Here is a 225,482-nt window from a genome sequence, read left to right as displayed (position 1 = left end):
AAGTCCGATTCAAGGATCATTGTGGGTTTAAGAGCCTGGATTCCTTGGTACCCTTGTCTTCCCACCCACCAGGAGTGGTGGAAAAAGAATGTGCTATGGAGGGGTTGTGTTAGGTTTGATCCCCTATTCTGCCACTAACCAGCCGTACGTGTCCTCGAACAAACTCCATTAACCTCTCTGAGCCTCAGTTTCCGAATCCAGAAAATGAGCATAATGACACCTTCCTCAGGGGGTTGTGAGGATTACACTGCATACGAAGTGATGCTTGCTTGTCACCCCACTGGCGTCCCATGAAGTTAGTTCTCTCTGCATTATCCCTGCCCCACTCCCCAGAGATTTAGCAAGGGGCACAGCAAGGAGAGGAAGGAAAGCACCTTCCAACTCTCCTGGCCAGCCTGCTGGGCTCTCCTCTCCTCCTCCTCCTGGGTTTGAATCCCAGCTCAGTTGTCCTCTTCCCAGCTTTGTGACCTTGGGTAAGTCCCTGTCACCCCGTCACCCCCCTCAGCTGAAGAACACGCCTCCCTCGTGAAAACCCCCTCTGTAAATTTGCCTGGCACATGGCTTGTTTATTCTCTGAGTCTGAAACGGTGAAAGGGACAGAGCCGGGTGGTTTAGGCTGCTTTGTGCAGGGCCTGAGATGTCTGGTCAGCAGAGGGGCCCTCTCTACTCCACTTCCCATCTCCTGAATAATTCATGACAAACAAAATGGCTGGCCCAGACTTGGGCCCTCCCTCCTCCCCGGGCTGGGGAAGGGAGAAAAGTTTCTAATTACAGGTCAGCCGCCTGGCTCCCCCGGGCCCCTGGGCGCTGCACACAGGGGGTATTTATGGGAAGAGAGGGAGGGGAGGGGCTCTGTCCCAGCCCCTTTCCAGAAGGAACTCAACTTCTTTTGAAATTGCAGCCTGGGCCTGCTAAGGCCCAGGGATGGACTAAGGGGGAGGGGGAGGAGGGGGGAACTTAGAATCAGCAGAAAGAGAAAACCCTGCTGAGGGGTCAGAGTGATGTATCCAGAAAAATGGCAGGTCAAGGAGGGGCTCTGGGGAAGACCTGGCAAGGGAAACACACTTGCCCAAGTCCCATGGAGAATATGGCCAAGCTGAACTTCAAAAGGAGGACATCCTGACTCCAAAACCACAGCCTCTCAGCCGCCTTCCAGTGTCCTCACCTGTAAAATGAGGAGAAACACAGAACCTGCCTGACAGAGTGGTGGGGGAACTGCATGAGTAGATACATGTGAAGTGCTTCCCATACTGCCTGGCACATCAACTCAAAAAAAAATATGCTACCTCCAATGGGAGGTCAGTAAAGGACAAGGGTGATAGAAAGAGAAGGTTCAGGGAGATCGTGAGAGGAAAGAAAAATCACTTGTCAGGGAGTTTGGATAGTGATTTAGAGCAAGGATCCCATATATTTTCAATTAAAAAACCCCAAAAAACAAAACACTAAGGACCCCAGGACTAGGCTGCCTGTGTTCGGTCCTGACTCTGCCTCTTCATAGCTGTGTGATCTTGGGCAAGTTGCTGTACCTCTCTGAGCCCCTGGATTCACCATCTGTAATAAATGGTGATCACTGCCATTGGTGGAGAGTGGGTGGACAAAGTCCCATCCTCGTGGAGCTTACAGCTAATCAAGAGCCTTTCCCGAACGCCTGCTGTGTGCAGATCTGGAGCCTACGTCACAGACCTCGCAGTCTACTAGAAAAGCCACACTAATCTAGAACATAGTACTGTGTGTCCACTGTGTACAGGTCCCGTGCACCCTGCAGACCTTCCCTCCCCTCAACTTCACAGCATTCACCCCCAATTTATATATGAAGAGGCTGAAGCTCAGAGGTCAAGAACAGAGAAGGGATGTGAAGCTAAGGTGGGGATCATTCGACAGCATGGATGAATCTCCAAACTGCATGTTAAGGGAAAAAAGCCAGACACGGAAGAGTATACATTGTATGATTTCATTTACATGAAATTCTAGAAAAATGCAAACTAACCTATGGTGACATAAAGCAGATCAGTGGTTGCCTGGGAACAGGGGGTGGGGGCTAGGGGGGAGGGCAGGCATTGACTGCAAAGGGGCACAGGGGAACTTTTTGGGGAGATGGAAATGTTTTACATTTGACAGTAATACTAGTTACATGGGTGTAATCATTTGTCAGTGCTCATTGAACTGGACACTGAAAATGGGTGCATTTCACTGCACGTAAATTCTATCTCAATGAATCTGATTTTTAAAAAAAGAAGAGGGGAAAACTGCACCAGACCTCAGAGCCCTGCAACCTTTCTTGTATTATTTGAGTGTCTGATTTCCAGTACATTTGGGGGCAGAAACTGTATCAGCTTCAGAGCCTAGCAAAATGTTCTCAAGCCCACTAGTTCAGATCAACAAATAGATCTTGGGCACCTTCCTTGTGCTGGGTGCTGAGGGCACAGAGCAATCAGCCTAGTGGGGAAAAAGAGAAGAAAATGGGCAAATAGGCACAATGCCCTGCAGTCTATGTTCTGATGGGGTAAGTGAGACATCAAGCGTGCGCCCGCTGGGCCGTAGTGATGGATACTGCACCAAGCCTGGTAGTGAGGATCCCAGGCTCTGGAATCTAATGCCTGTGTTCAAATCCCCACTCTGCTTCTTGACCCCCTTATTAACATAGCACACTTCAGGGGCGCCTGGGTGGCTCAGTCGTTAGGCGTCTGCCTCTGGCTCCTGTCAGGATCCCAGGGTCCTGGGATCGAGCCCCGCATCGGGCTCCCTGCTCCATGGGAAGCTTGCTTCTCCCTCTCCCACTCCCCCTGCTTGTGTTCCCTCTCTCGCTGTCTCTCTCTCTCTCTCTGTCAAATAAATAAAATCTTTAAAAAAACAAAAAACAGCACGCTTCAGTTTCCACCTCTGGAAAATGGGGAGCAAAGTAGCTTCAACCCAAAGGGCTGTATGAGAATGAAGGAAGACAGAGGACATCTCATGCTTGATACAGTGTGCGCCTGAAATGTCCAATAATTGTTAGCGGTTCCTATCATGAATGAAGAGTAGGGAGCTGGAGGGCATACAGAGAGGGGGACTCCCTACCCAACCTGCGGGTGGGAGAGGGGTCAGGGGTGTTTTCCCAGAGAGGTGATGCTTGAGGAGGAGTTGGCCAGCTTAAGTGGCCACAGGGGCAGGAGAGAGTGGGAACAGCTTGGAGCAAATGCTCAATAAATATTTGCTCAATAAACAAAAAATAAAATAAAATAAAGACTGTGCAAGTCCTGCCTGTAACCAGGGGGATAGGAAAGCCTGCCAGGGCAGACTGGGGGGTCTTCAGGAGGCTGGATCCGGGTGGCTGGCCCCACTGGCAGGCTCCAGACTTTTCTGGAATACAGGACCCTCCTTGGCGGGGCCCAACACCGCACCGTGCCCCGCCCAGTGCTCCAGAGGGGATGTGGACACCCCCAGACCTGAGACCTGGAGCCTGCGGGAGGGGGACCGGTGGGGTGGGTTGGCGAGGCGGGGGTCCTCCGGGCCCTTCTCCCCCTAGCGAGAATGGCCAAGTCCCTGCGAGGCGCCTCCTGCGCTCCCGTTGTCCGAGCCACAAAGGGCCCGGATCAATGGGAGGCGGGAGCGGCCGAGGGGCCTCCTCTTTGTGCGGCTGTCTCAGGCCTGTTTGCACCGCCGTCTCCGCGCCCCCATTGATCAGGCATGTGGAAAGATTCCGCCTCCCGGGCTCCCTTTGTGGCCGCGTTGCCAGGCTGCGCCCGGCGTGACTGCACCGCGCTGGGCGCTCCCGCCTGCGGTGGGCACCGGGCTTGCGAGACGGGGCGGGGTCCCGGGAGGGCCGGCTTGCCAGATTTAGCAAATACAAACACAGGACGCCCGATTAAATCCGAATTTCTGATAAACAACGAGTAAGAGCAAAAAAACAAAACAAAACAAAACAACAACAACAAAAAACCCAAACCCAAACACATTTATTTTAGTGTAAGTATGTCCCAAATATTGCATGGGACATACTTATACTAAAAAAGTATTTATTTGGGCAACCGTCTGGGGTCCCCTCCCTCTTTGGGAGCTTTGTACTCTATCATTCAATAAACTTTACTTATCGCTCAAAAAAAAGAAAAAAGAAAAAAGAAAAAAATAAGTATTTATTCGTCTGAAAATCAAATTTACCTAGGCGTCCTGTATGTTATCTGCATCTGTAGGAGGGGAAGCCGAATACGACGGCGCTGCCCAGCACTTAACGCTGGTACTTCTCCTCCCTTCAGTCGCTGGAATTTGTTTGCTGTTGCTTTTTGACCATATCGTCGTAACCTCTGAACTACGAGTTAGAGATGCTCTTCCTTTAAATGAAATTTTTTTTAATTTAAAAATTATTAACAGTGATTTCCTGATGCATAGGTTACATACATTAATTTGAACAAACATTAAGTGTATCTCCGGGTGTATTTTTTACCGCCGCAGACACCTCATGTGACTGCACCCAGATCAGGCTATAACGAATCCCATCACCCCAGAAGGTTCCCTTGAACTCATCCAGACCGTCCCCTGTTGGCAGCCACTATTCTGAGTTCCCTCACCATAGATTAATTTTAGTTGTTCTGGAACTTTATATAAGTGGAGTCATATAGTATGTGCTCTCTTGAGTCTGGCTTCTTTCACTCAACATTATGTTTGTGAGATTGGTCCTTGTCGTGGCTTGGATCTGTCGTGGCTTGGATCAGTGGCTTGTTCCCTTTTACTGCCGGCTGAGGAGTGTTCCATTGTATGGCTGTACCACGGTTGGTTCCGCCGTTCTCTCGTTGATGGATGTCTCAGCTGTTTCCAGTCTTTGGCTACTATGAATAAAGCTGCTATGATCAGACTTGTACTAGTCATTGTATGGACTTAAATATATTGAACCTAAGCAATACTATTTGTGAATTCATAGGCTTGGATGGTAGTTTCATTTTTTACCCCTGCACATTCAATATATGACTATTCCACATGTTTATGTGAGCATTTTCATTTATTTGTTTTTAAAGATTTTATTTATTTATTTATTTGAGAGAGAGCAAGAGAAAGCATAAGGGGGGGTTGGTGCAGAGGGAGAGGGAGAAGCAGACTCCCCACTGAGTAGGGAGCCTCACTCAGGGCTCCATCCCAGGACCCTGGGACCATGACCTGAGCCGAAGGCAGCTGCCAAAGCAACTGAGCCACCCAGGAGCCCTTATGTGAGCATTTTTATACCAACCAAGCTCACCTTCTGCATGGTCATTGGCCAATGCCGAACTGCAGAATAAAGGTTAAGAGAACAGACCGGCTCAGGGAGGATCCTATAGGTAAGTGAGTTAGCTCCTTTGAGCCTTGGTTTCTTCATCTGTGAAATGGGGCATCTGTGAAAATGCTAATTGCTTCACAGGACAGTTGAAAGGTAAAATGGGATAATGCCCTATAAAAGGGCTGAGCACAGGGCTGGCACGTAGTGGGTGGTCTACGTTAGAGCCCCTATCAAGCTCTGGATTGATGCCTGCCCTCATTCCATCCTCCTTTCCAATCCTTTGAGGCAGGTACTATGATTATCAACCCATTTTACAGATGAGGAAACCGAGGCTCTGGGAGGCAAAGTCACCTGCTCATGATGGCACTGTTAGCAAGAGACAAAGCCACCACCCAGTGTGTTTTCCAGAGCTGGGGAAACAAGGAGGACCCAGGAAGGATGAGGCTCAGTGCCTGGAAATGAGAGCTCGGTACCTTCTTCTTCCTGCCTCTGTATCCTCTAATAGCACCCAAGCTGAAGCCAAGCAGGTGGCTGTGGGGCCTGGTTTCTCTTTGGAGAATGGAGAGAGCTGGGTTGGACACTTCTAGGAGAGGCCAAGCCTCCCAGCCACCGGACAGGTGGGAGGACGAGCAGGGCGAGTCTGACGGGGTAGTGGGGGCGGGCAGAGGAAGCAGGAAGCAGGAGGAAAAGCCCAACCCTCTGGCAGAACGGCAGCCGCAGCCGCTGGGCAGAGCCCGGCATCAGCTACCTGCCATCTGAAGGGCACGGGAACTGCTGATCTCAGGCGATTAGCATAACAATCCCCGATCTAGCGTCCTCGGGGCCCAAAGCTGGGTCTGCACAATCCCATTTCAAGCCAGCTCTTTCTTTAGCTGGCTAATTATGGGGGTGGGGGGTAAGTGGGAGGTGGGGGGGGACACGATCTTCTTAAAGGGGCCCCTACACCCAAGGCCCAGGCTGGGGCTGGGAGCAGGGAAAGGTTCCCAACAATACCTTCAGCTCCGGCAAAGCGTGGGTGCCAGCACCCTGGGCCATAGGGAAAATGACTATCCTCACTAGGGATTTCAAAGGGCTTCCTGTTTCGACCCTTCGTGGCCCCATTAGTGCACAACTCTAGGCTATATCCTGTTCGAAGCGGTATCCTGGTGCTTGACACAGAGTAGGTTTTCAAATAAGTCACCAGCACAGAGCCTGCGGGTCCAGAACTCAAGACTCTACCTACTGATTTAATGAGGTCCCATGCTGGGTGCTAATGGAGAGCACTGAGAAAGCCTCACCTTTGCAGGTCTGTGAGGGTCTTCCTTCTGCCCATTCCTACCCCCAGGGTCCTGAACCCCCCTTGCCCCTCCAGCCTCCTGGCAACAGAAGTCAGAGAGTCACCTGGGGGGCGCCTGGGTGGCTCAGTTGTTAAGCATCTGCCTTCGGCTCATGATCCCGGGGTCCTGGGATCGAGCCCCGCATCAGGCTCCCTGTTCAGTGGGAAGCCTGCTTCTTTCTCCCTCTCCCACTCCCCCTGCTTGTGTTTCCTCTCCCGCTGTCTCTCTCTGTCAAATAAATAAATAAAATCTTTAAAAAAAAAAAAAAAAAGAGAGTCACCTGGGTTAGAATGGGCAGAGCACAGAGATAGAGCTGGGTTTGAATCCTAACTCTGCCGCTTATCACCTGTGTCCTCTTAGGCAAGTCTTAACCTCTGAGGCTCAGTTTTCTCATCCATAAAATGGGGACAACCAAAACTTGCTTCAAACTTTGTCCATAAGCGTGCACTAAAATACCACATGGGAGTGTCTGTCACATGGTTGGGGCTCAGAAAATGGGACTCTTTTCTCCGCCTTCCGTAGAAACATCCACTGAGTTACTGACTACCGATGTGGCTATTGTTTATCAGGTGCCTGTGATATGCCAGTCTGTGTTTAGTGCTTAAATTCTCTCCTCGACCCTTGAAACACCTCTGTGAGGTGAGTTCTACACTGTTTGAGGAAGAGGACATGAAGTCAGAGAGGCAAAGTAACTTGCCCAAGGCCACTCAGCTAGAAAGTTTCAAAAGGAGGCATGAGCCCAGCTGACGCTAAAAATAATGAATCCAGGGCTGGGAAGTGATGGCAGTTATTATGGTCACTACCCCTTTCCCACTCAGCCAGCCAGCCGGTCTCGGTTCTTTCGATCATGTACTGTGTGTTGAGCTTTGTGCCGAGATCTGAGGATAGAGCTGAGTGCAAGATAGACGTATTCGGTCATTCTGCTCTCCTGGAGTTGACCTGTGACAGCAATCAAGTAATTTCTGTGAGTGATAAGGGCCTTGAAGAGAGTAAAATGAGATGATGTGCTAGAGTCACGGGGGTCCAAGAAGGCTTCTCTTGAGGAAGTGCTACTTGAACTTTAGGGTAGCCATTGAAAGATGGGAGGGGGGCAGGAGAGCATACCTGAGCAGCAAGTGCAAAGACCCTGGGGCAGGGTGGGGCTTGAAGTGTCTAAGGCACTGAAAGGCAGCTCTGTGGTTGGAGCACCAGAAGAGAGGGTAAGTAAGAGTGGGGTGGAAGGAAACTGGGGAAGGAGGAAGGGCCCTAACCAGGCTGGGCTTATGGGACTCGGGAAGAAATGTGGATTCTCTTCCTTCCTCCCTCCCTCCGACACTTCCTTCCTTCCCTTCCTTCCCTTCCCTCTCAGCCTACTATTTTCCAGGCACTGGGCCAGGGGCTGAGGGCCTGTGAGTTTCTCCACCACTTCTCCCTCTCTCCCCATCTCCCCTTCTCTTCCTTCCCCCTCCTCTTCTGAACAGCTGCCCCACCCCCACTGGTCCAGCTCTTCCCCCTGCACCCCATCCCATCCCCTCCCCCTGACAATGAGAACGAACCCTGAGCCCAGCTCTCCATAGTATCGTCCCTTTAAGGAATCCCTAAATCCGGACACCCCTCTCCTCCCCCACCTGAGAACCAATTAGGGTTCCCGAATTCAAGTAGAGGCTTTTGTGTGTCACGTGTTTAGGGAACAAAGCCCTCTCCGGCAGGAATAAAAGCTTCTATTCAGGAGCCAGTTTGTTCTCATTCTAATCGTTTCCACTTCAGCCTAACCTCCTTCGCGGGTTCCCAGGGTCGTCCAGCTCGGCCTCACCTTCCCGCCTCAGCACCCCGCATTAGAGCCCTACCCAAAGGCAGGTGGCCACAGACCCAGGGCTCAGCCCACCTTTTCTTCCTGAAAGATCATATGATGCCAGCCAGCTCTGAGCTGGGCCCTGTGCTTCCTCCTGTAGGTTCAATGCAGCAGAGGGGGTAGGGAACTTGCCTCAGGTCACACAGCTAGTAAGAGGGGAAGTCTAGACTCTCCAGCATTATGCTTCAGTACCCTCAGCTGGTCCTAGAGTAGCAGAGTGAGGGAGAAGAGAGCTGTCATTTTCACAAAGCCCCTGGGGCCGGGCACCTGCTGAATATTAGCGACTCCTCACAATGCCGTGGGAAGAAGCAACAATGGAGGTCAAAGTCACAGAGGAGTGTGTGGCCCAAGGGGAGTTGGAATTCAGGACTCTGAGGACGGAGACATGGGAGAGTATGGGACTTTCAGACAGTGAAGCCATTAAGAAAAATGTATTGATATGGAATGGTCATTGATATATTGCCAGGAGAAAACAGGCAATATGCTGAGCGTAACATAATCCCATTTGTGTAAAAGAGAAAGGGAATATCTGCACATAAATACCCATATACACGTACTGCACATCTCTATATGTATATAGAAAACATTTGAAGAAGAATACATACTAAATTGTAGTATCTGTGTTCATTTCCTTTGGGGAGTACAAATGGGAAGTGGGACGGAGGTCATTTAGTACCATTCTGTGCTGTTTAAAAAAATATATTTTATGTATTCATTTGACAGAGAGACACAGCGAGAGAGGGAACACAAGCAGGGGGAGTGGGAGAGGGAGAAGCAGGTTTCCCCGCAGAGCAGGGACCCCGACACGGGGCTCGATCCCAGGACCCCGGGATCATGAGGAAGGCAGGCACTTAATGACTGAGCCACCCAGGCGCCCCTAAAAAAATATATTTTCTTATCATGATCATGTGTTTCTTTCATTATTTTTGTTTCACTGAGGTTAACTTAAGCATTTTAAAGTATACAATTCAGGGGCGCCTGGATAGCTCAGTGGGTTAAGCATCTGCCTTCCGCTCAGGTCATGATCCCAGCACCCCCGGGTCCTGGGATTGAGCCCTGCATCAGGCTCCCTGCTCAGTGGGGAGCCTGCTTCTCCCTCTCCCTCTGCCACTCCCCCTGCTTGCGCTCTCTTTCTGTGTCAAATAAATAAATAAATAAAGTGTACAATTCAGTTGCATTTAGTACATTTACAATGTTATGCAACCATCACTTCTATCGAGTTCCAGAACATTTTCATCACCCCAAAGTCAAAGCCCATACCAATGAAGTAATCACCCCCTATTCCACTCTCCCCCAGCCCCTGACAACCACTGACCTGTTTTCTGTCTCTATGGATTTATCTGTTCTGGATATTTCATATAAATGGAATCATAAAATATGTGACCTTTTGTGTCCGGCTTTTTTCACTTAGAATAATGTTTTTGAGGTTCATCCGTGTTGTAGCCAGTGTCAGTACTTCATTCCTTTTTTTTTTTTAAGATTTTATTTATTTACTTGACACAGAGAGAGAGATAGCGAGAGCAGGAACACAAGCAGGGGGAGTGGGAGAGGGAGAAGCAGGCTTCCCGCGGAGCAGGGAGCCCGATGCGGGGGCTCAATCCCAAGACCCTGGGATCATGACCTGAGCTGAAGGCAGACGCTTAACGACTGAGCCACCCAGGTGCCCCCACTTCATTCCTTTTTATGGCTAAATTATATTCCATTGTATGGATATGTCACATTTCATTTATCCATTCATCACTTGATGGGCATTTGGGTAGTTTTTACCTTTTGGCTATTGTGAAGAGTGCTGCTAGGATCATTCATGTACAAGTTTTTGTTTGAATACCTGTTTTCAGTTCTTTCAGATATACGGTTAGTAGATGGGTCATGGATAATTCCATGTTTAATTTTTTGAGGATCCGTCTAAGTGTTTTCCAGAGCACCACACCATTTTACATACCCACCAGTAACGTACAGAAGGTTTCAACTTCACATTCTTGCCAATTCTTGTAATTTTTCTTGTTTATTTTTTTATTTTTTCAAGATTTTATTTATTTATTTAACAGAGAGAGCAAGAGATCACAAGGAGGGGGAACGGCAGAGGGAGAGGGAGAAGCAGACTCCCCACTGAGCGGGGAGCCTGATGTGGGCCTGGATCCCAGGACCCCTGGGATCATGACCTGAGCTAAAGGCAGATGCTTAACTGACTGAGCCACCCAGGAGCCCTTTAAGTTTTTTTTTTTTTTTTTTTTTAATTATAGCCATCCTAGTGGGTATGAAGTGGTATCTCACTGTGGCTTTGATTTGTGTTTCCCTTATGGTTAATGATGTTGAGCATCTTTTTTTTCATTCTTTCTATTTTTTAAAGATTTTATTTATTTATTTATTTTAAATATTTTATTTTTGGGGCGCCTGGGTGGCTCAGTCCTTAGGTGTCTGCCTTTGGCTCAGGTCGTGATCCCGGAGTCCTGGGATCGAGCCCTGCATCAGGCTCCCTACTCCGTGGGAAGACTGCTTCTCCCTCTCCCACTCCCCCTGCTTGTGTTCCCTCTCTCGCTGTATCTCTCTGTCAGATAAATAAATAAAATCTTTAAAAAAATTTATTTTATTTTTTTTAATGTAATATCTACCCCCCTGTGTGGGGCTTGAACTCACAACCCCTGAGGTCAAGAGTCCATGCTCTACTGACTGAGCCAGCCAGGTTCCCCATTATTTCTTTTTTTTTTTTAATTGAAGAATAATTGACATACAATATTGTATTCATTTTAGGTGTACAACGCAGTGACTCAATATTTATATACATTACAAGATGGTCACCACAGTAAATCTTATTATCATCTGTCACCATACAGATTTGTTACAGGGGCGCCTGACTGGCCCAGTGAGTGGAGCACACGACTCTTAATCTCGGGGTTGTGAGCTCGAGCCCCACACTGGGTGTAGAGATTACTTAAAAATAAAATCTTATTTATTTATTTTAATGAGAAAGGGAGAGCATGAGCAGGAGGGCAGAGGGAGAAGAGGAGAGAATCTGAGGCAGACTCCCCACTGGGCGCAGAGCCTAACACAGGGCTTCATTCCAGGACACCAAGATCATGACCCTAGTGGAAACCAAGAGTTGGACGCCCAATCATCTGCGCCACCCAGATGCTCCTAAAAATAAAATCTTAAAAAAGAAAAAAACATGGGGCACCTCAGTGGCTCGGTCGGTTAAGCACGTCTGAATCTTGATTTGGGCTCAAGTCATGATCTCAGGGTCATGGAGCTCTGCATGGGGCTCCACGCTGGGCAGGGACTCTTGCTTGAGTTTCTCTTTCTCTCCCTCTGACCCTCCCCCCATGCACTGCTCTCTCTCTCTCTCTCTCTCTCATAAATAAATCTTTAAAAAAAACAGAATTGTGGGTGTCTGGGTGGCTCAGTTGGATGAGCGACTGCCTTCGGCTCAGGTCATGATCCTGGAATCCAGGGATCGAGTCCCGCATCGGGCTCCCTGCTCAACGAGGAGCCTGCTTCTCCCTCTAACCCTCCCCCCTCTCATGTATTCTCTCTCTGTCTCTCTCATTCTCGCTCTCTCAAATAAATAAATAAATCTTTTTAAAAAAATAAAAAAACAGAATTGTTACAATATTATCAACTATATTTCCTATGCTGTGCATTACATCCCATGTCTTATTTATTCTATAACTAGAAGATTGTACCTTTTAATCCCCTTCACCCATTTTGTCCATTCCCCCACCCTCCCTCCCCTCAGGCAACCATCAGTTTATTTGGGGCATCTTTTTATTTGGTCAGTAGTGTATCTTTTTTGGAGAAATATGCACCAACTCTTTTGCTCATTTTATTTATTTATCTTTTTAAGTTTATTTTATTTATCTATTTAAGTAATCCCTACACCCAATGTGGGGCTCAAACTCATGACCCCGAGATCAAGAGTTGCCCCTTTTTTGCTCATTTTATTTATTCTCATTTTTATTTTTTATTTTTAAAAGATTTTATTTATTTATTTGACAGAGAGAAACACAGCTAGAGAGGGAACACAAGCAGGGGGAGTGGGAGAGGGAGAAGCAGGCTTCCCGCTGAGCAGGGAGCCTGATGCAGGGCTCGATCCCAGGACCCTGGGGTCATGGCCCGAGCCGAAGGCAGACGCCTAACGACTGAGCCACCCAGGCGCCCCTTTTTTGCTCATTTTAAAATGGGTTGTTTGCCAGGGTGCCTGGGACACTCAGTCAGTAGAGTACACGACTGTTGTATTAAGTTCATGCCCCATGTTGGGCGTGGAGCCTACTTAAAAATTAATTAATTAAAATGGGTTGTTTGTCTTTTTATTATTGAGTTATTTTTTTAAAAGCTCTTATTTATTTATTTGACAGAGAGAGACACAGTTAGAGAAGGAACACAAGCAAGGGGAGTGGGAAAGGGAGAAGCAGGCTCCCCTGCGGAGCAGGGAACCTGATGAGGGGCTCCATCCCAGGACCCCGGGGTCATGACCCGAGCTGAAGGCAGACGCTTAACGACTGAGCCACCCAGGCGCCCCGCATATAAGGAACTCTTATAACTCAATAACAAGGGGAGCCTGGGTGGCTCAGTTGTTAAGCATCTGCCTTCGGCTCAGGTCATGATCCCGGGGTCCTGGGATCGAGCCCCGCGTCGAGCCCCGCGTCGAGCCCCGCGTCGAGCCCCGCGTCCAGCCCCGCGTCGAGCCCCGCGTCGAGCCCCGCGTCCAGCCCCGCGTCCAGCCCCGCGTCCAGCCCCGCGTCCAGCCCCGCATCCGGCTCCCTGCTCGGCGGGGAGCCTGCTTCTCCCTCTCCCACTCCCCCTGCTTGTGTTCCCTCTCTCACTGTGTCTCTCTCTGTCAAATAAATAAAATCTTAAAAAAAAAAAAAAAAAGAGTTCCTTATATAAATTCTGGGTACTAGACCCTTATCAGATATAAAACTTGCAAGTATTTCTTCCCATTCTGTAGTTGTCTTTTCACTTTCTTGATTATGTCCTTTGATGCACAAAGGATGTTTAATTTTGATGAGGTCCAATTTTTCTTTTGTTGCTTCTGCTTTGGGCACATAACTAAGAAGCCATTGATAAACTCAAGGTCATGAAGATTTACCCCTATGTTTTCTGTTAAAAGTTTTATAGTTTTAGACCTTTGATCCATTTTGCATTCATTTTTTTTTTTAAAAGATTTTATTTATTTATTTGACAGAGAGAGAGATAGCGAGAGCAGTAACACAAGCAGGGGGAATGGGAGAGGGAGAAGCAGGCTTCTCGCCGAGCAGGGAGCCCGATGTGGGACTCGATCCCAGGACCCTGGGATCATGACCTGAGCTGAAGGCAGACGCTTAACGACTGAGCCACCCAGGCGCCCTGCATTCATTTTTTAATATGGTGTGAGGTAGGGACCTAACATCATTCTTTTATATGTAGATATTCTATATAATTATTTTAATCCTTGTCTTTACTGTCTTAACCAATGACCTCTAAATTTTTGTGATTATACATCCCTAAGAGGAAACAATCTTTGAGCCCATATTGCTAATATATATAGATTTACCTATTTATATAAAGGTGTCCAATTATGCTTTTATCATAACTATGTTATAAAACATACACAAAAGAAATTTTTAAAAGATGAGATAGAGAAAATACATCTAGAAGGTCTGGTCTTTTCTTGGTGGACCATCTTGAGTGCTCCCAAGGCTCTCAACCCTTTCTGGCACCTGCTGGTCCTGATGACAAAGTGAGGTCAGTAGTCCTTCTAAAGGGACAGCTGGAACTACGTGGCGTGGGGTGGAAAAGAACACTCCAGAGTGGATCTGTATTCCCTCTTCTGGGTCACAAAGTCTGATAACAGAAGGACAAGTGCTGGAACCCTGGCTCTATTTCCTAGTTGTCTAACCTCAGGCGAGCAGCTTTGCCTTCCTGAGCCTCAGATAATAGTCCTTACTTCATAGCGTGGCTATGAGGGCTCTGTGAGGGTATACGAAGGAATGTGGGCTCTGGCACCTGGTCACCGCTCAGTTAACAATAACATTGATCATTATTGACTATATCAAGGAGCCAGATCCTGACAGACCTTCTGATCCTCTTTTGCCAGCTAAAGAATTCAAGGCAGGAACCACTCCCTGGAGGAACTGAAGGAAGAGACAGGAGAGGGAAGCAGGGATATAAGGGCCTGGACCCACTCTCAGGGAGGCAGTGTGGTATGGGGGGTGAGTCACACCTGCAGAGGAGAGGCCTGGGTGGAAGCCATGTGACCTTGGCCAGGTGGTGACACTTCTCTGAACCTTAGTGTCCTCATCTGTAACATAGAGATAATAATAATTATATATGCATCATATTTATCTGAGTTAATGCAGTAGCATGTGAAAGTGCTTGCCCTGAAATAAGAGCTCGATAAACAACAGTGATTATTATTATCACAGTCATCCCCCTGCTTATCTGCAGGGAATGCATTCCAAGAACCCCCAGGAGATGCCTGAAACCATAGATAGAACCCAACACTAGGTGTCCTGTGTCTTTTCCTATACATACATACCTATGATAAAGCTGAATTTATAAATTAGGCACAGGGAGAGATTAACAACAAGAATTAATAATAAAATAGAACAATTGTAACAATATACTGAAATAAAAGTTACGGCAATGTGGTCTCTCTGACTCTTAAAATGTCTTACTGTATTAAACTCACCTGTGGCGCCTGGGTGGCTCAGTCGTTAAGTTTCTGCCTTCGGCTCCAGTTGTGGTCCCAGGGTCCTGGGATCGAGCCCCGCGTCGGGCTCTCTGCTCAGTGGGAAGCCTGCTTCTCCCTCTCCCACTCCCCCTGCTTGTGTTCCTTCTCTCGCTGTCTCTATGTCAAATAAATAAATAAATCTTTAAAAAAAAAAAAAAATAAAGAATACTTTAAAAACAAAAACAAAGCAAAACTCACCCTTCTTCTTGTGATGATGGGAGATGATCAAATGCCTAGGTGATCAGATGAAGTGAGGTGCATGATGTAGGCATTGTGACCTAGTGTTAGGCTACTACTGACCTTCTGAGGATGGTCAGAAGGAGGATTGTCTGCTTCCAGACCCATGTTTGACCGGGGGTAACTGAAACCCTGCAAAGAGAAACCACGGATAAGGGGAGGGGGAGACTACTGTACTTGAGGCTTAAGGAGGGTAATGTGTCTATCACAGTATTTACCTACTTGTTCATTCCACCAAGATTTATAGAGTGCCAACTATGTGCTAGCCAAACAATGGGGAATAAGAAAACAGTCTTTAATTTCAAGGAGTTTATGACCTAAGGATTCACAGACATTAACCAAGCAGTCCACACACACAAACACATGCCATGACAGGTACTACAAGGGGAAAAATGGGGGGAAGGCAAAGGAATAAGGGATTAGAGAAGTGATCAGGGAAGTGTCTTTTTTCTTTTCTTTTCTTTTCTTTTTTTTTTAAGATTTTATTTATTTATTTGAGAGAGAGAGAATGAGAGACAGAGAGCATGAGAGGAAGGAGGGTCAGAGGGAGAAGCAGACTCCCTGCTGAGCAGGGAGCCCAATGCGGGATTCCCGGGACTCCAGGATCATGACCTGAGCCGAAGGCAGTCGCTTAACCAACTGAGCCACCCAGGCGCCCTTTTTTTTTTTTTTTTGAGAAAGTGACATTTATGCCCCAATCTGAAAGATGGAAAGGAAGTAACCAAGCATGGAAGAGAGAGGGGGGTGTTCCGGTCTGGGGGACGCATGATCAGGCTGGCGCAAAGGGTCCAGGCTAAGATGAACGTGCTCCCTGCTCCGTGGGAAGCCTGCTTCTCCCTCCCCCACTCCCCCTGCTTGTGTTCCCTCTCTCGCTGTATCTCTCTGCAGGCTGGTCAAGGGCAGGGTGCTCCAGGCAGAGGGCAGGGTGCTCTAGCAGAAGAAAGAGTGCTCCAAGCTGAAGGATGGATGCTCCAGGCTGGAGGAAGGCTGTTCACAGGCCCCCAGTTGAGAAAGAGCTTGGTGATTCCAGGCTCTGAAAGGCCAGCTGATCAGAGGGTGGAAGGGAGGTAGGGTGTGGGGGACGTGAAATTGTAGAGAGAGGCAGAGGCCAGACTGTGCAGGGCTTTGAGAGAGCCATTGGAGCTGGGACTGAGGGCAACAGCAGGTTCTGGATGATCAGATGTGCTATTGCAGGCACATCTTGCTGATGACGTAGTGCCTAGACTTGCATGGTGAATGAGAAGATGGGTACAAGTGATTGAATCCAAGAGTGGTTTAGGGGTGTCTGGCTGACTCAGTTGGTAGAGCATGAGACTTGTGATCTTGGGATCATGAGATCAAATGCCACGTTGGCGGCAGAGTTTACTTTAAAAAAAGTGGGGTGCCTGGGTGGCTCAGTCAGTTAAGCAGCTGACTCTTGACGTCAGCTCAGGTCATGATCTCAGAGTTTGTGAGAGTGAGCCCCATGTCTGGCTTCTCGCTCAGCCCAGAGTCTGATTGTTCCTCTCCCTCTGCTCCTCCCCCCACTCTCACATCAGACTCCCTCTCTCTCTCAAATAAATAAATAAATAAAACCTTAAAAAAAAAGAAACGAGGGGCTCCTGGGTGGCTCCATCGGTTGAGCATCCAACTCTTGATTTTGGGTCAGGTCAGGATCTCCCGGTTGTGGGATCAAAACCCGCTCCAGCTCTGCACTCAGCACAGAGTCTGTTTGTCCCTTGCCCTCTGTTCCCACCTCCCCCCCGCCCCACCATGCTCTCTATCTCTAGCTCCAAAATAAATACATTTTTTTTAAAGGGTAGTTTAGAACCTGCCTGTATTCAAATTCCACCATCTTATATCTTTGCTGTGTGTACCTCAGTTTGGGCCGGGGTGGGGGTGGGGATGCTAAATGAGTCAATTAATGTAAATTGTTTAGCAAAGCACATGGCACATTGTAAGCATGTGATAAATGGTAATCATAATTCCTACTCTTACTGTTGTTGTTCTACTATTTTTTTTTAAGATTTTATTTATTTGATAGAGACACAGAGAGAGAGGGAACACAAGCAGGGGCAGGGAGCCCGATGCGGGGCTCGATTCTAGGACCCTGGGATCATGACCTGAGCCGAAGGCAGACGCCTAATGACTGAGCCACCCAGGCGCCCCTGTTGTTCTATTATGTCAGTTAGAGAGACCTGGACCTGGGGACAGTTAGTATATTTGACTGAAGTCCCAGGTAAAGCACTTAGCTTTATGGGTGGAACATAATAGACATTTAGTAAACGTCGAATGAATGAATGAATGAATGCACCCTTCTCTCTACATTTCTTTCTTTTTTAAAAAAAAAGATTTTATTTATTTATTTGACAGAGAGAGAGAGAGAGCACAAGCAAAGGGAGCAGCAGGCAAAGGGAGAGGGAGAAGCAGACTCTCCACTGAGCAGGGAGGCTGACACAGGGTTCAATCCCAGGACCCCAGGACACTTAACCGACTGAGCCACCCAGGTGCCCCCTGATTGAGCCTTCATGTAGACCCAGCACCATGCCGGACAGTAGAGGCAGGGCAATAGCTGGGCAGATGGGAAATATACAATTCACCCAACACAGGTGCCCAGTGGCTCTCCTTTGGGGATTACCCACTCCTCTATTTCTGCCTTCCTGATCCAGCTCACACACAAATCTTCCCTTTCCTCTCCAACTCACTATACATTCTCCCTCCCCTGCGCCTCCAAAGCTCTCTTAAGTTCCTCATATTTTGCTTGGTATAATTTGTCCCTTTAGACTGGCAGCAAGTCTTATTCAGGATTGTTTATTTTTATCTATCTATCTATCTATCTATCATCTATCTATCTATCTATCTATCTATCATTTTTCTAAACTCTACACTCAACATGGGACTCAAACTCATGACCCCAAGATCAAGAGTCGCATGCTCTACCAACTGAGCCAGCCAGGCACCCCAGGAATGCTTAGATACTTCTAAAATAATGGGGTGCCTGGCTGGTTCAGTCAGAGGAGCATGTGACTCTTAATCTTAGGGTCATGAGTTTGAGCCCCAGGTGGGGTATAGAGATTACTTAAACAAATAAAACTTAAAAAAAAAAAAAGATACCTCTAAAGGAAGTGACACGGTGGAAAAGGCATATTTAATTCATTCAATGGAAATGAAGTTGGAAAGATGGAGCCACCAAGTACGACCCGTGTAACCTTGGGCAAGACACCTCTATCTGATCTCTAAGTTTCTCTCTCTGTAGAGCAAGAAAGGGACATCAGAGGCTCTCCATGGTAGCTGTTCTTAACCTTTTGAAATTGGGGCACGCTGATGAATGGCATTCCCATGTGACGCACGCTTCCATGGGCATTCAGGTAAAGCTCTACATAACCCACCTCTTCCTCTCTCCCTCAAGAGAACATGTCTTAAGGCCAGGGAGCAAGAGTGATATTATTTACAGACATCACCTTGAGTCCACTCTTCCTCATCTGCTTATTTCTTTCCCTTCTTCATCTACTTATTTATCTGTTATAAACCAAATAAAGCATTTTCAGCCTTCAGTAGAGGAAGTGGTTAAAAATACCAGACCAGGGGCGCCTGGGTGGCTCAGTTGGTTAAGCGACTGCCTTCAGCTCAGGTCATGATCCTGGAGTCCCGGGATCGAGTCCCGCATCGGGCTCCCTGCTCGGCGGGGAGCCTGCTTCTGCCTCTGACCCTCCCCCCTCTCATGTGCTCTCTCTCTCTCATTCTCTCTGTCTCAAATAAATAAATAAAATCTTTAAAAAAAAAAAAATACCAGACCAGAAGCTAGGGAACCTGGGTCGAAACCCCTTCTTTGCCACTCCTGAGTGGAGTGATCTTGGGCAAGTTAACTGAACCTTGGTTTCGTGGTCTGTAAAATGGGAGGGTCATAAGGGAAATCAACCTCGATAGGGCTGTGGAGAGGTTTCAATGAGATCATGCCGGAAAGTTCTTAGCACCATCCTAAGCATTTGGCAAGGGCTCAGTAAAGTTGTCAGTACCCGACTTCTGTTATTAGTTACATGTTATATGTAACACACTAGAAAATTAAGATACAATACCGAAGACTGAAGACCAAACTCCTTTTTTTTTTTTTAGAGAGGTGGGGAGGGGCAGAGGGAGAGGGAGAGAAAGAATCTCAAGCAGGCTCCACACGCAGCGCAGAGCCCAATGCAGAGCTCGATCTCACAACCCTGAGATCATGACCTGAGCCGAAACCAAGAGCCCAACGCTTAATTGACTAAGCCACCCAGGCACCCCTGAGGACCAAGCTCTTGATTAGATTCCACCAACTGACCTTTTGTGGTTTTCTAATCCAGTCTTGGGGATCCTGCGTGCTGGTGGATTTTCCTGCTATGATGAGAAACAGATTTATGGATGTAATCCATTCTTTCTTTGCCTGGTTACTCTATCCCCACTCTCTCATTTTAGCACTGATTATTATTATTATTATTTTTTTTTTTAAGTAAGCTCTACACCCAACGTGGGGCTTGAACTCACAACCCTGAGATCAAGAGCTGCATACTCTACCAACAAGGTGAGCCAACAAGGTGTCCTGATTTTAGCCCTCTTTCAAATTTTAAAATTTGCCTTTTTTAGTAAAGTTTCATTCTCTCTTTTATTGCACTATAATTTACACAAAGTAAAATGCACAAATTTTAAGTTTATGATTTGATAATTTTTTATATATAACCACAACTCAGATTAAGATACAGAGCTGTGAGGGCGCCTGGGTGGCTCAGTTGGTTAAGCGACTGCCTTCGGCTCAGGTCATGATCCTGGAGTCCCGGGATCGAGTCCCGCATCGGGCTCCCTGCTCGGCAGGGAGCTTGCTTCTCCCTGCTCGGCAGGGAGCCTGCTTCTCCCTCTGACCCTCCCCCCTCTCATGTGCTCTCTCTCTCTCATTCTCTCTGTCTCAAATAAATAAATAAAATCTTAAAAAAAAAAAAAGATACAGAGCTGTGTTGTCTACTACAGTGACCATTTAGCACATGGGGCTACTCAACACTTGAAATGTAGCTGGTCTGACCTAAGAAGTACCATAAGCACAAAATATACATTGGATATAGAAGATCATTAAAAAATGAATGTAAAATATATCATTAATAATTTTATATTAATTACATGCTGAAATGTAATGCTTTAAATATATTATAAAATTAATTTTACCTGTTTCCTTTTACTTTTTAAATGTGGCTACTAGAAAATTTAGAATTGCATATGTGGTTCACAGCTGTGGATTGCATCTTATTTTATTTATTTATTTATTTATTTATCTAGAGAGAGAGAGAACGCAAGTGGGGGGTGGGGCAGAGGAAGAGGGAGATTGAGAATCTCAAGCAGACTGCACTGAGCACAGAGCCTGATGAGCTCAATCTCACGACCCTGAGATCATGACCTGAGCTGAAATCAAGAGCCAGATGCTCAACTGACTGAGTCACCTGGGTGCCCCACATCTTATTTCTATTGGGCAACACTGGTAGAGAACGTTTTCATCCTCCCGAAAATTCTCTTACTTACCAGTCGGTATCTGCTCCTTTTCCTCCAAAGATAAACACTATTCTGACTTCTCTCTTCATAGATTAGTTTTGCCTGTTCTAGAACTTTATGTGGATGGAATCATACCGTACGTATTTTGTGTGTGTCTGGCGTTTTTTGGTTAACACATGTTTTTGAAATTCATCCATATACCATTCATTTGTTCCTTTTAATTTTTGCGTAGTATTCCATTGTATGCGTATATCATGGTTTATTCATTCTCCTATTGATGGACATTTGGATTATTTCCAAATTCTGACTCTTATGAATAATGCTGCTATTACTGTTCTTGAAAAAATCTTTAAATAGTCCCTTTCAAATTATTTTTACTATGTTTTTTTATTGTTAAATAAATCCATATTCAAAGAAAAAAATCCATACACATAGCAACATACAATATACACCACCCCCTTGTTAATGATTTGATGTTAATGGTTTATGGTCTGATGTAGATCCTTTCAGACCTTTTTCCTCCACATTTAGAATCATGTACTATTGCCATTAATAAAATTATCATTTTGGTGGTTCCTGTCTTGGCTGCGTCACCCCCTGGAGATGGCTGCATAGCTCTTGATCTCTGCCCCTCTTGTTCTAAAGTTTATAGAAGACCAAAACTGGAAAAGATGTAGGAAGAGCCTAGGGAAGGCAAATATATGGCACTCCTTCCACTATTCCCTGATTACCTGTATCCATGGCAGACATCGCTAATCAATCATAGCTTTCTGTCTTTGCCCAGCCCCAGCCACTACTAATCAATAGAAAAACTGAAACCAATTTCCCATCTCCGAAATAATCTGGCCACCTTCCATTTTGCTGATAAATAAACTAGGTAGGACTTAGAGAGGGGAAGAGCCTGCTTCAAGGTCAGAAAGGAGCCCCAGCCTTCTAACTCCCTGTCTAATGTTTTTTTTTTTCTGCTCATGGATTCCAAAAGCTAAATCCCTGGGATCCTGAAAACCCAGTCTCTAGGGAGAGGACATTTTGTTCCCCAGACAGGGCTCCTAAATGGACCCTTCCTCTAGCCAGCTCCTCACCTTTATGCCCTGAGTGTAATCGGAAGCCCCTGCCAACAGACTGGCATCTCCTCCCCCACAGTCACCACTGACAGACCTGCGGTTTCTGTTCTCCAGGTCTGCAGTTTAGTTTCCTAAAATAAACATTTAAAAAATAAATAAATAATAAAGGAGGCATGCTCTTAGCATCTTTGCCTTCAACCCGAGTTGTGCAATTATTAACTGATCAGACTAAATCAAATAGTTAATTACAGCAGAGAGGCAACTTCAGATGCTGAAACCATAAAACTCCGAAAGCATCCCCCCTTCACCGACGCATCAAACCGACTCTGGCTGGCATTGGAAGCGACGGTGAGAAAGTGGGAGAGTCAGCCGGTCTGGACAGACTGTGGGTGTTCTCAGCTGGACGAGCAGAATAGTTTATTTAATTCGCTCCCTGCCTGGGCAAGGGGGGAAAATGGGGACAGAATATAGCATAATGTTTGAGTCAGGTAGAGCTGGGTTCTTTTTTTTTTTTTAATTTTATTTATTTATTTGAGAGAGAGAATGAGAGACAGAGAGCACGAGAGGGAAGAGGGTCAGAGGGAGAAGCAGACCCCCCACTGAGCAGGGAGCCCGATGCGGGACTCGATCCCGGGACTCCAGGATCATGACCTGAGCCGAAGGCAGTCGCTTAACCAACTGAGCCACCCAGGCGCCCCTAGAGCTGGGTTCTTAAGACAGCCCCCCCACCACTTGCTAGCTGTGTGACCTTGGGCATGTCACTTCAGGTGTCTGAGTCTCAGTTTCTCCATCTGTAAAGCAAGCATATTAATAGAACCTAGTTTATTGGATTATTGCACTGATGAAAATGCCTTGGTTAAAAAGATGTATGGACAACTCTTTTGAGTATACGTCTCTGGATTGTAAGCTCTGTGAGAGTGGGGATCGCTGTCTCCTCACCATTGCGTCCTCTAACCTTAGCATGGTGACTAGTTCTAGGCAAGAACTTAGTAAGCAACTATTAAGCCCCCAGTATAAAGGGGCGCCTGGGTGGCTCAGTCATTGAGCATCTGCCTTCGGCTCAGGTCAGGATCCCAGAGTCCTGGAATGGAGCCCCGCATCGGGCTCCCTGCTCCGCGGGAAGCCTGCTTCTCCCTCTCCCACTCTCCCTGTTTGTGTTCCCTCTCTCGCTGTGTCTCTCTCTGTCAAATAAATAAATAAAACTAAAAAAAAAAAAAAGCCCCCAGTATAAGGTATGGTCTTGAGGATGGGGATGGTCATGGAAGAGATTGCAAAAAGGCTTAGCACAGGGGCCCTGCCATTAAGAAGCTCTCATTACAGCATAACAGACAGTCCAGAACCATCTATACTAGTAGGTGGATTGTTATGCATTGAATATATAGTTAATACGTTATAGTGGTGCATGGTAGAGAGTCTGACATCAGACTTGAGTTCAAATCTTAGCTCTCGCACTTGCCACCATTCTGATCTTTATTGGCAAGTTTGCCTGTCAATGCTTCTGTTTCTGGATTCGTAAATAGGGGCTTACTTTATAGGGTTATTGTAAGGATTGAAGGAGTTTCCTGAAGTGCTTAGTACCATGCCTAGAACATAGTAATTGCTCAACAAATCTTAACTATTGCTTTTCCCATCTACTATGTGACTTTGGACAAATTACTTAACTTCTCTAAGACTTGTTTTCCTGGTCAGTAAAATAAAAATACAACAGTTCCTACTTTGAAAAATTGATGGGAGAATGAAATGAGAAAATCCCTGAAATGTGCTTAGCATGGTGTCTGGTATAGAGAAAGTACTTAATAATTTCTAAATGATGATGATGATGATAAAAACAAAGTGCTATGGGAGAAAAGAGTAAATTCATTTGGATGGATAGGCACTGGGATAAGAGAAAGGTTTATAATAGGTAAATGATGGGGGGAAACAATTTTATTGAGATATAATTCACATAAAATACAATTTACCCATTTAAAGTGTATATTTCAAGTTTTTAGCATATTTACCAAATTGTGCAACTATCACCATAATCAATTTTAGCATGTTTTCATCACTCCAAATAGGAAACTATACCCATTCATCGTAACTCACTCACTCTCCATCTCCCCCCAGAGTTCCCCCTGACCCTCCCAAGCTCTAGGCAACCAGCAGCTTACTTCCCATTTCTGTGAATTTGCCTATTGCAGACAGCTTGTGTAAATGGAATCATACAATTTGTGAACTTTTGTTTCTGGCTTCTTTCACTTGGCATAATGTGTTCAAGATTCATCCGTGTCATAGCATGGATCAGTACTACATTCTCTTTTATGGCTGAGTAATATTCCATTGCATAGAGTTGATAGACATTTGGGGTATTTCCACTTTTTTGGGCTATCATAAAACAATGCTGCTGTGAACTTCCATGTACAAGATTTGTGTGGATAATGTTTCCATTCCTCTGAGGGCATATATCTAGGAGTGGAATTGCTGGATTATAGGGCAAGTCTATGTTTAACTGTTTGAGGATCTGCTTTTCCAGACTTCATATTCTGTATCATTTTACATTCCCACCAGCAATGTATAAAGTTTCCAATTTCTCCACATCCTCGCCAAGGCTTGTTGTCATCTATCGTTTTGATTATAGCCATCCTGGCGGTTGTGTTGCTGTATATCTCATCATAGCTTTGCTTTGTATTCTGGATGGCTAATGATTCTGAGCATCTTTTCTTTTTTTTTTAAAGATTTTATTTATTTATTTGAGAGAGAGAGAATGAGAGACAGAGAGCATGAGAAGGAAGAGGGCAGAGGGAGAAGCAGACTCCCCGCCGAGCAGGGAGCCCAATGTGGGACTCGATCCCGGGACTCCAGGATCATGACCTGAGCCGAAGGCAGTCGCTTAACCAACTGAGCCACCCAGGCGCCCGATTCTGAGCATCTTTTCAAGTGCTCATCAGCAACTTATAGATCTTCTTCCTTTGCCCATTTTTTTAAAGTTTATTTATTTATTTATTTAAGTCCTCTTTACACCTGACATGGGGTTCATGATACTGAGATGAAGAGTCACACGCTCTTCCGACTGAGGCAGCCAGGTGCCCCTCCTCTGCCCATTTTTACTTGAGTTATTTTTTTTTTTTTCATTTTTGGGTTGTATGGCTTCTTTGTATATTCTAGATATAAGTCCCTTATCAAATATACGACTTGCAAAAAATTTATTTGTGTGTTGTTTTTCCACTTTCTTTTTTTTTTTTTTTAAGATTTTATTTATTTATTTATTAGAGAGCGAGCGAGAGAGAAACAGCAGGAGAGGGGAGAGGGTCAGAGGGAGAAGCAGGCTCCCCGCCGAGCTGGGAGCCCGATGTGGGACTCGATCCCAGGACCCCGGGATCATGACCTGAGCCGAAGGCAGTCGCTTAACCAACTGAGCCACCCAGGCGCCCCGTTTTTCCACTTTCTTGATGGTGTTCTTTGAAGCACAGAAATTTTTAATTTAATGATGTCTGACTGATCTTTTTATTTTTATTTATTTTTATTATTTATTTATTTGACAGAGAGAGATACAGTGAGAGAGGGAACACAAGCAGGGGGAGTGGGAGAGGGAGAAGCAGGCTTCCCGCGGAGCAGGGAGCCTGATGCAGGGCTCCATCCCAGGACCCTGGGATCCTGACCTGAGCCGACGCCTAATGACTGAGCCACCCAGGCACCCCTGACTGATCTTTTTAAATAATTTTAGATCTTATGGGTACCTGGGTGGCTTAGTCGGTTAAGCATCTGCCTTCGGCTCAGGTCAGGATCCCAGGGTCCTGGGATTGAGCCGCTCGTCGGGCTCCCTACTCAGCAGTGAGCCTGTTTCTCCCCCCTCCCTCTGCCCCTCCACCTGCTTGTGCTCTCGCTCTTTCTCTCTCTCAAATAAATAAATAAAATCTTAAAACATAAATTTGGATCTTACATTTAGGTCTTTAATTTATTTTGAGTTGATTTTTGTATATGGTATGAGGTAGCAGTGCAATTTAATTCTTTTGCATGTGGACATCAAATTGTCCCAGCATCATTTCTTGAAGAGGCTGTTTTTCCCTATTGAATTGTGTTGGTACCCTAATAAAAAAATCAGTTGAAGGGCGCCTGGGTGGCTCAGTCGTTAAGCGTCTGCCTTCCGCTCAGGTCATGATCCCAGGGTCCTGGGATCGAGCCCCACATCTGGCTCCCTGCTCTGCGGGGAGTCTGCTTCTCCCTCTCCCACCTCCCCTGCTTATGTTCCCTCTCTCGCTGTGTCTCTCTCTGTCAAATAAATAAATAAAATCTTAAAAAAAAAATCAGTTGATTGTGAACGTGAGGGTTTAATTCTGGATTCTCAATTCTATTCTGTTGATCTGTAGGTATATCCTTATGCTGGTCCCACACTATCTTGAAGGTAACTGAATTTGAGCTGGGCCAAATTAACTGGACCTGGGAATGCAGAGTCCCAGAGCTTCCTTATCTTTCCATAGTGCTCTAGAACTTTAAGGTGCTTTCATACATATGAGTTCGCCCAAATCTTGCAGCAACTGAGATAATACATGGACACTCAGAAGGCTGAGTGGTATACCCCTAGAATGACTCAACCAGAAACAGTGGCGGTTCCAGGACCAACTTGTCACGTGCTCTCATTACCCTAGCCCATCGCCTCCTGGTTGAGTCCGGAAATTTGGGAGAAGGGAAAAAAAAAAAAAAAAAAAACAGAGACAAATTAGGGCCAAAATGATGGGAAGGGTGCAAAACACACTGATTATAAATATTTGACTCCTAATCAGCTTACGATAAAATTTCCTTTCTCCTGTATGGACAAGAAATGGAATGTTTTGGGTAATCCAGGGTTTTGCTTGGGTCTTTGCTTTTTCAGAGAATGAAAACACAGTGAAATACTCTCAACACGAAAACCACATGGACTGTAATTTAATCTTTAATTTTGTTTTTGTTGTCATTCTAGAAAACTCTTCAGTATATTTTAAAGCAATGTTTCTTCAAGAGTGGTCTGAAGAAAACCTCAGCTATCAGCGTCATCTGATAGAGGCGCTTGTTAAAAAATGCATTCTTCAAAACTCCCATCCACCGTGTGTCTACTGAAAATCACTGAGTGATTTTTTATGCACATTAGGGTTTGGGAACCACTGTTTTAGAGCAGTGAAAGTCAAATTATGAATATCAAATTATTATTGCACTCAAGAGATGCAGACATTCTGCTTAAAGGAGAGCTTCGGATCAGAACAGTAGATTAATGTACCCATTCCTACAAGTCTTTGCTAAAACATCACCCCTCCCTATAAATTTACTGATTTAAAATTGCTTATCACCCTCTTTTCCATGCCTCCCACCCTCCCTATCCCCCTTCCTTTCTCCACAGCACTTACCAACATCTGACATATTATTTATTTACCTACCTATCTATTTATTTATTTGTTATCTGACTCCTGTTTCTAGAAAACAAGTTTCACAAAGGTAGTACTAGGAATATAATATTCAAGGTAGTATCTGGCAGGTAGCGGGTGTTCAATAAATATTTGTTGAATGAATGAATGTGCCAAGTTGCATCTTAGTGCTTGGGCATAATGTCATTTGTCCCTTGGCTTTCTGGAAAGGATTTTTTTTTTTTTAAGTATAAAGCAAATTATTCTTTCATTCTCTGAGTGATGCTCAGTGTGCATAGTAGTAGAGAGAAAGAGCTGCAACAGCGTCCTCTAATCTCCTAATTCTGGAGTCTGGGCCAGTTGCTCTAAAGACCATTTTTCCTTAATACCACTGAGATCCTCAATTTACTACAAGGATCATGGATTTACAGCTGCATTGTCCTGTGAGGGCTACCCCTACCGAGAACGAAGTGGACTGAGGCAGCTAGGCTGAGATGAACCTATGGTAGGAGGAGGCTTCTCTAAGTCCACTGCGCCTCAAACCAGGTAGTGACAACAACTAGATGAGATGCTGCCTCCTCCAAGGACCTGAATGAGAACGCTAATAAATGGATCCTATCTCAATGAACTATATAGGCAGGCTTGGCTGGCTCTAAGTAAATGACCCTTACCCATTTCCTACCTCCAAGCCACCTGTCCAACAACATCAGCACACAGATCAATGCTCACTTGCCCCCCACCCCCTCCCTGTACCTCCCCACTGGCCCCATTTTACACACAAGGAACCTGAAGTTTAGATCTACCAATACCCGTTCCCTAACACGGGATTCCCTACCTGCTGACCTTCATCTGTGTCACTCCCAGGACACACCTGATGTTCCAGTTTTACTGTGGTGAAAAATACCCTGGGTGAGGTGCCCCCCTCCCCCCCAGTCCAGGGGATGCTGAGAAACTGTGGGGTAAGTAGGACAATAAAAACAGGAAAAAGCAAGTTTGTTTCTAGTGTTATGCACACAGGGTGGCAGGATATACCTGCTGAGTGTTCCCAGAAGGTCCCCAAGGAAACCATTAACTCGAGTCTCTCACGTTCTTACATGTGTGGTGGTTGGGGTAGGGGGAGGGAAGGTATACTGAGATGAGGGGGATGGGCACCCTTCCAGAGGTCAGGAATACACCCCCCAGAGCTGCTGTACACATTAATAAAAGGTGGATGACTGAAGGATGGATGTCAAGGTGAGTAGCAGGGGGTTTGTCATCAAGGGTTGTCACTGGGTTCTACAGGGTGGATTTAAGGTTGAGAAGGGGGAAGGAGTGGGAGGCAAGTTGGGAGGGAGGGGCTTGTGTGGCACTGAGATACCCAGCAGGGATGAGGGTGTGGGGGGAGTGGCTGTCTTGGCCTCCAGCTTTGACCCTTTCTTGGCTGGTCTCAGTCAGGGAATTGAGGAGAGGAGATGGATATAGGGAGCTGGGGATAGGGAGGGTGGCCTCCAGCTCCGGAGGTGATCCGAATGGATGTTAGGGTTCCCGGGCTGGAGGGAGGAAGATTTGGGGGAGGGCGAGGTGACTCCTAGGAGCCTAGGGTGAAAGTCCGGGAGGGGCTCTCGGAGACCCAGGAGATGGAGGCGAAGGGAGGAGGAAGGGAAGGCGTTTGCCTTCATGGGGAGTAAATCTCAAACTGAGGCGGATTGAGAGAAGTAACTCCAAATGCAGTGGGTAGGCAGCTGAGGGTCTTCCAATCCGATGGGGTTGGGCTTAGAACTCTGCAAAAGAAGGGGGTCAATCGGAGGGGAAGGTGCACAGCTGAGCCGGCGGCCTCCTAACCTGGAAACGGGAGGTTCTAAGCGGCACTGACCTCTCCCCCAGCCTCGGTGGGGAGGGCCGGTGAGCGTCCGGAACCGGCTTTCCCGAATCCAACCAGAAGTCTGAGTAGGGCTGACAAGTGAGGCAGGAGTGAGAGAAACAGTGAAGACTCCTCACACTGGGGGCTGCGGGTGGCAGCAAACTGGGAACCCGGGCTTGGAATAGGGGGATTCCTCAATAGACCATACAGAAGGGATTTGGGGGAGTTGAAGGGGACAGCAGGGGCTGGGAAGGGATTCAGGAAACTGGCACGGTTTCTACTGGGGTGCTGCTGGAGTCTCCCCATTCGAGACGCGAGGCATTGAAAGGGTTCCCCAAATTGGACATAGAGGATATGGGACACTGGGAGTGGACTCAGGGCTGCTGAGGGGGAGCCCTGAATCAGGCTCTGAGGAAATTGGGGGCAGCTTCTCATTCCCACTGGGGGGAATGGAGGGCTCTTCCACCAGTTGGAAAGCAGGGGGCATGGAAGAGGGGGGCACTGGGGCTATCTCCCTCCCGACCCAGGGAGATTGGGGAGCTCTTAAATTCTGGATAGCGGGGACCTGAGAGGGAGGACTAGGGGGTCCCCGATCCGGAACCGAGCTACCTTGAAGGCACCGGGAAGCGCTTCAATCCGGGAGGGCGTTCCCACGGCCCGGCCCCGCGCTGGGGTGGGTGGGGGGTGCGGCCGCGCCCTGGTCCCGGCCCGCCTCCGGATTCGGGGTCTCTCTCGCCCTCGGGGACCCGGGAGCCCGGTGGGAGCGGGGTCCGGACGCCGCCGCCTCCGCGGGCGCCCGGGCGCGCGGGCGAGCGCGGGGCTTTATGCGCGCAGGGCGGCGGGGGGAGGAGCCGGCAGGTCGGCCCCCGGCGGGCCCTCCCCTCGGCCGTCCCCGCCCGCCCGCCCGAGCGGGGTCGGGGGAGGGGGCAGCATGGCCTGTCCGTCCGGCCCCCTTCGCCGCGCTCCTCATCTGCCCCGCGCCGAGCGCTGCCGCCGCCGCCGCCGCCGCCGCTCCGCTGCCCGCGCCGCCCGCGGCTCCCGATGGAGACTGACGCGCCCCAGCCCGGCCTCGCCTCCCCGGACTCGCCGCACGACCCCTGGTACGGCCCGGCCCGGCCCGGCCCGGCCTGCCCGGCCCGCGCCCGCCCCGGCCCCGCCAACATGGCCGATCCGGGTCGGGCCGGGCCTCCCCGGGGCCCGGGCCCTCGCCCCCTGCGCCCTGGCGCCCGGCGCTCACGCGGGCCCTTTGTGTCTCTCCTCCTCCCGCAGCAAGATGTTCATCGGGGGACTCAGTTGGCAGACTACGCAGGGTGAGCGAGCCCGGGAGCGCCCGCCGGCCAAGGCAGGGCACCCTGGACACCCTCCCCCGGCTCCCCGGAACCGGACACCCCAGCCCGGCCCTGCGCCCTGCTGACCCCGGGCGCCCCCGCGCCCTCTTTCGCGCCCCGCCCGGGGACCCCGAGAGCGCAGGGCGATCGGCGAGCGCGCATGGCCCAGCGGGTGGAGGGGAGGAGATGAGGGGTTCAGGGGGCATCGGGGGGTGGGCTGGGCCCCCGGGACCCGCCGGCGGCAGCGCCAACTCCGCTCGCACCTGCGGCTCAAACTTTTGTGAGGCGGCTCCGGGAGCGGCGGGAACCCGGCCGGAGCCGTCCCCCCTCCAGCCCAGCTCGGCCCTCGGCTTCCTGGAGCCCCCGTGGGCGCCAGAAGGCTCCACGGGAGCTGGGTGAGGGCTATGGAGGGGGGGCAGTGGAGAGCGCGCAGGCTGCTTGGCGCGGGGGCGGCCGGGCCGCGGCCGGGTCACCGGGGGCAAAGGACGGGGGAGGGGGGGGAAGGGCGCGGGGCCCGAGCTGGTCCGAAGGCGGGTGTGTGGTTACAGAAGGGCTGCGCGAATACTTCGGCCAGTTCGGGGAGGTGAAGGAGTGTCTGGTGATGCGGGACCCTCTGACCAAGAGATCCAGGTGAGCCCCTCACCCCCGCCTCCTGCTCCCGGCTCGCCCCCCTCCACCGCCGCTCACTGCCTTGTAACCATCTGCCTCTCCCTCACTACCGCGCGCAGGGGTTTCGGCTTCGTCACTTTCATGGACCAGGCGGGGGTGGATAAAGTGCTGGCGCAGTCGCGGCACGAGCTCGACTCCAAAACAGTGAGTGGCCCTCCGGGCGTCGGGGGTCCTTTGGGAGAGGGAGGCCGCCAGAGGAGAGGGTCAGGACTCTCCCCCCAGAGGACAGTTGGACCGGGTCCTTAAGGAAAGAAGGAGTTTTCTGAGTAGAAGGGCTGCCAAGCTCCGAAACTTTGTCACCAGAGTCGGGGGGCGGGGGGCAAAGGGAGGATAAAAATCCCAGGCCTGCGGTGAGATGCTACACCCCCCCCCCAGCCCCTCCCTATACCTACTAATCTTGATGCCTCCCCGGAGCAGCTTGGGGTGGGGCCAGGGCCCTCCCCTAGCCCGAACTGGGTGAGTCAGGGCTGCAGCGACCCATCCCGTGGCTTCTCTGGACTCTAGAATTTGGCTCCCCACCACCACCATTCCAAACCAATGGCAAAGCATCACTGAATTCCCCTCCCTCTCCCCCCCCTTTTGGTCTATGAGCTCCCTGCTTTGTGTGGAAGACATGAACCTGCTTTGCCCGTGAAGGGATTTATGAGAAGGGAACTAGCGTGCCTGGAAACAACCCTTCTGAGGGCTGGATCCAAGGGGAGGCTGCTTTTCTGGCATTCAAACTCCTAAAACATTTTACTGCTGTCCCACTGCTCCCCAGTGGCTTGGGCCCTCCAGGGGGCGCTGGCCCAGGCCCCTGCTCTAAGGGAGAGGGAAAAGGAGAAAGTCAGAGGAGGGGTTACTCTGTGATGGGGTGACGGGAGGCCAGGGGGCCGGGACAGTGTGATCTCTCTCTCCACACTCCCCCACTCTCCTCCAGCCCCGGGCCTCCCTGCTTGGGTCAGTCACCAGCTCCTGTTTACCTGCAACAATAACTGGTTGTGCCCAAGAATTTGCTAAATTACCGCCTGTCCCCAGCTCCTGTTATCTCTGCCCAGTGGCTCCCACTCCTGCTCGCAGTAATGAGCAAATGAGGCCAGGCCTCAACTTTGCCGGCTCTGAAAGGATCTTCTTGGCGCAGACTGAGTGACCCAAGCCGGGAATGGAAAGACAGTGCCCTATTGTTTTTGGTGATTATCTGCCATCAAGCTGCCAGTTCTCCTACCATCCCCTGTCCTCAGAATGCACTGATGGCTTCAGCAGAGCTCAGGAAGCTGAGATTTAGGGACTGGGGCTGGGTGGGGTGGGGGGGTCATGGAAGATTGATAAGGAGAAGAGAGAAGAGGGGAAGGAGGGTGTGATGGGCATCCTTCTGAGGTTTGGGACTCAAAAAGGCAAGGGCTTTGTGTTTGGCATTCGCTGGCCTGGGAGAGGGGGGTGGGAGGGAGGTTTATTGTGGGGAGTCTATTCTGGGTTTTGACTTTCACCTTTTATTTACTTGTTGGGTTTTATTTATGTTACCGGCTGTGAGTCAGAGTGGAGGTGGGGTGTGTCAGGGATCGGGTGTGCGTGGGTCTGTGGGACGTGGCTTGGGTACCATCTCCCCATCAGGGTCTGCGCAGGGGGACTGTCTGAGGTGCTCTGGTGGCTGGGGAGGCTGCTTCCAGGAGAAAGAGAAGGATGAAAATGTCCATAGAGGTACGAAATCACACCTTCAGACAGGGGAAATGGGCAGTGGTGATTTCCCCTGAAGCCCAGTGGGACTTTGGGAGAGAGGAGACATTGCCCCAGCATGGATTTTAGAGGTTCCTTCTCTGTGGGCAGATCCAGTGGGGGAGCCCAGAGGAGGCTGGTCCCTGGTTCATGCCATTTAGGCAGAGAGGAGCCAGCGCCGGTTGCCTAGAACGAGGCTGAGTTTTGAACGGAAGGAACTTTGGGAAAAGATAGATCTTCCCTGCGATTGGCTGGTGAACTTCTGAGTGGTATCCACCCATGTGGATGGCAAGAAACTCTGGAATGACCAGGCCTCATAGGTCCTGCATTGATCACAATGTCTTGCGCCCTGGCTTTTTCTGTTTATCAGTACCCAGGAGCACCCAGGTGCATCTTGCTTTTCTCCTTTGGTTGTTCACAGCCAAGGGCAAAGGTGGCCCGCTGGTAATAGCACCTTTGTTTGCGCAATGAAGGGCAGTTCACAAAGGGCTGCTTTCACCCATGTTATCTCATTTGATTCCCCATGGCTGCCCCTGGGAAAGTGCGTGTGATTATCCCCACTTTGCAGATGAAGGAACTGAGGCTCAGAGGGGTGGGGAAGTTACCAAAATCAGAGGCTTGGCCTGGAGCCCAGAGTTTCTGATGGAGTCCAAGTCCCATGCCCTTGCACATTACCAAAGGCTGCACTCTGATTCACTCCAAATCTGGCTGCATTATCAGGGAGCTGTTTGCTTGCAGCCTCAAAGAGGGCTGTTAGATGTCGATAGCATTGGGGGAACAGAACTGAGTCCATTCCTGGTGATTTATGAACTCTTACCTTGAAGCAGAGTATTTCCATCCACAAGGCTTCCAAAGTCTGGATTCCATGCCTCCCGTAGACAGGCATCTGTGTGAAATCAGTTAGGTGAGGAGGACCCTCGAGTACCCTGTGCTTGAAGAATTAAGACTTTGCTTACTTTGTTGGGGTTCCTGCTGTGAGCCAGACCCCTTGCCAAGTGCTTTGTAAGCATTATCTCAAATAGTCTGTGGAGGACCCCTTTGAGATGGGTGTTACTTTTTGCCCATTTTGCAGGAGAGCTTGGCCCTGAGGCTCAGAGAGGTTAAGTAACTTGCCCAGGGTCTCACAGCTGGGAAACAGTGTAAGTGGGATTTGAACCCAGCAGCCTGGCACTAGGGCCTAAATGCTTAACCACTATACTTTTCTGCCAGAGGCTGTGGTGATTTCTGTCCCCTCTGTGTCACCTCTGTGTCCTGGGATGAGAGAAGTCCTCAGGGCTGAAGGCTGTGTGGTCACCCATCTGAAGTGCGATAACCAAGGCCCCTTTACCTCTCCGTTCTCTTTCAGATTGATCCCAAGGTGGCCTTTCCTCGGCGAGCACAGCCTAAGGTGGGTATGTCTGGGTCTGGGAGGAGCTGTGCTACTTCAGGCAGTGATTCCCTTCTATGGGAGATGCTTCTGGAACCTCTGTTTGGAGTGTTTCTGGAATAGACTGGGATGGGAAGAGGGAGGATTCTTAATGTCCTTGCTCTGTGGGTTGAAGACATCCTGCATCTTTCCATCTGTGCTCTGGGGTGGACTGGGAGGGGGCTGCATGTATTGGGAGAAGGAGGAACCCCTCAGGGGATTCATTGTCCTGTATTGAAGCCAGTACACTTTGGACCCTAAGTCGAATTCTGACCTCATAGATCACAGTGGCTAAACCCAATGCCCCTGTGGAGGTCAAACCCAGGACAGACAGCCCCTGAGGCTGAGCTAGTGTCAGGCCAGGGAGCTATCTCTGACCCCCCAGTCACCTTCCTACCCCTGGGGTTCACTGTGTTCAGCTTGCAGAGGGGCAAGGGAGCATGGAGTAGGTCACCTCTTGTCTTTCAGCTTGGGTGAGTGGCTACCCTCTCAGTCCTCTTTCCCCAGTGTTGTGGCAAGTTTTTCTGGGTGTGTGTGCATTCTGAGCAGTTGAGCTACATAGCATTCAAGACTATTGGTGCAGTGTAGGGGCCTGAGATTTTATTCCAGGCCCCAAGGCAAATAGCCAGATCTTAATTTTTAAATGGTGAAATATAGGGGACAGGAAGGAAGGCTGATTACAGTACAGGGAGCTGAGGACCCCTGAGTCTGCTGACTTAACTTGTGTCTTAGGACTAGGTCCCCCTTCGGGAGATCTGTTTCCCCCTTTGCAAGGGGTTTGGTAGGAACCAGGATGCTTTAAGGTTTTGAGCCAGTGGCTTCCACCATGGTGCCCAGCTCCTGCCACAGCGAAGGGAGAGGGACACGTTTTAGGAGACAGGAAGGGGACATCTCTAGAAGGATCCAGCAGAGGGCCTGAAAGCAATTATGGAGCAGGTATTCGAAGGAAGCCGCACCAGGGAGCACATGGTCGGAATTGGGTTAATTCCATTAAGCAGTTTGGTGACAGAAGGTGCTTTAGTGTTAGGATGGGGCTGGGAATTGCTGTGGATTAGCCATGCGCTCCTGGGGTAATTAGGACCATGTGTTCTTCCTAAAACAGGGCTGGGGCCACAGGGCTGCCAGAGGTTGGGTTGGGAGGAGGTTGATGAGGAAAATGTCGGCGTTGAGTTCAGGGGAACCCTGTGATGGGCCTTGGTCTCTCCCACGGGTGCTGGTGGGGTCTCTGAGTTACACTGTAGGTCTGGGGTACTAACCCGCCCCCTTCCCTGTGTTGGTCCTTCTGGAAGGCATTTTCCCCTACACAGACCCCAGGGATGCAGGCGGGAGGGAGGCACACTCAGGCCAGCCAGTGTGTGGGGTGCACAGCTGCCCATGACAGGCCTAGAGGTGGGGGTCCAAGGGGGAACTGGGGGGGCTTCCGAGTAGCTAGGGCCACAGAGAGCTTGTCAGCTGGTGCCCTGGCAGGAGGGCTCGAGCCCCTGCTGGTGGCAGGAGGCCACAGGACTCAGATGCCCACTTTCTCATTCCCTCCCCTTAACAGATGGTGACTCGAACGAAGAAGATCTTTGTGGGGGGGCTATCAGTGAACACCACGGTGGAGGACGTGAAGCAGTATTTTGAGCAGTTTGGGAAGGTGGGTCAAAACTGGGGGTGCTTGCTGGGGGTGCTTTCAGGGGCTGTGGAAGCCCTGTAGCATTGGTCAGTACAAGCAGAGGCCAGCCAGGTCATTCCAATTCCTGCAAAAAAGGTGAAAAGGGGACTGGGTCCTTTCGTGGGTGAGGCCAGGCTCCTCACGGTTCAGGCTCCTTTCCTATATTAGGGCCTCAGCCTCTGGACACATCCCCAGGGAGAGAAGCCACACAGTAGCTGTCCCTGTTGTTGCCCTCCCCCTGTGTTTTTCTCTTGCTTATCTTCATTCTCCCGAGGGAGGCTGCTCTCCCCTAGCCAGTTCAATCCAGTCACCCCTTGGCCTCCTGGGAGTTTGCACCTGTCCAGGCCACGGGCGGTTGCACCTTCCCCCACTCCTTCCTGGTGAGGATGATAAGGAGGCAATAAATATGATTCCCAGTTGCACTCAGCGCCCAGCTTGCACAGGTGGGAGCTGGGGGGGAGGTGGTGATCCCCTAGCTATTTGAGGGGGAGCACTGAGGAGAGCACCCTAAATTCCTGATCAGGCCCAGCAGATTGGCTCTCCGCTCTGAGGTGCATTGAGCTTAAATTTCTGGACCATTTAGTTTATGAAGGAGATGTGGCATCATCAGACAATAGGTTGTCCCCAGAAAGGTGAGTGATGGGAGCATCCAGGCCCCATGGGGCTATGGCAAAGAGGGGGCCAAGTTTTAAGACTGGGGGTGAAGGAGGGCTGCTGTGCTTAGGGCTGGGGTCCCTGGTCTTCGATGACGTGAGACAGACTACAGGCTGGGTCTCTACCTGCCCAGCAAGGCATTTTCAGTTGCCTGCTAGGCAAAGGGCAGCGGCCTTGGGAATGGGATGTGAGCTGGGGACCGGCCGGGCTTCCAGGGCCCTGTCTCTAGGGGAGAAGAGGAGAGGGTGGGAGGTCCCCTGGCCAGCGGCTGCTGGCGGCGTGGGGGCCAAAGGCCCGGGCTCAGGCGCCTCCGTGGGGACCCGGGTGCAGGACGGAGGGCAGGTCGGCGGCCTGGGCCCCAGAGGGAAGGGCGCTCCTGGGAAGCAGCAGGCCCGCTCGGCTCCGGCGGGGTGTCTTTGTGTCTGAGCGCCGAGCATTAGAGCTCGCACTAATCTGATCCAGCAGCTGTGATTGGAGGCCGCCTGCCCCCGGGGCCGGCGTTGCCATGGCAACCGGGCCCCAGGAGAAGCCGTCAGCGGCCGCGTCTTTTGTTCGGGCCTAAATCGGCGTTGGCATGTGAAACCGGCCCGGGGAGGCCAGGGGGAGCCGGAGAATAGGCTGCCAGGGAGCGAGGGGGACAGCCGGGAATGCCAAGGGCCCCGCGGCGGGGGGCCCCCCGCCCGGATCGAGGGGCCGCCGCCGAGGGGGGAACAATGGTCAGCCGCCATGGCTGCCACTCAGGCTTAGCGGCCGCCGAACTTGGCGGCTCCCACTGGTCAGCAGGCCTCGGCCACCTCCCCTCCCCCTGCCGGAGCCCCCCTGCCCCCGGGTTCCCATGGAGACCAAAGCCTATTAAGGACACTGGGCTGGGAGCCTCCCTCCCCTCAGCTGGCCCCAGGAGGGGACACCAGTGGGGGTCCCCTGGACCCCCAGCCACTTCCCTTGCTCCTTGCCCTGGCCTCAACCCCACTGCCTCGCTAGGGGTCTGTCCAGCCGAGGCCCGGTTGAAGGGTCTGGGGGGCCAGGAATGGTGGGAGCTGGAGGGTTGGGTGAAGGAAGGCCGGACGGCTGTGGATTGGGGCTGAATCACTTTGTGGGTCAGGCAGGAACTCAGAGCTGTAGGATTAAGGACGAGGGTGTGGCTTTTATTCATTCATTCATTCAAAAAATAATTACTGAGTACAAGTCAGGGTGCTCGATAGGATGGCCATCACCATAGCTGGCCTGGGTGCTGTCCTAATGGAACCGTCAAAGGCAAGGGGTGTTGGGTTGCTCGCTCTCTTGCTTTGCTTCTCCCTCACGTGACTGTGGGTGAGCCCCTCCATAATAAAGGTCAAAATAGCTGTTATTTATTAAGCACTTGCTGTGTCCCAGGTAACGTGATTTCGTGTTACAGGTGCCATGTCATTTAACTCATCTGTACAATTGATAAACACTGTTATGCCCATTTTACAGATGAGGAAACCTAGTCCAAGATTACCCAACCAGCAAAGGCAGGGATCTTGGATTCCATTTCCAGTCTGTCCTACTTAAAGCCTGTATTTTTATCACAACTCTCCTTTCTAGATTTCTCTTTTCCATTGTTTAGGCAAGGGGGTGGGGAAGATGTGTGGAGCCTAAAGCGTCTGCCCAGTTTGGACGGTCTAGCTGATTTGGGATTGGGACGCAGAGTGGGTCCATAAGGATGGGAGTGTCAGAGGCACTCTCCTGCCGGCCCCTGGAGCAGGAAGCTCCTTAGGGAGGGAGGTGTCATTTCCCTCTAAGATCCTTCAGCGACCCAGCTGCCTCCTGACTTAGTGGGGTCCTGGTTCTCCCAGGGGGGCGTCAGAGGCCTGGTGCTGCTTGGCACCTAAGGAGAGCTGGGGGGCCACACTGTTCAGGGGCTGCCTTGCCACTTTAATGAGGCAGATGACAGGCTGGAAAGAGAGCCAAGGAGAGTGGAGGAGAGGCTGTACCCCATGGCCTCAGGAAGTTTTCCTTCATCCCTTGGGTGTCTGACCATTTGGGGGAGGGTCAGCGGCTGAAGTGGGATGTGTGTGTTGTGGGGGGAAGGTATCAGAAGCAGCCCTTGATTTCCACCCAGGACAAATCAGACCTTAGCTTAACCCCATGAGGTGGCTGACATTGGCTGAAGAATTAAGAGGACAAGGAGGAAGCATGTGCTGTAGGTAAAGGGAGGGAAATGGGACTGCAGGAGGGAAGCTAAGGCCTTTGGCTGCCCATGTATCCAAGGGGATGCCTTGAGGGAGTAGCAAGAAGAGGAGACCGGGATGCAAGGGAGGGGGGTGGATCATGTAGCCCACCCCCCTTCCTCAGCCCCCTGCCCCTCCCCCAGTCAGTGGGAGGCAAGCAGCCCAGGCACTGAACTCTACTTGCTTTAATTACAGCCTCTAGCAAAAGGAAACCTCAATTAGAGGAAAAGATCTGTACCAGGAGAGGGGAGTCAAGTCTGGCTGGAATGGCTGCCGTCCTCCTGGCCTTTTGCAGAAAGGGAAGAGGCTTTCATTTCCCCGTTTCTATCTTGCTCCCACGTTGCCTTCTTTAGCACCCACTCCGCGCCTCCTCCTCCTCCTCCCAGGCTTGGTCTAGGATTTGCTGTGTGACCTTGGCCTGGTGACTTCACCTCTCTGAGCCCATTTCCTTATCTACAAAACGAGGCGCTTACATTGCAGGGACTGTAGAGAGGATGATGGGGCAAAGTGCCAGGCACATATTTGGTGCTTCATATTTGCAATCTGGTCCATTGAGAATCTGGTGGTTGGATGGGAGGTGCCTTGGCATCCAGGTGGGGTTGCAGATGCAGATGCACAGGGAGCAGATTTAAGAGAAAGCCTAGCCTGCACGAGAGGGGCGTGGGCGTGGGAGCGAGCCCCTGCTGCTGTGTTGTGGCGGGTCCCCTGGTTTCTGGTGGGTCCACCATGGCAGGCTCTGTTTCAGGTGGACGATGCCATGTTGATGTTTGACAAAACCACCAACCGGCACCGAGGTGAGTGTGGCCCCCTCCCCCTTTCCAGGCCAGGCTGGGGGCCTGTGGTCAGCCAGGGGGCTGCAGGTCACAGCTGCCCTTTCATCTTGCCTCCTGACATCCTATCCCCAAGGATCTGCATCCTCTCCGGGGCCTGGCCTTACAGAAGGCTTTTGTCCCGCCGTTTCCTGTGCTAGAAACTTGCCCAATTGCAGACACCCGAGAGGAGCAGAGGAGCAACCTCCCCCCTTCCAAACTGAGCCTTCAATGCCCCCCCCACGCCACGCCCCCCACGCCCCCGCCCGAGCTGGTGTCTGCTGGGGCTTACCTTGTCCCTGGTAACCAGAGCTTAGGCCAGGCCGCCCCAGGGTCAGGCTGACTCCACAGTCCGCTCCCGCTCCCACCCCCACCCACGGGCTGAGCCCAGCCCCCAACCCCCTTGCCCCTGAACCTGTGAGCATCTGGGCCACAGTGTGCATTGCCCGGTTGTTTTTCTCCCAAGGGCCTTGCCTTCTGAGAAATCCCATTCCAACCCCTGGGGCACACCCGGGAGGAGGTGGGGTTGTTTCTCCAATTGCTTCAGGGTGTATTAGCCTGTTTGGGGATTGGGATGTGTGCTGGGGTGTGCACGTATGTATGTATGTGTGTGTATTTGTATCTGTGCACGCGAGGGTGTCTGTGTCTGAATATTTGCATGTGTCTTGTGTGTCATGGTAACTCTTCATGTGTAGGGGGGCCTTTGTGAGCGCTGCCAAGTTTCTGTATGATGTATGGGTCCCTAGGTATATGTGTGTGTGCGTACATCTGTGTATATGTGTGACTGTGTACAAACATAGGTTTGGGTGTGTACACTTTTGTGTAAATGTATGTAAGTGTTTGTGTGTGTTCTTCCTTCCTTTGGAAAGCATCTGAGAAAGCGAAAAGGCATGTTGAGTGTATCTTCATGACGGCCCTAACGCTTTCTAATTTGCTGTGTGACCTTGGACAAGTCACTTCACTTCTCTGAGCCTTGGCTTTCGCATCTGTAATGTGGGGACTAGAAACCCTGTCTCAGCAGGAGGGGAGTTGAGAGGTTCCTAGGCTGTGGGCGGAGGCTTCCGTTAACTCTCGGGCACTGGCCCGTGAAAGAGGAGTACTGATGTGGTATCACTCGGGGCTGGGTTTTGACCATAAACCCTGGTTTTTGTCCCTGCCTTTGCCTTCTAGGGTTCGGGTTTGTCACGTTCGAGAGTGAGGACATCGTGGAGAAAGTGTGTGAAATACACTTCCATGAAATCAACAACAAAATGGTGAGTGGGGGAGACCGGACGGGTGGAGGTGCACAGAGAGAGACACGGGCGCTCGGAGGTTCTGGAGGCAGGCAGAAGGGAATCACAGTCCACGGGGCAGAGCCAGTTCTCCCACCCCCTGAAGATCTGGACAGGAAGCCAGTGTCTCCTGGTGGTTAAAAAGCATGGCTCGTGGAGTCAGAGAGTCCTGGATTAACATCCTCACTCTACCACTTGCTAGTCTGTTTATTAGGGAGATGACTTCCCCGCGTCTGAGGCAGCACTATGCCCCCTCCTGGGCTTGGTGTAAGCCCTAACTGCCTGCAGAACTGTTTACATGATCTCTAGCGCCCAGCGAGCACGCCATAAATGGTATCTATGAACCTAACAGGAAGGAGGCCGGCTAGGGAACCAGAGGGTCTACGACCCTACGTCCGGAGGAGGGACTGACCATCAGGTCTCATTGCAGGTGGAATGTAAGAAAGCTCAGCCAAAAGAGGTGATGTCGCCGACGGGCTCAGCCCGGGGGAGGTCTCGAGTCATGCCCTATGGGATGGACGCCTTCATGCTGGGCATTGGCATGCTGGGTATGTGCTAGGCCTGCATGTGTGGCTACTTCCCACCCGCAACTGCTCCCAGGGCTCCCAGGGGCTGCGTACGTGTTGCCTCTCCTCTGTGGCCTGCCCTCCTGCGTGAGTCACCGGGCAGGAGTGGGGACCAAGGATCTCAAGCCTCCAAGCCAACCCAGGGTGGGGCCATTGGGTTGTGGGGTACTGCCCTCTGGCGGTAGCCGGAAAATGGCCCAGCTGCTCCTTCATTGATCCTTCTGTCCATCTGTCCCATTTGTTCATCCATCCATCCATCCATCTCGTAGTTACTGAGCAACTATAAATGCTAGGAACTATGCCAGCAAATATAACAGTGACTTTCCTTGGAGCTTTGTGGTCTGGCAAGGAAAACAAGTAAGAATATAAGTAAGTAGGGTTAGGATGGAGCAGTATAGGGGGCCAAGAGAGAGCATGGGCATAGAGAACTGGGACCGAGGTTTGGAGAAGCCAGAAAGGAAGTTACATTTAAGCTGAGGGCTGTGGGGTGAGTAGGTGCTAGTTACAGGAGGTCAGGGGAGAAGGGAAGCGTAAAGTGTTGTAGGCAGAGGGAACAGCATTTACAATGACCCAAAGACTTTGGGGAGAGTGAAAAGAAAGCAGCTGCTGCTTGTTCACCCAAATAATATCTATTGAGCAGTTTCTGAGGGGCAGGACCTGCCCTCCTGGGCTTACCCATCAAGCGGGAGGCAGGAGTCAAAAGGCGATGATAGCATATAGTGATGGGAGGCTGTGGGAGGCCCAAGGAGGCACCCAAAACCCACCTGGTGGTCCAGGAGGCTCCCTGGAGTAAGTGCAGGTCGCCATGTGCCTTGGAAGGGGAGTAGGAGTCAGCAGTGTTTGGGGCCCACAATCTGAGCTGGGCCGCCCAGGAAGCTCGCAGTCTCCCTGGAGAGACAAAATGCGTACACACAGAAAGAGAACAGTACAGAGGAATCTTTTTGCCAGGTACGGAGGGAGGGGTGCTCTGGGAATTCAGAGGCAGGAGGTGGTGGGTGGCATGGCCTGGGCTAGAAGGTCGGGATTGAGATCACAGATAGAGTGGGTGAGGAGAGCAGACTCCACACAGGGCACTGTCTTCTCTTGAAGTTGTCTTTTAACTTTCTATTTGGAAGTAATTTCAAAATTTCAGAAGAGTTGCAAAAATAACATAGTACAAAGAATATCCATATACCTTTTACCAGACTCACTCGTTAATACTATACCCCATTTGCTATCACTTGCTCTCTCTCTATATGCGTGTATATGTGTGCATATATTGTATGTGTATTCACACGCACACACACATACTCACACACACAATACTTTGGTGATTTTCCACTGAATCCTTTGAACTTAAGTTAAATGCATTATGGCCCTTAACCCTTAAATACTTCAGCGTGTATTTCCTAAGATTAGGGGTATTTTGCTCATGAAGCCACGTGATAATAATCCACTTCATATATTTATGTCGCTCCAATATTTTAATCTATTTTCCAATTTGATCAGTTGACCCAATAATGTTCTTTATAGCACGTTTTTGCCCTCTCAAATAAGATCTGGGCTAGAATCAGGTATTGCGTTTAGTTGTCTCGTCTCTCTAGCCTCCTTCAGTCTGGAACACTGAGACCCGTTTTCTTTTCTTTCTTTTTTTTAAAGATTTTATTTATTTATTTGAGAGAGAGAGAATGAGAGACAGAGAGCATGAGAGGGAGGAGGGTCAGAGGGAGAAGCAGACCCCCCGCTGAGCAGGGAGCCCAATGCGGGACTCGATCCCGGGACTCCAGGATCATGACCTGAGCCGAAGGCAGTCGCTTAACCAACTGAGCCACCCAGGCACCCCGACCCGTTTTCTTTTCAAGGTGATTCATTAGCTGGTTTCACCCCATTTTAAAAACTGACAAAGAAGGAAATTACACCAATACAGGATTTGGTGGTTAAGAGACTTGGAACCAGTTAGCTCTGAATGCGAATTCCAGTCTCGTTATTACTATATGATTTTTCCGGCAAAGCTGCACATTTTATTAGATGCATACAAGTAGCAGGCACCGGAAGCTTGTCCCAGAGATACAGAAATAAAAGATGGGGAAGACAGATAATCAGCTCTTTTAAAAAAAACCGGGAGGGGCACCTGGCTGCTCAGTCAGAGGAGCGTGTAACTCTTGATCTCAGAGTCATGAGTTTGAGCCCTACATTGGATGTGGAGATTACTTAAATAAATAAATAAATAAATAAATAAATAAATAAATAAATAAATAAATAAATAAATAAAACCTAGGATAAGTTCAGATAATGATCATTGGTGCTGTGGGGTAATTGATAAATATTGTAACTGATGGGAGGGAGGACTCTTATAGAATGACCTCTCCAAGGAGGTGACATTTGAGCTGAGACTTGTATAACGACAAGAACACAGTCATGGGAAAACCTGGCAGGGGGAGAGTGTTCCAGGCAGAGGAAACAGCCTGTGCAAAGGCCCTGAGGTAGGAAGGAGCTTGGTGGCTTTGAGAAACAGCAGGGAGGCCAATGTGACTGCAGGAGAGTGTAGATGAGGACAGGAATGAGGCAGGAGCCAGAGCACGAAGGGTCTTGGTAAGGGTTTGGACTATTCTCAGCCAATATGTCACCTCTCCGAGCCTCAGTTTTCCCCATCTGTGAAATGGGGCTCCTAATAGTACCTGCTTCTTAGGATTCTTGTGAGGCTGAAGGAGAGAATGAAGTATGCAGTGGGCTTAGCCCAGGGCTTGGCATGCAGAAGGTGTTTGGTAAATGTGGCTGTTATCTGTGCTATGAGGTGGGGAGGGAGACAAGTGGCTCAGATCCTTCCCCACTGAGCAGGGTCTGAGCACTAGGTGAGGCATCTAACACTAGCCCCCTTGCCCTATCAGGTTACCCCGGTTTCCAGGCCACAACCTATGCCAGCCGGAGTTATACAGGCCTTGCCCCTGGCTACACCTACCAATTCCCTGGTAAGTCCTGCTTGGTGTCCCTCTGTTGCCAGCATGTCCCCAGTTCCTGGGCAGTCTGAGTCCTCAGGGCGGTGTCTGGGGGTGCATGGCTGGGGGGGTGGTCTGCCTGCTGGAGGCTTGGAAGGAAGGGCATGTCTGAGGAAGGAGCACCTCTCCCCACCATCCCCTCCTCCTCTCCTCCCCAGAAGCTGGGGATAACCCCCTCCCACCCCTGCGTGGTCCTGCATGGCACGGTTCTCTCCCAGGCCGATCTCTGCCTGCCTCCTGCCTTTCTCCCCTCCTCACGCCATTCCGAGTTGCCACTTCCACCCAAGAAGACATCAGACTTGTGGCGGAAGCGTCCCTGAGGGCCGTTGCCAGCTGTGTCTTTATGGCCACACTTATAATGACCACGTGCTCCGCTGAGCCCTTTTAAGGCCTACAAGACCTTTTGCGGCCCTGAATGCTGAAAAGCAATCCAAAACCCCGATGATCACCACCCTCATTTGTAATGCAAAATAAAAATAACGCTAGACCTTAGAATAAGTGGCAGGAAGCCCAACAAAGTTCTGAATTTTGCCATGATGGCTCTTCAGTGTAGTTTCCTTTGAAATATCAGACATCAAATTTTTGCATGCTTTTTTTTTCCCTTTTCTTTTTTGGCCTTTTTTTTTTTTTTTTTTTTTGAGGGTCCCTAAGCACTTGCATCCTTGCCTCTTGGGCTGTCCAGCTTGGAGTCCTTTCTTGACGTTATGTTGTCTAATCCTGACAACACTCACGGGGGAAGGATGACCATCCTCATTTTATAGGTGAGGAAATGGTCTCCGAGAGCAAAGCGACTTGCTAAGACGACCCATCATCTAGAAAGTGGTGGAGCTAGGAACCCAGCCTGAGTCTGGTGACCTGCTCTGGGGTCACTGTTTTTCATCAGTGTTGCCTCACCAGCTCCTCCCCACAAACAAACAAACAAGCAGGAAAAGAGGAGGATTCTGGGAGGTGTTTTGGTGCAATCTCAAATCTTTTAAGAAACCCCAGAACGGTCACTCCGGCATCGCCCCGAGCCCAGGGTGTAGGTGGCAACTCTCCCTGCTCTTCTTCTCCCTGTCTCTCCTCTGCCTGTGTCTTCTCCACCTTTGCCTGCTGGGCACCGTGCTCTCCCCATCCCAGCTCTTGGGTCCTGTGCATGGCCTGTGCCCCTACCCAGCGTCCCTGTGGGTGCATCTGTCCTCCCTGGGCCGTGCCCCAGGGACCTCCCCTGTACCTTCCTAAGCTGTTTTACGTTTCATTTTAGAATTCCGTGTAGAGCGGACCCCTCTCCCGAGCGCCCCAGTCCTCCCCGAGCTTACAGGTCAGTCGCTCGGATTTCCTACACCTCACAGGCCGCACGGGGAGAAAGAGAAGAACCCAGGGGTCTTCTCCGGGGAAAGCTAGTGGGACCCTTTTCTCCTGTCCAACAGCCCTCTGGCTGTGGGGACACAACAGACTCTGCCCAGGCCCTGGCCAGTCTGTGTAGCTACATGGCCCTGAAGGGTGGGGCATGGGGCCAAGCCCAGCAGATGGAGGAGAAATCACTCATTCATCTAGTTGGCAAATATTTATTTAGCGCCTCCCATGTGCCAGGCACCGAGTAGACTCTGGGATCCAGCAGTCAAGACGCCAGGGTCTCAAGCTCAGTAGAGTGGGCCGGGCGGGGTCTTCGACAGACTGGAGTGCGCACGCGTCCACTCTGTGCCAGCCCACCCTGGCCGGGAGGGGATGCACACCTAGTACTTTGAGATGTCTCTTTCCGAGAGAAGCCAGAAACCCGGCTTTTGCTTCTGAATGGATTTTTCAATCGTTCTCAAATGTTGGCAACAAATTCCAAATTGTTAAACCACTGCAGGCCAAATGAAACCTATTTGAGGGCCAAATCCAGCCCTCAGGCTGCCCACTTGCAGCTTCCGAGCAAGCCGAGCAAGCCGGATGAAGTCGCTTGGCCCTGTCGGGAGCCATCTCTCTAGCTGCAGCCCTTGCTTGGGCCTGTCAGCTCTGCTCCGGACCTGGGGCCCCGCCAAGTCCGAGGGGAGGGGAGGGGCATGTGCAGATGAGATGGGCTGCAAGGGGTTTCTCTGTTCAACCTGCTTCTCCCCCCACCCCACCCCAGACTCTCCCCCCCAACCTGGCCGTGTGTGGAGGACGTGAGCATGGTTGCTGCTTTCGATGAGACCTTCCTTCCAAGGGGTGCTCAGGGGTCCCCCAAAATGGGGAGAGGGGAAGAAAACCAGGGGGTGAGGAAAGGGGAGGGAGTAAAGAGTCCTGTAGGTGGGGGGTGGTAGAGGCCCCTCCCTGAGCAGAGTTGGGTTTGACCCGCCATGGGGGTATTGGAAGGGGGGTTCTTTTCTCCTCATTTAAGAACTTTGTGTTGAGGACCTACTATGTGGGGCACTCTGCCAGGCCCCTGGGGGCAGCGCAGGGACAAGACAGGGCCAGGCCCTGCTCTCACAGGACCTGCAGTCTAGAGAGGAAAACAAATACTTATTATATAAATGAGTAATCCTTTGCAGTTGTGATAAGCACTTACTCAGGTTGGCTTAGCTGGCTCTGCTTTGTGGAAAGGCCGAACCAGACCAAGAACCAGACCTCAGAGCCCACCCCCTGCCCTCAAAAGAACTGAGAGAAGACATGTCCCCTCAGCAGCTAGCTTGGTACAGGGGAGGAGATTTTCCCTGGAGGTCTGGGGTCTGAACTTTTCTCTTGCCTTCAGGAGATGTGGGTGTTTCCTTCAGGCATTCAGTAGACATTTACCATGCCAGATGTTGGTCCAGGTGGGGATACAGCAGTGAATGAGATGGACAATGTCCCTGTCTCCTGGAGCTGATATTTCAGTGGAGAGAGACAGCAGTAAATAAGTAGACACGCAAATGAATAATTGCAGGGGGTGAGAAGTTCCACAAGGAAAATAAAACAGGGAGATGTTCTAAGGCCTTAGGGCCAGGGGCAGGGGGCCGCCTTAGCAGGGGTGGCCAAGGGAGGGGACGTCGGGGTGAGGAGTCAACTATATGGCTCTTAGGCAAGGCTCCTTCATAGTGTGGGAATCATGCTGTCTCCAGACTTTAATCCCCCAGACCAAAGGCCTTGCCAAGAATTTTCTGGGGCCATTTACGGAGTCCCTAGCCCCAAGTCCAGTACCAGTTCAGGGTCAAGGTCACCAAAACAGCCCCCAGAGAGTGCATCTCCTGATGGGAGACTGTATCCCTGAGGGCAAATGCCAACTCGGTTGACCCTGGCTCTGCAGTGGCAGAGCCGAGCAGTAGGGGGCGCTCACCCCACTACACCAGCCCAAGGGAGCTCCAGGTTCAAGCCAACCACTTACTTAAGAAGCGGTTCCTTTTAGGGGCACCTGGCTGGCTCAGTCTGTAAAGCATGCAACTCTTGACCTCAGGGTTGTGAGTTCAAGCCCCCCATTGGTTGTAGAGATATCTTTGGGGGGGAAAAAAAAAAAGAAGAGGTTCCTTTTACTCCTTCAGCAGCCATTTATTAAACACCTACTGTGATTAAGGCAGGGTGCTGGGCACTGTGGAGGTAGACTGCAAACAAGGGAATACCAATATCTCTGTCTGAAGAGGGGACCAAAGAGAAGGGGCTAGGGGAGTTTGGGGAGAGAATGGTCATTTCCGGTTGGGTGGCAGTCAGGGGAACCCTGAGGCGGGGAATTGGGTGCACCCAATTTACTGAGGGTGTGGCCTCAGGAGAAGGACAGTGAGAGAAAACAGGACAGGCAGAAGGATTGAAGCTGGATTATGGCCTGGATTGGAGTCTGGCTTCCTCCTGATCCCACAGGGAGCTCTGGGACATGCCCTGGTACCTCAGGGTTGGTCCCACCTTGAGGCAACAGGCCCGGCTTCTTGTACCCCACGTCAGTCAGGCACTGGCTGCCGTCGCCTGGGGTTGGGATGTGGGCCATAACCTCCTGGGTTCCTCTGGGCTAGGTGGTCCCATCCAGCCAAGGGCACTCTCTGAAGTAGGGAGCATCGCTCAGAGCAGCTCAGGGTGGGGTGCCCCGCTGTACCCTGGGTCAGGGTACAGCTGGTGGCCCAAGGGAGTGCTTTCTGCCTCCATGCTGGCGCTGCCCCGACCCTCTGGGGGGGGGGGGGGTAAGGCTGGAGAGACTCTGCCCAGAGGGGGCCGCTGTTGTCCACCTCCATCCCCTCGGCCACCACACTGAAAGGCCCATACCTTTCCTTCCAGCCATTCCCCTCACTGCCTACGGACCAATGGCGGCGGCGGCTGCGGCGGCGGCTGTGGTTCGAGGGACAGGTGAGGCCTTCCGGGGTGCAGGAAGCAGAGAAGGGGTGTTAGGGGGCAGGGAAGTCTAGAGGGGAGAGTAGGTAGCCACTGCCACCCTTTCCCAGAGGGACTTACTTGTTCATCTGCTCCACAGGTATTAACAGAGCACCTGGGAGGCCAGCCAGGGAGGAGACCCCGTGTCCTCCTGGGCTTGCAGGCTGGGGGGGCGTCGGGTGTGACAAAGGACGGACCTGCTCTGCTGGGGGCCGGGGGGGAGTCAGGTACCAGAGGCGCTCACAGATGGAGCCTCTCAGGAAGGCTTCCCAGAGGCCCCGCTCTTTAACTTCCAATTTGAAGGCAAAAAAGAAAAGTGTCCCCAGCAGAGACCAGTTAGTATGGGGGGTGGGGGGGAGTACAGGATTGGGGGGTGGGGAGGACGAGGCAGGAGGAACCAGGTCCTGGGGAGACACGGAACATTGAAGCAGTGGAGCGATGTCGATTTTGGAACATGCACTCGGCTGCCGGATGGGGAGAGAATTTGCAGGGGCTCAGGAGGGGAGGCCTGGAGGTCAGTGAGGAGGCGGCAAAGTGGACAGATGAGCTGGTGGTGGTGAATGGACTTGGGGAGACCTCCAGCCGGTGGACCCACAGGCCCCGCTGGGATGTAGGGGTGAGGGAAAGGGAAGGCTCAAGGTCACGGTGGGTGGAACAGGTTTAAGGGGGGTGTCGTGGGGCAGCAGTGGGCGCCGGGGCTATCACCGTCTTCTTTCTGGGTTGCCAGGCTCTCACCCCTGGACGATGGCTCCCCCTCCAGGTTCAACTCCCAGCCGCACAGGGGGCTTCCTGGGGACCACAAGCCCCGGCCCCATGGCCGAGCTCTATGGGGCAGCCAACCAGGACTCGGGGGTCAGCAGTTACATCAGCGCTGCCAGCCCCGCCCCCAGCACCGGCTTCGGCCACAGTCTTGGGGTGAGTGGCCAGTCCTGGAAGACTCAGAAGTTGGAGGAGGGAGAGGTTTTGTCTGTTAGCAGGGGCAGAAGGGGGCCGAGGGAGGGTGGATGGAAAAAGATGGTCACCAAGGGGGAACAGTGGGGCTCATCATTCATTCCGTGTGCCAGGCATTAGGTGGGCTCTGGGGATACCACGCAGACTCACCGTCTCTGGCCACATGGAGGCTAGATTCTAGCTCAGGAGTGTCCTCATTTTAACCAGGGTACTGGCAATATGCAGATTTCAAGCCCTACCCCAGAGAATCTTCTAGCGCATCTGCAGTGGGGGCGACATGGGCAAGGCTAGAGAAGGGTCTGTGCCTCACCTCGGTGTTCCTCCGAAGAAAGGAGCCCCTGGGCGTTTTCTGCGTCCCTAGGAATCTAGGAGTCAAATTCTTTTCTCCCCAGGGCCCTTTGATTGCCACAGCTTTCACCAATGGGTACCACTGAAGCAGGAATCAGGTGGCAGGAGGTGAGGAGGTGGGCCGGGGCCTTGGGGGTGGGGGTGGCTCTGGGAGGGCTGGCACCGGGAAGCCCCGTCTGGGCCACAGACCTTGTCCCTGCCTTCATGGAGCCCACAGTCCAGGGGGGAGACAGAACTTTCATAACCGCAGTGGTCAGTGAACCTGAAACCTGCTCAGCCTGCTACATCAAAACTAAATGGAAAGCACAACAAGGGGGCGCCTGGGTGGCTCAGTCGTTAAGCGTCTGCCTTCGGCTCAGGTCATGATCCTGGGGTCCTGGGATCGAGCCCCGCATCCGGCTCCCTGCTCTGCGGGAAGCCTGCTTCTCCCTCTCCCACTCCCCCTGCTTGTGTTCCCTCTCTCACTGTGTCTCTCTCTGTCAAATGGGTAAAATCTTTAAAAAAAAGAAAAGCACAACAAGGCAGTCCACGCGACCTGTCAGACAAAGATTTTTTTTTTTTTTTAAGATTGCTAATGCCCCACATTGATGAAGGTGTAGGGGAAGCAACATGTAAATTGTCTTTGTCTTGGGGTTTCCAAAGGGCAGACTGGCACTGTGTGCCCAGGTTTTAAACAGTCATGCCCTTGACCCAACGAGGCCACTTCTAGGCATTTATTTAAAAAACTGCCAAAAACCAGGGCGCCCAGCTGGCTCAGTCGGAAGAGGGTGTGACTCTTGATCTCAGGGTCTTGAGTTTGAGCCCCATGTTGGGTGTGGAGATTACTTAAATAAAATTTTTTTAAAAAATTAAAAACTGCGAAACACTGAAATGCCCATCAAAAGGAAAGTGGTTAAGTAAATCAGAGCGTATGCATACAGCGGCATGTTACACAGCCATTAAACGGGATACTCATGTCCGGAGAGTGAGAGAGAGAGGGAACTCTGTACACATGGTCACGCGGGGTACTGTGTGAACCCGGGACATTTCGTTTGTTCCTTCCTTCCTTCCTTCCTGCATTTATTCCAACGACTATTAGTCAGTTGAGCACCGTTTCAGGAAGGAGGGATGTAGGAGACAGACAAGGTCCCTCTCTCATTCTACAGACAAAAGTCAAGTGGACAAATGAGGAACTTCCAAATTATGTGTGAAGGGGCTACTTCAGATTAGAGGTTCAGAGAAGGTGCCTCTGAGAAGTGCCACATTTTAAATAAATCCAGCCATGCAAAAATCTAGGGAAAGAGGGCACCTGGGTGGCTCAGTTGGTTAAGCGACTGCCTTCGGCTCAGGTCATGATCCTGGAGTCCCGGGATCAAGTCCCACATCGGGCTCCCTGCTGGCAGGGAGTCTGCTTCTCCCTCTGACCCTCCCCCCTCTCATGCTCTCTCTATGTCATTGTCTCTCTCAAATAAATAAATAAAATCTTTAAAAAAAAAAAAATCTAGGGAAAGAGCATTCCAAACAGGGAACAGAGCCTGCGAAGTGTGTGAACAGAGCTCTGCTAGGAGAGGCTACCTGGGTTCCGGGAGCCTCTGGGAGCCCCAAAGAGAGGCGGGGGCGGCGGCAGGTGGCCGCAGGGCCTCCCTGTAACCTCCTGCTGTGTTCCAGCGCCCCAGCCTGCAGCTGACTGAGGACCACAGTGAGCCAGCGAGGGGGCGGGGACACCTCAGCCGCAGCCGCCGCCCCTTCCCCCGCAGCGACTCGGACCGCTACTGCCTGCCCCCAACTCCCCGGGCCCGGCCCCTGCCCTGCTGCCCCCGGACAGCGTCTGGCTCCCCTACTAACCTCCCTCTCTTCCGCCCTTGGCTCCCCTCCCCCACCTGCCCCTCCCCTCCCGCTTTTATTTATTTTGGATTAGCCGGTTGGCCCCCACCCCCCTGGTTCTCCCCTCTCAGGTCTGCACCCCTCCCTCCCTGCCGCACCCCCATAGGACCCTCCCCCCCCCAGAAGGCTTTTGTATTTGTGCATAGCTAGAGTGAGGGCGGAGGGGGTCTGCTACAGGCCGCAAGCCCTATGCTTGTTTTTTATTCTGATTTCCCCTCCTTTTCTCTTTCTTTTTTTCTTTTTTTTTTTTTTTTAAGAAACCGTTTTTTAAACTATTTCTAGGTTTGTGAATGTGAAGCCCCAGGCCGCAGGGGGCAAGGGGCCAGGTGCCCCCCCACCAGCTGAGAACAAAATGTCTATGTGGGTGTGGGCCCCTGGCCACCTCCCTCCAGCCCTGGAAAGGACAGGGTTGCAGCCAGGCCAAGCCCCTGGAACCATCCCGTCCTGTATCATATGTAAATACTGTGAGGTGAAGCCCCTACCCCTCTGTAAGACCCCTTAGGGGTGAGGGCATCGCCTCACCCCACCTGGCAAAGGTGTCCCCCTGTGTTTCTGTCTCCTCCTCAGACACCGTTACTGTAAGCTTGCAGGCCTCAACTGTGGCCAAGGCAAGCCCGCTCGCTCAGGCCCTAGGGGTCAAGGCCTTGGGCCTGCTCACCCCAAAAACCCAGCATGGGGCCAAAGGGTGAGGAAAGAGAAGGGCTCGCCCGGAGCCACTGCTGGAAAGGAATTAACTCTCCAAAGGTCTCCCCCTGCCCCCTACCTAGGTCAGGCCTTCATGGTTTCTGCTCTGAGCCCCCCATGAGCGGGCATCAAGGGGGTACTTTGGGAAGGGGTGGACCCCAGGGGAAAGCAAAGGGCTTCTCAGGGAACCCCCACATTCTCTCACTGAAGTTTCCCACCAGGATGGTCCCATGGCAGAGCCCCTTGGCAGCCCCGAGCCCCCAAGCCCCCTTCAAAGGAAAAAGAGGCTCAGGGTCTGACTCTTCATGAACAGTGAGTGACCTGGCTGGCATGGCAGGGCTGAGGCCCACCCACCTGCTGTTGTCCCCCTCTCTGTGTCCCTCTCCCCCAGGTCTGAGGCTGGGGACCTAAGCTCTCTCCCCCATCATAGTTCCCATCCCTGAAAACCCCCTTTGGAGAGTTAATTGTCTGTGTGAGGTGCTTAACCTATTAGCCCTGAGAACACAAAGCAATAATCTTTGTTACTGAGATGCGCGGCTGTTCGTGGTTTTGTTTTGTTTTCTTGTTTTTTTTTTTTTTTAATGTTTCCTAATAAAAGAGAAGCTGCATTTTATTGGTTTTTATTTTTAATTTTCTACACGTTTGAGCTGAGTCATGAGAGACTCAGCTTCCTTCTCCTCCCCTTCTCGTGACCCCCGTCCCACCCCCACTGGGCCCACCCATGGGCTCAGGGCCCTGGAATTCCGTTTTCTGATTTGTTTGGGGAATTTTTTAAAAAGATGTTACACGGTGTTTTGAAGCCAGCAAGTTACCACCCTCCGGTGTCTCTTCTCTCCACATCTGTAACTTCTTTTTCCAGGTTTTATTTTCAGTTTTAAATTCCTAATAAATTATTTGAAAACGGTGCTGGCTTTGTGAGTTTTTTCCATCTCTGTGTACATTCAGGTCTAGGTACCCCAATGACACCCTGTTTTCTCCTACCTTCTGTTCGTCTCCTGAAAGTCTGCACTTTCCATTTGACCAAGTTTCATTTACAACCTCTTGACCAGCCTCAAAGCTTAGCGTTGATGATGAGATACCACTTCACACCCATGAGGATGGCCAATATTTTTAAAAAGGGGGCGGGGGGGCAGGGGCGCCTGGGTGGCTCAGTCGGTTAAGCGACTGCCTTCGGCTCAGGTCATGATCCTGGAGTCCCTGGATCGAGTCCCACATCGGGCTCCCTGCTCGGCAGGGAGTCTGCTTTGCCCTCTGACCCTATCCCCTCTCATGTGTTCTCTCTCATTCTCTCTCTCTCAAATAAGTAAATAAAATCTTTAAAAAAAAAAAGAAAAGAAAAAAAGGGGGGCAGGGAGATAACAAGTGTTGGTGAGGATGTGGAGATATTGGAAACCCCATGCATTGCTGGTGGGAAGGTAAAATGGTGCATCTACAATGAGAAACAGTCCGGTGGTTCCTCAAAAAGCTCAACATTGAATTACCATATGATCCAACAATTCCACTTTTAGGTATATACTCCAAGGAATCGAAAACAGGGACTCAGACACTTACACACCAATGTTCATAACAGCATTACCCATCATAGCCAAAAGGTGGACAAAATCCAAGTATCCATCAACAGTTGAATGGATAAACAAAAATGTGCTTTAGCCATACAGCGGAATATTATTCAGTCATAAAAAGGAGTGAAGTGCTCATACGTGCTGCAACATGGATGAGCCTTAAAGACATTATACTAAATGAGGGGCACCTGGCTGGCTAAGTAGGAGGAGCATGGGACTCTTAATCTCAGGGTCGTAGGTTCGAGCCCCACATTGGGTGTACAGGTTACTTAAAAATAAAATATACTTTAAAAAAGACATTATATTAAATGAAAGAAGCCAGACACAAAAGGACAAATACTGTGTGATTCCACTTACATGAGGTACCTAGAATGGGCAATTCACTGGGACAGAATGTAGAACAGAGGGTACCAGGAGTTGGGGAGGATGGAATCGGTAATTATTTCTGAGCAGTGACAGAGTTTTTCTTTGGAGTAATAAGAAAAATTTGGAAATAAATAGGGTAATGGTTGCACAACATTGTGAATATAATTAACGCCACTGAACTGTACACTCAAAATGGTAAAAATAGTAAATTTCGTTATGTATATTCTACCACAATTAAAAAAAAAACTGGGGTGCCTGGCTGGCTCAATCGGAAGAGCCTGTGACTCTTGATCTCAGGGTTGTGGGTTCGAGCCCCACGTTGGGTGTAAAGATTGTTTAAAAAAAACGGGCGCCTGGGTGGCTCAGTCAGTTAAGCGTACTCCTGATTTTGGCTCAGGTCATGATCTCAGGGTCATAAAATTGAGCTCTGCGACAGGCTCTGTGCTGAGCGTGGAGCCTGCTTAAGATTCTCTCTCTCCCAGGACACCTGTGTGGCTCAGTCCATTAAGTGTCTACCTTCGGCTCAGGTCGTGATCCCAGGGTCCTGGGATCGAGTCCACATCAGGCTCCTTGCTCAGCGGGAAGCCTGTTTTTCCCTCTGCCTGCCGCTCCCCCTGCTTGCGCTTTCTCTCTCTCTCTCTCTGACAAATAAATAAAATCTTTAAAAATAATAAAAAATATAGGGGCGGCTGGGTGGCTCAGTCATTAGGCGTCTGCCTTCGGCTCAGGTCATGATCCCAGGGTCCTGGGATCGAGCCCTTCATCGGGCTCCCTGCTCAGCGGGAAGCCTGCTTCTCCCTCTCCCACTCCCCCTGCTTGTGTTCCCTCTCTTGCTGTCTTCTCTCTGTCAAATAAATAAAATCTTAAAAAATATATATATAATATAAATATAAATAAATATTAGTTATTATTGCTATGGTCCAAAATTTAAAACAAACAAACAAAAACCTAACATTGGACCCTTTGCTCCGGTTTGCCTTGAACTCAGAGAATCTTAACAGAGTAAGGTGGGGGAAACTGGCCAAAGTCGGGGTATGGGTGTAGCCAAATGGTCAGATGTGGGGGTTCCAACACCCAGCTCTTCCCCTTCCTAGCTGAAGGACATTGAACCAGCTCCCCAACCTCCCTGAGCCTCAATTTCCTCATGTGTCAAAGGAGAAGGATAAAGAAGCCAGACTTATGTAAAAGGCCACATATTGTAAGTTTCCATTTATGTGAAATATCCAGAAGAGGTGAATCTACAGAGACAGACAACGGATTGGGAGGGGCAGGAAGGGAGGGGGAGATGGGGAGTAACTGCTTAATGATTAAAGGCTGGCCTCTGAGGTCATAAATCTGTTTTGGAACCAGAGGCAATGGCGGCACGACACTGGGAACGTACTAAATGCCACTGAATGGTTCGCTTTAAAATGGTTAATTTTAGGGGCGCCTGGGTGGCTCAGTCATTAAGCGTCTGCCTTCGGCTCAGGTCATGATCCCGGGGTCCTGGGATCGAGCCCCACATCGGGCTCCCTGCTCCGCAGGGAGCCTGCTTCTCTCTCTCCCACTCCCCCTGCTTGTGTTCCCTCTCTCGCTGTGTCTCTCTCTGTCAAATAAATAAAATCTTTAAAAATAAATAAATAAATAAATAAAATGGTTAATTTTATGTTACGGGAATTTCACCTCAATAAAATGAGAGTGCTACCCATAACTTGGGTGATTGAGAATTAAATGTGAGGGCAAACAGAGAGGACTCAACACCAGGCAAGGCACAGAGTAAGTGCTTGGTGAATAGTAATTACTATTAATATCGGACTGCCCCAGATGCCTGGAAATGTGTGATCAGAGCTCAGCAGCGGCTGCCCCCTCCTGAGTGGGACCAACAGCTGCAGTTCATGCATTCACTCAACAAAGATTCCCTTAGCATCCACTGTGTGCAAGACCATGTGTTAGGCACTAATAGGGTGACCAACTCATCCTGCTTTGCAAACAGGAAGTTCCGAGTCCCAAGAACCCTTCATTCCCTGGAAAACCAGGACAACTGGTCACCTTAAAGCATTGATTTAGTATGGGTGTGTGTGGGGGGAGGGGGGTCAAGGTCAACTGGGATCCAAAAGAAGAGTAAGGGGCATCTGGATGGCTCATTTGGTAGAGCATACAACTCTTTATCTTGGACTCTTGATCTTCAGGTTGTGAGTTCAAGCCCCATGTTGGACATAGAGATTACTGAGAAGAAAAGGGAAGGGGGAAGGGAAAGGAAGGGGGAAGGGAAGGAAGAAGGAAGAGTAATTAGGAAGTGCAGTGGGAGGAGTATACCAGGAGGAGAGACCAGCAGGTGTAAAAGCTTGAAATGGGGAGAAACATGAAGCCTTTAATCACGAGCCCAAAGAAGGCCATTGGGGCTGGAGTAGAAGGTATCCCACCCCACTCCATACTGAGAGGTTAGTAGGGGCAGATGAGTCTCTAGGCTGGTTTTGGTTTTGTTTTAAGAATTTATTTATGTATTTGTGTGAGAGAGAGAGAGCAAGAGCAGAGGGAAGAGGCAGAGGGAGAAGCAGGCTCCCTGCTGAGGAGGGAGCCCAATGTGGGACTCGATCCTGGGGCCCTGGGATTATGACTTGAGCTGAAGGCAGATGCTTAACCATCTGAGCCACCTAGGCATCCCTGGTTTTGTTTCTTATATAGAGCCACTGGGAAGGTATGAAGGGTGTTCGGCAATGGGGTGGAAGAGTGATGAATGAGGTTTGCTTTGGAAATACAATGGGGAACAGATCTGAGAGAGGACCTTGTGGAGGGGAGCAGGGAGATATTGAGGAGGCTGCTGTGAGCATGGAGGCAAGAGATGCTGGATGAGGACCAGGATGTTTTAGGTTGAAAGAAGGGTATGGCTCGTGATGGGGCTGGATGGAGAAAGGGGTGAGGGGAGGGGGTATTTGGAGGAGCTCCTGGATTCCTGAAGATGTGGGCTTTGAGGAAGACCAGCTTCCTTGGTGGTTGTGCTCAGTTTGAGAAATACTCTCAGCTGAGCTCAGATGCAACTGGAGACACAGTTTGGTAAGAGGAGGGATGGGAATCAGCACCTTAGGGAGACCTCTGCTAAGTTAAACCCAGCCCAGTGTTACCTAAGGCCTTCTGGAAACCTCCCAACAGGCCACACAAGGGGCTCAGTGCTCTCTGTGCTGATCACACTAATCCCCCTCTTACATCTGACACAGGGGGAAACAGTAGCTCAGAGATGTGAAGTATCTTACCTAGTCACATAGCTGCTGAGTGGCAAGGTGGGCCTTCCAAACTGGGTGCTTCTGATCTCATAGTTGTTTTGTTTTTCTTTTTCTTTTTTTTTCTTTTAAAGATTTTATTTATTTATTTGAGAGAGAGAATGAGAGACAGAGAGCATGAGAGGGGGAGGATCAGAGGGAGAAGCAGACTCCCCGCCGAGCAGGGAGCCCGATGCGGGACTCGATCCCGGGACTCCAGGATCATGACCTGAGCTGAAGGCAGTCGCTTAACCAACTGAGCCACCCAGGCGCCCCTGTTTTGTTTTTCTTTATTTTTCTTCTTTCATACAATATTTGATTCATGTATTAAAATAGGTGTAACTTATTTGGATATAATTTGGAAAAACTAAGTGCAAAAAAAAAACCATTTTGAGACACTCAAAGGTCTCCAAAAATGGTCTGAGTATTAGATAACACTAAAAAATTGTTATTTTTATTAAGTATGATCATGGCATTATAGTTATGTTTTAAAAAATTTATACTGAGGGATGCCTGGCTGGCTCAGTGTATGGAGCAGGCGACTCTTGATCTCAGAGTTGTGAGTTCAAGTCCCATACTGGATGTAGAGAGTGCTTAAAAATAAAATCTTAAGGGGCGCCTGGGTGACTCAGTTGTTGGGTGTCTGCCTTTGGCTTGGGTCGTGATCCCAGAGTCCTGGGATCGAGCCATGCATCAGGCTCCCTGATTGGCTGGGGGCCTGCTTCTCCCTCTCCCACTCCCCCTGTTTGTGTTCCCTCTCTCACTGTGTCTCTCTCTGTCAAATAAATAAATAAAATCTTAAAGGTAAAATAAAATAAAATCTTAAGGGGCGCCTGGGTGGCTCAGTCGGTTAGGCATCTGACTCTTGATCTCCGCTTGGGTCTTGATCTGGGGGTCGTGAGTTCAAGCCCAGCATGGAGCCCACTTCAGAAAAAATAATAAAATCTCAAAAAGAATTCATACTCAAAGCTTTTCCTCTTAAATTAGGAGCAAGGCAAGGATGTCCACTCTGGCTGCTTCTATTCAACATAGTATTGGAAGTCCTAGCCAGAATAATGAAGCAAGAAAAAGAAATAAAAGCCATCCAAATTGGAAAGGAAGAAGCAAACTTATCTCTGTTCACAGACGACATGATCGTATATGTAGAAAACCCTAAAGAGGGGTGCCTGGGTGGTTCAGTCGGTTAAGCATCTGACTCTTGATTTCGGGTCAGGTTGTGGGACTGAGCCCCATGTCAGGCACGGCCCTCAGCAGGGAGTCTGCTTGGGATTCTCTCCTTCTCCCTCTGTCCCTCTGCCTGCTTTCTCTCTCTGTCTCTAAAATAAAATAGGGGCGTCTGGGTGGCTCAGTCGGTTAAGCGTCTGCCTTTGGCTCAGTTCATGATCCCAGGGTCCTGGGATGGAGTCCCTTATCGGGCTCCCAGCTCAGTGGGGAGTCTCTGCCTCTGCCCCTCCCCCTGCTTGTACACTCTCCTCTCTCGCGCGCGCGCGCAAAAACAAATAAATAAAATCTAAAAATAAATAAATAAATAAATAAATCTTTTAAAAAAGGAAAGAGTCCACAAAAAAACTGATAGAATTAATAAACGAATTTAGTAAAGTTGCAATCTATAAAATCAACACTCAAAAATCAAGTATGTTTCTACACACTAACAATGAATAATTGGAAAAGGAAATTAAGAAAACATTTCCAATTACAGTAGCATCAAAAATAATAAAACACTGGGGCGCCTGGGTGGGTCAATTGGTTAAGCGTCTGCCTTTGGCTCAGGTCATGATCCGGGGGTCCTGGGATCGAGCCCTTGCATTGAGCTCCCTGCTCAGCGGGGAGCCTGCTTCTCCCTCTCCCTCTGCCTCTCCCCCAGCTTGCCCTCCCTCTCTCAAATAAATAAATAAAATCTTTAAAAAAAAAAAAAAAGTAAAACACTGGGCCACCTGGCAGGCTTAGTAGGTGAAGCATGTGACTTGATCTCAGGGTTTTAAGTTCAAGCCCCACATTGTATGTAGAGATTACTTAAAAATAAAATCTTTACAGGGACAACTGGGTGGCTCAGTTGGTTAAGTGGCTGCCTTCGGCTCAGGTCATGATCCCGGGGTCCTGGGATCGAGCCCCGCATTGGGCTCCCTGCTCAGTGGGGAGCCTGCTTCTCCCTCTCCCACTCCCCCTGCTTGTGCTCTCTACCTGACAAATAAATAAATAAAATCTTCAAAAAAAAAAAAAAAGACAGAAAAAGTTGGAGGATTCATACTTCTTGATTTCAAAACATATTACAAAGTAAAACAAACAAAAACATACTACAAACTACAGTAATCAAAACAGGCATACAGACAGACACAGACCAGTGGAACAGAGTAGAGAGCCCAGAAATAAACCCTCACTTACATGGGCAAATGATCTCCGACAAGGGTGCCAAGGTCATTCAATGTGGAAAGGACAATGTCTTCAACAAATTGTGTTGGAAAAATTAGATATCCACATGCAGAAGAATGAAGTTGGACCCTTATCCTATGCCATCTACAAAAATGAGCTCAGGGGCACCTGACTGGCTCAGTTGGCAGAGCATGTGACTCTTTTTTTTTTAATTTAAGTAATCTCCCATAATCTCTACAGCCAGCATGTGGTCTGAACTCAGGACCTCCTCCCACCCCCCACCCCGCTGAGATCAAGAGTCGCGTGCTCTACTGAGTGAGCCAGGCACATGCCCCTAGAGCATGTGACTCTTGATCTTGAGGTCATGAGTTCAAGCCCCACATTGGGGTTAGAGTTTACTTAAAAAAAAAAAAAAGTTCAAAATGGATTAAAAACCTAAATGTGAGGGCGCCTGGGTGACTCAGTCGGTTGAGTGACTGCCTTCGGCTCAGGTCATGATCCCAGGGTTCTGGGATTGAGTCCCACATCGGGCTCCCTGCTCTGCGGGGAGCCTGCTTCTCCCTCTCCCACTCCCCCTGCTTGTGTTCCCTCTCTCGCTGTGTCTCTCTCTGTCAAATAAATAAATAAAATCTTTTAAAAAAAAAAAACAAACCTAAATGTGAGACCTAAAACTACAAAACTCCTAGAAGAAAGCATAGAGGAAAAGCTTCATGCTATTGGAGTTGGTAATGATTTCTTAGATATGACACCAAAAGCAAAAGGCAACAAAAGCAAATAGGACTACATCAAACTGAAAAATGTTCGTGCTTAAAAGGACACAACAGGGGCTCATTCGGTTAAAGCATCTGCCTCCAGCTCAGGTCATGATCCTGGGGTCCTGGGATCGAGCCCCACATTGGGCTCCCTGCTCTTTGGGGAGTCTGCTTCTCCCTCTGACTGTCCACCCCCGCCCCCAGCTTGTGCTCTCTCTCTCTCTCAAAGGAATAAATTAAAATTAGAAAAAAAAAGGGGGGGGACACAACAAAGTGAAAAGTGACCTACGAAATGGGAGAAGATATTTGCAAATGATCTATCTGATAAGAAGTTACTATCTGGACTACGTAAAGAACTCCTTCGCTGGATGGTTTGGCTATGGGAAAAAAGGTTTGGATACTTTGGGATACGGCCTCAATGTGCTCATCTGTAATAGTCCTTAATCATAGGGTCTCCTGCGTAAAGCTCTTAGGATCTTTCCCGGCCCAGCGCTCAAGGAGTGTTTGCTGTTGTTGCTGTTTTGTTGTTGTTGTTGTTGAAGAGGGCTCGGGACTACGAGGCAGGTGCACACAGGTTCCAATCCCAGCCCTACCACTTTCTAGCTGTGTGACTTTGGGCCTGTGACTTAAGCTCTCTGAACCTGTGTCACCATCTGTAAAAGAGGGGAAGATGGTGACAACAAGCATAACTATGTCAGAGGATTGTTGCTAGGCTGGAAAGCCACGCACGTGAAGCTCTCAACACAGTACCAAGCAAACAGAAGTGCTCAGCACGTGGTAGCCATTAACTGCTTTTAAGCATTTCCTGACAGCAAGAGCCTTGTCTTTCAGGGGTGGGGCAGGTGTGACCTTGCTGGAGTGTGGGTACGCCGTCACCTGAAGGAGCCAAGAAGCTGTTCTTAGCTGTTCTTTCCACTGGAGGGTGTGTTCTTCCCAGGCTGGGAGAAGCTGTGTGGTATACACCTGTGCATGATTCTGGGGGCAGCCTAAGGTCATGGTACAAAGAGTGTAGGGGCCTGGCGGGGTGCATTCCTCATTTCACACATCTCTGTCCAGGGGAAGAGGGGTCTGGTAGTAGCCTGACCCTCCCCAACCAGGGGCTTTGCCTAAGCCCCAGCACAAAATGCACATGGGAATGTGTTCAGCCTGCCTTTGTGGCAAGCCTCCAGCTGGTGGAGGGAGGAGGAGAAAAGGAGGGAAGTAGACAGGACTAACCCTCTTTCTGGCCTCAAGGGGCCTCAAGCACTCTCACCCAGCACTACAATTCCCTGTCATGAGGTGATACTGTGGTATCATAAGCACCAGATCCAACTCACATCTTGGTCCTGCTATGGGACACCGGGGCAGTCCCTTAACCTCTCTGATCGTCTTCTCTGCAAAATGGAGTTTTGTAACTGGACCCACCTCGGACGTTTATGCCAGGTTCTTAGCATGGGACCTGGAATAGAGTTAGTGCTCAGGAAATGGGACTTAATACTATTAGCCTTAGAGGATTTCGTAGCACCAGCTTCTCCTCTTTCCTCAGACCCAACAGGAGCAGTGCCTGTTCCTCTGTTTCATTCTGACCCCAGAGAACCCACACAAGAGGGATTTAGCATTTTGTTGGCCAAGTCTTCCCTTTCCTTGGGTAGCCGTCACCCATTGTGGAGGCTAAAGGGGAAGACCCTTTCATCAGGTTGATGTGGGGTCCTGAGCTAACCTTACTTTCTCTCCCAAGGCTCTCCCAGCCTCCACCCACCTCTCGGTGGGCACTGAGTCTCTGTCATCCCAAGCAGCACTGTCCAATAGAACCCTCTGGGACGATGGAAACGTTCTATTTCTGTGAGGCACAGTGGCCACCAGCCACATGTAGCTACTGAACACTTGAAAAGTGGCTAGTGGGGCTGAGAAACTAATTTTTAATATTATTTAATTGTGGGGCGCCTGGGTGGCTCAGTCGTTAAGTGTCTGCCTTCAGCTCAGGTAATGGTCCCAGGGTCCTGGGATCAAGCCCCGCGTCAGGCTCCCTGCTCTGTAGGAGGCCTGCTTCTCCCTCCCTTACCCTCCCCTGCTTGTGTTCCCTCTCTTTCTGTGTCTCTCTCTGTCAAATAAATAAATAAAATCTTTTAAAACTATATTATTTAATTGTAATGGATTTAGATAGCCACAGGGGGCTGATGGCTACCATATTGGACCAATGTAGAAACCTCAGACATATGAAGAGTCGGATGACTTGAAATGATCCCAGGCCAAATGCAGGCAGAATCAGGCCCAAGCAAATAAATCACTTGCTCTTTCTGGGCCTCAGTTTCCCCATCTGCTTACTAAATGCTGTTTCAGTGTTAACTCATTAGCTGAAGGAATTTTCCTGGGGCTCCTGGTTTGGGACAAAACATGGGAGCTCTTCCAGATGGATTTCTTCTTTTTTGGCCCTGGTGCACTCCCAAGGGAAAAGTAGAGAGAGCTGGAATCCTGGAATGCTTGAGCAGAAGCCACCGGGTTAGGATTAGGCCACTGGATTCTGTACTGACTCGGACATGGCATAATCATGCCAGGGTGGAGGGAAAGGGCTCAGTGGGAAGAGGCAGGTATGGGTTCACGTCAGGGTGTGGCCACTTTCAGCTTTTCCTCAGGCTGAGCCTGGGATCATGACCTGAGCGGAAGGCACACACTTAACGACTGAGCCACCCAAGCACCCCCTTATTTATTTATTTATTTATTTATTTATTTATTTATTTATTTATTTATTTATTTATTTATTTATTTTATTCTACAAGTCAGATCCAAGCCTTTGGAACTCCAAAGCCCCTTACAAACCCACACTGGGGAAAGGGGGAGGGGGCAGTATTAATGTGGTGGGGAAAAATAAAACATGTGCCTTAGAATTAGACATGCTTAATAAAAAAAAAATTAAAAAAAAAAAAAAAGAATTAGACATGCCTAAGTTTGGGCCCCTGCTCTGCCATTTGCTGGCTGCGTGACCTCAGGCAAGTCAACCTCACCTCTCTGAACCTGTTTACACATCTGCCAAATGATGATTGGTAGGGACTACTCACTGAGACCCACAGCTGAGACCCAGGCCCATGAGAAGGCGTGGAGGCAATGACAGAATTAGGCTGAGTGCAAAGAGGGTGGGGTGAGGGTCAAGGTTCCAAGCCATGCAACCTCCAGAAATAATCTCTTCCATTAAAAGGTGCTAATGAAAATACATACACCACTTCCAAGATCCCTTGCTCCCAGGGCTTGCTTGTTGGTAAGGGTTATTCTGGCCACATAGTCAAGGCCAACTCAGAGCAGGTTTGGAGCAAAGCAAATACTACAGCCTTATCTTGGGGACACAGTGTGGGTATAAAGCAGGAGGCCGTAAGTGACTTTAGTCCTTCCTCTTGCTCACCAACTTGACAACGAAATGAAATTCCTTATATTGGCTGCTCTACTCATAGGTAAGCAAGTCTCCCCGGTCCCGTCCCTTCGGTGCTAAGATCTCACTCCTCGGGATTGGGGGCTACAGCTAACAGGGCAGGCTGGACCTGGAGCTCTCTATCGGGCTTCACAGAACCCATGCTGGGGTTCCCTCAAGTCCCCCCCACAGCTGGCACCTTTTCAGCCTTAGGTCCGAACTCAGACAATCCCTCTCAGAAGGGCCTACCAGCCCACCTGAGCGAAGAGAGACCTTTCTCCTTTCTGTCCACCGCATGGCCTTGGTATGGGGTCTTCCCAGCACCTACCTTTGCCTGCAATTTGTATCTTGTTTCTTGTTGATTCAGTTCCTCTTTTTAAAGCTTTACTTAAATTAAACTAATTATTTATTTATTTTTAAGTAAACTCTACCCCAACCTGGGGCTTGAACTCAAGACCCTGAGATCAAGAACTTCATGCTCTACCAACTGAGCTAGCCAGGTGTCCCAATTTATTTCCTTTTTATTCTCCACCCCCACAGAAGCATGGGCTCCATGAGAGCAAGGATAGAGCTGTTGGTGCCATTTATTGAATGAATGAATGGAATCAGATACATTGGGATTCAGATCCCATCTCATTCATTCATCATTCTTTCATTCATTCCACATTGATGTATTAGAGGCTCCGATGTATCAGGCTCTGGGTTGAGACTAAGGACTCATAGATGAAAAAGCCATGCTCCTTGCCTAGGGAACAGACACGCACACACACACACACACACAAACACATACAAACACGCACACATACACAGGCACACACATGAGAAGAGCTGTGTGCAGGTCTGGCCTGTGCAAAGAGCAGAGCTGGCTGGATCAGAGACAGAGAAAACAGGGAGGCAGGAGGGAGGTCTGGAGATGGGCAAGGTGGCCAGGCCACTCCTGTCTGCTGCCAGTATGGAGGCTGCTCATAGGGGAGAGTGACCAGCCGCCACCCTTACTTTGCCCTGGGGTTTAATTGTTTTTTAAGATTTATTTATTTATTTGAGGAGGGAGGGGCAGAGGGAGAAAGAAACCTAAGCAGACTCCACCCTGAGCACGGGGCTCCATCTCACAACTCTGAGATCATGATGTGAGCCAAAACCAAGAGTCGGACGCTTAACCGGCTGAGCCACCCAGGTGCTCCTGCCCTGGGGTTTAAACATATGGAGCAGCTCCAGTGCGCACAACAGATCAGAGGAAGAAAGGGCAAGGTGTGGGGCAAAGAGATGATCCTGGCAGCCGATTGAAGGGGACCCCAAAATCATATAGTGCCCTCTTCTCTTTAGGGCACCAAATTTCACAGGCTATGGCTCTGAAAATGAGGTAAAGGGGTCCTGCTTCCTGAGTCTGCTGTGCCAAACCTTGTGCTACAAGCAAACTTCTTAAAAACATATTCATTAGATATTTATTGAGCACCTACTATGTGTCGGGTACTTTCCTTAATTGGTGTGTTGATTATTTCATTCATATAACTCATCATATACTTACAGAGCGCCTACTATGCATCAGGCTCTGGGGAATAAAAGCCCTGAGGCCTTGAGTTTATGGTCCAGCGAGCAGGAAGCATTAAATAAATAGATGGAGACAGACTGCTAGAGATACGAGGAAGCAAAGGACATAAAGAAAAGTGATAGCAGAAGAGCCACTTGGCTTGGGTGGTCAAGAAAGAGGAGGTGGCATTTTTTTTTTTTAAGATTTATTTATTTGAGAGAGAGAGTGAGAAAGCAGGGGGAGAGGCAGAGGGAGAGGGAGAGAAAATCCCAAACAGACTCCATACCGAGTGTGGAGCCCGATGCAGGGCTCAATCCCATGACCCTGGTGCCCTGAGGAGGTGGCATTTAAACCAAGATCCTCCAGCTTTTTGAAAAGTGAGATGACAAGCATGCTGGGTAGAGGAAACAACAGGTGCATGGGCCCTGAGGCAGAAAATAGCTTGTCCTGTTGAGGATGGTAGGCCACCCAGGTCTCCTGACTACTCCTTATACTCCTGCCCCATCTCAACCCCACCATTCCCCACCTAACCCATTTTATTTTATTTTAAGATTTTATTTATTTATTAGAGAGAGAGACAGTGAGAGAGGGAATACAAGCAGGGGCAGAGGGAGAGGGAGAAGCAGGCTCCCCACTGAGCAGGGAGACCAATGCGGGGCTCGATCCCGATCCCAGGACTCTGGGATCATGACCTGAGCCCAAGGCAGATGCTTAATGACTGAGCTACCCAGGCGCCCCTCACCTAACCCATTTTAGATCCCACTTACCATGTTCCAATTTTTCCACCCTCTAACACAATATCCAATTCCCTTATTTATTTCATTTATTGCTTATTTGTTTCTCCCCCAACTAGGACATAAGTTCAATGATGTTATAGATTTTCTATTTGCTCGCTGATGTATCTCCAGTTCCTAGGGCAGTGACTGGGCCATTGTAGGTGCTCAATAAATATTTGTTGGATAAATAATGGGGACCTCACTGAAAACATATGTTCACACAAAAACTAGGACGCAACTGTTAATAGCAGCACTATTCATAAGAGCCAAAAATTATAAACCCAGATGTCCATCATGTGATGAATGGATAAACAAAATGTGGGTCTGTCCATACAGTGGAATACTATTCAGTTATAAAAAGGAATGAAGTGGGACGCCTGGGTGGCTCAGTCGGTTAAGCGTCTGCCTTCGGCTCAGGTCATGATCCCAGGGTCCTGGGATCGAGTCCCGCATCGGGCTCCCTGCTCCCCGGGGAGCCTGCTTCTCCCTCTGCCTCTGTCTCTCTGTCTCTCATGAATAAATAAATAAAATCTTAAAAAAAAAATTAAAAAAAAAGGAATGAAGTACTGTTATATGGTACAATGTGGATGAACCTCAAAGACATTATGCTAAGTGAAAGAAGCCAATCACAAGAGCCCACATGTTGTATGATTCCATTTACATGAAGTGTTCAGAAGAGGCAAATCCATACAGACAGAAAGCATTTTGGTGATTGCCAGAGGGGCATGGGGAACAATCGCTAATGGGTACAGGGTATTCTTTTGGGGATGATGAAAATGTTCTGGAATGAGTGGTGATGGTTCCACAACTCTGTGAGTATACTAAAAACCACTGAAATGTACATTTTAAGTGGTTAAATGGTGAATTTTATGTTATGTGAACTTTATCTCAATAACAAATTATTTTTTAAAACGTTTTACAAAAAGAAAAAAATCCCTACTCACATTACCAGGTTCCTGCATCCAGCTCTCTTCCGAGGAGGCAGCTGGTGGGGTGCGGGGGGCAGCGTGGGGCCAGAGAGCAGGCAAGCAGTGAGCGGGGCTCCTGGGCGCTGGCGGAGCTGATAATCAGGACGTATTTAAACTCTGGCTGTGTCTTCTTGCAGTGGCCGCTGCCGATGAGGGCATCAGCCCGCGGGCAGTGTGGCAGTTCCGCAACATGATCAAGTGCACGATCCCCAGCAGTAACCCCTTGCAGGAGTACAACAACTACGGCTGCTACTGTGGCCTGGGTGGATCCGGCACCCCTGTGGATGAACTGGACAAGTGAGTGATCGATCGGCAGAGAGGGCGGAGTGACCGTGGAGTGGGGGGAGGGCACAATCCAAGGATCTCACGAGGAGGCACAGAAAGGGGATTTGCATATTTGCTAAAGATAACGTATTTTCACCTCTTGTCATAAACAAACATGCTCCAAGAGGACCCTGAATCCAATGCTCTATCAGGAGGAAAAAGCGAAAGGTTGGAGATTTAAGTAGTAGCGGGTGCTGCTGCCCCCTAGTGGCAGAACATCGCAACACAAGACACTGCAGAGAAGATTCAATTGTCCTCTTAACCCCCCAGCAGGGGTTAAGACTCCCACTGCATCTTCAGAATATATGATTGTACTATATGCCTGCGACCATTTTTAAATCGCCATAAATAAACATGAAGGACTAAAGTTTTTTTCAAGCCACAGGACCAATATCTTCCGGAGCATGTCAGCTAAATCATCCCTACCTGTTCCCGAGGCTGACCTGCTTCCCTGCCCCTCTCCAGGTGTTGCCAGACGCACGACCACTGCTACTCAGAAGCCAAGAAACTGGACAGCTGTAAATTCCTCCTGGACAACGCCTACACCAAAACCTACTCATACTCATGCTCTGGCTCTGAGATCACCTGCAGTGGTATGTTTAGTCTCTTGTTGGCTTGTCAGCCCTCAATAGACAGGGGAGGAAATAGTAATGATACCCACCATTTATCAATCAGTTCGTTGGCGCAAGGCTGTGTCTCCTTGAATCCTGGCAAAAACCCTAGGCGATCGGTATTATTATTATACCCATTTAACTGATGACAAAACGAAGGCTCAGAAGGCTGAGCCAATTGCCGTGGGGCACACAGCTCATACATGGTGGTGTTTGGTTTTGAACACAGGTCTATATGACTCCAAAGTCTCTGCTCTTAACTGCCATGCTATACAGCTTCGTTATTTCATAAAAAAGAGTTTAGAACTACCATTTATGAGTTTCTTATTACCTCCCAGGTACTAGGCTAAGGTTTTAATAACCCCATTTTCCAGGTGAGGAAGCTGAGACTCAAAATAGCTACTTGCCCCAAATGACACAGCTTCTAAGTGGAAGGGCCAGCATTTGAACTCAGTTGTTTCTGATATCAAAGGTTCTGGTCTTAACCACTAAGTTATGCAGAGCTCCTGGTGAAGTATGTCCGTCCAGGAAGGTAGTTCTGAAGAGCAGACGATTCAGAGAGGTGAAGGGTATTGTCATGCTAGGCCAGCATCTGGATTTGCACTACTCTCTACTACGCACCCACAGACGGGTCCCATTTTTCAAAACTGTACATACAATCTTGGAATAACCACAACTCAAATCCAGGAGGCCAAGAAAGAAAAATTTTTTTAAATAAAGATTTTATTTATTTGACAGAGAGAGACAGCAAGAGAGGGAACACAAGCAGGGGGAGTGGGAGAGGGAGAAGCAGGCTTCCCGTGGAGCAGGGAGCCCCATGCGGGGCTCGATCCCAGGACCCTGGGATCATGACCCGAGCCGAAGGCAGAGGCGAAACGACTGAGCCACCCAGGCGCCCCGGCCAAGAGAAAAATTACCAGGGGGCGCCTGGGTGGCTCAGTCGTTTCACGTCTGCCTTCAGCTAGGGTCATGATCCCGGGGTCCTGGGATCGAGCCCCACATCAGGCTCTTTGCTCAGCAGGGAGCCTGCTTCTCCCTCTCCCTCTGCCTGCTGCTCCCCCTGCTTGTGCTCTTTGACTCACTCCCTCTCTCTCTCTCAATCTGACAAATAAATAAAATCTTTTAATAAAATAAAAGATTACTGAATGTAAGTAGAGGTACGTAATTAAATTATGGGTAACAAAATTGAAACTCATTTTAAAAGTTATTGTTGTTGTTTCTTTTGGTTAAAAAGGCAAACAAGGCCAAAGTAATGTAATTTCAAACTCTTCAGAAGTGTATCATAGAAAGAAGATGCCTATAATCCTACCTCCCAAAATAACCAGTTGGATATATTGCCCTTCATTTTCCTTTAGTAAAATATCTTGGAAACATTTCCACATATGGGTATACTTAATTATTTTAAATATCTATATAATATTCTACTGTAAAAACATTTTGTAATTTTTTAAATATGTGCTATAAAGTAGAGAAATTGCCTTGCTAAACTTCACTAAGGTGAGATGTACAATATTTTGCTGCCTTGAGTATATGTTTTAGTGTTTTCCATATTGCCTTTTTTTTAAGATTTTTTAAATTTTTATTATTTTATTATTTTTAATTTTTTTAATTTTTTTTTTTTAGATTTTATTTATTTGAGAGAGACAGAGACAGTGAGATAGAGAGCACAAGGGGGAGGAGAGGGAGAAGCAGGCTCCCAAGGAGCAGGGAGCCCGATGCGAGACTCGATCCCAGGATCCCAGGATCATGACCTGAGCCGAAGGCAGACGCTTAACCGACTGAGCCACCCAGGCGCCCTTCCATATTGCTTTAAAGTTGCTTGCCTACGTTATCAGAGATCTATAGCTATATGAGTTTTAAGAGCTCTTTTTTTTAAAGATTTTATTTATTTGAAAGAGAGAGCACAAGCAGGGGGAGGGGCAGAGGGAGAAGCAAGCTCCCCGCTGAGCAGGGAGCCCGATGTGGGGCTCCATCCCAGGACCCTGGGATCACGACCTGAGTCAAAGGCAGATGCTTAATTGACTGAGTCACGCAGGTGCCCCAAAAGCTCATTTTAAGTCAAATAGGACTTCCCAAAAGGCACCCATCACGCGTAGGATTGCCAGATTATACACACGTTGCCCAATTAAATTTGACTTTCAGATAGACAATGAACATTTTTTTTTATTCTACATTCCAGACATTGCATTTATTGTTTATCTGATAGTCTGGTATTTTTATTTGTTAAATCTGTCAACCCTAAATTTGTATCAATAGAATGGCTACAAGATTATTCCAGCTAATTCTTCCTGCCCCCAGATTGGACAAAGCAGGATCTACCTTGGCTCAGTCCTCTCCTCTTGCTCTTTTACAGACAAAAACAAAGAGTGCCAGGCCTTCATCTGCAACTGCGACCGCAGTGCTGCCATCTGCTTTTCAAAGGCCCCATATAACAAAAAGCACAAGAACCTGGACACCAAGAAGTACTGTTAGTGATTGAGCATCCCCCCGGGAAAGCATCATCCCTATGTACCGCATAGCCTTCACCTTACCCTGTCTCCTCCAATAAAGCTCTTTGTTGAAAGGCCTCAGGTTTGGAGACTGTTTCATTCTCTGTGTCTCTAAGTCTCTTCTTAGTTCTTTGTGAGCATCATTCCTTCTAGCCTTGGAAGTTGAATTAGAGGGCTATTTCTAGGGAGTGAACACCATAAGACCTGAATGATTAACAACTGATTATTTACTCTGTGCCAGATTGAAATGCATAATATATCTTCTGAGGTAAAAACCTACCTCTTTTTCATTATCCCCAGGGCTGGGGGAGAGAGAAAACTAATCCCTTTAACAATTTTTTTTTTTTAAGATTTTATTTATTTATTTGACAGAGAGAGACACAGCGAGAGAGGGTATACAAGCAGGGGGAATGGGAGAGGGAGAAGCAGGCCTCCCGCGGAGCAGGGAGCCCAATGCGGGGCTCCATCCCAGGACCCTGGGATCATGACCTGAGCCGAAGGCAGACGCTTAACGACTGAGCCACCCAGGCGCCCCCTTTAACAATATTTTTTAAAAGATTTTATTCATTCAGGGGCGCTTAGGTGGTTCAGTGGGTTAAGCGCCTGCCTTCAGCTCAGGTCATGATCCGAGGATCCTGGGCGAGCCCCAGTCGGGCTCCCTGCTCTGAAGGAAGCCTGCTTCTCCCTCTCCCAGTCCCCCTGCTTGTGTTTTGACAGAGGGAGAGACAGCGAGAGAGGAAACACAAGTAGGGGGAGTGGGAGAGGGAGAAACAGGCTTCCCGCTGAGCATGGAGCCAGATGCAGGGCTTGATCCCAAAACCCTGGGATCATGACCTGAGCCCAAGGCAGCCGCTTAACTGACTGAGCCACCAGGCGCCCCCCAAATTAAAAAAAAATCTTTAAAAAAATATTTTATTCATTCATCCTACAGCAAGAGAAAGCACAAGCAGGGGGAGCAGCAGAGGGAGCGGGAGAAGCAGGCTCCCCACCAAGCAGGGAGTCCCAGTCCAGTCCAGGGGCTGGATCCCAGGACTCCGGGATCGTGACCCTAGCGGAAGGCAGACGCTTAACACACTGAGCCACCCAGGCGCCTCCCTTTAACAATCTTTCAATGAGCATCTGATGGGTGCTCATCAAAAGAAATGGAATATGGGAAACACCAGTACAGTGGCTGAGACTTAAATGAATAAATAAACTGAATTGTGAGTATTCTGAAGTAGCGATTACATCCCAGCAGCCACAGTATCTTCACAGTGCTTTGCACATCGCACACGCTCATTAAGTAATTGCTCAACGAAGGTACATCTTGGCGCCAAGGTTTGCTGCAGTTGAGGAAAAACCACGTGGCTATATTTACCTTTTCAGATCACGTGATCCTGAGCCCAACCCAGCCAGGGATTTCAGAGTAGGAAATGTGATTGGGTAACTTTTGGACACGTGCTCTCCGGGTCCTTTTTTTTTTTTTTTTTAAACTGTGGAAAAGCGGCCCAGCCCCCGGGCGACCTCGGCGCCTCCCGGGCTCTGGCCCCGCCCCCTCGCGCGTCGTTCCCAGCTGGCGCAGGCGCAGTGGTTGGTAACGGCTGCTCCAGCCGGCGTCAGGGTGAGGTGGCGGCGACGGGTCCGTGCGCGGCTTCCTGGGTCCTCGGTGCGCAGTTCTCCAGGGTCAGACTCTTGCGGGAAGGAAAGAGTGGGCGAGCCGAGTGTGAAAAAAGAGCGAGCTCACGTGGGTCTGACGTTGGGGCCCACCTTCCTGCGGTGCGCGTGCCCGTCTGGATGTCTCGGCCCCACACACGCCCCGCCGCCCCCAGCCCCCTGCCAGTTTCCGGTCGGTAGCTCCTCCGGGGCTCCCATCCCGGAAAGGGACGAGGGGGCCGGGAAGCTGGGGTGCCAAACTGGCGCGCGAGGAGAGAGGCGAGTGGATGTGGGGCGAGCCAAGGGCTTCTGCGCCCCAAGTCCCCACTGTCAAAGAGGGGAAACAAAAGGTGGAGGGCTTTGCAGCTCTGACCTCCGGTTGGAATGCTCTCCCTTTCCCCGCCTGGTGCTTGCCTGTTCATCCCTCAGGACTTAGTTGGGGTCACCTCAGGAAGTTTCTTGAGTCTTGCCATTCTTCCCTCCCAAAGTGCAATTTTGCGCAGTTACCCCACCGGGCTTCTATAGATACTAAAGAAAGGGAGTTCAGAACTGGATGGACTGGCTTTGATTACTGGCCTGGTCACCCCAGGTGACCTTAGGCTAGTTACATAAAATCTCCAAGCTTCAGGATCCTCATCTTTCAAAAGAAATAATATAGTATGCAGATCATAGGGTTGTGGGAATTAGGTGAGCCAGCGCCTTGTAAAATGCTTCCTACAGTGCTTGTTGTATAGTAAATGCTCCATAAATACTGTTTTCCCAAGGGGAAGGAGAGGGAAGGATACTCTGTTTTCTTTAGAAAGGCTTTATTATATCAAGCAAGATTTGGCTTTTGTAATCTTTTTTTAAAAAGGTACGCAAAAAGGAAATGTAGCTCTGGAGAAGATACATGCGAGTCTAGTTAAAGGAGTACTCAGTAGAGGACAAAGGTTTAGGCTAGTGATAATGGCTGACATTTGCTTACTATGTGCCAGGCACTGTGCTAGGAGCTTGGGATGCATCACTACCTTTTTTTTTTGAAGATTTTATTTATTTGACAGAGAGAGAACACAAGTAGGCAGAGAGGCAGGCAGAGGGAGAGGGAGAAGCAGACTCTCCACTGAGCAGGGAGCCCGACGTGGGGATCTATCCCAGGACCGTGGGATCATGACCCAAGTCGAAGGCAGCCGCTTAACCGACTGAGCCACCCAGGCGCCCTGAATCACTACCTTTCTTAATCTTCCCTAACAACCCAATGAGGTAGCTACTAGCATCCTCATCTATAAAGAGATTGAAGATTAACCACTTGTCCAAATTCACATAACTAGTAACTAGCAAGACAGGATGGAGGGGCGCCTGGATGGCACAGTCGTTAAGCGTCTGCCTTCTGCCTTCGGCTCAGGTCATGACCCCAGGGTCCTGGGATCGAGCCCCGCATCGGGCTCCCTGCTCATCGGGAAGCCTGCTTCTCCCTCTCCCTCTCGCACTCCCCCTGCTTGTGTTCCTGCTCTCGCTGTCAAATAAATATATAAAATCTTAAAAAAAAAAAAAAAAGACAGAGATGGAAATCCAGGTCTGTCTATATCCTAAGAGTTTCGATTCCATGCTATAGTCCTTTCTAATAAATTGAGGGAAAAAAAAACACTCTCCTTTCTTGGATGAGATTAACTTTTTTTTTTCCCTTCACAAAGTGGAATTTATCTGTTTTGTGACCTAAAGATTAAATAAAAAATCTGGATCTGAGCACCATCTTGAATCTCAAGAAGGACAATGTATCTGGAATTAACTAATTCAGATTAACTATTCCAATTAACTATTATACCCCATTCCTAGGAGCAGGGTAACCAATTCTTCCTGGTTTTAGCACTGAAAGTCCTGCAATCCAGGAAACTCCCTCAGTACTGGGCAATGTGGGACAGTTGGTCACCCCACCTAGGAGTGTTGGATTTCCTATTGGTCCTTAAATGCATCCTCTCAGGAAAAGTTTGGCATTCACTGAAGACTGACCCTTATGCGTGGCCAAGCATTTCTTTTTTTGTTGTTGTTAAAGATTTTATTTATTTATTTGAGAGAGAGAATGAGAGAGAGAGAGCACATGAGAGGGGGGAGGGTCAGAGGGAGAAGCAGACCCCCCGCTGAGCAGGGAGCCCAATGCGGGACTCGATCCTGGGACTCCAGGATCATGACCTGAGCCGAAGGCAGTCGCTTAACCAACTGAGCCACCCAGGCGCCCGTGGCCAAGCATTTCTTACGGGGTTAATTTATTAAGTGAGCTAATGTGTTGTAAAATACTTTGCATAGTGTTTGTGATATAGTGTGCTCAATAAATGCTGTTATTTAAGGGAGAGGTGAGAGACATACTCAATTTATGACACTGTAAAAAGGAATATGAGTTAGTGGGAAACTGGTTTTGAGTGTTACATACTTGTTTGCCTTTGTGACTTCTACTTACCACAACTGTGATAGCAGAGCAGAGCCATGGAAGCAGTTGAAGCCTGTAACCGGGGCAATGACAAACCAATAGCACCCACTAGTCAGTTTGTTATTCCAGCAGAGGGCACTTACAGTGGGTTGGGAACTGCCATGCTGGTAAAAAGCAAAAGATGTAAAGTGAGGAGACAGCAGAGTTCCTCTTGGGACAAATTTTTGGGGAGGAATTCCATCTCAGGAGAAACTATGAACAAAACGAACATTCCTAAGGTCCTGAAGACTTGGTTTCATGAATCGTGCCAGCATTAGGTGATAGAAAGAGCCTGCCTCCTTCCTTGGCAACCTAACCTGCTCTCCACTGTCCACTGCATCTTAACCATTCCTGGTCTCCTTGGCCAGTTGTACTGCTGGTTTCTACTTCGGGCTTCTTTCTAAGCATAAGCCTCAGACAAATAGGAAGCAGTTGTTTAAAAAGAACAGAACTGGGAGGAAAGTCTTGGATTCTAGTCCTGGCTCTTATACTATGTTGTATGGCCTTTGGTAAGTCTGGATCTTAGTTTCCTCCAAAATAAAATGAGGGGGGGGGATGCATTTAATTTGCTCTCATTCTGTCATTCCATGCATGAATCTGTGACATTTTGTGGTAGAGAATAAGGATGAGGAAATAGCACATTCTCTGTGAGCCACTTGAAGCCAAGAGGTTGTTTGTTTTTTAAGATTTTATTTATTCATTTGAGACATAGAGATACAGACAGAAAGAGAGAGCATGAGCAGGGGCAGAGGCAGACGGAGAGGGAGAAGCAGGCTCCCTGCCGAGCCAGGAGCCCTATGTGGGGCTCCAGCCCAGGACCCTGGGATCATGACCTGAGCTGAAGGCAGATGTTTAACCATCTGAGCCACCCAGGTGCCCCTGAAGCCAAGAGGTTGTATCTTTGTAGCTTTAGTACCTTAATACAGTATCTGTCAGTAACCATTGAAATTTGTGGATGAGAATAGCTTGAGATCCAGAAGACCCAGATTTGAATACAATTACTGGTACTGACTTTTGGTAACTGAGCAAATCTGATTCAAAGCACCTTAGGATCCTCCTCTGCAAAAAAGCTGGAATGAGATTTACAACAACCTTACACCTCTTCAGAATTAATGACTATGGGAAAATGTACAGTTGTGCAGATGAAAAGAACTCTGTTGGTTTCAAGATCCTGGATTATCCCAGTTAACTAAAATTTACTTCCTAGGCAGGTGCAGGATGAACATGTATTGCTTTGCCCTAATTTTAGACAAAGGACTATCGAGAATAGGCTGTGATTCTTTCATCCGCTTTACTTTTTGATGAGATTGTGCTGAAAGCTTTAGCCTGGTACAGTGATTCTCTCTGGCTAACAGTAATGCTGCCTTACCTGGCAGAAACAAATCAGTTTAAGAGCCCACTTGTTTCCTCTCTACAGACCAGGTTCAAGGCAACTGTCTCATTATGGCAGCTGAAATCCGGCAGAAATACTTAAGAGAACCGTGTCATAAAGCCCATTCTTTTTTAGCTGATTAAAAAAAGAATATAGGGATGCCTGGGTGGCTCAGTCGGTTAAGCGTCTGCCTTCGGCTCAGGTCATGATCCCAGGGTCCTGGGATCAAGTCCCGCATCGGGCTCCTTGCTCAGCGAGGAGTCTGCTTCTCCCTCTGCCTGCCACTCCTTCTGCTTGTGCTTTCTCTCTCTCTCTAATAAACAAATAAAATCTTAAAAAAAAAAAAAAAAGAATATAAACGTACAGCCCACATACTTGGTGTGCTATTAAAAATATGGTTCCTTTATTCCTTAGTTAATAAAAAATTCATTCATACCATTACTCATCTTTAAAAAGAAATATCAAAATGTTTCAGTTAGAGACATTTAACCATTTGTAATTCTAAATGAAGTCATTTTCTTCTCCCCTCACCCCCCCACATTAGTGAGATTCCTGGGTTAGCACTCCAGAGACCGTTCTGGCCTACATATTTCCCAAGCTGTTTCTTCTGCCTGGTGAGATAAAAAGCAAGTGAGGGCAGTTTTCCCTATCAAGAGCAGCCGCTGCTTTGAAAAAGTCTTTCTTCAGGGTAAATCTCAGCCACACTCAAACCTGCCCAGTTCAGAGAGGGAGGGGCTGGGATAAAGATGTTGGTTTGCTGCCCTCTACAGGCTACACTCAGTGAGCTTGATTAGTTAGAGGAGGAAGTGAGGAATCCTTACGAATCTGAAAAGAAATGAAACAAGTTAATGCTGAATAAGCCGAAAGTGGGTGGGGGTAATGATTGTGAACATCACCCTACCATTCAAAAAACAACAGCATTTAGGGCATGTAAAGATGGCCACCATATCTTGTTAAGTGAAAAAAGGATGTGATAAAACATGCACAGCCTTGGGGCACCAGGGTGGCTCAGTCGGTTAAGCGTCTGCCTTCAGCTCAGGTCATGATCCCAGCGTCCTGGGATCGAGCCCTGCATCGGGCTCCCTGCTCAGCAGGAAGCCTGCTTCTCCCTCTCCCACTCCCCCTGCTTGTGTTCCGTTTCTTGCTGTGTCTCTCTCTGTCAGATAAATAAAATCTTAAAAAAAAAAATGCATTTAAAACATGCACAGCCTTGATTTGATTTTTGTAAAAACAGATTTAGTTATACCAGAATGTTAAACTTTGGTTATCTTGGTGGTAGGATAATGGGTAATTTGTATTATATTCTTTTTACTTATATGTATCATCTTTTCTTTTTTTTAAGATTTTATTTATTTATTGGTCAGAAAGAGCACAAGCAGGGGGAGCGGCAGGCAGAGGGAGAAGCAGGCGTCCTGCTGAGCAAGGAGCCCGATGCGGGACTCGATCCCACGACCCTGGGACCATGACCCGAGCTAAAGGCAGCCGCTTACCCAACTGAGTAACCCAGGCATCCCTATCTGTATCATCTTAACGTTCTACAACAAATATATATTATTCTAGTAATAAGAACCTAGTTAAAAAAAAAAAAAAAAAGAACCTAGTTTTAAAAGTATATTAAAAAGTGTGTGTGGGGTACCTGGGTAGCTCAGATGGTTAAATATCTGCCTTCAGCTCAGGTCACCATCTCCAGGTCCTGGGATCGAGCCCCCATCGGGCTCCCAGGTCAGCAGGGAGTCTGCTTCTCCCTCTCCCTCTGCTTCTTCCCCTGCTTGTGCTCTCTGCCTCTCAAATGAATAAATAAAATCTTTTTTTTTTTTTTAAGAGAGAGACACAGCGAGAGAGGGAACACAAGCAGGGGGAGTGGGAGAGGAGAAGCAGACTCCCTGCCAAGCAGGGAGCCCGATGCAGGGCTTGATCCCAGGACCCCGGGATCATGACCTGAGCTGAAGGCAGACACTTAACGACTGAGCCACCCAGGCGCCCCTGAATAAATCTTTAAAAAAAATGTGTGTGTTGGGGCGCCTGGGTGGCTCAGTCAGTTGATCCTCCCAACTGTTGATCTCGGCTCAGGTCTTGATCTCAGAGTTGTGGGTTCAAGCCCCATATTGGGCTCCATGCTGGGCATGGAACTTACTACTTTAAAAAGTGTGTGTGCCAACGGGGCTTCTTTGTTTGCTAGTCATGTTCTCTTTCTTGATCTAGATGCTATATGTCTTCATCAAGCTGTCTATTTATAATACATGCTCTTCTCTGTATGTATAGTATACTTCAATTAGAAGTTTTTAAAATAGTATGTATAGTATACTTCAATTTATTTATTTTTTTAATTAATTAATTTATTTATTTATTTGACAGAGACACAGCGAGAGAGGGAACACAAGCAGGGGGAGTGGGAGAGGGAGAAGCAGCTTCCCGCAGAGCAGGGAGCCCAATGCGGGGCTCGATCCCAGGATCTGAGCTGAAGGCAGACGCTTAACGACTGAGCCACCCAGGCGCCCCTAGTATACTTTAATTTAAAATAGTTTTAAAATATGGGGCACCTGGGTGGTTCAGTCGGTTGGGAGTCTACCTTCAGCTCAGGTCATGATCCCGGGGTCCTGGGATCGAGCCCTGCATCGGGCTCCCTGCTCCGCGGGAAGCCTGCTTCTCCCTCTCCCGCTCCCCCTGCTTGTGTTCCTTCTCTTGCTGTCTCTCTCTCTGTCAAATAAATAAATAAAATCTTTAAAAAAAAATAGTTAAAAAAAAATTTTTTTTAAAGATTTTATTTATTTATTTGAGAGAGAGAGAATGAGAGAGAGCACATGAGAGGGGGGAGGGTCAGAGGGAGAAGCAGACTCCCCACCGAGCAGGGAGCCCGATGTGGGACTCGATCCAGGGACTCCAGGATCATGACCTGAGCCGAAGGCAGTTGCTTAACCAACTGAGCCACCCAGGCGCCCAATAGTTTTAAAATATCAAAAATAGTTCCTGCTTTTAAAGGAACTCTCATTCATTGGTGGGAATGCAAAATGGTGCAGCCATTTTGGAAGGCAGTTTGTCAGTTGCATACAAAACTAAACATATTTTTATCATACAATTCAGCAATCTTGCTCCTTGGTATTTACCCAGATGAGTTGAAAACTTATGCCCACACAAAAACCTACACACATTTACAGCAACTTAATTCATAATTGCCAAACACTTGGAAACAACCAAGATGTCAGTAGGTGAATGATAAATACTGTGTTGAGTGTACAGGGCAAAGGGGTGTATGGGACACTGTACTTTCTGCTCAATTTGGCTGTGAACCTAAAACTACTCCAAGAATTTAAGTCTTTTTTTTTTTTTTTAATTTTATTTATTTATTTGTGAGAGAGAGAGAGAGCACGCACAAGCAGGGGGAACAGCAGGGCAGAGGGAGAAGCAGGCTCCCTGCTGAGCAAGGAGCCTGACGAGGGACTCAATCCCAGGACCCCGGGATCATGACATGAGCTGAAGGCAGCCGCTTAACCAAGTGAGCTACCCAGGCGTCCCAAAGTCTTTTTTTTTAAGTGGTTGTACTTCTCTAGAAATATACTAAAAACTATTGAATTGTATAAATGAGTAAACTGTATGGTTTGTGAACTATATCTCAATAAAGCTTAAATGGTTGTATTCATAGATTAAAATGCATGTGAAGTACCAACACATGCTACAGTATGGATGAACCTTGAAACTATTATGCCAAGTGGAGAAGCCAGATACAAAAGGCCACAGATTATATGAAATGTCTAGAATAGGCAGAAATAGATTAGTTGTTGCCAGGGACTGGGGAGTGGTAGTGGGGTTGGGAGTGGGGAGTGACTGTTAATGGTTATAAGGTTTCTTCTTGGGATGATGAAAATATTCTGGAATTAGACAGTGGTGAGTAATGTTCAACTTTGTGAGTGTACTATAAGACAACTTAATTGTATACTTCGAAAGGGTGAACTTTATGGTATGTTTATTATGTCTCAATAAAGCTGTTATCTTTTTAAAACGGGAAAAAAGCAATGGCAGATTTTGAAAGATTATCTTAAATAGCAATGTGCCAGGGTGCCTGGGTGTCTCGGTCAGTTAAGTGTCCAACTCTTGATTTCAGCTCAGGTCATGATGTCAGAGGTGTGAGATTGTGCCCTGCCTCAGCTGGGGCTGGGCGTGGAGGCTGCTTAAGATTCTCCCCCTCCCTCTCAAATAAATTAATTAAATAAATAGCACGTACTTACAACTGGAACATCATAGTCTTTCAAGCATTATAGTTTAATGCACATTAAAAAATTAGTTTTAATTAAGGGGCATACAGTGGGGCTCAGTTGGTTCAGCGCCTGACTCTTGATTTTGGCTCAGGTCATGATCTCAGAGACATGGGATCAAGCCGGGAGTGGGGCTCCACACTCAGTAGAGAGTCTGCTTCTCTCTCTCTCTCCCTCTCTCTTTGCCCCTCCCCCACTCACACTCTTTCTCTAAAATAAGTAAATAAATGAAAAAGTTTTTAATTAATAGGGGCTCCTGGGATGGCTCAGTCGTTGGGCACTGACTTTTGCTTTCGGCTCACATCATGATCTCAGGGTTTTGAGATCGAGCCCCAAGTCCAGCTGTGCGCTCAGCGGGGAATCTGCTTAAGAGTCTTCCCCTCTACCTCTCCTTCAGCCCCTCCCCACCCCCTGCTCACATGCTGGCGTGCTCTCTCTCAAATAAATAAAAATCTTTTAGAAATAATAAAAATTATAAAATAAAAAATAAATTTTTTTTAAAAGATTTTATTTATTTGACAGAGAGAGAGATAGCGAGAGCAGGAACACAAGCAGGGGGAGTGGGAGAGGGAGAAGCAGGCTTCCCGCAGAGCAGGGAGCCCGATGTGGGACTCGATCCCAGGACCCTGGGATCATGACCTGAGCTGAAGGCAGACGCTTAACGACTGAGCCACCCAGGCGCCCCAAAAATAAATTTGTTTTAATTAAGAATGGCCATACATTAAGAAGCCTATATTTTGTCAGTGCTCTCAGTTGAATGGGAACTGGAAACTTATCTAAGAAAGCATTTACCATTTCATTTACAGTGAAAGTCCCAGCTTCAGGCTCAGGATCACCAGGCTGTGGTCAGCGTGGGTCTATCAAAGGCAGCAACTCTCCGCAAGGAGAATCCAGTTTCAGACATGCCAAGTCGTCCGACCGTGTGGGCCCAATGTTAAGTATTGCAATTGGGAGCTGCTTCTCTCGGGCAGTGAGGATAAACCTGTAGCCAGAGTACACCTTACAAGAAGAAGACACCCGTGAGAACTCTCGATGCAGGAAGACAGAAACCAGACAGGGAGCCTCTCCGGGGTTCTCCATCCCACAAAAGGGGCAGTCACCACCCTGACCAAGTCAGATACCTGCAAGGACGAGCCCACTACCAAGAGGGAGTCCGCTTCTTTTACACGCCTGCGCACAAAGTCAACCTTGTCAGGGTTCACTGTGTCCCCGAAGAAAACGACATCTGGTTTCAGGGGGCCTCCACATCGGGCGCAGGACGGGACCTGAAAGCTCTGCACCTGCCCCTCTGTGAGAAAGACGTCGCCATCCGGAGCCAGGCCGTGGGCCTCGGCACTCCAGGTGCGGTTCAGGGCTTCAAAACGCTCCTGCAGCACCGCCCGGGGAATCTGTTCACCACAGTCCAAGCAAAGGACCCTGAAACCGAAGAAGAGTCTACTGAATGGTTGGTCCCAAGGAGGCACGAAGCTGCCAAAGACGTCTCATCCCCGACCATTTTTAACTGCTCTGACAGTGCTTGTCATTCCTAACATGCAGTCTTTCCCCCATGTTAGAATACCTTCTCATGACCTCTTTACCACCATTTCTCACTTTCCTTCTGCTGCCAACCTGTAGAACAAGGAGTGTACATCTGTTTTCCTAACTCATGCTCCCTGCTTACCCTGTCAGCTCATTTTTATCCGTAGCACAACTGCAAATGACTTCCTTAGTGCCCAAACCCATGCTTTTCCCTTCCTCCCCTCCTCCTCTGGGGGGATGGTCGCTGTCCATCACCATCGTCTCTTTAAAAACGCTCTTCCCCCTGGTGTCCTTACCCAGTGTCTTCTGTTTCTCTTCTTACCTCTCTAATCATGAGCTCCATGAGACCAAGAACTTTGAGTCCTTTGACCACTGTGCTATACCCACCACCTAGAACAGTGCCTACAGACAGTGGGCATTCACTAAATAGCTGCTAAAAGAAAGAACAGAAAGTGGTTTAGTTGGTTTCTTCTCTAATCCTCAATCTTCCAGACAGTTTTCTTTCTACCTTCTCCACCCTGGGGACTCCGTTTTCACTGCCACAATGCCTCTGTGCTAATAGTCCCCTCTCCCGTACAGGACTCCACTCCTGCTCGGTCTCCCAAACTCCAAGTCATCTTGACTGTCCTGTCCAGCTTATCTCTGTCTTCACCCGCCCCTCCCCAATTTCTCTATCACCATCCTTTCTCCAGTTACTTGGGCAGGAACCCTTGGAAAAACTACTCATTTTGCTCCTTTTTATCTAGTCAGCCATCAGATTATGTTGATTATTTTACTTAAAAGGCCCCCATTAGGGGCACCTGGCAGGCTTAGTTGGTGGAGCATGTGACTCTTGGTCTCACGGTTCTGAGTTAGAGCCCCACGTTGGGAATAGAGATTACTTAAAAAAATAAAATCTTAAAAAAAAAAGGATGGGGCGCCTGGGTGGCACAGTCGTTAAGCGTCTGCCTTCGGCTCAGGTCATGATTTCAGGGTCCTGGGATCAAGCCCTACATCGGGCTCCCTGCTCTGTGGGAAGCCTGCTTCTCCGTCTCCCACTCCCCCTGCTTGTATTCCCCCTCTCGCTGTGTCTCTCTCTATCAAATTAATAATAATAATAATAAAAATCTTTAAAAAAAATTGTAAGAGGGGCGCCTGGGTGGCTCAGTTGGTTGGGCGACTGCCTTCGGCTCAGGTCATGATCCTGGAGTCCCTGGATCGAGTCCCGCATCAGGCTACCTGCTCAGCAGGGAGTCTGCTTCTCCCTCTCCCACTCCCCACTCTTGTGCTCTTTCTCTCTCTCACTCTCTCTCTCAAATAAATAAATAAAATCTTTAAAAAAAAAAAAAATTGTAAGAGGGCGCCTGGGTGGCTCAGTTGGTTGGGCGACTGCCTTCGGCTCAGGTCATGATCCCGGAGTCCTGGGATCGAGTCCCACATCGGGCTCCCGGCTCAGCGGGGAGCTTGCTTCTCCCTCTGACCCTGTCCCCTCTCATGCTGTTTCTCTCTCTCTCTCAAATAAATTAATTAATTAATTAAAAAAAAAAGATTAAAAAAAAAATTGTAAGAGACAGGGAGAGAAGGGGTAAAGTAGACATGATAAAATCTTTGTATCCGAGCGATGGTACATGGGAGTTCATTATACTACTTTCCTTTTAGGGACATTTGAAATTTTCATCATGAAAAGGAGGTTTTAATGGACTCGTGGCCATCATTAGCTCTCGAATTCTCCTGATACCACCTGGGTCTAGATCCTTCAGGCTGACCTCCCTGAGCCACTCTTTCTAATCCTGTGTGGCTTTCCTCAAATGCTATTTTTATCATACTACTTTCTTGCTCAGAAACCACTAATATTCCCCTTTGGTCTCTCACGACAGACCCAAATTGCACTGCGCTATTTTCAGACGCACCCATGATTTGGGTCTAGCCTTCCCAGACAATCTGATTTCATAGTAAGTCTCCACAGAGGCCAGGCCAGACTCCTCTGGGCTCTACAAGTCCTCTTCATTTAGAAAGCCCTCTCCCTTCTTTTGCCTAGTCAGACCAGAGCTAGGCTTAAGCCCCACCTTTCCCATAAAAGCTTGACCAATTACTCCAAGCTTTACTAAATCGGTTTCTCTGAACTCGCAAAACATGTCTATCAAGGACCACATAATTTAACAATTGTGTGGAGTTGTTTGTTAAACATGTTATTTTTTGGATCCCTCCCCCACCCCAAAGAGATCACAAAGTTCTCACATTTAAAGTAGACCATGTTTTATACTTTGGTTTTGACCCCTCCGCACCACCAAGTAGCACACTACGTGTTGTAGGCACCCAGTAAATATTTTATAATTGGCAGGAGGATCTCTGGGGCTTCAAAGTAAGAAAATGGTTTCCAATTAGCTTCAAGTTATTGCCAGGACTCCATGTCTTCATTCCATCAATGTTTATTGGGTTCTGACTATGCTGGGCTGTACTGTGTTCTTTGTCTAGGCACCAGAGATCCACCAGCTTCTAGCCTATGTTGTTGGCACTTTGCTCATAGTCCCCTCAAGACACTACAGGCCACTTGCATACAGTTCTCTTACAAGCAACTTCTTGCCTCTCTCTTAGGGTGTTCACTGGCCAAGGAAGCCTTCTCCAGAGTTGCAGAGGTTAGTGTTAGGGAGTTATTTCACCTAGACTGACCCTCAACCAATGAGGGATGGGATATGATGGACAAAAATGCCCCAGCTTCCAAGACCTGCAGTGAGACAATTCTGAAGCATGCTCTAGACAGAGGGCTCCTCAAAGGATTGAGCGTCAGCTCCCCAAAGCAGCTCCCCAAAGCATTCATTAATTTACCCTTTTCTTGGCTTTTCTTCCCTACCCTGTTTCATTTCCCCACTGAGTTTGTTCCTCAGTGAGTTTGCTGGGATTGACTCCAAAGTAAACAACTTGCTCCAAATCCTTTTCCCAAGGTCTAATGAAAACGACAGTGATCAAGATAGCCAAGGTCTCTGCTCTTAGGAGCACACACTTCTGCATTCAAACTATTTAGACCTTCCTGCACCTGTGCATGCATCCATGGAGTTCTGTCAGGCGCTGACTCCCTGCTTTCGTGTGCAAGGCATCCACATTTTGGGTCACCAACCAGTACAGCTTTCCGAGTCTCTCCCAGTTGCTCAGAGCCCAATGTGCAGGGTTAGGCTGGAGGGAAGAGAATCGAGGCCAGCCTACAAAGTTTCTCGCCCAGTACCGCTGGCGGATTGGAGCACTCCGTAGAAAATCCCCATGCTGAATGGGTTTCTGGTCAGTGCGGGCGTAGAGTCCCACCTTTTCTGACCTGTAGTCTGGGATCCCCGACTCAGTGGAGATTCCTGCCCCAGTCATCACTAGGAGTCTCTTGGAAAGAGTGATGAAGCGCTGTAACTCTTTGACCTTCTCAGGGTCCAGAGGAGGACTTGGTGGCACAAATAACCGAATGGATCCACGTGAGCACTGCCGGCTGATGTTCACCATCCAGTGACCTTTTGCTGCCCTGAAAGTCAACCCAAAACTCATCCTCATTCTAGAGAGAAAGAAACCTGATGTGAGAAACCGGATTTTAAAAACTAAAGCAACCAGGGGCACCTGGGTGGCTCAGTCATTAAGCATCTGCCTTCGGCTCAGGTCACAGTCCCAGGGTCCTGGGATCAAGCCCCACATCGGGCTCCCTGCTCAGCGGGAAGCCTGCTTCTCCCTCTCCCACTCCCCCCTGCTTGTGTGTTCCCTCTCTCGCTGTGTCTCTCTCTGTCAAATAAATAAAATCATAAAAAAAAAACCTAAAGCAACCAGGGGCACCTGCGTGGCTCAGTCGCTTAAGCGTCTTGCCTTTGGCTCAGGTCATGATCTCAGGGTCCTGGGATCGAATCCCGTGTCAGGCTCCCTGCTCATAGGGGAGCTTGCTTCTCTCTCTGCCCCTCCCTCCTGCTCTGCTCTCTCTCAAATAAGTAAATAAAATCTTAAAAAAAAAAAAAAAAACTAAAGCAACCAAAAAAAACCCCCCAAAACAACAAAAAAAACCGAGGCAACCATCAACTGATGAATGAATGAACAAAATGGGGCCTATCCATACAATGAAATGTTATTTACCTATAAGCATGAAGTTCTGATATAGGCTACAAAATAGATAAATATTGAAAACATTATGCTAAGTGTAAGAATTCAGTCACAAAAGGACAAATACTGTATGACTCCACTTATATAAATTGTCCAAAATACACAAATATATAGAGACAGAAAGTAAATTAGTAGTTGCCAGAGACTGGAAAGAAGAATGTATCAAAACGTTATTCTTTTTTTTTTTTAGTCTTTCCCTTTAGACTTTTTTTTTTTTTTCAAGATTTTTATTTATTTATTTGACAGAGAGCGAGACACAGCGAGAGAGGGAACACAGGCAGGGGGAGTGGGAGAGGGAGAAGCAGGCTCCCCAATGAGCAGGGAGCCCAATGTGGGACTCGATCCCAGGACCCCAGGATCATGATCTGAGCCGAAGGCAGATGCTTAACAACTGAGCCACCCAGGCGCCCCTGGACTTGTTAATTTCTGAAGCTGGGTGATGGATCCGTGGATTAGGTTCTTATATCATTCTATTTCCACAATAAAAAAAATTGTTTTTAAGATTTTATTTGAGAGAGAGCGAGCAGAGCAAGAGAGAGAACACAAGCAGGGAGAGGTGCAGAGGGAGAAGCAGACTCCCTGCTGAGTAGGGAGCCCTATTTGGGGCTTGATGCGGGGCTTGATCCCGGGAAGCTGGGATCATGACCTGAGCCAAAGGCAGATGCTTAACTGCCTGAGCCACCCAGGCACCCCCCAATAAAAAATTTTATATATTTATTTATTAAAGTAGGCTCCACACCTAATGTGGGGCTTGAACTCACGATTCTGAGATCAGGAGTCACGTGCTCTACGGAATGAGGCAGCCAGCTGCCTCCACAATAAAAATTAAGAAAAAAAATTAAGAGGGGCGCCTGGGTGGCTCAGTTGGTTAAGCGACTGCCTTCAGCTCAGGTCATGATCCTGGAGTCCCGGGATCGAGTCCCGCATCGGGCTCCCTGCTCGGCGGGGAGCCTGCTTCTCCCTCTGACCCTCCCCCCTCTCATGTACTCTTCTCTCATTCTCTCTCTCTCAAATAAATAAATAAAATCTTTAAAAAAAAAGAAAAAGAAAAAAAATTAAGAAAAAATTAAGAAAAAAATTCCAGGGCGCCTGGGTGGCTCAGACGGTTAAGCATCTGCCTTTGGCTCAGGTCATGATCCCAGGGTCCTGGGATCAAGTCCCACATTGGGCTCCTGGCTCAGTGAGGAGCCTGCTTCTCCCTCTCCCTCTGCCTCTCTCCCTGCTCATGCTTTCTCTCTCTCTCTCTCTGTATCTGTTTCTCGAATAAATAAAATCTTTAAAAAAAAGAAAAAATAATTCTTTAGAGGGATGTCTGTTTTGTAGATGTCCTAGTATGCCCAGAACATCGGAAGTGCCGAAATGCCGAAAGCCATGAGATAAAGGAAAATGCTTGTATCTTTTGAATATTTTTTTTAAAGATTTTATTTATTTATTTGAGAGAGAGAATGAGATAGAGCATGAGAGGGAGGAGGGTCAGAGGGAGAAGCAGACTCCCCGCTGAGCAGGGAGCCCGATGTGGGACTCGATCCTGGGACTCCAGGATCATGACCTGAGCCGAAGGCAGTCGCTCAACCAACTGAGCCACCCAGGCGCCCCTAAATATTTTAAAGGCTTAAGAGATATGATCAGCAAAGTGAGGAGAATAAAAAAGAATGGAGCTGAGAGCCGGACATGAGGCTCGATCCCAGGACCGAGATCATGACCCAAACCGAACGCAGATGCTTAACCATCTGAGCCACCCAAGCACCCCAAAATATCTATTTTAAAAAAGGAATGGGGGCACCTGAGTGGCGCCATCAGTTAAGCGACCCACTCTTAGTTTCAACTCAGGTCTGATCTCTGGGTGGTGAGATTGAGCCCCAAGTCAGGTTCTGCACAGGGTGTGGAGCCTGCTTAAGATTCTCTCTCTCCCTCTTCCTCTACTCCTCCCTGCACCCTCCCTGCACATGGACTCTCTTTCTCCCTCTCAAAAAAAAAAAAAAATAATAATAATAATAGTAATAATAAAAAGGAAATGTAAAATACAAATTGGTAAAGCAGGATTCTAGCATAACATGAGGCCTATTCTGCTTGTCCCAGTAAAACCTGGCTGGTCAGAAATAAGGGGCATCTGGGTGGTTCAGTCAGTTAAGCATCTGCCTTTGGCTCAGGTCACGATCCCAGCGTCCTGGGATCGAGCCCACTTTGGACTCACTGCTTATCAGAGGAGTTTGCTTCTCCCTCTCCTCTGCCCCTGCTCTGTACTCTCTCTCTCTCAAATAAATAAATAAAATCTTTTCAAAAAATGTCTTGTGCGCCTGGGTGGCTCAGTCGTTAAGCATATGCCTCCGGCTCAGGTCATAGTCCCAGGGTCCTGGGATTGAGCTCTACATCAGGCTCCCTGCTCCGCGGGAAGCCTGCTTCTCCCTCTCCCACTCCCCCTGCTTGTGTTCCCTCTCTCACTGTGTCTCTCTCTGTCAAATAAATAAATAAAATATTTTTAAAAAATAAATCAAAAAATCAAAAATTTCTTATAAAATTCAAAATATTAATGGTCTACTCCCAGTATCTTTTAAATCCCTTAATAGCTCATTGTTATTCTATGACTACATCTATTGACGTCTCCATTGGAGGACTGCCTTTATAATTTTAGTTACTACCATCCCTTGGGAGACCGTGTGTTCCATAAACCTACTTCCCATTTTATAAATCAGAAGTATTTCTTCATAAACTGAAGAGCACATTTGAATTCTGGTATGCCAGGTGTTGATGAAGTCGTTGCTCAGACATTTCAGACTTATGATTTTTATGGCTTTTTATTTATTAATGTAACTAAGCACATGCACATCTTTTATTCTATCTTTCCCATATTCTTTTAGTTTACCCTCAATCGCAAACACTGCTACTTGGACACAGCAGAAGAGGCCTGATACAACATTCTACCCCAGCTTTCTAGCTGTAAAAACAAGGCTTTGCCATATTACTTAACATAATGCAGAAATTCTCTAGTGATACGCACCCCTTATGTAAACATTATCTTACGCTTGGCTTTCCAGATCTAGGTTAGGACCCCGATGTCTCTAGACCTTTCACAGCAACACCTGAACCGCTAAAAATAGACTGGACTCCTGAGACAAAAGGGCTAGGGACACCCCGCTGAAAACACGCTCTATTGGAACAGCAGCTCTCTGCCAGGTACCACCAAACGGTAAAGAGTTAATACGCTATCTCTTACAGCAAATCCACAACTTCTAGAAACCCCGCAGCCCACACAGAGCAACTCACCTGTCACAGCTTAAACGACACTTTACGACTGACGGTGCAACCGACTGGCTGCTTTTGCATTTTGGGAAATGTAGTTCACGAGGCTGAAATGATGCATGAAAAACTACAAGTCCCACAATCCTCTGGGCTTCACAGTTGAGGGGCCCAGATTGTCTGGTAGCGCCACCTGTTTGCCTTTCATGGTCAGAAGTTTTGAACCTTGGTTGGAGATGGGTCGCTGTCTTCTAAACTCACATGCCCTGTCCATTTGAGAGAAGTGGTTGGAGTTTCCACACCAGTGTGCTCAGTGCAAATAGTACATCCAAACAGCACTAAGTTAGGAATTCATTGTTAAGAGAGAAGCTTTAATAATGGATCTAGAATAGGCTCATACTCAACTTCACTGATTATGATCCTTTGCACTCACCATGAGGAAATCAAGTTCCCACCTTGCAGTGGGTTGTGAACAAACATCTGAAATATTGATGTTTTTGGAGTTTATGTGAACAACTAACGCCACATATAATATACAGGGAATAATGTGTTTACCCACTTGGCTTCTCCAATTTTATTTCTCATTTTGTGTTTTTATTAAATTAACCAACACAATGCCTTCCCAGACATTCTGACTTAATTGGCCTGGGAAGATGCCTGGGCATCAAGTCGGTTTACAAACTTCCCAGTTGTTTCTAATATGTAGTCAAAGAGAAACTTTGCTCTCCAGCCTCATCTAAATAAGATATCAATTTGTGTTTAGAACATAACCAAAGGCCAGCTAACCCAGACCTTGAAGAACACCTAAGGAACCACTTCCCCCATTTTAAGATAAACTGAAGACCAGAAGTACTGTAGTATAGAAGCTGGAGTCAAAGTTGGACTCCTGGTCCTCTCATTGAATGTGTGGAGGTAAATATTGGTAAAGTCACCCAGTTTAGTAGTTGTGGGTAGGACACCCAGCAACAGCTCAGATAGGGCACCCTGCTGGGATAATCACCTAACATGATAGCTTTTTGTGCCTTAGTTAACCTGACCACACTGGCCGAAAGAAAGGACCAAAATGTAGACTGGAAATTTTTACTAAGTCAAAAGAATTGTAATCAGGAACATTTTCTGCACTTATGGGTATTTGACCAAAACCTATTAAAACGACAAAACATTGACATTCCCCCAGCCAAATTTTATTATGAAAAATATCCAGCCTGTATTGTTTTTTCAGTTTGCCAAGTGGAATGAGCATCATTAATTGAGAGACTGCCTAATACAGGGCTATTGTGCTTTTAGGCCCCAAAGAATCTCATGTTCCGGGGAGAAGTTAGCTGACTTTTCAATTTTTCTTAGTGCTGGAAAGTCATCCGTGGAGGATGAAGTCATCCAAGGCAGTTAGTGAAACACACAATTTCACCACACCAGGAATCAATGACTAAGTCTTTGATTGGACCAAAGTAAAATAATCTAAAATAAATCAAGTTGCTAATCTTTTTTTCCGCTAATTTTTCTTACCCTGTGGGAAAAAAAATAGCTACACATCAGCATCAAACAGGACTTTTAAAGATGTCATTTTTGCATCTAGATGATGACTATGTTCACTGAATAACACTTTGAACATTTTTGAATTTTTTGAAATTTTGAAAAAATTTTTTTAAAGATTTTATTTTTAGGGGTGCCTGGGTGGCTCGGTCGGTTAAGTGGCCAACTCTTGATCTCAGCTCAGGTCTTGATCTCAGGGTTGTGGGTTTAAGCCCTGTGTTGGGCTCCATGCTGGGCGTGGAGCCTACTTTAAAAAAAGGGTGGGGGATGCCTGGGTGGCTCAGTACTTAAGTGTCTGCCTTCAGCTCAGGTCATGATCCCAGAGTCCTGGGATCGAGTCCTAGGATTGAGTTCTGCATTGGGCACTCTGCTCAGCGGGAAGCCTGCTTCTCCTTCTCCCACTCCCCCTGCTTGTGTTCCCTCTCTCGCTGTCTCTCTCTGTATCAAATAAATAAATAAATAAAATCTTTAATAAAAGGGGCACCTGGGTGGCTCAGTCGTTAAGCATCTGCCTTAGGCTCAGGTCATGATCCTAGGGTCCTGGGATAGAGCCCCGCATCAGGCTCCCTGCTGGGGGTGGGGGCTGCTTCTCCCTCTCCCACTCCCCCTGCTTGTGTTCCCTCTCTCGCTGTGTCTCTCTGTCAAATAAATAAATAAAATCTTTAAAAAAAACAAAACTTGCTTTAAAAAAAATCTTAAAAAAAAAGTCTCCCCCCAACTGAGCCAACCAGGCACCTCTCATATTTGAAATTTTTTATAATAAAACGTTCGGGAGCGCCTGGGTGGCTCAGTCAGTGAAACATCTGCCTTCGGCTTGGGTCATGATCTCAGGGTCCTGGGCATGGGAAGAACATGCAACTCTTGATCTTGAGGTCAGGAATTCGAGCCCCACATTGGGTGTAGAGATTACTTAAATAAATAAACTTAAAAAAAAAAAAAAAAGCCAGGGTCACCTGAGTCACTCAGTTGATTAAGTCTCTGCCTTTGGCTCAGGTCATGATTCTGGGGTCCTGGGATCGAGCCCCATGTCGGGCTCCCTGCTCAGCTGGGAGCCTGCTTCTCCCTCTCTCTTGCCCCCCCAACCCCCCTCTTGTGCTCTCTCGCGGGTGCTCTTTCTCTCAAATAAATAAATAAAATCTTCAAAAAAAAAAAAAAAGAAGCCAGACACAAAATATTATATGATTCTGCTTATATGAGGTACTGAGAGGAGTCAAATTCGTAGAAACAGAAAGTAGAATAGAAGTTGCCAGGGGCTGGGAGAGGGAGGAATGGGGAAGGGGAGTTAGTGTTTAATGGGTACAGAGTTTCAGTTTGGGATGATGAAAAAGTTTTGGAGAGGTAGAAGTGATGATGGTTCCAAAGAATAAATGTACTTAATGCTACTGAACTGTATAGTTAAAAATGGTTAAAAGGAGGGGCACCTGGGTGGCTCAGTTGGTTAAGCGACTGCCTTCGGCTCAGGTCATGATCCTCGAGTCCCAGGATCGAGTCCCGCATCGGGCTCCCTGCTCAGCAGGGAGTCTGCTTCTCCCTCTGACCCTCTACCCTCTCATGTGCTCTCTCTTTCTCTCATTCTCGCTCTCTCAAATGAATAAATAAATAAAATCTTAAAAAAATGGTTAAAAGGTAAATTTTATGTTATATATAGTTTATTCCAATTAAAAAAAAAACTATTTTGGAGATGATAGTTACGCTGTGAATCAGCAGCCAAGTGAACAGCATGCTGACACAGCCCACTTTTCATCGGCCCCAATCACTCTATGAATGAAGTATTAGCATGTTCCCTCCCATAATGCTTTGCTTCATTCTCCATCCAAATTTGGTTAAGGAAATCAAGAAACAAACCTTCAGAAATAGCTTATGCATCTTCGAGAGATCTTCATACGTTAGTATAATTTTCAACCAAAGAATAATTGATGGTTTTTCCATGAGACTCAAACTCGCCTTTCTGTAATAGGAACCTTGCCTATTGGGGATGATGAGTAGGGGGCGTTGGTGGTTAGCTTTGCGCAGTGGCAGTATCGTAGCCAATGAGGTTTATCCGAGGCGCGATTATTGCTAATTGAAAACTTTTCCCAATACCCCGCCGTGACGACTTGAAATATAGTCGGCATTGGCAATTTTTGACAGTCTCTACGGAGACTGATGTATCTTGGTTCTGAAGGAAAGATTCTTATTCTAGCTTTGTTTACATAGTTTAAGAATAAATATTAAAGTCTGAAATCACTGCTGACCGCATTCTTTGAAAAAATCGTGTTTTTCTTTATTTGTTAGGAGTCGGGCTTAGGTAACAGAATTTTTTCTACAATACGTTTTTCTTTATTGCTTTTTATCCCGGTGACGTTGACCGGTGTACAAATATACCTGCTGTCGGTGGCCTTTGTCCAGTTGGTCATTTGCACCTTCGTCCGCAGCTACTCGTCTCCCTTCGGATGGTTCACTCTCGCTTTCCCTGCTTTCCCGCCGCTCAGGTTTTTTAGTCAAAATTCAAGTGTACGCCGGTCATCTCTGTGATGTCATCAATATTTGCATAAGATTACCCAGCATGCCCAGCGAATGTACTCTCGTTTCCAAAATCTGAATGTTCGACTCGAGATGATCCAACAGCAAGAAGCCTCCCGTGCAGGCGGATCTTAAGTATAACGGCTGGAAGCAGAACGCGTCATATCCACGAACTCGGTGGCAGTCGCTCACCCTCACTGAAAAGGTAGTTGTCATACGTGGGGGAGCAGGGTGCGTGCTCACGTTCTTCAGCTTTGCGCAGTGGCAGTATCGTAGCCAATGAGGTTTATCCGAGGCGCGATTATTGCTAATTGAAAACTTTTCCCAATACCCCGCCATGACGACTTGAAATATAGTCGGCATTGGCAATTTTTGACAGTCTCTACGGAGACTGAGTTTTGTTGTGTTAAAAAGAAAGTGTGTTATTTGTGGAGTAGCGTTTGTTAGTGGTTATTTTGCGTGCTTTTTATGGAGTTTTGTCTTTTTTTGGTTATAGGTTGGGCTTAATTTAGGTGCGAAGCTCTTGGGCGGGGTTCTCTTAAAACTTGGAAAGGATCTAATCTTCCGTTACAAAAATGGGAGAAAATATGAAGGTTTTTCTATCCAGATGGTTTTTAAAACAACCGGGAGACAAACGGACACATAGTACACTTAGTTATTCAGGTTCCATTGTGGAGTACCAGGCAGAGCTGTGCTTGAAACCAAGTCCCTTTATCTCTAGCACCGGCTGCCTCTAGTCTCGTTCTATGTTAAGCAGGCCATGAGTGTCCCCGGACAGAAGCCTTCGGAAGTCCTACCCTTGAGCATGGCAGATCCAGCTGGACATGCATGGGCCACCACCCATCAAACACTTCTCTGGTCTGTAAACAAAAGGATGTGGTTATTCAGGGCGAAGGTGGTGAACAGTCATCTATTGCTTCAAGGCGGCCCTGGGGAAAACCGCCCTGGAGGTAAATTTAGACCCGGTCCCTGCTTCAGGGAGCTCACAGTATTGAGACAGACCACAAACAAGTAAACGAACAGATAAGCTCGAAAATTACAGATTATTTCAGTGCAATGAAGGAAATAAGCAGGGAGATGTGATGGAGCCATCCAGAAGATCAGCCAAGTTCCAACAGCAGCTATTGAGCACTTAACTGTGTACCAGACTACACAAAAAGTGCGTAATATGCTTCGTTTCATTTAGTTCTCACAGAAACATTCTCCCATTCCTTTTTTTTTTTTTTACAAACAGCTCTATTTAGTTATAATTGACATTCAGTAAACCACACATATTCAAAGCACACAATTTTATGTTTTGAGACATGTACACCCATAACACCATTACTGCAATCCAGATAGTGAACACATTCATCACTCCCCCCAAATTTCTGGTGTTCCTTTGTAATCCATCCCCACCTCCTATCTTTTCCCACTCCTTTGTGTCAGTATAATTTGCATTTTCCAGAGCTCTACATAAATGGAATCATAGGGTATGTGATTTTTTGAGATTGACTTTTTCACCAAATATAATGTCCTTGAGGTCCACCCAGGTTGTTGCATGTATCAATAGTTCATTCCTTTCTCTCGCTGAGTAGTATTCTTTTATGGAAGTACCAGAGTTTGTTCAACCATTCACCCATTGAAGGACATGTGGGGTGCTGTCACCAGTAAAGCTCCTAAGAAAATTCCTGTTATCCTTAGTTTTGGTGAGCAAGGGCCCCTGGCCTATCCAAGTTTTGGTGAGCAAGGGCCCCTGGCTGGCTCAGTAGAGCATGTGACTCTGGATCTCGGGGTTGTGAGTTCAAGCCCCAAGTTGGGCATAGAACTTCCTAAAGAAGAAGAAAAAGAAGAAGAAGGAAAAAACAACTCCAAGGTCTGTGTGAGCATAAATTTTTAATTCTCTGGGCCATCTGGGAAATTGCATGTTTAGTTTTGTAACAAATTGCCAGATTTTTTTCCAGGGTGGCTGCATCACTTTACTTTCCATGTGCAGTCTTTTAAAATCTAGACAAGCCTCCCAGCCTTTTCTCTTTCCTTCATGACACTGATTTGTTTTTTGAAGAGCCCAAGACAGGCATCTTGTAGAAGTCCCACATTCTGACTTCATCTGATTGTGTCCCAAGGAGGTGTTTTGTTTTGTTTAAAGATTTTATTTATTTATTTGGCAGAGAGAGACACAGCAAGAGAGGGAACATAAGCAGGGGGAGAGGAAGAGGGGGAAGCAAGCTTCCCGCGGAGCAGGGAGCCTGATGTGGGGCTCGATCCCAGGGCCCCGGGATCATGACCTGAGCCGAAGGCAGACGCCCAACGACTAAGCCACCCAGGCACCCCCCAAGGAGGTGTTGACAAACATATTCCTTTGTCACCCTATATTTCCTGTAACCAGGACTTCCCAGCTTGATTAGATTCAAGAGAAGTTCAAGGGCGGCTCTGTGAACTTTGTACTGCATCTTCCACTGTCAGTGATGCTGAATTTAAGCACCTGGTTAAGGCAGTAACTGCTCTGTCTCTAGTGTAAAAATAATAAGTAATCTGTGGAATGAACACTTGCTATAGGAACCATTTGAGACTAAAAGCCCTTTGCTTTCCATGACCACCCTCTTAAACTACCTCCTGATCAGTCATCCAATCTGGCTAAGATAAATTAATGTCACTCCTTCTTTGGAACCCCAAATCGGTTTCCTGGGACTGGGGGATGCCCTGCAATCAGGACCTGTGGTCCCAGGAAGTCAAGATTCCCCTAAGAAGCCAATGTATCAGCACTGAGCAAACATGATGGAAAGAAGAGGTCAGTGAACATTGCTCAAAGGGGCATTCTGGGGACAAAAAGGGGGGGTGGGGTGCCTGGATGGCTCAGTCGGATAAGTGTCTGCCCTCGGCTCAGGTCATGATCCCAGTGGCATCGGGCTCCCTGCTCAGCGGGAAGCCTGTTTCTCTTTCTTCCTCTGCCTGCAGCTCCCCCTACTTGGGCTCGCTCACTCTCTCCCTCTCTGTCAGATAAATAAGATCTTAAAAAAAAAAGTACATACCTTATTTAAAAAAATACTTTGGAAAAAAAGAAAAAGGGGGGTATCCTGGAGACCCCACATTGATTAAGAACTTCAAGAGGAGCTAGGCATGCTACCCAGAGGCTGAAATGTCAATATAAATATACTTGATGGTGTGGTCTGGAAATGCACCCCCAACCATTTCTTTCCTTCTTAGCTGGTTGCCAAGATGGCTAATCAGGGTATTGAACCAGGTCTGGAGGAAATAGAAGATGGTGCTCCCATGGCAAATTTTGTATTGATCAGAATGTCAGCTGACGCTCTGGTAAACACTGACCTATGTGATGTTGGGTGTGTGTGTGTGTGTGTGTATGTGGGTATGTGATTTTCTTAGAATTTCTAATAGCAAGTAAGTGAAATAATGACTAATTTGTGGGTAAACAAGACAAAAGCATGGGAAAACCACTGAAAAGATGAACAAATAACTTAAGGAAAACAAAATAATGTTTTTATTTTATTTTATTTTATTTATTTTTTAAGATTTTATTTATTTATTTGACAGAGAGACAGATAGTGAGAGCAGGAACAGAAGCAGGGGCAGTGGGAGAGGGAGAAGCAGGCTTCCTGCCAAGCAGGGAGCCCGATGCGGGTTTGATCCCAGGACCCTGGGACCATGACACGAGCCGAAGGCAGACGCCTAATGACTGAGCCACCCAGGCGCCCCTGTCAACATTATTACTAACATACATTGGATTATACTATACTTACAGTTCTATTTCCTTTTTCTTTCTGCTAAATACTATAATGGTGGCATATTACCCATGTCAGTACATAGCTCCCTTCTTCCTGCATGGATATATCTCACTTCAGGTAACCAATCCCCTGTGGATGGACATTTCAGATATTTTCAGTTTTTCCTGATTATAAGCAACGCTCCGATGAACATTCTTGGTTGTGAATCTTTGCCTATTCGTGGGGTATTTCTAGGGAAAATTTCTGTAGATCTGATTGCCTGCACAAAGGCCATGCTTATTTTGCATTTGAGAGGTGCCCCCAAGTCAGGTCCCCCAAGGCTCTTCCAGTGTATTTGCCCACAAAGCTATGTAGGGAGAGCACCTGGAGAATGTTTGATGTCTATGTTTGGACATGCCCTGCAGCTTTCTCAGGACTCTACCCGGTTAGGGAAGGGAAGAAGGAGGGGTGTGAATTCACACCCAGTTCCCACACTCGTTTGTTCTCCAGCTCCTTTCCAGACAGAGAGCAAGAAGAGGCTGGGTTGGGTGAAGTAATCCTGACCCTCTCCCCCTCCACCATGTAGGGAAATATCTTTGGAAACATCGACTCCCCATGGAGCCAACAGTCACTCCACCCTCCCATCCTGTTGCCCCAGCCAACCTGGACTCTTAGCTCCAGGTGACAGAGAGCCTGAGGACTATCTCAGCAAGGAAATGACCCACCAACCCCCAAATTATCTTCTTAGTGTTCAAGTCACTTCAGGATGTCTGCAAGAATCCGCTGGGAGCTTTTAAAATTTCTGGTGCCCAGGCTGCATTCTAAGCCAATTAAATCAGAATTTCTGAGGGTTAGTTCTGGGTATATATATATATATAAGTTTCCCAAATGATTCTGATGTGCCACCAAGGATGAGACTCACTGCCATAGAGTTCTTGTGAGTCTTAAATGATATAGGAAAAGTGCTTCTGATGGTGCCTGACACAGAGTTAAATGCTTTGGTGGGGGTTATGGGACCAATTATCCAAGCCTGGGCAGTGGTCAGGGAAGGCTTCCTGGAGGAGGGGGTAGCTGAGCTGTGAAGTAAAAGAGAGCGGTTAACCAGGACAGAGAGGAGAGGATGAATTTTTGCAGTAGTAACAGCACCTACAGGGGTCTGGAGCCAGAGGAATTGAAAGTCATCCCCTGTGACTGGAGCTGAGAAGGGAGAAAGTAGCCACACTGGGTCTTCTAATGGGGTTAGAGGTTGTGGAAAACCACTGGGTTTTGTTCTGGTGTTCTGAAGGATTTCAGCAGGACAGTGGGAGACCCAGACCATGCCTTCCTTCCCAACTCAGAGGCAGCAAGGCCTTCCTAAGGCCCTGTGTCCAAGCCAGCTGGGGAGCTCCAACTTGCCAAGAAGTGGCAACACGACCCCCATGCTCCCATTCATGAGCCAGGCCGTGGACTCTCAAGTCAGACAGTCCTGGCTTTGAATCCTGACTTCACACTTTGTACCCGTGTGGCCTCCGGCTGGTACCTTTATTCATGAGCCTCAGTTTCCTGGCCTATAAAATAGGCATGAACCTCCCCCTTGGATCGCAAGGATTAAATGAGATAATGCAAAAGACTTAACATGGTGCATCCCACACTTCAAACAATAAATGTTCCGAATAATAATTATTATTCTAATAATGATTATATAATGATGATAACTATTCATATACTAGTTATAATAGATAATAATATATATAGATAATAGTCACGATCTTTTTTTTTTTTTTAAAAGATTTTGTTTATTTATTTGACAGAGAACACAAGCAGGGGGAGTGGGAGAGGGAGAAGCAGGCTTCCCGCAGAGCAGGGAGCCTGATGCGGGGCTCGATCCCAGGACCCCAGGATCATGACCTGAGCCGAAGGCAGACGCTTAACGACTGAGCCACCCAGGCGCCACCAATAGTCACGATCTTGATTCTGCAACCCTTTGGTAACTGGATAGATCCCTAAATCTTTTTCTCTCCCAGCCCTAAAGTCCCACTCCGGTCCTCCCATGATAATTAAAGCTTCAAATTCTCAGCCCCTTTCCTGCATTTTTCTTGATGTTAAATCCACATAACAACCTTAGGAGGCATATGTTTTAGTATCCAGATTTTACTTATGGTAACAGAGGCTCAGAGGATCCACAGAGGTGACTCGTGAAGTGAGATCTCAATGATAAGCAGGAACAGCAGTGCCAAGATCTGGGAAGAACCCACCCAGGCGCCCCTGCAGTGTCATTTTTACAATGTAATTGTATTTTATTTTAAAAATATCAATTCATTGGGGCGCCTGGGTGGCTCAGTTGGTTAAGCAACTGCCTTTGGCTCAGGTCATGATCCTGGAGTCCCGGAATCGAGTCCCGCATCGGGCTCCCTGCTCGGCGGGGAGTCTGCTTCTCCCTCTGACCCTCCCCCTCTCATGCTCTCTGTCTCCCATTCTCTCTCTCAGATAAATAAATAAAAAATCTTAAAAAAAAAAATCAATTCATTATGGGAATAGGTAAAATGGCATATGTGGTTTAAAATTCAAAAGATTCGGGGCACCTGGGTGGCTCAGTCATTAAGCGTCTGCCTTCGGCTCAGGTCATGATCCCAGGGTCCTGGGATAGAGCCCCACATTGGGCTCCCTGCTCGGCAGGAAGCCTGCTTCTCCCTCTCCCGTCCCCCTGCTTGTGTTCCCTCTCTCACTGTCTCTCTCTGTCAAATAAATAAATAAAATCTTTAAAAAATAAATAAATAAAGTTCAAAAGATTCAAAGGGGTATTTAGTAAAATCGCCTTCCCACTCCTGACCCCCAGCCACTTTGCTGAGGGGTATTTAGTAAAATCGCCTTCCCACTCCTGACCCCCACCCCCTGGAGTTAACAGGAGTGTTTATGTATTCTTCCAGATCTCTCCAGCATATAGGAGCATCTCATAAACAAATATATTGTTTTCCACTTTTCCCCACAAATGATACACATGTTACACATACTGTTCAGTTTTGGTTTTTTTTAGATCTTGGAGACTGTTTCATATTAGTACATAATGATCTTCCTGGATCTCTTCTGTGGCTACACAGTTTTCCATTGTAGGATATTTTGTAGTTTATTTAACCATTACTCTGTCCATGGACATTTGGGTTGTTTCCAGTCTTTTGCTCTTAAAAACAGCACTGCAGGGGCGTCTGCCTGTCTCAGTCCATAGAGCGTGTGACTCTTGACCTTGGGGTCATGTGTTTGAGCCCCAAGTGGGGTGTAGAGATTATTTAACAATAAAATCTTAAAACAAAACAAAACAGCAGTGCAGCTAAGGCCCGGGTACTTGAGACTTTGTTGTCAGTCCTGGGAAAGCCTGTGAATGGTCTGTGATGAAGGAGAGAGGCTGGGCCCGGGGTTCTCAGCCTGATCATGCAACTAACCCCACAGCCCAGGCAACATATCTCTTTATGCCTCAGTGTCCCAGCCTTTCCTTCTTTCAAATAATATTTACCAAACACTGTCATTCTAGACACTGGTGGAGAAGAGAAGCCCAGCCCCTCTTCTCATAGTGCTGACATTTTAGTGCGGGAGGGAGGGAAAGACAAATAATCAACAGGTAAACAAATAAATACAGAACATAATGTTAAAAGGTGCAAGTAAATAAAATACACCGGCATAAAGGGTTATAGGGTCTGATGAGGGGGTTGGGGGGGTTGTGGATAATATGCCCAGGATCCGCAGAGGTGACTCGTGAAATGAGATCTCAATGATAAGCAGGAACAGCAGTGCCAAGATCTGGGAAGAACATTCCAGGAAGAGGCTCGCAACTTCGAGAGCTCCAAAGTCAGAACGAGTTTGCTGCGTTCGAGGGACATAAATGGAGGCCAGTGTGGCCAGAGTGAAAAGAACAGGGGAGACTGGAAGACAACGAGATCCGGGCTGTGGCCTTGGAGATCCTCTTGAGGATTCTGGATTTATTCTCAGTGCAACAGGAAACCACTGAACTGGTGAAGTTGGTGAAGGATAATGGGACAACGTACATTTTTTGAACATTACTTTGTGACCCGGCCATTCCACTCCTAGGTATTTACCTAAGAGAGATGAAAACATATGTCTGCACAAAGACTTCTCTCTGAATATTCATAGCAGCTTTATTCACAGTCTCCCAAACCGGGGGAACAACCCAAATATCCATCAACAGAACAGTAGAGAACCAAAGTGTGCTACATCCATACACAAGAGTTCTACTCAGCAATAAAAAGGATCAAACTCTTGATGCACATGACGTGGATGAATCTCATGAACATGCTGGGGCCAAGAAGCCAGATGTCCCCACATCCTGCAAAAAAAGAGAGAGAATACGTATTGTATGGTTCCATTTATATAAATGCATTATAAAGAAAATGCAGGGGCACCTGGGTGGCTCAGTTGGTTAAGTGTCTGCCTTGGGCTCAGGTCATGACCCCGGGGGCTCCCTGCTCAGCCGGGAATCTGCTTCTCCCTCTTCCTCTGCCCCTTCCTACCCCCCGACTTGTTATCTCTCTCGCTCACTCTCTCAAATAAATAAAATCTTAAAAAAAAAAGAAAGAAAGAAAGAAAGAAAATGCAAAGTAATCTATAGTCACAGAAAGCAAATCAGTGGTTACCTGGGGCCAGCAGTCAGGGGACAGGGGATCAAAAACAAGAACAGTGGAGTGTTCTGTATCTTGATTGAGGTGGGGGTTACATGGGTATATCCATCTGTCAAAGCCCATTGAACTTTTTTTTTTTAAATATTTTATTTAGGGGCGCCTGGGTGGCTCAGTTGGTTAAGCAACTGCCTTCGGCTCAGGTCATGATCCTGGAGTCCCGGGATCGAGTCCCGCATCGGGCTCCCAGCTCAGCAGGGAGTCTGCTTCTCCCTCTGACCCTCCTCCCTCTCATGCTCTCTGTCTCTCATTCTCTCTCTCTCAAATAAATAAATAAAATCTTTAAAAAATATATTTTATTTATTTATTTGAGAGAGAGAGAGAGCCCACATGAGCAGGGGAGGGACAGAGGGAGAGAGAGAGAATCTCAAGCAGACTTCCTGCTGAGCAGGGAGCCTGACACGGGACTCGATTCTAGGACCTGACAACATGAACTGAGCCGAAGGCAGAAGTTTAACCAACTGAGCCACCCAGGTGCCCCTAGCACACTTGAAATAGGTATGTCTTATTAGGTATAAAGGAGGACAGAGAGGACTGGGAATGACTTCCCATTGTGCCCCTGTCAACATGTGGGCCCTAGCTGACATCAGGACACTGAGGGTGGAGCAGCTTTGGAGGAAAATCCTTCACCCACAGAAGGACCGGACAGTCTCTTGAGATCCTTTCTGCCCCTACAATTCTTGGTATAAAATGGTAAAATCCCTCCCTTCCCAGGCAGGTGTGGAGTGTCAGTCACCGAGAAGAATCCTCACCATTGCCACCTTATGGAGGAGACTGGTAACAGTAAGTTCGGGATTCCAGCTGAGGTCTCACATTCTGCTCTATTGTCCGGTTTTTCCTGAGTGCTTCTCTGCCCCAGCTCAACTCCTTCAACCACACAGTGCCCTTGAGCAGCGGCTGTGCATCAGGAAGTGTCACAGTTTTGTTTTTTTCTTTTCTTTTTTTTTTTTTTAAAGAGAGAATCTTTTTTTTTTTTTTTTTAAAGATTTTTATTTATTTATTCATGAGAGACAGAGAGCGAGGCAGAGGGAGAAGCAGGCTCCCAAGGAGCAGAGAGCCCGATGCGGGACTCGATCCCAGGACCCTGGGATCATGACCTGAGCCGAAGGCAGATGCTCAACCATCTGAGCCACCCAGGCGCCCTTGTTTTTTTCTTTTAAAGATTTTATTTATTTGTTTGACAGAGAGAAACACAGCGAGAGAGGGAACACAAGCAGTGGGAGTGGCAGAGGGAGAAGCAGGCTTCCCGCTGGGCAGGGAGCCCGATGCGGGGCTCGATCCCGGGACCCTGGGATCATGACCTGAGCTGAAGGCAGACACGTAACGACTGAGCCACCCAGGCTCCCCTCCATCGCGAGTTTTGCTGTCACTGAGAACCCACTGGGCTGTAACTTACTACATATTTCTCTGTAAATGACCCGCTTTTTAATTTAATATAGCCTCATCCTAATTTATAATATTGTATTTATTCAAAAACATCCACATGTCAGTGCACCTGCCCACTGCAAACCTGTGTTGTTCAAGAGTCAACTGTATTGTTTTTATGGGCTGATTAGGTATTTTTCTAACACACGTGAGTACATAACTATTAAAATAAGGAATCTCTGGGGCGCCTGGGTGGCTCAGTTGGTTAAGCGACTGCCTTCGGCTCAGGTCGTGATCCTGGAGTCCCAGGATCGAGTCCCATATCGGGCTCCCTGCTTGGCAGGGAGTCTGCTTCTCCCTCTGACCCTCCTCCCTCTCATGCTCTCTGTCTCTCATTCTCTCTGTCTCAAATAAATAAATAAAATCTTTAAAAAAATAAATAAATAAAAAATAAGGAATCTCTGCATATGTACCATTTACACATTTTCTCATTCCACTTGTGGTACTTGTACCACATCTGGGGTAGATTTCTTCATGGGGTCACCGTAAAGTATTGTGTGCAAGTTGGTGCTCATGAAATACCAGTTATCCATTTATCTGGACACAGCTGGGTGCGAGCTGTGGGGCAGCTTGTCAACACCCAGCAAAAGAACTGACAACAACAGTGAACTTAACCTCTGATACAAGGCTTCCACTCCAGGAACTGATCTTTGGGAAATAACTAAGAATGCACTCCAGGGGTCCCTGGGTGGCTCAGTCGTTTAAGTGTCTGCCTTCAGCTCAGGTCATGATCTTAGGGTCCTGGGATCAAGCCCCCCATCGGGCTCCCTGCTCAGTGGGGAGACTGATTCTCCCTCTGCCTCTCCCCCTGCTCATGCTCTCTCTTGCTCTCACTCTCTCTCGAATAGATAAGTAAAATTAAAAAAAAAAAAAAAAGATGCACGCTAAGTTTTTTTTTTTTTTTTTTTTGGATTATGGACACTCGATTTTAATCTTTTAGTTGATCTGTTTTTTTCTAAATTTCTTCCTACTGTGAACAACTACTGTAAAGAAAACTTCCAGGGGCGCCTGGGTGGCTCAGATGGTTAAGTGTTTGCCTTCAGCTCAGCTCATGGTCTCGGGGTCCTGAGATTGAGCCCCACATCGGGCTCCTGGCTCAGCGGGGAGCCTGCTTCTCCCTCTCTCTCTGCCTCTCCCCCTGCTCATGCTCTCTATCTCTCTGTATCTCTGTGTCTCAAATGAATAAATAAAATCTTAAAAAAAAAAAGAAAACATCCACATCTATATTGTAAGCTCTGGAATTTACTCTTTTAAATCTTTTTTCCCCCTTCATCCCTTCTTTCTTGCCAAAGTCAATCAGTGCACTGTTAAGACATGGTCTGCCTTCCTGAAGTCTAGAGTCTAGTAGGAGACAGAGAGCTGCAAACGAGTGCACAGGAACTGTTTAATTATAATTGTCAGGAGTGTATTCCAGGGTGCTAAAAAAAGATCTTAATAACAGGGGTCCTGCAGGTCAGGGCATGGTTTTCTAAGGAAATGGCTTTTAGGTTGAAATCCCCAAAAATAATGATGCCAACTCCCATTTAAAGCTGCACTGTCCCTTAGGTAGCCACTGACCACATGTGGCTGCTGAGCACTTGAAATGTGGCTGGTCAAACGGAGACGTGTTCTACGTGTAAAATACACACTGGATTTCGCAGACTTCATATAGAAAAAAAGTAAGAAATTTCTGATACTTTTCATACTGATTAAAAGTTGAGGGCGCCTGGGTGGCTCAGTTGGTTAAGCGACTGCCTTCGGCTCAGGTCATGATCCTGGAGTTCCGGGATCGAGTCCCGCATCGGGCTCCCTGCTCGGTGGGGAGTCTGCTTCTCCCTCTCCCACTCTCCGTTTGTGTTCCCTCTCTCGCTGTGTCTTTCTCTGTCAAATAAATAAATAAAATCTTTAAAAAAAAAAAGTTGAAATGAGAGGGGCACCTGGGTGGCTCAGTTGGTTAAGCGACTGCCTTCGGCTCAGGTCGTGATCCTGGAGTCCCGGGATTGAGTCCCACGTGGGGCTCCCTGCTCGGCAGGGAGTCTGCTTCTCCCTCTGACCCTCCCCCTTCTCATGCTCTCTCTCTCAAATGAATAAATAAAATCTTTAATAATAAAAAAAAAAAGTTGAAATGAGAGGGGTGCCTGGGTGGCTCAGTCGGTTCGGCTTCTGACCCTTGGTTTTGGCTCAGGTCATGATCTCAGGGTCCAGATCTCAGGGCTGTGAGATCCAGCCCCATGTGGGCTGCACACTGTGCTGGGTCTGCTTAATACTCTCTCTCCCTCTGCCCCTCCCCTTGTGCAGTCTCCCTCTCTCTCTCTCTCTCAGATTAGTAAGTAAGTAAATAAATAAATAAAATAAAGTTTGAAATGAGAACATTTAGGATATATTGGATTAGATTAAGTATATTAAGATTCATTTTACCTGTTGTTTTCTACCTGTTCATTTATTTATTTATTTTTAAAGATTTTATTTATTCATTTGAGACACAGAGATACAGAGAGAGAGCACACATAGGGGGAGAGGCAGGGGGAGAGGCAGAGGGAAAGGGAGAAGCAGGCTTCCCACAGAGCAGGGAGCCCAACGCGGGGCTCCATCCCAGGACCCTGGGATCATGACCCGAGCCGAAGGCAGACACTTAACGACTGAGCCACCCAGGCGCCCCTGTTCATTTATTTAAAAAAAAAAGGATTTCATTTGTTTATTTGAGAGAGAGAGAGCACAAGCTGAGGGAAGAGCAGAGGGAGAGGGACAAGCAGGTTCTGCGCTGAGCGTGGAGCCTGATGGGGGGCTTGATACCAGGACCCTGAGATTGTGACCTGAGCGGAAATCAAGAGTCTGAGGCTTAACTGATTGAGCCACCCAGGCATCCCTCTACCTTTTTAAATGTGGCTATTAAAAAGTCTTAAATTACGTATGTGGCTTGTATTTTGTTTCTAGTGGGTAGGGCTGAGCCAGAGCGCTTATTGATAGTAAGGATCATTCCAAGTGCCAAATGTGTAGTATCTCATTTAATCCTACAATGACTCTGAGATGTGGCTAGTATTCATCTTTTTGCAGAGGTGGAAATCTGAGGTGCAGAGAGTAAATGGCCAGAGATTCACCACCAGCAAGGAGCATAGTGGGGGTTTGAACCTGGGTGGAGTCCCTCTGCCTAACCAATGAGCACTTAATCTCTACCCCACACTACTGAGCGCAGACACCGCTGTGCTGGGGCATCCATAGCCATCAGGGCAGAAGGAGCAACACAGAGATATTCCAGGGACTAGATGGGCTTATGTGCATTTGGCCATGGGGTGACCCCACCAGAGGATCTGCTTTCTCGGTGGCTGTTTCCTTACCCTGGGGACTCTGAATTCAGTTTTAGCAGGGCTGTCTGTCTGCCTTGTCAATGCAAGTTAATCTTTAGGAAGCATACTTAATAACGGTCCACTAAGCACTCTCTGACCCAGCCCTGGATTCCACTAGAAACAAAATGCAAGCCATGTATGTAATTTACAATTTTCTAGTAACCACATTTAAGAAAAGGTAAAAAGAGGGGCACCTGGGTGGCTCAGTTGGTTGGGCGTCTGCCTTCAGCTTAAGTCATGATCCCAGGGTCCTGGGATTGAACCCTGCTTCTCTCTCTCCCTCTGTTGCTCCCCCTGCTTGTGCTCTCTCACTCTCCCTGTCAAATAAATAAATAAAATCTTTTTTAAAAATAAAAAAAATTAAATTAAATTAAAAAGGTAAAAAGAAACAAGTAAAATTAATGTTTTATCTACTCCAGTATATCTTAAATGTTACTGTATCAACCTGTAATCAATATAAGAAAATATGGCCTTGCTGACCCTTTTGCCTCCCCATTTTCATTCCCCACCTCATATTTCATGCTGCAAATTCCTTCCAGTCCTTCCAGTGCACCATGGCTTCTGTCTTGCCCATAGGCCTTTGCATATGCTGTTCTAGGCAGCTGGGAATGGTGTGAGGCTATTCATTCTTCATACAGGCCTATTTGCTCTTCTGCCTGCTCTTTTGGACTGTAACCCCGAAGAAGGCAGGCACCATATCAGTTTTATTCATCATTGTACGTCCAGTCTGAGCACGGCTCTTGGTACAGCACAGGCACTGTTAAATATCTCACCGAGTGAATTAATGAGTGACTTCACTACTTCTCTTCTGTGTCTTCAATTAAACCATGAACTTTCTGAGGAAAGGGACTATGGTTTGCTTCATTCCAAGTGTTGGGCATAATGCCCACCAGTCATTCAGCAAATATATATTGAGCAACACCTTCTATATGCTGCGCACATAGCAATGGACATGGTTCCTGCCCTCATGTGCTTTTCCTCTAATAGGATGAGGGACATTTATCAAATAATCCTACCACTACATGTAAATTGCAGGAGTAAGAAGTGCCTACAAAACAGAGGTACATTAAAGGTGTTGGAAGGGCATGAGATAGCGTGACTGCCTGGCTGGGGAGCAGTCTTGACTCCTTGAGTTTTAATATAGGCAGCCAAAGGTGAGGCACGTGGTTCTGCCTTCAAAAAAGAGATTGTCACCAAGATCAAGAAATGGCGGCTTCCAGATGCAGGGTTTTCAGGGCAAGACTGAGCTCTTCTTCCAGGGCATCCCATAGCCAGTGGCTAAACATGGTGGGGGGGACTGGGGCCAGAACACTTCTGCCCAGTGGGGCTCCTCCAATGAGTTTTTGTTCTGGCGCTTCCTGTTAGGTTATTTATCTTTGTCAGATCTGAGTCCTTGCCGGATCCTGCTTCTTCCCCTTTCTTTCATGGGCGTTACACCCCCACCCCCACCCCCAACCCCCAACTCCATCTCAGCATCTGCTTCCTGGAGGACCTGACTTGACCCAGAGGGTCTTGGGGGCTGGATTCTGATGGGCAAGGGAACTCAAAGTTATGCTTACAGGGCATTTTTATATAGAATCGACAAACTACCCTTGCCCTTTGCAAAGAGTAGGGAAGGGCTGATAGTCATAGGAGCCTCTATGAGAATTAACTTCAGTAGTAGCTACATAGTATCCGGCACTCAATGAATGGCAGCTGTTACTATTACCTGGTTTCTTTTTTTTCTTTTTTAATTTAATTTTATTATGTTATGTTAATCACCATACATTACATCATTAGTTTTTGATGTAGTGTTCCATGATTCATTGTTTGCGTATAACACCCAGTGCTCCATGCAATACGTGCCCTCCTTAATACCCATCACTGGGCTAGCCCATCCCCCCACCCCCCTCCCCTCTAAAACCCTCAGTTTGTTTCTCAGAGTACATAGTCTCTCATGGTTTGTCTCCCCCTCCGATTCCCCCCCTTTCATTTTTCCCTTCCTACTATCTTTTTTTTTTTTAACATAAAATGTATTATTTGTTTCAGAGGTACAGGTCTGTGATTCATCAGTCTTACACAATTCACAGCACTCAGCATAGCACATACCCTCCCCAATGTCCAACACCCAGCCACCCCATCCCTCCCACCCCCCTCCCCTCCAGCAACCCTCAGTTTCTTTCCTGAGATTAAGAATTCCTCATATCAGTGAGATCATATGATACATGTCTTTCTCTGATGGACTTATTTTGCTTAGCATAATACCCTCTAGTTCCATCCATGTCATTGCAAATGGCAAGATTTTGGGGTTTTTTTGATGGCTGCATAATAATTCCATTGTATATATATACCACATCTTCTTTATCCATTCATCTGTACCTGGTTTCTACTCATTTCCTCTGGGCTCTGGGGTGGCAGTGGGTGTTTCAGGAAACTATGCCTGGCACTGGGTGTAATCTTGAAGTTTTTCCTTTAATGTCTAAGTTGGGGTCCCCTCTGCTCCATGCAGAGTTTTGGAAAAGTCTCCCTTTAGGGAGGGTAGACATGTGGAAGATTAAGGGATATATAACCACGGAAGTACTGAATCTGGCCCCAAAGTCCGGATTGCAAGCTGCACTGCCATCGGTCCAGAGGACGACCCTAAGAAAGGCCCTCCAAATGTTCCCTGCTTTGCCTGGTACTGATTTAGGGTCCTCCTGGGAGATGACCTACTGGGAGACAGACAGACGGGTGGACAAATCTGACTCTCCAGTGGATGGACATCTGATGAGTGAGTGACTGATGGATTGTCAGACGCAGGTCAGACTGTGAGATGTCAACACAGGAGATGGATCTGTCAGCCAGACGGTCAGGCATGTGACTTTGAGACCGACTGACCGCAGGGCCTGAAGGCCTGGGAGCCTGACACTTGCCGACTCGGCCGCGAGGGGGCGCCGCCACCCTGTCCGGCGTGGCCCACCGCTGCCTGGGCGCGCGCTCGCGGCCCGGCGGCGGGGCGGGGCTAGCGTGCGCACGGGGCGGGGCCAGCTTGCTCCCGGGGGCGACCGCGGGCGGGGGCGGGGCGCGCGCGGCGGCGGCGCGTTCTGTTCCCGGCGGAGGCTCGCGGCGGAAAAGTTGTGGGGCTGAGAGGAGCGGCCCCGGGACGGGCGGAGAGCGGGACGCCGAGCCGGCTCCCGGCGCCCGCGGTCCCGCCATGGACGACCTCGGTGAGTGAGCGGGAGGCCGAGGGAGGAGGCTGCGAGGGGCGCGCGGCCCCGGGCCGGGCGGGCGCGAGCGAGCGGCGGGGGCCGCGGGATCCCGCCCCCGGCGACCCGGGTCCCGGCTTTGCTCGTTGAATACTGGGGTTCCGCGGGGCCGGGATCCCCGGCTGGGCCTGAGTCCCGGGCCAGGCCGGCCTCGCCGCCGTCCTCACAGCCGCCAGCCCCCGCCTCGGGGACGGCCCCACCTCCGGACCCCGGACCTCGGGGACCCACCCCCATCTCCCAGACCAGCCGTAGGGGCCAGCTTGCACCTCAGGGACCCGCCCGTCCGCCCCAGGGACGGACCCCCCACTGCCTGCACCACATCGCCTCCCCCACTGTGGGACCCTCCCCTCACAGACGGCTCCCCCAACCCCCCCACCTCACTGATCGGCCGCCCAACTCGGGGAACAACAGCTGCCGAAACTCGGTTGGTCCCTCTTTTCCAGGACCTGCTCCCACCCCTTTAAGGACCTCCGCTTCAGGGATAGCCCCTCCAAGGCCACCCCTTTCATTTCACAAGTTAAAGATGAGCCTCCAATGACCACACCCCCACAAAGACAAGTTTCTCTCTGTCCTTCCCCCCCCCCCCCCCCCCCCGCCCCAACCCAGGTCTGGGCACCCTGTTCCATGGGCTGGTCACTCCACTTCCCGACTGCCCTGTCCACTCTGTGGACCAGCCCCTCCCCTTTCCTATCACAGATGAGCCTAATCCTCGAAGAGTAATTTGGGGAGACATGATTCTTCCCCCGCTCCCAGAGTCTGGTGCAGTGCCAGGGGAATGAGGTGGGAAGTGGGCCCCAAGGTATGGCCATCTCTGGACTTGTCCGGGCTGGCAGAGTTCCTCCCACCCCCCAGCATCCAGCCTTGCTGGAGGCCACACAGGTAAGGAGGACAGGATGCCCATAACAGAGTTTTACTGTTTTCATGTTATCAGAGCTCCCAAACTACTCTTTTCAGTCCAGTCTTGACCTGGTGTTAGGACAGGGAAAAGTATCTCCTGAAACCCGACACTAAACCCAAGGGGGTTCATGCCAGGGTTCTAGGAATGCCTTCAGTGACCTGAACCCTGGAGTGAGAGGATTCACTCTTCACTCCTCTCTCCCTCCCCTTCATGCCTGTAGCCAGAGGGCCTCTGAGCTGGGGAGGTATTGGGGGGGGGGTTAGTTTCTTCTCTGTAGGAGCCTTGTCTTCCCTCTCTGGACTGTGGGTGGCTTGTGTGACCACTGATGCTTTCTCTGTCCCAGGCTCTGAGGAGCAGATTCATCAGACAGCTCTGACTGGCCGCCCCCAAGCGCACAGGGCGCTAAGTTAAGACTGGCTATTTGTAGGTGCTGGACTTCCAAGGGGTCAGGGAGGAGGACCGCCAGCTTCCTTTTGCAAAAGATCAGGGCGCTGCCGAGAGATCCTGGTGCTGGGGATGGTGTGCAGTCCTGCCTGTTTTGCAGTGTGGTGGCTGCCAAGCATAGTTCTGCCTTTGGGTCAGCCTTGGCACCCATTTTTCTAACACACTTACGATTGGCATGGCTTGCAGGCAGGTATTTTTTTCACATAAAAAATAAGCTGAGAGGAGACTGGGGGATGTTTTTTGAACCAGGATCTGAAAGTCTTGATGCTTTCCCAGCAGGAACTGAGGAGCAGAGTTACGGTTTCTAAAATGCTGATGTGTTTCTGTTGCTTTTCTACAGTCCCTTCCACACAGTAGTGTTTGAAGGTCTGAGAGAGTTTTGTAGAGTTTGCTGTTGGAGTCCAGAATTCCTCTTCTCTGACAGTCTTCCATTTAGGGCCAGGAAACTGAGTGAGTCTCGGGAAAAGAGTATACTGGCAGAGGGGACTGCAGGAATTGAAATTTGCTGTTTATGGAGTGCTTCCCCATACCTCAACTTGTCCCATCCTCCCTCACAGTAACCCTTTGTAAGAGCCCCTTACTTAGGGCCACTGCTCTCATTACTACCTGCCTTTTACAAATGGAGAAAACAGACTCAGAGAGGTTGATTCACTTGCCCAAGGCTGCACTGCCACGGAATGACCAAACCATGACTAGAAGCCCAGTCCTTGGCTCCTAGATCTGCAGCTCTCATGTACCAAGAGGTCTTTCTTCCCGAGGAGGGGGTGAGCAGCACGTGAAGGAGGGGTCGCAGGGGGTTGGTGGCTGCCGCCTGTAACTTCTGCCACCTTCCAGCACAGACTCTCCAGTTGTTCTGGGCTGCCTGACTTCCTTGGACCAAGCTCCCAGGAGGCCAGCCACGCCTGGCTGCCCCGGAGCCCCTGGGTGGGAGCAGTGGGGTGAGCAGGAAGGGGAGAGGAATTTGCCTCTGTGCTCAGGCCCCATCAGCTGCCTGGTTGGCTGCACCTCAGCTGTTTTCCTTAGTTAGGGTGGACACAAAGGCCAGGCCTCTTGTTTTTATTTTTCTCCTGAGAGTGCTCTCAGCTGTGAGCCTCCTGGTCCCTGAAACAGGGGAGAGTTTATGGTCTGTCCTGTGGCAAGGCTAGAGGCGGCAGAGTCTCTGCTGTGGCTTGGTTTTGTTTTTTTTTTTTGGTCTTAAAAATTGGGGAACTCTTCCCTCCCCAAAGCGGCTAGTGACAGCCTCACTATGTGCTGTTTAATGAGTTACAAATTTATAGCTCTTTGGGCAGAAAAACAGAAACACTGCCCTTCTCTGTGTGTTCTCTCCTCTTTGTGCTGCAGGGGTGGTTGCTGGTGGCTTTTCCCATTACTGTTTAGATGCTGGTTTGGCCCAGAGTTCGCTCTGTTGAGTTCTGGCCGGAGTTTCCTGGACAGAGTTCCCACAACACTGAGATGCACTCTGATTACGGTTTCGGACCCAACTCCTCGCTCTCCCCTCGTTCATGTTCCTAGTGCTCTTGGAGGGGGTGGGGGCTGTGACCACAGCTGCGGTCCAATAAAGGTCACGTGTGCTTGATGGGAGACAGACATCGGACTCAGCACTTTAGGGGTATGATCACTGCCATTCCGAGAGGGAGGTGTTTTATCTCCGCTTTACACATGGGGAAATGAGCTCTGGGAGGTTCACTGGGGGAAGCTGGGGTTGGAACACAGACTGATCCAATTCCAGATCTAGTGAACTAAATCATAATAAGGTTAAGTGCTGGGTGAGGTGACTAACTGGGGGGTGAGCCATGGGCCTGCTGACTAATTGCTAGTTACCTTCAAAATTTGTGCCCTGGAGGGGGCCATCCCGAATAAACGGCCTCTATAGAGGTAAGGCGTGGGTCCAGTTCAGACCTTGATAGCTTTGCCTTCCCATCTCTTACAGGGGGAACAGCCAGCTGTTGGCAATGCCCAGTTGCTGCTAGAATCTGGACATGTCTTCTTTCGGCTTCTCAGCAGTCTTGACCCTCTGAAAAACAGTGCCTCATTGTCCTTAGGGGGAGTGCTAGGGGGGCAGGGGAGTTGCCTGGGGCATTCCGGGCTACGGAGCCTCCCTGTTTCCATGGAAAGTCCGGACTTTGGGCTTGCCTGTCTGTGGTGCCTCTGTGTGTTAGGCCAGGGTCAGGGCACCCAGCTGCTGGGCCCACGGCAGAGGCAGCCTGGGGAACGATGGTGCGTTCCGCGTCCGCGCCGGAGCTTCCCCTGGGCTATACACTAGCGAGGTGCAGAGCTGGGCTCCGAACCCGGGGTGTTTGGTTCTCAGGCAGGTGCGCTCTCCATTGTGCTAAGCTGCCTGCTGCTCCGTGTGGAGAGGTTCGGGTTGCTGGGGCCATAGCCCTGCCGCTGTGGGTTGGAGGTCTTCCAAGGGAGCCTCGCAGTATTCCCTCCAGTTTCCCCAGTGATGGCCATGCATTGAGAGGCTGGGTGGGTCTTTGGCTGGAGCGCCGCTCAGAAGGCCGGAGTTACTGCAGGGGTACTAAGCAGCGCCTGTCCCGCATATAACTCACCATGCGTGGAGTGTGCTGACCCTCCAAAGCTTCCTCGGGCCTTTACCTTGTTCCAAGGCCAGAGAGTTGAAAAACTCCTCCCGCCTCCACCTCATTGCAGCCCTTCCCTGGGTTGTCTTGGTCTCAGTGCTTCATTAATAATAACAAAGAGCTGTAGAACTCTTTCCCATAGTTTTTATTGAGCACTTAAACTGCGTACAGGCACTGTGCTGGGCACCTTACACGCATTGTTTCCCTGACTCATGTCGGCGATAGGAGGCACAGGTTCTATTATTATTACTACTGTCCATTTTACAGACGACGAAACTGAGGCACAGAGAGGGTTAGCCCCCTTACCCAAATTCTGTTAACTAGTGAGTGGCAGGGCTGGGGAGTGCAGAGTCGGGCTTGTAACCATTTTTACAGCTCTGTTCATGATGCTGGATTGGATCTCGCTTGCCTGTTGGTTTGGTTGTTTTTCCATTTCTAGGATGCTAAAAATCTTTTCTGCCCCCTCCCCACAGCCTCCATTCTTCCCCTCCCCACGGTCTCCCCCATCCATCCTCTTCCTGTTCTCTGGGCTTCTTCCCTCTCCTTCGATCTTGCTCGGGATGGGCTGCTGGACACTGGTGGCAGAGGGCCTCCTGCTCAATGCCCTCCCATTCCCCATCCTCCCCCCCTTCAGTCACCTGTTCCCCTTGGGGCAGAGGGTAGTCCTCTGAGGTCCCTCTTCTACGCCTGGTTGGAATCGGAATCAAGCCCTCTATGCCCTTGGCCCATACAGATGTGCTCCTGTCTTCATTCAGGTGTTTGTATGTTGCCACCCCTGGAGCAGACCCATTTCCAGAGGAGGAAGTCTTTTAAGGTGGAGAATTGAGAGTGTCCTTTGGGAGGGAGAGAGGGCGAGAGAGAATTAGGGGGGCTGAGTTTTCCCAGAAACCTTGACAAAGCTCCTGATTAAAAGGGGTGTTCAGGAATTGTCTCCTCCCCAGGATAAGCCCAGAGCCTTCCCAGCCCCCAGGTCTACTTTGCCTCTTCAGTTGGGGGCCTGTTGGGAGTCACACATCTGGCCTGAAGCCTGCATTCACGTCCCGATAAAGCCTTCCAGCTAATGGATTGATTGCCTAACCAGTGGGACTCAGGGCTGGCCTCTCCAGGGAGGCCTTGGACGCTGGGCCGATGGCAGGCAGAACGTGTGGTTGGCCAGGCCCGGCAGAGCCCCCGGTGGCCAAGTTTTCCCTTAAAGGTGGCCTTTTAATGCTTATTTCTTGTGTAATTGTGGTATTGTGGTTTTATGGGTGAATATTATCATTGTTAGGTGCAAGTTAAAAGTATTTGGGAGTAAAATGTCATGATGTCTGAAGCTCAGTTTAAAATGATACAGTAAAAAAAAGGGGTGTATATATATATATATGGAGAGAGAGAGAGAAAGCCTGCAAACATGTGTGCCTGTTTATACAAAATGGCAAAATGTTAATGACTGAATCTAGGTAGAGGGTATGTGGGTGTTCATTGAAATGCTCTTTCAACTTCTCTGTATGTTTAGACACTTTCATGATCAAAAGTTGGAAAAAAGTAAAACGTGGCTTATTCTAGAGCGGGCTCAGGGTTATTCAGCCAGGAGTGTACATAAGTGTCCACCTGTGACCCTCGGCCTCCTGGGACGCTGCGCCCCCGGTGGAAAGACTGGGTGGGCCGGCAGGAGCCAAGCAGGCCAGGGATGGTCAGGATCTATAACTCTCAGCTCGGGTTGGGGCACACAGCCACAATGACCCATGCAGTAAAAAGGACAGGGCCAGCCAGAGACAGCGAGCTTCCACAGTGCGGAGGCAGCCTCCGGGGTTATTTTGGGTGTGGTGACATTAATCAGACCAGGGTCAAGGCAAGGGAGATGCTGGGCTCTGGGCAGAGTTTGGAGAGGGTTGCCTGGGTGGGATGCGGAGCAAGGCTTTACAGAAGAATAGCCTCTGGGCAGCTGGAGCCTGGGGGAGGGGACGAAATGCCATTTGCCTCACATCATGAACCTCTTATCTGTGGCCAAAAGAACACCACTAGCCTGTGGGCAGCGTGGGCCAGAGTGGCCCCCAGGCTCTTGCTTGCAGCTCAGGTCTGGCCATCCAGCCTTCAGGCTCCCTCTCCTGGAATCCCCACTCCCAGGTCCCTCTTGTCTTGTTTTGTGCTGACTCAAAGCTGGGCCACTTGGGTCTCCCATCTGTTTGGGAGAAATAGCTGGATTCTGGCACCAGTGGCCCCCTTGGCTTTGAGGGCCTGGTGCCTACTAGGAACATTTTGGGCAGCCAGCAGGCTCTTTCTTGTAAGGGGAGCACTTCACGCGAGGGTCTGCTTTGAGACCCACGTCTGTCCGTCGGCCTGCAAGGACACAGAGGCTGGCCGCTTGGTGGGGATCAAGGGATCTTCCTAGTGAGGGCTCAGAGTGGTGTGCCATGGCCTTTCTCTGCCTGTTTGAAACGCAGCATGATGTGTGTTTTATGGGGGGGGAGGGGCGGTGCTGTGAGGAAGCTGTATGTAATTCTTGGCTGGGACTCAGGTAATTGTTTTAATGAAATGGAATGCAGCTTATTCAGAACTCACTTGGCAGAGACAGCCATGTTCTGTTCTGTTTTCTTGTTGGGGAGAGCAGGGCGCACATTTGCAGCTGTTTGAATAGTAGAGCCCTGGGTGAGCGTGAAGGTGGGCGGAAGGTTCTGGGGAGCTCTTTTCGGTTTAGCTCATGGATCCTCAGGCTGCTTGAGACGCCTCTGGATAGCAGTCTGTGTATCCTTTTGAATAAGCCCTGGAGGGCCTTGCTCTCGACAAAAAATCCTGTTGAAACCAGGCTGTAAGATGGGCCTGCAACCTGCCCCCTGCATCGTTGGGAGTCCGCGGGCAACGAGGGGTGTGGGAGCTCCTGGCACACAGTGGATAGACCCTCCAAGGCTGTTCACCCACCCCACACGTCCCTCCACCTCAGCACCTTTTATGAGTGCCCTCCCACCCCACCCCCCGTATATCCCATCAGCATAGACCTGACGTGGCCATCAGTGGGTCCCTTTTTCTTCTGGTTCCCTCTCTTTACCCATCTGCCCCTTCTAACTTCTTTGTCACGTCTTTACTTTGCTCCTTTTCTGTTTTTAACACAGCCTGGGCCATTCTTCCACGTTTTTTCTTTTGCTAAAAATGCATCCCACTCTTTAGTGGCCTATTTCCCCCTCCCTCCCTTGAGATCTGCTTCTCCACAGACACCCCCCCCCCCCCCGCCCCAGCTTCCTTCCCCACTTCCTTCTTGAATCCCTCTGTGGGGGCCCACCTCTGTGTTATTCCAAAGGCTTCTGCTGGCTCCCTGTTTTGCTCCTAGGTACCTAGGTCAATTTATCTACTTGCGTGATCTCTTTTTTCACTTGTGTGCCTGCGACTCCTAAATTTATATTTCCACCCCTGACGTGGATTCTATTGTCCAGATTCTTCCGGCCTGCACGCCAGCAAAGACCCAGCTCATTTCCTCCTCACTCTCTCTTCGTGGCCTCAGGCATTGTCTGCTCTCTCTGATTGTCCCCTCTCTTCTCTTGGCCTATGTGACATCATGGGCCTTTGCTCAACACTTTGAGATTTAGACAACATTTTCTTGTGCTTCATCATTGTTGATATGATTCTGACCACAATTCTTTGGGTTGGGTGCTAGTTTACCCCATTTTGCAGATGAGGAAGCTAAACTGCAGCTCCAGGGACTTAGGGACACACCCAGTGTCACCCAGATCCTGATGCAAGAGCTTGACCTGAGTGTCACCTTAGACCCTCTGGCACCAAACCCATTCTCTTTTTGGTTCTTCATACTGGAACCACAGGTTGGATTTGGCCTGAAGACCCATGTTGCTTGGCCTTCATGGTATTTAAAAATATTCCAAATTACTGTTGGATCCTTAAACAACATGGGTTTCAACTGTGTGGGTCCACTTATATGTGGTTTTTTAAAAAAATAAATACAGTATAGGGCGCCTGGGTGGCTCAGTCGTTAAGCATCTGCCTTCGGCTCGGGTCATGATCCCAGGGTCCTGGGATCGAGCCCTGCATCGGGCTCCCTGCTCAGCGGGAAGCCTGCTTCTCCCTCTCCCACTCCCCCAGCTTGTGCTCCCTCTCTCGCTGTCTCTCTCTCTGTCAAATAAATAAATAAAAATCTTAAAAAATAAATAAATAAATACACTATAGTTTTGTCAATGCATTTTCTGTTCCTTATGATTTCCTTAACGTTTTCTTTTCTCTAGCTTACTCTGTTCTAAGAATATAATATGTAATATACAAAATATGTGCATAAAATATAATATACATACAAAATACGTTTTCATCGACTGTTTATATTATCAGTAAGTCTTCTGGTCAACAGCAAGCTATTAGCCGCTACATTTTGGGGGACTCAAAAGTTATATGTGGATTTTCATAACTTGACTGACAGAAGCCACTTATTAAAATGTTGATATTATTAAAAAAAAGAAGTTGGGAGCGACTGGGTGGCTCAGTCGTTGGGCGTCTGCCTTCAGCTCAGGTCATGATCAAGCCCCGCCTTGGGCTCCCTGCTCGGCAGGAAGCCTGCTTCTCCCTCTCCCACTCCCCCTGCTTGCGTTCCCTCTCTGTCAAAATAAATAAAAAAATAGAATAAAATAAAATAAGTTATATGTAGATCTTCAACTTCTCAGGGAGTCAGTGCCCTTAACCCCTGTGTTGTTCAACGGTCAACCGTGGTTGCCGACATTTAAAACATTAGGAGTTACACATATAAATCCGTACGGTGTCTCTTTTGAAGAAATCAGTTGGCTGCCTTGGCTGCTCGTCCTCCAAGGCACCACTGGGTTGGCCTCAACAGCTCTAGCCCTCTCGTTGGTCATCTCCGTTGGCCTGCAGTGGGCCTGCTTGGGGAGGTTCTTAGAATGCTCTCTCTCTGCCCCATGTTTATGGCAAATACATACTTGCTAAATCTAGGGGATTTCTTTTCAAGATTTTCAGGATTTTATTTATTTATTTATTTATTTATTAAAAAAGTAATCTTTACACCCAGTGTGGGGCTCGAACTCACAACCCCGAGACCCAAGTGTTGCATACTCCACTGGCTGAGCCAGCCAGGCGTCCCATCTAGGGGCTTTCCTAAGCTTCATTCTCTGTGTTAGATATGACTTCTGACCACTCCAAGCACTTAGCTTTGCCTAGAGTCTGGATCTTTTTTTTTTTTTTTTTAAAGATTTATTTATTTATTTGACAGAGAGAGAGAGAGAGCGAGAGAGAGGCAGACACAGAGAAAGCACAAGCAGGGGAAGCAGCAGAGGGAGAAGCAGGCTCTCCGCTGAGCAGGGAGCCTGATACTGGGCTCGATCCCAGGACCCTGAGATCATGACCTGAGCCGAAGGCAGACGCTTATCGACTGAGCCACCCAGGTGCCCCTAGAGTCTGGATCTTGGTCAAAGTTGCCGAAAATTGCCTCCTTCCGTGTCTGTCTCCCCTCCCCCTCCTCCTTTAAGATCTCTGCAGCGGCTGCCTTGAGGCGGCTTTTTTCTGGTTCAAACCAGCCAACCTCTTGACCCTCCCACTTCAGTATAATGTAAATTGGGCTTCTTTCCTTTTGTCTCCCCCTCTGCCCTGTAGGCCCCTTGAAGACAGGGGTCTTATCTGCCTTTCAAGCTTCCCTAAGTGCCAAGTTCAGCTCAGTTCTCTGCAGTTGCTTAATACATATTTGATGGTGGTTGATGATTAAGTGGGTTTGAACTGCGGACACCCACCATGATGCCAGACCTCCAGCAAACCTCTTCCTCTGCTGGAGAATCCAAGCAGGCGACCGTTTGGGTTATAGGTTGGTGGGGAGGCCGCATAGTGCTGCGGACAGAACACAGGCTCTGACATCAGCCCTCCTGGGTCTGTATCATTGCTGCCACTTGCTGACTGCATGACCCTGGCAGGTCACCTTACACCCTTAGCCTCAGTGAAACAGGCACACTTCTAGAAGTGCTTTAAAGTACTCAATAAGGGGGTGGGCCCCTGGGTGGCTCAGTTGGTTAAGTGTCTGACTTTTGCTTTTGGCTCCGGTCATGATCTCAGGGTTGTGAGATTGAGCCCCGTGTCAGGCTCTGTGCTCAGCGGGGAATCTGCTTGAGATTCCCACCCCCCTCAAATAAATCAATCTTAAAAATAAAGTACCCAATAAATGTTGATGGTTGTTATTATCATTCCTGCTTGGAATAATCGAAACACTGCTTGGGGGCCTTGGCTTTCTCTACATTTGATCTTAGCCAAAAGGCCAAGAAGCGATGGCCTTGGCCTTCTCTGTCACCTCTCCACTTGACCAGTCTGCTGCCTGTGTTTGCTGTGGCCTTGGTGGCAAACGTGTTTATTTTTAATTTTTAATTTTTTTTTACTTTTCCCCAGTGTTGAATAGTAGTGGGTAAAGAGGACAGGTGGCAAACATTTAGTGCACATGAGCCTGGTTGACCAATTAGCTGAGCCTGAGGGAGGAATCAGACTTGGGTTATCTCCTGGGAGGATGTGATTTGGGACTCTCATGGCCCTGTGGGGTAGAGAGTTTGGGGGTGCAACTCTGCAGATGAAATGGTTGTCCCCTAGTGCTGGTGTTATTAAGTTGAGTTTTGGTTGTAAGATGTTGCATTTCCCCAGAGCCTCTTTGGTGGCTTTGAGGAGGAAGTGACTGGGGAAAGAGGTCTCTCAGTGGCTTGGTTTATACCAACTGCTCATCTAACACTAACGTATGAGAGTTGCCACAGAGAGCGGCCCTGGGATCCACTTCCGGTTCAGTACTGGGCTTCTCCCAGAACCCACAGGCCTTCCTCTGGTCAAGGAAGGCTGTGAACGATGCTCCATGACATCTCTAAAGCCTCACAGGATGGGTCTAGGCCACTGAGGCTCCTAGTAGCAGGAAGGAAAGGGAGAGTTTGGTTTTCTGGACCATAAACTGAGGTTTTTGTCAGTTGAGTGAACCCAGCTAATAGCAAGAAGCTGGCCCAGTGGCTGGGCTGCCCTGCCTGCCTCTGGGACTTTTTAGGGGCAGTGAATCTGTTAGGTCAGCCCTCAACTTCGTGGGGAGGTAGAAGTGGTTCAGAGAGTCCTGGCCAGGCTTTTCCTCGCTCTCTGTTTCCAGGAACATTCCTCTTCCTTAGGTGGAAATGGGAGTGTCCCATGGCCTGCACTTGGTTTCCTCTGGATTTGCCATCCTCCACCCCTGGACTCCTGGCCTGGCTGACCCACTAGGGTGGTTTCTCATCACTGCTGAAGTCCAGGACAGCCAAGTCGGCCTGGCTCTTCTGGGGTGGGCTTGAAGGAGAGGCCGTGCCTCAGAGACCCGACGTGGCTACCCTGCTGGGCTTGCTTGGTCACATGTTGCCTGTCTTGGCGCCGTGAGTGATGTGTGGCTTCCTCACCCTTCCTTAGTAGAGTCAGCCTAGCTGCACCCTTGGGGTGAGCTGCTGGGTAGCGTGGTGGCCTCATTTCCTCCCTGCCTCACCAGCTCAGATGGCCTCTTCTGTGTCCTGAACTTTCCAAGAATTTCTGCCCCTTTTTTCACTCGGAAGTCAGTACTTGAAGTCTTTTTGCCTGCCTGAGGCATCCACGCCGGAAACAAGCTGGGGAAAGAAGAGAAGTGTCACCTGGAGGCGGTTGTCACAGCTTCCTGTGGTCACTTGTGGTCATCTGCTTCCAAACATCCTGTTTGCGCCCCGAGAGCAGCAGGAATGCTGACCTGGAGATAGCTGTTCTCTGCCTGACCTCGTTCAGAGGCATGGGGGCCAGGGGTGTCACAGTCCATCTGTCCCCCTGGGACCCTTGGTTTGCTGGTCACTGGCTGTTGATGGTGTTGCTGGTTGCAGCTCCTTTTGGCATCTCTGGCTTGGACATCATCTCTACTCTGCCCTTCCTCTCCTCCCTTGCTGCTTCTGCCTGTGAGATTTGTCCTCTGAATGTTCTGTTGGGTGTGATGAGTCAGCGCTCCCCTTTCTGTGGTTCTGGACCCATCTAGTCTTCCTTAGACGCCTCCCTACACTGACAGAGCTGGAAGAAGTCTTAGGATATCCCCTACGGGTGTGTGTGTGTGGGGGGTCTCCAGCCCATTACCTTCCTCAGTCAGAGTGACGCACTTCTTATCAGTTTCTATATTGGATTTTTATCAAAGACTGCAATTGCACAAGGAGCTTTGAGGCTTTTTAAAACATTGAAAATAACAGTGTAAAAACATTTGAAAATCACAAGGTTCAATCCACGCCTGTTATAGGTGGGCAAGCCCGAAGCCCTCTGAGGAGAAAGCACTTGCCCAGAACACTCCGTAGTAGAGCAGAACTGTGTTTTTTCCTCTTTCTTACCCTTTTTGAGGAATATGTAGGGTCCTGGTTTTCTTCATTTCTAGAACTACACACCTGCCACAGTGTAGCCTGAAGCTTGTTTTTCTCTAGGGACCTTTCTCCTGTCATTTTGTATCTGATACTGTTACTTTTGTAAAAAGTTTTTATGTCAAAAAGATACATGCTTATTACAAAAATTTTAAACTTTTTTTTTTTTTTAAAGATTTTATTTAACAGAGGCAGAGATAGCGAGAGCAGGAACACAAGCAGGGGTAGTGGGCGAGGGAGAAGCAGGCTTCCCTTGGAGCAGGGAGCCCGATGCGGGGCTCGATCCCAGGACCCTGGGATCATGACCCGAGCCGAAGGCAGACGCTTAACGACTGAGCCACCCAGGCGCCCTACAAAAATTTTCAAAAGGCATAAGAGAGAAAATGTTTGCCCTTTCCCCAGCAGGGGTAACTAGTAATATTGTTAACAGTTTGGTGTGTATCTTTCCCAACCATTTTCTGTACATTTATAAATGCGTAAGCACCCAGATGATATACATACCCTTCACTGTGTTGTTGTTTTTTTTTTTAAATAAAGTGAAACTCATGGAATGCCTGGGTGGCTCAGTCGGTTAAGTGGCTGCCTTCGGCTCAGGTCATGATCCCAGCGTCCCGGGATCGAGTCCCACATCGGGTTCCTTGCTCAGCAGGGAGCCTGCTTCTCCCTCTGCCTGCCTCTCTCCCTGCTCGTGTTCTCTCTCTCTCTGACAAATAAATAAATAAAATCTTTAAAAAAAAAAAAAAGTGAAATTCACATAACATACAAGTGACCATTTTATTTTATTATTTTTTAAATTAAAGGTTTTATTTATATTTTGGAGAGAGAGACAGAGCACAGGTGGGGAAGGCATGGCAGAGGGAGAGGGAGAAGCAGACTCCTCACTGAGCGTGGAGCCCGATGGGGGGGCTTGACGACCCTGAGATCATGATCAAGAGTTAACCCACTGAGCCACCCAGCTGCCCCTAGAATATTTTCATCACCCCCAGAGGAGTCCCCGTACCCATTCAGCAGTCTTTCCCCCTTGCCACCTCCCCCAACTCCTGGTGATCACTAATCTGCTTTCTGTCTCTATGGATTTGCCTATTCTGGATGTTTCATATAAGTGGAATTTTATGGTATGTGGCCTTTTGTGATTGGCTTCTTTCATTCAGCATACTGTTTTTGAGGTTTATCCATGTTCTAGCATAAATCAGTACTTCATTCCTTTTTATGGCTGCATAATATTACATTGTATGTCTGTATACTGCAGTTTGTTTATTCATTTGTCAATGGATGGATGTTTGGGTGGTTTCCACATTTTGGCTGTTGTGAATAGTATTGCTGTGACCATTTGTGTTCAAGTTTTTATTTGCATACCTGTTTTCAGTTTTTTGTTGTTGTTCTTTATGTCTCTTCACTGCTTGTAAAGTTTATTTTTCTATATTGTTGTAAATGCCTAATAAAAGACTAATCATATTCATGTTTTTTTTTTTTTTGAGGGGAGAGAGAGGGAGAGAATCTTTTTTTTTTTTTTCCTGAGAGAGAGTGTGTGAGGGGGGCGGGAGGGGCAGAGGGAGAGAGAATTTTAACAGGCTTCACACCCAGGGCAGAACCCCACACAGGCTCAATCTTATGACCCTGAGATCATGACCTGAGCGGAAATCAAGAGTCAGCCGCTTAACCGACTGAGCCACCCAGGCGCCCCATTTTACTTTTAATATTTAACTGTCTTTTTCCTGATTATCAATGTTATTATACATGTTCATTGTAGAAAACTTGAAAACTGCAAGGGTGCCTGGCTGGCTCAGTCAGTAGAGCATGTGACCCTTGATCTCAGGGTTGTGAATTTGAGCCCCACGTTGGGTGTGGAGCCTACTTTAAAAAAAAAAAGGCTACAGAGATGCAAAGAAGGAAATGATGAAAACTCACAGAGATAATCCGAGAGAACCACAATTAATATTTTAGTGCATTTCTGTAAAATCTTCTCAGCGCATATATATTTACATAATTGAATAATTGCCACCATTACTATAATGTTTACCCTGTGCTAGACATTGTTCTAAGTGCCTTACTTGCATTATTTCCCCTTCATAATGACCTTACAAAGTAGGTATTCTTGTGGATGCCAGTGACGCACAGTGAAGGTAAGGGATTTGCCTGAGGGGAACTCAGCGTCCCGGGATCGGTATGTGGTGGAGCCAGGGTTGGAATCTGGAGGCTGCTTTAGCCCACTGTGTCCCATCCAGGCCCTTTGGTTAGACTTTCTTTCTTTCTTTCTTTTCTTTTTTTTTTTAAGATTTATTTATTTGAGAGAGCATGAGCAGGAGGAGCAGAGGGAGAGGGAGAGAGAATCTCAAGCAGACTCCACGCTGAGCTGGGCTCACAACCATGAGATCAGGCCCTGAGCCTAAACCAAGAGTCAGAGGCTGAGCCACCCTGCACCCTTAGACTCCATTCTGATTCCTACTCAGTGATGCCACTGAGGGCCACTAGAGAGGTAGGAGGAAAGGAGTCAGGCTGGTGTGCACGTACGTGTGCTTTCCTGCACGTGTGCGTGTGTATCCTGTATATGTGGATCACAGTGTGCTTTGGAGTGTGGTAACTGAGAAAATGATCAACCAGTTGCATGGGGGGTGGTGGTGTTGAACCCTGACCCCCATCAGATTTGTCAGGGATTGAAAGCCACTGGGGAGTGTGATGTGAACTGAAGTGCCTCCCTCCCTCTGGGGGAGGTTTGTGGACCCAGCAAAAGGAGGGGAGCCTTTCCTGCTCTATGGCCACCCCTCCACCCTTTTGCTGTGGTGAGCAAAGGCCTGGGATCTCTTGTGCTTCTCAGACCAGCACTTTGTTGGCTCTATGTCTTGGTACTTTTCAGCTCTTGGATCATTTTCTTAGGTCTTCCTCTGGCTTCCTTTTGAAGGGCTTTTTCTCAATTATTGGTCTTTCTCAGTTAAAGAATTGAAATCTCCATGCACAATTGTGGATTTGTTTCTTTTTCCTTTCAGTTCTTTTTTTTTAAATTAAGATTTTATTTATTTATTTATTTATTTATTTATTTATCAGGGACAGAGAGAGAGCTCACAAACACAAGCAGGGGGAGCGGCAGGCAGAGGGAGAAACAGGCTCTCCACTGATCAAGGACCCTGATTCGGGAGTCAATCCCAGGACCCTGGGATCATGACCTGAGCTGAAGGCAGATGTTTAACCGACTGAGCCACTGAGACGTCCCCTTTTTCCTTTCCATTCTGTCCATTTTCCCTTCATCTAGTTTGAAGGTCTGTATGCATTTAGGACTGTTACATGTTCATGATGAATTAACCTTTTATCATTATGAAATGTCCTTTTTTATCTCTGGTAGTATTCTTGCTTAGAAGTCTACCTCATCTGATAGTAACAGAACCAATCCAACTTTCTTGGTATTAGTGTGGTATATTTTCTCCATTGTTTTGTGCATAGCAAACTGGTAAGAACTGTTTATCTGTGTCTTTGTAATTAAAGTGTTTCATATAGATAGCATATATGGAATCTTGCATTTTTATCCAGTCGTACAATCTCTACTTTTTAATTGAGGTAGAGATTTAATTGATCTAATTATATGGAATTTTCTGACATTTATAGTAATTATCAACATGATTGGGTTTATTGTTTCTTTTGGGTTTTTTTGTTTTTGTTTTTGTTTGTTTTTTTTCTTGGTGGGCAGCAAAGCAAGGTTTACGAGTAATAGCAAAGTGATAGAACAAAGCTCCCAAGGAGGGAGGGGACCTGAGAGGGTTGCCCAATATGCTTGGGTTTAAATCTATCATTTTGCCATGTTTTCTATTTATACCATCTGTTTGTTTGTTTATTTATTTATTTCAAGTAAGCTCTGTGCCAGCGTGGGGCTTGAACTCACAACCCCAAGATCAAGAATCAGATGCTCTACCTGCTGAGCCATCCAGTTGCCCCTCTACCATCTGTTCTTTATTCTTCTTTTCCTGTCTTCTTTTGGATTCACTGAGTATTTGTTAGGATTCCGTTGACTCTCCACTGTTGGCTTATTTCGCCATACTTCACTGGTTTGACCTTTTTAGTGGTTGCTGTTTGGTTTACAGGTACGGCTGGTCACCGTCTACCGTCAGGTCGTGTAATACCATTTCACATACAACATAAGACCTGACAGCGGTTTAATTAATTAATTAATTAATTAATTAATTAATTTATTTATTTTTAAAGATTTTATTTATTTTTTTGACAGAGAGAGACACAGTCAGAGAGGGAACACAAGCAGGGGGAGTGGGAGAGGGAGAAGCAGGCTTCCCGCGGAGCAAGGAGCCCGATGCGGGACTCGATCCCAGGACCCCGGGATCATGACCTGAGCCGAAGGCAGACGCTTAACCGATTGAGCCACTCAGGCGCCCCCTGACAGCGGTTTATTTCCACTTCCCTTTCTTGTCCTTTGTGTTACTGTTGTCCTAAGTTTTATTTCTATATGTATTATAGAGCTCACACTATATTGTTAGGCAAATTTATTTTCTGGTTCTCTCTGTTCCTTTATAAACAGGGCCTTTTAAAACTGAAGGAAATTAATAAAAAATGTTTGCAAAACATTTCTTTTTTTCCCTCCCTCTCCCTTTTCAAAAACTTGTCTTTCTCTGGCTAGTTTTCCCTGCCCGTGGAGCTTCCCTCAGCATCGCTGTCTTCTGGGTATGCTTTGTGGTTCAGCTCCTCTGTGGCTCGGTCATGATAATCAATGATGCTATCAGCCACTCCAGGCTCCAGAGCCCGTGGCTGGTGTTGCTAACACGTTCCAGTGGCACCGTTTCAGAAAACCTCACATTCCAGCTTATGTCTCCTGCCTCCCCTGCCCCATGGGGAGAGGTGTGACAAGATGAGATCTGCGGGGCGCTAGGGCTGCCATTCTCCCTTTTCTTTCTTGCCCTGTCGCTTGCTAATGAATGCCCCTCCTCCTCTTCCTCCAGCACCAAGTGAAAGTGCCACCTAGTCCCAGGGCCTGGCTCTGCCTGGGTTATGCAGACTCCCTCTGGGTGCCTTCTTCCTGGGAGCAGCTCACATCACCGACTCGACCCCCCCCCCCCCCCACCATGGAAGAAGCTAGACAGGCATACAGTGAGTTTAAATCTTGGGTTATGCAGACTCCCTCTGGGTGCCTCCCTCCTGGGAGCAGATCACATCACCGACTCGAACCCCCCCCCCCCCCCCCCCCCCCGCCACGGAAGAAGCTAGACAGGCATACAGTGAGTTTAAATCTTAAGTACCCACAAAGGGCTGCTCTGCTCCGGCCACAAAATCTTGTGGCGTGTTCCTTTTTCTTTTTTTTTTAAGGGTGAGCGTGGTGCTGTTTGGGGAGGTGGTGGTAACTAGATCACTGTAGAGGGAAATTTCCTGGGTGAGAAGAATAGAGCGGCTTGGGCCCTGTGCGCATGTGTCGCTTACCCTTCCCATGCTTTGTGTGTAGTGAGTGCTCACTGGGGCCTGGAAGGAGCACAGACTGAAGTGGTGGGGCAGGTCTCTGCCGGGCATGGGCTTGGCAGGGTCATTCATTCGTTTAGCACTTGTCCGCAGAGCACCCGTTATGTCCTAGGCTCTGCTCAATGCGAGGAGGTGAAGATGGGTAAAGACACAGTTCTTGTCCTCATTGAGCTCTCACAGGCTGGTGGGACATGGACACTCAGGCAGATGGTTCTTACCAGTTGGAGGATACATGCTCTCATAGGGGAAGTGCATGGTGCTTTGGGAAATCAAAGGAGAGGGGCCTTGAACCCTGTGCAGGGAATGTGGTTGGGGAGGGCTTTTGGAGGAAATGGTACCCTAAGCTCACTCTTTGTTGTGTGTTTATTTTAATTGGAATGCTGACATTTATAAAAGGCCCAAACCTTCATCTTTTAAATAGATACCATTCCATAATAAGATTTGGGAATTTCTTACAGAAGAGGGCCCCATCATAAAAACCACACATCCCTTTTTTTTAGGTAGGCAAAGCAGATCTTTTTTATCCTCATGTTGTAGGAGAGGAAACTGAAGTGTGATGAGTCTCAAGGGATATGAAAGGATTGAGCATGGTAAAGAAGATAGGAGGGTGGTCTAGGTTCAGGGAACAGCGCGTGCAGAGGGCTGGAGGGAGGAGGCTTTTGTGTGTGTGTGCTAAGTTTGTTGGCTATGATTTGGCACCCTGTGCCCTCCCTCCCAGTTGATCTTACAAACTAATCAGTCTGAGCTGCAAGGCCCAGGACAGTCACTAGCCTTTGCTTCCTCAGTGGGATGATCTTTTGGGGTGGCTTTGGTATGACGGCTGAGGTGGGGCCATCTCTGGGGCTTCTTTTATCCTCAGGGCAGATGTTGAGCTCTTTCTGTGCTGGGGCCCTGGGCCAGTTTGGACGGGCATTTCCCCTAGAGTTTGGGGCCTGAGATTTCATCCTGGGCTCACTGGCCCCAGTGGTGAGCCCACGTGCTCACATGGCAGGAAGGACCTGGTTCCAATGATAACGCTCTTAGCCTGGTCCCTCTTCCGGAGGGAGGCTGTTGGGGGATGGAGCTACCTTTGTATTTGGATTTCAGGGCAGACTTCACCAAAAGAGTGGGCCAAGGAAGGGAGCCCATAGTATTCCTGGGCACTCTGAGGACCCCCAGAGCAGACTGCCTGTAGTTTACAGCTCCCGCGAGGCCCGGCGGGGAGAACTCCTTGATTTCAAAGGAAGAGCAAACTGGAGAGGCCATACTGTATCATTTCCTAAATAGCTACCTTCTGGGCCCCTATGAGACTCATAGGTGACGTGGCCAAGGGAAAAGTAAGTCCCTCGGGCCTGGCTCTGTGGCCCTGTGTCCTGCCTGTCTTCGATTGCTGACCCTTCCCTGCTCCTTCCTGACCTCGCCCTGCTCCTTCTCCTGACCTGCAGTCTCATCTGTTGGATGTTCCAGCCTCCCACAGGAAACAAATGTGGGATGCCTCTGTTCCTCCCTCTTTCTCAGCCACTCCATTGCCAGGTCTCGTTGATTTTACCTAGTTTTATCTAGAGCATTGCTCCAGTTGAGCCCCCCTCCCTCCCTTCTCTGCTACACATGCTGTCTGAGTGATCCAGAATGCAAGCCTGGTCCTGCCTTCCCTGTTCCCTGCCCATAGTCTTGCGTGGCTTGCCCTTCTAAGTCCAGATTCCACAACAGGCCCTGGGTCCTTGACTCCTCTTCCACCAAGCTGAGACTTGTACTCTGAGCTCCAGCCCCCTCTGTCTGCCAGGCTGTTTCTCACCTCTGCCTCTGCTCCTCCATCTGCCGGAAAGCCCCTCCTTCCTTCTCCCCCTGCTTGGATTATGATGGTCTCCCACCAGTTAGTGCTTCCCAGGGATAGACACCGTATCTTTGTCTCTCTAGTGCTCAGCATGGCACCTGTGCATAGTACTTGTTCGTGGACATTATTGGGGCCACCACTGGTAAAGATGAGGGATGGAGGAACTGGAGGAGGCAGGTGGGACTGGTATGCAGAGCTCACCCATTTTCAAGGTTAACCTTGGATACCCAAGTGGGGCTTCCCCTGCCTGTTTCGTGCCTTCTGACTGGTGGCATCTTTGCTGGAGAGGAGTGCGTGTGCTGCCTGGGTCAGGGCCCAGCAAGGCTCCTTCCGGAATCTGTACCTGGGATTGAGGTGGAGCTGAGGCTGCTTCAGCCCTGGCAGTCAGACTTGCCTTCCAAGGACCTGACAGTGAGTTGAAGGCATAGAGCGGCCACTCACTGGTATCACCTCAGTGGTATCACCTTTGTGGATTCCCGACCCCTTTGGACCATGACTATTATGAGCTGTCTCCCAAGAGTAATGCTGTGGGGACGCGCACAAGACGTTTTGTGTGTTATTTCAGGTGGTCTGCACATCCCTTGGAGGGTTATCCGTGGGCGTCAGGTTCAGAGGGAGCAAGGTTAAGCTCCTTTGCTGTGGGGGCTCTCTGCCTCTGTCACCCTGGAAGGGGGAACGAGGAGTCCCTTTGCCCCATAAGTGGGGTGCTGAAATGAGTCAGCAGGAGGAGGGGGGATGCGGGGCCAGGTGCAGGCCACACCGAGCAGGCAAGCACTTGTCATGCCTGACACTCAGGGTGCCTGGAGCAAGTCCAGGGCGGGCTTGTGTCGGTGCTTTTCCAAAGGCTGAGCTCTCTGGCTGAGTTAGAAGTTAGAGCCCTTAGATGGGCATGTGTAGCAGGGACTACCCCGGCCCGTCTCGGGCCTCCTTCCTCGGAGCTTGGATTGTGGGAGCAGATGGCACCGTGGGGCCGGAAGTTCGGACTTTGGACTGGACTCCCGGGAGGACCAGCAGTGAGTACCCTTCCTGCTGTTGGCTTTGTGCACTGAGCTCCCCATGCCCTGAGCACAGGGCACTCCAGGTGCTCCCACTTGGCAAGTCCTTGAACTCGGGGATGGCTCTGTAGCCAGGGAGAGAGATCACTGTTTTGGTTGGGTCCTGCACAAGCCTGTCAGCTTTTTAGCCAAGATCTCCTTGTTGGTAGAGACCAGTGATCGGTCCTGGTGTATTAACAACTGGATCTGGGGGCACTGTGTGGTGGAGTTGGGCTGCCCGCCTGACACCTTTCAGAGCACCTTCTCTGCGATTGCTCATGGCTTGTAGCGCTGGGTGCTATCTCTCACCTGCTCAGGTGGGGCAGTCAGGGATGTCAGCTTTATGGGTGGGACAGCCACTCGGCCCCCATCTGTCATCTGCTGTGACCTGGTGAGGTAGGCACAAAGGATATGTACTGACTGTGTGCTTGTGATATGCCAGATAGGCTTTCTATTCATTATCTAAGTTCTTCCTCCAAATGACTTGAGTGAGGCTTGGGGATTCCACATCCGCATGATGTAAGGGGCTGTGGTTACGCCGGTCCTATAGATAAGGGAACTGGGCTCAAAGAGGTGCCGGGCTAGCAAGGGGCAGAGCTGGGACTTGAACTGAAGTTGTTCAGCTGCAAAACCCACACTACGTTGTGTTGCAAACTCACATACCTGCTGAGGCCAGGTAGGTGCTGTGTGTGGATGAAGTGGGCCAAAGGAGAAAGCTAGATTTCATGCTGCAGCCAATGGTGACCCTGCAGGAGAGTAGACCGGTATTGCTAGCTCTTCTGACTCGCTCCCAGAAAGCCAGAAATCCTGGCTTTCAAGTGAAATCTCTGGATTTCTTAAGACAAACTTGGATTTCTTAAAAAGCATAACCACATTCATCGGCGAGTGGGGTGCAGCCTGCAGGCCCCGGGCTGGTGGCCTTCGCTGTATTCTCTGTTGTCTCCCTGAGCCCCCCTTCCCCCTCATCCTGGAAGGAGAAGAATCAGAGTTCATTGCTGAAAGAGATCTTGGAAGATTGATCTGGGCCAACCCTTAGCCCTTTATGATGCCTATTTCACCAGGAAGATAGGGAGGTCTGGAGAGGTAAGGAACTGTGAAATCTGGCTCCCGGCTCAGCAGGGAGTCTGCTTCTCCCTCAGACCCTCTCCCCTCTCATGCTCTCTCTCTCATGCTCTCTCTCAAAAAAAAAAATAAAATCTTTAAAAAAAGGAACTGAGGGGCGCCTGGGTGGCTCAGTCGTTAAGCGTCTGCCTTCAGCTCAGGTCATGGTCCCAGGGTCCTGGGATCGAGCCCCGTGTCGGGCTCCCTGCTCCGCAGGAAGCCTGCTTCTCCCTCTCCCACTCTCCCTGCTTGTGTTCCCTCTCTCGCTGTGTCTCTCTCTGTCAAATAAATAAAATCTTTAAAAAAAAAAAAAAAAAAAAAAGATTTGTCCCTGTCACGTGGAAGCTGGAGTTACTGTTCATAGTCCGTGAGATTTGACATCTCTCATCTCTCTTCGTACCTCAACTTGGTTTGGAGTAAGAACGTGGAATGGGGCCAGGCACCCCCTTTGTTTGCAGGCAACCCCAACCCCAACCAAGGGACAGCGCCCATGGAGGAAGACACTGCAGTCTGGGGCACAACAGGGCGGGGTGGGTGGGGACCGAGGCTTCCACTTTTGGAAAGGAGAAACAGTGGTGTGAGAGAGGGCAGTGCGAGGGTGGTGTTTGATCACTCGCTGACTTGCTCGGTGACCAGTTCCTTTCTGGTTACCGAGGTAGACAGGAGGAAGGGCAGCAGCCTTCACTGGCAGGCTTGTTCAGGTCAGAGGGTGTCAGGTCAACCATGAGGCTCCCTGGTTCCCCAGACATTTGTTCGGGAACAGAAGCGCAGGATTTCTTGCCAGGTCCATCCTCGGGAAGTTTAGACCAAGGGCGTCTGGGGCAGCTGTACCCCCTGGTGCACGGCACACTGCCAGGCGCAGGGCAGGTACTGCGAGTAAAGAACGGCGGGGCTCGATGCTCCTGGGTCATGCTGGCCTGCCCCCTGCCCCAGGTGGGCCTTCCCTGTGGCCCCTCAGAGTGAGCAAGCATTCCCTGCCAACACTGTAGAGCCTGGCGTCCAGGGGAGCGAATGATAAAAATGGTCTACCTGAACAGTCCCCCAAATCTTCCCTTCAGACCGTTGTTTCTATTAGAAGACATTCCCTATGGTTCACATCCAGCTTCCAAGCAAACTTTTGGAATATAATGTGTATGTACACTGGAGACTTCCTGTGTGATGTTTTGGGCATTATGGCCGCCGGGCACTGCAGTTCCCATCTGCCCTGGCTCTGCTGGGTTGGATTCCCAGGGCTTCAGAGTGTCTCCTGCAATAAAATCCAAATCAGCACTGGGGTGGATACTTTCCCCTCGTCCGCATCAGTGTCCTGGTGTAACCAGCTGGGCCTGGTGGAGGGAGGCCAGCCATGCCAAGTCAAGCTGGAGCCGTGGGACCCTTTGCTGCATGAGCCCCGGGGCACAGAGTCTTGGTGTTCACTTGGTCGTTGTCTCAGCTCTGGGGTTGGTGGGCTTCTTGCAGGCAGACTACAGGGTCTTACTTTGGTTCTGTTCCCACCCTGTCCTACTCTGCACCCTCATGTCCTTACATGTGAGCTCTGCCAGCGAGGCTGACAGCCCAGACGTCTCCCTGAATGCTTTTTGCTTCTGGCAAGTCCATCTTTCCTGCCTTCTTTTCTATTGTGGTTTCCCAGTGTGACTCTGGTTAGCCAAAGCCAGGAGGACTGTGGCCTGCATCTGCTCCCTCCCTGTCCAGGACGAGGCTGATTTCCTAATGTGGAGAGTTGGCAGGGATCTGGGCTTCCAGAGAAGTTCGTCTTGCCCTCCTCAGGATAATGGCTGGAGGCATCCTTCCTTTGAAGATCATTGACACCATCCCACCAAGCCACCTGCAAGTGTGGGGAGCTCTGGAGGGGCTAAGATAGGACTTAGGGCTTCTGTGGGTGTGATGGGCTCTCCCTCTTACTTAGGACGTGCCAACCATCAGTTGTGACACCAGCTGCCAAATGGCCTCTGGAGAGCTTTGTCTTGCCCAGAATGAAGCAGACGGCTTCCAGAATTTGTGAGACCAAGAGGCTGATCCCTCTAGGGAAGTGAAAGTGTCATTGGGGGTCAACTGGGGAACATGGGGGCGGCTGGCCCAGTCTCTCTCTCTCCCATCTGCCCCTTCTCAGAGCTCTTGACCATCTCAGAGAGTGGTTCCAACTTTTATTTCCACCAGGACATACCCTACAGGTGACACTTAGGACAGATGAGGATCACATGCTGCCCATCCTTCTTTCTGAGGGTGTGCCTGGGACTCTCTGCACTTCCCAGCAGAGCGAGGGGCGCCTGGGTGGCTCAGTCGGTTAAGCAGCTGCTTTTGGCTCAGATCATGATCTTGGGGTCCTGGGATCGAGCACTGCATCTGGCTCCCTGCTTAGCGGGGAGCCTGCTTCTCCCTCTCCCTCTGCGTTTCCCCTGCTTGTGCTCTCTTGCTCTCTCTGTCAAATAAATAAGTAAAATCTTAAAAAAAAAAAAAAAGAAAGCAGATTGAACACATGTGGGTGGGACTGACAGTCATGGAGTAGTCTTGAACCCACTTGAGTTTATTTTCTAAAATTAAAAGCAAATCAGTTGCAAATGTCAGTAGTTTATGAGGGTTAGCCGAGGAGGGCTGGTGGCACCCCTCACAGCTAAGAGCCAGCGTGAGAACCGGTGTGAGGCCAGCTCCTGACTTGGGCTTGTGTTTCCCCCGGGGTGCTAGTGCACTCCACACCCTCTTGCCCCCAGTGGGAGGTGGGAAGAACATTTACAGAGGATGGACGGATGGATGGGATGGATGGATGGAAGCCAGGGCCAGCCACTTTTTTGCTGGGAAGAGTTAAATGCCTGGGTGAGACGTGGGGCTATCTATTAAAGGAAGACCTAGGGGTGCCTGGGTGGCTCAGTCGATTAGGCGCCTGACTCTAGGTTTCGGCTCAGGTCGAGATCTCTGGGTCATGGGATTGGGCCCCGTATGGGGCTCTGCGCTCAGTGCGGAGTCTGCTTGAGATTCTCTCTCTCTCCCTTTGCCCCTCCCCCCACTTGCACGCACACTCTTTCCCTTTATTTCAAATAAATCTTTTTTAAAAAGTTTTTTAAATGTATTTATTAGAGAGAAAAAATGAGTTGGGGGGGCAGAGGGAGAAGCAGGCTCTCCGCTGAGCAGGGAGACCAACATGGGGCTCGATCCCAGGACCCCGGGATCATGACCCGAACCAAAGGCAGACGCTTCACTGACAGAGCCACCCAGGCGCACCTCAAAAAAATAAAATCTTAAAGGAAGACCTAGGTTGACTCTGGGTTGCAGAGTGTAGGCCAGTTGTCTGTCTGTGCCTCAGTTGGCTGTTCAGCGAGTTCAGTGGAGCCCTGATGATTCTCGTGCTGCCTTTGCCTGTTTCTGGTGGGGGCTGAGGAGCCACTGATCTGTCTGTGCCCTCCAGACAGATGGCCCAGGGCCCTCCCTCTCATCCAGGTAAGAAGGCAGCCTGGCAGAGAGGTCAGAGATCAGTGCTCGGGCCAGCCCCGTCTTGTGTCATGCCACTCAGATCTGGCAGTGCTCGGTGCGGCCCGGGAGGGAAACACTCAGGCGGGTCAGCCCAGCAGCGCGTTAGCCTGGACTGCGGCCCTCCCGCCTTCTCTGAGTTCTTGAGCTCTGAGGGCCACCACCAGGGGCTCAGCAGTGGCTCAGGACCCTGCCTGAGACGGGGTGGGGGTGGGGGGACCAAGAGCAAGGGGCTCATGAGGAGGCAGCGGTGGGGCAGCACCCCGTGGCCAGCCTTTTTGGATTGCAAGAGGGGCTCCGGAGACTGCTTTGGACACAGGACGGTGGCAACAGGCAGAACAAGGGATGGCTACGGGAAGCAATCGCTCCTCTCCTGGTGGGGTGTCATGGAAAGAACGAGGATGAGCTTCTGGAGTCAGGCCGAGCTGCCCTCACGGGGACTCCGCTTGCCTGTAGAGTACGCTCACTGGACATCTCTGAGCCTCTTTGTCCTTATCTGTAAGATGGGGCGGTGAGGCCCGTAAGGATTACTCCTCTCCCCCTCCCCCTGTCTGAGCTTCTTCCTGTCCCTGTGGCCCTGTCTTTGGGTCCCTTTGTGGCACTCTGCTGGGTTTGGAGCCTCGGTGGCCTGAGCAGAGGCTGCTCTGTCCTGGGCTCGCTCCTCTGGGAGTTCAGAGGCTGAGAGCTTCTGTGGAGCTTGGGCAGCTCCTTCTGTTGTCGCTATTCCAGGTTCAAAGCCACAGGGCTGTCAGACAGCTGTGACTTCCCGGCAGGCAGTAGAACTGGCCTGCCTGCCGTTGCGGGGTTGGGGGGGAGGTGCTGGAGCCCTGCAGCTTCTCTCTTGCCTCTGTCCTTGCTAGGGAGTGAGTTGGAGGCTTCTGGGCTCAGCTGATGTACTCTGAGGAGGACTTGGACTGAACCCCAGGCACTGAGGGGTGAGGTCAGTGGTTTGCTCAGCAAGGAGGCCTGAGTTAGGGACGGGCCTGTCATAGCTCCCAAGATTCTGGCCGCTGTCCCTGGCTCCACCTCCGCCCCTCCCATCCTTAAGGGAGATGAAAACCAGTGATGTGGGTTTATCTACCGAGTGTCTCCTCTGTGTCACAGTGGGAGGGCCCAGGAGGTCCTCCCCAGCCACCATGGTGGCTTTTGCATGCTTTTGTCACTGATTCCTCACCGTGTGTTCTCTGAGTTACGGAGTAGCTGAAGCCCAGAATGATCTAGCTAAATTGCCCACCCAGGCTGGTGAGTGGTGGAGCTCCAACCTATCTGCCTCACTAGTCTACTGGGGGGTTGGGGGGGCTTCTCTCCCCTCTGCCACACTGCCCGGTGGGTGGGATGCCAGGGGTGTACAGAGAGCTATGTGACTGTCCCCACTCCCAGTGCCACTAGAGCAGCCAAATTTGTGGTATGGACAGGGGTGGCTTTGTGGTCCTGCTTAAAATTGTTCACCAAAGTCCCCAAGTGCATGTGCAAAGAGTCTCTTTGAAGCCTTACTTTTTATCTTACAATTCATTTGCCTTTCACCTTTGGCTTCATAAGGTAGCTTTGCTTGTTTTAGGGCAGTGGTTTAAATTTCTTTCTCCTGAGTAAATTTGATCCTCAGAATATATTTATCCTGAGGTGGTTCCTGTGCCCCTTGGCCTCCATGTGTCCCCTGGGGGTACGGATAGCCCGATAGAAGATGCGGGGGAGGCATGTTTAGTATCGTGAATATTGGCACACAGCTGGGGAAAGGGAAGAGGGGGCCCAGTTTGTCTAGAGAGGCAGGTTCCAGTGAGTATGCTCCAGGAGGAGGTGAAAGCTCGTTTGGGGCCAACCCCGGGGCTTCTGATTTTATCCTCCAGGCAGAGAGGGCCATCCGTGTCTGAGCATTATGACTCCCCCCTTGCCTGGCACACATCCACTCACTGTAGGAGAGGCTCATGAGGGTATTTGTGCTGTGGATCTAGCGAAAGGGAAGGGAGTTTCTGCCCCAGGAACATAGGGTGTGTGGTCTAGTGGGCAAGGTGACACACACGAAAAAGGGAGTTCCCAGAATTTCATACCGCTGGTGTCTGCTGAAAAGGTCAGAGTTGGGGAACCTGGGCAGGGGCTGCAGGTAAGGCTGAGAAGGGGCTGAGCCTGGATTTGGATACTGGTCTCAGCTGTCGATGAAAAGAAAGGAAGCCAGTAATGAGAGAAGCACCCGGAAGGGAAGAATTAATGCGCCAGTGAAGTGTGGGAGCCAGGGAGGGCCGCAGCTCTTAGGGTTGCTGTCAGAAAACCCGAAAGGCAGGAGGGAGAGAGCTGAATTCGGGACATGGCCCAATTGCCCGAGATCAGGAAGCACTGGCCCGTTCTGTGGCCACCTCGGGCTGTGTTCATTGATCAGAACTTGACTGGCAACGAGTGGGTAACTATGGCTGTCAAATGCACAAACATTGCAAAAACCGTGGCTCATCCCTGCAACAGGCAAACTTTTGAACTTTCTGTTCGGGTCTCTGTAGGGCAGATGACTCATTCTGAGCCCCTCCTAACCTCTGGTGGTGATTAGCGGGGCTGAGAGGCCCAAGGAGCCGCCCTGCCCTGCAACGGAAACCGACTGACTGGCCTCTGAGAGCCTGATTGCAGGAGTGGATTGGAGTGGGTGTGGAAGAGCTAAGAAAATTTCCAGCACCTGAGCCTCTTGGGTTTGAGGCTCTTTTTGTATGTAAATCGGCGTTAAAGGAACTGTAGTATGGGCCTGGAGTTGGGCCCTAGCTTGACCTTAAAAAGCGCAGTCTTCTGGATGACCCGAAGAGGTGAATGAAATCTGACCAATGGAATGCTTCCACGGTGATTCTGGGACCGCTGGGGGAGGGCGGGGCCTCCTGATTCCGGACGGAGGGATGAGTTACGACAGAAAAGAGACTGCAGTCTGGCCAGCTCGTACCTGCTGCTGGGCTTGCTGGGAGGTGTGCCGGGTAAATCTGGGCGCCTCCTCCCATTTGCTACTGCCTGGGGAAGGCTCAGTAGCAGCCAGGGGCCTGATCAGTGCGGGGGGGCCCCTGTGTGGGGGCCTGGTGCAGATGGGGCCTGGTGCCCTTGGGCTTCTGCCGGGAGCTCAGGGTGACTTCTGGAATTGCCTTTCGGCCTTTATTCTCTCGAGTCTCCGGTTACCTGTGCTCTGTGACCTTGGGCACAAGCCAGGCACCCAATAAAGGTGACCCAGCCGGCACACTCATGTTCTATCAGTCCCGCAAGGAAGGGCTCCTCGGCAGACAGGAAACCACCCTCCTCTGGCATGTGGGAAGCCCAGGGTAGAAGTGCCTTACCCTAAGGGCCACCTCCCAGCTTTCCCGGCAGCAGATTGGAAGACTCTGGCCTGTCCCCCTGGTTTCCCGTGTGTCACCCCCGGCCCACACTTCCTCTAGAGCTGAGACAGTAAAATGGCAGTTCCTGTTGAGTGAGGCATGAGTCAGCGAAGGAGAATGGTGGCTAAGTCTTCATAACCTCCAGGCACGGCTATGAAATATTTAAATGACACTAAGTATTGATTGTTTCTCATCCATCCCCTTAGGGAGAGCAGTTCCTGTCTGGGATTCAGATAATGGCAATTCCTTGGATTTAGACAAACTCCAAAGAGCTCGGAGATGCTATATAAGTCTTACCTGAAGTTGTGTTTTCTCCTCCCTAGAGCTTGCTCCCAAGGAATTGGGTTCTGCCCATTTTACAGACAGAGAAGAGAGGATGACCCATGTGGGTGGTTCGACGTGCTGCCAGGCACTGGGCCTGAAACCCTTGCATCCTGGCTCCTACTCTGCATTGGCTTTTCTCTGCTCACTGCTCTCTCCCCATCTTCCTCTTCCTCCTCACAGCCTGCATCATTCCCGCTTCTGGGGAGAGGCATCAAGCAATATAGACAAGGCCCTTGCTCTCCAGGACTTAATTCTTGGAGAGGAGACAGTGGACAAGCACCCAAATTGGAAGGGAAGGCCCCTCCAGGAGATTGACCTCCTAGTCAGTGTCCAGACCCTGGGTCCCTGGGCCCAGTGGGGGCAGAGCGGGTTGGGCCTAATTGTGGCTTGCCCCTTACTGGTCACAGATCTGCTTTTCCTCCGAGGACAGTTATCAGGATAAATATACCCAGCTCCCCATTCCTGGGGAGTTACTCACCAAGTAAAAGTACCCCGCTGTGGATTAGATTACCTCTGCTCTGACTGCTCATGTGCTCAGGGCTGGGGGGAAGGGGGACCCACCTTCTTATCCTGCTTCCTTACTAATCTGGAAGAGTCTCAGCAAAGGGGCTGAGATGAGACCATCTCTGAGCTGCTGGTTTACATAGCTCCTTCCTTAGGAAGGGCCAAGCCTGCTCACTGCAGGCAGCTTCTTCTCTGACACTTGAGGCCCAGAGCAGGTGGTCAGCAGGGGGAGGGGGGAGACTGAAATTTCCCTTGCCCCGAGTTCTGAACCCAGCAGGGTAGACAGGCCTGAGACGGGGCCTCTCTAGGACTTGTGGGAAAGGGACTTGCTGAGCCGCTGCTGTCTCTCAGAGTCCAATCTCATACTAAATGGCAGGGGTGGACAGCTGGCTGTGGACTGTGGGGAAGGACCTTGTGCTGTGGCAGCCCCTTGCCTCCTGTGCTGGAGCTTTCGGGGTGGTGCTCGCTGCTCCTTCCTTCCGCTTGTCAGCTCCTAAGGAAACTGTGTCAGGCCCTGCCCTGGGGTGATGAAAGCTGAGTTAAGGCCCGCGGAAAGAAGGTTGGGGGAGTGGAGTCTTGAAAAGATTGAGTTCTAAGGGCGGGCTCTCCTGGGTCAAGCCTCAAGAATACAAGGCATTTTGAGGTGGGCTCTTACTGAAGGCTAAAGGACCCTTCCTCTTCTAGTTCAGCGCTGCGCTGCTGGTGGAGGAGTGGGAGTGTACCTGCCCCGTCCGTGGAGACCTGGTGCGGAACCTTCTCCAGGGTGGCTTCCTTTTCCCCAGGGTGGCTTCCTTTTCCCCAGCGTGGTGCCCCTAACTGCTCATCCTTTGCCTCAGGACTGGGATAGGTAGGGGAGGCGCCTTCTCTTCCCTTCCAGCGCTCACCATCTCTCTGGGAGCCAGCTCCTCTCAGGTTAGCAAGTTACTGAGAGTGTGCTCTCTTCCAGGGACAGTGCTAAGCAAGCACTGTGTATCCATTTTTTCATGATATTCCTTGCTCCTGTGAGTAAAATGGTGGAATTCCCATCAGACAGACAAGGAACTGGGGCACAAGAACCGTTAAGCAGCCCAGCTGAGCAGCTTGGCCGCCGAGCAGCTTGTTCACTGAGCAGAATCTGTGTGACTCAGAATCCCCCTGTGCGCGTTCTAACATCTAGTGTTTTTAGAGCCTGGGAGGAGAGAATGGAGTAGTCCTGGGTCCTCCCTCCCCCACTAGAGGGGTCCTGGTGGATGATAGACCTTTATCTCTTGGCATCTGCCCAACTCTGGTCTTGGCAGTCTTTTTTTTTTTTTTAAAAGATTTTATTTATTTGACAGAGAGAGACAGTGAGAGCAGGAACACAAGCAGGGGGAGTGGGAGAGGGAGAAGCAGGCCTCCCGCTGAGCAGGGAGCCCGATGTGGGACTCGATCCCGGGACCCTGGGATCATGACCTGAGCTGAAGGCAGATGCTTAACGACTGAGCCACCCAGGCGCCCTGGTCTTGGCAGTCTTTATCACACACTCAAGAATGGCCAGGGCTTGGGTAGGAGGAAGCCAGGCTTGTGAGAGTCTAACTTGTTTTTATACTTCATTGGAGGTGGACGTGGAAGGGGTTCATTGCGTCTCTTTAGCTTATTATAGGGTGTCATGTGTCAGTGGGTCAGCCTAGGTCCCCCAGAGCCACAGTCTGGGGGACATGAGGAGGGCCGCGGCTGCCCCTGTCCTGCATCCCCGGGCTGGTTTGGGAATGTGAGGGGTGCAGCTGCGGCTTGCGTCCTGGAATGCAGGCAGACCGGCCCCTCTGTCCCCTCCCTCCCTGGGCAGCCAGCCGGGGACGTCTGCGTCTTAACTCCCTCAACCCCCTCGGGGCTGCAGACCCCGAGGCTCCCGCTCCCCTTCCCGCCTGCCCACCTGCCCGCCCGCCCGCCAGGCCCGCAGGATTACGTTCGGCGGGTCGCTGGGGCCCGGGAAAGGGCCTCTTCGTCTCGGCCTGGCCGGGTGCGCCCTGCCCGCCCCGTCCGCCTGCCCCCGAGCGGCCTGCCGGTCCGAAGGCGCCCCTGATCTGAGCGGCTGCTTGGGCCCAGGCCCGGCCGCGGGGTGGCGACGGGGGCACCCGCCGGCGCTGCGTCTGTGGAGGGGCACGCGTCCCTGTGGGTCTCCGGACCCCATGGGGCTGCGTCACTCTTCGGTCATGCCTTCAAATGTTCGTGTGCCCCAGACATGGGTGGGAGGTTTGGCATCTCCTTGTGCTCCTCCCGTAGCTGCTCCGTCCCTCCAGCTCACTGAGCTTTCTCGGGATTGAAATTTCCCCAGGGAGCCCATGGCCGGGGGCTACCCGGTCTTCCCCGGCTCGAAAATTCCGTGGTTGCGCGAGTTTACCTTCGGTTACGGTGCCTGCCGCTGGGAGCCGACGGGCCAATGGCGCCCTCTGGCGGGAAGCAGCGGATGGGCCGCACGCCTTCCTCGCCGGGGCCGAGCTGGGTGTCCTTTGCCCCCAGCCTGCCATCCCCTCCCCCATCTACCTGGAGAGGAGAACCCCTCCCCCTGGCACACACACATCGGACGGTCTCACCCAAGGACTTCCACTTTCCCTCTTGTGTGGGTAGAAGTGTCAGGACATGCATCAGCTGGCCCAGAGAGGCAAAAAGCCTGCAGCATCTAGGGTGGTTTCTTCCAGAAAAGGGATGGGAAGCCCCAGGGAGAGCTTCCTTCCACAGGGTGGCTTGGGTGGTCCTGGTGGCTCTGACTTGTCCGCAAGGTTTCAGGCTTGGACCCAGAAACTTAATGGAGAAATGCTCAGGATGTTTGGAGCCTTCTTAGCCTGGAAGAAGGAGCCCCCCCACCCCGCTTCTGGTACTGCCTCTGTGTATCTGGAGCGGATCCTACAAACATTGGTAGGGGGATGGTGTTCCACCTTCTTTGGGGTCTGGGTAGAAGGACTCTGACCCCGGCCGTCGGGTATTTAGAGCTAGGTACCAGGCAGTAGGTGTAGCTGAAAACTGGAGGACCCACCCCACCCATCGAGTACTGCTTGCAAGTGGACCCCCCTGAGCACTCTTCCCTCTGCTGCCTTTGTTAACTAAAGCAGGGGAGGAGTTTGCTGAGCTTGCAAGGAGACTTTGGCCCGTAACCATTTTGCAGGCTTTGGGAACATAGTGGCCTTCTGAACCCATAGGAATCCAAAGTAGAGGCCAGAGGCCTCCTTGGCTGCCTCCTATATTCCTGGCTCCCTTACCCTGAGGCATTTGTGGGGAGCTCTGGGGAGACAGTGACACCACGTCCTGTGTAGTCACTGAGCAACGGCTAAGGGTGCAGAGAGAGAAGGAGTGCCTCATGCATGTGCTCTCTCCCACTCAGGCAGATACACGTTTGATGTGCTTTTCCCCTGGCATCCACACACGCTTCACTCTGAATGTTACTTTATTACTTCGCTTTTCTCATGAGGGTTGCCCTTGTCATGTCTTGTCCAGATTCTACCCATAGAAGATGTAGGAGTGGTGAGTACTTTGCATCCTACCCTGACCTCCTTGGAGGAAGATGTTTTTCAGAATTTCACAAAACAAGTAAGATCTGATGTTTGCAGCTTCTCATGAACTGTAGCATCTGCTATCCCATGTAGACCTCACACCAATACTGTGAGGTAGGAATTATGAACCCCAGCTTGCCAGGGCAGCTGAGGCTCAGGGAAGCGAAGGGATTGGCTGTGTGGCCGCGGAGATTAGATAGAGGAGCTAGGACTTGAACTCCTGGGACATTTTGTTTCTGTCCCCCTAGGACTGTTCCTTCTGACCAACAGATGCATCAGTGTGTAAAAGACCCCAGTGAAATTGTAAACCAGACTTCGAGTCAGGGGGAGGGGGAGGGGATTCGAGGCAGAGGGTGTCGTAGGCCCTCCCTTGAGGGTCTGATGGGATAGGTTAACCATTTGTCTTCTGTTGAGTGGAGCCTGAGAGCCCCGAGTTTAGATCCTGGCCGGGTCCCGTCAGCCCGCATTGGCAGCCTGGGCACGTGACTCTGCCTCTCTGTGCCTCACTTTTACCCTCCGCACTGGTGTTGCTGTGAGGAGGAAGGGAAGGAACACGGGGTAAAGCTCCTGGGGGGCAGTCAGGCCCGGCAGCCCCTTCTGTTACTCCCATTGGGGCTGCACGTGGTGCCTGCTCCGGGGAGCCCTGTGGGGTTTTCCAGCTGGCTCTGCCTTTGATGGAAAAGGGGAGACCCTGCCCCTGCTGAATCAGGCCCAGGGGAAGTGGGGATGCCGTGTGAAGCCAAGGCAGCAGGTGCGGCCATTCAGAGGCCACTGAGATTGGCCCTGGACACCGGTTCCTTTTCTGTCATTACCTAGGCACACTGACAGCCTCTAGTTCTGCTTTGCTAGAGACAGGAAGCCAGACTCTTCTAGAGGATCTGGAGGGGGAGGGGGCCGCAGGAACTGACTTTCCTCGGAAGTCAGGAGACCTTTTTGCCAGGCTGCTGGCCCCAGGGTCCTGGGCCTTGTGACAAGCTCCCCTTCTGTCCCTCTGGGTAAGAGCTGGGAGTAGATGGGGCCAGCCTTGGGGGTGGGAAGGCAGGGCAGGCAGCTGGGAGGTGTGGGCCTCCCTTGCTTCCCTCTACCGAGCAGGGGTAGGGCTGAGGACAGGGCGTAAGGAAGGATCAGCCTGGGCCCCGACAGTCAGGAAGTTGTACCGTTTAAATACGGCATCATGTTGTGATCACAGCAGACTCTTGCGGGCCAGATTTTTGGGGCTTGGGGCTGCTGAAGAGCCAGACAGTCCTGTCTCTCACTGGCTTTGTTATCTGGGCAGGTTCCACCACTTCTTGAAGCCTCTTTCCCCATCTGTAAAGGGAGGATCAGAGTTCTAGCCTTATCCAGTATTTTAGGATTAACGGAGAGACCCCATACACACAGTGCCTAGCGTGGTGCCTGTTCTTAGGGATTGGCAGTAGATACAGCCGTTGCTTTCTGATAAATAATATCCTCAGGGCCAGGGACTGAGCATTTCTGACCCCCAGCAGGTCGGCATGGAAAGTGAGAGTGAGCAAGTCCTTGAATATGGTAGGAATGAGGGTGTGGTGTTGGGGCCAGGCTCTCTGGGCTGTGGGGCTGTTGAGGGTCTCAGGAGGGGAGGATTGAAGTTGAGGGGTTGTCGGCCGTTTCTACTCTTGCCCCTCCAGCTGTTCTCTTGTCTGGAGACTGGGGAGATCCAGGGCCCCCCTGCTGGCCGTCCAGTGCCAGGGTAATGGAAGCTTGCACTCGATTCGGCTCCCTTCTGCTGTTAAAAGCAGAGTAGCGGGGCCCTGGAGCCTCTGGGGCCAGGCTGCTTGCCAGGCTTCCGCAGAAACAGCCTACAGAGCAGTCCTGCCCCCTGCTCAGCTGAGGGGGTGGGGAACTGCACCAGCCTCGACCCAGCCCCCACCTCCCCACGTACCTTACCCTGTAGCCCAGGGTCTTGGGAGGAGCACGGAGCCTGGGGTTTTGCTTCTACCTGGTCAGAAAGGCAGGTACCATACCCCAGGGACCACTCCAGTTGGTGGGGGGGTTTGCTGAGAAAGCCCAAACTCCTGGAATTTAAGTGGGACCTGGCACTGCCTGGGCCCCTCCCCGTGACGCGGGGCCCCTCCCGCCCATTCTCCCCGCCTTACCCTGTGGAGTCAGAGTGCGGAGTTCCAGGCAGGCATTTCTGACTTCAGCCAGCCAGCTGTACAGCCCTGTCGGGGGGAACGCAGGTGCCCGAGTGCCAGAGGTAGGAGAGCCTCAAGGGCAGCCCAGGAGCCTCCACAGCCCCTTCAGCCTTGGGCTGGGGAGAAGAGGGTCAGTTTTAGAAGCTGGTTCTTAGCTAGGCTGGTCTGGGCTGATAGCTTCCTGCCCCGAGGCTTCCTTCTCCCAGGGGTGGGGCAGGTGCTCAGAAGTCATTAACTCTTGGGTGCAGCAGGCCAGGAGGGCACTGCCACTGGCTGGTGTGTTCCCAGGATCCCTGGTTCCTACCAGCTCTCGGCATGTTCTCTCTGCAGACGCCCTGCTGGCAGACTTGGAGTCCACCACCTCCCACATCTCCAAACGGCCTGTGTTCTTGTCCGAGGAGACCCCCTACTCATACCCAACTGGAAACCACACATACCAGGAGATTGCCGTGCCACCCCCTGTCCCGCCACCCCCGTCCAGTGAAGCCCTCAATGGCACGGTTCTTGACCCCCTAGACCAGTGGCAGCCCAGTGCCTCCCGATTCATCCACCAGCAGGTAAGGTGGGGACAGGGGCCGGGTAGACAGGGAACCGAGGCTTTGGGGCAGTAGGAGCTTGTCTGGCAGCAGCTTGGGGAGCTAGGGGACGAATGGGATCAGGGCGATGGGGAGAGGGGCCAGGAAACGGCCGGGTCTCCCAGAGGCCACGTGAGGGGGCAAGTGACCAAGTATTAATCACCTTTCTCCCGGCCGGAGTGTGGGAATTCCCTGGTGAGATGGTCTGTGAGCAGGAGCCTTCTGGGGGTGACTCGGGCTGTTCCTTTTCCTCTTCTCGGGGGAGGCTCTGAGCATTCTGTTCCCTGCAGCCTCAGTCCCCGTCACCCGTGTACGGCTCCAGTGCCAACACTTGCAGCACCTCCGTCCCCCAGGACGGCGCCGGCCCCCCGTGTTCCCGAGCCGCCGAGGAAGAGCACGTCTACAGGTACTGACGCAGCCCTCTGTGCGCTCCTTCCCCTCCAGGGCCAGGGATCCGGCCTGGCAGCAGCCTGCACAAGGCCCCGGGGCTGCTGGCCAGCTCATTCTGCCTTGGGCTGTCCTGGTGGCCTTAGCGCTGCCATCCCCATACAGTAGCAGGGCTGGGCTGTCACGTCACCGTGTGTCGTTGAGGAACTGAGGCAGGACTTCCTTCCTCCCCTCTTCTCAGCACATCCCTTCCCCACTGTCCTATCTCTTGCTGGGGGAGACTTCACTCTTGCTCCACCTTAATCTGCTGGAGTCTTGGGGGGCTGCCAAAGCTGGGGGGCACCTCTCACGGTGGCCTCCCCTCTGCCTCTCTCAGTTTCCCCAACAAGCAGAAGTCGGCCGAGCCTTCACCCACGGTGATGAGCTCCTCCCTGGGCAGCAACCTTTCTGAACTCGACCGCCTGCTGCTGGAACTGAACGCGGTGCAGCATAACCCCCCGGGCTTCCCTGCAGGTAGGACTGGCCCCCTGGGCCCACCTGCTGGCCTCTGGATCCCCGGAGGGGTCAGGGCTGAGCAGCCTTTCTCTCTCGCTCTTCCAAGATGAGGCCAACTCAAGTCCCCCGCTGCCCGGGGCTCTGAGCCCCCACTATGGCATCCCAGAGAATAACAGCCCACTGGGAGGCAAAGCCGGGCCCCTGACAAAAGAGAAGCCCAAGCGGAATGGGGGCCGCGGCCTGGAGGATGTGCGGCCCAGTGTGGAGAGTCTCTTGGATGAACTGGAGAGCTCCGTGCCCAGCCCCGTGTGAGTATCACTGGGCTCTCCCAGGCAGGGGAGGTGTCGCCCAGCCAGCGCTGGGCTCCGGTGTCTGTCCGCTTGGCCCAGTTGTCACGCATTCCCTCTGCGAGGGCCTGTTGTTTGCCAGGCCCTGGCCAGGCACTGGGGGGTTCGTGGAGTCCCGTGGACACCCTCCCTGCCTTCAGTGAGCCCCCACCCGTCAGAAAAGATGACATCGTGCATGCCGAGGGTGCCAGTAGCTTAGTGGCTATCTGTGCAGGCTCTGGAGCCATGCTGTATGGGTTCGGATCTTGGCTCTGTCCTTACTGAGTGTTGTCTCTCAAGCCTTAGTTTTCCTGTCTATAAAATGGGATAAAAAGATATAGGATAATGGCGGTAAGGCCACCTGCCTTGATGGGATGAGACCCAATAATACACGTAAAGTTTCTGGAATGGTTTCTGGCTCAGAGCACATAACGCACATGGTTGGTGGTTACTAAATGTTACTCCTTCTTGGGGTTACTATGTTGTTGGAACAATCTCACAGGTACATGCGGTGTTGTGGGGGGATACACACGGTGCTTGGGCTTGTTTAACAGGCGGGCTTGTTTAACAGGCGAGCTTGAACTCGGGCTGGGAGGGCCAGAGCTGTCCTCCTGAGAAAGGGGCCCGTCGAGCTGTCCTCTTCTCCCACCTCCCACCTCTCACTTCAGCTCTGTTCCCACGGCTGAGATCGGGCGCTGGTGGGCTTCTCTGGAGTTGGGCGGGGGGGCCCATGTGAGAGCTGAGATGTTGAGACCCTGGAGAAGAGAGGGCCACTCTGGGGGAACACGGAGCTGGCCTCTGGGGTCCCCGCTGACGCCGTGCCCACCCTGCAGCCCTGCCATCACTGTGAACCAGGGTGAGATGAGCAGTCCTCAGCGAGTGACCTCCAGCCAGCAGCAGACACGCATCTCAGCCTCCTCAGCCACCAGGGAGCTGGACGAGCTGATGGCCTCCCTTTCGGATTTCAAGGTGCCCCGAGACCCCTCCTCTTCCCTGCCCCCACATTCTTCTTCCCCTCTACCTCAGCGTGAGCAGCTGGAACTCGGGCCCTCAGTGTTTGGGTGCCTCACCCTGAGCCAGGGATCCTGCGGGGCTCTGGCCTCACCAGGATGCTGGGGAGGGAGGGTCAGACCGGGCTTCATGGGGACTGGGCTGCCTCACGGCCTCTGAGGGCAGAGAAGCACTTAGCAGGGAAATTCCTTCCTCCCGGGTTGCTCCCAGCTCCCAGCCACCCAGGCGAGGGGATCAAGAGGCTGGGACAAAGGGTTCTGTGTTGATGGTTGTTCTTTGGGGGGGAGGGCATTCTCTGCTGGGCCGTGTGGGACTGGGATCCTGTGCCTGAGAGGTCATTTGCCCTGGAGCCCCATCTCCCACGCTGGCTGTCTCTCCTCAGTACATCCCTTTTCTGTCTGCCTCTGGCTCCCAAATGCACAGGCCTCCTTTACCAGCCTCCCTCCATCCTTCCCCACACCTTCCACAGGCCCAAGTCCCCACAGGTTCTGTCTGTGGGAAACCGAAACCCCTCAGGCTCCTGGGCCAGTCCCACATGAGGCATCCTTCCCCTCCCGTCCTGGGACTCCCAGGCCTGCCAGACCCAGGGTGTTTTATTTAGAAGATGCAGTGCCTGACTGATCTCCAGCAGTTGCTGACTTCACCCTTCCACGTGGGTCTGCCTGAGACCTTTGGGGCACGAAGTAGGGAATCTGAGAAGGGGAGCAAGCCATCTGAGTGCTCTTGGCCCTGAGGGTACTTCCAAGAGTCCCTCCAGCTGGGGTTTCACAGTGGGGGATGGGAACTGCCTGGGCTTGTGACCCTCACGTGCAAGTGGTTGTGGGTGGTGAGTGGCCACCATCAGAAACAAATCCCTTGGGCTTTGGTGTTGGCCTTGGGGAGCCCTGCACTACCACCCTTTAGGCTGTTTTTACCTTTTTTTTTTTTTTAGATTATTTGAGAGAGAGAGAATATGAGCAGGGGGAGGGGCAGAGGGAGAAAGAGAGAGAGAGACTTTCTGCTGAGCGGGAGCCTGATGTGGGGCTTGATCCCAGGACCCTGAGATCACAACCCGATCAGAAATCAAGAGTCGGACGCTTAACCGACTAAGCCACCAGGCGCCCCTGTTTTTACTTTCTGAGACAGACAGTGTTGCAGTGCCCACAAGAAGCTGCGCTGGTTCTAGCTGTGCCCCAAGATGAAGGTCTTGGGGGATGCAGGAAGGCTGGGATTGTCTGGGGGAGACAGCCAGGTTGAGCCAAGTTTGGAGGAAGCAGAGCAGCTGCCTGCGGCCGACTCTCCCTCGATTAGTGCTTGGGCTGCCGTTCCTGGTCACTGTCCCCCATGGTCCACCCTCTGTAGCCTTTTCTCCCTTGTCCCTACTCTGACTGGGGTGGCCCCGCAGGCGTGTCTCAGTGGAGGCTTTACTGCCTGGGTTTGATGGGGGCCAGGGATGTGGAGCCCAGGAAAACCTTTGTGGGGTCTGGGTCTTTTTCGCAGGCCAGTCCCCATGCTTCAGGTTCTCAGCTACCTCGGTCTGGTCTTGGTCAATGTAGATGGTGGCTCTCAGAGCCCTCAGGCCAAGCCCACCCTTTGCAGATAGAACCTCTCCTCACCTCTTCCATCTCTCTCTCCTCTCCTTTCTGCCTTTTGTCTTTCTCCTCTTCCAGACCAGCTCCTCTGCTGTGGCCTTGAGCTCCCCGGGGCTGCCTCCCAAACCGGCTCCGTCCCCACACCACATACCTTCTCCTTCTCCTCCTCCTCCTGGGCCCTCTGTATTCTTGCCATCCACTACTGAGCTCCCTTCTGGAGGCTGTGCTCCCACCCAGGAGGTCCTCTGCTTGGAGGACCGGGATAATGGGTGGGGCCTTCTACCTCCTGTGGCCCCCAGCTGGCTTGATTTGGCTGGCCTCCAGGCGACACCTGACACTCCCGGCTCAAGGTCTCCCTCTGTGGAGGGTTCTCTGGGGCCGTTTGGTGCAGAGAGCCAGACTCAGGTTTGGAGAAACCTACCAAACCTCACAAATGAGCTTTCCAGGGCGCCCCCCTGCCACACACCACCCCGCCAAGCTGGGCGCACAGGTCCCCAGGAGCTGTTGGCCAACCCCTCGTACCCAGAGGAAGCCATGGCTGCCGCTTGGGAGCAGCTGTGGGCTTTGGAGGCGCCCAGGCCTGAGATCCCCAGCGGAGCCACGCCCAGCTTCCAGGAAGTACCTGAGCCAGCTGTCGTGGCCAGGGATCGGCGGGCTATCTTCCCAGACACCTGGAGTCTCACAAAGGAATGTGGACAGCGGGAGCAGAGGGCAGAGCCAGAGCCAGGGGAGCCGGAAAGCAGCCGCCCCGCCCCAGTTGACGAGGAGCAGTTAGGTGGACAGACACCCATGAGGGGAAGGCTGGTCAGGCCCACCCAGGGACCCGAGACCCCCACGCGGCCAGAGGGTATCACCGAAGCTCCTGCCGAGGCCAAGAGGGGACAGCCGGAGCTTCCACCTGCCATGGTCATGGACACGCCCAGCACGACTGAGAGGATTTGCACCTCTGGCCAGGCAGGCGCGAGCTCGCACGGCTGCGGGGCATGGCTGTCCGGCGGGCCTGAGTGTGGGCCATGCCTGGCTAACCGCATGTAGCCTCCCGCTCTGTGCATGTCTGCTTGGGTGGCAAACCCAAGATAGCGTGGCCTGTGACCCTGATGACCAGTGTTCAGCAGTGGGCTCTGTGGGGCCAGTGGAGCCTCTGGGCCCTGGAAATTCTCTTAGTGACAGTCCGCCTCCTGCTTGTTTGAAGGCTCTTTCCTCTAGATGGACTACCCCTGAGCTCCTGACGTGGTGTGTGTGAAATGGTTAAAAGCATGGGCTTTGGAACCAGATAGTACTGAATACAAACCACGCTTCCAGTACCTGCTGCCCTGTGTGACCTTGGGCAAACCCCCACCAGCCTCAGCTTTCTCATCTTTAAAATGGGGGTAATAGTAAGGAGGCCTGGCTGGCTCAGTCAGTAGAGCGTACGACTCTTGATCTCTGGGCCGCGAGTTCGGGCCCCATGTTGGGTGTGGAGCCTGCTTAAAAAATAGAAAATGGGGTTATAATAGACCATTTCCCCCCATCGTTGTCCAAGGATTAAATGAGGTAATGCCTGTAAAGTGCTGAGAACACAGCACGTGGTCCTCAATAAGGCATGGCTGATGTTATTGTTCTTATTTGCTTCTTGCTTGATTAAAATTTTATGTCCTTTCCAAAAAGCAGACTAGAGCAACAACAAAAAATCCAAAACCACTACAAATGAGCAGGTTATAAAATACACTAGGAAAAAAAACTAATTAAAAGATTTACTGGCAGGAAAGATCACATTTTTCTACGACAGATCAAACAAAGAGCCTTATGCCTTTTCAAGAATATCCACTTACATCCTTTCAAAGAATCTTGGAATAACCCCGTAAGGCAGCCAAGAAAATACTTCAACCCCATTTCAAGGATAGAGAAGCTGAGGCCCCTGGAGGTGAAGTCCTGCCCAAGGTCATTGGTGACTTGGAGGTGAGCGCTGGGTGGAGGGTCTGCTCTGCCCCCTGCCTCCACCTCACCTCTGCTTGGCTCTTCTCTGGCAGTCTTGTTCTGCCCTCTCCTCCTGCCCGGGGCACCTGAGTGTGGACTGAGCAGCCTGGGCTGAGCCCAGAGTGGGACAGTGACAGCTTCCCCTCCCTCCCCCAGATCCGCTCTGTGATCAGGAGGAGCCGGGAGACGGGCCACGCACACCCCATGTCCCGGGAGCCCTCCCCTCGCCGCCGGCTGGACCCCGCCACCCTGAGCAGAACCCCCTCCCAGGAGCGGCTCATCGCAGAGCTGCAGGGTCGGCTGGGCATCCAGCCGGAGGCAACCGGGGCAGTGGGGGCAGCGGGGGCCCCCGCCGAGGACTGGCTGACCGAGGGTGTCATCATCACTGTGAAGCCTCGTGGGAGGCAGGCTGGGGGGCAGCTTGTAGAGAAGGTAGCGAGGAGGTGCCCAGGGCTGGGCCAGGGCCAGGGCCAGACCAGGAGGCTCTTGCCCAGGATGGCTGGAGGGGAGATGTGGTGTGTGACGGAGGGCGGGGGAAGGGGTCCTGCAGCCTGTGGCCTGGTGAGGCTGGCCTCACTCTGGGTGCCAGGGTGGGAAGGCCCAGGGGGAGCCTGGGGGATGGCGCCATTCCCCGCTCCTCCACTCTGTTTCATCTCTCTCCCTCCTTTCTTCTTCCCAGGTCGTCTTCCCTCCCGGCTCCCCCGTTCCCCTAAGAAGAACCTTCTCTGTTCTGGCTTCTTCTCCTCCTCCTGTCCCTTTGCTCCGGCAGCACAAAGACGCCTCAGCCAGCAGCCCTTCTCCCTCGCCCAGCCTGCCCGCCCCCTCCTCCCTGGGGCCCTCCGCTCTTGCCCGAGGTTCCCCTGGGGTCCCGAATGCTGCAGCAGGGCTTCGGGAGGAGGGTGTGCGGGGCCCCACCCCTCCCCCTCCTGCACCCCACACTTGGAGGTCCGTGGGCTGCCAGACCGACGAGGACCCGCTCTTCCCCCTGATGCAGGCAGGCCTCCCTGTCCCTGTCCCACTGCCTGGGCCATGTCCCTACTCTGCACACTTGCGGGCACATAGACACACACACACACACCCTCTGGCCCTCCGTCCACAAGTCAGGACAGTACCACAGTCCTTCCTTAGACCTTGCCTTGACGCTGGACCCTCTCAACCTGCTGTCTGTGCTCCCAGCCCCTTGATACCAGCTGTCTTCCTGCTTCCCAGTGGGGCTTCTCTCTGCCTGCCCCTTCCCCATGGCCCTTGGTCCTGCTGCAGGTTCCTCTGAGGAAGCCGTTCCCAGAAGGGAAACCAAACCTACTCCCCCCTCCAGCCCCCAGGCCAGTACCCGGAAGGCCTCTGTGCTCTTAGCCCCACTTAACCTTCCTTTCCTGTGTCCATGCCTTTAGTTGGCTCCCCTTCTTCCCCTTCTTCATCTCTCCCTGGGCCACTCTCTCTGGGTCATTTTTCTCTAGACTTTTCCTCCTAATTCTGGTACTGCCGGTGGTGGGGGTGTGTGGGGGATCCTCTTATCTCATCCTAGATTCCCTTTTGTGAAATGGTCCGATACCAAGGTCTCTTTCTCTTTCTTCCTTAATTAAAAACAGTTTTCTTGTCCTCGTTTCCTCCCCTATCCAAGATCCAGGGCCTGGAGCAAATGGTGGATGGAGAAGCGTGGGCGGCCGGCTGGCCTCTGAGCGACAGGCAGAGCAGCCCCGAAGGGCAGGACCAGGGAGGGGTCAGTGCCGAGGCTGGGGGCCTAGGGTCCTGCTTGCCTGTGTTCTGGGCCTTGGTCAGGCCAGTGGGGTGCCTCAAGCCCCTCTGACCGCCAGGATGTCTTGTGGATGCCACTCCCACCCTCCGGGTTCCGGGCTCTGGGTTCTGGGCTCCGGGCTCCTGGCTGCGGGCTCCAACGGCCCTGGAGGAGGTTGTACTGCTTGCCTCCCTCAGCCCCTCTGGCCAGGAGGGACAAAAGCCCCTGGTGCCGCGGTGCTGCGAGACCTCATCCCCAAGTCTGGAAGTCCTGACCACCTCTCTCCCTGTCTCCGCAGTTCATGGCCCAGGGGAAGACGGGGAGCAGCTCTCCCCCTGGGGGGCCCCCGAAGCCTGGGAGCCAGCTGGATAGTATGCTGGGGAGCCTGCAGTCTGACCTGAACAAACTGGGGGTCGCCACGGTTGCCAAAGGGGTCTGCGGGGCCTGCAAGAAGCCCATTGCCGGGCAGGTGATGAAGGTGGAGGTGGAGCAGGGGAGGGAGCTGCAGGTGGCCGGAACTTGGCTCCGCTGGGAGGGCGCTCCGTGGCAGGCCAGGGCCCTGCGCCTCAAGCCTCGTGCTGCCTCCTCCCCAGGTTGTGACCGCCATGGGAAAGACGTGGCACCCGGAGCACTTCGTCTGCACCCATTGCCAAGAGGAGATCGGGTCCCGGAACTTCTTTGAGCGGGATGGACAGCCCTACTGTGAAAAGGACTATCACAACCTCTTCTCTCCACGCTGCTACTACTGCAACGGCCCCATCCTGGATGTGAGTCCCTGCGGCCTGGCGGGCGGCCAGGGGTACTGCCGGTTCCTCACCGTGGCTCTGGCCGTCTCATGCTAGGGGGGCCACTCAAGCTCGAGCTCACACAGCCAGGAAATGGTGGGGCTGGGATCCAAACCCAGGCTGGGTGCAGGACCCCCTGCCTCTGCCTCCCTTCCACCTCCCATCCCAGATTCCTTGCTGCGGACACTCCAGGGCTTAGGAGCCCTGCGCTGGTGAGTGGAGTGGAGTGCTGGTTCCCTCCCTCTCCTGCCGTGTGATGTTGAGAGAAACGCTTAGCCTCTCGGAGCCTGTTTCTCCACTCATATAAGATGGGAGTCACAATAGAACCTATGACCTGAACCGCATGGGAAGATTCAGGAGAGAGCGTGTGTCTGGCATGTCACATCCTGCTATAAACTGGAATTCCCGGTGGTAGTCAGAGCACAGTGAGCAGAGAATTGATCTCTGGTGGCGGGGGGGTGGGGGGGGTGGGGGGGGTGGGAAGGACCGTCCTGCCGATGAGTCTCTGCTGTGGGATCTGGCCAGTAGGCCGGCACCTGGCCTCTGATCCCACACTTTGCTCTCACAGAAAGTGGTGACAGCCCTTGACCGGACGTGGCACCCCGAGCACTTCTTCTGCGCCCAGTGTGGAGCCTTCTTTGGTCCCGAAGGTATGACTGGCAGGCGGACCACCTTGCTGCTCCCCCACCCCCAGCAATTGGGAGGCAGGGGCAGGAGACTTCGCTGCTGTTAGAGTCAGGATGGTTCCATCTGTAGAGGCCCTCACTCGGCCCCCCAAACCCCTGCTTCTCAGGGTTCCATGAGAAGGACGGCAAGGCCTACTGCCGGAAGGATTACTTTGACATGTTCGCGCCCAAGTGTGGCGGCTGTGCCCGGGCCATCCTGGAGAACTACATCTCGGCCCTCAGCACTCTCTGGCATCCGGAATGCTTTGTGTGCCGGGTAAGGAGCTCCCTCATCTGGAGGGAGCTGGCAGTGGGCAGCTGGGAGAGAAGGTTCCCCCCACCCCCTTGTGCTCTCTGGATCTAACTTAGGGGTTATTGAAGGGGTGAGCGGGTAGGGGGTACAGTTCTTCAAGTCTAGTGGGTTCTGGGCCAGGGCTCACAGTGAGGCTAGGAGAAACCAAGGGGAAGGTAGGCACGTTCCCCAGCCTTGTCCTGTGTGGCAGCCCTGGGACCCGTCATGTTTAGCAGAAGGGCATGTGAGAATGAAATGAGATAATGCAGTACCAGCTTCAGTGGAAACAGGCAGTGGTCTCCAGACTGTATTCTGGGGGTAATGGGAGTCCACAGACGTTAGGGATCCAACAAGGGCTCTCGGACCAGATAACTTTGGGAAACACTGCTCACCTCAGGACTCCTCAGTGCCTTTTATACCCAAGTATGCAGGTTGGTTTCTGGGCACAGTGTTCAGCCACCTGCCCAGGAGTCAGACCTCTCTTTGAATCCAGGCTGTGCAGCTTATTAGTAGCTGTGTGACCTCAGGTAAGTCACTGGACTTCCAGGCCTCAGTTGCCTCCTCTGTTGGGAGAATGCAGTAAGTGTTTAGTGCAGCACTTGGCACATAGGAAGTACTTAGCCAGTGGGAGTCGTGAGCCTGATGGCGGCGGCTGTCTCAGCCTGGAGCCCCGGCCTGAACCCCCCGCCCTCCGCCCCGCCCCCTCTTCTGCCTGGCAGGAGTGCTTCACGCCCTTTGTCAACGGCAGCTTCTTTGAGCACGACGGGCAGCCCTACTGTGAGGTGCACTACCACGAACGTCGAGGCTCACTGTGCTCGGGCTGCCAGAAGCCCATCACGGGCCGCTGCATCACCGCCATGGCCAAGAAGTTCCACCCGGAGCACTTCGTCTGTGCCTTCTGCCTCAAGCAGCTCAACAAGGGCACCTTCAAGGAGCAGAACGACAAGCCTTACTGTCAGAACTGCTTCCTCAAGCTCTTCTGCTAGGCGCCCTTCATGGCCCCCCTGCCCTGGCCCAGCCTCCCCAACTGCTACTGTGACCCAGAGGCCTTGCCCGGGGGTGAAGGGGCAAACCCGACCGAAACTGGAACCCGTACCCTCGGCTGGTGCAGGATGGCGAGAGGCCCTGCTCTTCTTTCCCCTGCCAGAGCCTCTGGGCCTTCCTCCTCCTGCAGCCCTCCTCAGGCCGGCAGCTCTTCGTCCTCCCCGGAGTGGAGGCTGGAGGGCCCCGCCCTGCACCATGTGTGTCCCTGCCAACCCGCCTGGCCAGGCCAGCACCCCACACTGGAGCCATCTCTTACTCATACTTTGGCAGTGGAGCCAGGGGCAAGGGCAGGCAGGGTCAGATGGGGTCTTTTTTTATCCTTCTTCCCCGATCCTGACCTAATTGTCCTTGTCCTGAGAGTATTGGGGGATACCGGCTCCCTTCAGACAATGCCAGCATAAATTCATCTATCCAAGGGTGGAAGTGTTTGAGGGGCCGCGGAAGGTTTCTTGTGCTCCTGCCCTTCCGGTCTCCCCAGGCCTGGGCCACTGCCCCCCTGAACCCCCATAACTGCTCTGGTTCTACTGAGAAAGGCCTCTCCAGCAATAATGTTTTATAGTCACTTCCTCCGTCTCTGGGATGGCGTGAGGTGGGGAGTTTTCCCCCCGTGCCTGGACACTGTACCGACTTTGATAGATTTCTACACTGAGGTTTGAATTCATATCGTCTGAGTTGCTTTTACTTCTCTATACAAAATGATTTTGAAGAGATTTTAAAGATATCCCCTTTTGTACTCTCCTCATCCATGGCCACTGGTCCTGTTGTGACAATGGCTGTGGTGTGGGGTTTGCCTTGTACTGAGGGCTTGGGGGTGGGGAAGCAATTTGTTATTTTATTTTTTCTTAGCATAAGCAGGTGAACGGGGAGCAGCTCTCTGACTCCCCTTCCTTAACTTCACAGCTCACCAGGACCGTTTTATAAACTGCTGTATTTTAAAACCCCTTCCTGGATACTACCTGGGCCAGCAAGCTCTTAACTGAAACTGGTCTCAGGGTGTCTTGCCCTTTGGGGCCTAGAATTCTGAACCTCATCTGTCCTATTCCTGAGGGAGGAGAAGGGGAAAGTACACTTTGGGGGTGCTGATTCCTGTCTGAGTAAGCCATCAGGAGCATTTGCTCCCCTGTGAACTTTTTGGCAGCAAAGAGAACCCACCGAATATTCTCAGCCTCCTCATCGCTTTTCTGTGGCTCTTCTGTCTTCTGAGGAAAGCTGGTATCTGGTGTTGACCGTGGGTCTTGTTGATTCCACTGGGCCCGTCATTTCCCCAATCTTCCTGCCCTTCCTGGAGACGGGAGGTCTGGGGAAAAGGGCCCAGGGGTTTGCAAGGGGGCCCGATAGGACTCTGGGCAGAGGGACAGGATCCTGCTAAAAGTAGTGGGACGCCTCCAGAGCTCTGGATCCCATGGATGAAACAGGAGCAGGCAAGCCTGGGGTTCTGGGTCAGCAGAAAGGGGCCCCAATGGGGTCTAAAGTGAGGAAGATCCAGACCACTCCACTAGCCTCATAGCAGAGGCTGAGCATGCGGGGGTCTCAGGAGAGGGTTCCCTCCTTTGAGGTGGAACGGGGAGCAGCCCCGGTCTGAGGAGGTCAACCAGGCCCCTCCAAAGGTCTGAAGTCTCCACTTCTACCCATAGGCCTTATTGCTCTGTTTACAGTGACCTGCCCCAGGCCCCTCCCCTAGGGGGACTGGGGTTTCTGGGGTCCACCCTCTGGGTCAATGGTTATTTGATGATTTTATTTTTTTCCTCTGTAAACTTCTAACCTGGCTTTTCCCCATGTCAGTTCCTGTGATTTATGCCAATAAAGTTTGCCATTATTTTCACCCATGCCTAGTTCCTTTTCTTGGTACCAGAAGAGAGAGACCAGACCCTCCCCAGACTCATGGGGACCATATTAAAGGTAACGCAGTGATGTTCCCTTACTTGAGGTTAGAAAGCGCCCCCGCCCCCCCCCCCCATGATGGTATCCCTTCGTGAGCTTTGCTCTTCCCTCAGCAATTGGTGAGGAAAAGCAGGGGGCAGTGTTGGGCCCTGTGTGGGTCAGGCCCTGCCCTTGTGCTCCGCTGTAGATTCGCTGAGGGAATCAAGTGCGCCTGTGGGTGGCCTCACACAGAACCGGAAAAAGGTTCAGAGAAGAGAACTGACATGCACATCACAGTCCTCTTAGTGAGCACAGAGGCAGGCTGTGAACGCAGGGCTTGCCTCTGCCTGTGTTCCTGCTTTGACCAGACACCCCCACCCCCACGTGTTGGCACCACACCTTGGGTGTGGAACCTTCCCAGCGGAAGTTGGCGAACTTACAGTGGAGGATGGGTCTCTACTGCCCCCCAGGGGTCGTGTCCATATTTGCATGCTTCTTGTCTGAGCCAGAACTCCAGTCCTGGGCCCCAGGACCTTCCTGAATAGCATTGTTCCCCTTTGAGATGTTTCACAATTTCCCTGTTCTCTGGAATGGTTTTCCAAAAGCAGCATGTTGAATTCTAGTTGGAATTTTGGCCGTTTCACGGTGAGCTCAAGTGGAAATTACCTTCAACCCTCACCCAAAGGTGATGACGGTTTATTCTTCCAGACCATGTCGAATTTATTTCATTTATAGAAATGTGGATATGGCACATTTCACTGTAATTTGCTTTTTCACTCAACTGTACTTTGTATTTTCCCATGTCAATAAATATAGATCTGCATCATTTTTTAATGGCTTCATGATATTCCATTGAATTGATGTACTACAATTAGAGATGGTATTTATATCATCAGAGCCAGGATATCCTTGGAAGGGTACCATGTGAGTGTGTACATACTTGGAAAAGTGCATTTGGGGAGAGACAGCCTCAGGGTTTGGAAGGGACTGTATAGCATCGTGAGACCCATGGGCTTTGAACTTGCTCCTAGATTTCAGTTCCGAAGCCATTGTTTATTGGGGCTTGAGCAAGCTGTTTAACCTCTCTGTGAATTTTCTCATTGATAAACGGAAATGCTAATACTGTACCTCCTCAGGAAATTGTTGCAAAATTCACAGCAGTAATGTGTACAAAGTACTTAACACAATGCTGAGCATGCAGTAATACATTGTCATTAAAAAGGGATCTTAGCAGTAATTGACTCCACCAGTTTTCTTTTCTTTTTTTTTTTTTTAAAGGTTTCATTTATTTATCTGAGAGAGAGAATGGGAGACAGAGAGCATGAGAGGGGGAGGGTCAGAGGGAGAAGCAGACTCCCTGCCGAGCAGGGAGCCCGATGTGGGAATCGATCCAGGGACTCCAGGATCATGACCTGAGCTGAAGGCAGTCGCTTAACCAACTGAGCCACCCAGGTGCCCCTCTCCACCAGTTTTCTAAACAGCCGTTCACCAGAGGCACTAGGAGTCTTTGAAACAGAAATACAAAAATTTCTAACTTGAAAGGGTGAAGATAGAAACACCCCTTCCACCCTAGGATCTACCTTAGTCATTACCAGAAAAAAAAAATTATTGATCTAGGACAAACGTTCAAATAAGTGTTGAATGAATGCATAATAAAAGAAACTAGAATTAGCAACTTCCTCCTACATTCCAGGGACTGTGTTAAGTCTTTTATTTTTTATTTTTATTTTTTTTAAAGATTTTATTTATTTATTTGACAGAGAGGGAGATAGCGAGAGAGGAAACACAAGCAGGGGGAGTCGGAGAGGGAGAAGCAGGCTTCCCGCTGAGCAGGGAGCCCGATGCGGGGCTCGATTCCAGGACCCTGGGATCATGACCTGAGCTGAAGGCAGACGCTTAACGACTGAGCCACCCAGGCCCCCCCCCCTTTTTTAAAGATTTTATTTATTTATTTGACAGAGACACAGCGAGAGAGGGAATACAAGCAGGCAGTGGGAGAGGGAGAAGCAGGCCTCCTGCCAAGCAGGGAGCCCGATATGGGGCTAGATCCCAGGACTCTGGGATCATGACCTGAGCCGAAGGCAGACGCTTAACAACTGAGCCACCCAGGCGCCTTGACTGTGTTGTCTTAACACATATCTCATTTAATCCTCATAGCAACTCTAGAATGTAGATACTTCATTATCCCCATTTTACAGTTAAGGAAAGGGAAACAGAGGCTCAACAAGGTGAAATCACTTCCTAAGATGACACAGCAAATGGTAGAAGGATATGGACCCAGGTCTTCTGACTGCAAACCTTGCATTCATTCGTTCAACAGATATTTATTATATGCCTGCTATGTGCCAGGCACAAGACTAAAGTCTCTGCTTTGTGGAGCTTGCATTCTTGCAGGGAGTGACAGACAACCACAACATAGTAAGTTATATAGTGTGTTAGAAAGTGTAAGTACTAAAAAAGAAACAAAAGAAAAGAAAAAGGTGTAAGTGCTACTGAAAAAATAGAACAGAGTCAGGGGGGAGTGGTAGTGGATTTTTTGGGTAATTTTAAATAGGGTGATCAGGGTAGGCCTCCTTGAGCACATGATATTTGAGCCAAGACTTGTGGTTAATTCTGTGGATATCAGCAAGGAGCCTTCCGGAAAGAGGGACTAGCTAGTGCACGACCCCTCAGGTGGGAGCATGCTCTGGAAAAACAGCACAGAGCATCGTCTGGCCGGGAGAGTCAGTAGGAAAAGAGATGAGATTATAGGAGTGGAGGTCCAGAGCAGATCCTGTAGGGCCTTGTAGGCAGTTTAAGTTTTAGGCTTTTACTCTGAGGAAATGGGAAACTGTTGAGGACTTTTGATCAGATGAGGTAATGATCTGATTTAGGTTTTAAAGGGTTCCTCTGTTTTCGTAGGGGAAGAACAAACTGTAGAGTAGACAAGACACCATGCTGTTTCTAAAGCATGTGCAATTATTCCTCAGTTCTGCATCATACTCTTTTTAGTTTTGCGATTTGGCCAGTGGAGGAGAAAACTTGAACGCTCAGCATCCAAGCTCTAGTCCTGAACGCGAGCAGCTCCAGGCCAGCAGAGGGAAGCAGCTTTGAGACAGCTGCTCCAACATGAAGCGGCGCCTTCCTTAACAGTTTTATTTAAAGGTGGCTTCCCGTTGGCTGGAGTGGCAGCAATATCATCCAATGGCTGTCTAGATCAGTTTAGCGTCATCAGACAGGCGTTGGCGCCAGCCAATAGGTGGGGGACACTGTCCGCGCCTTCTGATTGGCCGCTTCGTTCACATATAAAAGATGGGCGCCGGCGCACGGCCCTCTTTTCTCCAGGCGTCCTCGTGAGAGGTTCGTGTTATTGTTGCAGTCGCACCGGGTACCGGCGGTGGGAAAGATGGGGGGGGGGGGGGTGTCTTTGTGGGATTTTTGGAGGGGGCGGGCCCGGGCCTGTTCGGCCTGGGGCCTCGGCGGTGGCTTGCGCTTCCCGAGTGGCGGCGACGGCGGCAGCCCCAAGCCGGGCTGGCGGGCGCTCACGCGTGGTCTGTCCTGCATAGGCCTCGGGCTTGGAGCCCTGTGGGGCTCTGGTGTCGGGGGGTGTCTGAGCTCCCTCTTTCTCCGCAGTGACATCGTCTTTAAACCCTGCGTGGCAATCCCTGACGCACCGCCGTGATGCCCAGGGAAGACAGGGCGACCTGGAAGTCCAACTACTTCCTTAAGATCATCGTGAGTGCGGGGATGGCTCGCGGTCGCCATGCAGCTTGGGCCCTGGGCACTACTAGGGACCATGAATTGTCATGTGTTGAGCGCCTCCTGGGTGTCAGCTACTGAACGACCATTTTTAGGCACATCTCATTTAATTTTCACAATATGCTTAGATCTGCCCCCCCACCCCCCACCCCGTTTGCAGATAAATGGGCTCAGGCAGTTTGAGTGGCTCCTAAGATGACAGCATTCATTATCTGGTCTGTCTGATTTCCAAATAGCACTCATACTTTTGCTCTTCAGTCTCCCATTTTGCGAACGCCTGCACCAATGAGTGACTCATTATAAAGTGGCAACTTGTTGCATATTTAGGTCTTGTAAAGATACCAAATATCCTGTGAATGCGTTCTCTTGGATGGTTGGGGGGGGGGGGTCCTTCCCCACCCAGAAATGCAGACCATGCTCTTTTTCAGTTATTAGGCTGCCTTGTGGAGCTTAGTCTATTCTCCCCTATTTATCATGAAAGTTTTCAGACACAGAATTTAAAAGGATTGTCCAGTAATCACATATCCACAATCTAGATTCTGCATGTAGCGTTTTGTTGTATTTGTTTTACTTAGTGCTTAAAATGCTGTACATCTATTTGGAAGAGTTGTTTTTTCTGCTGATGCAGCCATTTAATGAATCCGAAACATGCCTCATAATTGGGAGAAATTAAAAATAAATGTTACGATAAAAAAATTGGAGGATTGAATGTAGAAACCTAATTTTCACCATTCATACTCAGGGTACAAATCTTTGATAAATCTGTCCATTTTACAACTCAGGTGGCTCCCCATGGGAGGAATTGTCCCAATTTCTGAATCACTTCAAAAGCCTAGAAGAAAGGGAGTGAGATGGAAACCAGTGATTGTGGGATTTGGTTTCTTGTTCTCTCTTTCCTCCTGCTAAACATTGTTTCTGGCTTGTTTTTGTAGCAACTTTTGGATGATTATCCGAAATGCTTCATTGTGGGAGCAGACAATGTGGGTTCAAAGCAGATGCAGCAGATCCGCATGTCTCTCCGCGGGAAGGCTGTCGTGCTGATGGGCAAGAACACCATGATGCGCAAGGCCATCCGAGGGCATCTGGAGAACAACCCAGCTCTGGAGAAGTCTGTGAATTCTCTCGGGCATCTTTGTCCTCCCTTCTCAGTGCCCTTCTCCCCTTTCCTGGAGAAGAATGGTGCTGAAAGGCGACTGTCTCCTGTAAACTTTTCTTTGCAGACTGTTGCCTCATATCCGGGGGAATGTGGGCTTTGTGTTCACCAAGGAGGACCTCACTGAGATCAGGGACATGCTGCTGGCCAATAAGGTAAGGAGAGAATCAGGTTGTCTAACGAGATCTTACTAATTTTGGCTCCTTAAAAGCAAAACTGACCCATAAAAACTTGTATTTGTGGAGAGAAGACTTTTCACTGTTGGTTTCGTTCAGGTGCCAGCTGCCGCCCGTGCTGGTGCCATAGCCCCCTGTGAAGTCACCGTGCCAGCCCAGAACACTGGTCTGGGGCCCGAGAAGACCTCCTTCTTCCAGGCTTTAGGCATCACCACTAAAATCTCCAGAGGCACCATTGAAATCCTGGTGAGTGGACTTGGCTTGCCAGTGCTAGCCAGGCAGGTGGTGGGGGCTTGGTTGCTGTGGACCTGCTGGCTGTCCAGGTGTTGACTGCCAACCGTTACCTTGTTCTTCAGAGTGATGTGCAGCTGATTAAGACCGGAGACAAAGTGGGAGCCAGCGAAGCCACACTGCTGAACATGCTGAACATCTCCCCCTTCTCCTTTGGGCTGATCATCCAGCAGGTGTTTGACAATGGCAGCATCTACAACCCTGAAGTGCTTGACATCACAGAGGAGACTCTGCATTCTCGCTTCCTGGAGGTACAGGCTGTCTATTTCAGGCCCTTGGTTAATGGTTGAGAGCATGGCTAGCTTCACACTGAGTCCTGGCTACGCAGCTGAAATAAGCCACATAACCAAAGACAATTATGTACTCTGTTTACTTCCGTTTCCTCATCTGTAAAACAGCAGTAATAATATAAGGTTGTTGAAGGATTTAATGAATTGATGAGTATAAAGCCTTTTAACAGTACTGGGTACATAGTGAGGGCCATTATTACTCTAGGGCCTGCAATAAAACATGAGATTTTGAATGGTTTCCTGAGTCAAAGGAGAAATGAGAAAAATGAGGACCATGTAATAACGTAAATGTTGCCAGGTACCCTGTTGGGGGAGGATTGACTTTTCCTGAGACTAGCTTGCTTAGTTTTTGCCATTAAAATACCTTTTAATTGATGAATAAGGTGATAGAAGATGTAGTTATTTTTTTCTTTTCGTGGACAAATGAAAAGTTGCAGTTATATATACTGTTAACTTTTTGAAATCTCAGTAGTGGTTGAAATTCACATCTGGAATTAGCTTAACATTTTTTTTTCCTCCCAGAAGTGAATGGTTAGCTTAGTTTACATTTTCACAAAATAGTGACTTTTGAAGTAAATGCCATCATTATGATACAGGAAATATTCATGTTGGCAATAAGGGCAAAAAGTGTTTATAAATTACTGGGTCTGAATTGCCCTGCCAGAAGCATTTGGTGTGAGGTAAGTGTCCTGTGTGAGACACAGCAAGTCAGTCTTGAAGTCTTGTGTGCTATTGAGCTTTGCTTGGACTTCACGGCCTTGTCTGTAAGATAACCCACCTCAGCTGACCTGGAATTTTTCCCTCCCTCTATAGGGTGTCCGCAATGTTGCCAGTGTATGTCTGCAGATAGGTTACCCGACTGTTGCATCAGTGCCCCATTCTATCATCAATGGATACAAGCGGGTCCTGGCTTTGTCTGTGGAGACTGATTACACCTTCGCACTTGCTGAAAAGGTAAAAAAAAAACCCTGGGGCCACAGTGGCCCTGATGGGATAAATAGACGGCAGTGTGCTCAGTTGATGCTGTAATTTAACAAAACAGATAACATTTTTAAGAGTTTCCTTAAGAAGTTGGGGGGCATGGGGAGGTGTGTCCTTGACTTTAGAAATGACAAGAGACCCGAATAGGGGTTAGTTGATGAGTAAGAGCGGGGCCTAAGCTTACCAGGCCATACCCAAGCTGTCTTGCCTGATCATCTCCAGGGAAGGCTTCAGGGGCTGAGACCTAGAGCTGAGGGGTTGTGGGTAGCAGAGGTTGTGGATGGCCGTTTTGATCACGAACTTCTCCCCCTTGCTTCAGGTCAAGGCCTTCTTGGCTGATCCATCTGCGTTTGTGGCCGCTGCCCCTGTGGCCGCTGCCCCCACTTCTGCACCTGCTGCCACTGCGGCCCCAGCCAAGGTTGAAGCAAAGGAGGAGTCGGAGGAGTCGGACGAGGATATGGGATTTGGTCTCTTCGACTAATCACCAAAAAGCAACCAATTCAGCCAAGTTTATTTGTGAAACAAGGAAATAAAGGCTTCTCTTAAAAGTCTCTGGACTCTTCATTTTGTGCATTTTGAGGTTTACGGTGCTGTGTACTAGAAACTAGAGCCAGGGAACAGTAGAGCTTTATTTGAAGTTGACATTTCAGTGTCCCTTTTTTTCTTTTCTTTCCATTGTTCTCTTTGTAATTGAGGTGCTGCTTTCCCAGCATCCAATACCACCCGGCCTTTTTTTTTTTTTTCTTTTTTTTAAGATTTTATTTGTCAGAGAGGGGGGCGCCTGGATGGTTCAGTCAGTAAGCATCTGCCTTTGGCTCACTAGGATCAAGCCCTGCATCGGGCTCCCTGCTCGGCTGGAAGCCTGCTTCTCCCTCTCCCCCTGCTTGTGTTCCCTCTCACTGTGTATCTCTGTCAAATAAAATCTTAAAAAAAATCCATTTGTCAGAGCAAGTGCAAGCAGGGGGAGTGGCAGGTCGGGAAAAGCAGACTCCCTGCTGAGCAGGGAGCCTGCCATGGGGCTGGATTCCAGGACCCTGGGATCCTGACCTGAGCTGAAGGCAGATGCTTAACTGAGTCACCCAGGTGCCCCTAATACCACCCAGCGTTAGCTGTTTTTCTTTTTTAAAGATTTTTAAAAGTAATCTCTACCCAATTCTGGGCTTGAACTCAAACCCCAGAAATTAAGACTTGCATGTTCCACCAACTGCCGGCCAGCACCCCTAACTTTTTATTATACCGGAATTTTTACTTCCGTGGCCATTTGGCCACTAGCCTGGGTCCCTCAGAGATACTTGCGGGTAGGTGGCGACCAAGATAAAACGTGATTGCTGCAAGGGTAAGTGTTTCCTTGTGGTTACAAATCTGTACTGGGTCCTGATGGAAAGGTATTTGTTGTAACTAGGTTTCTAACACTTTGAGGGCCACTGCTAAGAGGGCCAACAGCTAAGCTGCACAGGCCCCCTTCTCTACACTGTAGAGTTGGTCCGTCTCTGCACACTGAAAATTTAGACCATGCCTCATGGATCATGAGGCCCTTTACTGCCCTTAGGCGCCCACCCTGTGGCCTTGCCTATCCCCAGTCTGGGACATTTATGCCTGAGCATCCCCCCCTCAGCTCCTGAATCCTTCCCCGGCAGCCAGACCTCCCCCTTGTTTTCTAACTGGTTGTCCGCCGCTGGTTACTAGCTCAGAAGATGCATCTCCCTTTTACCTAAGTCAGTTCTGCCATTTAAGAAACTCCTTTCTCTAAAGAATGTGGTCTTCGCTCAGCACAGGCCACGTGGGGGAGTCCGGGCCGGACCTGCGAACTCGAAGCGAGTCGAAGGCTACGGGGCGGTCTCACCGAATTACAAATCCTCAAAGACCTTCGTCTCCCACGGGGCCAAGCTGAGAAGGGCCCCGGGGGGCTGGGGAGGAGGCCTCGACTGCTCCCGGCGCCGGCCCAGGAACTCCATCCCGCTGCCCGCCGCCCCGCCCAGGCTGCAGCGGCCGCGGTCCCGCCCGGGGGCGCCAGGTCCGGCCCCGGCGGGCTCCTGGCCTCGCCCTGCCGCGTGGGCCCGCGCTGTGACCCGGAAGCGCTCCGGAAGCGGTTCCGGAGTCAGCGCCGGCAGGATGGCGGCGGACACGCAGGTGAGGCGGGCGGCTGTGGGGCCAACGCGGCCAGCGACTGGGCGTGGACGGCGGCCGTCGAGCCAGACCGTTCTTGCCGCTGGCCTAGGGGTACGGTGGGCAGTGGCTGCGGAGGGCGCGGCCCCGGGGCCGTCTCGGGCCGGCCCCTCGCGGCTCCTGGTCCGGCCCGGCCCTCGCGGCGCAGGCCAACCCCGGGCTGGAGGAGTCAGGGGCTCCGGCCTGGGCTTCGGTAGCTGGAGCCCGGCGGGGCCCTCCCTGACCCTGGAGTTGCAGAAGTCCACCTTTACGAGGCTCTGCTGCATTTCTCCGAGCCCTCCGGCAGTGAGCCCCGGCCAGCGCAGACTCGTCCTTAAACTTTACGTTCAGCAAACGTTTCTCGAGCACCTGCTATGTGCAGGGACTTAGCGCATAGCCTTTGGATTTATACAGATCCGAGTTTGAGTCCCAGCTCGTTGATTTCCATGAGACGCTGGGCAAGTTACTTAGCTCCGCCAAGTCTCAGTCTTTTCGTCTATAAAATGGGGCTACGGTAGTACCTACGGTAGAGGCTTGTGAGGATTCAGTGAGATAAAGTAGGGCACTTCATACGTTGGTGGTTGTTATTAGGGCCAGGGTTGGAAGTAAAAGAACCGCTACTACCTTGGAAGAGCCTTATCACCCTTGAGTGTTATCACCTGTGAGTACCTTGTAGGGTGGGAAGGACTTGGGAAAAACTTTTTCCTCCACCTTAGCCTCGTTTGTAGTTATGAGTGTTTTAGAACGAAAAGACAATAATATGGGAAAAAGAAACCCGTGGCCAAGGGACAGCTTGGCTTACTTGGATCTCCTGGGAGAGGAGACTAATTGATTATGATAGGGAGGCCCTGAGGCCGGAGAGTGAGCACTTAGGGAACATTTGGAGGTTGCTATTGAGAATTTCCTGTGTAGGGGGCTGGTAATTTGTTTCAAGTTGTGTTATACTGAATCCTGAAAAGAAAAGCTTAGTCTGTTGGGTATTTTGGAAGGGGTTAGGGGACACATACCGAATGTTTAACATTCATACTCAAGTGCAGAAACATCTCTCTAGAGCTGTGTTGTTCGGTATGGTAGCCACTAGCCATGTAGGTATTTAATGGCTAGTTAAGTTAGTTAAAAGTAAATGAAAAATTTAGTTCTTCAGTTGCACTAGCCACATTTCAGTGTGTGGATAGCCACATGTGGCTGCCAGCCACTGTACTGGACAGTGCAGAGGAAGAATTTCCATCATCACAAGGTTCTTTTGGACAGTGCCACTCTAGAGAGAAACCTCTGAACTCTAAAGCTGTTTGCATCTGGTCACACCAACAAAAGACTTATCTGAAAGATCTTGGTGTGCATTTCTTCAATTTTCTGACAGGGTCTCAATTCATTTTCTGATTAAGAGAAAGTAGGGCCTTGAACCTAAAAAGGTTCTTTCAACTTTGTGAGAGAGAAACTATAGCCAAGAATTTAATATTATCCTGGAAAGACAGCTATGTGGGAATTCTAGGTAGAGAGTGGGTTGTCTTCATGCATCTATTTTTGGTGTCTCCTCAACCCTCACTAAAACTAGTAAAAGGTTTTAAAAAAAAGTAACCCCACAAAGGTTGGGAGAATGGGGGACAGACAACAGCAGCAAACTTTTGGAAACTAGAAGGTGATGAATGGCAAGGATTTAGCAGACCCAAGGAAAAGAAATCCTAAGCCAACAGTTGGGAAAGCTGAGAAGCAACCTGATTCACATGGCAGCATCTCTGACAGATGGGAGCTGGGGGTATCGGCTAACCTCTGGAAGTGAGGGTGAGTGGGAGGGGCTAAATTAGGAGGATTGGTTGAAAGCTCTTTTCACATGCAGTCAGATCCCCAGCTGTCTTTCTCCACCTTGTCCACCTTGGCAAAAGCCTGGACTTTTTTCTCTGGGGAGTGTAAAACAGGATCACTGTGAGGACTGGTGTAGGAGGCCCAATATCCAAGGAAATCATCTGCAGAGTAATTCAAGAAACTTGCCCTGAACGGAGGGTGTGTTTACAGATCAAAAATGCTGGGCACAGTAGATGAAAACAGACTCACAAAAAGCACATTAGCGTGAAATTTTAGAGCCTTGGACACAAAGAGAAGATCCTAGAAGTTTGCAGGGGGAAAAGTCAGGTCATACAAAGGATCAAAAATCAGAATGGCACTGGATTTTGTAACAACACTGAAAGCTGGAGTTCATTGAGAAATGTCTTCGGTAGTCTGAGGGAAAATGATTTCAATCTACTATTCTGTATCTGAACAAACTTAAGTCAAAGTGTGAAGCTACAACATTTTCAGATTTGCAAAGACTCCACAAAATGGAGGATGTGCTCCATCTAAACACAAGAAAGAGTACATTTTCAGGGTGATACACTGTGTCCCATCTATAGAGGATCACTTGCCAAATTGGGGCAGGTCATCAAGTTCTGGGAGAGATTTCTTCAGGAAGCTGGAATTTGGTAGAATACCTGATCTGCCCAAATGTACTGAGATTTAGAGAAGTGGCAAATAGTTTGGGATCGAACTGCAAATTAGCACAGATAAAACAAGGCAAACTGAGGTGAGGTGGGAAAGGGCATTTATTAACTCCAGGGTTAATAAAGCTGTGTAGGATAGTAAACATAGTGTATTAAATGGAGGTTGAGGGACGCCCGGGTGGCTCAGTCACTTAACCGTCTCTGCCTTTGGCTCAGGTCATGATCCCAGGGTCCTGGAATTGAGTCCTGCATCAGGCTCCTTGCTCAGCAGGGAGCCTGCATCTCCCTCTGCCTGCCTGCCTCTCTCTCTCTCTCTCTCTGACAAATAAATAAAATCTTTAAATGGAGGTTGAATGGGGCTCCTGGGTGGTTTGGTTGGGTGTCCAACTCTTGGATTAGGCTCCAGTCATGATCTTGGGGTTGTGGGGTCGGGCTCCACACTCAGCCGGGAGCCTGCTTGAGATTCTCTCTCTGCTCCTCCTTCCGCTTGCTTGGGTACATGTACACATGCACGTGTGCTCTTGTGCTCTCTCTCTAGAAATAAGTAAATAAAATCTTAAAAAAATAATCGGAGGTTGAATGCCTACCATTTACATACAGTGTAAACACTGAATACTGAGCTAGCTCATATTACGAAACTGAGGAATTACCTTGGGGAAGAGAGGAGGGTATGAAGTGAGGTTGGAGAAAGAGAGCTGTTATAAAAAGCAATAAAACTGAAAAATAGTAGTGTCACAGACAAGTTATTTAGAGATTATGGAGGTAACTCCAAAATCTTGAGCCAGAATTGGTGAAAGAGGGTGCCCTTGGGGAGTGAAGGCAAGAGACTGGTTTTTTTTAGCAGACTTCCCAGATCTCTTCAGCTTTGACTTTTTTTTTTTTTTTTGGAAGTATAGTTGACATGATGTTGACTCTTTAATTATCTGCATATATGACTATAAAAACAAAAGACAGTATTAAAACAATCACTTATGTGGAAGACAGAGTTTTGGCATGAGTTTACTTATTGCCAGTAGAATTATATCAGGGATGTAAATATAAGAAAAACTTAGCATAATTTTGTTTCTCTATACACCCTTGAATCTTATTTTACTACCAAGGCCTGTCTCTGAAATAGCCTTAGAAGAAAAAGATGAAGGCACCAGTGTGTTAGTTACTTGGGTCTTATCATGGCCTCTTCTAGTGCTCATGTATCCATGACTTGTCTGTTCTCTAGCTTGGAGAATATGTCTCAGGAGCAGATTTTCAGTAATATTTGCAAACTACTCTCCCCGCGCCCGCCCCCCCGCTCAAGTGCAGGGGATGCAGCTGTGCTAATGTGGATGGTGGTTGAAAGCTAAGAGCTGGTTGGCAGTGGTTTATAGACCTATCACTTTCAGGCTTAGTTTCAAAAATGCAGGTGCTATGGCTCTCAAGCCCAGTCTGAGCAATGGCTTCTCCTCTGGGAGTCTGCTCTTTCATCACATGTAAAGGGGGGATACTGATGCCTACCTGAAAGGCTTATTGGCAGTAATAGCTGACCTTGTGCTGAGAGAAGAGTAAATGCTCTACACAGGCTCTCTCCCTTAGCTTCTAACCGTCCTGGGAGGTGGGTGCTATTACCTGGCATGGTGTAGATAGGGAACTGATGGTCAAGGAGATGACGTAATTTTTTTTTTTTTTAAAGATTTACTTATTTATTAGAGGGAGTGTGCAGGGGAGAGGGGCAGAGGGAGAAAGACAATCTTAAGCAGACTCCCCACTGAGCACGGAGCCCAATACAGGGCTCAATCCCAGGACCCTGAGATCATAACCTGAGCTGAAATCAAGAGTCGGACGCTTAACTGACAAGCCACCCTTGGATGACTGAGCCATCCAAGGAGATGACAGAATTTGACTGAGTTTCCACAGCTGGTAAGAGGCAGAGCTGGGATTCAGTCTCTTTACTTTTCCACCCTTCAGCCAATGTGCTTCTCCTCGAATGACCTGCCAGGATGTGGACATGGCCTATGTGGGAGGCTGACATGAGCTGAGTAGAGGGAACACACGGGCATGTAGTGGGCCCTCACTGGATTCTACATAATTCTGAAAGGCTGTTTTTCTGTCCTGAGGTTTTGGCCTTTTGCCTTGCCTCTTTTTGTCTAAACTTAAGTAAGGTGTATTGAGTAGTTGACTGGGTTAAAGTAGTACGTGTCACCTGGGGGTGATTTTGCCCACCAGGAGACATTTCACAATGTCTGGAGACAGTTTGGATTGTCAGCTGAGGCAGGAGGAGTGGAGTGTTGTTATTGGCATTTAGGGTGTAGAGGCCAGGAACACCACTTGGAATCCTACAACGTAGGAAGACGGCCTCACAGCAAGAATTACCCAGCTCCAAATGTCTGCAGTGTGGAGGTTGAGAAACCTTGGGTCAGAGAGAACCGCTCTGAACTCTGCACCCCTTTCCCCAGTGTGCACGCGCGCGTGCGCGCGCACGCACACACACACACACACACACTCATTGTTTTGTAGTTTGCTGAAATTTCTGCTGTGGGTTTGGTCTTCACAGGTTTCCGAGACACTAAAGCGTTTTGCGGGCAAGGTGACAACAGCCAGTGTGAAGGAACGGAGAGAAATCCTCAGTGAACTGGGGAAATGTGTTGCCGGAAAAGGTATTTATTTTCCATCCGTGTGGCTGAGAGCCAATTCCATTTCAGAGCAAAGTTTGCTTTCTGTTTAGAACCATCGCTGCCTCTTCTCCTCGAGGCACCTCTGCCTTCCCTTGCCGTATTTGCTTGTTCTACTGTGCATTGAAACCATTGAAACAGTTGGGTTAGCAGAGAGTTGATCCATTTAGGTACCAAAGGTTTTTTCCAGTTTTAACCATTTTGATTGGAAATATTTCTTAAAGATACCAATAAGCTTAAGTAATTTAACTAGATGCAAAAACATTTTCTGTATGACTCGGGGCACCATTTTTCTCGGTCTGTTCCATGGAAGTGAGCAAGATGGTAATAGGTGATTTGACCAGTAAAGATTCCAAGGTCAATTAAGTCTAGGACATGTCACATTTTCTACTTCCCTCTGGGAGATTCACAGCATATTCCAGGAAGGTGTTCTAACTTTATGAAGCTTTCTTTAGTTCTAACTTTCTAAAGTTCTAACTTTATTAAGCTTTAAATCCAGTATTTTCCTTGAACCTCTTTTTTTTTTTCTTCCTGAAAACCTGTTTGGGGTCTGGGGAACACATTTTCGGAAATATTGAGCATGCGTAGTTATCCTGATTCTGTACTGTAACTGAGGGCTATCCCTACAACCCATTGGGGTATGTAGAACTAGTTTGCCTTCATATAACTGTATGTTAACTATACTGGAACTTAAAAAAAAAAAAAAAAAGACTAGTTTGCTTTTCTTTTTCTTTCTTTTTTTTTTTTTAAGATTTTATTTATTTGAGAGAGAGAGAGTGATTGAGAGAGAGAGAGCACACGAGCAGGGGCAGAGGGAGAGGGAAAAGCAGACTCCCCTGCTGAGCAGGAGCCCGACGCAGGGCTCGATCCCAGGACCTTGGGATCATGACCTGAGCCGAAGGCAGACACTTAACCAATTGAGCCACCCAGACACCCCTTGGACTAGTTTGCTTTCATCCAATAAAAATGAATTAACTTTTGAGTTACCTTTTGGTGTGTTTTTACTGTATAGCATTGGCTCTCAAAGTGTGGTCCCTGGACCAGCAGCATCAGCATCATGTCAGAACTTGTTTGAGATACAGATTCTCAGCTCCATCCCAGAAACTCAGATTCAGAAACCACAGGGGCTGAGCCCAGCATCTACGTTTCAACAAGCCCTCTAGGTGACTCCTGCATTTGCTGAAGTCTGAGGATCGTGGCTGTGTAGAGTTGGGTCTCCTTTTCCCTCAGCTTTCACTTCTTGTGAGTAAAGAGCCTGCTTCACCCAAGTGCTCATTTGCTGCTTCTGATCCACTGCCGCCTGGTTATATACCCAAGCCTTTTAAAGTTGTGTGTAAATTCAGTATATTCCTGTTTGTCAGCTTCTAAGAGATTTTCCTCTGCGTTAACACTTTAATGTACGAGTTTTATGGCACCTTCAGAAGTCTCTCTGGTCACTTTTCATCACAGGGTTGTAGTTAGAAAAGGCTGCCATGTGACAAGGTACTAGCCGTACACACCTTCTGAGCTACAGTGTAACTGCTGAATACTGCACTTTTCCCATTTTATGGAGGAAGGCATTTGACATGTATAAGTGAGGTTTACGAATTACTCAAGACCTTTTCAGAGTGATTTTACTCCGCAGCCACCCTGAAGTTCTGCCACTCAGGGTGAATAATATTTGTGAGATGTTTAGTCATCTTTCATGTGCAAGTTGATGGTGGGAAGTTAACTACCCTGTATGAAATCTTTAGTTCTTGGGGCACCTGGGCTTCATTGGTTAAGTGTCTGCCTTTGGCTCAGGTCATGATCCCAGGGTCCTGGGATCCAGCCCCGCATTAGGCTCCCTGCTCAGCGGGAGTCTGCTTCTCCCCCTCCCTCTGCTCTCTCTCTCTCTCTCTCAAGTAAATAAATAAAATCTTTAAAAAAAACAAAAACAAAAAAACTTTAACTCTTGATTTTCTAATTTTCCTAGTCTAAGGAGGAGCCATTGGGTAGCAACAATCATTCTGGCGTCTCCTTTGTTAGGGTGGTAGATAACGAAGTGAGGTAAGCAAAGGTGGGGAGAGGTATTTTCTGCCGGGCTGGGAGTCGAAGACTTTCTCAAAGCTGCCTAAGCCCTGGATACAGACGGTCAGCATGGGTCATCCCATGGGGCCCTGAGGTGCCTCTGATGCTTTCCTCAGTCCTGCCTGCATGTACTTGAACCCTGAAGCTCACTGATGTGCCTGCTCTTTCCAGTCACCAGCCTCTAGCGTAGCAGTCACTGATGAAGGGCTCGGCTTGGGTCAGACAGGCTCTGTGTTCTAGCCATGGCCCTGTCACTTTCAGGCTGTATGACCTGGTTTAAGTTACTTAACTCATCTGAGCCTGTCTCCTTGCTTTGAGCATGGAGATAGCAATAGTGTCTCCCTCAGAGGGTTAGTGTGAGGAGAAATGAGAACATGTATGGATGGTGCTTAACACTGTGCCTGACTCTGGTGAGCACCCAGTGTGTGTTAGCTCTCAGCCACGACCTGTTTCTGGCCCCAGTCACTCTTTTCCTTGGTCACTGAAATAGCTCCAAGTCCAGGGGACCAATACAAGTGTTCAGGGCCCTGGGAGGGACGAGGTCCCTGCCTCTCCTTCATTTGTCCCCATCATTGGAGTACCTGAGGTGTGAGGCGCTGTGCGAACCCTTGGCTCTCAGTGCCTCCTGTGGGGTGCACTTTGCCCTACACTGTGGCTTACATTCCCCCACTCACACGGAGCAGGGAGCCTTTCGTCTGCATGCTTCAGTCTGGCAGGCAGAACTGGCCACAGGGTGGTTTCCCATTATTGACCCCTGTTGTTACAACCAGAGTTTCTCTTTCACGTGGCTGGCCTGCTAGGTTTCTTGGGCTTCTGTTTCTTCATCTTAAAGTGGCCTCAGTTACCCACTTTACAGGGATTAAATGAGGAATTGTGTGTCAGTGCTTAGAGCAGGGCCTGGCCCCTTGTGAGTGCTAATTAAGTTCTCCTCTTCTTCCTCCTCATGTGTCCTGTTGGGCATTATGCATTCTCGCCCATGCACATGGGCTCCTGCGGTTAACGCTATTCAGCGTGTACTTGTCTCTCTCTCCACTTTTCCATAGCCTTCAAATGTATTAGGCCAAGCTTATGTGTCCTTAGAACCTTCGGAAGCCCCTCCAGTTAGAGGTGCTCTTGCCCTTCTCTGATCCCTCAGAGTACATTAATTTTGTCCTGTTTTTATTATTTATTTATTTTTTAAAAAGATGTTATTTAGGGGCGCCTGGGTGGCTCAGTCGTTAAGTGTCTGCCTTCGGCTTGAGTCATGATCTCAGGGTCCTGGGATCGAGCCCCGCATCGGGCTCCCTGCTCAGCGGAAAGCCTGCTTCTCCCTCTCCCACTCCCCTTGCTTGTGTTCCCTCTCTCGCTGTGTCTCTCTCTGTCAAATAAATAAAATCTTTAAAAAAAAAAAAGGTGTTATTTATTTATTTGTCAGAGAGAGAGAGCACAAACAGGGGGAGTGGCAGGCAGAGGGAGAAGCAGGCTCCCTGCTGAGCAAGGAGCCCGATGCGGGACTCGATCCCAGGATCCTGGGATCGTGACCTAAGCCAAAGGCAGCCACTTAACCAACCGAGCCATCCAGGCATCCCAGTTTTGTCCTTTTTTTTTTTTGTTAAGATTTTATTTATTTATTTGAGAGAGAAAGAGAGAGAGAGAAACAGCATGAGAGGGGAGAGGGTCAGAGGGAGAAGCAGGCTCCCTGCTGAGCCGGGAGCCCGATGTGGGACTCGATTGCAGGACTCCGGGACCATGACCTGAGCCGAAGGCAGTTGCTTAACCAACTGAGCCACCCAGGCGCCCAGTTTTGTCCTATTTTTAAAAACCACTTATTAGAAGAGACATAAAGACTTCACGTACCATAAGCGAGCAGCCCACTGAATCTTCACAGACTAGACATACCTGTGTAACCAGCACCCAGGTCTCAGGAGCAGAATCGTCCCGGCGGCCCAGAAGCGCCACTTGCCAGCATGTTAGATTTTTGAGGCCACCGCATCTCCTTCGTTGTGCTCGTTTAACACAGGTTTACCTGAGAGCCTTTCTGGACCAGCTGTTTTCCTGGAGTCCGATTTTGCTGCGGATTTTTCCTCTAGGGAATTCCATTTCTAACCTACAGGAAGTGTCCGATGGGTAGAGATCATGTCTGGCAGAATGCCTGGCTCAAGCAGGTGCTCACGAAGTAGTTTTTATTGACTAATCTTTGTGTGATCTTTGGTTTCAGATCTGCCAGAGGGAGCAGTGAAAGGGCTCTGCAAATTATTCTGCCTGACTCTGCACCGGTATAGGTGAGTCCCATCGGAAGGCCCTGTGCCTCCAGCCCTTTGCTCAGATTGCTCAGAGAGGCGGTGCGGGAGCGTGGTTAGAGCCCAGGCTTCGGAGCTGTGTCCCATCCTAGCTGTTGGATCCTGGCCAAGTTACTTAACCTCCCTGTGTCTCTTTTCCCTACCTGCTGAATGCGGATGGTGCTGTTATCTACCTCATAGATGGTAGGTAGTAAGTGTAGATAGAGCTCCTGAAACAGTGCCTGCCACGTCATGAGTGGCACTTGGCCTAGTTTGAGGCCCGTAGTAAGTGTTCCATAGAGGTCAGTGTCGCCCTCACAGCCTTGATGGCTCATTTGCTCTTATTAGCTGCTTCTAGAACTCCAGGAGGAGGTAGATTTCTCTAGTTATTTCCTAATCCCATCATCTGTGATCCACTGGAATCCAGTACAATCCAATTTTCCAGAGAAAGACCGGTGCTTGGCCTAAGCCGCCTTTCCCTACCCCCAGTGATCACCTTTCCCCTTCATTCCTCCCCTTAGAGATGCAGCCTCCCGCAGGGCCCTGCAGGCAGCCATCCAGCAGTTGGCTGAGGCCCAGCCAGAAGCCACTGCGAAGAACCTTCTGCACTCTCTGCAGTCTTCAGGCATTGGCTCCAAAGCTGGTGTACCCAGGTAAGAGAGAAAGGTACGGCCTACCGGGGCTTGGTGGAGTCCTGTCTGGGAGAAGCTGGTGCAGATGAGCTGCGCTGAGCAGGTGTGAGCATGTCTCTCTTTCCTCTCTGAAACTCTGAGTGGCGCCAGCAGTCAGCCTGCTGCAGTGGAGGGAGGAGCCAGGATGTCAGGCTCAGTGGACAAACCACTTTCCTGAGGAGCAGGGTTGGGAAACCAGTGGAAGCGAGGCCATTTTGAGGGGAATCCAAATGGCCGCCAAAGAGGGGAAACCATCTTTTTGCTTCTATAGTTATGAGTGCTGAGAGGTGGGAATTTGGCTGACAAGGCCTGCATTCCTTGTCCTAAGTGGTTACAGATGACTTATGAGGAACCAGGTTCAAGTTCTGCCTGGTTGTGGGTCAAGGGCCGGGCCTTTCGTTGAGCATTTGTCCTCAAGACGAAGGCTGCTGCCCTGCACTTATCCTGTGGCCCCCTCCCCCCCCAACAGTAAGAGTAGCGGCTCTGCCGCCCTGCTGGCCCTGTCCTGGACCTGCTTACTGGTGCGCATTGTCTTTCCCTCGAGAGCCAAGCGGCAAGGAGACATCTGGAACAAACTGGTAAGTTCCCTGGGTCTTTGGAATAGCGATGGGCAGCTCTCCGCGCAGAGTTGGGACATGTTTAAGCACCTTCTCTGGCAAGTGCTCTTCTCAGTGCTGGGTGACTTTGGTGGATGGGCATGAGTGCAACCTAATAACATCCATCTATTTATGAGCTTCTCTGTCAGGCATGGTGCTAGGCTCTGGGAGTACACTGATCAGCAAGAGAAAGGCAATTCCTGCCTTCATGGCATACATGGAAGACTTGACAGGCCAGAGCGGGGAAGACAGCCAGAGAGCAAGTAAATCAGAAATTGCAATAATGTAAATCATTTTTTTTTTTCTGGCTAATCATTCCTTTCCCCGTGTTTGGATTTTAGTGTCGAACTGGCTAATGGGATGGAATTCTTGCCATGTGTTTTGATCCTTTAGTTCTCTCCTTCCATTCTATGCCTGCTTCTTACACATTCCCTGCCTTGCCTTTCAACATGTCTGCTAACTAGAGATAGCCCAGTAGGCCAGATTGGGAGGTTCTTTCGAATATCTAGATAGGCTTATTGGAGGGCAAGAGGAATGGTCTTACAGTTCATTGAAAAGGAGCCTGAGGTGTGGCTCTGATTCTCGGCCGTGATATTTGGCCGTGTACGTAACTTCTGAGCCTGTTGCCCGTTTCTGCTAAATGGGAAAAAGTGCCACCTACCCCATCCAGCTCCACAAGTTGTCGTGAAGAGGGGCTCAAGACGAGGTGTGAGAGGGCTGTGGAGACATACAGAGGGCTGTGCAGCTAAATGAGGAGTGGCACTAGAAAACTGTGGCTCCTCTCCTGAAGCAGCCTGCTAGTAAGACACAGTGATGGCCCCGTCCCTGGAAGCTTCCCCAGCATGCCGCTGGGGATGACCATGGAGTGGCCATCAGTGATTGACTGAAGGATAAGGACACTGAAACCTGGCAGGTAATGGGTAGTGGAATTGGACCCCCTTCAGACTATGGGTTTCATTGCTATCAAGGCCTCTTTATAAGATGCTTTATCATGCCTCCCTCATTGGCTTATCTGCAGTGATCTCTTACAGCCATTATCCGAGGTAAGTAAGCATGCTTGTGGGTTAGGGAGTGGCAGGGGTCATCTCTAGAGTGTTGTGTTTATAGGACAGAACACATCAGGAATGTGAGACCATGTTTGTTTTTCCTGTGTCTCGAATCTAGGTTTTTCCTTCACTTGTTGCCAATGTCGACCGTACACATGGGTCAGAATGCATTCAGTCGCTCAAGTATCTGTTGAGGGCCTCTACGTGCTGGGCACTGTTCTAGGAGCTGGAGCAAAAGTTGGGAACAAGAAAGAGGATCTTGCCCTCTTAGAGTTTATACCTCTTTTTAAGGAGCTTTTAGAATTTTTTTTATTTTTAAAAGATTTTATTTATTCATTAGACAGAGAGAGCACAAGCAGGGGGAGCAGCAGACAGAGGGGGAAGGAGAAGCGGGCTCCTTGCTGAGCAGAGAGCCCGACGTGGGACTTGATCCCAGGACCCTGGGATCATGAGCTGAGCTGAAGGCAGACGCTTAACGACTGAGCCACCCAGGCGCCCAAGAGCTTTTTTTTAAAGATTTATTTTTAAAGATTTATTTATTTATTTGAGAGAGAGCGTGTGTGTGCATGCATGTGCAGAGGGGCAGAGGGGGAGGGAAGGGGACAAGTAGATTCCACGCTGAGCGTGGAGCCCAATGTGGGACTTGATCTCAAGACCCTAAGATCACGACCTGAGGTGAAACCAAGAGTTGGGTGCTTAATCGACTGCACCACCCAGGCGCCTCCGGAGCTTACACTCTTGTGATGAAGGTAGACACCACAGAGGTCCGCTAATAAGTGGTAAGATGAAGGTCACACAGCAGGAAGGCAGGTAGGAAGATGGAGAGAGTGCGGTACAGGGTGACCGTGGGAGGAGGCCTCAGAGGAGGCATCGTTTGAACAGAGACCTGAAGGATATGAAAGAACAAACTGTGCCCAGATCAGGGGTTAGAACATTCTAGGAAGAGGGAACAGCAATATAGTTCTGAATGTGGTTTCAGCAAGCATAGAAAGCAATAACCAGTTTCCCTCTCTAGCCGTCTAGGTTCCTCTATTACTAATTCCTTATGTGTATAGATATATCCTCTATATATACAACTGAACAGGGTTTTTTATACAAACACCAGTGTACTGAAAATACTTTTTTCTTTCACCTTGGTTTTTTTCTTAATGAAGTGAGATAGCGCAAGCAGGGGCAGAGGGGACCGGAGAGGGATAAGCAGACTCCGCGCTAAGCGCAGAGCCTGATGCAGGGCTTGATCTCAACCCTGAGATCATAACCTGAGCTGCAGTCAAGAGTCGGAAGCTTAACCAACTGAGCCACCCAGGTGCCACCCGCCTTTTTCTTTAACCAGATTTAGAATTTGTTCGAGTAGCACATAAAGAGTTTCTCGTTCTATTTTTTTTTTAAGATTTTTATTTATTTATTTGACATAGAGAGACACAGCGAGAGGGGGAACACAAGTGGGGGGAGTGGGAGAGGGGAAAGCAGGCTTCCCGTGGAGCAGGGAGCCCGATGCGGGGCTGGATCCCAGCACCCTGGGATCATGACCTGAGCCGAAGGCAGACGCTTAACGACTGAGCCACCCAGGTGCCCGAAGAGTTTCTCATTCTTGATAACTGTTTACTAATTCTGAGTGGATGTCCTGCAGTATATATAACTAGTCCCCTGCTGATGGCCATTTATGTTGTTTACAACCTTTTACTGTAAAAAAAATGCTGCAGTGGATAACCTTGTTCATCTGTCATTTTGTACACATGCAAACAGAGTGCAGCAGACTTCTTAAGCATCCCCTTTTTCTCAGGGTGGCCATTCACACTGCTCCCCAGTGACTTTGGGTGTTTGTGGCATATAAAGTCTCTGAGATTTTTCTGTTGAGCACCTATGATGTGTTTTTTTTTTTTTTTTAAAGATTTTATTTATTTATTCATGAGAGACAGAGAGAGGCAGAGGGAGAAGCAGGCTCCCAAGGAGCAGGGAGCCCGATGCGGGACTCAATCCCAGGACCCTGGGACCATGACCTGAGCCGAAGGCAGACGCCCAACCATCTGAGCCACCCAGGCGCCCACCTATGATGTGTTTCACTCTGGGTTGGACAGGGAGCTCCACACTGGCTGGGATCATCTGATAGGTCTTCACGTCCATAACTAAAGTGCCTAGTGTAGTGCCTGCCATTTAGTCAGTATTCAGCAAATATTTGTGGAATTAATGAAGGAAAAGTCAAGGCAGGTATGAAACAGGATGCTTATCCTTTTCCTGCATGGCCCTTACCTCACTGGAATTATATATTCATCTGTGTGTTTCTTTTGTAGTATCTTTTTCTCCCTCTGAACTATAAGGTGCATGAAAGCAGGGCCCATGTCTGTCTCTTTGTCCATGTGTTTTCACTGTCTAACTCACAGGTGCTCAGCCGGTATTTATTAATGAAGTGCTTGAGTGAACAGATGTAATTCTGGGACAGGGCCAAGTGTCGGGGGCGAGGGGGCAGGGAAGAGGATCTGGCTGGAGTCGAGTGGGCCCGATGAAGGTCTTGGGCCGGCTGTGAGGGCCACAGCCCCTGTACTCACACGTCATGTCCCGGCAGGTGGAGGTGCAGTGCCTGCTGCTGCTGGAGGTGCTGGGCGGCTCCCACCGGCACGCGGTGGACGGTGCTGTGAAGAAGCTCAGCAAGCTGTGGAGAGAGGTGCCGGGGGGCGCGGGAGGCGGTGGGCGTTGCTGCTCTTGTGTCTCCCCCACTGCCATGTGACACACCGGCCTTACACTTTCCCCTTCAGAACCCTGGGCTGGTGGAACAGTACTTGGCAGCCATTCTCAGCCTAGAACCCAACCAGAACTATGCAGGCATGCTGGGGCTGCTGGTGCAGTTCTGCACGAGCCACAAGGAGATGGACGTGGTCACCCGGCACAAGGCAGGTGGACTTGCTGGAGGCGAGGGGGTGGGGAGCTTGTTTTGCCCTGGGGGTCCCAGCTCCTGGCCTTATCTGAAGCTTGGTGGTTTTCTCATATGGGACCCCGACCTTTTTCCATGATAGATGAAGTTTGAGTAGCTGGAAAGTTTTCCCTCCAGCTCTGGCTTAGGGAGAACCTGGCAATTACTGGGATGATGATTTGCCTGTTCATGCAGTGATTGACTCTCCCACACCTGAGCACCTGCCGTGTGCCAAGCCCTGTGCTGCCCATGGTGCTGCAGCAGTGAGCCCGGGGAGCCACGATCCCTGCCCTCGGGGAGCTGCGTCTGAGGGGTCTGCCGTCAGACAGAGTCATCTAGTTATATCTGTGATAAGAGCTACAAGGGAAAGGGCAGGAAGTGGTAATACTCTGTAGCGGGGTACCTGACAGAGGCCATGGGTCAGGGGGCACAGCCCTAATGAAGGAACTTAAAAGGTGAGGAGGTGAGGAGGGGTATTTTGGGCAGAGAAAGCAGCCCACGAGAAGCCAGCAGGGGAGGCGCGTGGGGCCGGAGAGCTGTGAGAGGCGGCCTGCCTTGAGCCAGGCCAGGGACTTTGGACTGAATCCCAGTAGCTCTGGAAAGCTGTAGAAGGTTTTAAAATGATAAGTGGCATGATCAGTGGGTCCTCTGTGCATGACACTGAAATTTGGGCACTGATTATTTGTATTTTATTTGTTTGTGTATGTATGTATATATATATTTATTTTTACTGATTCATAATTTTTAGAGGCACTCCCACAAGAGGGATCCTTTAGGCCAGTGATGAGATAACTCAGAATGTTGGTCTAAATAGTCTTTGTATTGTCTAGAGTGCCCTGCTGGATTTTTATATGAAGAACATCCTGATGAGCAAAGTGAAGCCTCAGAAGTATCTTTTGGTGAGTGAGAGGTGGACCTTAGCTAGACAAGCTAAATCCAATTTAAAATTCTGATTCAGAGCTGTTCTTTATTCTTCGTTTGTTCCCATGAGGTCTGAGTGCCTGACTTCTTTCTCTTTGTAGGATAACTGTGCCCCTCTGCTCCGATACATGTCCCACTCGGAATTTAAGGATCTGATACTGCCCACCATACAGAAGTCCTTACTTAGGAGTCCAGAGAATGTTATTGAAAGTAGGTCACCATCAGACAGGATGGTGGGAGGGAGGTGGGTTGCCTGATGAGCTGCATCTCTGATACTTGGGGGTGGGGTGAAGTATGTATTCACCGTTTACCTCATTGGGACCTTGGGGGAGAGATCAGGGACCCTTTTGAGAATATGTTGAAAGTCATGGGTCCTTTTGCTAAAAGGATGCACAAAAGTATATCTGCTTAGAATACTGCAAACAATTTTAGAGGACCAAGAATCTGGAAACCATTCAGGTTAAGAACCTCTGCTCTAGATAGTTTGAACTTGGTGTGGAGGTGGCATGTGAAACCAGGGACAAAGGTGTGACTACTCATGTGACTGTATGAAGATGAAGAATGGTCAGGGTTCTGTGTGGCTGGACTGCAAGGCCTAACAGCATTTGCTGGGGAGTAGGGCAGAAATGGGTATTTATACCTGAGACAGACTTGCTGCGTACTTTCTGTCCCCCTTAGCTATCTCCAGTCTGCTGGCATCGGTGACTCTCGATCTCAGCCAGTATGCCCTAGACATCGTGAAAGGACTGGCTAGTAAGTATCATGACCCCTCTCCGGCCCCTAGAATGGCACCTTGGGTTTTGGTTGTATTTTCCCAATTATTTTAGGGAAAAGGGCAGGGGACAGCTCAGTTTAGAAAGAAACTACATTTCCATAGTTTCTTGAGATCCTTTATAAGGAGAATACCTAGCTGGGATGGGAGAGTTGGGAACTTGGCGAAGACAGAGCTGAAAGCCTGGATGCTCAGCCCTTGGCGGCTTCTGAGCTGCAGCTCTCTGCGTCCAGGTCAGCTGAAGTCCAACAGTCCCCGCCTGATGGACGAAGCTGTGCTGGCACTGCGGAACCTGGCCCGCCAGTGCAGCGACTCTTCAGCGATGGAAGCCCTGACCAGGCACCTGTTTGCAATCCTTGGCGGTGAGCAAGACTTCCTGGCTGGGGGCATGGCTGAGGTGTGGGTGCCTGGACCTGCCTGGGACTTCGGGCTCCATTCTGCTTGTGTCAAGGCCGTGTGGCCAGGAGAACAGTCGCAGTAGAATGTGAACATGTGAAGTGAACATTAGCATGCGCAGGGCAGGGCAGTATAGACAGAGGTGATCTCAGTTGTTTTTTTTTTAAGTGTAAACATTATGCATAAAAGGAAAAATTAGAGGGAAACACATCAAAATGTTCATAATGTTTTTGGGTAGTGGGCATGTGGGTGATTTTAAATGTAGTAGCACGTATCTTAGCTTTTCTTTATATTTTTTGTTTCTCAAGTGTTCTGTGAGAACATACTACTGTTTTAGTCAGAAAAAAAACCTAGGGAATGTTATTTTTAAGGCAGCTTCACAATACAAAGGCTGCTTCTGGAATCAGAAACTGTATCTTGGTATCACACACATGACCACATTAATCACCCCCTTGGGAAATATGGCAGATGAGAATTTTGAATCTTTGCCGTCTCTCCTCTCAGGCTCGGAGGGAAAACTGACTATTGTAGCCCAGAAGATAAGCGTCCTCTCAGGTACAGAATCTCTTCTGGGGTAGTGGTAAGTGTAGTAGTAGATGAGGTGTAACGTAACTGGTGAGTAAGGCAGATCCTTCATTGGATCTTGACTCCTCTGACAGTCCTGGACATCCCAGCCTGGCTCCCAGGACTCTGCTGCCTGCCTGTGTGGCAGGTGGGACTTGTTTGAGTCTAGCGGGAGGCCTGGTTTCTGTAAAAGGCAGGATCATCTGGAGGGAGGATTGAGGGAAGGGCAGTGATGACCAGGGGAGAGGCATGGCTGCTAGGGAAGTGGGCAACGGCAAGAAGAATCTCGTGTTTGTGGTTTTGTGCTGAGCAGGAAATCCCCTGCCTTCCAGGGATTGGGAGTGTCAGTCATCACGTGGTGTCTGGGCCTTCTAGTCAAGTCCTGAATGGGACTGTCGCTGAGATGTTCATCCCGTTCCTCCAGCAAGAAGGTAACTGCAGCATGGGGAGGATGCAGTCTGGACCCGCTCTGACTCTGGTTTTCACCTTCAGAGCTGCCATGAACCCCTTCTCAAGGCAGACCTCCCCTGAAGCATTACTGCTTCCCCCCCGTTGTACTCCTGCTTGCTTTGGGGCACTGCTGGCAGCGATTGGACGTGGGCCTAGGACGCTGAACTGACCGGACTTCTGCTTCTTGCCCTAGTTCACGAAGGCACCTTGGTGCATGCAGTCTCTGTCCTGGCTCTCTGGTGTAACCGGTTCACCACGGAAGTGCCCAAGAAGCTCACCGAATGGTTCAAGAAAGCCTTCAGCCTTAAGACCTCCACCTCTGCAGTGAGGCATGCCTACCTGCAGTGCATGTTGGCCTGCTTCCGAGGTGAGATGCCTCCCCTGCAGGGGTGACCGAGTCTTCTGGGCATCCTCACCATCCCAGGCTTTCCCTTGTGGTCCAGCTTACTCAGCATCACTTCTTTTTGAGCCTCTGGGAGCATCGGGCCTAGTCATCCACAAAGCCTGGAATCGGTGCCCAGTCTTCACAACAGATTCTGGCTTCTCCCCTTTATCAGACCTTCAAGTTACAAAGCTTTATTCAGAGAGGGCCTGGGACTAGAACCTGTCACTGTATTATCTGAAGTCACGGGGAAGGGATTGTGAGAGGCCTGATTCAAAAAGTCCAGCTTCATAGAAACGTTACATGGGAATTACTGAAAACGAACCACTGCCCTTTCTTCGGTGCTGACAAACCTGTCACTTGGGCGTGGGCCTCCACCTCTTTCCTAAGCAAAGCTAGAGGAAACTTTCCAATCTGCGTAGGAACTTGATCTCCAAGGTAAAAATCACCACCTCTGAGATAGGCTTGTACTTCCTTTAAAAAAGTTTACACTTTTGATGACCTGTATTTAAAGAAACATCTAGGAGATTCCAGAGCTGCTGATTCCACAGAAGAGTGTCCCTTCTCTATAGTGCCCGTACTCTGTCAGTTTGCAGTTCTGCTGCGTTGATCAGTCTTGATTTTAGATTGAGTTCTAGATAGCAGAGACTTCTAGTCTCTTCAGCTTGAGCTGTTTCTATTTGATGCTTTCAAAATACACATGATATAAAATAAGCCTTTAAATGTTTTTTTGGATTCAAATCCATGGTATCTTCCAAATGAAATATGTTTAGTAGTTAAGAAAACATTGGTTTAGATATAGTTTTAACAGATGTCCACTTTATTTATTTATTTACTTTTTTGTTAAGTGGGTTTAGTTCATAGGTCAGCATATTGGTTCTGGTTTTAGAATTTGGGTCGGGAGCTTGTCTGGTATTGGGGAAGAGCCCCAGAAAGAAATTGGTAGGTTTGCAGTGTCCCTGGCTCTCCCTGAACCAGCTGTGTGGCCTTGGGCATCTTACTTAATCTCTCTTGGTCCGTTTCCTTACCGATCAGATGAATAGCTGGACTGTTGGATTTGTAAGGATCCTTCTAGCTGTAACATTATGGTTGTAGAGTTTGGGTCTAGTTCCCCTACTTCACAAGGTAACTGCAGTGTTTTAGTCAGCCAGTTTGGACCTGAGTGGGTAACGCCTTTCTTGAGTAATCTTGTCACCCTTGACAAAGTGTTTTGTAAGGTGCTGGTCCTCTCTCCATAGGTGATACACTATTGCAGGCCCTGGACTTGCTGCCTTTGCTCATCCAGACGGTGGAGAAGGCCTCCCAAAGCACTCAGGTTCCCACAGTCACCGAAGGGGTTGCTGCAGCCTTGCTGCTCTCGAAGCTTTCTGTGGCTGACTCGCAGGCTGGTAAGGGTCTAGACTTATTCCCCACGGTAGCAGATGAGGCCTCATTCAGAGTCCCCGGGAGGAGTGTCTTGATGTTGAGGATTTCACAGGATCAGCGTGGCCACTACCTCACTGGGTCAGCCACGGGGCCCCTTGTCATCTGCAGGGATGAGCCTCAGGGTCACGCTGGGAGATGGGAATACATCCAGGGGACTCCGTCACTGTCCTCCTTTGCCCTGTTGTTTTAGTGCTCTGGGACGGGGGTTTGTATATGATGCCCACACTGACCTGGGTTTAGTATAGTGGGGCATTTTTTTTAATTGGTTATACATTTTTAGAGTGTAACTTGAAAAACTTCCCCTTAACCAGTCTTCTAGCCACTAAGTTCCCTTCCCTGGACAGTATTACCACTTCCTGCCCAGAAATAGTCAATATGTAATCGACCAAACACACCAGGTAGCAGACTTTGTAAATGGCATACTCTGTACTGAACTCACATTGGAAGAGATTCCAGATCAGGACAACCAGAAGAGCTTTCTCTTTCTTTTTGTGGCTACCTGGTAGTCCATGCTTGCTTTAGTCCCACTCTGCCTGCAGATGTACGTGAACTCATTCCTGCGGTTGGAAGTGGAGTTCGGCTCTTCTCGAGTTTCATTGGGTGTCTTGGCAGGGAGGCAGAGGTGAACATGACCGGCCTTCCGCATGTTTTAGCTGCTTTACTGTAGTGGGAGAGAGGAGATGCAAAAACACATCTGTCGTTGAAGACAGGATGTGACATTAGGGCAGTTTTGAAGGAGGGATTGATTGCTCTTAGTTTAGGTGTTGGCTGTCGGGAAAGGCTTCATGAAGGAGGGAGCATTTGGACGAGGGCCCTGAAGGCTAGCGGGGATTTCACTGGCTGGAAGGGAACAGCCCAGTGTGAGTTCAAACCAGCCTCAGTCAGGGAGGGCACCTGTGAATGTCAAGTATTTCAGCCTGGCACCTGGAGTAGGTGGGGATTCCAGGCAGCAGAGAACCACTGAAAGTTTTCACACAGGCGGTGCTACCAGAAGGACTGGTTAGTTCTCGAACAGGGAGGGAGAGACAGTGAGCCTAGGAGTGACGCAGCCATGCCTGCCTCAGCAGAGGGTCCGTCAGTGCAGCCAGCCCCAGCAGCTTCGGGCAGGAGGGGACCAGCCATGCCGGACGGAGGGAGCTGTCGTGGAGTGACCTTTTGTTTCTTGCAGAGGCCAAACTGAGTGGTTTTTGGCAGCTGATTGTAGATGAGAAGAAGCAGATTTTCACTTCTGAGAAATTCCTGCTCGTGGCTTCAGAGGATGGTGAGTTACTTAGTTGAACTTACTTGACCTTGAGGTTGGGCCTGAGTCTCTCTGGTGGGTCTTCAGAGAGGACCCTTCCCTGAATGCGTCAGCTCAGCAAAAGCCTGGATCAGAGTGCTGGGGTCAGCAGCTGTGCTGTCGGCTGCTGTGGGAGTGAATGCTCCCCTGGGGGGCATGGAAGGCCGGGGAAACGGGGAGTGGGTAGATGTGTGGAGACAGAGCACTAATGGTTGCGGGGCTGTGGTATTAGGTATAATTATAGCTGATTGGGTAATTGGTGCTGTCTCGGAGGTTTTCTTCTATTACAAGGCAGCTGAGAAGCTCCGGTGGAGTATGGCTGGCGGCACTCCCCCACCGGGAGGCACAAAACTACTGGTTTCTCTCGTGGGAGAGAAGGAACAGTTGATCTTTAAGTTTATGTTTAAAATTCTAGGTTGCCTTAGGGGTGTCTGCTGCTAATCGGTGATTTGGAAAGCCTTTGACTCACAAATCACAACATCCTATTAATGTGCTAAAACTGTTAGTCACTTCCTGATTTAAAAAAAAAAAATTAGTTCTTGTATAGGAAATACAGTCACATAATTCAAAAATAAAAGATCCAAGATGTTGAAAAGCATACCCCTGCTTTGATCTCTGGCCACCCAGTGTCCCTGGCCATGGACAACCAATGGTGTTAGCCTCTGTGTATCCTCGGTATTTTATATTTATACCAGCAGATAGCTTTTTGTATTATTCTTTATCTTATTTATTTATTTATTAAGATTTTATTTATTTATTTGACAGAGACACAGTGAGAGAGGGAACACAAGCAGGGGTTGTGGGAGAGGGAGAAGCAGGCTCTCCGCTGAGCAGGGAGCCCGATGTGGGACTCGATCCCAGGACCCTGGGATCATGACCTGAGCCGAAGGCAGACGCTTAATGACTGAGCCACCCAGGCGCCCTGCACAGTAATTTTTAATTAGTTAGAATAAAGCGTATATTTTTCATTAGTCCAAAATACATGTGTGCATTGTCAGCAAAAAAGGAACTTCAGATGAGCTGTAGTTTCACATTGATAATCACATTTATGTTTTAGAGTTCCTTTTCCAGGTCTTTCCACTTCTTTCTGGATGTGTTCTATATATATTTTTGATGATTTTATTTATCAGTTGAGAGATTGATAGAGAATGTGCACGGGCGCGTGGTGGAGGAGCAGAGGGAGAGGGAGAGAGAATCTCAAGCAGACTCCCTGCTGAACTTGGAGCCCACAGCCCTGAGATGATCTGAGCCAAAATCAAGAGCCAGACACTTACCAGACTGAGCCACCCAGGCACCCCGGATGTCTTCTATATTTTAAAAACACTTCTGTTTGTCTCCCCTCCCAGCCCTGTGTACCGTGTTGCATCTGACAGAGAGGCTTTTCCTTGATCACCCGCACAGACTCACAGGCAACAAAGTTCAGTATGTGAAGCTTATTTACCTTTCCCCATTGGATCGGGTGGGGCAAACCGTGGCAGGAGCCTGAGAAACGGTGGTGCGTGCGGGGTGGGAGGGCTGGCTGCGGAGGGCCCCGCGCGCCCTCCCCAGCATGCTTTGTCCCTGCGCTTGCAGGCAGTACCACCGGGCCCTGGTGGCAGTGCTCCTGAGCCGCACCTGGCGCGTACGCAGGCAGGCCCAGCACACGGTCCGGAAGCTGCTGTCCTCTCTTGGGGGCTTTAAGCTGGCGTTCGGGCTCCTGGAGGAGCTGAAGGCTGTCCTCAGTTCTCACAAGGTGAGGGCATCTGGGCTCCAGAACTGGGGCTTGCTGCCCCGCTCAGCCCACCCTGGTTATGCCGAGGGAGTTCAGGTCGTCTCTTCCTGGGCTGGTCTCACTCCAGACACCGTGTGACGCAAGAATCTTCTGCCCTGCCCTTGAGCTCTGATAACACCTTGTTTCATGTAATTCTTTTTTCTTTTCAGAGATGCTTTTCTTCCCATGAATCATGACATGTAGTTCAACCTTCTTATTCTTGAGTAATGGAATAACACTTTGTTTTTAAAGCACTTTATAATTTTTAGAGCATTTGCTACCCGTTCTCTCTTGCTTTTTTCACACTGCTGTTAAAAGGCAGGCAGGCTAAATACCCTTATTTTATATGAGTTGTCCAGGGTTCCGGCAGCTGAAATGACTTGCCAGGGGTCTCCCAGCCAGTGGGTGGCAGAAGTGACCCCAAAGACCTCGTCCCTTTTCAGTGCTCTTTGTGCCCTGTTTCCCTCCCTCCCTAATCCCTCATGAGGGATGTGGGCCAGTGACAGACTTGGGGTCTCTGGCTGGGTCTCCTGGCCCAATTTCTGTGGCTGCCTTTCCCCTCCATGGGCTTCTTAGGTACAAAGTCATGTGTGCTTCTTCCAGGCACATCTCCCAGCCTGTGGGTCCCATGTAGGGAGCTGGGCATCGGTCTCCCCTCTACCAGGAGCTCCAGAGAGCAACATGTGTGAAAGGCAGCTGTGTCCCTGGCATCTTTGTCTCTTGTGCGCCAGGCCGGCCCGGGGCTCAGAGCAGTGGGGGCTCATGAGTTGTTTCCTTGTAGGTGCTACCCTTAGAGGCTTTGGTGACTGATGCTGGGGAGGTGACTGAGGCAGGCAAGGCCTACGTACCCCCGAGGGTCCTGCAGGAGGCTCTTTGTGTGATCTCCGGGGTGCCAGGACTGGAGGGCGACACCACCAACACCGAACAGCTGGCCCAGGAGATGCTGATTATCTCGCACCACCCATCCTTAGGTCTGTGCTAGGGGCGGTTGCAGGAGGGGCAGGGACGCTGTTGGGCAGGATAAGGGCAGGCCGGGCAGAAGGCCTCAAATTGCTCCCCTTCCCTTTAGTGGCAGTGCAGTCTGGACTCTGGCCAGCGCTCCTTGCCAGGATGAAGATTGACCTGGAAGGCTTCATCACCAGGCACCTGGATCAGATCATCCCTAGCATCACCACGCAGAGTCCCCTGAACCAGGTGATTGGCATGTGGACTAATTCTGGCCTCAGGTCAGAGTGTCAGAGGGAGGTTTCAATGAAATAGGTGCAGGTGTGGTGAAATGGGGCCTTGGACCCCTTGGGTTGCAAGTAACAGAAAATGCAAAATGGTTTAAGCACAAGAGGGAGCTTCCTGCTGCTTCTGACTGCTGAGTCATAGGGTATGACTGGTCCCCGTCGTGCTGGCTACAGGGACTTAGATGTTATCTTCAGGACACTGCAGGTGGCATCTCTCTTGCTCTCCATCTCTCTGTCTCTTCCATCTCAGTTTCATCTCTGTGCTCCATTGGGGCCTTCATTCTCCAGCAGTCTCCCCCCTTCTCGTAGCGGGGCAGCTGATATACTTCCAGACTTACAACTTGTCCCCCATCAGCTCCAGTGAAAAAGCTTGCATTTTCCAGTCATTTCACCTGGCATGGGGTCTCACTGCCCCTGGGTGGCCTGGCTTGGGCCCTGTGCTTGTTTCTGAGCCTTTGTGGTCTAGGTCACATGCCCACCTCTGGAAGAGGCAGGGGCGGCTCCACCTGCACCACGGAGACTGAGAGTAGAGGGGGAGTATGACACCCAGTCAGGGCGCTGGTACCAGACCAAGTGGGAGACGCTTGCCGTGAAGGCAGGCTCACACTGCCGCTATCTACAATGGTGGGCAGTGCTCAGAACAGGAGGAGTCTGTAGCTGGGGGCATTTAGGCATGGCAGGACCCCTCTCCAGTGCCAGCCTTGTCACACCCCGACCGTGTCTGTTTGTCTGACAGTCTTCCATGAATGCCATGGGCTCCCTGTCCATCCTGTCCCCGGACCGGGTCCTCCCGCAGCTCATCAGCACCATCACTGCCTCCGTGCAGAACCCTGCACTGCGCCAGGTGACACGGGAGGAGTTTGCCATTATGCAGACCCCTGCCGGGGAGCTGTATGACAAATCTATCATCCAGAGGTGAGTCCCCACTCGCGGACTCAGTTGCCCCAAGCCTTGGTTTTTTACCTCTAAGAGAGAAAGGCCTCCTTTATAGGGTTAAGGAGTGAATGTTACAAGGAATAAATGAAATCACTCATCCATTCTTTGGACAAGGACTGCTCTGTTCCAGGCACATGCTTAGGCCTGGGATACAAGAGCATGTCAGGTAGCGCGCACTGCTTGTGCATGCAACTTCAAAGCTAGCTGGGCTTTCACGGCTGGCGGGAGGCTGGAGGACCTATCGGCTGTTTCGAAGCTGGCTGATTACCTGCTTTGATGTTTCAGTGCCCAGCAGGACAGCATAAAGAAGGCCAACATGAAGCGAGAGAACAAAGCTTACTCCTTCAAGGAGCAGATCATCGAGCTGGAGCTCAAGGAAGTGAGTACCTGTGGGGTGGCTGCCGAGCTTGGTGGCCTCAGCCTGGTGACTTTCCCAGCTTCGTGTATACTGTTACCCAGGGTCATTCTGGGGCCCATGCACACTCTTCTGACCCCTCCACCAGCCCCGCGTTCCCCTACCAGTGGAGGTGCTCAGTAAATGCTTGTTGAATGAATGAGTGATTTCTTGGCCTTTTCCAGGCTGCAACTTATACTGGGGGAGAGCATCTGTAGGAGGGAGGCGAAGGTTTAGATTCCGAAGCCGCGTGATTAGAATAGCCTTTCCAGCACACTGAGGGCCTTTTCATTTTTCTAACATATAAAAGGCTCTTCTTGCCTTTGTCAATAGAGAATCCAGTAAGAAATTACTTCTCTACTACTGTCTCCATCCTCTGGAAACCAGGTGGCTGTGGACTTTGTGGGAGGTTGGGGGAGGCCGCACGGCGGGTTTGGGGGCCCAGGTCACAGACTTAGAGCTGGCATGGTACTGACTATGGGACTGATCTCGCCCTGCTCTGTGGCGGGGGGGGGAGGTGTGTTCCCTGGAGATGGAATTGGTTTGCTTGTTGCCTTTAGGAGATAAAGAAGAAGAAAGGCATAAAAGAGGAGGTACAGCTGACCAGTAAGCAGAAGGAGATGCTGCAGGCCCAGCTGGACAAGGAGGCACAGATCCGGAGACGGCTGCAGGAGGTGAGTGGCCACTGCCCCGACAGGCCAAACCCGCTCCTCACTATCTGGAGCAGGCCCTGCTGACCTGTCTCCTGGGACAACTCTGCTTGCAGCTGGACGGTGAACTGGAGGCGGCGCTGGGCCTGCTGGACACCATCCTGGCCAAGAACCCGTCTGGCCTGACCCAGTATATCCCTGTTTTGGTCGACTCTTTCCTGCCCTTGCTGAAATCTCCCCTGGCCGCTCCCAGGATCAAGAACCCTTTCCTGTCCTTGGCTGCCTGCGTCATGCCTCTGAGGCTCAAGGCTTTGGGTTAGTTCTTGTTTGCTGGCTGCGGGCGTGGCCCAGGGCAGGTTGGGAGGGGGGGCGGGGATGCTCTTGAGCACTTAGGGAGAGGCATGTGGTGGTCTGGGCTACTGACTTCTGTTTCTTTCTTTTTATTTTTTTTTAAAGATTTTATTTATTTATTTATTTGAGAGAGAGAGAGAAACAGCATGAGAGTGGAGAGGGTCAGAGGGAGAAGCAGGCTCCCCACTGAGCCGGGAGCCCGATGTGGGACTCGATCCCAGGACTCCGGGACCATGACCTGAGCCGAAGGCAGTCACTTAACCAACTGAGCCACCCAGGCACCCCTGACTTCTGTTTCCATATGGAAGCAGCCTTGGAACCCCGAGCTGCATACCCTTAGGATCCACATAGAGCTGCCTCCTCCCTCCTGTTTTACGTCTGCTGTGCCTTCATTCTGAGTACGAAGTTTTAGACGCTAATCAGTGTGATCCTTCTGTAACAGTTTTAAAACTAAGAAGTCAGAAATTCAGTGGTAATGGGGTTGGTTTGGTGCCACGTGGCCAGTGAGTGCAGCCCAGAACTGCTTAGCAGCCCCATGTCCGTGATGAGGGGTCTCTGTGACCCTTAGCTTTTCGTTAACTATGGAGAAACAAAGACCAGGTAGGGTGGCTGGGCATTATGGTGGCCTCACTGTTGTGGGTTAAGCAGACTTCCTAGCTTACAGGGGATGTTCCTATGGGTGAGGCCAGAAATCTGGGAACAGTTCTGAGTGGAAAAGAGTTGGCACTTCATGGAGCCTGCTGAAACAGTTACTCACTGGCTGGGCTTACTACATGGAAGGTGGGAGCTCCAGATGGGTAGAGCTTCACCATTGGCTGAACAACCCTGGGTGGCTCACACCTATAACTTCTTAGTGTCAGAAGGACAGCTCCTGCCTGCCTACCTGCATCCATCCCCCCGACCAATGCTGTCATGAAGATGAAATGAGAAATTAGGTTGAGAACATTTTGGCCCAGCAGCATTGATTACTTTAAAAAAAAATTTTTTTATTGTTATGTTAATCACCATACATTACATCATTAGTTTTTGAGCATTGATTACTTTTAAATCAGAGTAGGAGGCATCTCTGCCTGGGGTCCCTGCTTTGTGCCTGGGCTAGATTCTGTGTCTCTGTATTGGTCATCCTCTTTGGGTTCCTTCTCTTGGACACAGGCACTTTGGTGAGCCACGTGACTCTACGCCTCCTGAAGCCAGAGTGTGCCCTGGATAAGTCATGGTGCCAGGAAGAGCTGTCGGTGGCTGTGAAGAGGGCGGTGACCCTGTTGCATAGCCATACCATCACCAGCAGGGTGGGCAAGGGTGAGCCAGGTAAGGAACAGGGCAGGGAAGGGCAGCAGAGGCACCAGGCCGTATGTGCTGGTGCAGCAAGTGCATGAGCCTCAGTGTCCCCCTCCCGGGGCTCCCTGAGGTGTGGCCTGGATGAATCACTTCTGTTCCTGGCCTTCGTTTCCTTCTCTGAAAAGTAGGGGGGAGGTTGGACCAGATGGAGAATTTCTGGGTCCTGGTATTCTGTGAGTCACTGTGACCCCCAGTGGGAATTTGCTTCTCATTACTGGAATCTACTTGTGTGTTTGAACTCTCTCCTCCTGGAACCGGGCAGTGTTTAGGGTAGGAGCAGGATTCAGAACTGGGCTATCAGCTGTCGTCTCTGTCATCATATTCTGTGCTTCTGGGCATCAGAAAGGGCCTCCAGCTTCCTTTACTCCCTGCCCCACTCACCTTGAGGATGGAAATCGAGGCAGCAGCTCTGTAGATGCCTGCAAGATTGTGTCTGCTTGCTCTCACAGATGCCGCGCCCCTGTCTGCACCAGCCTTCTCCTTAGTCTTCCCGTTTCTAAAGATGGTGCTGACTGAGATGCCCCACCACAGCGAGGAGGAGGAGGAGCGCATGGCCCAAATTCTTCAGATACTCACCGTCCATGCCCAGCTGAGGGCCTCACCCAGCAACCCCCCTGGGCATGTGGACGAGGTTGGCAGGGGAGCTCGGCTCTACCCTTGGCTTGGAGAAGGGGGGTCAGGGAGGCAGGGGCTCTCCACGCTTCCTGGCCCATCAGCAGTTCTGGTGGGGTCGTAGAGTGTGGGCATGTATCTATAGCAGCATCCAAGTGTTCTCTTTAGTGCAGCACTCACAGCCTCAAAGAAGCTTACAGGTCTCCTGAGAGTTTCTGACCTGGAGAAGTTGAAGGATTTTGTAGCAATTTATTGTGTTAGTTTTTTTTCTAACTCCGAAGATAATGCTGATCACTCTGCCTTTGACTTGCTTGTGATTATGAGATTGGACCTCATTCACTGAAGGGTTTCCTTCTTAATAGATTATGTTCTGAAAATGTGCCAAATTAATGCATGTATATGTTTAAAAATTTTAAGAACACAGAAACAAAACAAAAAAAAGGAAATACAGCCCCACACAGTAAGGCAAAAATGGATCGCCCTGCTTCTTTCATATGACCATATACTCTGGTCTTCTCTCATGCCAGTGGCTTTGCAGGCTGTGTAGGGTTCTACGCTGTGGGGGCACATGTTTCAGTTAACTCTTTCCCTGTTGATATTTTAAGGTTGTTTCCAACTCCTCCCTGTTGTGAGCAGCACCGTGGTGTGTGCCCCCCTGTGCACCTGCATGAGCGTTCCGCAGGACATGTTCTCAGGCATGGAGTTACTAGGTTATGCAGCACATTCTGAGCTATGCCCTCACTGAGAGTTCCCATCTCTCCTTACCTAACACAGCCTCAGATTGTAATTAACCTTGCCAAGGATGGGTAAAAGAACAATATCCCATTTTATTTTGCGCTTCTCTCCTGCTTGTAAAGTTAAGTATCCCTGTGTTTAGGGGCCATCTGCATTTCAGGTTGTGTGAATTTCAGGTTCATTTCAGAATGTGTTTGCTTGGAGTCCCAGAGGATGGTGGCTGACTGGGGTTGGCTCGCATGGAGTTAGTGGTAAACCTGACACGGTTTCCCTGTGGGTGAGAGGATGCTGCTGCTCGTGCTGCCAGGCGTGGTTACAGACCTTCCCCAGAGCCTCACCCTGCCTTACCTGCTGTTCTCTCTCAGAATGGCCCGGAACTGCTGCCTCGAGTGGCCATGCTGCGCCTTCTGACTTGGGTGATCGGGACGGGCTCTCCCCGCCTACAGGTGATCTGGCTGTTGCTGCACCTCAGTTTGTGACCCTGAGCTCAGGGCCCAGTGCTTGGGGTTGAGTCCTAGTTCTCTTTCTCAGCCCTCACTTTTGGATTTGAGCTAAAGGGCTGCTTTTAATAGAGCCAGCCTGAACATTCTCAGCTAGTGAGGGGTTCTGCTTAGGGCCTGCCACCGGCCTGGGCTGGAGCCCGGGGGGGACTTGGCCCCACTAGGGCTTCGGGGTGGGCTTTCTCAGTTCAGATCCCTCTCTGGGCCCCTCAGCCTATTGCCCGGCCTCCTGTCTGACCCCATAGAGGTAAATAATATGCTGAACTGAGCCCAGCGCATCAATGTCGTCCTCAGGTTCTGGCTTCAGACACCCTGACCACCCTATGTGCCAGCAGCAGTGGTAAGGATAGCTGTGCCTTCGCAGAGCAGGAGGAGGTAGACGTACTGCTCTGTGCCTTGCAGTCCCCTTGTGCCAGCGTGCGGGACACTGCGCTCCGGGTATGCGCCCACTCCCTTGCGTGGCCAGTGGTACTCCGTGTTCCTCAGTGCAAGTGTTTGAACTGCATGAGGGACATTCTTTCAAATGATGCCATCAAATGATGATGGGAGATGCCTCACATCTGCACCTCTGTGTCCTGGGGACAAAGAGAAGAGGTCACGGGGTGGGTCAGGATCATTCCAGGAAGGGGGACAACAACTGTCCCAACTGTCACAGCATGTCACTGGCTATTTTTGTCTTTACTTTGGAAGACTTCACCTGGTTTTATATATATATATAAATTTTAGAGAAACAGAGAGAGAGAGAGAGAGTGGGGAGGGGCAGAGGAAGAGGGGGAGAGAGAATCATAAGCAGGCTCCATGCTAAGCGTCGAGCCGGACGCAGGGCTCAGTCTCAAAACCCTGAGATCATGACCTGAGCTGAAACCAAGAGTCAGATGCTTAACTGGCTGAGCCACCCAGTGCCCCAGCTTCACCTGTTTTCTAAAATGGAAGGTGGGTCTCTTGGTACTTCTATAGATAGATAAGATTCAGAGTGTTAGTTTGTTTTTTCAACCTGTCACCTTGTACTTGGCTTTTCTTGGTGCTTTTGGACCAAAAACTAAAGGATCCCCTTGGAGTATGAGACAGGGCTTCCCGAATGCCAGTCTGCAGCCCCTTGCTATCAATCTGTGACAGTTTTCACTGGCTCTTGGCAAAATGTGGAAAACAATAGCAGTGTGGCAAATTTTTCTTAAAGACAAAGGGAATGTCCTTTTTCTAAAGTTTTGTCTTGCATATTGAGAGTTAAGTTTTTTAATTTTATGTTAAAAAAGATTCCACCACCATATGCCCATCATCTCTCAAAGAAAAAGCTGTGTGAAGAGCCAGAGCCGCTAACGAGTTGAGCTGAGGCCAGGCACTCCCTAGCACTGGTCGTGCTGTCCAGTGTGCTTTGTGCAGTGATGGGAATATTTTATATCTGCTGTCCAGTGTGGTAGCCACGAACCAATGTGTGTGGCTGTCGAGCACTTAAAAATGTGGCTGGTGTGACTAAGGAACTTAGAGTTTGTTTTAATTGATTTAACTTTGAAGATCCACATGCGGCTGGTGGCTAGGTTTTGGATAGTACAGGCTTAGAGGAAGGTGAAGAGACAGGTCAGAAGCTCTTGCAAAAAGTCACGCCTCACTCAGTTCCATCTCACCCCCTCTCAGGGGCTGATGGAACTCCACATGGTATTGCCAGCGCCTGACACCGACGAGAAGAATGGCCTGAACCTTCTGCGGAGGCTCTGGGTGGTCAAGTTTGACAAGGAGGAGGAGATCCGGAAGCTGGCTGAGAGGTGAGAACCCCTGGAAGATTGTTTTGGTTTTTTCTTTTTCCTGCTCTATTGTCTCTCCCCTTAGGAAAAAACCAGACACAGAGTGCTCAGCCTACAGCAAGAGAAGGGCTGGGTGGTCGGGTTTGGCAGGGTGGGTGCTGCAGATCTTTATCTGACTAGTCCCTGTCTTTGGTCTGCTACAGGCTCTGGTCAACGATGGGCCTAGATCTGCAGCCAGACCTCTGCTCCTTGCTGATCGACGATGTCATCTATCATGAGGCAGCTGTGAGGCAGGCTGGGGCCGAAGCCCTCTCCCAAGCTGTGGCCCAGTACCAGCGGCAGGCAGCAGAGGTTATGGGCAGACTCATGGAGATCTACCAGGAGAAGCTCTATGTGAGTGGCCTGTGCACCCTGCTGTGGGCTGGGCCAGGGGAGGGTGGGTTGGACTCTGTGTGGCCTCTGACCTGCTCCAGACAGGAGTCTTGGAGCTCGCTGTGGCCCAGGGTGGCTGTGACTGATCTCCCGCCTCACAGCTGGGTGGATGGCTCGCCCGGCTCGGCTGGGGAGAGCACCACAGTGCATTTATCAGCCTGTCTATTGCAGCGGCCACCCCCAGTGCTGGATGCCTTGGGACGCGTTATCTCCGAATCTCCTCCAGATCAGTGGGAAGCCAGGTATAACAGCCATTGCAGTCCTGTTCTACTTAGAGCTTTCTGAGATGCCGCAGGTTGGCTGGGTTGGGTGCTGAGAGGAGGTAGTGTGGAGTCATGGGGCAGTTGAAGGACAGGGCAAGACCTCGCTCTGAGTCAGAGGGACCTGAGTTCAAGTTCTGGCTTCTCCTGGGCTAGCTGAGTGACTTTGGGCAATTTTTTCCTTTCCTCCCAGCCTCTGTTTTCTCAGAGGTCCCTGGACTTTTTTACTGTCCTCTAGCTGAAAAGGATAGTAGCACTTTGCCTTTGTAGAGTAGGTTTACTTCCAAGTGCCTTCACATTTGGTTCTTTTACTTCTCCCCTCCTGTGGCCTGCCCTGGAGGTAGAAGGGTAGGCATTGCACTCAACATGTGGAGAAACAGAGGCAGAGCTGGTACCTGCCCAAGGTCATCCTGTAGGAGGTAAACTCTGGGCAGATGGCAGGTCTCCATTTGATAAATGGGTTGTTGAGACTGTTGTGTAGACTGGTGAGTAAGCACCAGGTAGTGGGCTCCACGCTGTGCTTTGCACCCCAGAGGGAGCTGCTGCAGGCTCCCTTGCCTTGTGGCACAGATCCTACCAGCAGAGGAGGCCCCTGGCCAGCCCTCGCCCCCTGACAGACTCCCCCTTCTTCCCAGGTGTGGCTTGGCTTTGGCCCTGAACAAGCTCTCCCAGTGTTTGGACAGCTCTCAGGTGAAGCCCCTCTTTCAGTTTTTTGTCCCTGATGCCCTCAACGACCGAAACCCAGATGTCCGGAAGTGTATGTTAGATGCAGCCCTCGCGACGCTCAACGCCCACGGGAAGGTGAGAGATCTCAGCCAGCGGAGGGGGTGGGGAGCGGGCTGGGCCAGGGCAGGAGGCAGTGCTGAACAGGACTGAGCAGGGAGGCTGAGCGCCAGGGGGCCTGGCTGGGTACTGGCCCCCATGGAAAATTTCATTTTCTTTTGAGCTAAAAAGACCCCATAAGGGTGTTAAATTCTTCTAAGTCTGCTGCATTCCTGCCAGAAAGCTGGGAAATCCGCTGGCATCGCTGGCTGGCTTGTCGGGATGCCGGTCCCGGAGCCAGACTCGGGCTCGGTCGTCAGGGCAGAGACCGTCATCCCCAGACGCCGGCTGTAGGATTGACGTGAGGCTCTGGGCGGGCTTGGCTTTCCAGGAGAACGTCAACTCGCTGCTGCCGGTGTTCGAGGAGTTCCTGAAGAACGCGCCCAACGATGCTAGCTACGACGCCGTGCGGCAGAGTGTGGTGGTCCTCATGGGCTCTCTGGCCAAGCACCTGGACAAGAGCGACCCCAAAGTGAAACCCATTGTTGCCAAGCTCATCGCTGCCCTCTCGACCCCCTCCCAGCAGGTACCTGCCTCCTGGCTGGGGAATCGGGACCGACTGCAGGTGTGCAGTGGGGTGCTAGGAGCAAGCTGGGGATCAGGGCCCGGAAGGCCTAGTTCTCAGCAAGTAGTCATCCTCTCTCTTGGGGCAGCCTGGTTTATGGTTAAGAGCACCCAAGACTAATAGTCTTTTTTTTTTGCACTTAGTACAAACCCAGCACTGGGGATACCAAGATTAAAAAAGAAAAGAAAAGAAAAAGAAACGATGGCTCCCTCTGCTGAGTTTCCCTGATCCTCTGCGTTCTTTACACACTTCAGGGGCCTTTTAGTGTAGTCTCCAAGCCATAGTGCAAGGATTGTTGTTTTCTTTTTGGAAAAACATCTGTATATATTTCTCCCTTCTCCCCTCCCAAAATGACTTGCATTTTGGATCACCCAGATTGTGTCAAATGCAGGTTTACAAAACTGTGGTTAAATAAATTTGAAAACTCCCCTGCAAGGGGTCCGCCTGGCCCTCTGGCAACGCAGCGCCTGGCTATACTCTCATCGGGCTTCATGAGCTGTGGCTGAAAGGCAGAAGCGCTTGGTTTGGGCCTGGCCCTGTAAGGCAAGGCTGAATTCCCCTTGTGACTGACAAGTTAGAAAACTGAAAGCCTTGGGCCATTTTTAAGCAGGTGCAGTAACACACTTCTCTCTAGATCTTTCTATGTGAGTGGGTCTTGCGGGAGTTTTCTCTCACTGGACCAGGCTTCACGGATGTGGTGCACACCGTGACAGAGCCCGTGTCACCCACGGGCCTATAACGCTGCTCACTTGTCTGACAGGCCATGGCCGAGGTGGGGCTTGGGGACATCTAGTGGTGAGGCGCCATGTGGGGACCGGCTGTGGCTGAGCGGTGGCACTGACGGGGCAGGCCCCTCCCGTAGGTCCAGGAGTCCGTGGCCAGCTGCTTGCCCCCTCTCGTGCCAGCCATCAGAGAGGACGCGGGCGGGATGATCCAGAGACTGATGCAGCAGCTGCTGGAGTCCGACAGGTATGCCGAACGCAGAGGGGCCGCCTATGGGCTGGCGGGCCTGGTGAAGGGCCTGGGCATCCTGTCGCTGAAACAGCAGGAGATGATGGCTGCGCTGACCGACGCCATCCAGGACAAGAAGAACTTCCGCCGGCGAGAGGGTGAGTGTGTCTGAGCTTGGGGCCGCCCAGGGTGGGAAGTCGGTCCCCACGGCTGCTGGAGGAAGGAGTCTGTTCTTTCCTTCCCCACTGGAGGCCTGGTGTGTGTGTGTGTGCGTGTGTGTGTGCGCGTGTGTGCGCGCATTGTGGGGGCAGATGGTGTCACCTCTTCCATCCTGGCCTTGCTGAGGTGGCCTGGACTCTCTTCTTTCTCACTCAGCCGGGAGAGAATTGGCCTTACTAGCAGTTAGTGCCAAGAAGTGACAGACATTGCCCTGGTGTCTCCTCCTCTCTGCTCAACCATGCCCATGCTCTCTGCTCCCTCATGGGGCAGCCACTGTAGTCTCACAACTGCCTTGAGTGTTTCCAGAGGCTGCGGAGATGGCAGGGATGTGAGCCCGTGGCTGTTTCCAGCTGTCCCGCCTTCTCCCCCAGGAGCCCTCTTTGCCTTCGAGATGCTCTGCACCATGCTGGGGAAGCTCTTCGAGCCCTACGTGGTTCACGTGCTGCCCCATCTGTTGCTGTGCTTCGGGGATGGGAACCAGTATGTGCGTGAGGTAGGTCCTGAGAATGCACGTGAGACCCGCCGCCGGCCGGGGCTGCTTCTGGCCGTGGGTCTCGGCCTGGGGGCTGAGGGGGTGCAAGGGCCCACTGCTGGAACCCCTCCACCTGTACCTTGGGTACCAGTTACTGGTACAGACTCCTCTGATTCCCAGTAAAGCACTGCCGCTCTGTGAGATGAGAAACTCTCCTCAGCTGTGTCTGTAGGCCCCGGCACAAGGTCTGACCCCCAGTCAGTGTTGGTCAGCAGGGGGAGCATTTGGACAGGCATCAGGCCTTGACCCTTGCTTGGGCAAGGAGGCCCCTGAACGCCTTTTCTCCTCCCTTGAGGCTGCAGATGATTGTGCCAAGGCTGTGATGAGCAACCTGAGTGCTCACGGGGTGAAGCTGGTGCTCCCCTCCTTACTGGCTGCCCTGGAGGAGGAATCCTGGAGGACCAAGGCTGGTAAGGCCATTCCCTTCGGTGTCTCTGTCCCAACCTCCTTTTCTGAAGACTGCCCTTGCAGGGATCTGGGGAGCCATCCAGGGATCCTGTCCTGTGCGTGTGTGCTCCCCAGACCATGGACAAGGCCAAGACCCTCTGAGCCATCAGGCAGCTCAGTCTTTCAATAATTTGTGTGCTTTCATGCAAAGAGCAGGCCTCTGGTGGGTGCCGTAGCCCTAAGTGAGGAAGTCCCAGAGCTTTAAAGTTAGTTTGTGGCAACTTCTGTGACTTTAAAGCTTTTTTCCCCCCATTAAGCCCCTTTTTAAAAATAGAATCTTCTTTGGTATCCTAATACACAAAACAGATTCAAGCAGAGCTGCTCTGATTTGGGCAGGGTCAAGATCTGGGGTCCTCCCACTCAGTCCTTCAGGTTCCACACTGCAGTTTTAAAAATCACAGATCTAAATGAGTTTTTTCAAATATGGGTAAAGAAACTAGGCCAGAGAAATTCAGTGAATTGGCCTTGGGTCACCACCAGGGCTCAGCGAGGTCTTGCCCCATCCTGGTCTTGCCTCTTTTCCCCACACCACCCTGCATCACCCCCAGAATGCCATGGCTTAGCAGGCCTCGGGAGCATTGTGCTCGCTCTGCTGGAGCCCCCCCCCCCCCCCGAACTGCTTTAGCACAGTCTGCAGAGGGGCAGGCTGGTTGTCCCTTGCCCAGACAGCCGGCACAAGTGGCTCCCTGGCCTGTGCTCAGTGATTCCATGCTGGGCCTATGTCTGCCATCCGCAGGGTCGGTGGAGCTGCTCGGGGCAATGGCATACTGTGCTCCCAAGCAGCTGTCATCCTGCCTGCCCAACATCGTGCCCAAGCTTACGGAGGTGCTCACTGACTCCCACGTCAAAGTGCAGAAGGCCGGACAGCAGGCCCTGAGGCAGATCGGCTCCGTCATCAGGAATCCGGAGATCCTGGGTACACTTCTCCCATGAGGGCCCTGGCCCTGGCTCCTCCTCCCATCCCTGGACACTGCAGGGAATGTGCATTCAGCAAAGATTTTTGCCCTCTGAGGACAGATATATTCACATTGAAATAACCTCTAAATTCTGGGAAACCCTTTTTCTAGGATAGTTAGTGGGAAGTAGTTTGGAAGCAGTTTTGCCACTGGTCTAGAGCAATCATCACTGATTGCACAGATAGGGAACCTGGGTCAGAAGCAGCCTGACTCAGAGAGCTCGGTGCCCTAAGCTGAGCCCTGAGGTCAACAGAATTGAATGACATGCTCTGGACCACATCAGCATCACACATTCTTTGGAAACTTTCTATTCTGTCTCATTCCTGAAGATGTGTGATAGAGGGGAAGCTTAGGGAAGGGTTATTTCCCTTAACGGCGCTCTTTAGTGTGGTTCTTGATGGAGTGATGGCAGCAGGTTGATTTCTAGAAACAAAACCCAGCAGCCACCTCACCCAGCATGTCACTTGTTAAATGTTAAGCTTCAGTGTGGAACATAGGTAATTGTTCAGTGTAGTTCAGCTAGAGTGTTAACCAGACTTTTCTTCATTCAGAAAATGATGTTTCTTATTTGCGTGTTTTTGTTTTTCAAGGGATGAACAGGTATCCTTGGGTTTTACTGTTTTTCATAATGTCCAGCAGCCCTGGGGATTCCTAGGGCTGGGAGCAGTCTCAGTATCTATCAAATGAGGGGAAGTGCTTTTCGTTTTTGGGAATCCAGCATGGATTTTTTTTTTATTTTAATTGAGATATGATTTGCATAATGTTAAAATCACTTTTAAAAAATTTATACAATTCAGTGGGTTTCTTGTTTTTTGTTTTTCTTCTTATTCACAAAATTACATACACATCACCACTGTCTAGTTCCAGGGCATTTTCCTCACCGCAGAAAGAAACCCTATACCTGTTAGCATTCACTCTCATTTCCTTCCCTACCTCTGGGCCCTGACAACCACTACTCTGTTTTCTGTTTCTTTGGGCTTGCCTGTTGTGGACACTTCCTGTGGTGGGATCATCTGTGGCTAGCTTCTTGAGCTTAGCATCATGTTTTCAAGGTTCATCCCGATAATCCATCATATGGATAGACCACATTTTGTTTATCAAGTCATCTGTTGATGAACGTTTGGATTGTTTCTGCATATTGGCTGTTCAGAGTAATGCTGCTGTGAACATTTGTGTACAAGGTGGTTTTCTTTGTAGGAGTGTTCAGGTCTCTTGGTTAGATTCCTAGGAATGGAAAGTGCTGGGTCATGGTATGGTAACTGTCTGCCTTTCTGAGGAACTGCTAAATGTTTGCCAAATCGGGTGGATCATTTGACATTCCCAGTAGCAGTGTGTGAGAGTTCCCATTGCTGACACTGTTATTGTCTGTCTTTTTGGTTACAGCCACCCTTGTGGGTGTGAAGTGGCATCTCATTGTTGTTTTGATTTGCATTTCCCTAATAACTAAAGATGTTGAACGTCTTTTCATGGGCTTATTGGCCATTTGCATATCTTCTTTGGAGAACTATTAAAATCTTCTGTCCATTTTTTACTTGGGTTATTAGTTGTTTTTTTTTTTTTTAAATTGTTGACCAGCATGGATCTTTATAGTGGTTGAATTCCCTGGGCTTGTGGAAAAGAGACGCCAGGTATTTCTCTTGGCAATTCTTTTGCTGGGCTGGCGGTGCCGAATTGGAGAGCTTGTTTGATCTGGGCTGGACTGCTCTGAGCATTCTGGGCTTCATTGCTACCACCCACTGGCTCAGTAGCCTTCGCTGTCTCACAGCCAGACCACCCTGGGCTGCCGCTTCAGTAAGGAGACACGCGGTGCCCAAGCAGTGGTCCCGTGGAGGCTCTGCCCACTGAAGGTTGCTCCCAGTCATCCTGCCAGATCAAGCTGCGCCATGCCTAGGGGTGATGGCTGCCACCTTCTTCCTCATGGAGCAAGGATTGCTCTTTGCAAGCAGGCTGGCTTCCACAGCCGGTGACTTGTGGGGCTCCGAGGAGGGGTATCCCCGGACTTCCTTCTCTTGTGACCCTCTGTAGTTCTGGGGACCCAGCGGCTCTGCTATGCCTGAGACTCGTATAAATTAGCCTTTCTCTTGTTTGGACATGCAGCCATTGCCCCAGTCCTGCTGGACGCCCTGACGGACCCCTCTAGGAAGACCCAGAAATGCTTGCAGACCCTGCTGGATACCAAGTTTGTCCACTTCATTGATGCCCCATCCTTGGCCCTCATCATGCCCATTGTTCAGAGAGCCTTCCAGGACCGTTCCACGGACACGCGGAAGATGGCAGCCCAGATTATTGGCAACATGTACTCCCTGACAGACCAGAAGGTAGCAGCCCAACTGGGACTGGTATAGGACAGACCAGTAGATGCTGGTTTCGGGCACAAAGTCCCTGCCCACAGTAGACATGGGAGGGCTATGGGCTCTTGATCCCTGATTATGTTTAGGGGAAGAAGAGCAGTTTGGGGTGGAGGGTAGAAATCTAGGCACTCTGGCATCTTGCAGAGCACAGTGGTTCAGGTTCTTAGTAGCTCAGCCCCCAGATGCGGCCATGCCTGGGCCCTTTTACAGACAGAGGGGAGGAAAGGCCCCGCCTTGGCCTGTGTTGGCAATGTGGCTGCTGCTTTGACTGATTGTAGTTCTCTTGTTGCAAGCATTTGCTTCTGTAAGCCTACAAATCAGAGGAAATTAGCCTAGTTTGGGAGATTTACTTGGTTTGTTTACGTACTCCCCGGGGCTTGCATGTGTGAGCTCATGGTCTCCCACAGTCATGCTTTGCTTGCTGAGGCTCTAGGCACAAGAGATGCAGTAGGCAAGTCATGTCAATCCTAGAGAATTTAGGAAATGGGAAAATTGGTGAAACAACTAATCATATCCATAGCCCTCCAACACTGAAACAATTACTGCTAATGTTTTTTATTACACTTACAAAATTATATTCCTGAACATAAGCTTATTTTTAAGTTACAATGAGTTATTCACAAAACTGGGGTTAATAGTTCTTTCATATTCCAACAAGTTTATATTCCATAACTTATATAATCTTGTTGTCGGTCCTATACTGTCCAAGGTTTTCTGCTATTTTAAATGATGCTGCAGTGAACATAAGGCTTTTTCTATATTTAAAACTGTTCCCTAAAGCTGAATGCTATACCAAGATACATAAACCTTGTAGGGTGAAGAATGGGAAGATGAAAACATTGTTCTGAAAGGAAAGTGCCAGAAATAATTTCCTAGATTCCAGAGGCTGGGCAGGCCTTGGTCCTGGGACAAGGGCAAGAGGAGGAAGAGCATTGAACCCTAGCTAGGGGTTCTTTCGACCTATTGAGGGTGGGCCTCGGGTCCCTCGTAGGTTTCCCAGGCAGCCACCTGGGGTCTCCAGGGAACCAGTCATGGGGGTTCCTTGCCAGGTGCCCGTCCTTGCTGGCTCTGTGAGCAGCCCTGCTGAGCTCTCCTTGTCAGCAGAATGGTGAGGTCAGGGTCCATGGCAGAACCGGTCCCGAGGAAGCAGGAGCCAGACCTCCACCCGAGTCACCTCTTGTGTTGTTGCAGGACTTGGCTCCTTACCTGCCAAGTGTGACCCCTGGCCTGAAAGCCTCTCTTCTGGACCCTGTACCTGAGGTGAGCCTGGGAGGAGGAGGGTGAGGGGTGGGGCAGGAACTCATTATTTTAGTCCACTCCTCAGAAGATTGATTCCTGAGAATTCCTTATAAGGTGCTTTTGCGTCTGTCTGGGAGAGGGGAGGAGACCCTAGGGGCCTCTCCCTGCTCCTCTGTGAGCACCTAGTTTTGAGACGCCGCAACTCCTCCTATCCTGGCTCTTGGTTCCCTGACAGGTGCGGACAGTGTCTGCAAAGGCTCTTGGGGCCATGGTGAAGGGCATGGGGGAGTCGTGCTTTGAGGACTTGCTGCCATGGCTGATGGAGACACTGACCTATGAGCAGAGCTCTGTGGATCGCTCGGGTGCTGCGCAAGGTGAGGCCAGGGCAGGCCCGGGGGCCAGATGGGGAATGCCAGCTAGGGGCCCTCTGATCCAGTGGGTTCATTCTGTCCTTTTGTTGCAGGTTTGGCCGAGGTCATGGCCGGCTTGGGGGTGGAAAAGTTGGAGAAGCTGATGCCAGAAATCGTGGCTACAGCCAGCAAAGTGGACATTGCACCCCACGTCCGAGATGGCTATATCATGATGTTCAACTACCTGCCCATCACCTTTGGGGACAAGTTCACTCCTTATGTGGGGCCCATCATCCCCTGTATCCTCAAAGTAGGCACCAGGGACCAGGCTGAGGGTAGCATTATGGGGTGGGGCAGGAAGCACGTGCTCTTCTTGGAGTCAGGGCTCCCTGCCAGCTGGGACTGGGTGGCAAGAATCCTCATCCTGCTCTTCGGGGCGTCCCATTTCCTTTGGGTCTGGTGCCTGGGGGCAAGTGGCCCTGGCTGACCCAGCCTCTATGTGCACAGGCTCTTGCTGATGAGAACGAGTTCGTGCGGGACACTGCCCTGCGGGCGGGCCAGCGGGTCATCTCCATGTACGCCGAGACGGCCATCGCCCTGCTGCTGCCCCAGCTGGAGCAAGGCCTCTTTGATGATCTCTGGAGAATAAGGTAAGGTCTTGGGTGGAAAGACCCAGTGGCCCCGGCTTTGCATTTTGGGAACTCTGAGTGAGAAATGAGGAGTAGAATGTTGCCAAGAACTCTCTCAATGCTCTTAACCATTCAGTGACTCTCCAGTTTTGTGTAGCAGTGTCTCTAAACCTGATTCTCTTTTGGAAAGTTCTATTTAGTCCTTCAGTTTATATTAGGATTTTAAACACGAATGCTTTTTAATCTGGAAATTCGACTTCTGGGCAATTGATTCCAAGGACAAATTAGGTCAGGCACTTAAAGATATATGTAGAAGAATGTTTGTTGCAGTATGCTTTATCACTCAAAAAATTGGAATTTGGAAAAAAAAAAAAAAAAGAAAGAAAATAATTGGAATTTGGTTTAAAAAAAGCCGGCCCATCCACATGGTGAGCTTTTATTCAGCCATTACAAAAAAATGGTATAAGAGGACTACATTAGCTGACGCACAAAGTGCCTTACCCTATTGCTGACGGAACAGTGTAGGCCACGGCCCAGTGCCTGTGGTGCGGGCCCGCTTCCCACATGGGGTGGGAGTGTGTGTGTGTCTGTAGATGGCTGTGTGTGTGGAGTGTCGCCAGACTATCAGGGGGGCTGCCTCGGTAGTGGGAGTTTGGGCAAATGTTTACACTCGCTTTGTGTTTTTCTGTGTTCTTTGAATCTGCCTTGAATAGGACTATGATTTTTGCAGTTATTAAAAATAATAAATCTAAAGTAATTTGAAGAGAAATAAGTTTATCCTTCTAGGCCTCTCCTTATGTGTCCAGTTCTGATGATCAGCATTCTTGGTTCCCTGTTAATGCTTCTTTCTGTACTCTCCCTCTTCTTCCTAACTTTTATTATAGAAATGTTCACATGTTTTTTTTAAAAATGTTGATTTTTCCCATTACTAAAGTAATATATGTTCATTAGTAGAAAACTTGGGAACAGGATAATGTGGGGAAGTGTAAAGAAATGAAAATTGTCTGTAACGTCCCTCATTCCATGATAACCACCATGAATATTTTGGGTGCGCTTCCTTCCAGCGTCTTCTTTGCCCAGTGCTCAGTTGTGCCCCAAGACTGTCCCCTGTGGCTGTGTGACCTGTTTTTGGCATCCTCCTTAGGTTCAGCTCTGTTCAGCTGCTTGGGGATCTCCTGTTCCACATCTCTGGGGTCACTGGGAAGATGACCACAGAAACTGCCTCTGAAGATGATAACTTCGGAACTGCCCAATCCAACAAGGTGCACACCTTGAGTTGGCTTTCCGCCCTTGGTGATGGTAGGGATGTGCTCCAGCACTCGTGCTGTGGAGGCTTCACCACCCCGTGCTCTCCCTCCTTTCTCGCTGCTGCAGGCTATCATTACTGCCCTGGGCGTAGATCGGCGGAACCGGGTGTTGGCGGGGCTGTACATGGGCCGATCAGACACCCAGCTGGTTGTGCGACAGGCATCTTTGCACGTCTGGAAGATTGTGGTCTCTAATACCCCCCGCACCTTGCGTGAGATCCTGCCCACTCTCTTTGGGCTGCTGCTGGGTTTCTTGGCCAGCACGTGTGCAGATAAGAGAACCGTAAGTTTCTGGACCTTGCTTCTGACCCAGCATCAGAGGCTAGGGTGCCTAGGGCCCCCTGTCTAAGAGGAGAACATTTACTTATTTACGTAGTCATTCAGCAGTTACCCTTAGAAAGAAAACAGCCAGATATTTTGCCTGCAAGATGGATTTATTCAGGAATAGCAGAGAATTGCAGTCTGGGATATGTAAGCCATGGCAAAACTATAGGCAACTGTGGGGAACAAAGGAGTGGAATATTCTTTTACAGAGGGAAGGGGGTCTTCAGGAGGGCTGTTGGAAACAAAAAGTCTATTGGAGGAAACCAGGAGTTTGAAGTATAGTGACTGTTCATTGGCTGGGCTGTTCCTGGGGCAGGAGAAAAATCTCCCTTCATCCTGCTGGGCCAGTAAAATGTTTCTTCCTGTTCAGTCTGCAAGGTTCATCTTTTCCTGTGGGGTCTGCAGTTGATGAAGAGTCGTAGGGTATGGGAGTGCCCTGTTTTGGCCTCCTAACTCCTCCCTCACTTTTTTAAAAAAAAATTTATTTGCAAGCACACGTACAAGCACGTGGGGGGAGGGGCAGAGGGAGAGGGAGAGAGAAACTTCAGCAGACTTGGCGCTCAGTGCGGAGCCAACTCGGGGCTCCATCTCACGACCCTGAGATCAGCACCTGAGCCAAAACCAAGAGTCAGACACCTAACAAACTGCGCCATCCAGGCACCCCTCCTGACTCCGTTCTAAAGGAGGTTTTCTTTTGTTAATTTTCCCGCAACATGGGCGCCTGCGTGGCTCGGTTGTTAAGCATCTGCCTTTGGCTCGGGTCATGATCCCAGGGTCCGGGGGTTGAGCCCCACATCGGGCTCTCTGCTCGGCGGGAAGCCTGCCTCTCTCTCTCCCCCTGCTTGTGTTCCTGCTCTCATTATCTCTCCCTCTGTCAAATAAATAAAATCTTAAAAATCTTAAAAATAAATAAATAAAATCTTTAAAAAAAATTTTTTCCCGCAACAAATATTTATTAAGCATCTACTATGTGCTAAGCAGGGCCTAAAACCTGGGGATATAATGGGGAAGAAAGGCAGCCTTAGCCTCATCCTTGTGAGCTACACTCTGGTAGGGGAGATGGATGTTTATCAGATCATCACACAAGCAGATGTAAATGCAGTTATGTAGTAAATGCTGCATGAGCACCACAGATGCGGTAACAGGGTTTTGACCAGCTGGGACGGGCAGGGGAAGCTGCTCAGGGGAAATGATGCTTGAGGTTAGAAGATGGTTAAGTACTAACCAGGTGAGGTAGTGAGGAAAGCCTGTTCCACACTGGGGGAAGAGGGCTTTAGATGCAAGGGCAGGATGTGCAGAAGCCAACAGTAGAGGCTGGGCGGGGGCTGCTGGGTCTGGAATGAGAAACGGGGGTGAGCTGAGGCTGACCTGGGCGGGAGCGGAGCCGGGCCAGGTGGTTCTGTGGTTGGGAGGATGGGCCCAGCTTGGGCTCATGATTGCTTCTGCCAGTCTCCTTTGGCCCACTCCCAACCCCCATCCCTGGCAAGCAAACTATATATTTGGCCTAAAGAAGGGTTTGCATGAGGCCTCAGGGAAGATGGGGTTTTTTTCCTTAAAAGCATTTGTGCCCATTTCAGCTCCCCTTGGGCAACAGTGCAGGGTTAAGTGACTTCTAGGCTCTGGTTATCAATTTAGGGAAACTGGCTCTTGACCAGGCATCATATGATGAGTTTCCTGTTCATATATAAGGTGCTAGTTCTTGCTTTAGGCTGTGTAGGTGTGTGTGACACAAAGAAATAATTGTGTTTTTTAGTGTTCTGCAAGCACCCTGGTGGCTCTTCAGGGCTAAGAGCATTTGGGGAAGTTAAGTCAGTGACTCACTAAAGTGTAGGAGGTTCCAGGGCCCTCACTGTGGAGTTGCCTTCTGGGGACCCTGGGGTTTGCAGGGCATTGATGCTCTGGCTTGATCTCTGCTGACAGATTGCAGCAAGGACATTGGGCGATCTCGTCCGGAAGTTAGGGGAGAAAATCCTGCCTGAGATCATCCCCATCCTCGAGGAAGGCCTGAGGTCTCAGAAGAGCGATGAGAGGCAGGGCGTGTGCATTGGGCTGAGCGAGATCATGAAGTCCACCAGCCGGGACGCCGTGAGTGTCTTCTAAGGGCCCCAGAGGTGACCGGACGTGCAGGGCTGGCGGCAGGTTAGGGGAGAAGCTAGGGACACTTCATCCTCAGGTACATGTTGCTGGCAGTGGGGTTGGACTGGAGTTTCCTTGTTCGTTTCCCAAGCTAAGAATGAAGCAGTGTAGAGTCCTTGAGTGGCCCGAGGAAATTGGAGATGATCTTTTTCTCACCGATACTGAAGCTGCTTCAGATTAATCCCTTTTGTGTCACTACTGCAGTTCAGTTAAAATGTGTGGTGTCCTTGGCGGGGAAGGGAGAGCGTGCTGCACGCATGCATGTGCTGGGGCTGCAGGAGCGGGAGGGCTGCACGCACTTTTGCAAGGAGTGGAGCAGATGAGTGTAAGTACCTGGTGGGTGGAAACATGTCATTTCCGGCAGTGATACTGTCCCATAGCAGCCACATTTAGGGGGCTGGTGATCCTTGCCCTGAGCTTACTTTCTGAGGGTGATCCTCGGAACACTCCCGGGAAATGATTGAGCAGGCGTAGGACTCTCAGTTGGCATAAAAGCTGGGAAGTGGCCGGCCGGTCAGAAACGTAAGCACGTGGCCATTTGCTTAGCCTGAGCGAGCATCCTCCTTTGAGCTACTGACCCCTTCTCCTGTGTGTATCAGTGTAAGTATTACATTTGGGGGTTTACATTTGCATTTGGCAAAAAATACAAATTGTCACCAACTAGAGTTGTGATTCACTGAGTAGTTACTGAGTCCCCTCAAAGGCTGAGATCTTGCTGCTGGTGAGGCCGATACATAATCAGTTCTCTAATTTGTAGTGGGCTTTGGTTCGGGGGGGACTGGTTCTAAAGGGAGCAGAGCTATCTTCAGCCTCATAGTAGCCCCAAAGGTGTCACTGAGGAACAAGTGTTTGAGTTGAGTCTTGAAGGACTTGGAGTTTTCCAAGAGGATGAGCAAAGGAGAGAATCGGGGGGAGCGGGGTCACGCCATGTAGGGCCTTGCCGTAGGAAGGAGCTCTTGTGGGAGATGGAGAGTATCTGGAGAGCTCACCTAAAAAATCAGGCTTCTCAGTTTTAGGCTGCGTATCCTCTCTGCTTTTTTATACTTGCGCATTTTCACAGACTAGCTAAGTTAAAAGTCAAGCCAAGGGGGTCGGTGGTGGCCTGGCTGGGCCGGAGCTCCGGTCCTCGTCGGCCCCCCCTTCACAGGCTTCCGCCCCTTGGCTGCCTCTGCAAGGTACAGCGCACGGGTGCTGTTGCAGGTGCTGTACTTCTCGGAGTCCCTCGTACCCACAGCGAGGAAGGCTCTGTGTGACCCGCTGGAGGAGGTCAGAGAGGCCGCGGCCAAGACCTTCGAGCAGCTGCACTCCACCATCGGCCACCAGGCTCTGGAGGACATTCTCCCATTTTTACTGAAGCAGCTGGTGAGTGGCTCTTCCACACACCTACCAGCTTGGCTTTCCTGTCTTTGTAGAAGCACAACGCAGGGGGCTTATTCTGCCAAAGCAGCCGCAGTGTGGGCCCCCGAGGGAGTGGGTGCAGCAGGCTCAGATTCGGCTCTGTGCTTCTCCTTCGACAGTAAGCAAATGTGGGTGCAGTGGGAAGGGAGGGAGGAAAGTGGTGAAGGAAGTTGGCAGTGGCTGGTCTAGACGGCCAGGGTGGGGACAGGAGCCAGCTGCTCAGTTTTGCCTCTGATGTCCTTCTGCAGGATGATGAGGAAGTGTCAGAATTTGCTTTGGATGGTCTGAAGCAGGTTATGGCCATCAAGAGTCGTGTGGTGCTCCCCTACCTCGTGCCCAAGGTAAATCCCACCCCGCAGCAAGCCCCCTCTGGCCGAGAAACCACAGCCACGTGGTCATTCCTCAGCCTGCTGTGGAGACCTTTTCTGAGCTGAGATGCGGGGGGAGGCCGGAGGTGGGTGCTGGGGGCCCCGGAGCAGACACAGTGCCCAAGTAGCAGCGATGGGACCTCCCAGAGCTAGCGCGGCTCCCAGCATGGGCCAGCGGTCACTGAACTGACCTTCGTCGTGCTGCAGCTGACCACTCCACCTGTCAACACCCGGGTGCTGGCTTTCCTTTCGTCTGTGGCCGGCGATGCCTTGACCCGTCACCTTGGAGTGATCCTCCCGGCCGTCATGTTGGCCCTGAAGGAGAAGCTCGGGACTCCGGACGAGCAGCTGGTGAGCGTCATGATTACCCCTGGCAGCTTCTGAACAGCCGTCCTGGCCTGCCCCGGAGGAGCTGTGCTCAGCCCGGGCGTCCTCTGTGGTTTCAGGAGATGGCCAACTGTCAGGCTGTGATCCTCTCAGTAGAGGATGACACTGGGCACCGGATCATCATTGAGGATCTGCTGGAGGCCACCCGCAGCCCCGAGGTGGGCATGAGACAGGCTGCTGCCATCATCCTCAACATTTACTGTTCGCGCTCAAAGGCTGACTACACGAGCCACCTGCGGAGCCTGGTCTCCGGCCTGATCCGCCTCTTCAACGACTGCAGCCCGGTGGTTCTGGAGGAGAGCTGGGATGCCCTGAATGCCATCACCAAGGTGAGGGGGCTGCTGACCACAGAGCCAGCTTTTGCTTATAGACCAGTCCAGACGCTTGGAAGATTAGACTCTTAAAACAGCCCACGACGTACCTATCAGGCAGCTGCAGCATTTACCGATGCATGGCCAGTCTTTCTTACGCTCCCACCCACACCCTTCCCCCTGCTGTATCATTTTGAAGCAGTCTTGGGAGGGCTGTACTTAGAACCCTGACATCCTCTCTGCTTTTTCATGCCTTCCCACAGAAGCTCGATGCTGGCAACCAACTGGCACTAATTGAAGAACTGCACAAAGAAATCCGGCTCATAGGGAACGAGAGCAAAGGCGAGCATGTGCCAGGGTTCTGCCTCCCGAAGAAGGTGAGTCAGGGCCCCATACGGGGTGCTATAGGCATGTGGCCTTCCTCTGCCTCCACCCTCGATCCCAGGTCTGTGGCAGGGCAGATGACTTAGTGTTCTAGGTGCTGTTCGACACCTGCACAGAAGCGGGTTTCTTCCCCATGGTGGCCATATGAGGACAGGGTCCATGCCGCCTTCAGTTTAAACTGTGGAGGCCACCTCAACCAGAGCAAGTGAGTCACAGAGGTGGCAGCATGTGAACCTATGTGTGATGGGCCTGCCAGAGCTCCTCTCATCACTGCCCAGTCAGGACCGTCCCCCAGCCAGCACCCTCTCAGGCTGGGACCTCGACACCTGAATCAGTCTCTCTCATGGAGTCCCAGAGAGGGTGGCGGATAGGAGGGCCGTGCTTTGCGCAGGAGACCCCTGAGCCCAGGGCCTTTGAGATTGGACTCTCACTCATGGTTCTCTTGTCAGGGAGTGACCTCCATCCTTCCAGTGTTGCGGGAGGGCGTCCTGACCGGCAGCCCAGAACAGAAAGAGGAAGCGGCTAAAGCTTTAGGTTTGGTGATCCGCCTGACCTCAGCTGACGCCCTGAGGCCCTCTGTGGTCAGCATCACTGGGCCTCTGATCCGCATCCTGGGGGACCGCTTCAGCTGGAACGTGAAGGCAGCCCTGCTCGAGACACTCAGCCTCTTGCTGGCCAAGGTGAGCCACTGAGGCGTGCATCTCTCGGTCTGTTTGGGTCTTAGAGGACAGATCTGCCTGCCAGTCGGTGTCACGTGGCGGCGAGGTGATGGCTCGTGATGGAGAAACAGCATGGCCGAGGGAGTTGAGACGCCGGGCGCTAGACTCACACTACATAGTGGTCAATTTCAGGTCCACCACTTAGAAGGTGTGTGGCTGGGATGCCCTTGGGAGAGTCCAGTAACCTCCTCACCTGTGATTCAGGAGTGCCGCCACTGTGTGCTGCGTGAAGAGCCGCGCAGCCCGGGGCCTAGAGGATGAACCCTTGGGCCCGCCGCCTGACACATCCTCAGCACTGCACACTAATGCTGGTTGCTGTTTTTTTTTTTTTAAAGATTTTATTTATTTATTTGAGAGAGAGAGAATGAGAGACAGAGAGCATGAGAGGGAGAAGCAGACCCCCTGCCAAGCAGGGAGCCCGATGCGGGACTCGATCCCGGGACTCCAGGATCATGACCTGAGCCGAAGGCAGTCGCCCAACCAACTGAGCCACCCAGGCGCCCCCTGGTTGCTGTTTTTTGAAGGACTGTTGGTTCAAAGCAAAAACCCAGGGCCACAGAAATACGATTAAGTATGCTTCTGTTCTTTTTTGCTGTCTCATAAAGAGGGATGCAGAGGGGCTGACGAGGAAGGAAAAGGAAGTCTGAGAGCATCTGGAATAACTTCAGTCTTGCCAAAAGTGTGAGGAGCAAAGAGCCAGCATATTAACTGTTTCTGCTATTTCATAGGGCAATTATTCAGCCCTTTAGATGTAAAAAAATTATAAACAGGGCCAAGATTTGTTGTTATAAAAAGTTTTTTTTTTTTGAATTCTTACTTGAGTTTTGGAAACAAAAGCAAGCTTAAAATTTGTAACTTTTTTCCCCCCCTTTTGAGGGAAAGGTGTGGGGAGCAACTTCCCAGATAAAACATGGCATTGTGAGCATCAGCCTTACTCTAGAGAAGATGCTTTTTTTTTTTAAATTATCATTTTTCACCTGTGTTCTGTGCTATTTTTTTAAGATTTTCTTTATTTATTTGAAAGCGTTCACGTGCATATGGGAGAGCGAGTGCGCATGTAAGGAGGGGGAGGGGCAGAGGGGATCTCTAGCAGACTCTGTGCTCAGCACGGAGCCTTGATGCAGGGCTTGATGCCATGACTCCGAGATCATGACCTGAGCCGAAATCATGAGTAGGACACTTAACTGACTGAGCCACCCAGGCGCCCCTGTGCTGTTCTTTTCTGTGTGTGTGTGTGGTTTTTTTTTAAGATTTTATTTATTTGACAGCAAGAGAGCACAAGCAGGGGGAGCAGTAGAAGGAGAGGGAGAAGGAGGCTCCCCGCCGAGCAGGGAGCCCGATGCTGGGCTCGATCCCAGGACCCTGGGATCATGACCCGAGCTGAAGGCAGATGCCCAACCATCTGAGCCACCCAGGCACCCCTTCTGTGGTGTTTTATAACTGTACAAATGGAGCCCTTCCCTCACAGACTTTGTCCCTTAGGCCGTGAGTCGATGTCGCCCATGGCCAGATGGTTCCTACCTCTGATTTACTGGCTTCACTTCATAGTGTGCCTCCCAGCAGCCTGCAACCCCCCGACCCCAATATTTCCATACCTCCAAACAGCTACTTTGATTTTCCCATTTAGCAATAAATGAATTTTCAGTCTTGGGAGGGGTGACTTTCTGAGATCATTTGTTTCATCGGATTGTTCTGAGGGCTCTAGGTCAGTGTTCAGCCCATATATCGACTGCTCAGAAGATGGCACCTGCCCTTATGTACCTAGTCCATTGCCCTGTCTTGGCCCTGGAATAGGTCTTCGGTGGGCTGACAGCTGTCATCCTGTCCTGCTCTTTTTTTTTTTTTTTTTTTTTAAGATTATATATTTGAGAGAGAGTGAGTGAGAGAAAGAAAGTATGAGCAGGGAGGAGGGGCAGAAGGAGAGGGACAGCAGACTTCTCGCTGAGCCGGGAGCCTGATGCAGGGCTCAATCCCAGGACTCCAGGATCATGACCTGAGCTGAAGGCAGAGGCTTAACTGACTGAAGCACTCAGACTCCCTTCTTTTTTTTTTTTTTTTTTAAGATTTATTTATTTTAGAGAGAGAGCGCTAGGGGGAGAGGGGCAGAGAGAGAGGGAGAGAGTCCCGAGCAGACTCTGAGCTAAGTGCGGAGCCCAGTTCAGGGCTCTGTCTCGTGACCCATGAGATCACGACCTGAGCCGAAACCAAGAGTCAGTCACTTAACCAACTGAGCCACCCAGGTGCCCCCCTGTATTCGGAGATGGAGGTTTCAAGTCACTTGTCCATGTGGACTGGTCTCCACTTAAGCTAACCGATGGCTTCCTTGGAGGAGGTGGTGGTGGTGCTGGTGGTCCTCTCCTGCTCCTCCCAGTTCAGTGAAGGGTGCTGAAAATGGGACTGAGCAGACCCTGTCTGTGCCAGCGGTCCTCTCTTATGGAATATCTATTCCTAGGCTGCGTGCGGGAGCTCGTTCCATCCATGGTGGTTTATGATTCCTGCCTGTAGCATGCGGTGGCCTTGGGCTCCACCACAGCTGTGCTTTCTTGTGTGGGTCTCTCAAACAGGTTGGGATTGCCCTGAAGCCCTTCCTGCCCCAGCTGCAGACCACTTTTACCAAAGCCCTGCAGGACTCCAACCGGGGGGTGCGCCTGAAGGCTGCTGATGCGCTGGGGAAGCTCATCTCCATCCATATCAAGGTGGACCCCCTCTTCACCGAGCTGCTGAATGGAATCCGTGTCATGGAAGACCCGGGTGTCAGGTGAGGGGCCGCTGGGGCAGTGCTTGGCCCTGAGGAGGCCAGGCAGCTGCTGAAGCCTCCCGGGGGTGGGCTGGGCCTGTGTGGGTGGGAGCAGTGGTAAAGGAGAGTCAGGGTTTAAGTTGGGTGCGTTGGTTCTGTAGGGACACCATGCTGCAGGCCCTGAGGTTTGTGATTCAGGGAGCAGGGGCCAAAGTGGACGTGGTCATTCGGAAGAACATTGTCTCACTCCTGCTGAGCATGCTGGGACACGACGAGGTACTGCTGCAGGTGGACGGCAGGGCTGGTGGGCTCAACTGGTTCCCCTTCTTTTTGCTTTGGTTGACGTCTCTGGTTTGTGTTAGAATAACTAAGTACCGCTGCCACCTGCTCAGTGGTAATGATCATTCCCGACGTTCCTGTCACCCTTTACGGTTTACCAAACATTCGGTTGTGAGGGAGCCAGAGCGGGTAGTGTTGGTGGTGGTTCTGCTTCACAGATAAGGAAGGCAAGGTTTTCATGGTAAGGAAAATAAGGACCTCTCGTTAATTTGCTGTCTAATTTTAAACAAGCTACTTTCCTTCTTTGCCCCTCATTTCCCCATGTGTCAAATGAAGAGGTTCATTTATTGGTTCAGGAAACATTTGCTGAGACAAAGGGTCTAGCACAGAGGTGAAGCAGGTATGGTCATGACCCTTAAGAAATTTGGTCTTTGGTGTCTGGGACTAGCTGGGAGGTCTTAGCCCTGTTGGAGAGGACGAGGTCGACCTAGGGCCGCACCCTAGCGAGCGGTGGGGCCAAAGCCAGAATCCAAGCCCTGTGACTCCTTGTGCTGTCTCGGTTCCATCCGCACAGCCCTTCCTTCCCCAGCCTGGAAGTGTATGTTAAGTACTCATTGGCTGCCCAGTGCTGTGGCAGGTCCAGTAGCAGGTTGGATCTATGGGTAAGAATTTTCTTTCTCCTTTGACAGACAGCTCGCTGTTGTGCGGCCTAATTTACATTTGTGAGGCCAATCCCTGGAGCGAGCCTCTGGGTTCACGTGGTTTGCGCTTCGTTGAGCGCCCACGTGGGGCCGGCCCTTGTTGCCGCTGGGCTTACCACTGCTCGGGAAGTCTGGCCCAATCCCCAGCTGCTGCTCTCTGACTAGAGCCTCCGCCTTCTCTCCGGGTGCAGATGGGAGACTCTGCCTTCCTTTGGTCACAGTCTGTCAGGATTTTTACAGGGCCATGCCCAGTGTAAGCAAAAGTTAGTATTTAGGCGAATTTGCATTTCACCACAGTGGAGCTTAAAATAGATCCCATTGGAGAGAGTGGGTGTCGGAGAGAGCCGGCTTTAGTATTGCTGGGCACCTGGGCTTCTGCTTAGAGCTCAGAGGCCCAGACTGTGGTCAGACTGTTCTCCCCCTGCTCAGAGCTTCCCCTGGATCAATGGTGGCCACCCAGGGTGCCAATCTGGCATTAACCTCTCAGCAGGTTATTAGCGCTGGTTGGTTGGTTGGTTGGTTGGTTGGTTTTGAGGGAGGCACATCGGGTTCGTGCTTATTGATAACATAGCACGTAACTTAAAATCCGCTCGCTCGCTCTCCCGTAGTTAGCTGGCTAGGGAGGAGCAGCAAGGAGCAGGTTGCATCTGGCTCTGATGTTGACAGAAAATGCTCAGCTTTCACTTGCCTTCCTTGGGTTGATTAGTGGCTTCGTAGGATAAACCCGAATAATGGAGGTGGTGCTAGGGAACTGATACAGTAGAGAGATACCAGGGAGTCACTCTGGACACAAGATGGCACACAAGGTTGGCGGGGGCAGGAGGCTCGGGGGGAAAGGCGCTCTGAGCCGTTCTCTAGCTGACGTCCAGTGACGTGGGCCGGGGCCGCCCCTCTCTCTGCTCCTCCCTGCCTCCCAGGGCTGTTGAGAGTAATTGAGACACTGAAAACATTCCGACTTTCTAAGAAGAAAGGTGCTCCGTAAATACGGTTATTGTTGCTATTACGGTGATGATTACCATATGCACACACACACACTGTCGTTTTCTGTAATTGAGCGGAGTGCTGGGCATGTGGGGGTTCACTCCACACCCAGGGGCAGTTGCGGGAATGGCAGTCCCGCTCTGGCAGCAGGAGCCCGAGTGCCTGGAGCGAGGACAGGATTTAGCGCTCCCGAGTTGCCTTGTTCTGCCGCCTCCCCTGCCCTCCATCCTGGGCAGAGGGGCTGGCCCCCCTGACCTTGGAGCTGGTGGTTCGGCTCCCGCCGCCTTTCACTCCCTTCTGTGTCCTGTCAGGACAATACCCGTGTCTCCTCGGCCGGCTGCCTGGGGGAGCTGTGTGCCTTCCTGACTGAAGAGGAGCTCGGCGCTGTTCTTCAGCAGTGCTTGCTGGGTAGGTCTCCTCTGCACTGGCAAGCCCCTGCAGGGCCTGTCTCCCCTTCGCCTCGGGAGGGTCTTCTGGCAGCTAGCCTCTCCTGAGGAATTGAGCTCTTGAAACAAAATGGAGTTTCCAGTGGTCCTGTAGCCCCTTGCATCTCTGCTTAGAGAACACAGCTGCGAGTCTGAACTCCTTAACTTGCCACATTGGACAGGGAGGTCCGGGTGCAGTGTGGACTGGGATTACCGCCGGGCTCAGGTGGGCTAGGCCTGGGGGCTTCACTGGTGGTAGGGGCATACTGTAAAGTGCAGGTTGATCCAATTGTGTCCTTCCACTCAGCGGACGTGTCTGGCATTGACTGGATGGTTCGGCATGGGCGGAGCCTGGCACTGTCCGTGGCTGTGAATGTGGCTCCCAGCAGACTCTGTGCGGGCAGGTATAGCAGTGAAGTTCAGGACATGATCCTCAGCAATGCCATGGCAGACAGGGTAAGGCTTAGGGGCAACCAGACCCGTCCTCCCCCTCCTCTAGCCCAAATTCCACCACTATAGCCTTGTTGACGTAGCAGTGTGGGGGGGGTGGGTTGGGTGGGGGCTGGACCGCAGACTGGGCGGTGAGAGGCCTGGGTTCGAATTTTGCTTTTGCCAGTAATTTTCTGTGCCCTTGGGCCACCACTTGATCTCCTTGGGCCTCAGTTCCGTCATCTGTAAACAATGAGGAGTTTGGGTGGGAGCATATAGAGGTCCCTTCGAGGTCAGAAGGTCTCTGAACTCCACTCCTGGAAGCCGTGACATAGGCTTTGTCTGCCTCTTAGCCAGGGCAGCCTGTCTGCAAGAGAGCTGTCAAGGAGTCTTGGATGTGAAGTTGTTTGGTGGGGGGAGGGTTGCTTGTGTGAGGGGCCAGGGTCCTGGAGATTACTGGGGACAGGACAGAGCCTGTCCTTGCTACTCTGAGGAAGGGGCAGGGTGCCACCCCATCCAACTCTCTCCTCTCCCCACAGATCCCCATTGCGGTGAGTGGGATCCGGGGCATGGGCTTCCTGATGAAGCATCACATCGAGACAGGAGGAGGACAGTTGCCAGCCAAACTCTCCAGCCTATTCATTAAGGTGAGTAGGGGCAGCCTGGCCTGTGTGAAGCACCCATGACCAGAGAACACTGGAAGTGTGCTGTCAGACTGGCTATGTCAGGGAGATCTCCGAACTCTTGGGAATGGAACACAGAGTGGTTCTCTGTGCTTTTTTCTCTGGAAGAGTGCCTGATTTCCTGTCAGATTCTCAAGTAGACCTGCGACCACAAGTCAAGAACCACTATTTTAGGGATGCCTGGGTGGCTCAGTTGGTTAAGCGACTGCCTTCAGCTCAGGTCATGATCCCAGGGTCCTGGGATCGAGCCCCGCATTGAGCTCCCTGCTCTGTGGGAAGCCTGCTTCTCCCTCTCCCACTCCCCCTGCTTGTGTTCCCTCTCTCGCTGTCTCTCTCCCTCTGTCTCTGTCAAATAAATAAGTAAAATCTTTTAAAAAAAAAAAAAGAACCACTGTTTTATATATTTTTTAAATTTTATGTATTTCTATATATTTTTTATATATTTATATATATTTTTTATATATTTTATATTTTACATATTTATTTTTATATTTTTTATTTTATATATTTTTATATTTTTTATGTATTTTTAAAAATATTTCTTTGTTTTAATTTTATCCTTTCTCAAACATGTGCTGTGGTATCACATCATGGTTTAATTTGCATTTGTGGCTAATGATGTAGAACACATTTTTTTCGAGATTTTATTTATTTTTAGAGCTTCGAGAGAGAGAGCACTCACACATGTGAGGGAGGGGAGGGGCAGAGGGGGAAGGAGAGGATCTCAAGCAGACTCCACATTGAGTGTAGAGCGTAGATGTGAGTGTAGATGTGAGGCTCGATCTCACGACCCTGAGCTCACCACCTGAGCTGAAACCAAGAGCGGTGGGAGGGTTAACCCACTGCGCCAGCCAGGCACCCCTGTAGAACAATCTTTATGTGCTTTTTAGCCAGCCCCACATGCACTTGGTGGAGTGTTTATTGACATCTTTTGCCATTCTTAAAATTGTATTCTTTTCTGATACTGAAGTGTTGAGAGCTATTCTGCACATAAGACCTTTAAGAACCACTCTCTTAGGCATTTTTTCTAGGCATCTGGATTTAGCAAACTTTGGGGCAGGCCTGGGTTCAAATCTTAATAAATCTTTTCCTCCCCACCTCCTTTTCACTGGCATGGCACCTAGTATGGTTATTGCGGTGGCTGCAGGGCCCCAGTTAGGAGAGCCGGGGAGCCGGACAGCGCCCTGCCGCCCGTGTCGTAAAGTACGCTGCTCCAGCTTAGTGTGCTCACAGATCAGAACCAGCATCTGCTTTCTAAGAGGTGGGGCCAAGTGTGAGACTCTGCCTTTGTAACCAGCTCCCAGGTGATGTCGGTGCTGCTGGTGTGTGGCCCTTGATTGAGTGGTGAGGTTCCTGCAGACCCGGGAGCCCCTCTGAAAGTTCTCAGGGCCCCCATTAGATCGAGCTTGTGTGACGGCCTCACATTGCACGCGGCTCTTCATCAGTGTTTATGTAGGATCTTCCGTGCACCCAGCTGTGCTAGACCCTCCAGGCGTGGAGGTGCATGGGGCAGACAAGATCTGTGGAGTTGGAGATGCACAGAAAGCCTGCAGGGATGGGGGGGACCCTACTTTAGAGACCCTTGTCAGCAGAGACCTCTGAGGGCGGACATCTGAGCTGTGGCCTGAAGGAGGAGAGGAGCCAACCGTGCGAGGACCGGGGGCAGGCACGTCCCGGGCAGTGGGACCAGCCAATGCAGAGGCCTGAGGGTAGGAAGGAGCGGGTGTGTCTGAGGAAGTGAAAGCCCCGTGTGGGCCAGGAGTAGTGAGCAAAAGGGAGAGAGATGGGCCGAGTCACAGCTTGTCTATCACCCACCCACGAGGGGGAAGGCAGGCCTCAGAAGGGAGCAGTGGGGTCAGTTTCCAGATGAAGAGGGAGTGTCAGGGTGGAAATCTGGGCTTCCTTGACAAACAGACTGGCTGTGCCTGACGAAAAGCTTGTGGTCCTCTTCACAGTGTCTGCAGAACCCATCCAGTGACATCAGGCTCGTGGCAGAGAAGATGATCTGGTGGGCAAACAAGGACCCGCTGCCTCCCCTGGACCCCCAGGCCATCAAACCCATCCTGAAGGCTCTTCTGGACAACACCAAGGATAAAAACACTGTCGTGAGGGCCTACAGCGACCAGGCGATCGTCAACCTCCTCAAGATGCGGCAGGGCGAAGAGGTGTTCCAGGTAGGTGCTTGCCGCAGCCGCTCGGCTCAATGCTCTCCTCCTGTGGGGCGCCTTTAAGTATCAGGCTCCGCTCCGCCACCCCGTATGCCGAGTGTTGGGGGCAGATTGTGGTCAGGTGACTGGTCTAGTGCCTAAAACAGTCCTCTGTTCCTGTGGTGTTCAGGCTTCTTTTGGCAACAGAGCCCTTTCTCCAGATAGAGTGTCACATGGCACCCAAACCTATGAAACCAAGCCCAGGAGGGCTGCCTGGTGAAGCCCAGAGCCTTGCTTACGCATTCCTCCGCCCCCAGGCACTTTTTTTTTTTTAATTTTTAATTTTTTAAGTAATCTCTACACCCAGCGTGGGGCTTGAACTCACACCCCAAGATCAAGAGTAGCATGCTCCACCCACCCAGCCAGCCAGGTTCCACCCCCCCTCCCCCAACCCCAGGTCCTTAAGAGCACCAAAAACCCTCCCTGCCCCCACCCCACCCCTTCCCAGCACATGAAAAGCATGAGGCATGGTTTTCTTGGCTTCGCGGACTCCTTTATTTTGTCAGATTCCACTACAGCACTTCTAGTTCTGAGGTTAACACTCGTTTTTGCCTTGGCTTGAAGAAACCTGAAGTCAAGTTTTCTGACAATGTCTCCTCCTTTCCATCTTCCCTACAGGCCCTTTCCAAGATCCTGGATGTGGCCAGTTTGGAGGCGCTGAATGAGTGCACCCGCCGGTCCCTGAAGAAGCTGGCCAGCCAGGCTGACTCCACGGAGCCGGTGGATGACACCATCCTGACCTGATAGGCCCAGGCCCCACGCGCCGGGCTCCACCTCTTTGTTCAATGTTTTCATTTTTGAAAATACGTTTGTTCCGATGGGGAGCTTAGGAGGTGGTGTTCCCAGAAAGTATTTTAATATTTCAACAGACCACAGCCAAAGCCTTAAACCCACACACAACTGAAAATTGCCTCCTCCATCTCTCACCTTTTTCTTTGGAGAAGAGACGAAAAAGCACATGGGTGAGCCTCACCAAATGGTAGCCAAGAGCTGATCATCCAGCTGAGCATGGCTAGGTCTGGAACAGGTGGGGTCAGACTTACGGTTCCTCTTCCCCTGCGCTTGAGCTCTGCTTCGGGAGCCAGTGCTACCAGCCCCTGCCTAGATCCTGAGTGGGGCCCCGACCCGTGGAGGTTGGCCTGGGGTTCTGTGTCTTGGCGTGGCTTTGCAGTGTTGTGCGGCCTGATTGGATCTGACCCCTGTCGGGTGAACGTGACATGGCGCCCTCGCAGTTCATGAGTCAGGGAGGGGTACTGGTTCAAATGGGGGTTGTTTGAAGGAGGAATGTTTAATAAAGGCTTTGATTTATCTTGATATAAGCAGATTTTTTAAAATCTCTTAAGCAGCCATTAAACAGGAAGCTTCGTGCACCAGGAATAAGGCAAGGCTTGCAGCCGTTCTCGTGAGCATCGGCAGCGCTCTGGCTTCTGGGTGCGTCTCCTGCTCTGGCAGGTCTTGCAGAAATCTACACGCTTCTCTGTCCTGAGGTCGGGTGTTCGGGAGGTGTGCAGCCAGGCCCGTGATCTCATCAAGTATGGAAAATGCAGGGGTTGAATCCGCCACTTGTCTGTCCTGACTCAGAAAGGTTGGCAGCTTCTGGCAGTCAAGTTTAAAAGAGAAGTCCATCCCCTCTGTGGAGTAAGAACGAGCCACATTCCTGGAGTCAGAGGACTTGCTGGAGGAAAGCAAAGCTACAGCTCAGCATCTGCCTCCTTTATGAATGACTTCCTTCCTCCTCGTTCTTAGAAGGCTCGTGATCCACACGTCCTGTCTGATGGAGCACGCAAGTTTTTCTGGGCTGTTTCCCTCTGGGCCCAGTGACGCAAGTTTTTCTGGGCTGTTTCCCTGGTCAAAATACGGAATAAATCTCTACCGAAATGACTGGCAGAGCTGTAAAAGGAAGGAAAATTAAATGTGGTGGTAGCGAACTCATTTTGTAAAAGGTCTAAAATGTACCAAAAAATCAAGGCGTGGCTTATTAATGCAGCAGAGGTAGAAAGTAGCCCCATGACTCAGCACTTCTGATGAGTAAGGCAAGGTGACCTCTGAGATACTTCTGATGAAATCCTTGCTTTCTATGCCCAAACCTTCTGTGTCACAGGACTTCCTATTTTCTTGCAGCAGGCATGGGCTCAGCTGGCTCAGGGTAACCGTAGACTCCCCCGGCTGCAGGGGAGCTGGAGAGGTCGGCTGAGTCAGTCCCCAGAGCCAGAGCAGCCAATGGGGGCAGCTTTTGGTAGCCATGGTAATTCTTCCCTGCTTCTGGGATTCAGATGGTCATCAGCATCCTCTCAGCTGCCTGGGGCTGATGTCCAGCAAGCTGTCTACACATGTGGTCAGCTCTGCCAGTCAGCCATGGGGTGGCAGATGAAGTTTTTGTGTGAGGGGGCCTCCGGCTGGGAAAGCTCTGTAAGCTCTGAGGTGTGGTCTTCAGTGTTTCCTCCAGGATCTTAGAACAGATGCTTTTGTCCATCTTTGGCGTTCAGCCCCCAGTGTGAAATTGGGAGGGAAACCTGATGTACTGAGAGGTAGAAGATACTCAGTAAGCAAGATCCGAAAGAAAAACACCAGGTTTTAGTTCCAGAAACTGGAGGAGGGTGAGATCTCTGTTCAGGATGGATGGATGGAGGTTGATTCACAGACAGAGATGACTCAGAGTCTCCCAGAGCATGTTGAATTGCCTTCCCTGAGTCTGCAGGGGGGCGTGGGCTCCCGGGAAGTGAGCCTCGAAGGGCTGTCACAGGCCTGACAGTGGAGCAGGCACAGAGGACCGTGTCGGCCCAGAGGGAGGCCTGGCACCCCCAGAA

At 50.3% G+C, this 225,482-nt stretch overlaps 6 protein-coding genes, 2 long non-coding RNA genes and 2 other non-coding genes across 16 annotated transcripts; 7 read left to right on the top strand and 3 right to left on the bottom strand.

Annotated features, from left to right (window-relative positions):
* Window positions 1-15,201: 15,201 nt before the first annotated feature.
* On the bottom strand, window positions 15,202-34,311 carry LOC135362574 (uncharacterized). Its single transcript, XR_010407432.1, has 3 exons — window positions 34,076-34,311; window positions 33,566-33,634; window positions 15,202-15,449 (listed from the first exon to the last, which is right to left on the bottom strand). It is a non-coding gene; the product is annotated as an uncharacterized LOC135362574 (long non-coding RNA).
* MSI1 (musashi RNA binding protein 1) lies at window positions 30,015-54,780 on the top strand. Its single transcript, XM_064578495.1, has 15 exons — window positions 30,015-30,159; window positions 30,329-30,369; window positions 30,936-31,017; window positions 31,116-31,200; window positions 34,094-34,135; window positions 35,697-35,789; window positions 39,399-39,447; window positions 40,633-40,715; window positions 41,164-41,281; window positions 44,167-44,247; window positions 45,518-45,574; window positions 48,454-48,522; window positions 49,274-49,461; window positions 49,890-49,953; window positions 51,493-54,780. Exons 1-14 carry the CDS (start codon window positions 30,101-30,103, stop codon window positions 49,929-49,931), a joined length of 1,089 nt encoding a protein of 362 aa, XP_064434565.1. The 5' UTR covers window positions 30,015-30,100; the 3' UTR covers window positions 49,932-49,953; window positions 51,493-54,780.
* LOC135362573 (uncharacterized) lies at window positions 39,876-60,056 on the bottom strand. The gene is made up of 3 exons (XR_010407431.1): window positions 59,939-60,056; window positions 42,064-42,187; window positions 39,876-41,640 (listed from the first exon to the last, which is right to left on the bottom strand). It is a non-coding gene; the product is annotated as an uncharacterized LOC135362573 (long non-coding RNA).
* Window positions 60,057-67,103: 7,047 nt separating this feature from the next.
* PLA2G1B (phospholipase A2 group IB) lies at window positions 67,104-71,093 on the top strand. The gene is made up of 4 exons (XM_064577692.1): window positions 67,104-67,107; window positions 67,422-67,626; window positions 68,119-68,246; window positions 70,618-71,093. Exons 1-4 carry the CDS (start codon window positions 67,104-67,106, stop codon window positions 70,734-70,736), a joined length of 456 nt encoding a protein of 151 aa, XP_064433762.1. The 3' UTR covers window positions 70,737-71,093.
* An 8,418-nt stretch (window positions 71,094-79,511) lies between these two features.
* SIRT4 (sirtuin 4) lies at window positions 79,512-89,374 on the bottom strand. Of its 3 annotated transcripts, none has more exons than XM_045887507.3 (4): window positions 89,331-89,374; window positions 84,979-85,476; window positions 81,569-81,863; window positions 79,512-81,446 (listed from the first exon to the last, which is right to left on the bottom strand). In XM_045887507.3, exons 2-4 carry the CDS (start codon window positions 85,473-85,475, stop codon window positions 81,294-81,296), a joined length of 945 nt encoding a protein of 314 aa, XP_045743463.2. In that variant the 5' UTR covers window position 85,476; window positions 89,331-89,374; the 3' UTR covers window positions 79,512-81,293. The 3 variants fall into 3 exon arrangements, with proteins under 3 accessions (XP_045743463.2, XP_045743464.2, XP_054366461.1); XM_045887508.3 differs by having other exon boundaries at window positions 81,294-81,446; window positions 85,252-85,476; XM_054510486.2 differs by having other exon boundaries at window positions 81,303-81,863.
* Window positions 89,375-92,837: 3,463 nt separating this feature from the next.
* On the top strand, window positions 92,838-92,978 carry LOC123853362 (U4 spliceosomal RNA). The gene has a single exon (XR_006793127.1). It is a non-coding gene; the product is annotated as a U4 spliceosomal RNA (small nuclear RNA).
* Window positions 92,979-93,588: 610 nt separating this feature from the next.
* Window positions 93,589-93,729, top strand: LOC123853361 (U4 spliceosomal RNA). Its single transcript, XR_006793126.1, has one exon. It is a non-coding gene; the product is annotated as a U4 spliceosomal RNA (small nuclear RNA).
* A 15,746-nt stretch (window positions 93,730-109,475) lies between these two features.
* PXN (paxillin) lies at window positions 109,476-157,261 on the top strand. Of its 5 annotated transcripts, none has more exons than XM_045887510.3 (16): window positions 109,476-109,636; window positions 142,389-142,481; window positions 144,928-145,154; window positions 145,463-145,578; window positions 145,936-146,072; window positions 146,161-146,362; window positions 147,214-147,349; window positions 149,041-149,916; window positions 151,075-151,350; window positions 151,598-151,912; window positions 152,540-152,638; window positions 152,952-153,122; window positions 153,247-153,420; window positions 154,007-154,088; window positions 154,232-154,380; window positions 155,115-157,261. In XM_045887510.3, exons 1-16 carry the CDS (start codon window positions 109,624-109,626, stop codon window positions 155,379-155,381), a joined length of 3,333 nt encoding a protein of 1,110 aa, XP_045743466.1. In that variant the 5' UTR covers window positions 109,476-109,623; the 3' UTR covers window positions 155,382-157,261. The 5 variants fall into 5 exon arrangements, with proteins under 5 accessions (XP_045743466.1, XP_045743468.1, XP_045743469.1 ...); XM_045887512.3 differs by having other exon boundaries at window positions 109,477-109,636; window positions 142,389-142,415; XM_045887513.3 differs by lacking the exon at window positions 142,389-142,481 and having other exon boundaries at window positions 109,479-109,636.
* Window positions 157,262-160,517: 3,256 nt separating this feature from the next.
* On the top strand, window positions 160,518-164,479 carry RPLP0 (ribosomal protein lateral stalk subunit P0). The gene is made up of 8 exons (XM_045887516.2): window positions 160,518-160,638; window positions 160,912-161,013; window positions 161,970-162,145; window positions 162,258-162,345; window positions 162,466-162,612; window positions 162,723-162,908; window positions 163,761-163,901; window positions 164,248-164,479. The coding sequence occupies exons 2-8, from the start codon at window positions 160,960-160,962 to the stop codon at window positions 164,407-164,409; spliced, it is 954 nt and encodes a 317-aa protein (XP_045743472.1). The 5' UTR covers window positions 160,518-160,638; window positions 160,912-160,959; the 3' UTR covers window positions 164,410-164,479.
* A 1,428-nt stretch (window positions 164,480-165,907) lies between these two features.
* GCN1 (GCN1 activator of EIF2AK4) lies at window positions 165,908-223,983 on the top strand. Its single transcript, XM_045887519.3, has 58 exons — window positions 165,908-166,058; window positions 171,075-171,177; window positions 175,439-175,502; window positions 176,021-176,152; window positions 176,640-176,748; window positions 180,376-180,474; window positions 180,566-180,700; window positions 181,551-181,619; window positions 181,743-181,851; window positions 182,320-182,394; window positions 182,647-182,775; window positions 183,314-183,364; window positions 183,706-183,804; window positions 184,017-184,190; window positions 185,444-185,593; window positions 186,799-186,891; window positions 188,256-188,331; window positions 188,482-188,641; window positions 189,441-189,630; window positions 189,729-189,853; window positions 190,628-190,806; window positions 191,113-191,206; window positions 191,782-191,895; window positions 191,988-192,186; window positions 193,375-193,530; window positions 194,010-194,191; window positions 195,273-195,353; window positions 195,702-195,845; window positions 197,040-197,167; window positions 197,350-197,539; window positions 197,750-197,820; window positions 198,474-198,639; window positions 198,992-199,186; window positions 200,088-200,334; window positions 200,767-200,888; window positions 201,223-201,337; window positions 202,111-202,290; window positions 204,428-204,648; window positions 205,873-205,941; window positions 206,156-206,294; window positions 206,384-206,580; window positions 206,778-206,920; window positions 208,044-208,161; window positions 208,274-208,489; window positions 210,451-210,615; window positions 211,867-212,028; window positions 212,313-212,405; window positions 212,640-212,783; window positions 212,879-213,148; window positions 213,394-213,507; window positions 213,964-214,194; window positions 216,798-216,991; window positions 217,132-217,246; window positions 219,243-219,339; window positions 219,664-219,812; window positions 220,325-220,432; window positions 222,424-222,642; window positions 223,294-223,983. Exons 1-58 carry the CDS (start codon window positions 166,041-166,043, stop codon window positions 223,417-223,419), a joined length of 8,013 nt encoding a protein of 2,670 aa, XP_045743475.1. The 5' UTR covers window positions 165,908-166,040; the 3' UTR covers window positions 223,420-223,983.
* The last annotated feature ends 1,499 nt before the right edge of the window (window positions 223,984-225,482 follow it).

The sequence above is a fragment of the Mirounga angustirostris genome, unplaced genomic scaffold (assembly GCF_029215605.1).
Source record: "Mirounga angustirostris isolate CCGP_5_RB_7025 unplaced genomic scaffold, mMirAng1.0.hap1 SCAF_14, whole genome shotgun sequence".
Taxonomy (NCBI): Eukaryota; Metazoa; Chordata; class Mammalia; order Carnivora; family Phocidae; genus Mirounga; species Mirounga angustirostris.
Note: the sequence above shows the minus strand (reverse complement) of the source record. Positions and strands in the feature narration are given on the sequence as shown.

Coding starts and splice junctions, on each gene's coding strand:
- MSI1 (XM_064578495.1), top strand. CDS start 30,101: ATGGAGACTGACGCGCCCCAGCCCGGCCTCGCCTCCCCGGACTCGCCG. Junction 31,201..34,093: donor ACGAGCTCGACTCCAAAACA/GTGAGTGGCCCT, acceptor GTTCTCTTTCAG/ATTGATCCCAAGGTGGCCTT. Junction 40,716..41,163: donor ATGAAATCAACAACAAAATG/GTGAGTGGGGGA, acceptor GTCTCATTGCAG/GTGGAATGTAAGAAAGCTCA.
- PLA2G1B (XM_064577692.1), top strand. Junction 67,627..68,118: donor CCTGTGGATGAACTGGACAA/GTGAGTGATCGA, acceptor GCCCCTCTCCAG/GTGTTGCCAGACGCACGACC. Junction 68,247..70,617: donor CTCTGAGATCACCTGCAGTG/GTATGTTTAGTC, acceptor GCTCTTTTACAG/ACAAAAACAAAGAGTGCCAG.
- SIRT4 (XM_054510486.2), bottom strand. CDS start 85,475: ATGAGGATGAGTTTTGGGTTGACTTTCAGGGCAGCAAAAGGTCACTGG. Junction 81,864..84,978: donor CTCCATGGATGCATGCACAG/GTGCAGGAAGGT, acceptor CTTCGGTTTCAG/GGTCCTTTGCTTGGACTGTG.
- PXN (XM_045887510.3), top strand. Junction 145,579..145,935: donor GAGGAAGAGCACGTCTACAG/GTACTGACGCAG, acceptor TGCCTCTCTCAG/TTTCCCCAACAAGCAGAAGT. Junction 153,421..154,006: donor GCAACGGCCCCATCCTGGAT/GTGAGTCCCTGC, acceptor TTGCTCTCACAG/AAAGTGGTGACAGCCCTTGA.
- RPLP0 (XM_045887516.2), top strand. CDS start 160,960: ATGCCCAGGGAAGACAGGGCGACCTGGAAGTCCAACTACTTCCTTAAG. Junction 162,346..162,465: donor ACATGCTGCTGGCCAATAAG/GTAAGGAGAGAA, acceptor GGTTTCGTTCAG/GTGCCAGCTGCCGCCCGTGC. Junction 162,613..162,722: donor GAGGCACCATTGAAATCCTG/GTGAGTGGACTT, acceptor CTTGTTCTTCAG/AGTGATGTGCAGCTGATTAA.
- GCN1 (XM_045887519.3), top strand. Junction 194,192..195,272: donor CCCCTGGGCATGTGGACGAG/GTTGGCAGGGGA, acceptor GTTCTCTCTCAG/AATGGCCCGGAACTGCTGCC. Junction 212,784..212,878: donor GGACTCCGGACGAGCAGCTG/GTGAGCGTCATG, acceptor CTGTGGTTTCAG/GAGATGGCCAACTGTCAGGC.